The sequence below is a fragment of the Cyprinus carpio genome, chromosome B18 (genome assembly GCF_018340385.1).
Source record: "Cyprinus carpio isolate SPL01 chromosome B18, ASM1834038v1, whole genome shotgun sequence".
In the NCBI taxonomy this organism is placed as follows: domain Eukaryota; kingdom Metazoa; phylum Chordata; class Actinopteri; order Cypriniformes; family Cyprinidae; genus Cyprinus; species Cyprinus carpio.
In genome coordinates this window covers 7,146,027-7,391,063 of record NC_056614.1, presented here as the reverse complement: position 1 = coordinate 7,391,063, position 245,037 = coordinate 7,146,027, and the positions used below count along the sequence as shown (strand labels likewise).

Genomic DNA, 245,037 nt, shown 5'->3' with positions numbered 1-245,037 from the left:
TTCTTAAATAAATACATGCATGTGTTTGTATTTATATATACATAATACATATACACAGTATAGACAAATATATTATGTACATATACATAAACCCTCTGCAGGGTTGCCAAGTCTGTGGGTTTCATGTGGAATTTTGCTGCTTTTGAAGTGTTGCTGTGGGTTGAATTTTTTTGTTGTTGTTGTTTTTCACCTGTGGGTTTAAGGTTTGAATTGCTGCATGAATTATATTTGGCTGAAATGCTTGTATTAAACCAATGACAATACTGTGCTACTGTAATATGTTAAGGTTTTTTTTTTTTTTTTTTTGAAGAAGAGCCACCTGTAGGGAGCCTTTAAGTTGTGTTTATGATCACTAGTGTTTTCAATTTGCGCAATAGTGACTATTTAAATATGCACTTTAGGTATGGGAATTTAATTATTTTACAATTTTTAATGGCTTTGATCTAAGCAGTGTCATTCATCTTACTAAGGCTCCTCTGTTAGTGCACACTGTGAGGGGGTGTTTGAGTGTGTGGGTTGATTTGTAACCTGTTGATGTCTAACAGCCTGTCATGTCTTTCTGTTCTTTATTACCACAATTATTTTATTTCAGGGCGACCCAACCCAGCGCAGTCTGCCGCGACAGCTAAATTTGGGCTCTCAGTCGCAGATTCTTGATCTGTGAAGCCACTGTGTGGGAGATCCTGAGCTGTTAGAAATATTAGTGCCATTCCTCATTAGCAAGCCTAGGCAGAGTCTGCTTATGTATGTCACTTTTTCTGTTCTATTTTTGGTGGGGATAATTTCCCCCCAAAAAGTTTTTTTTGTCCATACAATGTAAGTCAGCTGGATTTAAAACAACTCATTGACTTTCATTGTACATGTGTTCTTTTTAAAAACCATTCTTAAGGAGTTAAAAAACAAACCTCTTTAAGCAGTATATGGTTAAGTTTAGTTGATTCTCCAGAAATTGGTTACTGGCAAAACATCTGCTTTATTACAGAGTGCAGCAGTCGGCTTCCTGAAGTAAAGTCTCATTATCTCTGTAGGGAAATAGATTTTTAACGGTAACTTAAAAACCTTTAAAGACAGACCTCAGTACTGTGACTTCCAAGGTTCTTAATCAATGGTATATTATTTTTATTTAAGCCATCCACTCACATTATTATTATTCAGAAAACTTAATATATTGTTTCTATAGATATAATCAACAACTTTGAATAGTTTTATAATTCTCAATTGTTTTTAATTTGATAATGTTATTTGCAATGCTTCATGGGATTGTAGTTCTTCCCTCACTAGGTGTTAAATACAATGTAAGGTGTAAAAGTGTGTGATGTTGTGATTCACCTTGTAACTGGTTAGCTTGGTTCATTGCTTATAATGCTTTAACAAAGACAATTGGAAAACTTAGTGGAAACCAGTGTCACTGCAAGTATAGGCGGGCACTAATGCATTCTTTAATGGAATAAATGTTCTTTAGATGTTATATTTAATTTTATTTTCTCAGAATATGTGGCTACTTTTGAATGGCTATATGCTGTAATGCCCTATTATGCTGTAATTGTGTAGTTACAACATCTACCAGTAGGGACTAACTGGACCAAGCCAACCAGCCAAACCTTGACCCTTTGGCTCATACAGCTATTACAGGGAATTTGGACCAGTGAGTGCTTAGTCACTTTTAAAAAAGTGAATGAATGGCAAGAAATGTTCACCAGATGTTTGTCATTAAAGCGTCTTTGTCTTGCATTCATTCTTAATGCTTTTTAAATCTGGTCTTTCAAATACATATAAATGTCAGTCTGTTCTCTTTTTGTGTTCAGAAAAGAAGAATTAAAACTTTATATTAATAGAAAAGGAAATTTTTAAACTCTGAAAGACATGGTTAGTAAATGGTGGGTCCTCTTCTCTAATTTAAAAGGACCTGCCTCATACAGAATTTTCAAGAACTTCTTTGTGTTGTATGAAATTTGGCTTTAGTTGTGATTGAATAGAGTGATTTAACTGAACTCCCATTAGTCACATCATCTAACGCTGCTTTCAAGTCATGAATGATCGTATTTACAAGTTGAGCACATGAGTAATAATTACCAGCGGGAAACAGGGCTGTCAATTATTATGTCAGGAATTATGGCAGAAGCAGATTGTTATTAATCATAATACGTTGTACTTCTGAACGTTGATGAGACAATTTAGTTTGTAAAAAGCTTGTCAGAAAACACTCAATTAGTGTAGGTTTACGAAGAAACCAAATGATTGCCCTTTCTTATCTTTCTCTCTGGCAACACGAGAAGATAGAAGATACATTATTAAAGTGTATCATCTAATGTGATTCTTTTGGTTTCCAATATATAACATTAGTGCAAAAAGCTCCCTGTTGTTAACGGGCTATGAAAAAAAGAGAGAAAAAAAAGAGCAAAATTTATTGTACCACGACTCCATTTCAAACCAACCGAAATCACTTGATCAAAAGTGATGTTGTAGTATAAAGACATATAAAGACATGTAATATAAAGACAAAGACAAACCAGACCATTTGTTAAAAAAACTACTGTAATAAGCTGTACTTCAAGTTAACATTCTTACTTATCAAGAGCCACGTTCACACTGCGGCATGAATATAGTCAGACCTTTATTTGAGTATTGTGTTCATGCACGTTTTGGTTATTTACGGAAGTGACAATATGCTATAACTGATCTCACATCGGCAAAGCCCTGATGTGCGGATGGAAGCGTATAGGGCAGCTAGTTATCTGTCATGTTACATAGTGCGAGAGAGCTCTGTGCTGAACATATGCATTTAGTGTGTGGTTTGGGTAACTTGCAGGACATTTAGAGACTCGCACCTGTAAGTAATGGTGGTTGTTAGTCCCAAACACTGACAGTGTGAATGCAGCCAAGGTCATCAATGATGCCCCTGTTATTCTAGTTAACCAAACATGTTGAGTAGAATAAAGCTGCATTCCATTTAACTCATCCATAGAACTTCCTTTTTGCAAGATCACAATAAATTGACGTTCTAAAGTGCAAAAGAATGGTTTATGATCAGGGGAGATAGATATTGAAGTTGAAATATCCCACATCTGACTTTGTATAGAACGCAGAATACTATTCCCAGACAGCAACCAGTGTCAGCCCACATCTGGCCCGCATGGATTTCACACGAGCCAGATATGGAATGGATCTGGGCCAACACTATGTTGCTGTTTGGGTTCTAACTGGTAGTAGATCCTAACTGGCTAAACAGTATGGACCAATCAAACACAGATCAACCAAAGTAGCTGAAATAACAAAAGGACACTACAGGAAGTTCATATGGATCGTTTAATGACAGATAATAGTTCTACACTCTGGGGTTACTGAACAGGCTTATGGAATAATCACATTTCTCTTCTGCATGTACGTATACACACATTTACATGCTCTGAAACATCAGGATCTGGAAAAACCAAGCACAAGATCATGGTAGCTGTGACGCTGAGTCATTACAAAGGCAAAAGACAGAAGACCAAACCCCCAAAGTTTATTTACAATCTTTCTGCTGCACTTCAGTTATGATATTTTGGAGTATGCTCTGTTCAACAAAGGTTTGCGCCATTTTTCTTTTTACCTCTCAACGCTTTAGGGATAGTTCATCCAAAAATATGTGATTTTCATAATCATTTACTTGATTTAGGCTTTATCTCATTTTAAACCTGTATGACTTTATTTCTACTGAAGAATCCAAGAGGTTGTGCAAAGAAAGTGAATGTGGTCAGACTCTGTCAAGCTTGAAACAATATTCAAAGCTGTTGCATTCACATTGATTCACGTTCAAATGTGTTAAGAGAGCCATTCTGACAGGTTTGCCATCAGTAATAACAATTAGCATTTTTTTTTTTTTTGCGTCTTTTTTTTTTTTTTTTTTTTTTAAGCCATACAGGTTTGGGACATCATGAAGTTGACTATAGAATGTTAATTTTGGGATGAACTATATCCCTTTAACTTTTGAGTAGATTAACTGGACATCTTAACTGGTTCTTATGGATGTACAGAAGAAAGCTAAGGTTGCATTCTTAAAGGACAGGTAGGTCAGATTTCATACAGTGCATATAAAGGAACTCGTAATTTAAAACGTTCCAGCAATTGCACACAAAGGACAGGTTTTCGGGACACCGATTCATTCAGGTTCTCCACTTAAATGGATTTTCCCCAAACAATCATCTGGTACGTTGACAATACAGACCAGGATTTGACTTTAATCTGCATTTGGTTGACCATCCCTACAGGTTGGGTTACAGTCACATCATCAAGTTATCATGACAGCCTAAATTTCAAACAAAAACCAAAGAACACAAGTTGCGTAAATTCCCACCATTCAAATCCCAGTAGCCTGATGAAGTCTCATCCGACGAACCGTGAACTGGAGGTTAAAGTGTGCCCTCATCTAGGAGTTTGTTTACTCCATCGCAGATCTTCCTCAGGTTAAGTCTGTACTCTTCAGATGGGCCGTACAGCTCGGTCAGGAAATCCACATCTGCGAAATGGTTGAAAACATGGTCGATCCGTGCATGGGAGCGTGCGGTCAAGTGGTGCTCCACCAGCTCATGGAGAAGGTCCCTACATTCCATCAGCAGCTCGGAAAGAATGCCACGGTCGAATGTGTACTCCACCTCGTAAAAGCTCACCACCGTCATGGCCGCCTGGTTCATCTTCTTTTTGAAGCGTTCGACGGTCTCCATCTCGTCAGGACTGAATTGGTGGTTTCGGTAGAGAATACCAATCTTCAGGGCAATCTTGATGACATCTTTGATGATCTTGTGAGCTTCCTTCTTGCTTCTGGTGTATTCGCGACTGGCCTTGTAGAGTTCGTCCAGAATCTCGCTGCTGGTATCATCTGTGAGGAGATTTGCCACAGCCATGGTGGCCATTTTACTCAAGATCTTCTTTTGGGCCTGAAGGGCCAAACTCTTGGAGTTGAAGCTCTCCTGCCCTATACAAACAAAAAAGAAAGTAAAGTTAGCCACTCCACAAATTTGTTCTCTCTTTCTCTCTCTCTCTCTCTCTCTCTCTCTCTCTCTCTCTCTCTCTCTCTCTCTCTCTCTCTCTCTCTCTCTCTCTCTCTCTCTCTCTCTCTCTCTCTTTCGTGCGCATGCGTGGGCGTCTGTTGAGCGAGACTGGAGAGCGCGTGGTGAATGTAAGCTGGTTTTTTGCCCGCTGTGGCAAAAACGTTTGTTTTTTCTTTCTCTTTTTTTTTCTGTGGGTTTGGGTTTTTTTTTTTTTTTTTTTTTCTCTCTGTCGGAGTAAATGAATTGAGCGTGGTAAGGGTTACTGCATCGTGCTTTTGTATTTGGAGCTGTGTGTTTGTTTGTATGTTTTGTTGTGTTTGGATCGGTTAGAGTTAAAAGCTTTTTTTTCCGTCTGCAACCAGCGTTGCGCTGGGAGGCATGACGAACCAAAACACGATGAGTTTTAAAGATTTAACCCGCCGACATAGAGTGAAGGTGGAGTCTAAGATTAACGTGGAGCAGGTATGTTTAGCCGTGGGAGAGATTGTGGGACATGATTATATTGTCTCTGCATCGCGAATGAATAGTGCAATTGTTATCTTTTTTAAATCAATTGAGAAGGCAAATGAAGTTGTCCAAAGTGGCGTTGTGTTGAACGGTTCACTCGTGAGTGTTTTACCGTTGAGTAGCCCGTCCAAAAAGGTCATTCTGTCCAACGTGCCTCCGTTTATTAATGACGATATACTGGTGCAAGAGTTATCTAGGTATGGAAAACTGGTTTCATCAATAAAGAAAATTCCTCTTGGGTGCAAATCACCTTTGGTGAAACATTTAGTCTCGTTTAGAAGACAAGTTTTCATGGTGTTGAAAAACGGAATTGATGAGATTGATCTGGTGTTCAAGTTCAAAATTGATGGTTTCGATTATACAGTGTTTGCAACATCTGATACTACGATTAAATGTTTTAATTGCAGTAAGATTGGACATCTTGTTCGTGATTGTCCGAATAAAAAAAGGAAAATGCAGCTGTGAACACAAGCACTGAAATGGGGGTGTCTGTTGTTCCGCTGGCTGAGATCGTAAATGACACTGGCATTGCTGGTGTGTCAGTGGTCGAAGCCGGTGAGCTTGGGCCGGTTGCAGTTGTGGCTGCTGAGTTAAGATCTGATAAAACTGAGTCTGAGATTGTTACCATGTCTAGTAAAAATGATGAATTCGCTAGGCCTTATGAGCAGGCTGAACCTTCTGAGAACGTTTGCATAACAGATGTTGTTGAAATGGATATGCAAGAAAATGCTGTAGTTTTTGAGAATGAAGCAAAATCTGTTTTCAAGATCCCAGTTAAAAGAAAGAAAAAAAGTGGTGGAAAAGAAAAATTACTTAAACAAGTAAAGAAAGATGAGGGTGGTGAAGAGAGTGTGGCATCAGATAGTGATGGAGATTCCTCTGATTCCAATATATCTCAATGTTCAAATCTGTCTCTAAGTTCCCAAAATGAAACCTTGATCTGCTTGTATAGTGCTAATGATATTAGCAAATTTCTGCAAGAAACAAAAGGAGTAAAAGGAGTGCAAGTAGAAGATTTCTTCCCTGATAGTAAGCAATTTATTAATGATGTAAGGTATCTAATAAAAGAGGGAGCTTTTCAAGATGTGGAGATTTATCGTCTTAGAAAATTGGTGAACAAACTGAAAAAAAAATGTAATAAAGATGAAGCTGTCAACTTCTAAAATTTTGCCAAAAATAGTTTTTTTGGCAACTTTTTTAGTTTTTTTTCTTGTCTCTAAAATAAATATGACAAATTTTAAAATTGGAACTTTAAATTTAAATGGTGCCAGAGATGGTTATAAAAGAATGATGTTATATGAATTTAGTAGACAAAAGCAAATTGATATTTTGTTTTTACAAGAAACACACAGTGATTTTAAAAATGAGAAAGACTGGAAAAGAGAATGGGATTGACAGATTGTCCTAAGTCATAAATCCTCTGTTAGTGGAGGTGTTGCTGTTTTGTTTTCAAAACACATTTTACCTTTGTCTTGTGAAGTTGAAGAAAGTAATTGGTGGTCGTTTGTTAAAGATCAAAGTAAAATATGAGAAAGTTACCATGGTGCTTTTGAATTTATATGCTCCTACAAAGGGGTTAGAAAGAGTTTTGTTTTTTGATAAGGTGGATGCTGTCTTAAAAGACTTCAATCCAGATGATATGTTATTTATAGGTGGGGATTTTAATTGTACCGCAAATTCTAAGTTAGATAGAAATCATATAGAACCACATGCTGCTTCTCAGAAAATACTTATACAATTAATTGAAACACATGATTTATGTGATATTTGGAGAAATATGAATCAAGATGTTAGACAGTATACTTGGGCTCATAGTACTGAAAATTATATATCCTTAGCAAGGCTTGACAGAATATATAGTGTTCAACATCAACGAAATCTTTTTAAGTTCTGTAAAATTATTCCAGTGGGTTTTTCTGACCACAGCTTAGTTCTGTGTAGTGTTTTGCTTAAATGTGTTAAGTATAAAAGTGCTTATTGGATTTTTAATACTTCATTGCTGAATGATGAAAAATTCTTAGAAAATTTTAGTTTTTTTTGGAAAACTTTTAAGCAGCAAAAACATTTTTATGTATCTTTATCGCAATGGTGGGATTGTGGAAAAGTTCTTATTAGAGATTTTTGTCAAAAGTACACTCTTAATGTTACTCGAGACCTAGCCCAGTCAATGAAGATTTTAGAGACGGAAATTACTGTTTTACAAGATTTATTAGCATCAAAAAAAAAAACAGAAAACATATTGATGATCTGAAAGAAAAGAAATCTATTTTGGTAGACCTGTTGGGAGTTAAAGCAAAGGGAGCTTTAGTCCGGTCACGGTTTCAAACTGTGGCACAAATGGATGCTCCCTCAAAATTCTTTTTTAATTTAGAAATTAAAAAAGGTCAAAGTAAAATGATCCATACTTTACGCTCAGCCTACAGGACAAGAACTAACTGAGCCTGCTGACATACGTTGCTGTGCTGTAGGTTTTTTTTCTGACCTTTATAAATCTGAACTGAGGAAATGGGGTGCAGAGGCTGATCATTTTCTTGAAGGACTGCCAAAGGTGGATGAAGAGTCTAACAATGATCTACAACAGACGTTGTCATTGAAAGAGCTTTATACTGCCATGATGAGCTTGGATAATGGTAAATCTCCAGGAATTGACGGGCTGCCTGTTGAGTTCTATAAGACTCTATGGCCCGTCATAGGAGAAGATCTGCTGACAGTTTTTAATGACAGTCTGAAAAGAGGACTATTGCCTCTAAGCTGCAGAAGAGCGGTCATTACACTGTTACCCAAAAAAAAGGGGATCTTCAGTATATCAGCAATTGGCGCCCTGATTTCACTTTTATGTTCAGAGTACAAAATTTTGTCCAAAACTTTAGCTATGAGACTTAGTAAAAATTATAAGCAAATTGATACACTGTGATCAGACTTACTGTATTCCCAACAGGTCTATTTTTGATAATATTGCTTTTAATAAGAGATGTTTTTAGATGTTTCTAAACTCCTGGGAATTAACTCTGTAATGATTTCTCTTGATCAAGAGAAAGCATTCGACAGAGTTGAACATTTGTTTCTATGGAGTACTTTAAAGGCTTTTGGGTTTAACGATATGTTTATATCAATGATAAAGGCTGTGTACTGTAACATTGAGAGTGTTCTTAAAATTAATGGTGGTTTGTGTGCTCCTTTTAAAGTTGAAAGGGGGGTCAGGCAGGGATGTCCTATGTCTGGTATGTTGTACTCCCTGGCAATTGAACCCTTACTGCAAAAACTACGAATTCATTTAAAAGGTTTGAGTTTTCCTGATTGTAATAATTCTTTACACCTTTCTGCATATGCTGATGATGTTATTGTTTTTGTAAATGAGAAGGAAGATGTTATTAAGCTAGAAAAAATTGTAAATGATTTTAAACTAGTTTTCCTCTGCCAAAGTAAATTGGAGGAAAAGTGAAGCTATAATGGTGGGAAGTTGGAGTGGAGATCTTCCTGCTTTACCTGGGAGGACTGATCTGGAAAAGAGGAGGTTTAAAATACCTTGGTGTCTATCTAGGAAATGAAAACTTTATTAGGAAAATTGGGAAGGTTTAATAGAGAAAATAAAAGGTCGATTGGAAAAGTGGAAATGGTTGCTGCCTCAGATATCTTATAGAGGACGTATTCTTATAATTAATAATCTTGTGGCATCCTCACTATGGCATAAACTTGCTTGTGTTGACCCTCCAAACGGACTCCTTGTTAATATTCAAAGAGAACTGGTGAACTTTTTTTGGGACAAGTACCATTGGACTCCTCAAAGCATTCTCTTTTTGCCCAAAGAGGAAGGAGGTCAAGGTCTTGTAAATCTCGCTTGTAGAAGAGCCACTTACCGTCTCCAATATATACAGAAACTTATGATGGGACCTTATTCATTGGTGTGGAGACCACTGGCCTTAAGTTGGCAAAGAGTTGGCAATATGGAAGAGTTGGCAATATGGAAGTGGATTTAACATTGTTTCTAATGGACCATAAAAGATTGACTTTTAATGAAATTCCTTCTTTCTATCAAAATCTGTTCAAAGTGTGGGGTTTCTTTAAACATCGCTGGATGGAACCAGCAACTTCTCTTCATTGGTTATTGGAAGAACCAGTTGTTTTTGGAGCTAGGTTTGATACTTCGGCAGAAGATTTTCCTGGTTTAACAGATTTTTATTATGTAAATGAAAAAGGTTTTTAAACTAAAACACATTATAAATGAATCAGGTTATAATTTACTGAGAGCTGAAAAAGTAGCTAACCTATTAGGAGTTCGATCAATACGGTTTGTTAAAAAAATTTCTAGAAAAAAATAACTATGATTTTAACTGATGAAGAGAAGATACTTTTACAAGAGTTTGGTGCAGGGACTTTAAGCCCTGATAGTAAAGATCTTTTTCCTGAACTTGAAATTTTCCCTGTTATAGATGAGTTTTGTTTTAATAGCCCCCTGTTCAATTTTGGAAGTAATGATTATATTGATTTTTTGTACAGTAGAAGGGAAAATATTATATAAATGCATTGTTAAAGTTACTCATCAGCAAAATTTAAGTACTAAAACAGATACAGTATGGAGAGAAAAAAATTAGGAATCAATTCTGAAACTAAACCTGTCTGGCGAGCACTTTACAAACCACCATTAAAAAAGAATATTGGTGATTTGCAGTGGCGGATTTTACATGGAGCCATTGCTGTAAATGCATTTGTGTCTATTTTAAACCCCACTGTAAGCGACAAATGTCCTTTTTGTTCAGAACGAGAGACTATTTTTCATTGCTTCATGTATTGTAAGCGACTAAACCCTCTTTTTGACTTATTAAGTGTTTTTTTAGATTATTTTAATACTAGTTTTTCAAAACAAAATTATATTTTGGGTTTTTTTTTTACAATTCAAAACAAAAGTTCAAATGTCAAGTCATCAATTTTATTGTGGGACAAGCAAAATATGCTGTTTATATCACTAGGAGAAATAAGATTGAAGAGAAGTCAGGACAAGATGTTGTTTTAGTTTTTAAAAATATGGTAAAATCAAGAATACTTATTGATTTTAATTTTCATAAATTGATGAGTACGTTAAAGGTTTTTGAAACTCAGTGGTGTTGTAATTATGCTCTGGTTTCAGTTGAAAATGAAGAAATTGTCTTTGCAAGAGATTTAATGTAATATATATATTATTATTATTTTTATTTATTTTTTTTTTTTTTTTTTTTTCCCCAAGTGTGTGTAAAGTGTTATATTAAAATTTTATAATAAATCGATTGTGAAAATCAAAAAAAAAAAAAAATCTCTCTCTCTCTCTCTCTCTCTCTCTCTCTCACACACACACACACACACACACACACACACACATATAAGTCAGTTTGAATGTCAACAATGTCAGTTTTCTACAGAACATTTTCTGTAAATGGGCTGCAGTGTTTTGAGTACCCTGGTCAAGGGCAGTCTAACAGACATCTCTGTCAATATAATACCATGCTGAAAGGCTTTAAATATAAAACATTCAATCTGTCTTTCAACATGTTTTGCTCAAACATAAGTGTGGATGTTTTTTTTCTGAACCTTTATTATTGTGGAAACCTCTATTCAGTTGTTGTCAAATGAAAAGAAAAAGACTGATACATTCCTTTGATGTTGAATTCTGTATCGCCACTATTTTAATTTAGAATCTGAATGAAATGATGGAAGAGATGTTTTTTCAAATATATAAATATTGATATATTTATTTAATATGTGCTGATTTACTACAGAAAAGGATGGAGAAAGGAGATGGAAAAATAAGAGTGCTTAGTGACATCAGCAAAAAAATAATACAACATAATTTCAGGGTGAGCAAGTTTTGATGAAATATCAGAAAGACAATTTATTTATCTGTTTGCACAATTATAAAATTAGTTAGAAAATGTAAAGCATCATTGGCCAATGCAAATGATTTTATGTAACACAATGACGTTTATAGTCTTTTTTTAAGAGGGACTTTATTGAGCCACTGTAGGTGTGTCATAACTGTACTGTGTGCAGATGGATGGCAGTAAAGCTGTTGATTTACTAATGATTTATACAGTGTCTAATGGACTGTGATAATATTAGTACAAGCTCCCTGGCCAGACTAGAGAGACTGTGCTGTTTGACACACTGTGGGCGGTATCCAGAGTTCCTCTGGGTGTGTGAGATTCTCAGCGTGTTCATTCTGCTGTGAGGTGTGCTGTCTGTCTGATCTGGTGTTGTAGAGGTGGAAACTGTACGTTCAATAACTCAATATTAAGATTTGGGACAAAAATAGGAGAAAAAGATGATGGTATAGTTTTGGCAAGTTTCTCTCTCTCTCTCTCTCTCTCTCTCTCTCTTCTTTTTATTTTATTATATTTATTTATATTTTATTCTCTGACTTATTCATATCATGTTATTAAAAGAACCAGCTCATACGAGTCATTTGTTGGTGAATCAGCATGCAGCCCCTAAGGACAGCTCAATAAAAAGATGTTTTCTCAGACTACAAGCTAAAAACTCTGAGGCATTTCTTGCCGTGGCACTGTAGATCAATCAGGGGTGAAGAGCAGTGCAGGAAACACTTGTGTACTGCACATTAATTTCTGGGGAAGTGCACACTCAAATGCTTCACAGAAGTACTTTTCAAGAGCTCTCATGTTAGCATGCTGCAGAAACGCTTTCTGTCTTGCCATGTTCCTCTTTTTGCTCAGGCTTGTGTTGTATTTTTGCATCACCTATAATAGACTGTCGCTCCTAAAATTAAAGGTGCTTCACAATGTCAAAAGAACCTTTTTTGTACGGGTTTAGAATGACATGAGGGTGAGTAATTAATTATAGAATTTTCATTTTTGGGTGAACTATCCCTTTAACATCTGAAGAGCCTTTCTGTTTCACAAAAAGTTCTTTGTGGTGAAAGAAGGTTCTTCAGATTATAAAAAGGTAAGAAAGAGATGGTTCTTTAAAGAACCTTTGACTGAATGGTTCTTTGTGGCAAATGTAGCACTGCTAGTTGTTGTTGGAGAATCTTAGTCCTCCTTTCTGTTCTTTCAATTAATTTACGTATACATCGACATTCCATGTCAATTATTGCGAAACCCGCGAGACACAACAAAAACACAGCTCTGATCACAGCGTCCTCCATCCTCCTGTTGTTAAAGTTGTTCTTCTTTGTTTTCGTTGTTGAACGCTGCGCACAAAAGACGTCACTGTCGACTGGCTTACGTCACTTCCTAGTACACACTGTCGGTGCAAATGCAACGCTTTTAATGGTACTGGGAAATAGTTTGTGCAAAATCGTCCCAGTACTTTAGTACTGTACATTTAGTTCTGGAACTAAAGCTGTGCGAAAGGCCCTTATGGCATCGTTTTAAAGAACCTTTTAAGCACCTTTATTTTTAAGAGTGTTTAAATGAGTTTGAATCAATCAGGATGTATGTTTTTGATGCACGTTATGTAAAAAAGAAACTGTTTGTATGTTATAAGTTTAGTCAGACTTTGTTTTAGACCCTATCTTATGAGTGATCAGTCAATGCAGAAACCCAAATATTCCACAAGTGATCACTGCCTTCGAACGTAGCTTCCGATGTAGGCACTAGACAAAAAGGCAGCTCGTTATGGTGACCGTGTACGTCCATCATAATGTGTAATATCTTAGGGGTTTGTGGGTTGAGTGTGTGGGTTTATCTTGGGCTGAGCTGGTGAGATGGCACAGGGAGGAGGGTTTTGTTTTGTCGTGTTTATCCGTAGGTGGCGTGGGCAATCTGAGAGCAAATTTTATTTAGATACCTCCTATAGTTCAAATGACACACTACAGACGTGATTAACATTACACAAACAAATGCAGAAAATCTGTTCTTTCCTGGACTCCTCTGCAGAGAGCCGCCACTCTCGTTTACTGCCTCACACAAATCACTGTTATATGTCAGCGGGGTGGTCTGGAAAATACTTCATTTGAGAATGCCACTGAATGCCACAGAATGCCACACAAACGCCTGACCCAGACTACAGTCTCTTTTATTTCATGTAAAGAGAGCCAGAGTGAAGTTGACCTCTATGCGCATGCATCCGGCTGCCAGGTGAGATGGTCTGACCTCGATTTGACCGAGGCATGACCTTTAGCTAGTGTCTCTGACAGGAATGAGGATGTTCACTCTGAATGACAAACTGGTCTATGCTTACTGCTCTTGTAGCTCAGCTGGTAGTGCATGACACTAGCAGCACTGAGGTCATGGGTTTGATTCTCTAGCGTACTTTAAAAAGTGTATTTATAACAGAAATAATATACTTTAAAGGAATATAATACATTTATGTAAATAATTTCATAATTGCTTATAATACTTTTGAAATATGGTTTTCATTTACAATTACGGTAAACTATAACATACTTTAATGTAATTTCTGAAGAATCTACTACATTACATCAATTAATAAAATATTTTAATAACAAAACAATAATAATTATTATTTTTTTGTTAGTCAACAGATCAAAATAAATGTACTTCTTTAAAGAACAACAAAACATTATTACAAGTAATAATGTACTGTAAAATAATAATATAATAAAATGTACTTTTAAATAAAACGTTTAGTTTGACATTATTACAGCATTATTTAACTGCACATTTTAAAAGTGAAAATTTTAAACTTTCATTGAAAGTAAATGTACTTTTTATTTTTAAGGGACTGGCAAAAAATGTATATATAATAGTTAGAATGACAGTATAAAAGCAGAATATAACAAGCAGTGCTGTCTTATGAAAAGTGGCAAATTAAATATTCATGTAGCTATTCTGGCATTTGTGTTTCCAGTGTTGGCATCACTTAAAGGGTTTATATTGTATTAAAAAAAGTTCATTTTGAAACAAAAGGGTATGATGCACTAGGTCATCATACTCTAATACATTGTCCTAACCAGGCGTGACACAATAAATGTTAGCGACAAGTAATTTATCTTTCCACACTGAAAGCAGAAATGGTGTGCGACCTGAAGCACAGCTAATCAGAGTATATTTGATGTTTAATATACAACTGAATGGAGCAGGCTTTTGGACAAATGAGATTTCTCTTTTGACAAGGCAAATGCAGCAGAAATAGAAAACAGACCAAATGTTGTGTTGCTTCAATTTACATGGAAGGGACTGCTTGTATTGTTTAGCTTATTGCACCTGGTCAGGATACGGTGTAACATTCCATACAATGTGAAAAATTAGCATACTGCCCACCCTTTTGTTGTTTTTTTTCATGTTGGTCTGAATGAAAATGCAAATTCATTTTTAACCACTAGGTGCTGCTTTTGGACTGATAAAAATAGCGGTTTCCCCGGTAACGCTGTACACAAAGCAGCACTGCACTCACAAAAGCTGCTTTATTAGGCATTACAGGCATGATGGAATTAAAATGAGAACAGTCGGACCAATCACAGTAGATTAGCGTCACGCAAAGGAGGGGTTTGGAAAAATTAATCGTTAAACAAATTTTTTGGGAGTCTTGAGCAAATAAGGTAAAAATAAATGCATATTATAAGACAATGAAAGTATTTTTTGACCTTGCATGCATGTCAACCTGTTGTTGGGGATGCCCCAAACTAAAAAAAATATATACCTTTCATTACCAAATAACAGGGGCACTTAATAATTTATTATGATCTATTATTAAAAGCTGTAGCATGCCGTCTGTCTGTAATCGTTAATGTACTATTATTATTTGTCTTTTGGTCAGGCTAGTTTATGATGTCACATTCAGAAATGGAAATTATAAAGAATTTATCTATTATTGTTCTAATTCTGATTCCACTTCACAATTTCACAATGCCATATATTTTGTTTAGATATAATATAAATAAAATACTATGCTATAAAAATTGTTTTGGTGACAAGTTTTACTACAAAACGCATTTGATAATTATTGTATATATTTAACCACATATTGCCCTATTATTCTGTAATTTAAATATTTAAACTATAACATACCTTAAGTATGTGCAACATAAGTTTATTTTCATACATAATTTTATTGTGAGTCAGATATGACTGTGAGGAAGACTGTCGTTTGAGTCAAATGTTAATGGCGCAGCCATTTTATACTGATTTTGTCTGTGACTCATATGTGAGTTTTTTAAATGATTCATTAAAAGAACCAGCTTATGTAAATCATTGGTTTGTAATTTAAACTACAATGAAGGCATTGTGTTTGATGTTTTATGCAAACAGGCAGCACAAAACACGTTTTGTCTTTCTACATTTTCCACTGTATTATTTTGTGGTTCCAGAATATTCAGATTAACCAATGCTGAGTTTTCCAAAGCCAATTTCTAAGCTCTTAAGAACAGACTCTGACACCCCAGGCAGTTGGTGTTACAGTGCACAGGCGTTTGACTGTTTCTGCATCTGTGTCAGTGCTGTCGTATGTTGTTGTTGTGAATCGAGGCTTTGTTTAGCATCTCTCTCTGTGATGATGTAAAGTCGGTGAGTGACAGACACGACCTGTGGCATCAACACACACCAGACCAACCTGACGCTGACCCGGCCACACAGAGTTTCTGCTCTTTTGGGCCATAGAACTGTCAGGGCTTTAGAGGGTCATGCAAGTAAAAAAAAAAACCCTGCTCTTTGACCGTGTGCAAGAGGAGTTCACTAATAATGAATTTCACTCAGTCACTGACAGTGTTTATGTGCATGAACTGTCTGCGTTGTTTTAGAACAAATTCACTGAAGCCATTATGCAAATCAGGTAAACGCATAAACAAATCCAAATAAATGTGAGCTGGAGATAGTTAGCATAGCGCAGCTCTCCATCTCACAGTCTAAATTGGAGAGGATGCTGCCGACTATCAAGATATGGCATGTGGTACTCTCCTCCATTATGCACTGAATAACAGCCCTTGAATTATTGATCAGGTTATAATGTACACAAACTGTTCACTATTTGCATTCCGTTGACAATGCAAAATTAATTGCGCTATGGAATATTGCTGACTTGTGAAAAGCAAGAAAATTTAACTACTGTTCTTGCTGTAATTACAAAGTACAATTTGTATAAAAAGTAAGCATGCCCCCTTAAAAAAAAACAACAACAGTGAGGCACAACCAGGGGTACATTGTAACTGTAACTCACTGATTAACTACCATAGTACAATGCAATGTTGGAGGAACTGACCAACTACAGTAGAAAACTGTAATAGCATGGTCACACCACAATGGTTCAACAATATAAAATTGTTGTTAATAATGTCACAAGCAGGTTGTCATTGTGTCAGGCGTCTTCTCTGATCAGGGGCCTTGGAATTCTAACCACAGGTTAAGAGATGTACAGTAGTTCCAAACATGTTCACAAAGCTGTTTGTACATGTTTGTTTGAATGATGGTTTCGGGAAACGCTGAATTGTTGGTAATGATGGAACTTGTTATTATATTTGATTAATGATGCTTTGGGAAACACTCCTGATCGTACGAAAAAACACAAGTTATGCATCACTGTAGAAACTAACTAGTTACAACCCTAAACCACAGTAAAACCTAAACCATAGTTTATATCTCATAATTCTGACATAATAACATGCAATTGCGAGTAATAAAATCATAATTTGAAGATATAAACTTGCAACTGAAAGCCTTTTTTTTCTCAGAATTGGACTTTGTACATAACTCGCAATTGCAACTTTAATTCTCACAACTGCTGTTTATATCTTGCAATTCTGAGTTAATAACTTGAAACCGTGAAGTTACATCATGCAATTTTGAGAAAAAAAGTCAAAATTACAAGATGTAAACTCAGATGAAAAATTCTGAATTGTGAGTTTATATCCAGCAATACTGACTTTATAACTCACAATTGCAAGATGTAAACTTGCAATTATGAGAAAAAAAATCAGAATTGTAAGATAAAGATTATCACCAGTACATTTTTTTTTATTATTCATTGGTGGAAACAGGCTTCCATAGTGGACCTCTGCTGTCATGAACCTGGCATCTGATGACTACTTTACTTTGCTGTTGACAAGCTAAAATATATAAATTGAAGTCCACATGTCATAGTAACCAAAAACTATGCTTCTAACCAGAGGTTGAGAGCTGTAGTTACAATCACAAAAGTTTGCAATGCTGTTTGCAAATGTTCGTTTGAACTATAGTTTAAGGAAATGGCAAATCACTGAACTTTGTTGGCGATGAATGAAACTTTCGACCATCGGCAAAAAATGCTTATTACCCCTGGATTTTGAGTGGGTAGTGAAAAAAGAACATGCAGAAATAATCCACGAAAAAGTGGAACAAATGTTTAGTGAATTCTCTCCTTAAAGGGAACACACAAGAGATGTGGATATTTTGAACTTAATTAAATGGCAGTAATTCAAATTCTATGTACTACTGTCCAAAACACAGAAACCAGCCGCATGGGATTTTCCAGTAGACAAAGATCTCTCAACAAGTGGCCTGTGTATTTTTCTGTCATAATAGTGTGCCGGTCTTCTGCAATCCTTATCTGGTGTTTGGAAGAACAAGGAATGCTGTTGCAGCCTACATGACCTCCACACACTCACCAAGCAGAACCCACTTATGACTGATTTGTTTACATCCAAGCAATTAAAACTAATCCTCAGACTCTCTGTCCCTGTCTTATTCTTCTCTGACCACATTGTTTTCTTCTGTCCTCCCCAGACTGTTTACTGTGTTCATGCTGTTGCTTTGGAGTGCAGATGCTGCGTTGTTGGTTAAGTGAAATCACTAATTCTGTCTGACTTCAACTAAAGCATATGTAAAGTACTTGGTTATAATTTTAACATTCAAATTTACCACACATGCTTGCCAGTACATTCAGCAGTACACTGTTACGATATATAAAAGACAACAAGATTATAAATAATTATGAAATTTCATTTTAAATCACTTTAAAGTTCAGCTACTTTAAACTATTATGTTTTCATTTTCTTTAACATACAGTTTCTGTAAGTGTCCAAAACATTACATTCAGCTTGCATTTAAGTATATTCTTTTAAATTATATAAATTCCATAATATGAACTATAAGTATAATATGTGTTATTATGTAAGTGTACTTCATTTTCAACATCATACCTGTTCCATACCTTTGTTTTGAAATATAGCCATTTTTATCAATTTGTTTTATGATTTCAAAAATTAGTTTTTATGAAATGTTTGAAAAGTGGCAGCCAATGGATCTTTTGTGTGTTCATATGTTTGCATATTGACCTTTTAAATGACCATCTGTAGGAAAATGAGATGGACTGGTTTTAAATACAGGACACACCTTTCTTTGTATGATAGACAGGTTTATGTTTCACAAAGAGATTTATATCTTTGTTATACTTTTTGAAATATATAAAGCACTTGAGCCAAATGACTAAAAAAACTCCTAGACAAAAAGAAAAAACGAGAAAGAAAAAGAGAAAAGAAAAAAAAAGAGAAATAATTTTTATTTTCCCCTCAAGATTTTCCGCTCTGTGCCATGTCAAATACTTTCACGAAGGGTATCCCAGTCCTAGTAGGAGATTTTATTTCTCATAGGACACTCTTACAAAGGTCAGGAAACTTACAGAACATTTCAGCTGTTTCCTTGAAGTATTAACTCTTTAATTGCAGAGTTTGATTTGGTAGCTTGCTTAGAGTGTTTTGTGGCCTTAAAGACTATGCTTACCCAAAACACTGTGGTATCAGATAGTAATACAATGTCACTTTAATATATACCATGGTGTATCATATGGTACTGCAAGGAATCCCTTGTGAAAAAGAAGTGTGCTTAACTGTTTCGAATGTGCACGTATAGTGTATTTTAAAACTTAAAAGTATATTCTTTAAATAGTTGCAGTCAGATAATATAATATTAATGAAATAAAAGGCCACTTAAGGGTACTGGATGAAAATCAGGAGGCTTGAGACTGTCCCATAGACTGTCAAATAAATAACAGTGTCAAGGTCCAGGAAAGTATGAAAAGCATCGTCAGAATACTCCATCTGCCATCAGTGATTCAACCATAACATTATGAAGTGACGAGAATACTTTTTGTACACAAAGAAAACAAAAATAACGACTTTATTAGCCGCATGCATACAGCTCAGATTTGTCAAAATGGCGCTACGCTGATTTGGAGAGACACAGAGGAGAGGAATTGTTGAATAAAGTTGTTATTTTTGTTTTCTTCGTGTACAAAAAGTATTCTCACCTCTTCATTAGGATATGGTTGAACCACTGATGGCAGATGGACTATTTTGACGATGCATTTCATACTTTCCTGGACCTTGAAACTGTTATTTATTTGGCAGTTAATGGGACAGCTTTAAGCCTACCGGTTTTCATCCAAAATATCTTAAATTTTGTTCCGAAGACGAACTAAGCTTTTACGGGTTTGGAACGAAATGGGGGTAATTGATTAATGACAAAATTTTCATTTTTGGATGATGTAATTTTTTTTTTTTTATCTTAGTTTTTGTGTTAATTAAAAACTGTGCTATTATTTTCATCTCTAATCTGTTATTTGTGTATCAGTTTAGATTTTAGTTTAGTTTTTTAATGCTTCAGTAATTAGCAGAAGACACTAACAATATTAAAATTCCAGTTGCGCAGATGGAGAACATTGTAACGCTGTGTTACAATGTGCCCCGCTATTATTAAACTGTGCTATTTTATGACATTATAGCAATGTAATTTACACTATTTACTTAAATTAATTTTAATGAGAAACCAGGAGAAACAGGTGAATAAAGAATAAAAAGTCAATGTTTAATGTTCAGAAATCATTATTTCAAGTAATGTAAAGCATTTTGGCTAATTTATATGGGCTGTCTCAAGCATGGTTGCAATGTATTCATGGTCAAACTCCAAAATCAGAATATTTTAATTTAATTATTATTATTATTTTTTTTTATGATTTTAGTTTGTCTTACATTTTTTTTTTCCCCATTATCAGGTAACATTTAAACTGTCATATGGTCATGTTACAACATGTCCCTCAGATGTTTCAATGTACCCCACCTATGGTGCATGTTGTCACATTACAATTCTATTTTTTGAGGGTAAATAAAAAACAAAAAACAAAAAAACGTATACACTGTAATTATGAAACAAAGCAACATATTTGTACTAGACAAGTGTGAAATTAGTGAGGTTAAAAAATAAATGAATAAATATTCTGAACCCCCTGTGGATTTACACAGTTGAGAAAGTCAAAAAGTGTTATGTTGTGCTGCGCGCTCCCCTATTTTTTACATGGAAAATCATACCTGTCCCATACCAGTCCAAAAACATTGCAGTATTGTGGTACCATGTCAAAACCCCTATTACCACAGTACATTTTGATACTTTTATGTGTTATATCTGCAGTGGGTATGAGTTCAGACTGATAATCTGGATAATAATGACTGTAGTGTTTCTCAGTGGGTGAGCAATGAGCCTGGGGCATTCCACTACCCATAATCCTCCTGTCATACCAGTCATTTATGATGGTGACACAGAGAGAGAACTGCTAATGACTACTGTGGTGTCACAACATCACACTTAAATTCACCTGACAAGCTCGCAACTCCAGATTCGAGAAGTGGTACAACTGGCCACAGGGGGAATGAGTGTGTGTGTGTGTGATCGACACAAGTCATTATTAGGGGTTATTTTTGGACCTTCAGAATTGCGTGTGTTTCTGTCTCTGGGGGGCTTGCTCTTCAGTCACTGTAAATTTAATCAGCAGTTTAAATAACTGACTGATGAAACATGCAAAAGAAGATACATGCATAACATATCATATTGTAAATGTAATTGAGTTAACCTTACTGGTATTATTAAAAAACTAATTTATCTTAGAGTAGAAGTTCATGGCAATATGTGTGTGTGTGTACTGTGTACAGGTTTAGTTATATTTGTGAGGACATATTTTTTTGAAAATGACTCTTTGAAAAACACGACTTCTAAAGTGTTGCACATTATATGAAAGACTCATAAATCAGTTATGCTTTTAGTTCACCCGAAAATGAATATTCTGTCATTCCAAACTAGTATGATGTTTTCTTCTGTGAAACATAAAAAGATCATTTAAGAAATAAATCAACCAACAAACTATACAATGGTATTTCAGTAGTATTTATATAGCATATATTATGGTTTAGAAATTTATTTTTATACTCTCAGTTTTTGTTTTCTTTTTAGATTGCATTTTAGTTTGCCATTTTCATTAGCCTTTTTAGCTTCTTTTTTTTCAATTTTAATTTTAGCAAATTTTAGTACACGCACACACAAAAACTTGGCACTTAATTGAAACAAGTTTTATTTTAACTTTATGTTTTATTTTATTTTATTTATTTTAAATAGTTTTAGTCATAGTTAACAATTGCACTGATAGCACAGCACTGATTCTTTGGATGCAAATTTATTGCTAAAATTGGTGTATATACTGTATATATATAATATATATATACAGTATATGGGGTAGAGACATGTAAGTATATACTTTATAACATATACGGCATGTCTGCAGCTAGATAAATTTGTGTGTATGTACATCTTTGAGGTCTGTACAGCTGTAGATATTTTTGAATGGGTGGGAAAGGGCAAAAAAAGACATTTATGTAAAAAAAGAACAAAGTTTGTTTATCTTGGCCTTAAAGCAGAAAAACACAAGGATTTAATCATTAGTGAACTTCCCTGTTCATTGAGCTGGCTTTGTGTTTACCCATGAGACCAGCAAACCAAAAAACTCTAATGTCAGAGTAGGCTGGTTTAAACAAAACCTTTTTGGACAACATGGCAGCATTGGATGAGTGTGTGTTTAATGAATTCATGAGAATTTATTTATTTATTTATTTTTTCTGGTGAGGTTACAGTATTTATAAAAGCAATAGAAGTCTATGCAGTGTCCCCATTTAGATAGTTGAGTAAATGTGTGTGTTTGTACAGAGGGAGGGGATGTTCATCAGATGCAACATCTTGCTGTGTTTAATTTAATCTTGGTGTGGAAAGTATCATCTGCCAGTGATTAGGTTTATTACAGTTTACATTTGTGTGTAGTGTTTATATCCTCACCCACACTACCCACAATTCAGTTATAAATTCACAATTCATTTATAAATAAGCACTTAAATATACTTAACATGAGGTTTAACAGCTTCTGACACATTTCAAATGGGAATAAACAGTGGTTAAACTTAAAAATGACTGTCATCATTTACTCAAATGTGAATGCGATAAATATTTGCTGCGATGAACATAACAGATATATTCACCTAAAAGAAGAAAGTACATGGATTGTATGCTTTATTATTCTTGATTTTTCGCAACTTTGGTACTTTCCCTGGGTGAGCAGGATTGAAATGCAGCACTAATAAAGTCTCATGAAGACCATCACCCAGGATACCCCCAGAAAACTTGGAATATATGAAATATTTTGCATCATGGGACCATTCTGTGATATTTTTGCATCTTTTTTTAATTTATTTTTTTAAAGCTTGATGCTAGTCTCTAATCCACTAACAGTTTTTTTTTTTTTTTTTTTTTTTTTTTATAATTTAAAAAAATGTAAAATTGAAGAATTACATATACAAACATAAACAAAATATTGTTACATGATTTAAAATGTAAAAGTTAAAATGTACATTAAGTAAAACTTTTTATTATTATTATTATTTTTAGGTACAATTAATTTGCTGTCTGTCATTTAAAACTTTAAACTGACTTAAAAAAATAAACATAAGTTGAATCTAGTATAACTTACAGTATTTAAGAAAGTTGAAAATTGTTAAACTTATTTTGATGAGTTAAAGTAATGTATAAACATATATCATTAATACCATTTTTTACAATGTTTTGAAAAATACTACAAGTGCACATTCGGTACAATTAAATGTGCAAGGGACTATTCTGCAAAATGTCTCCTTTTTTTGTGTTCCATAATGGATTGCAATGACATGGGGATATGTGACAGAATTTAAATTTTCAGATGAACTGGGTCCATAATTTTCTTGTTTCTTGAACCATAATACAACAGAGGCCAAAAATGCAATTTTGAAATGTCTGCAAATGACACAGTGACTGCACTGTTGTACTGATTGATTCCAGGTCTGTGATCAGAGAGATCCGGTGGGATCCGACAGAGGTGTGTGTCGCTGAGTTCAGTTCTGTTCCACTCTGATCAGTGGAAGACCGTTTCATTCATGTTCTGATTGGACGCAGCAGTTGGAAAGAACTTGTCACATATTATCACTATATACTGTGCAAACTTTTTTACATTCCACCTTTTCAAATTTCATGTGTTTACAGATAAGAAAAAAAAAAAAAAAAAAAAAAAAAAATGGTTTAGTCAGTTTAAAGCAACAAGCAAAGACAACACACACACTATCAGTCTCCTGCTTGCTTGCTTGCGTGTGTGTGTGTGTGTGTGTGTGTGTGTGTTCATTCTCATCCATCATTTATTGTCATGCATCATGCTTCCTGATAGTTCTCATTTATATAATTATATTAATCTCTAACCATATCAAACTGTCCATATCAAAGTTCATGGTGTAGCAATCAATTACTAAATGTGCCTGATGTTTATTGACCATACTAAACAAGCAAGAGTCAGAGAGAAACAGAACAGACAGTTTTCCAAGGTTGGAATATGAGTCAGGCATTAAAGAGAAGGATATTATTAGCTGTGTTTCCTAATTCAAGCATTACTATTAATATTGTTTAAATGCAGGGACCTTAAGAATGAATGAGATATAAAGGCATAAATGCATGCCTCAAATTTTGCAGACTTATTTTGATTGGTCTTATGAATAGATGGATGATAAAATGGACAAAAAAAAAAAAAAAAACCTTTAGACCAGGATTCCTCAATAGGCTTTCCCATGAGAGAAAAATGTTTGGCCTGCGCTAATTTCAAATAAGGTGGAATGAAAATTCTACACCGGACGCAAGTGGCGCAGCACAACGCGACAAAATACAATAGAACCCATTATAATCAGTGACGCTGTCTAATACTGGATGCAATATCACTTAAAATATCACTGACTCTCTAACTTTTCAAGTCAAGAACCACCTTTTGATTGTTTGATTATATCCAGAGATGTCACAGTTTTAATACAAGAATAAAAGTGTAACTGTAAAATAAGTTCTGAACCGCAGTCATGTAGACTCGGAGGTGAGGCCTATTTTGACTTTTTTTTTTCCTATACATTTCTATACATATATATATATATATATATATATATATATATATATATATATATATATATATATATATATATATATATATATTATATATATATATATATATATATATATATGCTGTCTGTAGCATAAGATGCAGCACAAATATATTAAAGTGTGATTTCTTCAGCTCCATTTTTTCCTTGCTGTGTGTGTGTGTGTGTGTATGTATGAATGTGTGAATGTGTGAAGCTGTCAGCAGAGATTTTTTTCAAACACTAAAGGATTAATTAAAAAGGTGTTGAAAGCACATGACTCTAGACACAACACAGACCCATGCTCTTCTCTCACACCCCCTCCACACTTGTTTCTCTAGAACTCGGCTACCTCGTCTATAACACGAAAACAAATATGCCATTTTACATAAACACATAATGTTGAGTGTGTGTGTGGTGACTGGTTTGCAGGTGAATATATTATAAACATGAATGTAGAACGTAGGGGTCAGAAATGAAGTGGACACACATATGTCCCATAACACCCAAGGGGTCACTACTTGGCATTCTGGGGGATTAAATCTGTTTTTACATTAACAAGATTGAGAGAGACAAATATATAAATATATTTATAAACAAGAGCTCATAATTCAATGGGGAAATCTCTAAATCTCAATAACTATTTGCAAAGCTTATATTTCAATAACATATTTCTAAAATAAGCAATAAAATCGTTTTTCTTTTTACCCTCAAATATCACTTAAACAACACTATATTTCAGGTCAGTACAAGAAATAGGTAGATGTAGAGCAGAATCTGAGCTCAAGTTTCAACCAACCAGTCACTTTATTGCTATTTCTATCGTATACAAACTGCCAGTAAAATCAAGTGATGAATTTGAATTTGAATATTTGTTGTCGTACACTGATTTTTTTTCAATAATTCCAATTACCGGTTAAACCAAGAAACACATTGTTCTTTCTGAAGTGGAATTGTTTTTCTAGGAGGAGGAACGTCTGGTTTATGGTAAGTTACATCAGGTCCTTTCCTGGTATCCTCATACAAATATAAAAAAAGTAATCATATTAAATTTTCTAGCTGGTCATGAGTTACAAGCAGCTAAAGCTGAATATTTAAAATATTTATTCACATTGCTGCCTGCCTGCTGGACTTCAGTTATAAGGGTACAGGAGTAAACATGTTCTCATTCATTTACACACTTGAAGTTATTATTTGGATGATTGACAGCAGAACAACATTTCTTTATAAATCTCATACACTCACAATCTAATAAGCTCTACTAAAGATGTGTTCAGAACACATGAAAGTACATCTGAGAACAGATTTGTACAGGGAATTCCTGTTTCTGAGGAAGAGAAGACTCATCTTTACTTTGCTATCTCAAACCTAATGTTGCCATAGGCTACCTCTCTCCTTCCCACTCGTTTTGCTCTCTTTGTCTCTCTCCATTTCTCTCTCCCTCTTCTGTCTTCCTCTGAGGAGAACACTGATTTCTGAAAGCTTCTCCAGTGAGGTCCCCGAGGGACATGAAAACAGCTTCTTCTGTTCTTACGCTCTCCTACTCTGAACCACCAGCCATCACGACATGAACGATAAACGATAAAACAGACAGCGAGTGATGATCTGACTTCTGGAGCTGGAATCTTGTTTAGAATATGAGAGTTTAAATCTGGAAGTCAGATTGCATTTGCAAGGAAACACGGTAGCAATGCTTACAGGGAGCAAAAGAATACTGTGCAAGTTCAGTTCACTTTACAAATACACTACCTGTTTTGGTTTTATATATATATATATATATAGAGAGAGAAATTAATATGTTTATTCAGCAAGGATGTATTAAATTATTAAACACTGGCAATAAAAATCTTTTATTGTTCTGCAGCTGAACAAAATGTATACACGTTTGGAACGACATGAGATTGAGTACATTTTTGTTGGATTTACTCACCCTCAGGCCATCCAATATAAAAAAATACATTTTGCTGTTAATTTACTCACCCTCAGGCCATCCAATATATATATATATATATATATTTTTTTTTATTTTTTTTATTTTTATTTATTTATTAATTTTTTCTCAGTCCGTGATTCATAAAATTCAAGTCAGCTGCTGGTAGTTTTCGAGATTAAAAAAACAGCATATCAAGAAAAACTAATTTAAGCTAATACCTGTGGCCCTGACAAGATATTGAGGTCTTATGAAGCAAAGCGATTATTCGGTGCAAGAAACAGAATTTTTTTTACAACAATGTTACCTATAATATAACCGCAGGCAAGCGGTCCAGAGTGATATCCGATTTGCAAAAAAATCATTCTTTTGAACTGGTTCTTTTTGGTGAATTAATTGAACCAGTTCACCAAATCGGATTGAACCATTTGAAATCAGTTCATGGCTTGTGCAGCAAAGATCTAGGCCTACAAAACTCACTTTCGGAAGTGTCTGACAGTCACTCTGATTAGAAATGAACCGATATACTTGTGTATATGATCATATGATGCTGGTTTTTGTCAATTCATTAAGTGTTTCAGTTCCTCCAACACATACACTGAACTGAGGAAACAGTTTGAACTCAGCCCGAAGAACTGATGAGCTGGTGAAATCCAAATGCATGAACTGAGCACTTGAATGAATGGGCAAAATTAATGTTTTTATGGTTTATCATTGTTTATGTAAAAAGGTGAGCTGATGAAGACTAGTTTATTCACTTTATATGCTTTAGACATGCAAAACATCCACATCTCACATCATAGTTGGGTGCTTTAATGATATAATTATAAAGAATTGGATTTCCATGTTTACCTGAGGCTCTCTGCATTACAGGTAATGATTTTTGGGTTCTAGGTAAAAAGACACACACACACACACACACACACACACACACACACACACACACACACACACACATATATAGTGGTTGCTACTTAAAATGCAAGAAAAAACCTACATGAGACGCTTCTTAATAATTTAACAGCTTTTAACAAAGGAAAATAAATAAATTCACAAGCTCAACAGAAAAAAATAAAATAAATTCTGCTAAGAGTGCTTTCCAACAATAATGCAGTAAATAATATTCAGTTATTGCACAGGCTTATTGTTTCACTTCATAAGACCTCAATATATCATCAGGAGCCACGGATATTAGTATTAGTATTATTATTATTTAGCTTTTTTCAGCCACTGACTTGCATTTTATCAATCACCAAAGACAAAGATTTCAACTAAAAATCTTGTTTACTGTTCTACTGAAGAAAAAAGTCACCAACATCTTGGATGGCATGTGGGTGAGTAAATTAACAGCAAATCTTCATTTTTGGGTCAACTGTCCCTTTAAGGCTGCATAAACTACAAAAGGTTTAAGTGGATTAACACGTTTAATAATCAAGGATAGGGCTTAAGAACAAACCCAAAGCAAAAAGCTTGATGAATAGCAACACATTGTGGCTATCCAAGCACTGTAATAAAGTCTGTGGTGTGATTAGTTGTGTGTTGTGGTGGCAAAGCCGTGGGCCTCCTCATCTGGGATCAGCACCAACTCTGCAGTGACGTTTATTCCTGTGAGGAGCTGTCAACTTTCAAAAGACGCACAGCAGAGATGGTTCACTGTGAGTGAATGCTTGGCACAACATTGTGAGGCTTCACTATTTCCATATTGAAAAAAGACAGAGAGGAAACGCACATGGAACAAAAAATGGGTAAAATGTAAAAAAAAAGAGAGAGAAGAGACAGAAAAGGAAAGTGTGAGCAATGATGGAGGGTAAAATTCATTGGAAAGACTGATCTAGTCTGCTTGGTTTTCAATTTGATGTAAAGGTCAAAGCTTCTTATACAATACTGAAGAAAAAAAAACAGAGATCACAACAGAAAAGTGCATAGATTAAAAAAGGGAACATCAGACAGGAAAAAAGTCTCTTTTGTTCTCAGCTGTATTCAAGCAAACAACTTAGAATCAAAATGTCTAATGTGAGCAGTAAAATATCTATTTACATTTAAACAGGTTATGTTTAAATAATAATAATAATAGGTGCTCTTTTTAAAAGTTTGCTATAGTGTATTTCTTTTTCTTAGTGGCAGTCACAGAAATAAACCGTTCCTCGGGGTATAAAACATCTGATCTCTGGCAGTGTAACCACTAAAATGAGCTAGAAACAAGAGAAATCACTCCTGTTTTTGTTTTTCTATGTGGGACATTGCTTTCATTGTTTCTCATCATCTGCAGCCCAAATACACACTAACAGGAAACACTGATTCTGAATCAATACCCTCTTCTCTGACGACACAGTTCAAATTTAGCTGCCTGAACTCATTAGCTGTGTTCCATACCCTAGTGTCCAGGCATCACAAACACACTCTTAAAGCAAAGACTGATCCAAACAAGCTGGAAACATGCTATGCTGTTTTAACAGATACCTTATTTTGGCCTTCTTGGAAAAGCAGTTCCCAGAATGCACTTTAGTTAAATATTTTTTTTCTTTTTTTTTCACAATTAAGTATTCAAAAACATTATTTTCTAACACTACATGTTTTTATTTTTTAAAGATCCTTATATTTTATTCCATTCCACTACACTCAAAGAGCTGTTTTTGACCACAAGAACGCGTTCTGTGTGAACTTCCCTTTAGCGGTCTATTGCAGACAGTAGTCAGCGAGGCGGCTCACTAGGATTTGGAACAAAGCCAGTATCAACACACATCTCTGTGTGATCTGATCTGATATCAGTTCAGACCAACACATACTGACCTTTGTCTGAAAGTGCAGAAGGTATATGGGTTATTCTCAGTGTGTGTGTGTGTGTGTGTGTGTGTGTGTGTGTGTGGTTTGCGCTAGCCTGCGTATCTCTAATGTGTGATTAAACATAAAGGTCAGCTGTCAACACTGTGAGATTCTGGATTTTGCCCTGTGGTGATTTTTTTTAATCAGTTTATTGCATGGTAATAGAGTTATCTCTGACGGACTGACTAGTTCATGTGATAACACTGGTACATTAAAAGGATTGACGTCAGACTTGTTAAATGTGTTTTGTTTGAGAGAGACGGATGTCCTTTGCTCTGTGAGGGTGTTAATTTGGTTCACGGTGTTTAATTGTACACAAACTGCTCCTCTGTGTTATGATTTTACAAGATTCTTTATGGACTGAGAGTTGTGTCATGCATTATGAAGTATTTAAACCCCAATAGAGTGCCGCAGGAAGTCATAAAACACAGAAATGGGTAAACATTTTTGGACATCCAGTTCCATTGTCCTAAAATCAGTTTTTTTTTTTTTTTTTCAAGTTCAAGATATGGTTTTATTCTGCCACATAAAAAGCATCAGTAATTCCCTTCTTGTGATTTTTACAATGTCTTGAAAAACTAACAAGTGACTAAATGGGATTAAGGAGGTTGCAGTGGATATTAAACAATGAACAGGTAAACTTATCTACAGTACTAACTAGCTGTCATTGTTTATACTCACATATAACTCAATCTTTTCAATGATTTCCAACTCTTAACAATTTTATGTCCCCATTAGGGATATGCCAGTATCAACTTTTCATGTTGCGATTGATAATCCTTTAATCACGGTATATAGTGTAAGGGAAACAGGTCAATTTAGCTCAAAGGGAATCATTTAAGATTTTAAAGGGAATTTGAACAGAATCACTGTTTCATGGGCTGATCACTGAAACGGCCAGCGATTCACTGAACGAGCCGTATAACATCAAAGTCTGCAATGGATATTAATATCCAAAGTATAGTGAAAACACTATTAATTAGCACAGTAACAAGATCGGCAGTTTAAGACATTAACTTGTTAGCACAAAAAAACAAGATACTTCTCTTTTCAATATGAATAAGGCTTTATTAAATAAATTTAAGACATATAAACTAATCTAACACATAAGCACACGCACTCACATCCACACAAGTTGCAGGAGGATAGAAAGTTAAGGAAGAATGAGTTTGAGAGAATGAAAATGTGGAATCCCAAGTTTACAGCAATACGTGAAATTGAACTCATTGAACAACCATCAGTCACTTAATTAACCCTCGCATTGAGTTCATCAATTAGGTTAAAATTATATTAGATACACCAGTACAGATCAGAGTCTGGAGGTACGTTACTTGTGTTGCCTGTTTAACGGGGTTCCCTTTGTTGTCTTGAAAAGAGGTTGTTTCCCGAGGTTGCTGATTGGCTGGAAGTTCAGTAGTCATTGAAGTGACGTCTTGGGAAACCCATGGTTGGGCGTTGGCTGACGAAGTTGAAGTTTCAGACGGGCACACGAGGTCAGACCCGGAGACACGGCGTTACAAAACTTAACTCAGAACACGAAACTCTCAAACGGAAAAGAAAAGAAACTAAAGTAAAAGAATAGAAGTAAAGTTTGACGAGACTAGGTGGTGTTTCTTTTCATCGTGGCTAAGTAGCAGCAGGCGTGCAGGCCGAAGCACGCTGGAACCGCGCTCAAGGAATGCAAAAAGTGATGACTAAAAGCATGACTGAAAAGCCAATGCTAAAAGCCGGCTTAAAGCCAAAGCTAAAAGCATGACTAAAAGCTTAAACTACAAGCAAAAGCTAAAAGCAAAATTTGATGGTGTCCTGAGCATTTAAACTGGCCTTTCGGCCACACCTCAAATGTTGTCTTGACCAATTAGATATTGTCTTTTCTCAGGGTGTTCCGATGTTTGTCCCGCCCGTTCATAAATCATATGTTATCTTATCAATCACGTGGTCCGAATTTTTCCCGCTCTTGCAGAGTATAATTTTAGACATGATTCCTATGATAAGAATATGATACATTTGACAAATAACTGATGGTCAGAAACTTTTCAAGCAAGAAGATTCAAACACACACATACTAAACATGAATATGATCCCTTAAGCTATTCAATAGTTATTAAAAAGACATATACAATAAGTGATTAGAAACATTACAGTAAAATGTGTGGGTTTCATAAATGATATGGAGTTAAGCAATGGACTGATATTCCTTTAGAAGTCTTTTTGTGTTCATCTGTAAAAGACAGTTTCTCTGCTTTTCTTTGACATGAGGATCTTCTGTGGAGACCAGAGGTTAAAAGGTCCCCTTAGGAATTTCAGGATAGTTCTGCTAGGTGGGGGGAAGTCAATCCAATGATCTTGTTTACTCTCATGGGTTTACATGTGATGGTCAGGCTGTGCATCTCTTTGACCATCAATCTGAATTACTTTCCCCAAATTTGACAATCTCTTCTCTGAATTGAAATTGTCAATAATTGTTCTGGTGTTATGCTGTAATGGTGTTAATGTTGAAAGCTGTTCTGTGAAAGAGTTGGTTGGTTATCTTGCTTCAGACTGTGGTGCTAGGAGTTGATTTACAACATCCTGTTGCCTTTCTGTGGAATTCGGCTCCTCATGTTTCAACCATGCTCCCGATCGAATCTTTAATTTGTCTGGTTCCGGTCTGATATGCTACAATAGTATTACACCGCCCAAATGTTCACACTAAGAAAGAAGGCATAACTTTTATTCTTGCTGTAGTATTGTTGTTGCCGCCATGTCGTATAGATGCTGTGTGTTTTGTTGTGAAAGCGAAACTACTTTGTTTGGCCTTCCAAAAGAGGATGATATCTGCTTCGTCATGCTTGGAGCTGATCCGTGCTGGTCGCTGAGGAATTACATCAACTGTGGGTCATCACATGTGGTTGCCGCAAGCCCGCCGGCCACGCCGTTCTCAAGTCCGCCGGCCGCTTCTCACTCAAGCCTGCAGTGTGACACTATGTGACACATTTTATGGAGGACTGTTTCCTGAACCTGCAGTTCTGCATAGCCTACAATGGGTCTGTGCTCAAAGGCTGTTCTATAAAATGGGGCAGTTCCAACTTTGCAAGGACAGTCTGGCGCTTCTGAGTCACAGCCTGTAAGTACATTTTTTATATTTAAAGAAATTGCCACTGATGATTCAAACACGAGTTTTAAGCAGCATAGAGTAGCTCTTGTTGTTTGTTGTTTCTCCGATCAAAAATGCAGACATGGTTTTATGTTTACACGGCGCGATACGCAACTCAACGCGTAAAAACACAGTATAAGTCATTATAATCAGTAATTATGTCCCCACTGGATGCAACAAATGCCTCTTTTGTAATGGGTTCCCTAAGATGAATGAATGTTTTGAATAATTTTTCACTGGGAGTTTATGTTAACTAATGAAGCCTTAATGTAAAGTGTGACCGAGCAATAAAGAGTCAAAACACTTTCAAACAATATCTAGGGCATGTTGTAGTCCAGATTAAAATGTAAAAAAGTATGAAAATAAAAGGCTAATAATTAAGTCTAAATATTTAAGTATTTGTCACTGTGATGTGCACTATAGCAAATACAAACATTTGTACGGCTATTTAAATCATTTAAACACCTTTCAGAAACAGAAAGCTGCTTTGTTTACCTTACCTTTGTTTATTTACGAATACTGGCACATATTTAGTCCCAATAAAACAATTCTGCATTTTTAACTTAAAATGTTAACCAAGTTAATATAACATTGGTTTCAATGCATATATGTACCCCATTAACTCTTCGCCTGCCAAACACGTAATTTCCCATTATTCACAGGACAACACACACACACAGTGACATCATTTCCTTGCTGGGAAATGTTCCAAAGAGTTCCAAAAACAAAAAAAAAATTATTAGTCATAAGTTCTTCTCTCCTTTCCACATTTTTAGAAGACTTATCTAATAGCGTAAAACAACATGTCCACCCTGTTGTCTCTATTGAGTCTGGACATGAAAATGTTTTATTTTTTTTATTTTTTTTTTTTAAATAGATTTTTTACAAACCTTTTTTTTTTAATAGATTTTATATATCCATTAGATTTTTTGCATCTTTTAGCATGTTGTTTTTTGCTAGTTAGTAATGTGCTTAAAACAATCGTTATATTAAGGGGACACATTGCTTTGTAAAAATGTGAGGGTGGACAAATTTCCCATTCCACATGAGAAATATTTGGTCAGGATTATTACAGTAGGTTATGCCTTAGATTCCCCAGTATGCTTTTCTGATAGACATTTTCTCCCTCAGATAAGAAAAAAATAAGAAAAAAAAGAATTTTACATTTTTTACAAACCTGTTCAGTACAAAATACACTAAACTACAAACCTGTTCAGTACAAAATACACTAAACTGTTTTGTTTTTTATTTTATTTTTTTTCCAGACAAAAACATTTTCTGTGTAAATGCACACTGAAAGTGCTCTTGACCGCATTGATGACTACAGTACATAAAACTCTGACAGAGTATTTTATGGACAGGAATGAGTAACACGTATTCTGAAAGTGTGAAGAGAGCCATGTCAGTTTGACATCAATTATTACAAATGGGTTTACATGTTTTATTCCATCTACTATTCCAAAGCAGAAGCTCATTTAAATTACGACACAGCATTCTATTCTGCAGAAAGCACTTAAACTCTTCAAATCATGTGTATTAATTCTGGTCAGTTTCCCTCCGTCCAGATGTAAAAAAAAAAAAAAACACTGAATATATTAGAGAGATAATTCTGCTAGCAAAACGGAATATTGCCTAACTTTATGACTAGTTCGACATATTTTGCAAAATGCTTTTATTAAGGCAAGACGTCAGGAACTTGTGGTGTGCAGTATCATATTTGATATCACAGTGAGTTTTTTAAAATTGCATTTATAATTATTCTTCCTAGTGGTTTAATATCTTGCATATAATTGTCAGTTTTAAAAGACCATGTTATTTGCACAGTGGTAGGAGCTCAACTTATGACTGGCAAAGAAGCTAATCAGACACTTAGCATGAAATCAGATCTAATAATGGCTCTGAATATACTCAGCGCTCCAGATATAATGACAGATTTAAATCTTCATCTGCTGTTTGTGATATCACTGTGAACAGCTGCTCTGTGATTATTTAGATTTTGGTGAGTCTAAAAAAGGACAACAAAGGAAAAAAAATAATGAGTAGATAGATGACTGGCCAACCAACGTCAAATATAAGTGTCCTCCTCCAGAGGAGAAGCCAGAACAGCCTGGGGTGATTATGCGGATTTAAGGAAGCCTTTGAGGGCAGAGTTACGCTCCCTCTCGTCTGGCTTGCACGTGCGTTTTCCAGACTCAGCAGAAACCGCAAGAGGTTTGCACCCGGCAGCTGATTTTTAAATGGAAGCTAACAGTTTTTAAGCCACTCCCTGTAGATCTTTAAATGCCAAACGAACCCTGATACCTTTATGTTTGTGTCCCCAAACATGCTGTCACAACCTATTCAAGATTTTGCTCCTGCTCCAGTGCTGATAGACCCAGACCGCAAAAACTAGTGAGAATAGCAAACAATAGATAAGTAAAGCAAGTTTGCCAAAAATCACACTTCACTGTTAAGATGTATTGACAATGTAATGTCAGCTACAAAGAATTAAGCTTTCAACTTTCTGCTGTTTTTTTTCCATGCAAGGAAAGTCAGTGGGGACTTTTCAGTGACACATTTTTCAAAATATCTTCTTTTGTGTTACACAGAAGTCATACAGGTTTGGAATGACATGGGGATGAGTAAATCTTGATAGAGTATCAATTTTTGGGTGAACTACCCTTGCGAAAATAAAAGAAGAAGAAGTGCACTTTATTGTATTGAATGTGCACTTGTACTTTAAATCTTAAAAGCATATTTTTAGAAAACTGAACTTGCAGATAATATAATATCAATGAAATAAAAGGCTGATTAAGCTTCTTAACACACTTAAGTACACTTTAAAATCGTAATGTCAAACACTTTTTAAATTATGGTTTTAATCAATTTTGTTGTGCTTTAAAGAATTACACTTATCGTGATGTGTTGACTAACATACTAAAGCAGCTGTAAAGTACTTGATTACAATTTTTAACTGTAATAAGCTACTCAATATTATATTAAAGGGGTCATCGGATACCGATTTTCCACAAGTTGATATGATTCTTTAGGGTCTTAATGAAAATTCTATGACATACTTTGGTTAACATTTCTCAATAGTAGTGTAAAACAACACCCTTTTTACCTTGTCAAAATCACCTCCTTTCACAGCAAACCATTTTGTTGCATGTCTCTTTAAATGCTAATGAGCTCTGCTCACCCCGCCCCTCTCTCCTGTGGGGTGAGGAGCAGTACTGTTTACTAGCCACAAAAGTTGCTAACTAGCATATTATTAAGAAAAAAAAAAAACCTTATACTCACTTCTTTGGTTGGTGAAACTGGATCACGAATGATTCGCGCAAACATAAACGCATTTATGCAGATTGTGAGGTGCATTTCCTTCAGAAAAAAATGCAATCCTCTGCATCTTCAGTGGCTCAGATGTCTGGAATAAATGACGACTGCTATGTTCATTATTACATCCAACAACAAAACACCTCAATCGCTTAGGAGACATTCTTGTCTACATCTACTCCGGTGTCGAAACAATGGTGGACGGATGACAGCTCACACAGGGCGGTAAGACAGCCATGTCAATCTACAATCGTAGGAGGGGCCTTGGTCTGTGTGACGTCACACAGCCAAGAATCAGAGAACGGCCTGATTTGAAAAAGGGGATATTATTTACAGCGATTAAAAAAAAAATACTACTGGGTGGATTTTTATCATTATAGGGTGGTTGTGTACACACACTGCCAACACACATTTATGTTCAAACAACATGTAAAAGTGAAATTTGCATCCGATGACCCCTTTAAAAGTTAGTATATTTCAAATGTTTGAAATTGCAACCTCATCATTACAAATGTGTAATTACAAATTCATTTAAATTATTAAGATACAACTTGCAATAGAAATTATATTAAAGTATATTTCAGTTTACCATAAATGCTTGTCTGTACATTTGGCTGTACACTTATTTAACCTTATTTCAATGACAATAAAAGTAATTTTGACATTAAATATAAAGATTTATTAAATCCTGCTTAAGTGGGTCAAAAAAGCACTCTTAAGATTAGCTTAGTTCATTTAATATAAATGTAAATCATAACACATTTTGATTTACATGCAGTTAAGTATATTCCTTTCAAATACATTATTTCTGTAAAAAAAAAAAAATTTAAGTATGCTAATGTATACTACTTTTTTTTTTTGAATGTCTGTATATCTCATTCTGCACCCTGTATGCTAAAAACATTAATGCTACCTGAAACCATATACTTCTTCAAGTGATCTGATGCAGTATAAAAAAAAATGCTGTAGCTCAACGGAATGTTCCCACCATTATCGAAAAAGCAAACGTGTGTGTTTGTGCACATTCCACAGGCTCAAAGCCATCATATTTGTGGACACACAAGCAATACCAATGTTTACCGTCTGCATCTCTGAACAAACCCCTTACCCTAACCTTGAATGAACTATTAAACTTACAAGTATTAAACTTTGGCTTGTTACTCATTCAGTACTTTTAGTGACAATGATAATTTTGATAATTAATTAATGGTACCTTAAACAGTGCTTTCAACTGGCGAATGATAAAGAGGATGACAAAATCTCATGAACTTCAAATACTTTAAGATATCTTGTTTTGTGTTCCACAGACAAAGAGTAAGTCTTTCAGGTTTGAAATGATACAAACATGAATAAATAATGACAGAATTATAATTTTGGGGTGAAGTATTCAGTAGGAGCTTTTATGACTTAGGCAACTAAGTAGATTCCCATTGTAACAACCACCTAGAACAGTGTGCTAAAAACACACACAAAAAAACACTAAACTACACCCTAGAAACAGCATGGCAACCACACACTACACTCTACCATCAAGGTTTGCATTATGATGTTAGCACCATTCACTTTTCCCCCAGAAATTTTAAATCAAGTTGTAATTGCACATAAGCCCTAAGCCAAACCCAAAAACCTTTAGCACTTTTATTTATTTATTTATTTTTAAAGCATAAAGACATTATTCAGTTTTTCATGATGCATTTTTCTTTTGAGCTTGTTAAAAAAGGAGGTTTTTACCAGAGTTAGCTTCTAGGGGCACTTTTGTATATAAAAAAGTATAGCTGGGTCAGAAGGAAACAAAACACATCTAGATACAGACAACTCATGTCACTATAGCGTAGAAGCTGCCCATCCCCCTCCTGACCACAGTCTCAGTCTCAGTGGGTGACTTCCTGTCCAGAAAAGCTCTCAGCCTGAATCACTCCTGCCAGCTTCCTTATAACCCTGATGTGTTTGTGTGAGAGTTACTGTCTCACTTTTGGCTCACACACTCTCACATCTCTTCCAATTGGATGCTTTTATAATGATAGAAGCTATTTATTCTATGAGTTATGCATATTAATTTTGAAAATGCTGTAGTCGGGTACAATTCTGTCTGTCACATCGAGACAGAGTGTTCGCTTGTAATATTTTAGATGCATAAAACATATCAGGAGCCAAAGGACATAAAGATCTACACCAATACACACCCTAAAACTACTGTATAGACCAACAAGACAGACCGAAAGAGAGAGGATATGATGCCAAAGGAATATAATACTGCCTACTATTTTTTGCATAATGTGAACTGCATACTATTTTTCACATGACATAAATGCTAGCATGTTGTGAAATATCCGTGTCACTTCTCATATAAGCTTTAGGTGCTGATGTTTGCTTCAAGTAAGTACTTGTGAACCCATGTATGAAACAATGGTTTGTAGTAAAAAAAATAAAAATAAAAAAATAAAAAAAGAGTTTAAAATGTTAGTATTTTTTTTCTCAGACAACTATCGTTTTGCTTCTGAAGTCATTGATTCAACTGTAGTTGTGCACGTTCGCTTTGTGTGGTTTTTGAAGTGTCAACTTCGGAGGTCCTGCTCACTCACATTATATTAACTCGCAGAGATGATTAAAAAAGAAAATGTTAATTCTTATGTGAGTATTCCTTTACACCTTCCAAGTGAAAAAGCCAATTGCAGCTGTTGTTAAAAGTTTCAAATAGCATTGAAACAGCCATAAAATGGTTGGTGTTGTGAGACTTTTGCATGTTTGAGCATAAATGTTGGTCATCCTTTATTTTACTATGTTTTTAATACAGAATGCTCTCATTTTGTCTTCGGTATACCTATGGAAACATAAATAGTATGATGAATAGTATGCTTTCAGAGACATATAAGATTACAATTTGAATTCAAATCTCCTGTTGACACTGGTAGCATGTTCAGCATTCAAAACATTACCACTGGCTATGATGACATTTGCATACTGAATTCTTCTTGCACGCATAGATCGCTTCAACTCATCTGAAACTTTAACACTGTTCTTTTGCTGCCTTTCGAGCACAGCTAGTTCCTTCTGGAAATACTAATGTCGTTATTATTGTCATTATCTGAATACAAACGCGGAGGCTAATAAAGCCCTGACAGACCCCAGGCAGTTCTATTAACAGTGCTTTACTATAGCATTCCTCTTTTTAATAAGAGAGAGCAGTGGAAATGGCTGTGGTACGCCTCAGGGAGAGTTTATAGTCACTCATACTTTTGTCTGTTTTCACTGATGTGATTCTTGTTAAATGTGGATGAGAAATATTCCCCTATTTCAGCACAATTTCTCTCTGTCTCTAACTTTCTTTCCCCCTCTCTCTGTCTTTGAGCTAAAATTACGACTATTTCCCTCTTGCGGAATTAAATATAGAGTGCCAAAAAGCTCAGAAGAGTGTTTAGATGGTTATTTTTCTCATTTACGCACACATTTTTCATGCTGAAGGAGGAAAATCTCTCTCACAATCTCTCTCACTCTCTCGTTTTCCTTTAATCTTTTTGGTGGGGCTGATTTTCCTCTGGCAGGACACAGAGGCACAAACAGAGAGTGGTTTGCCTTCATTCTGGTCCACATGTGGCTTCAGTGTCTCTCTCTGCAATGTGTCGGTTGTGTAATGATGAACTGCTGGTTGGTCGTGTGGTACTACAGGTCAGATATCAGTAAAACAGATCAAAAAGAAGCTTGTTACTGTTTCGTGGGTTGAGGTGGTGATTTAAGAACAGCTGGATCTCACGTGGCTCAGAACTGGACTTAATTCAGTTAAAAGTTAACTGTATAATCAGGCCTGTTGATTTAAAGCATTCATTTAGGGTGAGAATACTCCCTCTCATATGTAAATTCCTAAATAAGTAATTTTCCTACTATTGGACCCAGTTCACATTTAGCAGCTTTTAGATGGTAGTCTGCATGTATACGCATACTAACAACTAACAAGTCTTAAAAGACCACAAAACTAAACTGAATGGATTGCTGTGGGCAATAGATCAGTGATAGCTGTATTTTCAATAATATGAAATAAAAACCAACAAAATGCTAAACACTAAAATAAACAGATGCAAGAAATTAGTTAACAGGCTACTGTAAAAGGAAAATTATATTCTTCATGTCTCACTACTTTTATAGCACAGCTGTTTAAACAATTTTACACTGAATTTTAGTGCTAAAGTGTGAATGATTTAAATATTTTGTTGCAATAAGTTGTTGCATGAATTGCAAATGTGGCACATTCACTGGAAAAGGTATTCAGCCAATTATATTGCAATTTAACAGGTTCATGTGTGAAAGTGGATGTTGTCGATGTGTCAGACTGCTTTGGATCAGAAAGCCTGCTGACACAACAAACATGTACCCACGCTAACTCATCGCATTTCTCCCAAAAGAGAATCTAAAGATGGACACATGTCCCAGGAAGTAGATCAAGACCTTTGATTACTAAAACACACACCCTGACCCAATGCAAGAACAGCATTTCAGCAGTATCCACTGAAAACTGCTGGGTTTTGGAAAAACTGACATTCCAAATAGTGTCTGCAGTTTTGAATTCGTACTGACTTATATTGACACACAGACTCAACACAAACACCCTGAGTACAGTACATCTGTTCTTCTGGGTACCTGATGCCCAAATCAGACATAGGTTTTTAGTATAGGTTATGTTTTCAGTGACTTAAATGTGTTAATAAAGCTGTATTGCAACTGTATTGCAGTTCAAATTTATATTAAATGTACCTTTACTTTTTTGGACTGTTGACCCACTTAAGTATGACTTAAGTACATCTTTATATGTAACTGCATGATTTCTTTATTGTCTTTGAAATACATGTATGGATAAAAGTGTACTAAGTAACAGATATACTGACAAGCATTTATAGAAAAATAAAATGTACTTTATTATTGATTCTGATAAGTCACCATATATTTGTAACTACACATTTGTAATGAAGCTGCAATTTCGTACATTTAAAATATATTAACTTTAAATGTAATATTGCATAACACACTACAGCCAAGTACTTTGCATCAGTACATTAAAATAAGTGTACTTCTGTTGAGCATGAAACATTTTATTTAAACAATCATTTTAAATGGACTTTAAAGCAAAATGTTTAATTTGACAATTGCATAGCCAGGAAAGTGTACTCTCTTTAAGTAAACTTAAGTAGTATTTTATTTCCTTTTAATTATATTATCAGCAAGGAGAGTCTTTAAAAATATACTTCAAAGATTTGAAGTAAACTACAAGTCCTTGATTAGTACAATTCAGTGCACTTATTATTCACAATAATGTCAAGACATGTTGGTTCGTAAATTTCATGTGAATTCTTTTGTTGTATATTTAACAGATCCCTGTTGATCTGAGAGAGGACAGACCAGCCATAGGAAAGAAATACATAGTTCGCACCATACACAAAAGCAGTGTGTAAGTAAAGCTGAATGCCAGCATTGTTCTTTCCAACATATTAAATTCTGCAGTACTGAGATCTTTAAGAGTTATGAAATGTCCTCTGAGCAGTAGATGTTTCATCTTGAGTTGCAGAGTCACATGTGGCTTTGCATTCTAGTGTCTCTAAACAGCTCTGCAGTTACTCATCATGAGGAGAGCATGTGTATGTGAGACAAAATGTATGTGTGCAGGGTGGGACAGAAACGTATGTGTACTGAATGCAGCGGAGTACTGCTATCTGGCATACTTTACTGAGTCTATACAGACTATAGCATGTCTCCACCACTGCAGTCCAGGCACCTTAAATTAAGTTTTTAAACAAAGAGTTTTTAAATTTCTAATTAACCACTAGAGCTTAAGAGCAGCCGTTTACATTGCAGTGTGTCAGTTCTTCCTGCATCTTGCCACCTCTTTAACTTTACTTCTACAGTTTAAATGCCTTGCCTTATATAATCAACTCCATGCATTAGTAATCCCATAGGGGGAATATAAGAGCTCATATTGAGTCTACTCCATCGCAGACAGAAATCTAAACTCATTTAATCATCCATCCATTCTCCAAACCTGTTCTAGGGACTCAGAGATGCTGGAGCCCATCTCAACACCTTGGACCACAGGCAAGGAATATTTTGGATGGATCAACACAGGGATAAAAACGTGTTTAACCTTTACAGCTAAATTATTAGTTGGCTGTCAGAACTCATGAAACTGTATTTAAGATGCCTTCAGAACTTGCCTTTTTTTTTTTTTTTTTTTTTTGCCGATGGATTTGGGTGGTCTGTGGCCATGTCTTCTGAGGCTGAAACTGGAAGCAAACTGGTGGCTTATTCAGCTAAGAAGATGGAGAGAAAATAAACACCAGAGTTGATCGGCCAATGGCAGAGCAGGAACATGAAAGAGCATCTCCCTCTCCAGGCCACAACTCCAGAGATCTTTTGAGTGAGACCATCAGCCAAACCTCACAGTAGCTGAAGAACTCAAGCCTTCTCTCAGAGGGCCACAGAGCAGCTCTCAGAGCACAAACATACAGAACTGAGACAGTCTGTCAGACGCCCCACCAATGTAATGACTTACACATACAACTTACATCACCACATTTACGCTTCATCAGCAATGGATGGAGTCCTGGAGTTAAAGGAACAGATCTGTCAAATGTGAAAATTTGGTCATCATTTACTCTCTATCGCCTCTTTTTAAATCTGAATGACTTACAATATTCCTCATATGGAACAAAAAAGAATGTCAAAGAAGAGTGTGAAGAATGTTGACATTGCTCTTTTACAAACCAACAAAATATATTGTGACCATGTGCGGTCAAACTTCAAGAAGTAGTTTAAATCCATGAAAGCAATCCATATAATTGGCTATATACTTATTAGTCTTCCGAAGTCATATTTGTTTTTCAGGTGGCAACAGACCAAAGTTTATTTCATTTACTGATAATCTTCCCCTCAGCTCTCTAATGTCATTGCATATTAAAAGTTTTTATTTATTCCTTTCTAGCAAAATAAATAAGAAACAATAGTAATACCAATGTCAGAACCATTATATTAATCTTTAAAATCTCAAAAAGGGGTCATAGGATTCCCATTTTCCACAAGTTGATATGATTCTTTAGGGTCTTAATGAAAAGTCTGTAACATAGTTTGGTAAAAAAATTTTCAATGGTAGTGTAAAACAACACCCTTTTTACCCTGTCAAAAACAGCTCTTTTCAGAACAAGCCGTTTTGTAGCATTTCCTTTAAATGCAAATAAGCTCTGCTGACCCCGCCCCTCTCTTCTGAGCAACTCTCTGAGAGATGGTAAACTTTAGCTGCATTCATCGTGAAACTTGGTAATTAGCACACTATTAGGAAAGGTAATCCACTGCATCTTCAGCAGCTCAGATATCAGGAGTAAATGATGACTGCTATGTTCATTATTACATCCAACAACAGAACACCTCAATCACTTACCAGACATTAAACAATACATCTGCACTTAAGGTAAAACAATAGTGGACTGATGACAGCTCACTCAGGGTGGATATAAGGTAAGACGCCAGTCCAGTCTGTGCTGAAATGCCACTGTCAATTAATCAATCATGGGAGGGGCCTCTGAGGCATCTGAGATCGGCTTGATTTGAGAAAGGGGAAATGATTTAACGAGATTGAAAATAACAACTAAAATTCCACATACAGTGCTATGATATGACTTCATAAAAATATAGCACACAGATTGTATGGAGTACATTTATAATACATTTACTGGTCATAACCTACTGTATGGGAAAGATCAACATTTTTAATACGTTCATTTCTTTCAGTTTCAGATCAACTGTGAGCCCAAGTTAAAGTGAGACATGGAGAAACAATGAGACTGTAGTTTTACTCTGTCCATGACTAAACACTTAACCACAGAAAGGTTCCTGAAACTAATTTTATGGAGACTCGCTCTAGGTGAAAAATGTCTAGTTTTAATGAAATGAGATTTAAAAAAAAATCAGGTGGTCCTAGGAAAATTCTTTTAATTCAAGAGAATTTAAGGATTTTGTGTGTGAGGAGTCTATATGCTAAATGCAAAGATAGGCTACTGCAAAATTTTGGTAGTTGATTGTAAAAATACCAGCATGTAATTTAGATGTTCTTAGTTATGTATCTTTCAAGGTTGTTATCTTTAGAACTTGATTACATGTCTAATCCATGTTTATGTCTTCTCAATGACGATTCCATCTGCTGTATAAGGTCATTAAAGAAGAGAATGTTGTTTGCTGGTTTTACAGCTGCAAAGAAGACAATAATACAATAACTGTGTGCAAAAACATTTAGGATTCACAGCCTCCTTAAAATAGTGACTTGTGAATATACAACACCACGAATGAACAGGGCTAAACCTAGTACCATTGATGCATGGCAATGTTTTTCTACCAAAATTTTGGATTATATAAAGGAATAACCATAAGAAGCTGTTTTTTTTCTCCTTTCAGTTTGTAAAAAAAATATATATGTCTGTTGCTTCCCCTTCCCTGTTTTGTTTGTTTGAATGGATGTTGTTTTGTTGAATAAAAAAAAAAAAAAAAAAAAAAAAAAAGTTGTTATCCTTGGCATATATGGTGCTGGCATACAGAAAGAGTACCTGAATGCGCATAGCACAGCTCAGATCATTTGGTCTTGGAAGGATTTGATGAGTTCATATGAGATATCTGACTTTTGATTCAAACTGTTGGTATCTTAGCAATAGTGAGCTCTTTTGAAACTCCTTCGGTGAGATTACACTTATTCTTTATCGTGACCACAAGGTTGTTTTAGGTTTGTCTGCCAGCTTATATCGAGTCTCTGAACCTTGCCAGCCATAAACCAAAGTGCTGCTGTTCAATTTTCCACCGCCCTTGTGTTCAGCCAGCTCAAATATCACAGATTAACTTCTCCTCAGAGAGCAGAAACACAGACACAAAGCCCTGAAGAGATGGCACAAGCACTTGGCAGATGGACGCCCTGTCACAGGCTATCACACCGGGCGATGAAGATGAGTACGATGATGAATGTTAAATGTGTTAATGAGAAAAGTAGCAGCACGTGTCTGTGCTCGCCTGCACCATCAGACAGCTGTGAGCAGAGTTTGAGAAACAGAAGACGAGAAGGAGAGGACTGATCCCTTACCTGGAGAGAGCTCTCCTTCACTCTGATCCCCAGAATCTGAGTCCATCTCTCCACGAAGAACCTCTCCTCTCCTATCCTCTTATCTTTTCACTCCACTTCCTCTGTTTCTCTGTCTCTATGCACTGAAAACTGTTTTCTTGAGCTCAAATGGACCAGCTCTCCGTGTTCAGAATATCACTGACTCAATGAGTGCACGCTGTTTGCCGAGTGCCTTTTCTGTGCAGTCAGACTGCCTTCTTTCACTGACACTCTCTTGCTTCCACTTTCTCCTCTCATTTGCTTCCTTCCCCTCCCTCTCTCTCTCTCTCTCTCTCTTTCTGTGTCCCTCCTCCCCCTTCTCCCCTCGGCTCAACATTGTGATGCCTACAAAAACATTAAGAGGAGGAAAACTCTGTCTCTCCCTCTAAGCTGATCTCTTGCCTGTGAGGAATGTTTTGTATGTTGGACAGATTTTTTTCATTCAGACATTGTTGGGTGCTATTTTAGGGGTAAGTTTGGTTTTTAATGTTAGAAAATGCTTTTTGGATGGACAAGTGAATAAGAAGTGACAGTGGTGTTGAATGTGTTTTATTAGATTGACTTTGCCACATCATCCAGCTCAAAAATAATAGAGTAACATATTGCCATCAACAGGTCCAGGCTGGTTTTGCTGGTTAGTGTGGTTTAGTTAGCCCCTGCTGGTACATGATGTAACTACACCATTATGAGGGCAAAAAGCATCACTCTCTTTTGATGGTCATTTGAAGTAGCTGTGTATTGTGATGAAAGAATTCCTTTTTTATTATATAAAGTAGATTTTGTACCATGCTTGGATTGTTTTCCCTTGTCTACTGTTTTCAGATCTGTAGTTGCTATATAAGGGTTTGGAACTGTGTGCGTTCTTGCTGTGCCATCAGTCAGTTAGTGTCATAATGTCATTTTCCTGCAGCTTTTGATTGATTTGTTATAAATTGTAAGCTTGAATTTAGATTGATTTCTGTCCCTAAAAAAGTAATTATACAGATTTCATAAGAATAACCAAAGTCTTAGCTGCTGTATTCATGCAAGTACAGCTAATCTGCATGTAAAGACCAAAATCATTTATGTATCATTATATTTCAAAAAAAAAATATTTCAAATCAGATATAAAAATCTGATACCAACCAGTATTCGATTTGAAGGGAGATGAGAGGGGATGACATCTCTCTTGTTGAAAAAATAAAATGCCCAAAAGCATCCCCCCTGTAAAACCACCATATTATTTAGATTAATGGTTTAGTGTTTTATATAAAACATCTAATGCAAATATTTATCATTTTTACACATGATAATTTACGAGCTTTAAATAATGGCTATTGGCCAATCAGATCTCAATATTCCAATAAACTGTGCACAAGATCAAATAAGTATTTGTCAGATTTGCGCTCTTTAAAAAATGTCAAGAGGACAGTGCAAGGACATTTTTTGACTTTCTTTAAAAAGAAGAGATTTGAAAGTAAAATATATGTTTTTTTAGGACATTCCCTTGATGTAACATTAGAAAGAGTAACAGACACAAGTACATCGATTCAAAAAGGAATTGTTGTCAAGGTTTCATTGAATTATTGACAAATAATGTAATCACCAAGGTGCGCACATATGCTATATAAATGTATCTGCGAAAAAGTCAGATTTTAGTCCCTAAAGTGTTGAGCTATTTTCTTACACCACTGTTACAGTAATCTTCACTGAGAGACAGTAATTTAAACAACAGAGTTGTTACGTCCCCTTAATAGTTATTTTTATTAGCGTCTAGGAGCGTAGGAAAGCAACACATTGATGAATTAATAAAAGGAATGATTAAAAATAAGGGAATTGTTTGTTACCAGAAAATGAATTGTGTAGTAAGGAACAAACAGACAAAATAAATTGATAAACATTTAATGATTTTCACCAAAAGCACCAATTGCTCTACAAATCTTTACAGTGACAATGGAATTTCAAAAGATAGGAAAACCCATATTTACAAATAATATACTCAAATTCAAGAATAAACCCAAGACTAAGACAAGAGCGGAGCTTAAAACAAAGAAATTAACAAAACAAAACACCAACTATCTTAAACCAGCCTCAATTCTAATCTAATCAAAAGAAAAAGAAAGAAATATTCTTCAGCATAACAATGCCATACTCTACACTATCAAAATAAAAATTACAAATGTTAGCTCATACTCCTAAACTAGTGTTTTTATACAATCTGAAATGCTACGTGTTGCTTGTGTACGTCATGTGACATACTAACCTCGTCTCAACTCTGGACCTGAGAAATAAAGACAGGGAAAAATGCAAAAAGGATGGAAAAAAAATTCTGAACACTATGGAACATAACACCCTAACCCTTAAAAAGGCAAACATGTTACATGTTTGAAAAACAAAACAATCCTCCATTTCTAGACTCTAAACAGAGCGTCCGCCACCACATTAACCGTACCTTTTTTGTTCTCGAACACAAGATTGTAGCTCTGCACAATAAGTTACCATCTCATCAGCCTCCGGTTCTTGTTACACATATGTGAAAAAGTCAGCAAAGTGCTGAAGTGCTAGCAATAAAGCCAAAGCCTCCTTCTCTATGGTTGAATATTACTTTGACATCTGTTAAACTTCTTTGGGTTCACTTGAGTCAACCTCTAACTTGAACTCCAAAGAAAAATTAGGAGCAGATAACACGGGCTCACTACACAACAAAGCTTTGATATTAATCAAAAGCTATTTGGCATTCAGGTGACCATCCAAATGGTTCAGAAGGACCAAGTAATGTAGTTAAAGAAACAGCCACAGAAGAAAAATTCAGACAGAAAACATCTACAGTAACCGGCCATGCCCAGGAACCTACGCAACTCGCGTCAGGTCTTTGGCACTGGAAATTTTCTAATTTTGGCTGACTTTTGGTAAGCCAAAAGTAGTGAAAAACTTCACTAAAGTTTTAGCAACCTTTTTGGCTGTAATTCTGCGCAATGGAATAGCTTCCGGACACCAGGTAGCAGTACACATAATTGTGAGCAAAAACTGATTACCCTACTTGGACTTTGGCAAAGGCCCCACACAGTCTACTATCACATGTTCAGAAGGTTCCCCCAACACCGGAATTGGAATCAAAGGAGTTTTTCACGAGTTACAGTAAACGTCACTGGATCACTCACTATAAATTCTCTAATCACCATCACTGGACTTGGTTTCTGCAACTTCCTCAGCTCCACCAACTGTACACAGAAAAGAGTCAGATAAAGACCATCATTCTGTTTCTTTGCTTGGGCACGGGTAACAACATGCAGGAAACGCACTTGGGTATTTCTCAAACAACTCATTTGTCTTAACCTGGCTTAGTGGAGAATCTAACACCTCTAGTGAAGGTACCACCCTCCCTCCAGCTAAATCATTACCCAAAATGAAAGACACAGCCTTTCACTGGTAACGCTGGGCGTACTCCTACCTCCACCAAATCTGTTATCAAATCAGACTGGAGATAAACGCGATGTATGGGATCCTTCAAAACTTGAAAATCAAAACCTTGGACTAACCTACTGGATCCAGTTGATGACTGGTCTGAAAAAGGTAAAACATTAGCACAAACAGTACAAAAGACTGGGCAGCTCCGGTGTCACATAGTATCTGAACCTCCACCCGATCCTCCTTCCTGCCTGTCAAAGAAACCAACCCTTTAAACAAGAAAGGCAAATATGTAGGGTCTAGCGCTTCATAACCCTGTTCAGAATATGAACATGGATTAACCGAGTTAACAAATGCAACTTCTTTTTTCTGAGCACGTTGCTTACGCTTAAAAGTTAAACAGTCAGCTATAACGTGTCCTTTATGGCAATAAAAACATTCACGCGTTTCTTTAGAATTCTCAGCATTCTGCTTATGCAGCTGAACACTTACAGACGCTCTAGGCAAGAAATTCTTTTCAACGCCTGTTGACTGAAACACATGTTTATGCATAAGCACATACTTGTCCGCTAACAATGCAGCTTGTGATAGCGTTGTTACCTTCTCCTCATTCAGGTACAGCAACATCCTTTCTGGAAGACATTGCTTAAACTCTTCAGGCAACACCAGTTCTCCAAGTAAGGCAAAATCATCAGCCTTACTAGAGGTGCACCACCAATCAAAAATAATTGCTTTCTCTCGTGCTAACTCTACAAAAGTTTGCATTGAACTTTTCTTATTGTTACGAAAGTGCTGTCTGTAAGCCCCAGGAACCAACTCATACACCTTAAGTATGGCCTGCTTAACTACCTCATATTTCAGACCATCTTCCAAAGATAAGGTAGAGTACACTTGTAAAACTTTGCCTACTAACTTGCATTGTAACAATAAAAGACCACACATCCTTAGGCCAACCCAAAGAAGTTGCTATTCTCTCGAAAGCATTAAAATAACTAGCCACTTCAGATTCTCTAAAATTTGGTACCAAGGCAATGTTTTCCCACATCAAATGTGGTAGAACCTGAATTAGCACTCACTGATGATTAGTTTTGCTGATCGGTGGGGTCCGTCACAACCTTAGCCGCATCAATCTCCAACTTACGAAGGTTCACTTCTTTCTCGGCTTGAATCTCAAGCCTGCGAACCTGTAGACACCAATCCAACTCTGCTTGCCAGGCTTGTGTTCGTTCTTGGGCCTCCATATGTAGCCATGTGATACACACCTTCATCTGTGTCCCTCCTCTCAAACTAGGAGTACCCGGTGAAAAAGGTGGCAAAATGATCCCGCCTTCAGCCTCAGCCATGGCCATCTCTACCTCCCCTTTACCTACCTCAAACACATCCTGCCCCTCACCAACTGGACCGGTCTCGGTTACTGTCAGACAGTTTTAATATTCCCAATTCACATAGCCGATTAATCACTTCGGCTTTAATTTATTTTATTTTTTTTAAAGATTGCTTAGTAATACGATTACCAACAAGTCATCTTTTCTACATTTCTCGATCACCTTAAATGAAGGATTCTCAAGAAAACTCTGCAAATTAAACGCCATAAGCAAGCTCAGTATTCCCACTCTCCATAATAAAAAGATGCTCTACCCATCAATCAAGCTACCGCTGTCCACAAGCAAAAACATATGCATCAAAACACAGAACTCTTTTTTTTTTCTTCTTTTAATCAAAAATGTGGTAACAAAAACGACTCTCCAATTAAATTGATAAACTTTTAGGATGAGCCCCCAATTATGTTACGTCCCCTTATTAGTTGTTATTTTTATTAGCGTCCAGGAGTGTAGGAAAGCAGCACATTGATGAATTAATAAAAGGAATGATTGAAAATAAGGCAATCATTTGTTACCAGAAAATGTATTTTAGTAAGAATAAAACCGAGACAAAATAGATCGATAAACATTTAGTTAGTGATTTTCACCAAAAGCACCAATTGCTCTACAAATCTTTACAGTGACAATGGAATTTCAAAAGATAGGAAAATCTTGAGTATTTACAAAATACTCAAATTCATAAATAATAAACACAAGAGTGAGAGAAGAGCGGAGCTTAAAACAAAGAAATTAATAAAACAAAACACCAACTATCTTAAACCAGCCTCAATTCTAATCGAATCAAAAGAAAAAGAAAGAAAAATTCTTCAGCATAACAATGCCATACTTTACACTAACTATCAAAACAAAAATTACAAATGTTAGCTCAGACTCCTAAACTAGTGTTTTTATACAATCTGAAATGCTACATGTTGCTTGTGTACGTCACGTGACGTCACGTGACATGACAGAGAGCTCCTCCAATCACAGGACCTGAGAAATAAAGACAGGGAAAAATACAAAAAGGATGGTGGAAAAAAAAAAAAAAAACCTTTCTGAACACTATGGAACGTAACTGAGTTTACCATCAGAAATTACCACACTGTCTTTGTCATCCGCTGTGAAAGCTCTGGAGTGCAGAAAAGTTTGGGGCTCAGAAATAATGTCATTTGGAACTCACTTTTAGAGTTTATTTATTTATTTAAAATTATGTTTAGAATGACTTTAGTGGCAGTATATAACCGCTTCCCAAAGTGCCATCCGATTGCATCATTCAGGTTGTTTGGTACACAGGGAGTGTGTATAAGAGAGAATCTTGTGCTTAATCATACAAGACAGTCACTTAAGTACATCTGTAATTTCATTATTTAATAATAATTAATTACTTCTATCATATTTGAAATATGGTTTAAGTGTACTGCCGAATCTACTGACAAGCATTTATGGTAAACTCAAATGAAATTTCTATTGAAACTTGTATGTTATGTATTTATTGTAATTACACATTTTAATACTGAAGTTGCAATTGAATACATTTCATATATGTTAACTTTAAACTTAATATAAAACAACAAAAAATAAATAGAAAAATAAAAAACAAAGTCATTTGCTTGTGCTTTAGTATGCTGGTCAACACATCAAAACAAGTGCATTTTAAAGCATAACAAAAGATTACTAAAACATAATGATTTAAAAAGTGCATTAAAGTAAAACTTTTAATTTGTTATTATCGCAAAGTGCATGTGAGTGTAGAGAAGAAACAGTCATAAAGTATATAGTTTTAAGTGAACTCAAGTGGCTCTTTATTTCATTAATATTATATTATCTGCAAGTACAGATAAGTAGTTTGGCTCTTTTTAACATATAGAGCATTACGATTTCTCTCATTAAAATATAGTCTTTACAAGTGGACCGTCTTTTGGTCTCTATCATAACAGAAAACCAGTGATTCAAATAAACCTCACACACTTGTCTACTGAAAACTCCACCCACCGTGAAACATCATTGGTCCAGCATTACTGCAAATTAAAGTCAAATATGTTCTGACTGCCGTGAAGCTTGCAGAATTGAGTTTTCTTTAGAAGCTTCTCTCTGTCTGTCTGCGCAGCTGTCGTTGTGTCTGTCCCGTGATCTGTTTGTCCTTCAGGAGTGTCTGATATCTCGTGGCTCTCAGCAGGGTCGGTGTGGTGGCAGATGGCGTGGAGGTGCCTCAGGCTGAGGGTGTGTGTGGTCAGCTGTCACATCTTAATAGACAGATGGTCATGAACTTTCTCTTTTTGAGCCTAATTTATGTCCCAGTTCAGTCCAGTGAAGCAGTCAATCGCCTCGACCCACTCACACTAAAGTTCAGTTTATGACTGATGGTAAAAATGTTGATAAGTGAAAGTGTTGTAGTTTTTGGCCAATCACAGCTGATTCTTCATCATTCATGGCCTTTTCTTTTATTTGGTGGAACATCTTTTAGATCCTTGTGGGTTCTCAAGGCTACAAATGTGTTGGCTATATTCTCAATGGCAGTGACTGACATTTGCCCTTTTGTATTCTTTTGTGTTTGCAAAAGGTTATTCTGGTTGTTTTTCTACCTTCCTCACATAGGTAAAGTACATTTATGACCATGTAAACCTCTATTGTTGATGTCATTTCTTGTGATTAAAACGCTGCCACCTGCAGCCCTGGAGTGATATAGTCTACAACAATTCAAATAAATGTGGTCTTACTGCAATATTTAATCTCTGTGCCTGATATGAAGTGTGCAGAATGCTAATTTTTACCCTTCCAGTCAAATATTGTGCAGCAAAGATCATTAACAACTTTTACATGTCAATGCAAATGTCCATAAAACAAAGGCATGGCAAATGACCACACAACCCTCAGATTGGGTCCCAACCCCCTCGCAATTTCTGCCTATGCTGTCAATAGGCATATGGACACAAATGACATTACATTGAAAATACATTTCCACACCTCTTTGGTTCATTTGGCTACCTCTATATTTGTCTTTTAATTTAAACATAAAGTTCAATACAGTAATCCATGATTGCAGGAAATCCACATTTTCAGCACATTTATTCCAGTGGGAGTACATTGCAACAGCCTTTTCTGACTGGCAAGATGTGCTTATGGTAATTTAGAGCAGGTTGGTCTGATTTTCTGGAAAAGACTATCATTATATTGTCTATCGTGCCAGGCCATCTCACATTAGTCAGAGTCAAGTACATGTCTCAGACTGATCTTGAACTGAGAATGCTCTCAGAACTCAGAAGGTGATTTTGAAATGATCACAAGACACGCAATTACTGTCATTAAACACTCTCCATATAGTGCCACAGAAAAGTTCCACAACCATGTGCATCCATTACAATATTAGGTCTGTACTGTATTACAGCATTATATGTACTGTATGTAAAATTTATTTTTACAAACACTAGAACAAAAGTAATGATTTGCACAAAATAACTGAACAATAATCTGATATGATATGAAGACATCATACAAAGTCTATTTTTAGGGGTAAGAATTTCACTTCACCCTCCCCTTTTAACATTGAATAGCTTTTTGTCCTTTTATGACCATAAAATTGAACTTTGATGTTTGTGATCTTTATTCTGTGCTCTAAAATTTGGCATACTGTATATCATAACACAGTGCCCTTCACTATTATCATGCAATTTAGAGAAATGTATGGGGTGGTCAGTGGGGTACAGCTGAAACACACTATATCAACTGTACCCGCTGTAGAATGCTATTGTGTCAGATGCTGTCAAGGCCTGGACATTTACTGTAGGATGAACTAATGGAGGCCACAGCTGCCTCTGACACCACAATTAGTAACTGAATAAGAGTAAGTTGATTTATGATTATGTAAATGAGTGAGTTACTCACTTGCTGCCTGAGAGAATGTCATTTGTTTTGCTTTTTACAGTTGTACAATGAGCTGTTGAATATTTGATTTAAAACTTTTGTTCAGTGTTTTAGTAATGTACTAATCTGAACTCTTAATCTTAGTTGTTCAGTTATTTACAGACAAACTTTTAGATGTGGATATACTGAATATATAGTAATAAAGAACAGAAATAAAATGAAGAGCTAAAATCAAATGTGTAGAATGGTATATTTTAAGACATTAAAATTTGTGGATAGGCTTTAAAGATTAAAGCATTAAAGATGAGTGTTTCAACTCTAGTATAGTTCTGATTTAACTGTACCCGATGTGATACAGCTGGAACAAAAATACTTCTCGACTTTAAGAACCAACTGTGGAAAATATGAACTAGTTATAGGTTTAATGTAAAAAGCAAAAAGTGTTCCAACTGTGCACAGTCTACCCTACACTATTATTCCATTACGAACACAGCCAGCCAGGGTCACTGCCTTATGTGACACAGCTAACAACATGCACTAATTACCATTAATCCTGTACACATAAATACAGTCTATCCCCCCCCCCCCCCCCCCCCCCCCCCCCCCCCCCGCCAGTGAGACAGAGAGAGATGAAACCCCACTTTAATGGGAGTTAATTGCTGTCTAATTCAGTCTTAGATTAAACCCTGGAGGAAAGGCATGGCTCAAGAAGTTACTGCCAAATACATTCCCTGAAACCCTAACATGAAAAATACAAACCACAATTTGCAATGCCAGAACAATCTTGAGTTCAGGCAAACCACAAACTGCCTCTAAAAGCCTCTGATTTTCTGGTAAATGGCGAATGAATGTGCATGTGGGTGTGCGACTGTTATTATATCTGATAGATTTCCTGGTTATTCATAGAACTGCTTTCACAGGTAGTTTGGTTTAGGAAGCTTATGGCTCACTTTTTAATTGCTGTGTGCGATTTTCACAGCATGGTTGTTTCCTCCATAGAGGCAAAATAAATAAATAAATAAATAAAAATACATGCAAACAGTATGCTGTTAAAAATTTGATTAACGTTTCTAAAGTGGTAAATGGGAGAACACCAAAATAAATGTGATTAGTCACATGAGAGGAGGCAGTGTCTTGTTGTCACTGAATAATATATGCTTATACATATGAATTCCCAAATGTACATAAACAGGCTTAAATGAGTCGAACTGTTTAAAAATTAGTGCTGTTTGCAATGTTACCCAGTGGGCAATTGATGCTGAAAAGATGTCAGCTTGACATCAAAAACCATGTCAAATATGCAAATCAAACTGATGTCAAAATCTTGAGATAACATTGATTTGATGTAAATTGAATGTCAAACATATTGGCATATACTGTATATTAAACCAATTTCAGTGTGGGATTAAGTTCCTAATTTCCCCCAATTACGACTGGAAGAAACTGCCATCCAAACTTGAGTTTATGTAGAGATTATGTTACAGCATCTTGATCAAGATTTGACTAATATTTGATGTCAAATTGATATCAAGGTGCCTGCTGACTAACTACTAACCCACTTTGAAATCACCACATCGTGTCTGGATTAAAGTAAAACTGAAATGAAAATCTGTTGGCAAAAATGTTTTAGCAACCCCTCAGAGTGGTTTATTGAGAATAGATAATTACAAAACTAGTTAATTACTAGTTGGAAAGGTACGCAATCTATAAATAATAGTCAAATAACAAGCTACATGAATTGTTTGTTACAGTTTTTTTAGTCATATAAAATTTATTTAAAAAGCATAAACTTGATTTTGAGATTTGATGTGTCATGGCTTTAATAAATTATATATAATGTAGGCCTCTTAAACATCCTTTAAACTTGAAACATCAAATGGAATTTATTTTTTTTATTTTTTTGGACTATGTAGAGGGTGGCCTTACAATGTTCAGAAAATCACAACACACCACTGGATCCCAGAATACATATGATTTAATTAAAAGGCAAATTGCTTCAAAAGGGTTGTGACTCTAGTCTCATAAATAAAAACATTAATAATAATAACATGTAGGAAGTTGTTCTGGGTTAGTTTCACACAGTAACCGAGGGCTCAGTATAGAGCCTTTCGAAAACCACAGAGTGTCTTGAAGATTTGATCTGTCTGATGCCAAAGCCAGATCTGAAGTGAAATGTAACTTTGATGTGATCGCAGAACTGGAAAAGTGCCCATGCTGAATGAAAGAGCTAATGGTTTTCTATTTCTCTCTGTCTCTCTGTGGCAGTTTGATTTTAATAAGAGGAACGTTATTCCCTTTGCTTTGATTAAATATAAAGCAAAGTGTCCTTGTTTGTCTTTGCCACAGTCAGGCTAACTTTACTTAAAGGAACAGTTCACCCAAAAATGAAGATACTTTTATAGTGCTTTCATATTCTTTTTAGAGTAGAATCCCTCATTCTGGTTCATTCTAGTTCAATGGAAAAGAGCAGCCAGGATATTGGACTAAAACTGGACTAAAACTCTCCTCTTGTGTTTCACAGAAGAAAGAACAAAATGAGGTTTTCAACTATTTCTATGCTAAAACTTCTGTTTTACAAGAAACAATTGTAGTGCTAAGAAGAGTTTCAGGGTTAAAGGAAACATCCTGCTTTCATTTCTCTTTTCAGAATGAAACCAGAGGCAGAGATATTTCAGAAGACTCAAGGATTTGTGATATTCAGTGATTCTGAAGATCTCCATGGTAACCAGTGCTAACAGTGCAGAAATCAGTACAGCATTTTATAAATACAAAAAAGAGTCAAGGGACAGGGCACAGTGTGTGTGTGTGTGTGTGTGTGTGTGTGTGTGTGTGTGTGTGTGTGTGTGTGTGTGTGTGTGTGTGTGTGTATACTTGTATCCTATAGACGAGGGCTTTACAACCATATTTATGGTTGCCCAGCATCTAAGTGCAGTTTGTGCACAAGTGTGTGTGTGTGTGTGTGTGTGTGTGTGTGTGTGTGTGTGTGTTATAAAATGCTGTCTCGCTTTGTATTTCATCTCTTTTTTCCTATACCTGCTCATAGCTTCTCTTCACCTCCCATCCATCCCATTATAAAAACACACACACACATCTTGCATCTTTATTTACTGTTAATACAACGGAAGATGTTTTCTCCTCTGTATCTGCAACATTTTATGAAATACGATTGTATAAAGCAGTTTCTCAACCTGGTTCCTGGAGGGACACATACACGGCACACATTTGTGAACTTTTCCCAATTAAAGGGGTCATGAACTGAGAAACCAAAATTCCCTTGATCTTTTGACATACTGTATAAGAGGTCATTGTATTATAAAAACATTCTGTAAGTTTCAGAACCCAAAACTTTCTCGTTAGTCTAAAAACAATGTGCCAACTTGTGGAATGTACAACTCTATGATGTAATAGTGTGTCTAAACACTGCCTCCGCAAAAGAAGATCGACGCTTGCTTCTACATCACTGCCCACTGATTTGTGCATGTAGTGGAAATGACGAGAAGGGCGAATGCAGGTCTATGCAGAAAACAAACAATAAAGATGGCTCCAAAGACAACAGGACACTGTCCAGTGCACAGTCTTTGCATTGCCTTCCTTCTAACATTAGGAAACAGTGGATGAACTTTATTTTTTATGAAGTTTCAGACACCATAAGTAAGAACTTGGTCCTTTGTTCACTTAGTTTTACTGATTTGTTTACAAACAAGGCACAATTCGACAGAATTTTCAGAAAGACTGAAACTAAAAGATTATGCTGTGTCGACTATATTGGATCCAGTCATGTCGCAACACACAAGTCTGAGTAGCCTAACTGTTTTATTATGTGGTCACTATTGCTTTGTCTGTTAAACAGATCGTTCGATATGAGTATTTATGCATTTTTAACCTAAATCACTGCAGCATCCATCTGTGAAGGACATACACCGTGTCCTAACTACACGCGATGCAACAAGCAATTTGGCTGTCCACACCAGACACGACACAAAACGCTATATAACGTTAACACTGTCATATAACGTTAGTTTTAATGTTTTTGTTCCAGCCGCGATGTCACAGAAATAGAAACAGTTTCTAAAATAGAAATTTTGCATTTTGCCATTGTGGCTAGTTAGGACAAAAACTCTGATTAACATGGAAAAGATACCTTTAATACCGTGTCGCGGCATCACTTCACATGTAGTTAGGACAATGTGATAGGCTGTCAAACATACACAACTGTAAGCCAATCATAGCAGTGGGTGTTTACTTCCGAGTGTACAATCCGCCATGCCTATTCAAACTGAGCGTTCTGATGAGGGGGGTAAAAGCAAGACAGAATATAGCTTATTACATCTAAATTACGATGGGTTTTTTATGTAAAAATGTTGATAATATTACAAGTGAACTTCAGAGAATGGTACAAAAAACAATAAAAAACAAAGGCAGTTCATGACCCTTTTAAACACACCTAATTCAGCTCATCAGCTGATTAGACTCCCAAGACCTAAAATAAATGGGTCAGATAGGTGAGATATCCAAAATATGTAGTTGTTGTGTCTCCAGAATTGGGAAACACTGGTATAAAATGCACTAAACATCTATACTTTGTCCCATGAAATATAGGCCTATACAACGACAAAAATACAGCCATGGGGCTTTCATCAATACTGAGGCAGGGGCCTTGTATTTGAAATTCTTATTTTGATCCTGTTATGGATGTATGGAAATATACATTTTTACCTTCAGTAGGCTACAGAGTCATCCACAAGCTGCATGCGCAAAAAACGTTCGATAAAGATGTTTAAGCGATGGAATTTTCAAGTTTTCGATGTGAAACTGCTGCAAACAATTCAGCACGCGAGTGAATTTTCCAAATGAATCAAACTGAATTGCAAACCATTTCAGACCATTTTGCAAACCCGTTTGACTGATGTTAGATCAAAACAAATGAGCGATTTCACTCGTGAATCTGGCACAGCTGAGAGAAATGTGGTTGGTGAAAATGGTTCTCAGGTCATTATATGGTAATCTCTAATGACAGACATGGAAGTTATACTTTACTGGGGTATTTTACTAGAGTTCGTAATAGCTATTGCTATTAGTAAGCCACCACCCAGAACACCCGTCATATTTTGTTGACCATTGCAGTACTGTTTTCTGGTGTTTGGCGTTTTTTGTTTTGCAAGGCAGATTTCTTCTTCTTCTGAACATTTCTTCCTGTTAAACCAGATAATTTATTTTCTCTCTTGCAAAAATCTATTTGCTGTGTTTGAGCGTGAAACTGATCTGACATGGCAAAGGTCATCTGAGAGAACACCAGTCTAAATGGACATCTGTAGATTTCATCTCAGTGCAGGATTTACCACATACTGTATCTAAACAGAAGCTAAACAGCTTTTTTTTTTTTTTCAGGCTGCTCAAGACATCCTCTCTTATCATAGAGTTTACCTTGAATTAGCAAAGGAAACTTTGGTTATAGATATTTGACATGTGGGTCAATGGCAAGTTAGAGTGTTCAAGATAATGAAAAGTTAGCTTTAAATGCAGGATTTCTTAGAAATGTATAATGCATTCATGCTGGTTTTATTTTGTTTTGAAAAACCTTCACATCATTTTCAAGTTCAAATTGAATGACTCAGAATGCAAAGTAACAACCTTGTGCATGAAATACATGTGAGTGTGCACATCTTAATCATATTTTCAAATATCTAAATCAATAAATTTTTTTAAAATGCTAAAATTAAAATTACATCTGCATTCATTTTCATCAAATGGAAAGGAGCAGTGTGAATATTTTGTACTGGCTTTCCTTTTCTGTTCCTCTGAAGAAAGAATGTAATGGTTTGAAGCATTTTAATTTTTGAGAAGATCATTCATTTAACAGATGCTTTACTTATTTATTCCCGTTAATATTTAGAGAATTGTCATGAAAGTGGCCAAATTACACTCTCTTGATCTTTTATTCATTTCAGCCGTAGCTCTTCTTCTTTTGTGCAGTTTCTCAGTGCTCTGAAGGCACGACTATCTCAGTGTGCTTGATGATAAACGTTTTCCTGTTTCCTGTTTAGAGAGCATTGACATGGAGATCTCTGGATCAGGCAGGTGTGTGTTTTGTTTGAGTGTAACAATGTGTATTTGTCTACAGTGTCGTCTGGTTGCCACTAACACAGCTGTGCAGGTTACCACGGCAATAACGAGACGCGCGTCATATTAATTTCCGTCGTCATCTAAGTGTTGGCCACTGATTCTAACAGAAAACAATAAGGGATCCGGTCTGTCTGAATGCTCAGCCTGATTATGATAATAATACATCAAAACAACCTATGCAAATGTCATTTAGAAATCATTTAATATGCATACCAAGTGCGTTAATCTTGACTGTTTATATATGCTCATGACCTATTAAGTGTTTTTTTGTTTATTATTTTTTTCATCATCTCCATGTATTTGCTGACAGACATATTTACCCCACACATAAGAAAGAAATGGCCCCTGAAAGCTAATGGACCCTGAGACCCTTATGCTGCCTGCCAGCTACTCACAGGAGCTGTACAAATGAGGTCTGCTGAACATCTGTTGAGTCCAACTTGTTTTAAGTTCACTGAACTAATTTATAACTTGACTTAATTCCCAATCATTTAAATTAAAACAGTTGTTGAGTTCAGATCATTTATTCACATGCAGTGCTCGCACTATCTTAACATGGTGTAAGAGTGCCCTCTGCTGATAAAAATCACTTTATGACCGCATACACAAAATACATTCTGGAAGTGTTTTATATTGTATAACTTAACACATACACCACACATTTGATAATTTATCAAGTAATGGAAAACTCCCTTTCCTATTAAGGCAACACAAGGAGTGTTGTGTACTAGCAGTGCAGTGCTTTTTAAAAAACAAACAAACAAAAAAAAAACAATACAATTATCAACACATATAAATGTTACTTATATTTTATTACAATATATACAACATATGTCTTAAAATAATTATTTTGAGTCTTTATCATTTTTAGCCACTTTCATGTGGATTTTTTTTTTTTAACAATTAAGTAAAATAATTATGAACCATGAAACAATGAATGAAACAGCAAAATGGGTAGATGTACAAAAATATTAAAGTATTTTTTAGGCAATCTAGGCCATGTTATTTTTTTTTTTTTTTTTTTTTTTTACAAAACACTGAGTATATTTAATTTTTGTTTAATATGCATTTTCTTTTTCTTTTTCAATTGCTTTAACATATAAATTTGTGTTTGTTTATTTTCCATAATTTTTGTGTCTTTTGCTTTCCACTTTAATTTTTTTTTTTTTTTTTTTTTTTGTAATTTAAAATTGGTAAAAAAAAAAGACATTACTAATTTGAATTTTTAAAGAATCAATTAGTGTTAAACTATTTAAGAACACTTTTATTAACTTTTATAAACAGTTAAAAAACCCATAATCCACAGAAAGCCACAATATTATAACAACAGTTACATTTACACTGAATTACATACAAATTTAAACACAAATATCCAAAGAACTGACCATTTAAAGCAGTAGATAAATACATGGTAATAACGACACAGGAGCAGATATGTTAGTGGTGAATCAGAGAGCGTTTCTGAGGATGAGCTGCACACTGAGGCTCGAGGGCTCCTCCACCGGCTGCTGTGAAAGGTTGTTGGTTTGTGGGATGCTGTCTACAGTACAGCCCTTCACAGGACACACAGAGAAACGAGATAACAGTGTCACAAGAATAGACTTCATCATCACCATAGCAATGTGCTTCCCCACACAGGACCGTGGGCCTGATCCGAACGGCTGAAAGAAACGACTCGGCACTTGAGAGAGAGACAGAGAAACATTACATTGTTGGTGCTGCCATGGACCCAAAACCTACTAATTTGATTTATAAAAAATATTGCCTTTTTGCCATTTTTTAAGAAAATAATGAAAAATGTATCGTTTCTGCATTGAAATAAAATAAAATAACTGTATTATAAAGGATTGTGAAAATTCTTTACAGTTTTAAAGGAAATTCAAATTATACTATTAAATTTTAAATTAACAATAGTCCTAATACTGGGTTAGTTAAATAGTAACAATAACTGTTATAACATTGTTATTTTGGTAAAAATAAATAATTTGGTAAAATAAATAAATAAAAAGTAAAATAAAATTACAAATAAAATTCTATAATAACCACAGTGCATTTTTGTAAGGTTGTAAGGGAGATAAACATGATAAAAAAAATGGTGGATATTATATAACTACTGTATATAATGAGGTTAATGAAATAATGGAATTTTAAGTTTAAAAGTCAACATTCATTCATTGATTGCTGGACTTTACATTTTTACGGTTTTTTATTTTAAAATAGATCAAACATAAGATCAAATGTAAATAGCGTAGGATTTAAATACAAGTGTTAAAAAAATACAAAATAAAATATTGAAATTATTTTTAAAAAAATTATACAATTAACATGAAGATGTAAGATGTATACAAAATAATATAAAATATATATAAAAAATTATCTAACAGAAAAATCTTTCTTATTAATTTATTAATAATTAATTTAAATATTTATTTGAGTGATGGCAAATAGTAAATGTTTATAATGTGACGTGACATAAAGCCAAGTATGGTAAACCACACTCAGAATTCGTGCTCTGCATTTAACCCTTCCAAAGTGCACACACACAGCAGTGAACACACACACCGTGAACACACACCCGGAGCAGTGGGCAGCCATTTATGCAGCGGCGCCCGGGGAGCAGTTGGGGGTTCGGTGCCTTGCTCAAGGGCACCTCAGTCGTGGTATTGCCCGCCCGAGACTCAAAGTCAATTTTAATGAAGACTCACATTTTTCTTGAAGTTGTCCAGACTGAACTGATTCGGTTTGGGGAAGAATTCAGATCTGTGCATCCGACCCACGTTCAGTATGATGTTTGTTCCTTTCTTCACTTTGTAGCCCTCGATGACATCATCATCCAGCGCCCGGCGCATGGTGAAGTCCACAACCGGATGGAACCGGAGCGACTCATTGATAAAACTCTCCAGAATGTGTAACCTGGACAGATGTGAGTGCTGCAGACTCCTACCCACTACAAAACACAATCACAACATCATGTTCAAATAACCAGAGAAACATCTGGATCAAACATACACTGACTACACAATCAAAATGGAATAATTCATCCAAAACTGAAAATTATATTAGTATATAGTCTTTCAGTGAATGGAAAGGAATTATGAAAAGATTCTTCAACACTTTTTTTTATGTGTGTGTGTGTGTGTGTGTGTGTCTGTGTGTGTGTGTGTGTGTGTGTGTACTACAGAAAATAGAGGTTCACAATGACCTAAGGATGAAGAAATAATTCCTTTAAAGTACGAAGACTGAATCTTGTGTGTCTGCTCATACCTAGGACAGTGTCCATTTCCTCCAGGATCTTTAACTCCACGTCTGGATTCTGTTTGAGCAACAGCAACATGAAGAACAGACTGATAGAGAGAGTGTCTGGAGCTGCGATAATCATCTCCAACACACACTGCCTGACATTCTCAGCACTCAACTCCCCGTGGCTCTAAACACACACACACACAGCTCAGTCTTTTTTATACATGTTTCAAAAGTGTGTGTGATGTTCTGGCATGTCACATTCACCTGAGCAAATATCAGCTCTGCTGTGAAGTTGAGCTGGTCGAGTTTTTCTGCATGTGTCAGCTGAACTCTCTTCTCCTCGATCAGAGCTGCAATGGCATCCTGCAACTCCTGACTGAAACACACACACACACACACACACACACACACACACACACACACACACACACACACACACACACACACACACACACAGACCATAAAAACCACTTTTCAAAACCTTTACAAATGTTCACAAAAGAAAAGCAATTCAGTCCTAAAAGAAGGTTTTAAAGCTCTCTGGGTTCTGCATTTGTGATAAAGTGTTCCATACAAATGTTATCACTTTCATATACCATGGTATGTGCATGCATTTACATTACATACATCTCCAAAACAATATCTCATGAACTCACGCGTCTCTCTTATGCTTCCTGTGAAGCCAGTCCAGTCTGAAGTAAACATCAGGTTTGATTAATACTGTCTGCCAGGTGTCAAAATATTTATTAATCTTCTGAAGCAGATCATGCTCTGCAACACAGCAACAAGAAACCAGCAATTACATATAACATGTAATGAGTTTTCAATGTATATCAGATACTAAAATGCAGAATTAAACATGAGATCACAAACAATAGAGAGAACATCTGCCATGCCCTTAAAGAGATAATTCACCCTAAAACAAATGGACTATTTTAATGATGTCCTTACTACGTTTCCGGGCCTTGAACGTGGTATTTGCATTGCTGTCTATGCAGGGTCAGAAAGCTCTCGGATTTCATCAAAAATATCTTAATTTGTGTTCCAAAGATGAACGAAGGTCTTACAGGTTTGGAACGACACAAGGGTGAATAATAAATGACAGAATTTTCATTTTTGGGTGAACTATCCCTTTAAGCACATTATTAAAAATTGCATAATGCCACTATACATAACATACAAAAATATACTACTGTTCAGTTGTTTAGAATTGGTAAGATTTATTAGATAACATTTATTAGATAATTTGCTTTAGATAGCAAATTATTAAACAGATTATTAAATATCTTTGTCTGTTTGCTTTTTTAAGATGATGTACTGTATATTAGTCTAAGTGTTTCTTAGGACTGACCTTTAAGAGGGACTCCTAGAAACAGTCTGTTGGAAATGTCCACTACAATACACCGCAGTAAGTTAAGGATGTCCACCTGTCCCTGAGCATCTGTCAGGTGAGACAGATCATCCAGGTGTGTGTTTGTGGAAGTGATGCAAACCTCCAAAGTTCTCTGAAGGCCAGGACCTGTTAGAGCTGACACACACACACACACACACACACACACACATACACAAATATGCTTAGCACCTCTTACGGCTACATTTTGCTATTTCAAAAAGCAATGATAAAATCCCCTGACATAAAATAATGTAAATATATTAAAATGCTATTTGTGACACTGAGATATCAAAAGTGGTCATGCAATTTATATCAGCCTCTTCACGGTTAATATATCGTAACTTGCGTATTACTGAAAGCATGCCCACCTTTTGCATAAAAGGTGCGGACTTTCTTCCAGAGTTCCACATTTGAGTTGAATATGATGCCTTGTTCATGCATCCCAATACACTGCAGACCCAGTTTGCTCCCAAAGCGTGAGGTGTAGAGAGATCTCCTCAACACATGATACACAGCAGATGACCTGTGACACACACAGTATTAGAATGAGAAATTCATGCCACTTTTGAGTTAATTTAGTGTATCATAAAATAATAATAACATAATAATAATGAAATACAAATCCACATAAGTGTAACTGAAGAGTACACTTTCATGAATGTTTATTAACACACACACACACACACACACACACACACACACACACACACACACACACACACACACACACACACACACACACACACACACACACACACACATATTATAGTACATTTTAAATCATTATATAGTGTTGACTACCATATTAAATAATATGCAAAGAACATGATTGTAATTGTAACTGTAAATATAGTGTTATTTTATATTACAATTAACGTTAATATATTTAACATGTACAGAATTCTCAACATTACAAATATGAAATTATAAATATATTTAATGACATTCAAGTTCAACTAGAACTGACATTGTAATTTACTTTAGTTTACCATATATGCTTGGCAGTGTATTTGGGAGTACATTTTGATCATGTTTCAAATAGAAAATAGAATTCTGAAATTACTGACAAATATGCACTCTTAACAGCATTTAATATAAATTTAAACTAGAATACATTTTCAGTATTCGTAAATAACATTCAGTATACCTGCCCCGTAAACATTACATTCAGTTTGCACTAAGTAAGTTATTTCAAAGTATATTATTTCTGTTATAATACTCTTTTAAAATGATGCTAAAGTTTAAAGTCTTTTTCACATGGAATGGTCTATGTGTGTGTGTGTGTGTGTGTGTGTGTGTGTGTGTGTTAGAGAGACAAAGAGAGAGAGCGAGAGAGAGAGAGAGAGAGAGAGAGAGAGAGAGAGAGAGAGAGAGAGAGAACTTACCTGCTCAAGATGAGAGTTTCCTCACCGTTGATCCAGACCCGCACAATGTCTCCGTATTTGTTGTTGTAGTAGTTGCTGGCAGTGCCAATCCCAGACCAAATGAACCGACAGTAAGAGAGAAGAGGACCCAGACCCAGGAAGAAACAAGGACCTGAATAAAACACATTGCAGCAAACAAGTAATGACACAATGAGAATGTGACATGCAATAATTAATCTGAATCTATTTTAAACAACATTTACTTATTTATTATACATAGAGTTTTAGGACATCAATAATGAATGTATCATGTGTGGGGCTCTTACTTTTACTGTGAATATTTAATTATCCAATTAGAATTTAAACCATTTGTTTTCTAAATATGTTGACTACACAGTACTATCTACCAAAAATGTAGATAGCATAGTCACTAACAAAGGATAAAAAGGCAAAACACCGCACGATAGGAACTGAAAATATTATTTCCCACAACCATCGGTTCAAAAAGAGTATTTCTAATGGATTTGATAAAGAAAATGCTGTGTTAAATAATAAAGACAACATCTCAAATAAACCCTACTGACCTGGCACATGGTCTTTCTTTGTCCGATGGTGTCTGATGGCCAGCAGAAGGCAGAGCAACAGCAGCAGTAGCGTGGCCGTGGCTCCATATACATTGTCTTGGGCACCATCAGTGCTGTTATGGGCCCCTTGCATCAGAAGGTCCAGAGGAGCCTCACTGAGATGCACCGGCTTCATTCCACAAGGCTGAAGAAGTTCACCTGCCATAAGAACGGATTGAGAATTACAGCTTCTTCAAGTCTGAAGCAGCAGTACTTTAGACACACACTTTTATATGTGAGTGACTGCATGGGATTGGATCAGGATAAATCAAAAGTCAAAATAAAAGCTCAGTGTAACCTTGTGTGCTCCTCGTGTCCTTCAGCATCAGTTTCCAAAACATTGTCATGCCACGCGAACCTTCAGCTGTGCCAAACTCATCCCTGCATCATCTTTTCATTAAGACATCAAAGACTTTATGAGATATGAGACATCTGTGGCATGAGCCCCTCCTGCTCAACAGAGTTCATCAGACTTAGGCATGCTAGAGGCTCTTGACTTAAACCCCTAACCAGTTGAGAAGTATTATTACGGTTACTTTTCTTAGCGAACTAACTAACACTTTTCCAAAACAAGTGGATAATAAAACAAACAAATATGTCATCTTTAATGTTAAATTCTTAAATTTTGAGTAATAAGTTAGAATATTAAGACACTATAGGGCAGTCGAACTACAGACATTGGACAGAATCTGTATCTTAAGTGGCATTTGGAAATATTTACACAGGTTGTTTAATGCAGCTCAGAGGTGGCATAAATGCATTTACACTGCAATTAAAATAGCATCAATTATATCAAAATATATTTGAATATAGAAATATGAAATGTTGGGAAATGAATCAATACTTTAAATATGAAATTAAAACTGCCAGTAGGTAATGACAAGTCACTGTGAGTCCACTGAATCATTCATTCAGTTGATTCGTTCAAAATAGCTGACTCTTTCAGAACAAATCAACTTATAAATAAATGTGATTTTAGAAATAAATGTCTCTATAAACAATAAATCACTGACTCACCTAATTCATTTAAAAATGCTGAATCATTCAGGAATTGCACTGTGTCAAACAGAGATGCAAAGGTTCTGCTACATTGTGTTTGTAACTTTTTTTTTTTTCTTTTTGGCAAAATACTGAAGAAAAAAAAAACTATTTTCAGTCAACGTATCTAAAATGTATGCCACTAAATCTTAACTTAAACATAGCCTATTTATTTGGCTATTTATTTGTCTATTCATTTTCTTAATTCTTCATTTGTTTATTATCTATCTCTGGATAAAATGCAGATATGGTATTTCAAAACCAGACAATAAAACCATATGGATGACCACCCTACTTGTGTCAAATCCATTATTAATTATTATTAAATGTATTTATTTTATTATCAGTTTTCTTCATGTATTTCTTACTCAATCTTAAAAAAAAAAACAAGTATTATATGGCTTTCACCATTAATTTAAAACAAAAACAAATTGTTACAATGAACACAAAAGTCATTTTGTGTCTTCAGTTTGCCCTCTTTGTGTGTGTTTATCAGATTCAGAGACATTGTGAATTCACTGAACGCCCACTTTCATCGCTAAAGAATTTATGGAAATAAGCTGACATCTTTGAGTGCAGTCAGAGCATATGCATGCAGCATTCTGGCATTTTCTGTGTAAAGGGAGGGTCCTTCATAGTTCATGTGCCAATAGGTGAAGGTGTGTGAAACCTTAATTTCACACATTCGCCCCTGTCATTGAACATCTCATTACAAATACATACTGATGTAACCTTGACCCATCTGCTGTATTAACTCTATTTTCACCATCTCACTTTGATTCTTAGTTATGATGTAGAAGAATTAAATGCAGGTCAATATTTTACGGCAGCAACTTAATGGTTAAACCCCTGAGGACTTTAGATGTATCTGGATTAAGGCCCAAACCACTGCAACACTTAACTTCAGGTTGCTCCATGGGGAGTGAAGCTGTAATGTTACTGTATGTTACAGTACCACAAATAAGGAATCATTACCAATTAACTTACATACTGTAACTGTATGAAAAAAAAAGTGAGTGGCCTTCACCCATGGTGAAGGTGATTTTAGCATGTATATTATGTTTAAGTGCTTGCTAGAGTGTTCTGAGTAAACAAATTCTGAGTTAAATATACTCATTCTCACGTTTCTGTGATATGTGATTTATGATCTGCTATTTTTTCCACCTATAACAGCATATTTCTGCTCATTAAATTAATCATTTATGACTGATATTTATTCATTTCATTGACTTGTGTGGTATATTGAGTTATGTGACTACATGGAGTTTGTATGGGGGAATTTTCTTGGATGTCAAAATTTCAGGGTGGTCTTAATAAAGTCTTTGGGCTTCTAATAAAGGAGTCAACCTTTTGAACATGCAGCAACATCACACACCAAGTATTTGAGGCTGGAAAGTTTTTCTCGGAAAGAAACAAGTAATCTTTAATTCATTGGAGAACAAAGTGTCCCTCTTGCACATTGAAAGACACGTCACTTAAATATGTCGTCACTTGAATATGGCCTTTGTGGTCTTTGAGTTTTGCAATTCGTCAAATAAGTTGTTTGTCCCCTGTTGCAAAACTGTGGGCAGGAAGCCACAAGGAAGAGAACTGTGAGTACTGTCAACCATAAATTTATAGATCATTTACATTTATGTTTCTTGCTGGTGCTTTCTTACAAAGGCATCTAGGAAAGTGCTTATATTGTTTTACCACACCACCTTTTGTGATAAATATTAATTACAAAACTAAATAAGTACAGTTTAATTTTTCATGATTATGCCATTTTTATTGTCCATCCACTGAATTACTTTGGCAATCCATCACCAACACCTCCATCCTGGGGAAAAAGTGCGCTGATCTCTTTGATGGTTTTGTTCAGCTCAGTGAAAGCAGTGTTAGCCGCGTGGCTGTTGAGAGTGGACGTTTGTTTCGGGTTTCTCATGAGGAATGCCAAATCACAGATAATAAAAGCAATGTTTGAGACAACACACAGGGAGAGAAGCCAAACCACTTCCCTTTACTGAACACAGTCCAATGTCCACTCAAATGACCTCTCTGAGGTCTGAGGCCCTGTTTTATAAAAATCTTGCATATATAGCAAGTATCTTTTTTTTTTTTCACTGCTTAATAATTAATATGTCACCCCTTTGGATTTTTTATGTAGGTTCTTGTTTTTCATATAAAATGTGATTTCTTTTAATGCCTACTTGTGTAGGCCAGTCTACTGCAGCTAAATTTCGGTGTTCCACAAGGTTCCATTTTAGGCCTTTTGTAATTAATTTTGTGCTCTCTTTAGGTGATATTACTGGGAACTTGGCATTAGCTTTTATTACAATACAGATGACATACAGCTTTATATCTTCTTTTCAACATAGTGGATTGCATACTTCCTTGTAATTAATTCCAATTAAATGGGAATAAAATTATTTTTTTTTACACAACACAACTTTATTACTCTGAAGGAACATTCTCTTTATTCATGATGCTGAAAAGTTGGTTCACATTTAATGACCTGATAACTGAGATGCACTATTGGCTGGTTGTCTAGTTGCCTCCATATATATTCTGCAAGTAGATTTAGCAGGAGTATAAGCTAAGTTCTGTCAGTCAAACTGAATCATTTACTGGTTATGCGTTAAGTTCGATATCAGTTATATCAGCACTCGTCATTAACTTTAATGACATCAGAAAAAAAAAAAAAATTAAATACTTGACTGACCTCATAAATTTGAGCTTTAAACCAGTTTAAAAATAAAAAGTAAATTAGTTTTTTCAAGCCAGACTTCTCTACTAGTCTGGTGACTATACAGTAGCTGGTGACTATACTAGTTAGTGTTTGAACATTACTTTTAACAAGCCTGTTACGATATTCTATTTCTCCCAACAGAATTAAATGATTATGTTACATTGTTGCTTTTTATGTAAAGTCAAATGTGTTATTTTGTAATTTTAAGTAGTCTGATGCATCATTTAATTTACTTCGAACATTGGTTTTAGTTGGTTGTAATAATGTAACACATGCGTTACCTCCAATGCTGATACTAATTACCTCAAATTTAGTAAAACCTCTTTAAAGGGTTTGAGCTAATTTAATGAACAGTTGACAATCAAAATATTTATTATCATATCCTAATCATTAAAACTATTAATTGACCATTTTAGATTGTTTTAAGTGGAATATAACACTCTTAAAAAAAAGATTTAAAGTTGATTTTAATTCATCTTAAAAGCCAAATTTCTAGGCAACTAGCACCTTCTTTGCCAGTGAAGTTATACCCAACTATCTACTTAAAGAAATGACAGAAAAAAACCTGACTGAACTGATATGACCTTCACACTCCTCTCAGCATAAGCCCGTACTCAGTGGTACACACGCTGTTCAGCTCTGATACCTTGTTCCTTGTTTGCATGATCACATAAACCCAACCAAGGAGCTTGTAGCTCAGCTTGTATGTTTTATTTGGCAATGACCTACAGCTGCAGGGCAGAGGACCACAAAACACAACAGACTTCACATCTTCATACAGCAGTGCACCAGCATTTATCAGAGGAAATTCATATTTTATTAGTGCACAAACAATCTGGCTGTGCACCCGCAAAAATATATTATTATTATTCTTTTAATTACCAATACTGGCAGTCCATGCCATTTCCAATTATAGCGAGTGTAGATATATTCCACATTCATTATATAAGCATAGAAAGCGAAGACCGTCTGAATGAGAGCGAGGTGCTAACTGATATCAGATCAAAACCCGAATTAAAACTACAGAAGTGGGTCATGTTGCGTGATATGGGCACTATAAGAATCACATATCAGGCCTTAAACTCCATAACCTCCCTTAAGGCTCTTGGCTCCTTTAGCTGCTGAGATTTACTCACTCTGACATGTTCGTGAAATCACCTTGGAGCTGAATACGTTTTAGTTTTTTTTGTCAGTATTGTTTTGTCTGTATTGGCTCAGATATGGCTATATTTTCAGATTTTGTCTATTAAAATGTTAAAAGTTGCACTACCTTTGCCAAGACAGCTTTGAACTGTCTAATAAAAAAATACATAACACTACATATTTGAAGATGTTTGGAGACAGTCTTAGTAGAACTGTTTTAAGACAGTGTTTACTGAAATCTTGCAGTGGCTCTCAACGTGTCTAGTTTTCTTCCACATCATTGGCTGTTGGTGTCGATGTGGATTATGCTGGTCAACCCACGGTCATGCTGAAGAATGGACTCTACTGCATATAAATCAGGTGACTGCACAAGTGGGGGGTTCTTCTTCAGCGCATCAGGACGGCACAAAGCCCAGCAGCCCTCAGTCGCACACAGACTCGACTCGAAACAAGGACTTCAATTGTCTTCTCGCATCCACAGACTGTCCTTTTTTAGGGGAATATTCTAGACTTCTATTACTCAGCTTACTTTTTTAAAGTGTTGAATTGTTACTTGTGCGTTGCAGTTTTTGAACACTTTTTGTATTCCTGAATTGAAGTCAGAATGCTGGACCCATTGGCTGAGTTGAGAAGAACCGGAGGCTTTAGGCAGTGTGGTGGCCGGTTGTCCTGGCAGGTGCGTTGGATCTTGTACAGTGTGTGTGTACTGACCGTAATAAACTGTGCTGGCCTGGTTCTGCTCCTGGTTCAGCAGAGAGAGCTGTGGGCTCATCTGACTGAGGTGGAGAGGCAGATGGTGGAGATTTCTCAGAGCTCCGTGGTGGAGTTCATAACGCAGGTGAACGAAGATGAGGCAGAGTATCAATACTCCAGAAACAAACGCAGCCGGCAGCATCGAGGGACACGACCCTTTGAGGAGCACGAGGGGAGTGTGGGAGAGGAAGTCTTGGGAGATTTCCAGTATCAGTATCAGCAGAAGCATGGGCCAGTTTACCAGCACAAAACAGAAGAGCAGGATGGAATGATGATGATGATGACATACTCCATGGTGCCAGTAAGAAACTCATACTGACATGAATGATTTATTTATGGAGATTACACAAACGCAAACTGTGGATAAAATGTGGAAAGTGTTTTTTAATGAATTTTAATACATTTTAGTGAATTTTAATCTATTTCTCCAAGACTGTTTTCCCTATGTTGAGGGGTAAAATTAAATAAATAAATATAAAATACAAAGTCAAAACCTGATGATAGCTAAGTTAAGCTATTACATACTTAATAGTAATGCATTTTTGTAAGGTTCTTTATTTTATCTAGCAACTGTAATATGTCTGAATCTCCTGATAGATGGATTTTCTTTTTAATGAAATGTTTCTAATATAGTATATACTGTCAAATTCTATTTTACATTTTATCATACAGTGTAAAAAAAGAAAAGAAAAAGTCTGTTATAAATATCTGTAGAAATGCCTGTAAACTCAACATTATGTTATAGACATTTCTTACCCTAAAATATAACAGAATAAAATGCACAAACAAAAAAAATTATAAAACACCCAAAAAAAATAAAAAAAAAAAATATATATATATATATCGATATATGATTTATGTTATCTGTAGATAATTATTCTTTTAAAAAAAAAAAAAAAAAAAAAAAAAAATATATATATATATATATATATATATATATATATAAGTATATATATATATATATATATATATATATATATCGATATATGATTTATGTTATCTGTAGATAATTATTCTTTTCATAAATGAAAAGTAAATGCTTTAAGCTCTTTTTTAGTTTTGCTCCAGTACATACAGTAATTGGATTCTTCTAGAATATTCTTCAACACAGACCTGCAAAAAACTTGAGTACAATATATGTTTCAGGTTAAAATTCTTTTGGACATTTGCAACAGTACTAAAGGTGTCTGTCTGACCGGTGAGTATGGGTCGTTTTTATTTTCACAATTTATTATCTCCTGAATCTGTTGTCTCCAAGTTTACACTTTGGCTTGCTTTTGGCTTTCACAGGGCCACCAGGACCACCAGGAATTCCAGGTAGGAAATTAACTATTTTAATGTTGTTTATGGGTTATATTCTACCCATGATGATCATAATGTAAAAAAGTGCTTATTGTAGGTGTAATTTTTCTGTGTTGTGAAATACAATATGCCAATGCAAGAATTACAAGAAAAAAACTATTTAAAATATAAGCAATTTTTACTTCACATGTTTAAATTCAATCTGTTACTTGCCATTTGTGAAACTGTCCAAGTGAAATTTATTTCTACACCAGTTTTCAGTGTAGCATTCCAAATAATGTGTTACTCACATAATCTTACTTTATGGAATTCCAGGCTTGCCGGGTGTGGACGGAATGCCGGGGTATAACGGAACAGATGGAAATCCAGGGTTGCCAGGAGAGCCTGGAGCACATGGAAAACGAGGAAAAAGAGGTCAGCTACAGTATACGCAAAAGAACATAGAAGATCCATCCATCATGCACATGAATGAATATAGTCAAAAAGGTCTTCTGAAAGAAAATGTCCTCCTTTCAAACCTCTTCCTGAAAATCTAGCTGCTTTCTATAGCTTTTATCATCCACTCAAGAAAATAAGAGGGGAATTTTATCCTGCTTCTCTCACACAGCAGGATTCAGAGAGACTCCGAGATCTCCCACTGAATAAAGCAGAACTCACGATAACAGCTGACTGACTGCTCTGTTCTGAGAGCACAAGAGCCCACAGACATTCTAGAAGTGTAATTCAGCAAATCAATTATGTACCGTGGTGGAGAAATTAATGGAAAACATCTGAATACATTTTATGATGATTACATATGTTAAGTTCCACAGGCAAGCGATTATTTATTGGTAGTTTATGTTTTAAAATGCACGGTTAACCTGGCTGGGTAGATATTACAAGCGGTTTATAACCAACAACCACCCAGAACACCCTAGCAATCAACCACACTTGCTTTAGTTCAGAAAATGTATCGATATATTTACAAACCCGATTCCAAAAAGGTTGGGACACTGTACAAATTGTGAATAAAAACAGAATGCAATGATGTGGAAGTTTCAAATTTCAATATTTTATTCAGAATAAAACATAAATGACATATCAAATGTTTAAACTGAGAAAATGAATAATTTTAAGGGAAAAATAAGTTGATTTTAAATTTTATGGCATCAAAACATCTCAAAAAAGTTGGGACATGGCCATGTTTACCACTGTGTGGCATCCCCTCTTCTTTTTATAACAGTCTGCAAACGTCTGGGGACTGAGGAGACAAGTTGCTCAAGTTTAGGAATAGGAATGTTGTCCCATTCTTGTCTAATACAGGCTTCTAGTTGCTCAACTGTCTTAGGTCTTCTTGTCGCATCTTCCTCTTGATGATGCACCAAGGGTTTATTATGGGTGAAAGATCTGGACTGCAGGCTGGCCATTTCAGTACCCGGATCCTTCTTCTAAGCAGCCATGATGTTGTAATTGATGCAGTATGTGGTCTGGCATAGTCATGTTGGAAAATGCAAGGTCTTCCCTGAAAGAGACGACGTCTGGATGGGAGCATATGTTGTTCTAGAACTTGGATATACCTTTCAGCATTGATGGTGCCTTTCCAGATGTGTAAGCTGCTCATGCCACACGCACTCATGCAACCCCATACCATCAGAGATGCAGGCTTCTGAACTGAGCGCTGATAACAACTTGGGTTGTCTTTGTCCTCTTTAGTCCGGATGACATGGCGTCCCAGTTTTCCAAAAAGAACTACAAATTTTGATTCGTCTGACCACAGAACAGTTTTCCACTTTGCCACAGTCCATTTTAAATGAGCCTTGGCCCAGAGAAAACGCCTGCGCTTCTGGATCAAGTTTAGATAAGGCTTCTTTTTTGACCTATATAGAGTTTTAGCTGGCAACGGTGAATGGCACGGTGGATTGTGTTCACCGACAATGTTTTCTGAAAGTATTCCTGAGCCCATGTTGTGATTTCCATTACAGTAGCATTCCTGTATGTGATGCAGTGCCGTCTAAGGGCCCAAAGATCACGGGCATCCAGTATGGTTTTCCGGCCTTGACCCTTTCGCACAGAGATTGTTCCAGATTCTCTGAATCTTTGGATGATATTATGCACTGTAGATGATGATAATTTTAAACTCTTTGCAATTTTTCTCTGAGAAACTCCTTTCTGATATTGTTCCACTATTTTTCGCCGCAGCATTGGGGGAATTGGTGATCCTCTGCCCATCTTGACTTCTGAGAGACACTGCCACTCTGAGAGGCTCTTTTTATACCCAATCATGTTGCCAATTGACCAAATAAGTTGCAAATTGGTCCTCCAGCTGTTCCTTATATGTACATTTAACTTTTCTCTTATTGCTACCTGTCCCAACTTTTTTGTAATGTTTAGCTCTCATGAAATCCAAAATGAGCCAATATTTGGCATGACATTTCAAAATGTCTCACTTTCAACATTTGATATGTTATCTATATTCTATTGTGAATAAAATATAAGTTTATGAGATTTGTAAATTATTCCATTCCTTTTTTTACTCACAATTTGTACAGTGTCCCAACTTTTTTGGAATTGGGTTTGTACTTAAAATGTTAGTAACACTTTATTTTAAGATGTTAGTTACAAGTTACATGTACTTAATATAGCAATAATAGTGTATTATTAGTATTAAAAGACGATGAAATATTACAAGTAACCAACCCTAAACCAAACCCTAATCTTAACCCTATAGTTTGTACATGGAGTTTATTAATATCTACCAAAATAAAGCATAACCATGACATTTATTACATGACTGTAATAATGTAACAAATGATTCTGAATAATTTGAGAACTGTGCTGCATGAAGTCATGAAAAATTATTTTTTTGTACCTGTGTGCAGGTCCTCCAGGTGAGAAGGGTGAGCCTGGTGAGAGAGGAGAGCAAGGATATCCTGGACCCCAAGGACCCCCTGGAGAACAGGGCGAACCTTCAAATGATGTCATTGTAGAGGGTAAAGACAAATTCTGTTTTTAATAGGATATGAGGATCTAGGAATATTGTCACAGATAAAGGGTCTTGTTAAGCAATACTATATTGACACTGCACTGTTGGATACTGCATAATAAAATAGTTTTTATTACAATGTTATTTTATGTCATTTTTTTCCTGTGAGTTATGCCATTTTGTCCTGCCATTTATATGGATCTTGGACCTCTGTGGATCACAATAATGTTGGCATGATAAATAAGTGATGGCTATATTCCTTCTGCTTTAATCTGCAGGTCCACCTGGTCCAATGGGACCCCCTGGCCTCCCTGGTCCACCTGGCCCTCCAGGGCCCCCCGGGCCTCAAGGGCCACTAAGACACAGGAGCCACAGAGCACATCTCCACATGGGGAAGGAGTCTGTAGGTAAGTTGAATGGCTTAAATGCTAAATTGTGCATGTACATATTTAAAAATTACCTCATAATCTTTCTCAAAATCAAAAACAAACAAAAGAAAATTATTTTCTTTATTCAAATCATTTAAGAAATTCTGAAAATGTAGAACTTTATGTAAACTACATACAACTAAAAAAATTTTTTTAACTGTAATACATTAAAAAGTATTATTTTTATTACAGGAATGAGAATTACTAAACAATTAATGTAATCAAATTTCAAATTTTATTTATATTATTTTGATTTTGTGGCAAAATATGACATGAACATCCAAAATTGGCTATAGTGACTTTACCCTGTAAGACACATCATAAAATTTAATATGAAATATTTAATCTCGTTGTTTTTCTTCAGGTCACCTTAATTCAGTCCCGAACGATGACACTATCAGCCAGAAAATAGTATCATGGAAGATAAACGGTACTGACAAGAGCAAATTATAAGTTGTTATACATTTAACTACAGCCTTTATAAGCTTTACCTCTAACTGTGTGATTGTGTTTGGTAGACTGTGTCATAAAGTCAGTGCAGAACCCCAGACATTTCATGAAAATGAGCAGCACGTTTGGAGCATGGATGATGGACACTGCTGCTCACGACAATGAGAAGATCTGGGTGGCAGAACATTTCTCAGGTACCGAAGAGAGAACCATTGTTCAGCACATAAACCCTGCGTTTAAAATCTACTTCCATCTGCAATTGTTAAATTTGATAAAAGTGTTAAATTTAAAAAATTTCAATCTTTGGTATTGGACTTAATGCTGTTATAGAACATATCTTGTATTGAACCAGGAATATTGCTTTTAAGATTTTCCCTATGTCCACAAATTTATTAGGACGTATCATTAAGGAGTACAACAGTATCGCAGCGTTCCAGAATGGCAGCAGTGAATCCATTGATGTCCGAAAATATTTCCAAGGTTGTGGCCATGTTGTACACAATGGCTCCATATTCTACCACATCGCTGGAACTTTCAATATTGCTAAGTATGACTGAAGACAGATCTCCTTGATAATATCATAATTATAAGTCATGAAATTGAGCCAAAAATTAAAATTCTGTCAAGTGTCTCCAAACATATGGAGGACTGGAGGTGTCACTTAATAAAATGAAGAAACCAATTATCTATCATAAATAAATAACTTGTCAGATAGAAACAGTTTAAAACAATTTACGGTAACTCTAGATTTTAAGGTGTCCTTGTTACACCTTGTGAGCTAAACCATAACCATGTACATGTAGTTAATGAATATTACTCAGTATGTAATTGTATAATTACACTGTTAACAAGGACACCTTAAAGTTTAACCCAATTTTATACATGTTTAAAATTTACTGTAGTTTACTGTAACAGTGAAATAAATAGACCGACTTCTAAAAGTTTTGTTAACAATTTTAGTCTTTTTTACACATTACGTGCACTTATTATTGTAATAACTTTAAATTATGCATAATTGCATCCAACTAAACCAAACCCTAATTGCATCCAACTAATCCAAACTCTAAGTATGTTAATTAATATTACGCAGTACTTAATTGTATAATTACACTGTAATAAGAAAACCCCACAAAACACATTTGAAGCACTGATATGCATCTATCTTGGGGTAAATAAGGTACAAAAATTTACCTTGTATCTTTTGTACCTTAGGATACAAGCCACAGCTTTTATTTTTATTTTTTAAATATTTACTTAATTGCTTATTGTCATGATTCTGCCCTCGTGTCCTTGATTTTCTCTAGTCTTGAGGCAGGATCATGACAGGCTCGTGTTTTGTGTGCTTGTGTTGTCTCGTTCTCTTGCCCCGCCCCCTAGTTATCCTCGTTTTGTCATTATTGCCTTACCTGTGTCACCTGTTATGTTATCATTAGTCTCCCTATTTGAATCCCCTTGTGTTCGCTGTCTGGCACGGTTCATTGTTACACTTTGTCAAACATTGAGAGACCTGTGGATTTTTATTTCTGTTGAGTGTCGTGTGATTACCAGAGTGAAGAGTCTTCTTGTTATACTGTTTGTTTGTTTCTAGTCTAGTCAAAGTCTTGTTAAGTATTTGTCTATTCCCTAGTCATTGTTTTCCCCCTCGTGGGTTTTGTTTTCCCCGTTTTGTCATCAGTAAACCTTGTGTGTAGTGCATTCTGTCTGCGCTTGAGTTCATCCCTGCACCCTCATGACAGAATGAACCACCGAAGAATGAACCAGGCAGACAGGATGTCCTCCCAACTCCAGCGACAATCGGAGTTCCGGGAACAATGCTGGTTGGCGTCCCCCACCGACAAGAGGAGGGTCAACCTTCCATTCTCGTCCCAGAGTGAGTGGATCCTGAGAGATTATTCCCGACTCTGGGAGAGTTTCTCCCGGGAGGAGCCGCAGGTTTCCTCCTCGAGGTCCCCACCTTCTGCCAAGCTGCCAGTGATCTCAAAGGGTCGTGTCCTAGCCGTAGCAACACTGGGGGATCAGGCTCATCCCTCTTCGAATCCCGAAGCATCTTCTGCACCTATCAGTCTCTGCAGGAAACGAGGGAAACGGATCTCGTGGGAGTCTGCCTCGGAGTCCTCAGCGACGGAGTCAACCCTGCCTGAGTCTGTCCTTCCACTTCCAGTCATGGCTCCTGCTGAACTTCCCCAACTGGTCACAAATCCGGCTAGGGCCTCGGTTTCACGGTCAAGGAGAAAGAGGAGGAAGAAGGGTGCTTTCAGTCCTCCGTCCCTGTCTCCCCCTGAGTCCGCGATGGCTCTCCAACCCGCCGCTGTAACTGAGAGCGCTGTTCCTGAGCCTGCTGCTGTAAGCGCGGTTCCGGACTTTGCTGCAGGAGAGGCTGTTCCTGAACCTGCGGCAGAGAGCGCAGCTCCCCAGTCTACATTGGAGAGGTTTGTTCCATAGGCTGCTGCAGAGAAGGCTGTTCTGAAGACTGCGGTGGGGAATGTTGTTCCTGAAATTACCGCAGTGAAGGATGTTTCTGAACCAGCAACAGAGAGAACTGTATCTGAGTCTGCAGTTGTGAGTGCTGAAGAGCGAGCCGCGGCCGACTCTGCTGCTAAAGCAGTAGTACAGTCTGTTTCAGCTCGTCAGGAGATGCCTGTCGTCATTGCTGCCAAGACCCTGTCAGAGTATTTGTCACGTCTTGTCAAGATCCTAGAAGTCCCTGTCAGACCTTACTTATCCCCAGACCCCGTGCCTAGAGCTGCAGAGAGTGCTGATCCCAAGCCAGCAGCTGAGAGTGCTGATCCCAAGCCAGCAGCTGAGAGTGCTGATCCCAAGCCAGCTGCAGAGAGCTCTGTTCCAGAGTCAGCTTCTATCAACGCCGCTACAGAATCAGAGATGAGGAGTGTTGATTTGGCTTGGGGAAGCATTGATTCCGGGTCTGTTTCTGCGAGCCCAGCACCTTTTCCCGCTCCACAGTTGCCTGCTGTACCCCCTGTCACAGTACAACGCCGTACTGTTTCTCCCAAGCTCACTTCTCACTCTACGCCACCCAAACCTGCCCGAAGGTCGACCCCTCATCATCAGCCATCGTCCCGTCAACCTAAAACCTCTGCTCCACCCATCCACCATGGACTTCCCCCCATGAGCTTTGCTGTCCCACCTCCTACCCTTCCTTGTTTGTTTTTTCTGATATGTCACCTGGACCCTGTCGTTGTGTATTCGTGTTTACCTTTATTGTTATTTTTCATGTGTTGGTTTGTGTCTGTATCTCAGTCAGTCATGTCCCGCGTTTGATGTCCCCTTGAGGAGCGTCTGGAAGCCGCTTCTTAAGGGAGGGGTTCTGTCATGATTCTGTCCTCGCGTCCTTGATTTTCTCTAGTCTTGAGGCAGGATCATGACAGGCTCATGTTTTGTGTGCTTGTGTTGTCTCGTTCTCTTGCCCCGCCCCCTAGTTATCCTTGTTTTGTCATTATTGCCTTACCTTTGTCACCTGTTATGTTATCATTAGTCTCCCTATTTGAATCCCCTTGTGTTCGCTGTCTGGCACGGTTCATTGTTACACTTTGTCAAACATTGAGAGACCTGTGGATTGTATTTCTGTTGAGTGTCGTGTGATTACCAGAGTGAAGAGTCTTCTTGTTATACTGTTTGTTTCTAGTCTAGTCAAAGTCTTATTAAGTATTCGTCTAATCCCTAGTCATTGTTTTCCCCTTTGTGGGTTTTGGTTTCCCCGTTTTGTCATCAATAAACCTTGTGTGTAGTGCATTCTGTCTGCGCTTGAGTTCATCCCCACACCCTCATGACAGCTTATAACTATTTAATCACTGCATTAAAAAAAAAAAAAAAAAAAACGTAAATGCAATGTAAATGTAAAATGTTACATGCAAACACAAAAATATTTATAACTTTAATCACTATTCCTATTGTCTTACTCACTACTTACATATTATTTATATAATACTTTATATATACTGTATATGTACTTTAAAAAAAATACACTTTTCTTAGTGATGGTTCAGCCTAAACGTAGTTGTACAATACACGTGTGAGCAACCAATTAACTTTTGGCTGAATCTTTGACACTCAATGGCTGCCACAGTTCTCAAATATCATTCACAATTTAATTTAAACATGGCATCTCAAGATGCCACAGTCCCCATTAAAAATTAACACATTCTTCTAAACCTCACCTTTTGTGTTCTGTAGAAGAATGAATGTCACAGCTTTGGAACAACAGCAGAAAGCCTTTTCTTAAGTTAATTTGTAATAATACTTAATGTTCTTGTAACACATGCTGTCTCCAATTCTCCAATATTCCCAGGTTTGACCTCCAGACGAAGATCTTACACACGCTGACAATTGAAAACGCTTTCTATCACAATAAGTCCTACTTCCTTGAGAACTCAAAGACATATTTCAAACTGGCAACAGATGAGAACGGTATGTGGATCATATTTGCCGCCAACATTGATGACAACATAATGGTGGCGCGACTGGATGAGAAAACGTTCTCCGTCACCACATACATCAACACCACCTATCCCAGGACCAAGGCTGGTAATGTGTTTATCGCCTGCGGTATTCTCTACATCACGGATACTAAAGACACAAAGGTGACACACGCCTTTGACCTGCTGAAAGAGAAGCCGGTTAGTGTCAGTTTAGATCTGAGGGCACCTGGAGGGGTTCTGTCCATGATCTCATACAGTCCCAGAGACAAACATCTCTACGTATGGGACAGCAGCTACGTCAAATCATACCAAGTCCGGTTCCTCTCAGATGAATAATCAAAAATGCATGACATTATCGGCATATTTATAAGCAAATAACCAATGTTGTTACCTCTGTGTACCCATATATTTTTATGTTATTTTCTTGAGTGGTTGATATATCAAGCGCTAAATTGTCTATCTAGTGATGTTCGCACTAAGTATTTGGACACTTTAGCTACCCTTAAATATCAATGTGTTAGGTATCAAAACAAAACCAAGGGTCATCAAAAATCCAAACAGGGCTTTTAATCAACTGGTGATTTTTATTATTTTTTTGTAGTTTTATTAAAACAGTTCTCTTCAAGTTTACACATTTTAATCATTTAAAATGTGTGAACTTGAAGACAAGACACTATATTTTAAATTCTGTCTTCATTTTGAATTGAAAATATAGTGACTTGTACAATATAAACTTAAAAAGGATAAATCCTGCACACTACTCAAACTTGTGCAATTATAAAATTTTACTAGTAACATTTCAAGCCTGAAAAGGGTTGATTGACTGGAACAATGCTAATTAAACTTTGCAGATACAATTTTGAGTAGAGCGCAGGATTTCAGCTTATCATTTAAAGCCTAACAAACATCTTTGCAAAAATTTTCTCTAATGTAATGACATTAAGGCATTTTAAAATCTGACTTAAGTGTCTAAATGCAATCTGGGGCTACAATATTTATTTATTTTTTTTGGCATTTTTACTTTTATATGTTGCATTTTCATTTTTTTGGCTAACATGCATTTTAAGTGAATATTTATTAATTCATGCAGCATGAGCGGAGCTAGTTTTTGTGCAAATTGTTCATAAAACCATTGTTATGGTTTACATAGAAATCATTTTTACTATTCTCCTCTTGTTTCATGAATGATGCCAAATGTGTGTAAATAATAAATGGAATATGTATGTGCATTACATGAATTTAGTAATTTCGTATACATAACCATTGTTGTCACTGCAATTTAACTTCACAGCATCATTTCAGTAAGACTTTTCCAGGTAACGTCACTCAAAAATCCTACATGACAAGATTAAGTATGTGCATTAAGTAAAATTTTGATTTTAATGTTGACCATGTATATAAAAATGTGTTTGACTGCTAGTATGTATAAGACACAAAACATATTTGCCAAATATTGTTTAATTTATATTGCATGCATGTTTATGTAGCCACAAATGCTTGGAAATCCTGAAATAGACTCTGAGACATGTTAATCTAAAGAGACGTGGAGTTGAAACAGTAAAATGAAATGACTTAATTCAAATAAAAAGAATTTATTCAACTTACAAAGGTAAAACTTTGACCATGACAGAACTACCTGTTCCTTCGGAAATACCAACCAGTGTTTTTGGGGTTTGCATTTTCACACACGCAGACAGATCAGGCTGTTCAATAAATACACATCAGACCATCAGTTCAACATTTAAAGTACGTACAGTTGACATGGTGCCCAGCAAATCAGACAGAAACACAAATATGATTTTAATAAATACCACATACATCAAACCAAATATACGACTATTCCAGCAGTTATGATAAAATCAAAAAAAGAAACTAAAAGCATTATTGTGTTTGTACAAGCTATTGTAATAATTCATATATATATATTTATATATATATATATATATATATATATATATATATATATATATATATATATATATATATATATATATATATATATATATATATATTTAAAACTATTTTCACTTTTTACTACTCGGCCACACACAGCCAGACATTCATTAGTAAATAACAGTTTCCTCTAATAGAGTTTTTATCCCTTGTAACATGAGAGTGTTATTGTTTCCCCAGATCTGAGTGCAAATATTTAGAAAAGATAAAACATGAAAAAATAAATAAGTAAATAAATAAAACACAAACCTATTCAGTGTTGCACTTTGTCCCAGACATCTAAAACATACCTTACATTCCTAAAGTTAAATAGAAATACAAGAACTTGTAAAAGAACAAACGAAACAAAAACAAGTGAACAAGTGAACAAGTAAACAAGCAAACGAACGAAGAAATATTTTGTGCAAAAACTAAATGTTTTCTGTTCAAACCGAGAACTTCAGGGCTTGAGAGACGAAAAGGTCAAACACGTCATTTCCAGGAGCAAGCGTCATCGTCTTGCATGGAATGTTTAGCTGTTTGGCTGCTACGGAAACAAGTGTGTCAACAGCAGCGTGTGCGTGTGGAAGGGAGGGGGTGTGTCTCTGGGGCCACGGCGAACCGCCGGGCTGCCAGGGTGCTGTGCCATTTTACACTCCGCAAATACATTAGCAGCCAAGGAGAAAACGTACAGTAAAAACAAAATCCAACAACTGGACTTACACTGATAGCCGAAGCACAGTGCTGGTATTTTAGATGCTAAACTGGGCACAAAATGAAGACACACACACATACACACTTAAAAATGGAGCTTTGAGCACTTTTACAGAGCACGACCAATAACCTGGGAATGGAGTGCAATGACCCAAACAGCTCATGCATACAGCTCTCCTACAAACACGTTATCTGGATTCGTCTCCAGAAATAACAGTAGTCGATCGTTAGAATCGAGGGACCTCGTGCATGTTTTCCAACATCTTTTGTGGGGCGGGGTGGTAAAGACATTCTGCAGTGCGAGATATTTGTTACCGGTTTACAACACAGCGAAACACAGCAGAGGTGCCAATGAAAGCTTTAGTGTTCTACGGCTGCTCCGGTGTTAGAGGATCTGGAATATACTGGCCGGAATGTTGTAGCGGTCTGGAAGGACCCTCATTTTCAGGGTCCCATCGGCTCCGCAGGTGAAGATCCGGTTGCCTGGGCAGGCTTCGATTTGCATCACACCAGCACCGATGTTTCGGAATATGGATTGTTTAGCGTGCTCTGTGCTGAAGGAGTGCATGAGACCGTGACCCGCCAACTTCCAGACCTGAACCAGAACATGCAGGTACACAATTATTAGAAATGATGCACAGAAATATATTTAACAAGCAACGTTCAAATAAGAAACTGAAATGTACTGAAATTTTTTACATTAATTTTCTAATGATATAAGTACATGGAATAAACACTGACACAGTAAGAAAAAAAAGGAGAAGCGATAATTAAATATCACCACTGTTATGGCTTAAGCCAATAATTCATTTTTTGGCCGAATACTTTTGAGTGTCGAAATTTAAGTGCATCATTAAATATTACACATTTAACAAATAATTAGGGACAAATTTAGAGAATCTATTAATTATGTGCCATGGACAAAACATCGAGGTAAAAGGTAGACAATTGCTTTATTCTGTAGTTTTCATGTTTCATACAAAATTCTGTCATTTGGTAATAATTTTAATTCATTCTAATTATTTATTTTTTGGTGTTATTAATACTAAATCAATCTAAAAAATAAATAGAAAGCCTAAATATCCACATAACAGCAACAGGAGATGTTTAAGATGAATTATGTCACTTAAGAGGAGTATACCTTCATGTTCCCTTCGGCTGAGCCGGTGACAAAGAAGTCTTCAGCGGAATCCATGGCCAGCGCTTTGATGGCCGAATCATGAGCCTGGAATGTGTGGAGCAGCTGTCTCTGACGGATGTCAAAAATACAGACGAATCCCTTCCGGCCGCCCGTGATTATTAGCTGCTGTTTAGGAGCATATTGAAGAACCGTTGCACCATTCTCATGGCATTGGAATGCTGGATATAGAGAAATACCATTACGACATTTTTTAAACAATATTGACTTATTCAACATATTTTTAAAACATCTTTCCTCAAGGGCCTGTGGACATACCATGTATCATTGAGTTACTTGGAGAGACCAGAGTGTCCCATAAACAAACATTCCTGTGGAAGAAAGTGAAACATTTCCTTAAAAAGTTTGTTTATAGTCTGTTTCTATATGACAGTAAGATAAATCATTTAACTGACCTGCCATCATTGGACTGTCCTGCTGTGGCGATCAGACTGGAGGATGTAATGAAGGTGAAATCACCGCAGCTTTTACTGTGACACTGCCAGCTCTGAGTCAGACACACACAGATGCTTACTATTTCATATTATATATTGACACATTTAATAATGAAGTTAGTTTCAATAAAAGTTCTAGTAATCTTTGCTTGCAGATGCCACATGCTTTAATTCAATCACACTATGAAGGCAGTTTGTGACTGTCAGTAATGTAAGGCTTGTGCAGTACCAAGATAAAGCTCTTACCAAATACGGTTTGGGGTTTGAGGAGGTCTGATTGACTTGCCAGAGGCTCAAAAAGCCCTCGCCATCTGCAACACCACACTGCAGTCAGACGGAAAGAATGGAGATATTTAACCGCACAGACAATATTTTTAGCTGTATATTGCATAATGATTCATATAAAGAACAGAAGACACAACAGGATGACCTTCCCTGAACAGATGTGCTACTGTTCTGGTCTTATTACATAACACCACAGACAACAATTAACACAGCACTGATGTACTCACTCTATTCTACAGTATGTAGTCAACAGAACATGAACAGACACTAAATGAACCTGGAAATTATTATACACCACATGAGTAACAGCTACTAAAGGTCAAAAATAATTATCAATGTCTATTTTAATATCTCTTGTGTTTTGAAATGACAAAGCTGGATTTTCAGCAGTCATTTCTTCAGTATTTTTTTTATTTTTTTTTGTAATTAACATGAAAAATTATTGTGGGTTTTCAATAGATAATAGAAGGATCTTAGATAACATTTAAGATTTGAATACTTAAATGCTTTTTAAATATGTTTTTTGGTTGTGGGACAGCAGTTTGCACCAATTCTGTAGAATGGCCCATAAATGTTCCATCTGTCAATTTTGATCAAATTAATGCATCCTTGCCAAATTAAAAGTATTTATTTCAAAGCTTACTGATCCACTATTCTGAACAGTAGTGCATATCTGGTAATAAAAGTGAATTAATTAAAAAAAGTAAAAAAAATAAGTCACCTGGTTATGAGGTTTACTAATTTTGGTAACAAATGCTTCAATACCTTGTTGCCCTGTGAGTTGAAATAGAGGCGCGTTACTCGAGCGTTTCCGGCCTGTCTGAAACAGATGAGCTGCTGTGGACGATTCCACTCAAACATCCTCACACTGCCGTCCTGAGCACCCGTCATGTCTAAAAACATGACAAAGAAGTCAAACAGCAGTTTCCTCAAAACCTTACAGTGTTTGTGTGTGAAATAAAGAGACACTCACAGTACTGATAGATGGGATGAGACGTCATTCTCTTCACGTTATTCAGGTTCCTCTTCATGATCTGACACAGATTACACACACAGTTCAACACATGAGAGATGCCCTCTCAAACACATACACAAGATTCTTTATATTTTACAGTACAATTTACAGTATTCTATAGTATGATTTAGTGAAAGATTTGCTTGGATTGTAGTTAGCTAACAGATCTTCTGTTAGCTAACTACACATTCAAAATGATAATTTGTCTGAAGCTGAACTACGTGAATTAATTAGCAGCATGTAGAGCTTAGAAAACTAGTCTGAAAGTAGCCTCCCCAACTCCATCGTGTCATCTTTATCAGCTGTGAATGAGAACAAGAGTGGAGGTTGATTTGATGACGCAGGTCTGTACCTTGGGCCGCTCGGACTGTCTGCGGTTTACTCCGCTACCTCCAAATGCTCTTATCAGCTCAATACAGACTCATCAAGAGCTCTGTTGAGACCACAACTCACTGTTTGTGTTCTGCTGATAGCAGCCAAAAGAAAACACTGAGAAGCCGCTTTTCATCGGCGGGTGCAGCTCTGTGGGAACGTGACCAGCAAGAATCTGCATGTGTGCATATGTACAACCCTGTACATTACAACTATTTGAGTAAAGTTGTAAAGTTTTAGAAAGCTGCATTAAAAAGAAAGATCCAATCTGAATTTATTTCAGTGTTTGTATTTTTTTCTTCTACTACTGACGCTGCATGAAAATCTGCAATCAAATCTGCAAGAAAATCTGATGATCATGTTTTCCAGCATGATTTCATGAATCATCAAATCATCTTGTGCCCCAGTGGAAGCAAAAAAAAAGTCTGACCAACTGTACAAAAGATGCCCACAGATCTGTCACAAATCTGCTTATTTGATTAGTGGTTAGTATGCATTTTTTCCCCAAGTTTATTTGCTAACATCATTCACATCGCAGAAAACAGTCTGACTAACATACCACACTGGCACCCATGCTGGTCTGTCCGCTGCCCAGCCATGGCATGGAGGATGATGCTGCCATTTGTTGGGGGGCAAAGGGACTAGCACTGGCCTGGGCGATGTTGGTGTGTGACGAGCGGTAATCCACATCATCAGAACTACACAGAGAAAACAAGATGTTCAATGCAGTCCCTTCAAATCTGTGAGCTGAATGATTCAAACACACACAGACAGGTGACAAACCTGCGAGATTCCTTGTCAAAGTCCTCTCCGATCCAGGTGTAAGGCTGAGCTGCGAGCAACGTGGACACGTCCACTTCCTGGACATCATGAGTGGACGCCAGCACTATTTCATTAGTGTTAGCCTGAGAGAAAAAAAACAAACACAAATTAAATGGGACATTAAAACACTTATTCCTCTTTTGAAATAAAGAGTTTACTGCTGAATGTAGAAATAATTCAAATAGCATTGTTGACAGAAAAAAAAAAAAGTCACATTTGTGTATTATAAGTTGCATTTTAACAATACATTCAGAAATAACTTTAAAACACAGGAAAATAATATGTACTTCAGTTCCCCTCACTCCACAAAAATCCTTCAAATTTAACTTTGATTAATAACAGATACAGAATATTGATTTGAGTTTAAATTGATCTGAGGTTAAATATAAATAGCTTAGATGAAGTATAAGTAATTGACTTTGAAAACTGACTTAAAGGCCATTAACAGAGCCACTCTCTCTGTAATAGAACTACAGATACAGTACCTTGTTAATGGCAAATGCCATGATGATATCGGATTCTTTATGGATGATTTTCGCTTTGCCTCCTGGGTAACCCATATCAGCCTCCACCTGTAACACAACACACATACACAAATAAACACTCGTATTAGTGTGTTAAGCTGCACTGCTGTTTTTTTTAAATAATCACCCAACCACATACACACACACACAGCAGCAATAGCAGAAGGTTTGCTAACATGCAGTTGAGACCATATACAAACCTCATCAGAGGGCAAAACATGAATTAATCACAGTTGTTACTTGATCTTCTAAACATGGTGTCAGAAGCAGAATCCGGTCTGATTGGTTAACCGCTGGCGGTTAGTGAGGAAGAGCAGTGCCGAGCCAGATGAGTTAGGGGATGTGAGGAAAGAAACAGACTTGTGTGTGTATATGTGTGTGAGGTCATAGCAGGTTAACAGAGGACAGAAGCCCAAAGCTTTGAGAGGGTTTCACAGAGAGACGAGTCCCATTCTGTGTCTCAGTACCTTGTTGGTTTTTCGAGCTCCAGTAACGTAGTTTTGTATGAGGCGGTCCACATGATCATCTAAAGACTACACAATACACACCACAGCACACACACATACATTAACAAACACACATGGGGCACAGCACAAAACACATGCACGAGTGACAAACAGATGGAGAAAAACAAATTAAATAATATAGACCAAAATGAATCTCATTTGGAGCTCTAACAGAGAGAGATGGTCTTGAGATAACATGCACATTCCCTCCAGCGTCTGTGTCAGTACTTACCCTCAACATATAAAGATGGCTACTTACAAAAGTTCTATATTTATTTGATAAAAAAAAAAAAAAAAAAAAAAAAAAAAATCTTGTTTCAAAAAACAAGCTGATTCTCTTGAAGTTCCCTTTACTATCAATTTAAAATTCTAAAAAACAAATGTCTTTTTAATAATTTTATTCAGGCAACTCATTCTGGTTCCACCCCTTTCATTTCCCATCTTCTACATTTCTCCACAGCTTTCATTGCTGCAGTTAGGCTCCGCCTATTCAATGCCTTCACTGAAGGTACATATGTAATTAAAACATTATGAGTGCAGAAACGAAGATGAGCAATCTTACCTGACGCTGATATTACAGAAGCCAAGACTTAACAGTTTACGTGATTTGGCTCTTGATTTTATTATTGTTATTTTTTTATTTCTTTGCCGGGAGGCAAACAAATAAAAATGCGCACAGTAGTAAGAGTGTCTATGGTAGTTTAAGTTAGCCAAAACACACAAAGAAACAAAAATTAAAAAAAAAAAATTCTTTGCAATCACAGACATTCATATTTGGATGGGATTCATTTCTCAAAGGTTCACAGAGTTTGCCAAAAAAACAGTAGATCATTTGCTCTGGAATTATTACTGAGGTTGTGTGAAAAAAAAACAAACAAACAAAAAAAACACACAGATGTGACAGATTTGAACGGGAATTAAAATCGCAATGTACCTCTGTAAAACACAAATTTCTCTAATGACCCCCTGGAAAAACTAGTCCCGTCTGAATAGGGCTTTAGACTGCATCTGAAATCACATACTTTCCTAATATATAGTAGGTGAAAAAAGTAGTTCGTAAAACAATAGTAGGCGAAAAGTACCTGGACGACATAATACTTCCGCCGAGATTCTCAAGTTCACACTTGATGAATCTCATGAGTCCATGAGAGTATTTTTTAATGGCAGTGAATCGACGTAAACGATGCTGGGTGGTCACATGACTATGACTGGTCCTGCCTTTTTAAAATCTCTCGCGCCCCATTTATTCTGTCAGTGTCTGGTCCCACCCCTGTATTTTGTAGTTACCTCACTCTGCTTCCTTTTCTTTGTGAAGATGTATCGAATCAAAGTCTCCTGGAGCACCTCCTGTTTGACCAGAAAATGCCACAGACGGCGAGCAGGGAAGGAGAAACGGTGCTTCGACCTGAAAAAAACAAAACAAAAAAACACATGTATACACATATACATAATTCTTTAAAGATTCAGTAAGTCTTTGGTTTAATTGAGACATCCGAATCAAATACTCACTTGAACGGTGTGTTATCTGGCTCTAGCATGGCTTTGTGTCGGAGTATAGCTGGTCCTCCCCCTGCACTCAGGTCTGTGGGGTAGGTGTTGATGTAGTTTGGTGGAGGGCCATCAAATTTGTTCATTTTTTCCAAGAGAATCTGTTCCCAGTTTTCCAGTGTCTTCAGCACAGCATTGGCCAGGGGAGACGTCACTGGCAACTCTAAGACAACACAAAGATGCACAGGAAATGGAAGTGAATTATTCAGTTTACTTTCTAAGAAGTCTGAGCATGTTAAGAGTACATTTCTTCTACTCATGCACCTGTGAAATCCAGTCCTGTCAGGGGCAGGAATGTCTTGACATTGTGCAGGGCAAGTTTGACCATCACTAGGCGGATCAGAGACCAACTGCGAAGACACAAACACACACAAACATCCTTCAGTCAACACACTTATATGATACACTAAACACATGTATTCTGGTGCATAGAGGACCAATGTCATTCACTAAACACCAAAATAACTTTAGTTCATTTTAATATAATTTAGTAGTAGTTTCAGCAGCAAGATTTCTTTACCTAAAATAACGCCATTCATGAAATACAAGCAGAATGCATTCCTGTACAAATTGTTCATAAAGTCCATAAAGATAAATACAGCCATATACATAATGTCTACACAAACAACTTACATACATTTTCAAGAATGGAAGTTTGCATGAAGGTTTCTTTAACTTTAATTTTTGTATTGTATGGCACTTGATTTTTATTTCAGTTTACAAATGCATCACACTAAATGTTCCTTATATTAGTTTTTACTGATTCTGTAACAATCCTTCTGAACTTTTTTTGATGGCTATAATCTCACCTGTAGGAGTTTGGTTCGGAGTGTTCGGTCATCTGTGTGTCTGAGAGGAAGGCATCATCATCATCCTCATTGTCACTACCACCGCTCTCATCTGAATCACACAGTGCCCCGCTGTCAGAGAGAGGAAGGAAAGGCTGGAGAAAACACAAACACATTCACACAGACAGTGAGCAATGAGACAGACACTCTGATAATGGCTTTTCAGGTTCATAAACTGATGAAAATGTGATGGATGTGTACTTAGAACAAAAAATAGCTTATGTTTTTGTATATACAGTGCATATTTTTTTTCTAAATCAGTTTATCCTGTGTAAATAAGCAGTAGACGCAGTCTTACTTTGGCCACAAAGTAATCCCACATGCTGAGCTCTGGTGGAATGAATTTCTCCTTATAGGTGGGCCGTTCTACAGGGATGGGTGGAGGTGTGGCAGGAGTCTCTTTAACGGGACGTCCAGGAACAAGCATGCGCATGTTAAACCTGCGCCGCTGTCGGTCCACATCCTCAGCGGGAGGGGTTGGGGGAGGTAATGCTGGAGGAGAGAGAGAAACAGAGAGTGAGAGACATGTACAATACTTATATATCAAGAAAAAATAAAAAGAGCTATGTTTGGAATGGCATACTAGCTGCTACTTCAGGGGAAAATATATAGTATGCAGTATGTGCACTGCGCAGAATACTGAATCCAACAATGCTATACGCTCAATTCGTCCGTTTCCAGTTTTCAAACATAAATCTGAAGCAATCTCTGCTGCAACTTTTCACGGCAATATCTTTCTTGACAAAATTTGATTAAAAATGCTTAATTATACATTTTTATTTTCAAAATGATAGGTGGCCGCCATTTGCTGACTTCTAGCAGCAAGTATAAACTGCATAGTATGTAGTAAGCAGTAAGTTACTGCTCTATTTCAAACACAGCCAGAGAGGTAAAGTATTTTAAAAACGTTGAAAAAAGTCATGCCAATAAACCGACAGAGCAGAAGTTAGAGAAATTTGTGAAAAGAATCCTGTTTTAACACACACTAGAATAAGAGCAGGTGACCATGATTAAACACATCTACTATAAACAGGTGGTTGATCATTTGATTGAGCTTCACAGCAGGTCGTGCAGCTGGTTCATGAGTAATAAAGATGAGAGGGTCCCTGTGAACTTACAGAGAGTATGGCATGATATCAAACTGCTCACACACATACACACGCCACAGCACACTGTCAAGAACACAAACCTTCCCCGTTATCCTGTTTCACTTCATCAGGTACAACTAAATAACAAATACAATAACATGCTTAATAACAATTAATAATAATTATATAATATAATAATAATAATAATAATAATTATAATAATAATTAACAAAATAAGTTGTGTTATTTTATAAAAATATTACTTGTTTTTAAATGTCACAAGTGGTATATGGTATATGTGGTTTGGTGTATGAAGAGTCTCTCTCTATCTCTGTGTTTTCTTTTGAGCTGAAGGGCGTCTCATTTGCATTTAAAGCACGTTTTGATTCTGTGGAATGTTTATCTCAAATGTAAAGGAGGACAAATCTAAAGAGAAGAATCTCCTCAAAACATCATCTTTCAGAAGTCATGTTCAAAGAGAAATTCTTGCAGTAAGAGTTTGTGAGTGCGAGAATGTGTGTGTGTGTGTGTGGGTATTTTGAAACAAAGAGCTGCCAGGGAAACAGACGGATGAATTTACTTTGTTGATCAAAGGATCTTCTCTTTGAGTGCTGCCAGACAACACCTTGACAAAATGCCAAGCGCCGACAAGTATGAAAAACAAAATCTTAATCACTGGGTTGTTTTTTACACTGTTTTAATAATGTGGTGCTTTTATGTGACATCAGAAGCACTTACCAGTTTGAAAATACTAGATTTTGGATTTACATAAAATTAATATGGTAATAGTCAAGGTTTAACAACATTTCTCTGTTAAGAAGGAAGGAAGGGTAATTGAAATAAAAAATGAAATAAAATAAATATTAGATAAAAAACTTAAATTAGAAAATAAACTAAATGTTGGCAACTAACTGAAAGAGTTAAAAACATAGAGAGGTAAAATAAGAGGTAAAACATCAGTAAACAGATTATAATCAAACTAGTTTCACTACAAAGGTCTCATAAGTTCAGACAGAAAGACAACAGAACAAACTTTCTGCATGTTGACCTTAGACCAGCTGGTGTGCAACCTGAGCCTGAGGCACTCACCTCATCTCTACACGCAGAGGGGAGGTTGGCTGACTCTCTCTCTCTCTCTCTCTCTCTCTCTCTCTCTCTCACACACACACACACACACAAAGACAAACACACACAGACATGCACCTACATCTAGACTAGTTTTTAATAAAATGCTGAACAGAGAGGCAAGTGAAGGGAGTGTGTGTACCTGGTGTATTCTCAGACTGGAACTTTGTCTGCCTGCTTGACTCCAAATTGGCTGTGATGGTCACACACATACACAGAAACACACATGAGATGATGAGATAAAAACGAGACACAAAAGTAAAATATGCACACAAACACAAAAAGGCTGGATGAAAACGCAGGCAGATGAAGTAACAAATAATGAAATGTAACAAACATCACCGCAAATGCACGCAGCACCTCTCCACACATGAACAGGCAATGACATACAGTACGTCCTGCCATCTAGAATACATGGGTTCATTGTTAGTTCATTTTAGCTAATTAAAATAGAACTGTTTATTGGTAGGTCATCTTAGCTCAGATATTTTAGATGATACAATGATAAAATTTTTGATTTGAATAATATACAGTGTTTCCTTTAGGATGCCACGATACGAAGGAGGAGGCTTGAGCCATTGATAGCATTCTAATGCAGTTATTAATGTAGTTATTAGAAAGAGAGCGAGAGAGACAGAGACACACAGAGAAAGAGAAAGAAAGAGAGAAAGTAGAGCTTGTGTGAATTAGTCTACCTCTGTGCGTCCCTCAACAGTGTTTTGCAGCAGCGTCTCTAACCAGCGCTGTTGTTACCTCGCTAGTGAGAAATGTCATGTCTATTTACTTTCGGAAAATCTTTTCTCATGTTGTTGTTTTTGTTATTTCCATTATTACAGTTTTACTATACAAAGTGATATAGAACTGTAATGCTGTCAAGAGAGCTGCCTGGAACTATGTTCGCCGTGTGTTTCCCAGAAAACAACAGCACAACTCAAAACATTATAAAACCAATCAGATTCGAGCATTCAACGGCCCTGTATTATAAATGGCAATATTTTATAATTTGTTGCAATTTACATTTTTGCAAATTTTCCTACTGTAAAAATGTTACCAATATATCTAATCACTGGACTTATGTGCTAATTGATACAACACTGGAAGTTCATCATTCCAATCTCATTTCCTGTTCCTCTGTGGAGGAAGTGCCTCTGAGCTTTTACTCACAGCTCTGCGGCTGTGCGGTTTCCACGGTCATGTTACTATGGTTAGCAGCCTCATTCTGAGGCGGTTCTTGATTGACCATCAGGGTCGGTGGGTCAGTATCTCTGACCTTTACATCCTCTGACCCCTCAGACCCTGCTGCCTTGAGAGCAGCTAACAGGGGAGGAAATCTGATTATGTACTGCAGGACCCAGACACTGTTTTCAAGACGTTTAAAAAAAATTAACTGGAGCACTTGACTAAACTTAAAAGCTGTAAAACTCTAAACTTACGTATATTTAAAAATGCTACTGAACTTCTGACAAAAGCTGTGTGTTAAGTACATATGACATTCTTTACAGATTTGACAGCACGCCAACAAACAGAAGGCAGCAAAAGACTCACCTGGAGTGATTTCAGGTGGCCGCTTGGGTTTGACAATAAGTTTGGCTCCTCCCCCAAACACAGCGGCCCACATGCGGTTGTTGAGGGGATGAGCGGCCAGTCGGAAGAGCTCGTTTCCAGAGTGTGTTCCAAGACCATGAATCAGCAGACTGAGATAAACAGCCACCACTGCCTCACACAACATGACATTCAGACGAATGTGATCATCACCCTGAGCACACGCCAGCAGACTGATCAGAGACGACACACCTGTGAGAGGAAGAAAACATACACAATGAGCCAGTGATGCGTAAAAGGAAAAAAAAAATGTCTTTCCGCCTATCCAGCCATATATCCTGTATCCAGTTGTTCTTGGATTCTTCTATACATCCATCCTTCCGTCAATCAATCTATCCTCCACCTATCTGTTCATTCATTCATCTGGCCATCCAATGATCTGTCCATCCAGTGCATCCTTCATGTGTTTGCCCCTCCATCAATCCATCCACTCTCTCACCTCCATCTATCTGTTCATCCATCCATACATACATCTATCCATTAATCTGTTCATCAATCATATCTTCTATAAATTAATTTGCTCCACTATCAATCTCTCCATCCATCAATCCAACATATCTTCTGTCAGTTCATTCTCTAATCCATCAGTCTCTCCACCCATTTGTCCATCCATCCATCCATCCATCCATCCATCCATCCATCCATCCATCTACCCATTCATCCATCCGATCTCTCTTCTATTTATCTGTCTGTCCATCCATCTACCTATCCATTCTCTGTCATCTATCTGAGCATCCATTCATCTATTCGTCTGTCAACACACCCAATCATTCTTTTATCCATCCACCCACCCATCCATGATCTATTATTAACTTCCACAATGTAAAAAAGAATATTAGTGGTTTAATCTTTTTTTTTTTTGTTTTGTTTATTCAAAAGATGATCATTGTCTACCCACATGCAATCAGATCTAATTGAGAGTTTGCATTGAGATTATTGGTTAATATTGTTTTTCACCATCAGTCTGACAACCAGGGACTTTATTAATAAATGGACCAAATAGGGAAATAGGGTAATAGTCAGAGGTTACTTTCCTCTCCATACAGAATGAGTCATTGCAGACAAGGATTAGAATGTGCTATTTCTCTGCATGTGTTCTGTGGAGTCAAATCTGATGTGTGTTACCTGGCCACTGTGCAGGGGCAGAGGTGGGTGTTGCATGTTCCTCAATGCTCTCAGTGCGAAGTCTACGCCTGTCGCTCAGTAACAGCCCCTGATACACCATCCCTGTGAACTGATTGGCCTCCGATTGACTGCTGAACACACACAAGAAGGAAGGCATAAGTCAGTGGCTGTGTGTATGAGTTACAAGAATGGTATGCCATTCAGAATAGTCAGAAAATCTAAGCAGCTACAACATCTTTAGAAGCATTTTACAGGGTTTGTCCAGAAACTGCAAAATGAAATTCCAGGACTTTCAAGGACTTTAACCCTCTGGAGTCTAAGGGTATTTTTGGGGCCTGGAGAAGTTTTGTCATGCCCTGACATTTGTGCTTTTTTCAGTTTCTTATAAATATCTAAATGGCTAAAGTCTAATCTCACTGTAATCAGCACAAACTAGGCTATAATAATATGTGAGCAGCATGTATGTACATGATTGCGTTTTTGAGAAAAAAAAATGTTATGCGTGGTTAGTGGAAAAACTAAAAATGTTAAATCACTTGAAAAAGGCAATAAAACACATAAAGAAAATTGGTTCCCAGAAATTTTGAGAACTGGAGCTTGTAGCCTAGAATTTTTTTTTTCTAAATGATGTGAAAATCATCTTGTTTACTCACTTACAGAAAACAATATATTGATTTAAATTTTCTAAGACACTTTTTGTTGGTAAAAGTCATATGCGAGTAGGCGTCAACTATCATGAATTCACACCTGAGAAGACAAAGGCCTGCATAATGAGCTGCATAATGAGCCATTCAGTCAGCTGTGTCACTGAGAGGGATGAGTTACAAGAAAGAATGTGAGGACAAAATAAATGTATATAATTTTATGTTTGTAGTTTATTTAGAATATATTTAATTATCCCACAACATAATTTAATATTCACTTGTGAGTGCAGTTAAACAGTTTATTAGGAAAAATCAAAGCTGACTTTCAAACTGAATTTTTTGCATCATTACTCCAGTCACACAATCCTTCAGAAATCCTTTTAACAATCTTATTTTCTACAAAAAAACATTTATTGTTATTAATACCATCATGTAATAAACATTAAAGGGTTAGTTCACCCAAATATTAAAATGAGCTGAGAATATTTTTTTTTTAGGTTTTTTTTTTTAGGGGGGATAAATTGAAAGAACAGCAATGATTGTTACATTTGTTACAGTTACATTTATTGTTACATTTATATTATTCACATCAAGCTTTTGAATGGTATAGTAGTGTATATTGTTATTGAAACTTCATAATATTTCACTTGATTATACATTTAGTCAGGAATTATAGTTTGGAAAAAGTCTTTGGAAAAAGTCTAACCAGTAAAATGTTTACACGTTATGTGAAAACTAGTACAAGTATATAAATAAATAAAAAGAGACTTACTCATGTTTATGAACTCTGCTGAATAAAGTCCTTCATTCTTTTTTCTGAGGAAATCCAAATCTCAAATCCTCAACCACATCACATCTTTTTGGGGTGAATTATGTCTTATTCCTCTCATCGCGAAGCAAACAGTAAAATAAAATAAAAAACTTGAAGAACAGTCTCGCTGCGTTGTCTTCTGTTGTGTGGGCGTATTCAAAAGCCGCGCGCTTCAGTGAAACATTTGAATCTCAAAAGCGCGCTCTCGGCGCGGGGGGCGTGGTCGCATTAGAAGATAATGAAGGCAGCCGTGAAAAACGGACATCGCGTTGTTTTCATATGGATTACTTTATCAACAAATAATTGTTTTCAGCAGCACTTGTTTAGTTTAAAAGTAGACATGTCAGGCTTTCTATAGATATCTCTCTCATGTCTCTGTGTTGAGTATTCACTGAGTTACAGTTCATTTTAATGACGCATTTGTATCTGAAGATCAGCGCAGACAAAGGCTGCAGACAGCACTCCTTGTTTGTTATCTTTATTTTATAAGTGCACAAAGTTTTGTTGTTATTATGTCTGTATACAAAAAAAAGTAGACCCTTTACAGATTCGATTGATGTATTGCACTTATCTGTACGATCAAAACTGAAAGTGTAATTTAAGTTCTTTTCGGGGTTATCAGGAGAAAATACCCCAAAACGCGTATACGCGTTAATCGACTCCAGAGGGTTAAGCACTACTTTTTTGGTTTTCAAGGACTAAAATCAGAGATCTTACTTATCAAACTATTTTATTATCTTTCAAATTCTAATAAACTAATAAAACTAAATGGCACGAATAAAGTGCAGCACAAAAGCATGCAATGACTGTGGCAACTTTAACATTTGAAAGGATATTATGTCAAAGTTATCGCTCTCCTTATTCAAACTGATTTTTTTTTTTCATTAATATGATTGATCTGAAGAATGAAAGCTGTATCACACACTTGGGAAATTATGAGCTATCACACCACTTATCAACACTAGGATGTGTGACAATACACTAAGCTCAGGAGATATACAGATACTTGATTCACTAGAATGATTTTAATATTTTTAATTATTTTTAATACTATTTTTCAGATTTTTTATTTTTTTAATTACAAAATATTTGTCTTTTAATCACACAAATCAAAACAATGCAGTTGTATTTTGAAATATTTTAACTAATCTAGGGCTGTAACTAATAATTGTTTTGGTAATCAAGTAATTTACTGATTATTTTGACAATTGAGTAATCTGATATTTTTTAGTAATACAAATAGACCTAAGTGAAAAACTATTTAAAATCTATGACTATTTATATATAAACTAACAATGAGGTAATAATAATTGGTTCAAATAAAGTATCAAAACCAAGTAATGGTTTTGTTGAACAAGCCTGATAAAATAGGCCTACATAATGTAATATGCCTACACAAAATATGAACATAACCAGATTAAGTTTATTATGTATTATAACAAATACCTGCAAAGGGCGCCAACGGCCTGGCCATGCTTCACTTTACAGCTTGATTCAAGGACATTTTAAATCCATGTAATTTTAATATTTGGCCACATGCACACTCAGAGCGAGGGTTTGAATCGCTGTGTACAACAAATCGCATACTTATAAATATGCTGATGAATTCTCCTGTGTTGGCATAGGTTTATAAATGATTTACATTACAAATCTAGTGAGATAACAGGTTTTCCTAGATGAATGTTAAGCAACACAAACTCACAGTATATGCAGAGGAAGAGTTTGTGCTGAGCAGCTGAGATGGAGACGCACTCCACGCTTGTAAACGATAACAGTGCAACACAAAACGCATCAGACTTTATATGCGTTCCCAAATTAAACCCAAATAAACAGCACATGCAATAAAAGACCAAACAATATAATGCAAGCACTATCAAAAGTTTTACCACAAACACAGCTTATACTAATATCGCGAGACCGCTTTTCACCTCAAGGAGTAATATCGTGAAATCTCGTGAACTGCTAAAAGCCCGGCGAAAACGGCTCTGTATTTATATCAGATGCCCTGCATTGTTAATTTTGGGCAAAAAGATTGTTAATTTTGCGTAAAAAGATAGAGGGAAAAAAATAACACTTATTTCATATATACTGCCCTTTAAAAATCCAAGTACTTTTCAAGTACCTTCTCAAAAATATGTCTGTTTTCAAAGGTTTCCAGGACTTAAATTTCAACAAGTCAAATTCAAGTACTTCAAGCACTTTAAGCATCTTGTACGTACCCTGATTTTAAGGTGACCAATCAGTGTAATTTATCAGTTGGGGGATGTTTGTACCTGTAGCTGTGGCTGTCACATAGCGACTGGTAGATACAGGCTGATAGAGAAGCAGCGAGTGTGTGTAAAGCATTCACCTGAAATACACATGCACATATTAGCAGAAGCATACACACACAGAGTCTTTATACAATCTTTCTATTAGTGAGGGAGTCACCCGGTCATCCAGTATGTCTGGGTGTGGTGGAGCCTCCATCTGGACAATGGTGTAGAGGATATCATGTATGTGGTTTCTGAGATGCAGGACAGGGTTGGCGATGACAGTCTTGGTGGGGGCGATGCTGGCTGACAGCAGAGGCAGAGTGGTGGGGAGGGGGAGTGGCGACTGAAGCTGCTTCACTGTCATTTCCTGAGGACACCCAACCAACAAATAACATGAGAACACACTCTACAAACCAACCACAATATAAATCAATCAACATGTTGAACCATCATGTGAGGACACACTTGCTGAGATTCCTGCAGCAGGAAGAGTAGCTCCATCCTGACAGACGTCACTCCTCCACCCTTGGCTCCGTGTAGACTGCAGTAACTGAGGAAGACTCTGAGCAGAGCCTGATTCTCTCTCAGCCAGGCTTTCCTCCTCTCTGCATGCAGCTGCTTGGCCTGCAAACGCCGTCGCTCCATCTGATGACGTTCATACGCACCTGCTTCACCCCGGATTTGTGAGTCTTCCAGGTCCAGAGATCCATCTTCACCCCACTTCTCCAGCTGACCTGCAGCTGCTTTTCCTTCAAACTGACATATCAGAATATATTAAATGTTTATTAAGTATTGAAAAATATGTTGTTGGAAATATAAAATTAATCAACAACCTGCATTTTGCAATCATTTTAATGTACTTCTAAGCAATTCAGTATCCTAGACTTTCGTTACACTAACACTAAGATTTTAATTGTGTCTCAGAGTTAAACTTTAGCAGTTCAATTTATTCTAATGATTCAGTTCTTTTGAACTGTCCATTTAAATCGAATCGCTCACAACATAATTCTCTGTATGGTATTTTACATTCTTTAAATGTATGAAACATCATTCACAAAATATCATTTATATATATATATATATATATATATATATATATATATATATATATGTATGAAACATCATTCACAAAAAGATCTAACATTAATTTAGAAAATATACAATGTGACTTTTCATTCCTTGTATATTTTTAATATTAAGATACACTACTCATTGATCACTGACAATATCAAGATAGACCATCTCGTGGGATATAGTGGTTCTTTTCTGAAAATTGTTTTTTTTGGGTATATCAAAATCCAAATCATGGTTCATTCTGAGATTGAAATCTTGCAATGAGATGGTGAGCACCAACCTTATAGTTGCAGATGTGGTGCGTGGCCTCGATTTCTTTCTCCAGCCAGTTGTAGAGCTGAAATCGTAGCTTGCCACCATCCACCTCATATCCTGTTGCCAGCGTCCGCAGCTCCGTCATGAGGATCTTCAAACAGGCTCGGAACTTCAGCTGTTCGGCGATCACGTCCACCCCAGACTCGCCCGTTGAGTCTTCATGCTGCAGGGCTGCTGATTTGGATGGCTTTTTAGCCTCCTCATCCTCCACCTCCGGTTTCTTCATTGTCAGCCCACCCTCTTCATCCTCATCTTCTTCCTTATCATCACCCCAGTCCAACTGTAGACCCTCATCTTCAATTTTAACCATCGGTTGACTCCAGTCCAGTATGGTGGAGGAGTCTGCTCCCAAGGCCTGGCTGGGGACGGCAGGAGCTCCCCAGTCGAGATCTGAAGCCTTTCCTCCATTCTCCTGGGGCTGGGCACCACTGACGTTGGCCACAGAAGAGCCCTTACTCAGAGAAGATGCTTTCTTAGTGACTTTAGGGATTTTGGATAAGACCTCAAGGGCCAGGAGTGGGCAGCCCACCTTAAAGTGAGCGTTAGCGGTGGTGAAGAAGAGTTTCCGCTCTATAAGGTTTATTTCGTCTGCGCTGTTGCGTTCTGATGTTAGACCAGCTGCAACCGAAGATGCTTCGGGCTTGGCAAAATGCCGTCGAATAATCAGAGGGTGTGCACGCAAGTAGTTATAGAAACTAAAGACGACAGGATTACACGATTTCACCAGAACATCTGAAAAAAAAAAAAAAAAAAAAAGTTCTGTATCAAACACTGTTGTTAAAATAATTTGTTACAAATTTACTCAGTAGTTGAAAGGTGTTACATTACTAGTTGTCTTTCCTAAGCGGTGCATGTTGCGATTATTATTATTATTAACATTTTAAGTATTTATCATAATGCCATTTTATTAAAGCAGTCAATCAGCTGCTGTAACGCAGTGACTCGTTACCAGGGTTTTCATCATCCTCTTTGTAAATCTGCTCCAGCAGTGTGTCCAGGGCTCTGGTGTAGTCCTTCATGATCCAGTACGCAATGCTTCTTAGGAACGGGTCAGGGTGCAGTTTGGTACAGGAGAACCCACTTCCATCTCTGTTGCAGCCGAGAACCTTCTCGTACAGGATACCCTGGCAGGTGGAGGAACTCTCGTAATCAGCCTCGTAAAGACGAGCGACAATCATCGCAAGCTGGATGTCCTCCATTTTCTCCAGACAAACCTATCAGAGAGACAGACCTTATTAAGAACATATACCAATCATATCAAGTTTATTTTCACTTTATTGCATTGTAAAAATTACATTAATCACAATTAGGGCTGGGTGATAAAACTTTAACGATAATTAATAACTAGTTTAAAGCCAGATGAAACAGCGCTGACAAACAGTAGAAACACTGTGTGCAACAATACAGTCAAAAATCTGCCTTTAAACTTGAAAGAAAATAATTATTGATATTGACTAATATGGAAATTTTATCTTTTTTTTTTGGCCATATCACCCATCCCTAATCACAATTAATCACCTTTTTTAACCCAAAATTCTCATTACCATAATAGGGAAAAATACTATAAAGTATATTTTTACTTTAAAACCCCACTATATAGGTGGGAATCTAAAGATAAATACCATAAAATAATAATATACATTGATAGTTAAATAATGACAGTTATTAAAAAAAAAAACACAAATATAAAAGGTTTGGATACATTACATACTAGTATATGATTGTAAAACATGAAACTAAAAAAAAAAAAAAAAATAAATAATTATATATATATATATATATATAGGCTATATTATACATTTTACCTAAAAAAAATTGATAATACGCTTAATATTCTTGCAAAATATATTCCCCCTTTTTTTTCTTTTGAATTTAGGGTAAAATATGACCATAAGTTTTTTGAGTCACAATTATGACTTTTCATTTGTCTATTTTAAAAATAAAAATAAATAGACTACAACAGAAGCAAAGCTAATTTGTTTTCCTAATATAGCACCACACATCTCATTTTAACAACATATATTGTCGTAATCTCTCACGAGTGGTGTTATCACTGTGTTTTGACTGTGTGCTGTCAGACATCCAGCCCAAGGTACACTAAAGCAGTCATACGTCCATCAGGGGAGTTTATCTGTGATGTTTTGACTAAACTGAACTGCTCAGGGCTGTTATATCACACTCCACTCTTCACAGACGACCACACGCTCTATGACGTCGCAACCAAACCTAACCAAACTAAGCAGACTCCACATCTAAGACATCAACAACACACACTTTCTATATTCTCCTGGGAATGAATTTCGGCAGAGTTAAAATAGGACAGTGCAGACCACAATGGCATCTTTCAGGGAGCCAGCAAGCAGGAAAAATGCAGCCGACTGCTCAAAGCGCTGTTTGCCCAGGAGAGAGAAGGCGTTCTTTAAAGCCGCCTTCCTCCAGCGATCCTCACTGAAGTTATGGCTGAAAAACTGGGTCATCTTCTCATTATTTTGAGACCTACACAGAAATCAATACATAAATAAACAGACGGAAATTTTAAGAAACCCACAGCATCACGGGAACAGAACACTGCATAGGAGATGCAGCTATGTGAAGGTAACACACTATCCATGAATAAGAGTCAGTAAGTTTAAAGCACCTAAAGAGACCCCAGAGAACAGCCTTCTTCTTCATGGCCAGATAGAAGAGAGCCGCATCCAGTGGATCATTATGCCTCTGAAATGCTGCTTTGGCTACCTAATGCAAAAAAAGAAGCAGAGATTTAGTTTTAATTTGTGAACTATAATATCACCACTGGCATAGTACTCAAAAGACCTGTTTACACCAAGAACGTTAACTATAAAGATAACTGTAATTATATTAGCGTCTACACTAATGGAAGGTTTGGGTATTCTAAATGCCACTTTAAATGCTCAAGCTTTTTAAAAGCAGGATGGACTGTGTTTGGTTGTCAGTGTTTTTAGCATTCATCAGCTAGATAAAATTGATCTGAAAGTGATTCCAGCAATCATTCTGGGTTGTTATTGTTATAGCTTAGAATGATTTTTAAAATTATATTATTGTTATCGTCCTTGATGTGACCAAACAGATCTAAAATGAACTAAATAAAAAAATATTACTACTACATAATAATAATAAACAACTAAAATGAAGCAAAATTGGATGACATTTCAACTAAAATGAAAATGTAAAGAAATGCAATGAACAACTGAATTCAAGTCAACTGAAATGTAAAGTGAACTGAAATTAAATAAATCAAAGTGAACTGAAGCTAAACTTGAGGTGGAGCAGACACTGAACTGATTAGAAACTGATTAGAAACTGATTAGAAACTGAATAAAATGTAAACTAAACTTAACTGAAATTAACTGAACTGCACATAAGTAAAATTGTAATGAATTAGAAATAAATCTAATTTAATGGAGAGTGAAAGTGAAACAGAAAATTAAAAAGATCTCTAGACTTTGAATATTTTGAAGGCCGGAATCAAAATATTTAAACAGTGGTTAATGAAATTCTCCTTTGTTGTTTCTGGAAGATTTCTATTAGCCAATAATATTCCTACAATTTTATGAGCACTACTAGTTAATAGCAGTGGTTACGAACCTATTTGCTTTTATAAAAATTACATTAGAAAAAAAACATAAATTATATAAAAAAGACAGACAGAGAGAGATACACAAAATGTGTATGGTTGGGGGGCCTCCAGAAACAGGATTGGGAAGCAATGGTTTCTATAAGAATATTGATCCACAAACATCTTTTGTGTAAATAATACTATGTGTGTAAGTATGTTTGAGTGGCCTCACCTTCTCCACAATCCGCCTCAGTGTGTTAATGTTTCTGATCCACCAGCCGACACCCACCGCCCTGAGCTCAGACCACTGCGGATCTCCTCTCTGCATGGCAGGAATCAGGTTCAGCATCTCCTCCTCAGCTTCTGAATGGAACGCCCATGCAAAGTGACAAGTGGACACACCTAGACACACAAACACAGTATAAAGGCCAATTCACACCAAGACCAGAGAAATACATGAGGCTTTCACTCCTTTGTAACAACAAATGAATGCAGCACTCAGGGCAAGCAAGCAAGAAAATTAACACACACACACGTTAGGTTTCTGTGAATTGTGGGGATTATCCATAGACTTCTATTACTTTTATACGGACATTGTGCATTGACACACTTTCAGATGATTTTTTTTTTACTATTTTATTTTATTTATTTATTTTTTTGTGCAAAGGGGGAAACATTTGGTCCCCACAAAGTAGCACAAGCCCACGCACACAAACACACACACACACACACACACACACACACACACACACACACACACACACACACACACACACACACACACACACACACACACACTTCAGAATTGAAACCTGTTTGACAACAATAAACCCCAAGTTGTGTTTTTAGGGCTGTCAACATAAATGCTTTAACATGTGAGATGAAATAAATGTTTAACATATTATACAATCTCGCACTGTAACCATTTCATTCTTCACAGAGTGATTTCTAAACATTAAATCAAAATATCCCAAACTACAGTTTGTAATGCCCAAACAATATAGCAAAGTTAGCCTAATAGAGAGTAAGAATTTTTTTTTTTATTAATTTTTAACACTTTTAAATTGTATCATAAAGTTCATAAAGGTTATTTGCTCCACATCCATCTTCAATGCTGGGTCCAGGTTCCTTTACTGGTGTTGGAAATGCTTTAGCCACTGAGAGTATGAATATAGTGATGTGTGTGTATGTACAAGCAAGTGAGTGTGTGTTACCCTGATGAAGTAGCTGCATCCTGTAGAGTGGGGGCAGGGATGTCAGCAGACACGTATGTAACCTCATGGCCAGCAGGTAACGTAGGCCACACTCATCTAGAGCCTCTCCACCTGCAGAAACACATATATACTACACCATAAACCCTAGAAACTCGGTTTCATTTTAACTTCTGATTCTTTTTCCACTGCATCAGTTTCGAAAAGCATGCTCATCACTCTCAGACATATGGCTCGGTCATCAAAGAGTGTTAATGATGTTCAGAGCACACAGAATCCTGAAACATATTCAGACCACAATCTGCATCACCTTCTAATGACTCTGATCACACCTGATCCAATTAAACATTTAACAGCACATCGAGACTAATTAAAAACTTCCCTCTACTGGAAAATTGAATATTGAACTTTGAAAGTTCATCAGCAATATAATGTTAGGTGAATTAGAACTACGGTATAAACACTTGCATACTGTATGATTTATCCTACTGTCCCTGAACCTTTCTCCTTGCATTTTGGCTAGCAAGCACTGGAACATTGTGTTAAAATTTAGTACTAAAGAGACTAAATAAAAAAGATGTGATCTATAGGTAACATGGATAAAGCCTGATATGTTTAATGTTGACAATAAATAATAATACCAAGGTTATAAAAAAAAAAAAAAAAAATCATGTACTCTGCTAACCCCAGTGACATAGTGTACTAGACAGTTAGCCAATACAAGAAATTACACTCACAAGATACTCATGTTTATTCAGGGGTGCAACTGCACATTTGCTGAGATCAGTGTTGCCCCCTGTATATTCTTTTTAAAAAATATGTTTTATTTATTTGTCTCAATTTTCAATATAGGCCTATGTAAAATTCATTTATTATTCATTATTTATTATTCATTTATTTTTTTATTCATAGAGATAAAGCATGGGACGTGCAACGCTTAAGTGGAAGATTTCTGCCACCTGTTGGAACCACTTTTAAAAAATAAAACGACATAACATTCCTACTATAACCAGTAAATGGCAGAGGTGTTATTTAAAAAAAATAAAAAAAAATAATAATAATAATTAAAACATTAAAAATCAAAGTTCAGCACTTTTTTTGTACTGACGTATGAAGTAGCAACTATTTAGAATTCAAAACGATGACTTTCGGCGAAAGGTATAGTTTGCATCTCTGCACACAATCTCATCAGTTTCTCTCGAAAGTAAACAGAACGCCACTTTTACAAACATCCCACAACAATTTTATTTTCTGAGTGACAATTATCTGAGACATAATCAAAAAAAAAGAACTGATATTATGGTTAATCACTTTGTCCTCTCATGGAACAACGTTAAATTTTAAATGACTTCATGACTTAACAGTGAAAATCAAAAGATAGGTTAAGCTTACCAATCTCTTTTTGTTCACTTTAATGCATCATTCTTTTTCTCTTAGTCTTTTTCTGTTCTGTGCCCTTTCCATCTATTCATTTTGATCATGTGACTATGTCTGTGACAGTATGTCGAAGGGTGAGCTGTTGATATGTACTAATGTACTAAAGATAATAAAAGGCAATAAAAGGCAACTCATTTAAAATGCTAAACAAAGTTAAATAAAATGTTTTCTTTCCTCATTTTAACAAACAAGCTTTAGATTATTCATTACATTTTATTAAAGAATATTTTTACAGAATGATTTTGGCAAAATTAAGCATCCAGAAAAAAACAAATTGGCTCAACCATGACTTTGAGACAAGATCTATTTTGTCTGAGCAATGAGAAATGGGGGGGAAGTGTTTTTGGGAAACCTGTAAAATAGTAAATATTTTTGCAGTTCCGTTTGGTGACGCTAGTGGTGCAGAAATGACACATTTCAGTTTTAAAGTCTGCATGAGAAGTAAACTCACCAGTGTACTGTTTATCTGTGGGTCCTGCTACTTCTGCACTAGTGGTCGCCACAGTATCGGCAAGAGCCACAAGGAACATCTGCTCAAGGGGTGTGAGACCTGGCAGGCTGGAGTGCATAAGATGTGAAGACAGCACCTGTGCGTGTTCAGGGCCAAAGTACGTGGGGCCGTACTGTGATAGGTTAATCACGCGAGACTTCTTCTCTGGTTTCTCTGCAGCAAAGTTCATGAAATCGTCGGTTGTGACAGCCTGCACCTGAAACAGATCAGCATACTGATCCTCTGGTTGTTTCTGTGTCTCACGTTCTGCCCCTTTTCCAGCTTTTCCCACTTCATCTCCCATCTTGTAAGAGGTGTCCTGGTCCGCAGACAGCAGGGCATATAGCGGAAGAGGAGGTATGGAATTGATTTCTGTGTAATCTCGCCCACCATCTCGACCAGCAACAATAGTGTCTTTTGCCGTGCTACCCGTCACGCTGATGGTTCGAGATAGGTGTCTCCTGGCACCACCCTCACCTGCTTCTACGTCCCTTACCACTGCAACTTCACCAGCAATGCACTTGACCAGGTGTGCCAAAATGGCCTTGGCACGACGTACCCTTCCAAGGTCCATAAGCTCTAGAAGCTGTGTTGGATGGTACTGCGGAAGAGTGGGCGACAATGAATGGGCCGCCTCAAACAAACCACCATCTTGAATCACTGCTGGGGGGCGTAACGCATCATCAATTCCCGCACTTCCCTCGAAGACACTCTTAGATCGCGCTCTGCCCTCATTTGAAACGTACATAGTGCGACCTCCAACGCCATCTGGGGATGAGATGTTGTTGTCGTCAGAGTCGCCCGGTTTCTCATCCTGCCTCCACTGTGCATAAACATGCATCTCACAATCCATGCCCACCACCAGGATGCCGTCACGCACCCAGGATAGGGACACCGGCAGGGATGGGGTACCGTCCACGGAAGAGACAAGGTTTACGGACCTCAGCAGCACCCAACGAGAGCGAATTCCCTGCTTTATACTGCCCCCTAGAGGCAGGGTGACTGCCATGCCATCCTTCACTGATGTCTGCTCTGTGACAACCCCTGAGATGCGTCCATACATAAGGATGTTGGATCCAACCCCGACCGTCAGGATGTGCGACCCATCTTCTTTAGACAGCCAGTCTAGGTGCACAAAGTGTTTGACATTGGGGCTGTCTTTGGTTATAAACAAATCTGACTTGCTATAGACAAACAAATTGCTATCAACACTAACACGTGGATCTAGCGTTTTCACAGGTTTGCTAAAATCATCAAGGTGAATCGTCTGCTCCAGGACCCACTCTGAGCCACCTGTCGACTCACACTCGTAGATCGATACAAGCATGGAGAAGTCCTGAAGCATGCCACCTTCGTTCTCAGGCAGAATCTGTTTGAACGACACAGCAAGTCTTCCAGTGTAGGAGCAGCTTACGGCAACGGGTCGACCTGCAACACTCACAGAACTGTCGTTGTCCTCTTCCTCTTTCAAGAGTCTCCAGTGCTCCCACCGATATAAACGTGTCTCTTTGAGGTGTGGCACTGATAAATCCATATCCACCCTACAGTGCCAGAACCTGACGCGTCCATCAGAACAGTTGGTCACAATCAAGTATGGAGCCAAACACACAGGGTAGATAGATGAGGAGCTCAAGTGACCTTTGAAAAGAACACCCAATATTTATATATACATACATATACATATAACATTTTTTTGTAAAATAGCACAGCTTTGCATATACTATATATATATATATATATATATATATATATATATAGTTTAGTCTAGTATTTCAGTCTGGAGATTAAACAAAAAAAATGTACTAACAAATGGTGACTCAATTGACAAGGTGTCTATAGAGGGTTGCTACAATGACACATGCTTTTATTCTAGATAAGGGTTTCACTTTACTTTAATAACCCCCATATTATCATACACTTGTGAGTTTGGTATTTCTACAATGACATTGGTAAACTAAAATCTTGGTGCACAGTAGTTTGTAGTAGTGCATCGCGAATATCAGGAAGATTTTATTAACAGCCCAATGACCCAAGTATAACCACACAGAACTGATCTTATGTTATTTATCTTAAACTAGAAATCGTCAGCTGCATAGCTGCATAGCTGGAGGGACAGAAAGTTCTCAGATTTCATCCAAAATAACACCATAGTTCATCTTTGGAACACAAATTAAGATATTTTTGATGAAATCTGAGAGCTTTCTGGCCCTGCATAGATAGCAACGCAACTGGCACATTTTTGGGCCCAGAAAGGTAGTAGGGACATTGTTAAAATATGTTCACTAGAGTATCACAGTGCATGTGTGTACATTCCTCTGCTTGCAAAGAAGGTCCAGCTCATCTGGGCTCTACGTCAGCACGCTGGCTCTTGCGCCAGCAGCACCACACATGCATCATGGTACTCTTGTGAACGTGAGTCGAAGATTGACACAGAAGAAAAGAAATAGTTGAATAAAGTTTTTTTTGCACAAAAAAAAGTATTCTCATAGCTTCATAAAATTCAAGTTGAACCACTGAGGTCACATGGACCATTTTAACAATTTCTGGACCTTGAATTAGTTACTTCCCTTTCTATCCATGAACAAAAAGATCTTCTATTACAACAATAAAAATATCTTAATTTGTTTTCCGAATGGGTTTAGAATGACATGAGGGTGAATAATTTATGACAGAATTTTCATTTTTGGGTGAACTATCCCTTTAAAAGCTAGCATGTATAGCTTATATTAATGCTATAATGCAATTAATGGGGCAATTCTAGTCTGTAACAATGCATGCATAAATGATCATACCGGCAGAGGGTGTGGCTCTGATTAGCTCCACCCCTGGTGGAAGGTCTAACCGCTGACTGTAGACCAGTTTAGAGCTCAGGATGAGTTTGCTGGCTGACTGCAGGTTGGCGGAAGAGGAGGAGCGAGGCAGTGGACTATGACCTGGAGTGGTGTCAGGAGATGAGTCACCATAGTTCTGATTCAAAGGAACTGTCAGCTGGTTCTGGAACACGTGCTCATTTATTGGCTCTTCTGCAAGGATTAGAAAGCCAGTAAAATGTAACAGTAATCAATCATGACACTAATTATATTAAATTCATCTCAGACAGAGACAGAGAGAGACAGAAACAGATATCAACAGAAAGATATAGACAGTACAATACACAGTGCAGCCCAATGGGTAAATTAGGGCATCATTTCCTTCTAAATTATTTCCATCTCTGAAAAAAAAAAAATTAGTCATTAGAGGAAGTATCAGCTTTCCATTCATGAGACTCCCCTCACAATTTCCTCTCATAAGCTGTCTGCTGACAGCTGTTATCATTTCACAAATAACGCACATCATACACACCCACACACGCCTGCACAGAGCGCAGATGAAGATGCCACATCTGTAACACTGAGTTCCGATTTGCATCCTTCTCGATCACCACCAGGAAGAACTTTTCTGAGAAAGGAGGGGGCTGGTACTCTAGAAACAAAGACAAAAAAATTTTTTAATGTTCTGTAAAATTGTCTTAAACCATACTTCTAAGGAAAGAAGGTTTTTTTTACCTTGCCCAGAGGGAACACTGGTAATGTTGAAATCTGGAATGTCTTCATGTGGTTTGTAACCTAAAATAAAATCCTCCTGGAATACGTGAAGCAGCTGTGTGTTTGAGCCACACTGAAAGACACAAACATACAGTACATGCAGAATTATACACAGCATATAATTTATAATTTTTTTGAATTGCAACAATGTTAATCAAACACAAACTTGCATGTGTACACAAACAGAACCCACCTGGTTAGTAATGACATCCAGCTCTATGATGCAGCCGGGCCGGGCAGTGGACTGCTGACTCACAATGTTGAATACTTCACCCACCAGTTTCTGAACATAAAAGCAACAATCAGAGATCAACAATCAGGTCAACTCTACTGACATTTACCATTTGTTAATTGGCAGATAAAGACATTATTTTTATCAAATCTACTCTGAAAAGCTCTTACAGAGGTCTCTGGGTCGGAGAGTTCATCCAGCAATTTGCGGGCATCCACCACAGCCTGATACAGACGCAGGTTTTTACCATCAGATGCCACAAAGCACGCACTTGCTGAGTTACAGTACGTTCCTGACACAAACACAAAACATTTTTAAGAAGCCAGACATAGTAATTACTTAAAGACGACCTCTTTTTATATCATGTAATATAAGTCTCAGGTGTCCCCAGATTGTGTCTGTGAAGTTTCAGCTCAAAATACCCCACAGATAATTTATATCATTTTGAAAATGTCTATTTTGAGTGGAAGCAGAAACACGCTTTCATACATGTATCTTTAAATGCAAATGAGCTACTGTTCCCTTCCCCCTTTTTCAGAATAGGGCTGTGCTTTTGATATTCAGTTTTCTGAGCGCACAAATCCGAAGCACGTGGCTATCACAGGGCATATGAGTACTATGGATGGGTCACGATTAGTTGATTTAATTACTGAATATCGAAGTTGTGTGATTGTCTAAAAAAATATCCCCATGATTTCAGTGCTGATGAGGTGGCGACACGTTCATGTAGGCAGAGGGTGGTACTGCCAATAACTCACCTAAATGCTATAAAAGACAACAGTAGAAAATGCTGTCTACACGCACACTGTAGACTTTGCATGGCATATAACTATTACGGTAACTTGGTTCTGTGCAGACCACAAACACCACCGACTGGGTTAGAGGTGTGTTGAATCTGTATTGGGGAAGGGACGAAAAATGAAAAACGCATTCTACGGAGCCACTAAAGGGACATGGCTGCTAGAGGTAGCTTGTTACATTATAGTACGTAAAATTTTGCTTACCGATTGTTTTAACCCATAAACAGAGTAAGGAGAGATGACTGATAGGATGATGGCGAATGATTAGCAAATTCTGAGCAACACTGACAAACATGTTAATCTTGTAAAATGTGTGGTAACAAAGTACTGCCGCTCCGTAGTATACACAGAGCATGTGTGATTGTGAATCTAGAAAGTGAAAGTAAAAAGCAAGCACGTATTAAAAAGAAATCTAAATAAATATATTCCTCCCACATATAACTTATTAACTAAATTTATTCCATCCATTTCTTCAAATGGAAATGTCCTAGCCTTATGAGCAGTTGATTTATGCTAATTGTCAGACTGTTATGCTAACAAGTGCCGTCATTCGGTTATGTTTATCATAATAATATGTTTCAGCATGTTACAATCGGTATATGGCTTGAGTTAAAGGGTTAGTTCACCCCAAAATTAAAATTCTGTCATTAATTACTCACCCTCATGTCATTCAAAACCTGTAAGACCTTCGTTCATCTTTGGAACACAGATTAAGATACTTTTGATGGAATCCTAGAGCTTTCTGACCATGCATAGACAGCAATGCAACTGAAATGTTCCCAGACACAGAAACGTTGCAAGGAAATTGGTAAAACAGTCCATGTGACATAAGTGGCATGACTTAAATTTTGTGAAGCTCTGAGAATACTTTTGTTCGCAAAGAAAACAAAACGACAATTTTATTCAACAATTCTTCTCCCCCTACTGTCTTCTGCCATTTTGGAGAGTATCACAATGCATAAGCATGCTTTACCCTAAGTGTAAACAACGCTGATTATGCAGACTACGTTCATGGACGCGCTTTCCCCCCTAACGTAAACAACGCTGATTACATTCTTGGGTACTCTCCAAAATGGCGGAAGACAGTAACTCAGGAAAGAAGAATTGTTAAATATGTTATTTTTGTTTTCTTTGCACACAAAAAGTATTTTCATAGCTTCGCAAAATTTAAGTTGAACCACTGATGCCACATGAACCGTTTTACCGATGTCCTTACTAAGATTCTGTGTCTGGGAACATTTCAGTTGTGTTACTGTCTATGGATCTTAATTTATCTTAAAAAATATCTTAATTTTTGTTCCAAAGATGAACAAAGGTCTTATGGGTTTTGAATGACATGAGGGCGAGTAATCAATGACAGAATTTTTATTTTGGGGTGAACTAACCCTTTAAGATAGTCTATCCCCTAATTAATTAAACAGTTTGTTATCATACAGACTGAAAGCGTGAATGGTCTCACTCCCTCTCTCTGTTTATGGGTGTGAAGCCTATACCTGTGTGCATGCATGTGGGGAAGGGTTGCGATTTTCGAATGATAATCTAATAATTCCCAGCAATCTTTGAATATTATTTTTGCTTGAAATGCTCATTCCTATTGAGTACTGAACTAAGTTCTCTTTCATGTCTTATCATTATCTTATATTAAACTGAAATAAGTACATTGCATAAGTATTCATACCCTTAGCAATATATTTTTTTTTTTTTTGCTGAAGCACCTTTATAGCCTCAAGTCTTTTTTGTTTGATGCTACAAGCTTTGCTCATCAGGATTTGGCAATTACTGTATCTGCCATCCTTCTCATCATCTCTTCACCTCTAACGTTCTGTCATGTTGGAAGGGTGGGGGGTGGTTGGGGGGTTGGTGGTGTTCATGGGACACACACACACATTTTCAGGTTTCTCCAGAAATATTTGATTGGGTTCAATCCCAGGCTCTGGCTGGGCCACTCAATGACATTCACATAATTGTCTATAAGCCACTCTTGCTGTGGCTGATTGTCCTGCTGGTAGGTGAACCTTCTGCCCAGTCTGAGGTTCTGAATGCTCTAGACTAGGTTTTCATTAAGGCCATCTCAATATTTTGGTGCACTGAGTGTTTCTTCTACTCTGATGAGTCCCTCAGTCCCTGCCGCTGAAAAACAGCCCCACAGCATGAGGCTGATACCAGCACACTTTACTTTTGGGATGGGACTCTGCAGGTGATGAGCAGTGCCTAGTTTCCTTCAAACATGATGCTTAGAATTGAGGTTCATCAGACCAGAAAATCTTGTTTCTCACAGTCTGGGGGTACTGAAGTTGCTTTTTTTTTTTGCAAATTCTAAGTGTGTTTTAATGTGTCTTCACTAAAGAGAGGATTGAGTTTGGCCACATCGCCTTAAAGCCCAGATCGGTGGAGTGTTGCAGTGATTTTTGTCCTTCTGTAGATTTCTCCTATCTCCACATATGAACATGGAGGCCAACTAGAGTAACCATCAGGTTCTTAGTCACCACTCAAACCAAAGCCCTTCTCCATCAGTGGCTCAGTTTGGCCAGAAGGCCAGCTCTATGAAGAGTTTTGGTTGTTTCAAACTTTTTCCTTTAAGAGTAACAGAGACTACATGCTTCTGTGAATCTTCAATGAAGCAGAATGCTTTTTTGAAATCTTTTCCAGATGTGTGGCTTGACGCAAACCTGTTTCTGAGCTCTACAGGCAGTTATTTTGACCTCAGGGCTTGGTTTTTGCTCTGATATGCATTATTAGTTGTTAGAACTATTATTAAGGCATGTTTGCCTTTCCAGATCATACCCAGTCAGTTGATTTGCCACAGGTTAACTTGAAGTCTAGTAACATCTATAAGCAATATGAATGCCCCTGAGCTAAATGTCAACTGTCCCAGATAAGGGTATGAATACTTGCAATGGAATCATTTAAGTGTTTTATTTTTTAAAAAATTGCAAAGATGTTAAAAACCTGTTTTTGCTTTACCATTATGGTGTATGGGGTGTAGATGATGTGGAAAAAAAGTAATTTAAAGCAGTTTAACATAAGGCAGCAACATAACATAAAACATGTTTTGTTATGTTGCTGCCTTATATATATATCAGGGCTCAACATTAAGCTTTGACACACTCTTTTCATACAAAAAAAAAAAAAAAAAAAAAAAAAGTCCGAGTAAATATAAGTTACTTGTCTGGGCGGAAATACTACTACTACTAATAATAATAAATTGTGTTAATGCACAATAAAATAATTGCTGCCGTTAATTAATTAACATGTTAACTTGCTCAGCCCTGCTTGATAGGGCATTGTTAGGCATTTTACTGGCTGGTGGATTATTCATTGATAGGTAATTTCTATGCTGCTCTGGGTGGTTCCTAGGGTGTTTCTAGGATGTTCATAAGGTCCTGGGTTGTTGTAAGGGAATTGCTTGGGTGATTCTGTGTGGATGCATGGGTGCTACTTAGCAGTTACAAGATTGTTCTGGTGGCTGCATGGACATTGTTAGGGTGTTCTGCTTTATAACTCATCAGTCAAAAAGTGACAGCTCTCATCATCTCATAGGAAAGTTATAGTGCAGGTATGTATTCAAAGTATAGGGTTTTGTTTAAATTGTGCTCCCTATTTTATCGAATAACAATGAATTATATACCAGGTATGGATACAGATGTGGTGTTAAACTCACCAAGCACTGAGCTAGGGATGAGTGTTGGCAGCCAGGCCACATTGGAGAATGCAGATGTGTGCAGCGAGTTGATTCGTGCTAGCTCCGACACGCCCCCTGTGCAGGAGAGTGGGCCAATGTGATCGACTCTCCAGAGGATCAGCTCACTGTAGATCGCATTGGGGTCGTGGAATGTAAGCGTGGCTGCATTTCGCAGTTGTTTACGGGGAATGCCTCTCATTGGCCTGGTGGGTTGTAAAGCCACGCCCCCATTCTGATCTCCATCAACGTTTCCAGATCCAGAGGGCGTCAACAGTGCATTGTGATGAGATGACGTCAGCAGCAAGGGAAGTACCGTGTGACAAGCCAAATCATTTAGATGGAAACGGTGTCCGCAGTAACGGAATTTGTGCGAAACTGTGAGGACGTTCGAAAAGGCGGACTTCTCAGCAAAGGTCACAGCCCATTGGTTGAGCGAGCCGTCCACGTGTTTGGAAACCATCATGACAGCAGGGCCGATGACAGCAGCAAGAGAGTGTCCAAGAGCACTGAGCCCGGCGGACGCAGATGCACTCTGAGGAACCCGCCGCTCGCTTCTCTTATCCTCCAGAGCACTGCAGTTGTCTTGGTCCATAAACGTACACGCGTACATCATGATGTTCTTACTAAGGGAGTTAGCATCACCTGTGGGGAACGCTACCGGAATACGAGAGGAGAACGACACCTGAAGGAGACAACAAATTGATTTTCCTTTGTTTATCTGTGTAATTAGTAGCGTAAGTGTATTAGTGTATTAGCATACATTTTCAATGGCTGCTGCCAGCAATTAAGGAGCATAGGCTTGTTTATATTTCTGAACATAATACCATACCTCAGAACTATCATGATGCATTACTTGTCATTATCATGATTTCTGAATGATTATCTTACCTGAACCTGTCTAAAGATGCCAGGTATAAACTCATCCAGGTATTTGATGTGCCAGACGAGGAAGGATCCATCGTGTGGGTGAATAGTGAAGAGCATGTCTGGACTTTTGTTCCACTCCAGGATGAGAGTCTCCAGTTTCCGATCCAGCAAAACAGAGGGTAGAGGAGCACTGCTGCTCGAACCAGGAGAAGAGGCCTTGGTGCTGCCCTCCTGATCTCCCTCCTCATGCTCTGAAGAGCCCTTATCAGACATATCATCCAGATCTAAAAAAACCCACAAAAGAGCACACTATACAATATACTGTAAATATGCAGAAGAAAATCTTAAAGAAACAATAATGATTAACAATATTTAACAATAATTAACAACAAAATTTAAATTTTTGAAGAACTATCCCTTTAAGTCTAATCTATATGCTAACAGGTTTATTCATAAGGTAATACCGAAGTCAAACTTGGCTGCCCCCTCCTGCTCAAAGTCTTCAGTGGCTTGCTCCAGGTGTTGCTCAGAAAGTTTGCGCAGCTGCTGCATGAACAGGTCCATGGAGGTGGTGAAGCTCAGATCTTTATTATTCAGCCAGTGAACCACAAACCCTCCGCTGACGTCCTCAGAGAACAGGCCTGATCCAGCCAGCATTGCGGGGATATCTGATGACAGAAAGAAAGATCACGCTACTGTCAGTGTGAGTTTGTATGAATGCATACATGTACAGTATATGTCCATATGTGGCTTACAAGCACTCTTTTTATTCTGAGAAGATCATACTTTTATCTTCTAAACCCCACCCATAAACTGGAACAGAAAACGTCCTGCATTTATTTGTATATATATATAAATAAAGATTATTTAGTATTATTGTTTAATAATATTTTTAATATGTTTAAGATCTGCATATTTAAGATATGCAACTCGTCTATCTATGCATTTTTATTTTTAAAGTAAAATCAAGTTAAAATCAGGGGCTTCTAATAGCTTTTAAGGAATGCATTTCTCAATCATCACTGTATTCAGTTGCATTATATGTCTTGTCCCCACACAATAAAAATTACAAAGCTATGATCAGAAAAAGCATTTAAATTTGGGCCTCTGAATAAAACTGGTGTATTTTTTTTTTCTCCTTGAGTATGAGCTTCCATTTGTCCTATACTGCATCACACAAGTTTAAGAATTTACTGTATCATACTAGTTTAAAAGTTTACTAGAGCCATAAAAGCCTGATGCATCAAATATGATACTTTAAATAAAAAAATAAAAAAACACATGCAAACTTTTTTTTTTAGTATATTGTCTGAAGGTTCAATAAACTGTTCTATTAAAAAAAAAAAAAACTATGTATTTCTTTATGTAAAATAATAAATATCAGGCATAACAAGGTTAAGCTGCTTATAAAGAATCTCTATGCAATTATATAAAATTTTGTTCTCATAAACCATATAAACACAAGAAATTGTGTGTATGCATGTGCACCTGTGTTGGGATTGATGCTGGCAGAGATGTGGAAGTGGCAGAGGGCGTTGGCGTGGTGTGAGATGTGGCGGTGAGTTTCGTGGGACCCCAGCTGGCTGGGCAGCAGCTCAGTGTGGGCCACCAGGGCGGACGATCTCCTGCGCCCCCTACGCAGGTGCTTGAGGTGGTGGATAGACTGAATGGAGACAGACAATTTTTACCATCGCAAATGGAATTCATGTTCAGCAGGCCAACAATCAAACAGAGTGTGGTACTCTTAGCCTCAAAAACACACTTTGTCATGTGTGATTAAAGTTTTTCCCCTAAAATCAGTGCTGAAGATGCAGATTCTATATGGGTCTACAGACGGCACACGGAGACAGCTGAAAGTTGCAATATTAATAAAAATACACTTAAGATGTGACACAGCCATGCGTGTTTGCTAAACTGAAAAACTAACAGCCTGTGATTTTATTAAACACAAATGTATACAAACTCACAAAAAATTCTGTCAAAAACAATATTAATTTTACAACAGTTTTACAATATCCTAACATCTAACATTAAAGAAATACAACTGAAAGTGAAAATTTTATCATCAATTTATGCCAATTTATGTTTCTGGCAGTAGGTGCCTACCCTCCATACCCATTACTGACGTTAACACAGGAAAAATGTGTAACTGGCGCCTTGCAGATGCAAACGGGGTAAATAATGTGTTTTTGCTTTCTTATAATAAAGTTAACTGCACATCATGTTATTTATTACTTATCAGAGCTGTTCAAACCAGAGGCCATTCATCATGCTTCTGTTTTTCCAATAAAACCACATAATCCACAAAAAGATGAAATCATCATATGCACAATTATATTAAATGAAGGCCATGCACAATTTTTTTTTTTCCCTGACTTTGAAGCACACTGCCATGTAAAACTCTATGTAATGTAAAACTGCCCAAACACATAAGTGCTTGCATCTTTCGAAAATTATTGGTTGATTTTGGAAATGGGATGAATAAAACTCAATTAACTAGCCACTATAATAAGGCATTTGTATTACACAGGGCAGTATTTATGATACATGTATTTCAAAAACGTATCTCAAATATAAAATTTTTCAAATATTTGTTTTTGACAGGGTTGATGAAAATGGCTTCATAATTTGTATCAAAATACTTTAGTGTTTTGTATTTTCATACACCATAAAATACCACAAAATATTTGTCAAAAAAAAAACATGACTAAATAATAAAAACACATACACATATATATATATACTCTGTATATATATATATATATATATATATATATATATATATATATATATATATATATATATATATATATATATATGTCCACTATACTTCTACGGCTCTCAACAGATTCAGTGGTAGAATTTGGGTTATTACTCCTTGACAAGTTATGTTGCTACTTCATTTAAAATGTTCGTAAATCGTTTAAAACGCTAAAATGTTTGTTTTCAACTTCCAAATAGGTGTCCAATGATTGATAAATAAATATTTGATTGCTGAATATTGTATCCTAATTGAAGAAGCTCTTTAGTAGGATCATGATTTTGCATACCTGACACATAATATATTATTATATTTATGAACAACAATCAAATGATTAATTAGTAAGGAACTAGTAGCTATAAATAAAGGTGTCATCAGTTATCTTCTTATGAATTACTTGTTTGTCACTGAGTCAGTGTTGCTGATGCAAAGTAGGCCCTTCGTTACCAAACACCAAATAACTAAATTAGGATACAATTATATTTAATTTGCAAACTGTTAAATATTAAACTGTTGGTTAGTTTAAAACTAACCTTCATCTGGGAAATCACAGGGATATGTGAATATTTGATCTGTTAACTGGTTGCATATGTCAGATTTATTGCCAGTCAGTGCAATGGTGAAGGCCATTTTAAAAAAGCATATTATTCATTATGCAAAATATTCTGAGTGTTCTGAAATCAGATCTGTCTAGATTTGTATGAAGAACAAACCGAAAATAATTCACAGGATATTTTTGTACATATTTATCTTATGTAGTACATTTGTGGTGCTTCTATTTGGTTGTTTTGCCCTGTTTGATGCTTGACTATTTTAAATTGCCAACCAATTTGTCTACTGGCAGCAAGATCTGATTTTCATTAAACATGTATTGCTTGTTAGTTTTTGGTTTACATGGAGACAAAAGGTAGGCTGCTGCTTGTTAGCATACAGATTTCACACATCCTACTGAAGATGACAACTGCTGAGGAGGAGATCTGTTGCAAAAAATCATTCAATACTTCTGCCATTCGACTATTTCAATATAACTTAGAAACAGACATTTATTTCCATTTCAGAGTGATTTCAGCCTTGATATCTAAGCAATTATGATTTAATACGTAAGGAACACACAAACAACAATGTGATTATTTGACTATATTGCAGGAACAGTGTGTACACATACACCAGAGACTACAGACATAGCAATAATGCACCAATACACCAATAATGCAATTTTGTCTGTATGATTTCAGACTGGTGTTTATGTGCATGTGTGCTTTTGCACGCTGACCTCCAGAGCGTGCTGTATCTTGTCTTTCTGAGCTATGTTTGGCAGAGAGGAGCTGAAGCTGCTGCTGTTCTCTGAGATCTGCCCCCCCAGCAGACTGTCCTCAGGCAAGAGGGTCTCACTCCACAGACGACAGATGCCATCCGCGCAGGACGTCAGCAACACGTTACACACAGAGCCCCTATGACATACACACACAATGAAAAATATGCACAAACACGGGTGGAATTCACAGTGTGAGTTAAGGGTGGGCGGTAAGACTAAAATCTCAGCAGCGTTTCCTGCACTGCTAAATCTACAGCGCCTCGGCAAAGAAACTGTAGATATGAGGTTGGAGTCAAAATTGAACGGAATGAGAAATATTTAACTAATATCTAACTCATTTACTAAAGTTTTGTCTCAAAATCTTTTAAGATTTGTGTTATTTTTTTAATAAAAAAAAAAAATCATAATTACATTATTAATTAAATATTTCAAACATTATATATTTTACCAAAACAGTAAAGAATTTGAGTCCTTTTTATTTTACACTAACAATATAAAAGACAATGTAATAATTTTGCCTGGAAGTTTAATGACAAAAAAAGTAATAAAAAATATTAGTAAATATAAATATATAAATAAATAAATAAAAAAGTCAATTATGGCACTAGATCATCTAGTTTTGAATAATTTGTTCTTTTAATTTTTTTACGTATGTATGTATGTATGTATGTATGTATAAATTAATGATCTGTCTAGCATCAGAATTAATAAGCAAAATGAATATCTAAAAGGTTACTGAATGAACCACCTTTGAAGTCACTGCAAAATAGTCAATACATGCACAGCTGTGACTGCACATCTGCTGAATTCAACCCCCATGCATATATCTACCAAATGGTAGAAATGGTTTAGCAGTGTATCTACTAGTTGACATATTGCTACTATTGCATGGAACATTCTGTCATACCACCCACCCTAGTGTGAGTGAAAGAACCTGCGGATGTGTTTGACATACTTGGGCATATATTTACTGGTTTTCCTCCAGGAGAAGCCTGTGACTGTACGTGGATGCGCCAGATACACAAATGAGAAATGAATCGCTTGGATCTTTTTATCAGTCACGTCCGGCATCACCACTGCAGACTTCCATCCTGTGGTGGGATACCACACCTTCAGCAGACAGTCATCCTGAGAGAGAGAGAGAGAGAGAGAGAGAGAGAGAGAGAGAGAGAGAGAGAGAGAGAGAGAGAAGTAGAGAAATAGATGTGCTCCTGTAATTTCACATTTTCACACCAGGGTTCTTACACCTTTTCCAAAGTAAAATTCAAGCACTTTCAAGGTACATTTTCATGATTTTCCAGCACTTTTCAACTGTGGTAAATTACATGTTTACATACATACTTGAGTTCTTATATACGTTATTATGCTGATATCAAACCACCTATGTGGATTGCATATAACATTGCCTAAAATAACCAATATACAGTATATAAATGATCAAATTAAAAAAATAAATAAAGGCTTAAATTAAAACACATCCCCCCCCCCCCACACACACACTTCACTTTGTAAATCGTTTGGATTTTTGAAGGCACATTAGCAATTTTGCATTGTTCTAAACAAAATCAGCAAATTGCCAGCATGTGGCACATTTAGAACAGTACAAAACAGTGACAATGAAGTGACAATGACAATTAATGTTGATTATGTTTTTTTGTGGGGGAAACGACACGTCATATTCATTACATTCTTCAAATTGGTAATTTTAGTAGCATGAAAAACAAGATGGTTATTCAATTTCGGGATTAGAAGAGAAGCAGAGAAGCAACAATAATGTACACTATGTGGAAAATAATGTGTTTTTTGAACCTTAAAGTAAGCTATTTAAGCTTAGCAGTATTCTCTAGCGTGAAGACAATTGTGGATTAAAAAGGCGTCTTTGAACACATAATTTGAGAAGCAACTAATAAAACTATGAAACAACATAAAAAAATACTTAAACTAAAAGACTTAACTAAATATTTCACTGAAGTATACAAAAGAACTGTTGTGAATCTTTAAATCAGTTCATTGAAACCATCCAAATTAACTTATCTACTAAAATAAATGGGAATGAAATTTACTGCAGTTTACTGCGGAAAAGAGTGTGACGTGCTATACTTATCGGAAAAATTTGTAGTACAGCCAGTTTACTACAGTAGTCAACATTTGAAGTGGATTAAAACCTAAAACCAATGTGCGTTCTTGTCTTAGGACAACTTTGATGAACTTTTTTGATCTACTTCAAATGTTGACTATTATAGTTAAGCTACACTATTTTAAAACGCTGAACTTCTTTGATGCTACTGGATGCTAATGTTAGTGTAAGCATGGATACTTAAAAGGGTCATATGACATTGCTTAAAAATAACATTATTTTGTGTATTTGGTGTAATGCAATGTGTCCATGCGGTTTAACCTTACATAATATAACCTAGCCTTAAATAACAGATAGCTTAGCTAATAGATTGTACAGTAGCTAACTACTAGTTTAAAAGGCTAGCTTTACTGTAATTTAACTACTATGAAGCCATAGCTTCCCGTGCTACTCATATTCATTAGATTCCCAAATACAAAACAGCATCTTCGTTCATACGGGAACCAGACAATTTCTTATTTTATACATCACAATGATAAAGTTTTTATACGGGATAGGACTAGTGTGTAGTACTTAAAACTAGCATTACTTATAGACTTATATTATATATACTTATATATCGCTTATATAATATGCTGTGTGTGTGTCTGTGTGTGGAGGGGGGTGTTACCTTTCCAGCTGTGGCGAAATATTCTCCATCTGGAGACCACTGAGTAATATGAACAGCAGCAGCAGTCCTGACATAAAACACACATAAAGCAGAGCAATTTACACCCACACAAACACAGGTAAACATTTTGTGCATTTCATAAAGAGCCCTCATAAAGAGTGTTCTGAAGTCCCACATAACACCTGCATAAAATAATTTCACATTTTCACAAAAAAAAAAAAAAAAAAAAAAAAAAACTTCTATTTTTACTATTTTTAAAATTATTTTCATTATTAATCATTATCATGTCAGTCAAAATTTTAGAATTTGATGTTTTCTGTTTCTATTTGTTTTCATTCTACCCTCGCTAACTATAACCATGCATTTATAAAAATCGTTAAATTCTAAGATAACAGCAGCCAGATAATGAACACTAAAATCCATCCAGCTTTAAAAGGTAAGCTGACAGTCCCATAGGATGCTATTAAAGTTATAATTAGTGAAGTAAAGTGTTGTTCGGCCAAGTATGGTGACCCATGCTGGTAATTTGTGCTCTGTATTTAACCCATCCAAGTACACACACCGTGAACACACACCCAGAGCAGTGGGCAGCCAGTGTTGATTTAATTAATTTAATAGATTTTCAGCATTTTTTACAGCCTTTTAATTAGCAATTTCAAACACCCCGCAGTCCCCTCGCAAACTCCAGCTTGAGAAAACCCTGGGCAATATTACGTCTACATATTACATAAAATTCTTATTTCAGAAGAGTAAAAGCATTCTTTTTCCATTATACGATCCATTTAAATAATTTAATTCATCAAATGTGCTTTAACGTTCAGTAAATCAGACAGGCGATATTAAAGATTTAGTATGCAGACAGAAGTGTGGTTAAGATCTTAAGCTGCACTCACTTGCACTGCCAGATACATTTCCAGTCGTTGAGCATCAGCTCATGAGCTCTGTCATCATTCAGCTGACTGTCCTCTTCCTCTATCAGCGCGTCACTGGTGGGAGGAGCCCACAGCTGCAAATGCTCAGTCGCTGCCAAGATACGATTGCCTACATGAAAAACAGATGCAATTAATATTGACCGTTACCATATACATAACAAAAGTTTGGGTCCACTTGTCTTGTTTTATATTATTATTATCATTATTACTATTAATATTTCCCTCATTTTATAACAATAGGGAAGTTATCAAGATTATAAAATAACACAAATGGAAATTTGGGGATTATTATCATTATGGTTATTATGCAGTAACCAAGCTAACAAACCTGCACCATTTACCACTTCAAATCTCAAGTCTCATGTTTTGTTCTGTTTATTCAAACATAAATAATCCAGAGTTTGCGCTTAAGTCAGAGAAATATCTCCTAAACGTATTATTTAATCAGAAAACCCTAATAGAATTAAAAAAAAAAAAAAAAAAAAAAAAAAAAAAAAAAAAAAACATTTATTTCATTCACAGACAAAGTGTATGTTTCAAACAAACCTTGCGGGTCCCAGGCCAGATTGTAGGTTATAGCATTGAGAAAGAACTGACCAGTCTTCTGCCACTGGTAATTCAGTTGCTTTAAAAAATAATAATAATAATCAAATGTATGTATATATACTTTTACACTAAAAAATTAAAATGACATTAATGATAAATAATTTGTAACACTAATTAATAAAGAGTTTTTGGTAAAAAATGACTGTTCAAAATCAGTAAAGTACTCTCAGGAAGATATAGAAAACATATATATTTGGGTAAATTACTAAAGATGTCAAAATGTCCATAGTAATCATTATCACTCTCTGAAAGAAGATCCAGTGTCTTCCAGTGCAAAACTCACCTTGTGACGTTTGTTTGGGTTGGAAGCTATTGGTTCAAAAATACAAACGGTATTTCCATAGGATGCAGCAATCTAAAAAAAAAAGAAGGTACAATTATTTACAAATTATTTATAATTACCATAATAATAAAAGAGCAGTTCCACCATTAGCAAAGAGGAACTGTGAACACAAAACCATGTCAAAAACCCAGTCAATGCAGGTAACTGGATATATGTTCATCTATTCATGTTTGTACTGTCAGGAGTGAGTTTTCCCAAAGCATGACGCAATTCCTCCAGCGGAATGCCGCTGAATCCCGTGAGCAGTCATTTAGAATTTAAATAAATGTGTTGTGCTTCACAGAATATCCACCAGATGGTGCATGGAACAACATACTGGATCTACAGGCCAGACCAAATTGCTCAAACACTTTGAAATGATTTGTCTTGACCGATTGTTAAATATGCTTATAGTTTATTACATTACGTTTCATTTTAAAACTATAATTAACATAATTATCAGTGTCTGAGAAATTATTAACTTCCTGAAAATGTGATTGTGAGAAAACATTCACAATAAAATATTAATAAAATAGTATTAGACACAAATGTTTGATATGATAATACGGACACTGAAAATATGTATTTACACATGACTGCATGAGTGTAAAGCAGATCATTATTTAATGTCCTTTGTAAACAATTTATTGGACTAGCATATACAGTGCCACCTGAAAGTTTGTGAACCCCTTGCAGAATCTGTGAAAATGTGAGTAATTTTAACAAAATAAGAGAGATCAAACAAAATGCATGTCATTTTTTTTTTTTTTATTTAGTACTGTACTGAGTAAGATCTCACTAAGACCTCAAAGCATGTTTACATTTAGTCCACAAGACAAAAAATAGCTGAAATTATTTAAAAAAACCCATTCAAAAGTTCAGTTCTTAATACTGTGTGTGGTTACCTGGATGATCCACAACTTTTTTTATTTTGTGATGGTTGTTCATGAGTCCCTTGTTTGTCCTGAAAGGGTAAACTGAGCACTGTTCTTCAGAAAAATCCTCCATGTCCTGCGGAATCTTCAGTTTTCCAGCATATTTTGCATATTTGAACCCTTTCCAGCAGTGACTATGATTTTGAGAACCATCTTTTCACATTGAGGACAATTGAGGGACTAAAACACAACTATTAAAAGAGGTTCAAACGATGAATTAAGACCCAGGGGGTGAAAACTTTTGAACAGGATGAAGATGTCCAAATTTTTCTTATTTTGTAGAAACATTTTTTTTTTTCCATTTAGTACTGCCCTTCGGAAGCAACAGAAGATACTTGCATGTTTCCCGGAAAACAAATTAAGTACAATATACCTTGATCTTCAAATTCAAAAAGTTTTCACCCCCCGGCTCTTAATGCACCGTATTTTTTTAGGAGCATCAGTGAATGTTTGAAACTTTTTTAATAGCTGTGTTTGAGTGCATCAATTGTCCTCAGTGTGAAAAGATGGATCTCAAAAATCATACAGTCACTGATGGAAAGGGTTCAAATATGCAAAAGATGCTGGAAAACCAAAGATTCCGCAGGATATGGAGGATTTTTCTGAAGAACAGCAGTCAGTTTAATAGTTCAGAACAAACAAGGGAAGGAAACAAGGAAAATACCCAAGACTGGTATTTTCGCACTTCTGTGAACAGAGAAAACATAAAAAAAAAACTGGCCATTTTAACCAACCACACACAATTCAGTTGAGCTTAGGAATGCAGTGGCCAGTCAGAGGCGTTCAGATGAGTCATCGCTGAAACTCATCAGTTTTGTTGAGAGCGAGTGTGTTCTCTTTCTGAATTCCGGACTCTTTGTAAGCAAGATTAATTTCAGAGTGTATATAGCTTTTTTTTTTTTTTTTTTTTTCTTAACTTAAACTCGCAATAGATCAACATTAGTCATAATGTCACTTTATATAATTTATTCACTGTTTGAATAACCGTGGAAAGGAACCGTTATATAGGCTAATTATCTTTCTAATGGTTTTATTAAATTGTAATCACGTTAAATACAAATTCAGTCCCATTAAACATTTTTTTAGCCTACATGACACCCATGTCTGGTTCTTGCCTAAAAAGACGGGTTTATGATGTTTAATACATTTGGCTGCTTTTAGCCAATGTCTGGTCATCAGTGACTGATGCCTGTGTCTAGAATGTGGCTGAAACACATATATTTTATATATTTTGCTACATTTCTCTCTCCTGTCCCAGTCTTCAATTCTATTTTCAAAATCAATGCTCTCCAGACATTGCTCTTTTAGATAAAGCACTCCAACCAGCTTGAGCAGGACTTTCTTTCTGTCCATCCAAGAACAGATGGCCAAAGTGCAACTTCACTGGGTAAAGCTAATGATGCAGCAACTAAATGAGAGCAATTGGTATATCTGTACAACACTGTGAAATGTACATTAATATTTACACACACACACACAAAAAGGAAAACATAAAATGTTCATTACCGATTTACATGTTTGTTAATTGGCCAGCTATTAAGTTCAATTTGGCCAAATCAAAAGCTGATATTTTGGTTTAGGAATGTCTGTTCTAGTCAATAACTGCCCACTGTTCATGTCACTGTTTCACTAGGGTGGATTACTTTTGTAATAGTATTCCACATTTGTTCAGTGTTTTGTATTGAAGGTCTGCTATAAGCATTAATGTAAATGGAAGAAGTGTAGTATAGTCTTACCCGGCCAAGCTGCTGTGAGCACTCCACACAGCCCACCTGGATGTTTCCATTCTGAGCTCCAGGAATAATTTGAACACACTCAAAATCACTTGCAAGGATCACGATATCACAGCCTGAGCCATAGGCCTAAAGAAACAGAAATCACTCAGTTAAACTCTGACATTTCTAACAAATAATGTAACACATTGCAATACAGATGTCAAAAAGCCAAGCAAAGACAATGGTCCACTTCTTCAACAAGAATTTCAACATTCAGATTATGCTTCTACATGCATGCAATTAAATTTATGCATCTCCACATTATTTATTCTGTGAATTATTGTAAGACTGTACCAACAATTTAAGATAGACATATGACTATAAATGATTATAGAATTATAAATGAACAGTACTGATTCTATGTCATAAACAAAGGAAGACAGTCATACTTTTTCCATCGAGATCTATAAGGTTCATATTCAAATTCATAATTGTTGTTGTTGTTTTTTTCTATTCATCAAAGAATCCTAGAAAAAAGTGTGACAGATTCAACAAAAATATGAAACAGTTTTGAACACTGATAATATAAACATATGTTTCTTTCTTTCTTCAGCAAATAAACATGAATCATAGAATGATTTCTGAAGTATCATGTGACACTGAAGTTTTTCTATCACAGGAACAAAAATACATTTAAAAAAATACATATTCAAATAGAAAACAGTTTCTTTGAATTGTAATAATACATTACAATATTACTGTTACTCATCTTACTATTACTAATTTTTAGAGATGCATCGATGAATTGGCCGGTGATATTTATTGGCCAGTTTTTGATTATTTTAAAGCCATCTGCATATCAGAAATAGCATGAAAAGGGCCGATACCAGTGGTTTAATAATGAACAGCATGGAGTTAATTAACTGGAATTATTATTATTATTATTATTTTTTGTGCAATTCAAATCTATTTTGTGCAGTTCTCCTCTATGCACACTAGACACTTTTCACACACACTGCTGCATGTACATAATCCCACAAAAGACTCAGTAATGAAACACAACTGGAAAAAAAATTCTCTTTGCACATGTAAAGTATTATGTGAAGCATTCGTATATTTTTCTTTTTCAGTCTATGTATAGGTAAACATTTATATACAGTATATTCATATTCAAAATCTGTCAGTAGGTCAGTTGTGTATAGGTACGGTGTTTATGTGAAGCATTTGTATAGTTTGTATTTTTTTTAGTTTATGTATAGGTAAACATTTATATATAGCATATTTAAAAGTCAAAATCTGACAGTAGGTTAGTTGTGTATAAGTTTATACTGTTTTAATTCATTGCTGTATGTCTGTATTTATGAAGCACCGTGGTCCTGTGAGGCACAACATTTCGTTCCACTGTATGTCCACACATGTAGCGGAATGACAATAAAGCTTGACTTGACTTGAGACAACGAGTTGCATATCTGTTGCATAATCCAATGTTTTTCTCTGGGCAAAATAATTAATTATCAAAACAAAATAAAAACTGTACAAATTGTAGTTTGTCAGACGGCATAGTACTGCCTTATGCAAACGTGACGTTGACGCATCCAACGAGTGAAATGCCCGCTCTCAGCTGTAAATTCATCATAGTTAAGTCACAATTATGCCTGCACAATATTGAAAAAAACACACATTGCAATATTTTGTTTTTCTGTGATGTATATTGCGATAAGAAAAAAAAAAATCACCAGATGACTTGAAAAGCTCTATTTGGAAAAAAATAATCAATGATTGGGGTGATTTTGTAGGTGAGTAAATAAGCATAGAAATTAAGCAACTGTGTTTACAGGGATACTTGCTGAGACATGCATTTTGACAATTCCACGCATGTGTGTCATTTCAGGCACAAACAGACGCAGAAGTGAATGGAATTTGGTGTTTACGTGCATCTGATTGGCTACTCCGGACATAAGCGGCAAAATACTATAGAACCCATATAATCAGTGATGCTGTCTACACTGGACACGACGCGACACAACAAATCCGACAGGAAACTTATGCCACATTCTATCAATGATGTATTTACCCAAAGTTCAAATTATCTGCAAAGTTCACTTTGTCGCTTCCAGTGTAGACAGACTTTAGCTGTTCCGGCACGAGGCATTGCGACACGCAGCTGTCGCGTCCTTATTAACCACGTCTACTATTTCAAAAAAAAAAAAATATTTTTTCATAATAAATCATAAAAAATTCTCCTCCTCCCCCCCAAAAAATTTAAAAAAATTCAAATAAATGAAAAAACCGACAGGACCCAAAACACATGCAACCTTCGTTGTGGTTAAACTTTGCAATTATTCCAAGTATCACCTGCGTTTCAAACCCCAGTACCTGGTTCACTGTTGAGTTTTGATGTTCCTAAATTGGCTGCAGTTCAAGTGTAACTGCTTTGGCAATGTAGCATAGTCAAGTAATGTGTGCAGTGTTTCCCACAGGATTTTGTGAGACTATGGTGGGAGGTCCTCGATTCCTCTAGTGGGGTTCTAGGTCCTCAGTTCCCTTCAGAAATACATTCATATAAACCCCCACCTCGATATTTATATTTTTCTTCCGAACAGTGAGCTTGCTGTGCCTGGACAGTATTTTCTGTGGGTCTGTTAATTTTAGGCCATGCTTACAAAAGATAAACCCTTGAACTTTTATTTTGGTGGAAACTTCAGCTTCTGTGAAAACAGGTTAACAAATATTACAATATTTCATTAAATTAGTAAACATTTGCCCATTGAAATGTTGAAAATTGTTGTGAAAACTGGAACACAATTTGAAAAAGTTGTGTCCCCAAACATGCTAAACTCAGCGCATTCAATAAGAGAGTTCACTGCATTTACTGTGAACGGAGCTGCTCTGTGACGCGGAAAACACTGGATCACAAGCTGATCGCGTGCGCTGCGCAAAGTGTGCACTTCACTTTGAAACAAGCAGCAACAGACTTGACAAGTCATATTACGCTTTCGGTTTTTAATTCGTTTGACAGATACTTGCCAAAGCAACGGCGTGAAACACAAGGTTAAAGAACTTTTATAAGTATAAATTAGGGATGTCAACGATTGATCGATTAATTGTCGATAAGAGATGCAATCAATTAAAGCTATCGATGGTCGATTAACCCATTTAATTTTGGGCTGCGTGCAACTCATGCGCACTCAACACGTGCGAACGGCTGTGAGTGATGATGACGGTATATAAACACATCATCATTCATTCACAATGTACAAATTAAGCTTTTAATGTGATTTAAACCTTTAAAAGTACATTAAAATAGAAACAACACAAAAGTTCTTCAACATGGAAAGCAATAGAAATGTAGTAACCAAGTAATTTCCCCAGATAACGGTTTCATATCGTGTGCTTTGCAGGGCTGCAGGACACAGGACAGAAAGGCTATCCTACAACTTGTTAATTCGTTCCTACGACTTATTTATTTGTGGCAACTGTCCATGTTTCATTAATTTTGCTCCATAAATAACCCATGAAATAAAGGAACAAATTCATAAATCGAACGAATTCTTTAATTTCCCTTGCCGCATGTTTACCACAGTAAGAGATGCGAAAACAGTGATTAAAAGTGAAAGACAATAAAATAACCTGCAAAATTAGAGGGTTAGACTGTGAAGATTTAGGAAAAGAAACAATGCCTAAATGTTACTGAATTTGTGGAAATCGTGACCAACCGGCAAACCAGAACAAAGCCACATAAATGAAGACTATGGGCTGGAACGCATCCAAAAGCATGGTGATGTAACATTTTCCAGTTAACCTATTATTCCTTTAATAAACAAAGCTTTTATACCACACTTGTCATAATCAGAGCTTATAATTTGTAAATAAATAATTGCTGGATTCAAAACAGCAATTAATAGGTGCTATGTGACCGACACAGACAGTACGTTTTCCCGGAGCATTGAATGATGTCACTAAATGGTGATGCCACAACAAGCATCGTTCACAAGTTTCTGCATGGACCTCACTAGTGCACAGGTTCTCAGGCACTGGGGCAAAATGGGATACTTTAAGGAAAATGTATAGCATATATAAGTAATAGGCCTAACATAAAAATAACAATTTGTTTTCATCATTTTTTTTTTTTTAAATATGCTAAATATATTGGACTTAAATAATTAAGATAACGGATTTAAAACAGAAGTGTCTCCATGCGGAATAGGAAACAGTAAACAAAGTAAAATGATCTCAAACGTACGGCACGCTCTCTTCATTTTATCAAATAAACATAATCACATCTATTTGTTTTATAATCCTGCTACTAGCATTTTATTCAGACTAAAACCCCTTTAATTCAAGTGAGAAAGCGTTTGTTGTGTGTGTGTGTGTGTGTGTGTGTGTGTGTGTGGCTTTTGCACATCCTGTCATGCCGTTGACTGCGTAGCTACAATAGACGCATTTTGCAGCATTAAGGTTAACAATTAATCGATTAATTGTTCGTTAATTTAAATGACAATCGATCATGGAAATGACTGAAAATTGACATCCCTAGTATAAATATAACTACGGTTTATTATGAAACTGTGGCGGGACAGATTAGACTGTGGCTAGTTAATGAATGGGAAACACTGGTGTGTCATAACAGAACTGAGAAAGAGTAACGATTCAGAAGGGTCATATTTACACACCAACATAACATTTACATTGATACTGTAATTATACCATCAAAACACAATGTGTTGTGACAATTCACAATGTTGTGGTAAAACTACAAAATTACAGAGTTAAACAATAGCAAAAAGAGTGTAATGCTCTACATAGAGTGGGGAAGTAAACATCTACACACACACACACACACACACACACACACACACACACACACACACACACACACACACACACACAGTGTTGGACTCTAAACAGATGTGCCCATTTGATGAGCTAAATATGCTTACTGATGCATCCTGTTTTTTCTGGGTAACAATTCCAGTTGCACATACTCAGTTCAGCATTTTAGTCATGTTTTGCATAGCACAATACTACTCATTATGGTATTTCAGAAATGTAGAAACTGGATGATCGGCTAAATGTACAGGGCACAAAAAAAGCCAGTGTCCGCTACATTCATTCTGCCGTGGCGGGCCGCCACACCAAAAAACATCCCTTATAAATATATTTTTTTGAATTTGACATAGAAGATGAAATACTTTTCATAAAATTAGAAAATGTCATTACAAAGGTAAAAAGAAAATGCCCCTGTAAATCACTGAGTCAAATTTCACCTTATATTAGGAAGGGAAATTTTATCAGAATTTTTTATTATTGATCAGAAAGTGCTCCTATTTGTATTTTTTTTTTTAATTAGGAGGACAAACTCCCCTAAAAAAGAAAAGTAAGTGTAGAGTGCTGTGTAACAGTATAATAGATCCATGCATGAGATCTTAAAGAGACAGCAGCCTAAATAAACCTGCTGCTGTCTGTCATTACTGTCTATTTATACAGTTTCTGTTGTAAATTAGTACCTATATATTATAGTCAGACCTAACTGGGGTGCACAATTAATCGAATGCGATTGTCACTTGCATTTTGTTTGTAAAGCTGGCTCTGTAATCAGCAGTAAATCATCACCACCTGCTTTGAGATGGAGCAGCATTTACTACACAGAGCCATAGTTCACTGACAAGTTACACAAAAAAAAAATAAAAAAAATTTCCTCACGATTTTATTGCACCATTATGACAGCTGTTTGCATAGCTTCACAGTGAACTACGGCTCTGTGTAGTAAATGCTGCTCCATCTGAAAGCATGTGAAAATACCACATTTAATAACATGTATTTACTCCAAACTCACTTCATAACGTCAGTCAAGTGTTTGAAATAAATTCTTCTGTGAGATGATGTGGCTTCTTACACACAATAATGCACGCAACATATTTCACAGTATTCTAAGCAGTGATTAACGCACTGCATTATAAATATACTTTATTTTAATGAAAATTATAATAATAATAACTCAAAATAATAATAAAATATCATAATAATCTTTTTATAATTCACGTTGAAACAATAGAAACAGTTTAACCCTTTGTTTATCCAGCTACGCTATAGGCATTTGCTGAGTTTCAGCACGAGAGCGCCCTCTGGCCTTTGGATGGAGATTTACTGCTGATCACAGAACCGTGCTTCACTGAAACATACGCATGACAATCACAGCTTCTGTCGAATCATGATTTCGATTCCATTTTGATTTATCATGCAGCCCTAGACCTAACTGAAAAAATGTAAGTACTGTTAATTTAATTTGTCTTATTGTGTTTGTTTGTGCTACATTAATTCATTTGTTCTTATTTTATTATTTACTATGTACTAGGCGTGGCCGTTATGAGATTTTGACGGTATGATAACTTTAAGCAAAAATACCACGGTTTCACGGTATCATTGTTACAGCTCTGCAATGTGTTATTTTTAAATGACTGGGAAATCTATATATATATATATATATATATATATATATATATATATATATTTTTTTTTTTTTTTTTTTTTTTTTTTTTTACCGGACACACAATATATTTTGTTTTTTGAGCAATATACAGAATATTTGAAACAGTAGAATTAGTTTATTTTTTCTTTAATTTGTTTACTAAAAAGAAAAAAAACAGAGACTGCCATCTTTATTTAACCTAAATCTGTAATTACAGTTATTTAATTTTAGTTATATAATTCATATACATATAATTTATATCATTTCATATCATTTTGTTATATAGTAATAATCATACACATAATTTGATTTAATAATAACCCAATTTGAAGCAAAAACAGAATGTTCTGACAAGTTTTGTGAAATTATACTAGATACCTGAACGAAACAAACAGCAGAAGCTCTGAATGAGATGCATATTCACTTTCTGACAGCAGGAGGCGACTCTTGAACACCAGATATAGCGTTTCCTTGGTTACCACTGTAAACAAAGCTGCGCTGAAACACTGCTTTAATATGAACTATACAGAGATGATATGAAAAGAAAATACCACGTAAACTTTTCAGAAGACAGTCAGCTCCTCTCAGAAACACATTCATATAAACCCCCTAAATTAATATTGAAGATTTTCTTCCAATAGTTTGTGCATCATGAATAGTGAGGGATCTGCCTGCTACAGTATTTTTCTCTGTGTGTCTGTCTTCAGCGTCTCTGGCCTGTGTTAGCGGGCGTTAACAGACTTCATATTTTCACATAAATTACACTTTGGAAGATTATTGCATTGCAATGCAGTTTGTGCAAGTCCAGAACAGAGAGTTGCAATAAGGCAAAAAACGATTGCTGATTGCGTAAGAAAATTAGGCAACCTTTGGGACATACTACTTCTTCACAACTGCGTCTTTAAATGTGCTCTGTTGCTTAGTTACACGCATCCCATCACACTTTAAACTGCCCTGTTGATCATCTTGTCACATCCTTCGCATTTTGTTTCATTTATCATCCTACCATATTGGAGAGGAATGAAGAGGCATGTTGATCTGCCACTAGTGAGTTTTTCAAGCCAAGAACTCTCTTGATGTGATTGCATAACGAAAGTTGATGACCAAACTTATTATAAAAGTTCACAATATTGCTGCAGATAAAATATGATGTGGATAACATTAAATAAATATTTTTTCATCATGTTGAAAAAATACTGATTATTAATCACGCAAACCCCTTTGTCTAAATGTCTCTACTGAATGGACGGTCTCGTATATCCTCCATGTTTGTAGTTTTTCAACACTTATTTGTGTTTGTAGTTCGAATCGAACTCACATCCAACATGCAATAGGCTGTGGACAATATTAGCCATTAGTGTGTAGAAATATGTACTTTTTTTTCACTAGAAATAGTAAACCCTCGAGGGACTTTTGGGATACCCATTTCAACAATTTAGGACACACTAATTATATTTTTAAATGTTATTTAAGATGGGCAGTATGCAAATTGGGACACAGCAAATATGTTTACATTTTAATTTGTTGAAAGGCTTAAACCACAAAATTTTGACTATATAACTGGATGTACTAACGTAACAAGGCTAGGTGACAATGTACCATGCCAATAATTGAAACATTTATTACTACTGTGTACCATTCCATTTTTTTAAATAAAACAATGTTCACTATACAGTATATACTGTGGAATACGTAGAAAACAATACATAAATTCAATATTGAACAACGCCTTATTCTGAATTCTATATATTTCAGCATTGATGCCGTGGTGCATTGTGAACATCCTTACACACAGGTTGCCACAAGCCATTCAGAGGCAAATGCTGCACCTGTTGTCCTGAGCTGTTGTTCTGAGCAGTGTCTGTGTGTGTGTGTATGTGTGTGTGTGATGTACGTGTTCTCACCCTCTCTATGACTTATTAATGGGAAGAGAGCACAGAGGCACTGAAAGCAAACGAGCTCAAAATGACACTCAATCCCATTATAGACTCCACTGGGCCACATTACTATGAGGTGTGCATACACAGAAGATGGACACATTATAACACTATATGAAAGCATAAATCTAATTAGATTTCGCTATTAACCAGTCTCCTAAATTGGCAGTCTTAACCAATATTGTTACAGCTGTTTGTATTTTATAATTATTTATTTTGTACGGTTCTTGTTAAAATGGTCTAATCAGTTAATTCATTCATCATACGTTATCAAAATTTATCACGATATTCATTTCATACCATTGATGGGGAATGAAATGCATTCCACACATTTGTTAGAATTCAAGAATGACTGTAAACATTTGTTTGCTTACAAGTAAACTCAACAGAGTAAGATAGAGGTTTTATTTTTCCCCTAATTCTTTTTTCCAATTTTATCTATTTATTTTGGATTATGTGACACAAATTCATCATCAAAATTGTGTTCCATTAAAATTAAATCATATAAATGTAATTTTTTTTTTGGTCAAGTAAAGTGCATAACAGAACTTCCATTTAAAACATAGATAAAATTAAATAAAAAAAATTATATTTAAATAGCATTAATAATAATAAGTCATTGAAGGCCTAACGTTTTAATCAGCGCTGGGCAACGATTAATCGCATCCAAAATAAATGTTTTTGTTTATATAATATATGTGTGAGTACTGTATATATTTATTATGTATATATAAAGACACACACACATACAGTATATATTTTGAAAATATTTAGAAGTATATATTTATATTCATATAATATGTATTATATTATAAATAAATATATTTAATATATATATAAAAAAAAAATTCTTAAATATAAACATGCATGTGTGTAATACTGTATTTTTCGGACTATAAGTCGCACCTAAGTATAAGTCGCATCAGTCCAAAAATACGTCATGACGAGGAAAAAAACATATATAAGTCGCATTTATTTAGAACCAAGAATCAAGAGAAAACATTACCGTCTACAGCTGCGAGAGGGCGCTCTATGCTGCTCAGTGCTCCTGTCACCTATCAGATCGGCTGCATATTTTACCATATTTTTACAGTCTGTAATCTGCAGAATAGGATTTTCTTTTAGGGGGCATTTTGTTTGCATTCAGTCTTTCTCAGTTGTCTTTAAGTTAATATTTCAGTTAACATTCTCCAGTAGCCAACACTTAATACATACAGCGCCCTCTCGCGGCTGTAGACGGTACTGCATAGACCGCCCTCTCGCGGCTGTAGATGGTAATGTTTTCTCTTGGTTCATTTCTCTTGGTTCATGTCAAATTAATTTTGATAAGTCGCACCTGACTATAAGTCGCAGGACCAGCCAAACTATGAAAAAAAGTGTGACTTATAGTCCGGAAAATACGGTACATAATAAATATACACAGCATACACACATATTATATTATTATGTACACAAAAACTTTTATTTTGGATGCCATTAATCGTGATTAATCGTTGCACAGCACTAGTTTTAATATACTGTATAAACAGTAGTAGTATCGGTTTGAAACATTCATTTTACTAGACAACTATATTGTTTGTCTGTCATAATTTGTTTAATTTCTTTAAGTTAAAACAAATTCTGGCAGTTTACTCAAGTGCACCATGCATGCTTGAGTATGTTTAGCTAGTAGACGTAACTGCGCAGCTCAGCCATATTTTTGCATATAAAACAGTCCTAGCATCTCTGAATGTTGCAGCTATTGATGAAATCATAACCCGGTGAGGTTACAGCACCCAAATAAAACCCAAAGGCATTGAAATTCTCTGGTGCTATGATCAACCCTCCACTCCTGCTGGCTAATAATCCCAGCAGGCCCGGAATGAGGCGCCTGCAGGAGTGAAAGTGTGTGTCAGCATGAGTATGGCGTGACCGTAACATATTCAGACACGCTGTGCTGGGGTGTATTTTTATGCCATGTCCAATGACAGCAAGCATTCACTCACAAACACACACTACAACCCAACACTCTACGAGCCCAAAAAACACCATTCCTTCCTGCACAACAGCAAGAGATGAATGAGATGATAAACTAAATATGTTCCTTGTTTGGCAGTCTGTGGGTTTGCTGTATTGTGTGCAACTGTCATGTTGATGCGGTAAGCAGGAAGTAAAAAAGTAAAATGCTTGACACCCAGAAAGTGAGACTGACAGCTCTCACAAACCCAATGCTGAGTCTTCTCAAGCTATTTAGCTGTTGAATGCTTTACTAAACTGAAATTATAATATGTAATTATAAATGATAAACATGTCTATAAAATCTTTTAGTTTGGGAAATTTTCTTAGCAAAAACTGGCAAACTGATGAATTAATAGGGCTGAACGATTAATTGCATTTGCGATAATATCGCGATATGAAAAAAAAAACTGTGATTTTTAAATCACAGAGGCTGTGATTACACTCGGTCACGTGACACGCGAGAGTAAAGAGGTGTGTTCGACTGGACTTGACGATCGATCGGTGTATGACATCAAAGTACGGCGAGAGAAAGCATTTACAGTATTTTGCCGCTCGCATCCGGTGTAGACACGGTGTTCTATGCCTTAGCGGACAGCATGAAACCCACAATAAATAAATAACAGAGAGAATAATAATAATAACAACAGTAATTCTCTCTATGCTATTTTTCAATGTTTCAAGTGATGCAGGTGTTTTTTGCCTGTAGGTTTTTTAAATTAAAAAAGCATTAATTTGTCATAATGTTTAGTGAAATTATTTGGCGAGACCAAAAAAGTTTGAGAACCACTGGTCTAAAGTTAACAGACAGTGTTTAAAAAGTGCAGTCCACATGTTTACATATGTTTATTACTGTGACTTTGAATTACCTAAAGTAGTGTGGTGAAGCAACAGATTTGTTTTTATATTTCTGCAATCTACTTTAGTTTGTGATTTGTTACTGTCTTTCATATTAATGTTTACACCAGGCTTATTTGTCAGTGCTTTATGTTGTCATAATTATTATGTGCTTACAAGGTTGGAAGTTCAACAAATCAGTCAATATACTACTGTGATTGTAGTTTAATAAAAAAAATGTCATTCATATCAATTCATGCATCACCTAATTTCATCATAACATAAGCCTGGTCTACAGAAAAGAAGATTTCTGTTAAATCTATCTAATATTGTGTTGGTCATACTATACAATGATTTTTAGCTAGTCTTTGTTGAATATATAGCTTGTCTTTGTTGAACATAAAGAGCTTTAAAAAATAAATCGCATATTAATATCGCAATGGCAATATTGGTAAAAAAAAAAAAATCACAAATCGATTATTTTCCAAAATCGTTCAGCCCTACTGCATATACATCATAAATCAAATGTGTGGAATAATTCAGATTATTTAATGTTTTTGAAAGAGGTCTCTTATGCTCACTATGATTGCATTTATTTGATAAACAACACAGTAAAACTAGTATTTAGAAGTGTTATTACAATTAAAAAGAACAGTTTTTCTATACGCACACACACATATGGTATTCCACATTATACAATAAATTCTGTTTATATGACTGGAAGCATGCAATTCCGTCTGTGTGCTCCACTTCTCTCTGTCAGCAGACACCATGTGAATCACACAGGCAAACCAGTCTTTAGAACTAATTGCTCACTTTTATTGAACCTATCACATAAAATGTGTCACCAAACTTCACATACAACACACACTTTCATTTTTAGTGGCAAGTACCCGATCTTTAGGACATAGGCTCAATATTATAAATTACTCAAAAGTGAATCATTCATTCATTCGTTCATTCATTTATTCATTTATGTATGTATTTATTTATTTAATAAATATCAATATCTATTTACTGTCCAGCACTAACTGAACAATTAAACTGGAAAAACAAAATTAAAATAACTCAAACTTAACCAAAACCAACTTAACTAGGTTTACCTAAAATCAATTAAACTTAAATTGGATTAAAAAAAAAATACTAAAAATTCAAACTCAACTCAATTAACATTCAGCTCAGCACAACCATTAATTTAACTTAAATACAACTCTATTCTAATAAACAGCTAAATTTGAATTAGGGCTGTCAAATGATTAATCATGATTAATCACATCCAAAATAAAAGTTTTGCTTACATAATATATGTGTGTATACTGTGTATATTTATTATGTATATATAAATACACACACATGCATGTATATATTTAAGAAGAATATGTTATGTTTATATATTAAATATATTTATATATAATATAAAATATAAGAATATAAATATATAAATGTATATACATGTAAATATTTTCTAAATATATAATTTATGTGTGTGTATTTATATATACATAATAAATATACCCTGTACACATACATATATTATGTAAACAAAACTGTTATTTTGGATGTGATTAATCATGATTAATCATTTGACAGCCCTAATTTGAATCAGTTAGGTTGAGCCCAAATAACTTGCAGGAACTCCATTAGGCTAAACTAAACTGAATCGAACTTGAGAAAACACTTATAACAAATACATTTACCTGTATTATTTCAATGTGTGTGTGTGTGTGTGTGTGTGTATGTGTGTGTGTGTGTGTGTGTGTGTGTGTGTGTGTGTGTTCAGTGCTGTAGACTATCATTCATGTCCCTCTGCACTGTGAGACTGAACACGACTAGAGCAAGACATCATTCATCAATCTCAGAGAACATGATCCTCTGGGAGAAGACAACTCGAATCATCCTGCCCGATTCGGCTTTGCGTGCCTGTCAGCATTTGTGATCCGACACGTGTGCAGTGATTGTAATAGCTTTCAGAGATCAAGACTAGTCCCACCAAACGGTTTAAGCTCATAAAGGGCTATTCCACAGAATGTTAGCAGCTACTGACAATCATTACCTGCACTGTTTAAATACTAAAAGACATTCATTTGTAAAAGTATCGGATTTAGTACACCCTATAGCTCATGTGTCTTCCTGGTATCAACCAGCCAAACTAAATCAGCTTACTTTTTTGCTTTACCACGAGTAAAACTGAAAAGATATAATTTTATACAGACAGGTTTTGTTATTTTTTTTATTTTTTTATTAAAATTAAAATTGTTTGTAGGCAGCATTAAATACACAGAGCTGTTGTTCACTGAAAAGCTGCGCAAAATATGATCATGGTTTTGCACAGCTTGTCAGTAAACAACGGCTCTGTTTAGCTAATGCTGCTCCATTTAGGCTGCATTAATTAGGTCAACCGGAACCGGGAACACTTCCCATAACACCCGAAGTACTTGCTACCTCGTTAGAAGAATGGCATCTACACTAATATTAGTCTGTTTCTCTCTTATTCCGAGGTCATCGTAGCCACCAGATCCAGTCTGTATTCAGATCAGAGGGTCACTGCAGTCACCTGGATCCAGTATGTATCCAGCCCAGATGGAGGATTACCACCTAGAGAGGACCTCTACACCCCCGAAGGTCAGCGGAGACCAGGACAACTAGATGAGCCCCAGATGACCTGTAAAGTCCTTGTTTCAGACAGCCACTGGGACAAGACCACAGGAACCAGTTGAGTCCTCTACACAATGTGACTTGCTGCAGCCTGGAATTGAACTTTTCGTTCAAAGGAGAACTGGCCCCCCGACTGAGCCTGGTTTCTCCAGGGTTTCCCACACATTGATTTATTTGTGGCGGGCCGCCACAATATCAAAACTGACCGCCACAAAAAGATTTTCCAAAAGGCTTTGAATTCATTGAATAAACATGAGCACTGCACGTTTCAAAATCAAAAACCAATGCGGGTGTTTTTATATCACTGTATTTCAGAAGGAAACCGACTGTATTTAGAAAATTTTCGATTTAATTTTCATTTCATTTTGCATGTAATGCTTGATAAAGGCAGCGTTTGTGAGCTCAGCGCTGCTTTACAGCCGTTACCGTAGAATCCTGTATCTCTCCCGCTCTTAAAGCGCCTCCTGCTGGCAGAAAATGAATTTGCATATATATGTATATATGGGGGCGGGGGAGTGCCGCCACAAATAGAGTGTAAGGCTGTGGGAAACACTGTTTCTCCCAAGGTTTTTTCTCCATTCTGCCTCTGGCTTGCTTAGTTGGGGACACTTCATTTCCAGCGATATCGTTGACTTGATTGCACGGATACTATTTAAACTGAACTGAGCTGCATGATGACATCACTGAATTCAATGATGAACTGGCTTTAACTGATTATTCCTTATTAATGCTGTACAGTTGCTTTAACACAATCTGTATTGTTAAAAGCAATATATAAATAAAGGTGACTTGACTCCATGTGAAAGCACGCACGTGATGGAGATTTAATGCTGATTACAGAACCGGCTTTACTGACAAGATGCGATTTAAATATCGCATGCGATTTATCGTGCAGCCCTAATTATTTGCAACTTTATCTGAAGTAAATCGAAATTAGCAGACAGATGCCTTGCATTAACATTTCACTGAAAATAATCTGGAATGTTCGTTTAACCAATAGTTGTGGAAAAAAGTTTTCTTATAGCATATTTGATGTGCGATGATCGATGTGTGCATAAAAGAGTAAATTAACAGCGCTGCATTTTTTTTTCTTTTTTCAGCGCTGCACATATGAACTTTAATATATGCATTATATAGAGGCTAGATGAAAAGAAAAAATACCATCTAAACTTTTCTAAAGACAGTAAGTTCCCTTCAGACATGCATTCATATAAACTCCTACCCCTAAATGAATCACGATTTGTTTAGCATCTAGGGCTGTGTATTGCCAAGAATCTGGCGATACAATATATATAACGATACAGGGGTTGCGATAAGATATGTTGCAATACATTGCAATACTGTAAGCAAGGCGATATACTGGGATATTTCTTATTTTAGGAATATGATATATTTTTAGGAAAGCTGTCATTAAGAACACACCACCATATGCAAACCTTATCAATAAATAAATAAATATTTAACCAGAACACAGTGGGATCTGCATTTGCAATAATCAGTCCCTGTAACATTCAACGTTATCGAACCACTTTTTGTGCAGTATAAGTAAGGGGGGGGGGGTGATGCTTGCAGGATCCTGAGTTAAATGTATAATACGTAATACGTAATATATGTATTTTATTAAAAAAACCATATATATTTTAGACCCTGCTTTAAAGGTTCACAGTTTAAGTTTACAATGTAACATACAATGTCATAACATTTTGATCTGAACAAAATAATTACATCTGCTTAATATCAATGAAAAAATAAAGTTCTTACAGTAGGCTATTCCTAAAGAAAACAAAACAAGTGTAAAACAATAAAATAAATACAGATGTTGAACCTTTCCACTTGGATTTCACAGGTTCCGCGTGGAATCACCGAGACCGATACCTGAGCACCTCCCCAACTACACAAAACGCCCCAAAAATGAGAGAAAGCTGCAGCCGCGCAGCGACCCTACCGCCCACTCTGCCCGCTCCGCCCCACGCGAAAAATCACTTTAAAATATGAATATCAAATATGATAAACCAGGATTATTTTGTAAACATTCCTCACTGCATTATGTTTTGCCCCACACAGCCCCCACAATAAAGAAATTATTTAAAAATCATCTAACAAAAAAATAAGTATTTAAATATCATCTTACTAAGACATATTATTGGGATATGAGTGACATTTATAACTGACATTTATATGTATTTTATATAAGCTGCATTACTGCTACAAAGATGTCATTGATTTACAATTTATAAGAATCTTACATTTTTTGGTCATTTAAATATCAGCAACTGCACCAAACTGCACAACCCTGAATAAAACTGAGGTGTTTTTTGAGGCTGAGAAATTGATGAGGGAATTTTCGTTTTTTGGGAAACTATTGCTTGAACAGACCACTGACAAGCTTAATGCTGCTCATATCCAAGCTGTCTAAAGAACCCGGAAGCATGGCTGCTTGTTTTGTGACACATCATAAGTTCAGTGATAAACATCAGCCAACAATAACTACAATGCACAAACAATATTTTTGCATATAACATATTCCAAGCATCTCTGAACATTGGAGCTACTGATGAAATCATATTCCGGTGAGGTGACAGCATCCAAATAAAACCCAAAGGCATTGAAATTCTCTGGTGCTATGATCAACCCTCCACTAATAATCCCAGCAGGCCCGGAATGAGGCGCCTGCAGGAGTGAAAGTGTGTGTCAGCATGAGTATGGCGTGTGCGTAACATATTAAGACACGCTGTGCTGGGGTGTATTTTTATGCTATCCAATGACAGCAAGCATTCACTCACAAACACACGCTACAACCCAACACTCCACAAACCCAAAAACACTATTCCTTCCTGCACAACAGCAAGAGATGAATGAGATGATAAACTAAATATGTTCCTTTTTTGGCAGCCTGTGGGTTTGCTGTATTGTGTGCAACTGTCACGTTGATGCGGTAAGCAGGAAGCTAAAAGTAAAAGGCTTGACACTCAGAAAGTGAGACTGACAGCTCTCACAAACCCAATGCTGAGTCTTCTCAAGCTATTTAGCTGTTGAATGCTTTACTAAACTGAAATGATAATATGTAATAATAAATGATAAACATGTCTTTAAAATCTTTTAGTTTGTAAAGAAAAATAAACAGCACCGTGCATGTATGTATAGTTAATACAAAGGACCGAAAACCAATCACAAAGAGTAGGCTACTTTCTTCATTGAAAAACATGAGATACTGTGGGTAGACGCAAGTGCAACGCCGATAGATGTCTCTCTAGAAAATGTGATAAATATGCATTCTGTGTGAACAGCTTGGTTTCAGTTTTGATGTAAACAACATCTTCTCCACACTGATGTGCTCATTTTCCGCAATATATTGAATGAACAACGTAGCAGTGGGTTCAACTGGATAGCTCAACAAAAGCATTGAAATGCAATGACACTTACATCGTCATCGCATTTCATGTGCCACTGATAAAGCTGCCCGATGGCTGACGCAGACCTAAAATTCAAATGCAAAATTTTTGCATTTGAATGTGGATTTTTTTTTTTTTAATTCGACGAATATTCGAAATTCACTTTTTTTGACAGCCCTAACACACACACACACACACACACACTGTATGTATATATATTTATATATATAATAAAAAGCATTTGATTCTATTTGGCACAACGGATTATATTATAAACTTTCACAAAGTGGTGTAGTGGGTGTCAGAGACACCAGGGCTCACAAAATTTCAAAATCCCTGGTACTCTTGAAATTTTGGTGGCCTGAAAACTAATTTAACTAGCCCAAATAAATAATAATAAATAATAATAATATTTTTTTATATAATAATAATAATAATAATATTATATATATATATATATATATATATAAATATATATATATATATATATATATATATATATATATATATATATATATATATATATATATATATAAACATACACATACATATATATATATACATATACACATACATATATATATAAACATATATAAATACACATATATATATAAAAAATCATATAGGAGTTTAAATGTCAATCAAAAATATTTTTAATACACAAATATCAACAAATATGAAGGAATTTTATTTAACTATTTACAGGGTATCTGCAGAATTAAAATAATAATAATAATAATAATTTAAGGCAATTTATGTCCCATTTTAAGAACTGCAGAAGTAAAATGAACACTGCACGAGTGGTGTTGGACAATGTCTATGGTAACATACAGTACTGGGCCATAAACTTACATGATTTACAATTCAGATACAGGTTTTCGCAAAAACAAAATTCTTACAGCATTTCAGCCTTTAGACCATTTTTATGAAAAGGAATAAATCAAGCATATAAATTATGTCAATTTAAAACATATAAATATTACTGTCTCAATTGTTTAGATTTTTAGAAGACACATTAACTTCTTTCTTATCTACAACTCTATGTGTTTGCTGCGTAAAAACATGAGTTGATATTGCATTGATCTGACCATAAACAGCAAAAAAGGCTTGTTGGAAATGCAAATTCATTCTCTGCAGCTCCGCACTCAAAAACACTGCTTTATCAGGAATTATAGGTAAAATGAAATACAAATCGAGAAAAAACGAGGACAGTCGGTTCTCTTCAGATACATTCAAATAAAGACATCCACGCTGCGTTTTGACCTGAAACGTGCAGCGCTCATATTTATTCAATGACATCATGGCCTTTTGTGTGTGCTCACTGTCAAGCAGGAGAGATCGAGACAGAGACGCACTTCCTCCTTCACTGTCATAAATACATAACAATAAGAAACCTCTACTTCAACAAATTCACCAACTTAATAAAGAACTTTACAGCCATTAGTGAAAGAGAACAAATAAAGATAATATTAAAAGAGGGACAGACAGCAGAGGATGTGCCACAGCCTGAGAGACAGCAGGGGAATGTGTGTAGTGTGTCTGAGATCAGTGTGTTACCCTACGGTCCACCACAGTGATCCTTACTATGTATGTTTGTTTCTATGTATGTAAAGACTGTGGTATCAAATGTCCACACATTATAATTTGTTACAGTTTAATACTTCTAAGATGTTATAATATTCCATTCTATTACTGTTATTTTCACACAATTAATAACATCCCTAATATATTATTATTTTTATATTTTTGTACATGTATACTAACCTTTGGCAATATTGTATCATTTACAGTCATGCCAATAAAGCAATTTTGAACTGAATTGAACATACATACATACATACATACATACACATATACATATATATATAGTTGAAAACAGTTTTTATTTAAAAAAAAAAAACTGCTTTATATTTTTATGGAAATTGTGACACACTACCATTCAAAAATTTGAGGTAGGTTTATTCAACAAGGACACATTAAATTAAGTGACAATAAAAACATTTAATATTAGAAAATATTTATATTTCATATGAATGCTGTATTTACACTTTATATTCATGAAAGAATCCTAAAACAACATCACAATTTCCACAAAAAAAGCAAGCAGCAAAAGCTGTTTCCAAGATCCATAATAATAAGCATTATTAATAATTGAGCAACAATAACAATTGATTAAACCTGAGTGCCAAATTAGCATATTAAAATGATTGTTGAAGGATCATGTGACACTGGAATAATGCTGAATTACAGCTTTCCCATCAATAAAAAAAAAAAAAAAAAAAAAAAAAAAATTCAAAATACTGTATGCTAAAATAGAAAACAGAAAAAAAATTGTAGTTTTAATTTTAATACTATTTAAGACTATTTTACAATATTACAAAAAATGCAATCTTGGTGAGTACAAAATTAATTTTTGGTGAGACGGTGTAGTAAATTTTCAAAAGTACAAAATTCATAATATGTAATAATTCAATTTTCTATTCAGAATTTTTTTTAAAAACAACTAGTTTATCAACACTACAGCAGAAATACTGAAAATATCTACACCCGGTTTATAATAAGTGTCTTTAACTACTATGTACTTAGTTTTAAATTAATAATTTGATTCAATCCACTTATTGGGTACATGTTTTAAAATTGTACTGTTTTTACATCTGTATTAATTTCTGTAATTAAATCTCTAATCACACTGTTGACCCTACCTTTAGCCCTTAAACATAACCTGACCACCAAACCATCCCTAATATTACTCATATCCCACCTCAAGAGCAGCAAAAGTGTTTTGCAATACAATATGAACACAACAGGTACATTGTAAATAACAGTTCATTATGTTATTAAGTACATTGAATTTAAAGACACCTAATACAAAGTGGGACCAAATATCTTATATATATAATAATATTGTGTTGGACAACAAGCAGCTTTCAAAATCAAAAAGGTTGACAACAAATTCACACAACAACAAGAATTCACCAGCACCTGCTCACACATGCCCAAACACAGCTCTTGCGCAAGCCAACAACAATCATTTCCAAAGAGAAACTGATACTGTCAGCACTGACCTAATCATGTGAAAGCACGTGTCTTTCTGATAGAGAACCTGTGTTATACCAGAGAAACATACAGACTGCATCACAGGTTTCAGTTCTTGTTTCTGCTCTGAGGAAGCTGCTGCTATGACTGTCATATAAATCAAAGCACACAACAGAGCACCTTCCCTAAAAAAGGCACAGCTTGATTCTTTCAAAAACACGATTGTCTAACACATCATTTGACAGCAGATATTTATGAACAGCTAGTAATATTCCAGCACTGATCACCGCAGTCTTCAAGACGGGCTCAATCAGATTGATGTGGCGAGGGAGTGTGCTGCCAAACAGCTTGCTGAATCACATTCCTGCTAGACATTCTGCATGTTTTATACTGTAGTTATATAAATGCCAAAAAAAAAAAAAAAAAAAAAAAAACTGTAATGCATTTGGTACTGATTGCCTTATAGGTTTTTTAACATCATACTGTAGATATAAACCTGCAATGCATGCAATGCAATCACTTCCTGGTGCATGCATATTAGTTGTTATTTTTAGTTCACTATGTAAGCAACACTTTTTGATGTAGACCTACTTGTGCAAATAGAGGCTCTGAATTAAACATTGTCAATGCAGGTCTAACTCGCAGTGCACTATGCACAACATGCAGTGATTAGATCTTTACATTAGAGACTCTGGCCTGTCAACTGTACTCTGTGACGTCACTGTGAGCACAGCTGATGGGGTCAACATCCTACCACAATGGCAGTGTCTCATAATAACCTGCTAAAACAACCACTGTAAGCTGATGCGTTTTAGGTATGGAAGTCATCTGCTGTCTAGGTACTAGTTACAAGCAATATCAACCTTCGAGCTGCATGTATCATCATTATTATTGTGAGTGAGCGTTGCAACCGGCTATAAACATGCAAGTTAGAGTTTGCCCACCGCAGGGGTGAGTGTGTGTGTGTGCGCCCGCGAGCGTGCCTCTGATCTGCAGGGACACACACACCGCAGATAACCTTGAGGATGACAGATGGCACACTGAACTCATACACGCATCATGAGGATGATGATGGTGGTGATGATGATGATGCCCACAGGCTGCATGCGATCACGCACAGGCGTAAAATAACGGGCCGCCGCGTAACGTTAGGTTTATTTTTTACTCACCGTGAACGGGACGTCGTGGACGCTTCCCACGGAGTAACAGCAGTCCCCCGGGTTAACAGCCCCCGTCAGCACCTGGTGCAGATGCATTTTTTGTTGATCACGCCGGTGTTAAATTATTTACAGCAGCGACGCTCGGTTTCTCTCAGGGAATCCCATCCGACAGCGTCCGGCCTGGCAGGCGCTCATCCGTCTCTAAACACCCGTGCGCTTAAACACACAAGTGCTCTGCTGAAATATGTGTCTCAGTGTCCGACTTCCTGCATAGGATAGTTAAAATTGCTCGTGTCGCGTCGCTGTCAACACTAACGAGCGGATTATACGTTTCTCCTCCCGCCGCTGCTGCTGCTGAGACTGGAGCGCGCGGCACGATCACCGCAGCGGCGCTCGTGTGCTCAGTGCGCGCGACCTAATGACAGCGACGGTGTAGATAAACAGCAACTAGATTCACTTCTAAGCCAAGCCAAAGACCCCCAATATATTTTAGTTAAATAAATAAATAAATAGAGGCTCTATCTAAAGATGATATCACAATTGTATAGTTTTTTTTTTAGTTTTAGATTATTAAAGAGTAACTGTTAACTAGAGGATAATAGAATTGTATTTATTTAATATTTTCTAAATTATATACAAACATGAAAGTAGTAAGCCCAACATGCAGTATTTATTTTTTTATTAATTTATTTATTTTGCAGTGTAGTAGCAAGAAAATACGGAAGGCCGAATTACTCAAAATTAAATCATATATATATATATATGAATTGTTAAATACATAATAAAATGCATACATAAATGCATAAATATTCATTCATTCATTCATTCAGAGCTACACAACACTGGAGAAAACGCACGTCGTGATTATGAGCGTTTATTATTTTATAAACATGATCCCGTTGAGGAAGACAAACCAAATAAGCTCTGGTGACGCTTTCTTTTTAGTGTCTATAAATAATTTACACATAAACGTTTACGTTTAAACCCATTATATTGATACAACTGCGGGCGAAACATAAACGCTTTGCTTTTATGACATTCTAATTGTTGTAAGGTTGGGTGTATTAGCTCGTTCTAGTGCGTCTACATCTAGGGCATTTAAAGCGCTTCCATGTTTCCGTAGCGCGCGCACGAGCGTGACGCGTCTTCTGCACGCGGTCATTGATTGGTGAGCGAGGGTGAGGGAAAAGAAATGCGGGGGTGTTCGGCGTGTCCCGTTCAATGTAGATCACACAGAGCTCAGGTGAATAATAAAGACATTGTATACTGGGTGTGATTTCACACTGCCATGAAGGAATAAACGTTATATTCACACTCAGCGTTACAGCTGATCCCGATCAGGGAATCCCAACACCCCTGCACGCGTCGGTTTGGTGTGTTCTGAAAACACATTTCATGACTTAATAACATAACATGTCATTCATAATGTTACATGACATTTGCATCGTTGACAGTCATGACACGATTTTCATAACATGATAAAACAATGTGATAAATGGCATTTACAAATTATTAAATGGCGGATATAATATTACATAACACTGAGTTCCATATTATTCATAAGAATATTCATAAAAGTGTTTGGCATTTATAACATGACATGAAATTTATAGCCTAACACTGACAGTGATGACATGACATTCTTAACACTAAATTACATAATACGTGCCATTCAAAACATTGCATAGCCTACTGTTTGTGATATTGCATAACATTCAAAACATGATAAAGTATGACATTAATAATACTGCATAACAATCATAACATTACATTATAACAGTGCATGACATTCATATAAAATGTATAGCATTAACTGTTATATTGTTCATAATAGCCTATTGAATAATATAATATTCATAATATTAAATGACATTCATTATACATGACTTTCACAACATTACATGACATGATAAACCAATACAAAACATGATAAAACAATAATATTAAATGACATTCATAATAATATGTAAAATGTATAACACTGCCTACCAGTCATAATGCGACTAAAATTTTCATGTAGCAAAAATAACATTAGGTACATGGCATTTAGATAGTATATTACATTCACCATATTGACCTTCATGGCATAACATTCAATTGCATTCATAATAATACATGCCTTTCGCAACATAACATTTGTAATATGATATGACATGCATCATAATATGTTACATAATAACACTCATAACATCACATGACATATATAACATTAAATTACATTTTCAATAATTAATGACAACATTTACATGCCATTCACAATAATACATGACATTTATAACATATGATCCATAAACCATTTCAATACACAACATTCATAACATCTTATGACACATAATATTCACATGGCATTCAAAATAATACTCTGCATAATACTGCATCCTTTATCCTAATAATTTATGAAATAAAGTCAGAATATTTTCTCTTTTTAGATTTTAGGACACATGCTTGAGAATTAAGTTTTTGAAAATCAAAAAAATGCAGAAAGTTTAGTGTGAGGGGTAGGGGATAGAAAATATGGTTTGTACAGTATAAAAATCATTACGTCTATGGAATGTCCCAATAAAACATGGAGACCAGTGTGTGTGTGTGTGTGTGTGTGTGTGTGTGTGTGTGTGTGTGTGTGTGTGTGTGTGTGTGTGTGTGTGTGTGTGTGCGTGTGACACACTGTACCCTTTACTGTCGGTGCATGTGGACATTTGCACAAGGCCCAGCTCACAGTGGGTTGCTGTTAAAACTTGCTTAGTCACTGTGTTGCATTGTACAGTGTAACAATAATTATAACGTAACAATAATAATAATAATAAGATAACAATAATGTAACAGTAATTAATAATTAATTAATAATTAATAATATAAAATAATACGAGTTGTGCTCATAAGTTTACACACCCCTTGCAGAATATGCAAATATGTTAATAATTTTAACAAAATAAGAGAGCTCATGAAAATTGCATGCTATTCTTTATTTTGTACTGTCCTGAATAAGGTATTTCACATAACAGATGTTTATATATACTCCACAAGAAAAAAATAACAACTGAATTTATAAAAATTACCCCGTTCAAAAGTTTACATACCCTTGAATCGAAATACTGTGTGTCATTTCCTGGATGATCCACGACTGTTTTTCTGTTATTGATAGTTGTTTATGAGTCCTGTGTTGGTCCTGAGCAGTTCAACTGCCTGCTGTTCTTTAGAAAAATCCCCCAGCTCCTGCACATTCTTTGGTTTTCCAGCATCTTCTGCATGATTGAACCTTTTCCAAAAGTGACTTTATGATTTTAAGATTCATCTTTTTACACTGAGGACAACTGAGGGACTCATATGCAACTTTTTACAGAAGGTTCAAATGCTGGCCGATGCTCCAGAAGGAAAAACCATGCATTAAGAGCTGGGGATGAAAATTTCTGAACAGAATGGCGATGTGTACATTTTTCTTATTTTGCCTAAATATCATATTTTTACATTTAAATTTAATTTCAATTCAAAAAGTTTTTTCTTAATGCATGTTTTTTTATTACTGGAGCATCGGTACATACTGTACTTACATACATACATGCATACAAACATTAATACATAAATAAAATAATGGTCAAAATTTACTATCTTGTGTATAACTAACTTGTGGGGACATTTGGTTCCCATAATGTAGGGAATACCAGGTATACACACACATTTGCTCAGTCTGTATTGATTCAGTGACCGGAGGCTCATGATCATGTGATCTGTGTGTCCCAGATTGTGTCTGCAGAGGTCACTCACAGACAAAACATCCTCTCTCGTGAATTCCACTTTACAAACAGCTACTAAACCTTTATCTGGGTTGAACATTGACTTGTGGGATGTGGAAGTTTTGAATGGTTCTTTGTCATTTCAAGAATGTGACTTAGTTAGCTTGTATGATAAAAGATATACAATATGCAGCTATGTTTTCTGACTTTTGCATCACACAGACATAATCATAAACACCACTGCAGAGTATTTATAAATGTATCAAAATGGCTCTGCTGCGGTCTTGCTGCACTGTATGTTTGTGAGAGAGCTCAAGCGCATGTTATCCCCTTAACTGTCACTCACATTTTTGAACATAGACTTGAAAGTGCACTTTCCAAGCTAAAATTTTTATAATTCATGAACAAAAACATTTTATAACATGATATTGATGTACCATTTTCGTGGTAATGCAATGTCTGATTTTAAAATGGGTTTTAAAGGATGAATTTTGATATTTTAAGTTTTCAGTTGATATATCATTTCTGATTATTTCTAAAGTGTGATAGAGAAAAAGGCAACGAAGAACACTTTTTTTACAAAATCACAAAACCCCTTATAATATATATATTTTAGGATGCACCACTCTCATAAAAAAATCAACTACTACTTTTCCTACATAATTATTAACAAAAAACACTGGTTAAATATCTATTTAGGAGTCTTAGACCTTTCCAACGATATGTAGTTTGTCATGATTAGATAAACACATACTTAAAAAAAATAAGGCAAAACGTAAAACGCACTACACCACACATAAAAGATTAAATAAAATGATCCCCAGAATGAGAGGAAATGACAGTCATGTGCTACAGCCTACAGCGCAGATCACCCCTGGTCTTTTGACACAGGGGATTCCTCTACACACACTCACAAACATACACATTAGGCCTCTGGTACATCAGTATTTGAGTAGCCTCTCCTGCTCTCCTCTCATTTTGAATCACAATCTTTATCCAATATCGATTGCTGGTAAATGCTACAGTACAGTATGTTGCACTCCAGGCTGTGTTTGTGTGAAAAGCACAGTTTACTTCTTTTGAAGAGTCTTCAGAGAACTGCTGAAATGCAGAAAATCAGTTTACTATATAACTTTCACATGTATGTGTAAATAAATTACTGATATCTGTGTGGATGATTTTAGATTTTTTTTTTTTTTTTTTTAGGTCTGTGCATGAAGGAAATGGGTTATGTTTGAAAACAGTGTTTGCTGGAAGATGCAGAGTAGACCTTCCTATTTAAACAAAACAAATTATATGTTTACGTTATGCCGGACTTAGGTGTTTCAAAGGTGTCAAGGTGGTGTAACCATCCTGTTATTATACATAATAAAAATCTGAAATTCTGAAAAATACAATAACAACAACAACAACAACAACAACAACAATAATAATAATAAACAGACACAAACAAACCAAAGTTTTGCATAATCTCTAATTATTATTATTTTTTTAAATAAGATCAATAATACTAATAATATAGATTATAGTATAGTCCTATATAGCAAAAGCTCAGACAAGAGGTCAGGTGGCTTTCTCCAGATATTATAAATCTTATTTCGTATATCTATTGTAAAATGCAGGAAATAATATTGTCATTTGACAGGAAATTATATCACAAGAGGATCCCTGCAGCCCCTGATATAAGTCTCAGGCATATCAGATAATTTTACCTTTGTAGCACATTGCATAGTTGCATGTAAAATTATATAACCCCAGATAACAATATTGGGGTTGTGGGGAGAGTAAAAACATGATTGGTTCAACAGCATGAACACCTAGGAAAATATTTATTTGTTTATTTATTGATTTGTTAATTTACTATGTGATGGTTGCACCATTTGTCTTTTTATTTATTGGCACATAATGACACAAGTATGAACACAAACAGTAGATTTCTGATATTTTGCCTAGTTCATTTTAAACTACGTTTTACAATTTTAAAGATCAGTGCAAACCCATGTATCACCGACCAGCAAAAATGCAATCAGTTTGCAAATAATATTTTATACTCAGAGATGTCATCATTCCCTTCTGGACTCTCATGAGATGAACTCCTTGTTTAACCTGAGTTCATCTCACTGAAGACATTAGTGAATGAACTCTGTGATTGAGAGTAACTGTGATTAACTCCAGTCTGATTTAATCTCTCACAGTTGGTGTAGAGAAACCCATTTACACTAAACTCATGTGATCTACTGACCTACAGTACAGCACACACAGCCACATAGATCAGAGTGACTGAGCTTTGGTGTGGTTTCTCTGTTCCTCTGAGATAGTGGATTAGTTTTGGGGTTGATTAAATCCTATTGTAAAGCACATTTTAACCCAATGCTATTTGATGGCCTATCAAACATCTGTTCTTAGACTGTTTCCGCACTTGGTTTGATTTCCTTCTATTGTTTTGACTCTAACTCTAATTTCAGACAGCTTTCAAAACCAACCAAATGAACCAAACCCTTTATTGTTGGTCATTATTATTTTTCTATGCCTGTGTGGCATCTAACAGAAAAGTAATTTCAGAGGACGAGATAGTTATTATATTTCAATGACAAATTATAAATACAAACATTTTTATTTTCTCTTTAGAATATGATGCATTCAGACGATGCACACAGTAAGACCAATAACATTTATTTATAGGTTAAATTTTTATTTAATTTTTTTTTTAGACTAAGCAGATTTAAGTATATAGTGTATGAGGAAACAAAGCATGCAGGTTCAGTTATTTAATAATAGTCATGTCAGAGCCAATTGATTCTCCCCAGCCGGCAAATGACTGACCTTCAATGTTAAAATATGGTTGAAATAAGGTCAGTTCTTGTTTCAGCGTTGAAACGAGGATCACCCTGCTCTCATAACTCTCATGAAAATCACAGGTCACATCAGCCTTATGAAGAAGAGCAATAATATGAGTGTACTCTCTCTCTCTCTTTCTCGTTTTAGAAGTGCTTGGGGGAAAACAGATGGGCTTCCAGAGAAGTTTGCACTCTTATGCCCAATAAATACTTTCATGATTGAATACATACTCAAAGAAGGGCTAATTCTTACCCCTCAGTGCACATCACACAAGAGTGATAAACTAGAATGTGAGGGGGTAGGGGGAGCGAGGGCGGTGGAGTAAATGCTAATGTGTGACACCTGCGCCACTCACTGGTCTCGAGTCCCACGGAGGAGCTCCGGACAGATAAAAAGAGGAGTGACTAAAGTGCAAGACGAGAGAGGACCAAGCCTGGAATTTATTTTGTGATTTGGTTCTGTATGTGCACGACAGTCATCCGTGAGGAGCTGGTGCGCTATTTTGCGTTTATTTTATTATTAAAGTTTTGTTTGAATGTTCTCCGGTTCCCACCTCCTTCTTCCTGTGACTACGAACATTTGCTACACAGATATAACACTAACTGCTTCAGGTTTTGTAGCTGTTGTCTCCCATCACACACTGAATTATTCACAAGTTATAATCAAACCTGCTGGTGCCACTGGATTAGAACCATGTCTCTACACAGAAATGCAATCAAATAATACAATTCATTAGCCCTGCTCCAGGCATCATAGATGTGCTCCCAATGTGAAAACTGCTGCAAACAGACAGTTGCCTTGTAGCTAATTTTGACCAAATTCTAAAGAATGGAAATGTTGCATGTGTAATTCACAAATAAGACATTAATTGCACAAATAAGAATGTATTACATTAATGTATTCAATATGGTGGATAGAGTCAAGAAAAATTATGATTATAAATAGGCTAGACTTGTTGAAGCCCTAAGACTGGCAAGAGCGGCTTCCTAATCTTAATACTTATCTTGCTGGATCTGTCCGCTGCTTTTGACATGGTTAACCACCAGATCCTCCTGTCAACCCTATTTGCAAAGGGAGTCTCAGGAACCGCACTCCAGTGGTTTGAGTCTTACCTCTCAGATAGGTCCTTCAAGGTATCCTGGAGGGGTGAGGTGTCCCAACATATATCTACTGGTGTGCCTCAGGGCTCAGTTTTTAGACAACTCTCCGTTGACATGGCATCACTAGGTTCTGTCATTCAGAAACATGGCTTTTTTTATATCACTGCTATGCTGATGACACTCAACTATACCGCTCATTCCATTCTGATGATCCAACGATAGCATTTATTTTTTGAATTTCCAAAAAGAAATGGGCATAATTTTGAAAGATTATACTTTTTCTTGTCAAAAGTAACTATATATAAAATTGGAAGTTTTCAAATGATTTAACCAACGGTACACATTCTTACCAAACTGAAAGATCTGTACCAAAAAATTTTGGTACAAATACTTGTTGGGGGGATCCTATATATACAATAGATACCATTCATTAACATGACTTCATGCTATTATCTAACATCAACTTACAGTGAGTGAACAATATATTTTTACAACATTAATTAATGTTTGTGAAAGTTATTTAAATTTATTCTAAATTTATTATAAAAGATGAGGTTTTTTATTTATTGAAAAGTTATATTTTAGCTGATGTCAATGATCTAATATTGCATTTGGTCAGACTCAGCCCATTGCTTTACTTAAGTACTGTATATTATATTTTCCTTTTACAGCTGCAGACTGAGGAAGATCCTGAAACACACCAGCAAACCCTAAAACAGACAACAGTTTACAGTTGTTTTTCAGCGGCGGCAGAAATATAATAAAAGTATTTGGGTTAAATTTGTTTACCTTTATTTACCGAAATTGGTACAGAGAACCGTGGATTTTCACTGGTATTGGTACCAAATACAGAAATTTCGGAACTGTGATAACACTAGTGGTTAAACATGAGATATAATTAGTTTTGGATAAATCTGAATGTCTGTCTTTGGTCTCATTAATCTATTATTTGTTACAGAGCAAATAGTTTGGGCTGAGGGCGAAGTCTCATAACGTTATAGCTACTTTTGCATGCCCTACTCTTGTGGATCACTTGGTATTTGTTACCCATTTGTATGCATTATCCATTTGGATGTTAACCTTGTTTCTGTTTCTTCATTAAGAGACTGCTGTGGTATCCAAATCTCTGCTTCATTGCAGCTTCCTCCACCCATCCCGTCCATAAACATGCAATTTCTGCCACTGCTTGACATTAAAATTTCTCCTAAAACTGAAAAGAAAGCTTAAATTATGTAAACTAAATCATTATTATACACTTAATTTTTTTTGCTAATGATATTGTGAGTTGCTGCCCAAAAACAGCATTTCAGAGCAGTCACATGAAAGGCTCCATGTCGACATGCACAGCAATCTACACCCAGTCTTGCATGTCTGTGTATGGATTTGGCCTCATGCCTTCAGCTACTGAGATCTCCTATAACTGCTCCTCACTGACAGGTTTCTGGATAAGAGTTTCAACAGAGACCAGTGTTCTGTCATAATTACCCTTTGCTTTTGCTATTAATATGAGCTGTATTTTACAGCCAGCATGAAAGTGGACTCCCTTGTGAAAAGTGCTTAATTGTATTGAATTATAGTTCAAGATAATATAATATTAATGAAATGAAATTACAAGAAATGCAATAATAAATGCACTTTTTAAATAAAACAAAGATTATTTTGAATGTTTTACAAGAGAATAGTATTTCAGTCTTTCACATTTAACGACATTTTTTCTTGCTGTTTCTTTGTAAAAATTTGTGAAATTTGTTGTAAATAATTGTTCCTGTAAATAACATCTAAAAAAAAATTATTTTAGTGTACATTGTTAAAAAGTGTAACTTAGTAAAAGTGATGTAAAAACGTAGTAATAAAAAAAATATTTTAAAGTATACTTTAAATCAGTTTTGTTAATCTTTCAATATGCTTCAAAAAGTACAGTACATACTATACTAAAGACATACTGTTATTAAATTTCACTTACTAAATTGCAACTTCATCATTACAAATGTGTAATACAAATATTTTTCAATACAATATGACATACAAGTTTTAAAAGAAAATTAAAGTATTTAGTTTACCTTAAATGCCAATAGACAACAGAAGTTATTATGAAATTGCATATAATGATGTACTCACATCCAAATTAAATGGGTCCACTGATTGCATTTAATATACTTTTTTTTAAATAAATTAATACATTTAATAATTTTCATTTAATTTTGAATAGCATGCCATTAAGTGTCCAGAAACATTATATTCCATTCACAGTCAGCTATATTGTTCTAAAGGATATTTCTGTAATTGGTACTCTTTTTGAAAGTATGGTAAAGTGTACTTCTTTTTCACAAGTAATTAATATATTTTATTAAATACTTTTATTAACTATATTCTTTTAAAATATAAAACTATTATAGTATACTAGTACTGTTGGTTCTACTATGGTAAAGTGTATTTATTTTTCACAAAGCATTTAAAAAAAATGCTGTAATTGTTTTAGTATGATGATCTGAGAGCAAAGACTATCTGTGTGCACCCTAACTGTGCTGCAGTTTAAACATTGCTCATCTAAGGTAAAAGACCTCTGCTAAATGTCAAGGAACTAAGAAACAAATCGTTCCTTTGACCTTTGGACCACACTGATCTTCAATGCCACAGAGCACCTCAAAATGCAAGACACTTAATTGTTACACAACAAAGACTACACGAAACATTTCTGAACGTATCAAAATCAAAAAATTATGTTTGGAATGGAAAATAAAAACATACATTTTGTTCTGTTCCTCACACAAAGGTGTCATACAGAATGGCTTCAGAAGACTAATATAGCAGAATTCAACTGGGCGAACATAAAAGCTTCTCTAAAAGTATTTTAAAATAGAGTGCCTACAATTGTTTCAGCTTTTATGACACATAATAAACATTAAGTTAGAAGTCGTCCATTTGCAGTGTGTATGACCCAGTTTTGTGTTCAAAAGCAGAGGTTCTGAGAGAGCTGTCTGTGTTGAGAGCCACTGAAAATGGAGACATCTCTTATATTTTATTTAGGTTTCTCTGTAGGGCAAACCACAAACCTCAAACGGTCAGCTCTCTGATGTATTACATTTAACAAATATAATCTGCATGACAGTTTTAGCACTTTTCGTTGACAATACATTTGTGTATGGAACCAGCCTCTACAAGGTTCATCTTAAATACCTTCAAAACCTACATTACATAAATTCTCCCTGCTACTACGGACAAATGTCTTCATATATGCTGTTATAATGCAGATAATCATATCTCAAAGCAAAGAAGTGCATCTTGACCATCTCACAGTTTGCTTTATTCCCTATTTGCCACCAGAGAGCGCCATTACACTGTTTATCACAAAAACCCTTAGAGAGAGAGAGAGAGAGAGAGAGAGACAGAGAGAGAGAGAGAGAGAGAGAGAGAGAGAGAGAGAGTCAATGATAAACAATATGATTTGTAGAATAATGAGCTAACACATTTAAAAAAACAAAGTTGTGTCTGTTAACATTAGTTAATGCACTGTGAACTAAGATGAACAAACCACGAACAACTGTTGTTGTTTTATTAAATAACACTAACAAAGGTTAATACTGTACGTGCTGCAAAAAAATGTATATTGGTCATAGTTCATTTTAACATTAAGTATAACTAATGAGTTAACAAATGAGACCTAAATGTAAACTGTTACCATTAATAACTAGGCTAATGTTATTAATAATGTGCACTGATTTGACGAATGATCAGTGTGTTGATAAATGTTCAGTTGTTTATGAATGCTTAGCTGATTATCAGTCATCAGTGTGTTTAATGATTGTTCAGGGTTGTGGATTTATGATGTGTCACCTGAACTCTGACAGAGGAGATTTGGCCACTATAGAGACCTTAGTGACTGTATGTTGACACAATCTGTCCATTTCAACACGTAGCCTTGACATTTAATTATAAGAAAGCCTATAGCTGGGACAATGTGTGTGTGTTCATAACAGAGCATGATGGCTAGAGTAATCCACACAAACACAAACACACGCACACACACACACACACACACACACACACACACACACACACACACACACACACACACACACACACACACACACAAACACACACACACACACAAACAAGAAGAAATGAACCTGCCATATGCTACTGTGCATTTCTTCATTTTACCTATGCTGTTCTCTCTCTCTCTCTCTCTCTCTCTCTCTCTCTCTCTCTCTCACACACACACACACACACACACACACACACACACACACACACACACACACACACACATACTGGGTTTACATGTTTTATTGGGACATTCCATAGACGTAATGGTTTTTATACTGTGCAAACTCTATTTTCTTTCCTTCTACCCTAACCCTACGCTGAAACCCTCTTTATGGAACCATTTAGAAAAAAAGATTCTTCTATATGGCATTGTGAAGCACCTTTATTTTTAAGATTGCATATTGTTTTAAAGGATATTATTTCTGTAATAAACACTATTTTTAAAAGTATTTTAAAGCATGACAAAACATTAAACAGTGGTTTAAAATGTACTCTAAAACATTTAATCTGACATTATTAAAAGTGTCCTTTAAAAAGTATTTAAGTGTGTTAGAATTTTATTTTTTTCAATAATATTATATAGCAACAAGTACATATATTTTTTATTTTAATTTTTTGACACTGTTATGATATTTATTAAGATCATGTTTGTTTCAAGTGGTTATTTTTAAGGTAATTGTTTTATTTATTAAAATTATTGTTTTGTTCACTGAAATTTTTAAGATAGTTTTGTTGGTTTGATTAGGTTGTTAGTCTGTTTATAGAGACATGTGAAGGCATTTTAGTGAGCAACGTCATTTCAGTCTTTAAATACGTGCTAGATCTCTCATTCCAGTAGAATTGTGCACCCCTAAATCTTACCAACAGTCCCACAAGATGGCTTATCTCTGCCCCACAGAATTCACACAATAGCAATAGAGAGACAGCAGAGATAAACGGGGCCCCAGGGCCCTGTAAGAGCCGCAGGGTGGAACGCATACATTAACATTAAACAGCAATATATTACATTGATAACAGCCACCGCGGTGACACTGGAATTTGTTTTGACTTGAAAAGAAATAAAGGCCTTGTCACAGCAATTCAGGTGGAGATGGAGGGATTTTCAGAAAAAAAGAGAGAATTGGCTCCTTCAGTAATTGGTATGTGCAGTGGTTCCCTTCCAAAGTTACATTTCAGTAGCTGGTGGCACCTTATTGATCTCCAGTTTAAAAATGCCATGCCAACCCTGAAGCATTGTGCAACTTTTGTCTTTCAGCTGGTGTTTTATATAGAGATGAACATGCATAGGTGACAGATAGGGGGCAGCAAAACCCAACACAAAAGCCACAATATAAAATAATTATTCCCCCAAAATAAAATTCTGTAATTGTTTCTTCACCTTCATGTCTTTCCAAATCCGTATGATTTGTTTTTTCTTTTCTGAGAAACATAAAAGAATATGTATGCAACAAGTTCTCTAAGCTGTTATTTTTATTATGCTAAAAATTTAATTTTGTGTTTAATTTAATTGTTTAATGCAAGAAGTCAACAGGTTTTGAACAATTGTTAATATGTTAACAGTTGTTGTTTATTTAAATAAAACTGTATATATATATATATATATATATATATATATATATATATATATATATATATATATATATATATATATATATATATATATATATATATATAATATAAACTCTTAACCACACCCTCCAGAAAACTGTCCTTATGTTTACAGTTGTTGTTGTTTATTTAAATGAACAATATATATATATATATATATATATATATATATATATATATATATATATATATATATACCTGCATAGTGACTTTTAACCACACCCTGTAGAAAACTGTCTCTATTTATGAAAAAATGTATTTACACACATACATACACACACACATTGAATAACAAACTTGAACCTTATTATAACCTCTTACTGCTGTTCATTAGATGCTTGGTTAGTTTATTTGTTTATTCATTCAGTGTGGTTATTTGATAATTAATTAATCAATCAGAAGTTTATAGATCAATTTAACACTTATTTGTCAGAGGGTAATAAAACAAACACACACACACACACACACACACACACACACACACACACACACACACACACACACACACACACACACACACACACACACACACACACACACACACACACACACACACACACTAATCTGCCCAAATACATTTTCACCTTGATTAAAGAAAGAGGGGGTCCTTTATGAGTCCTCCAGCTCTGTTATATCCAGCACAACGCACAACACACTTCTGGTTAAAAATAACCTCTCAGATCCTGAAGGTGGAACACATAATCAATCGCTCTGCTCCTATTCTCATATCTGTTGATTGTGAATATTGTGTGTTTGTAAACACTGAATCCAGTCGCTGAATTGGCAACTCTGAATGTGGATTTTCATTTTGACAGTATCATTATTCATTTCTGCCTGTCTTCCTCTTTCCCTCAATCTATTGGAGGGAAGAATAAGGGGGAAAAACATTGAGGAGCGCGTTCAGAAGTAACATGCACACAGATCCATCACAATAACAGTTCTGTCAAAGAGATAAAGAGCTCAGTGTGCATCTCTCTTCATCTCACATTGCTTGTCAATCTCTTGTCTCTAATAAACTCATGATTATAGGACGGTTTTGTGAAAACATGTACATTTATTTTTATTTTCCCTTGTTTGAAATAAGCTGCCAAGTGGACTAGACTCCATTTATTTACACATCATGAAGTTTGACTGTATTTGGCTGTAAGTGCTCACTTCAAAAATGAAGTATACTCTGGGCTTAACTCAAAAATTGACGTTTTGGAGCAGAACTATATGCTTGTTGTGGAACAATGAAAGAACAATTTCATAAGTTGCATCCCAAATGATGTATTATACACTATGCACATTTATTATGCACTGTGTAGTCTACAATGGGGTTATTTTGTCATTTAGCATCGCAGTCTGATAGCAGCCCCTTCTCTTCCACTAAGGAAAGCTATAACATTTTAATGCGTGAAGTGTCCAACATTTCTCACTTTTTGTAGGTTTACTAAGTGAATCATTAGGTTATTTAAAGTTAATTTATAATATTAACTTATAATATGAAATGGCTTAGAATAGTGCAAATTGGGATGCACGTAGTGACAGACAGTGTTGGGGAAAGTTATTTTTAAAAGTAATGCCTTACAATATTGCGTTACTCCCTAAAAAAGTAACTAAATACGTTACTTAGTTACTTTTTATGGAAAGTAATGTGTTACATTACTTTTACGTTACTTTCACGTTACTTTTTAAATATGAGCAGGGCTTGATTGTTTTTAATATAAGAAGTTCTATTTATAGCAAATGTAAAAGCCCTTTCACATCAAGAAGTGTAATGAATAAACCTCAGGCTGAAGGAAAAGTAAATTCACGTCTGTACAGTAGCACACAGGAGAAGAAGGTTCAACACTCTTCAGCAATAAAAAAAAAAAACAAGAAGCACAATTGTTAGTTTATCTAAAGTCATTTTTGATTATTAGTATGGTTGAACTGGATCATTAAAGGTCAGCAGCAAAGACACTGTTAATAAAATGGGAATAGATACATTTGGTGTTATTTAACATATTCAATCATTGCAGGTTTGCGTCATATTCTGAGTTTGCATTTCACAGTTTTACATTAATTTTGATGAATACTAATTTTATTTTATTTTTTATTTTTTTGCGAGTGGGATGAATTAATGCACATACACATTTAATCTAGAACTACAGTAACATCATGTTCACACAGCGCACAAAACGACTCCATACTTCCGATTTCTCCCAATATGGGAACAGGAGGCGTGTCAGTCAAAAAAAAATTGGGAATACAAAGTAACTTGCGTTACTTTTTTGAAAAAGTAACTCAGATATTTTCTTGTAAATTAAAAAGTAATGCATTACTTTACTAGTTACTTGAAAAAAGTAATCTGATTACGTAACTCGCGTTACTTGTAATGCATTACCCCCAACACTGGTGACAGACTGTAGGAAAGACTTCTCTTGTGAAAAAAAAAAGTGTGCTGAATTGTATTGAATGTGCATTTTATTTCAAATCTTAAAAGTATAGTATTAAAAAGTGTACTTGCAGAACATATAATATTAATAAAAACAAAAGGTTGATTAACATACTAAAGCACAAGTACTTGATTTTATTTATTTTATTACTGTAGTGTATTATAACTGTAGTAGAAAGTTACATTTAAAGTTGATTGAAACGTTCCGTGTGTGATTTCCCTTGACCTAGTTTTCCTGTGTTGCCTGATTATGTAATTTTGTTCACCTGTGTCTGGTTAATTTATTATTATCTCGTTGGTCTCCTATCATTTAATCCCTATGTTCTCCTAAGTTCCTTTGTACTGTATTGATTTGAGCTGATGTGATTGTGGTTGTATGTTCTCCTGGTTATTCTCCTTGGAATTCAAGACTATTTCTGTTTACTCCATCGTCATGCGCTACATTTAAGTACATGGCACACAATTTTCAAAAGAAATTACATTAAAGTAAATTTAATGCTTAGGGGTGTGCAGGGAACCCAGTATTTGTATCTGTAACAATCACAGAATTATTCGTATTCGGATAAAACCAGAAGTAGGCGGGGCTTGAACCAGAACTTCGTACAGTTACTTGATAATACCCTATGGTTTTACAGCCTATCTTTTTTTCGTAGTTATCACTGAACAAATAGACCGTTTTTAACTAATATATATATATATATATATATATATATATATATATATATATATATATATATATATATATATATATGCATGTATACATAATGTTGTTTTATGATTATAACATTTATTTAAATAGTCGGACCAGATACCCTTGTATAGGCAGTGTGAGATGCAGTGCAGTTGTGCTTTGGAGAACGCGAGTTCGAGTCCCAACTTGGGGACGTTTTCGTGATCTGATTAATAAATATTTAAATATCTTCTTATTAAAACAGTGAGGGTTCCTACGCAGTTTAGAAAGATAGAAATTGATTTAAGTAATGTCGAGGAGAGTTGAAGTCAGGTCAACTTTATGGTAATGAGCTATGACGCGATCCATCAATAATTTTTTACTTACATTTAAATTATTTTCATGAGGTTAACTTATACATTACTTGTGGTAAGTCTGCACTAGATCAACATGCTTGTTTCCTTTGCAGCTCCTTTAAATACAAGACCAAGCGTTCGATCGTCAGAGCATCCACAAATCTTTTTACAGCGTTGTTGGCAGGGCGGCCACAGCAAATTTTGACGCTTTAGCTGGCGGAGAGCTCTGGAGTGGCACGTCTAGGTGTGCGTTTACACCGCCTCTTGTATTTAGCAGTTAGCAGTATAGTTACATGTTTGCTAACAAAATAAACCAATAAAAGCCATTTGTGTGGTGTGTTTATTAGATTTATTATTTGTTTTTGGAGCCATTATCCATGCCTTTCCGAATAAGGTATTCGGCTTCGGGCACACCCCTATTTGTCAGTACATTTAACAGTAGCTTTAACTATATTTCAAAGACAAACGAAGTAAATTAACATATGAAATTACATACAAATATACAGTATAATTAAGTTTTACTTAAGTGGGTCAAAAGCACTCTTAAGATCAATGAACTGCATTTAATACAAATTTAAACTTTATTACATTTTCATTTAATTGCAGTTAACATTACACCCAGTTCACAGATAAGTATATTCTTTTAATGTATATTATTTCCAGAACTCTTTTTAAAAGAATGCTAAAGTGGACATTATTTTTTTACAAGAGTCTGAGCCATATCGATAGACCAGAATATCAAAAACTTCGATTTGGCCTCTTTTGACTTGGCCTATTAAGAAAAAGAGCAATGTGCTAACAACCGCATAGAACACTGCATAACCCCGGCTATGAGTTCACCACTTCACCTACATTTAAACCTTCAATTTCTCTCATTATGTTGATGACATTTACCTTGTTGGTCCGAACGTCTCATCAATTTACAATCTTACCAATACTGCACAACATAAAGAAAAAGTGACCAATCCTGGAGGTGGTGGGTGGCGCCAATCTCAGTTGTGTGTCAAAGACGACATGATTTAGAACAAATTTAGGACTTTCATTCCTGAAGTGGTCTGGTGCTATTGCAGTTTTAAAAAAAATCTGTTCAGCTACACAACAAAAATATCAAGTATGCGAATCTGTGCCATTGTGCAGTATATTCTGAATCTGTAGACAACAAATATGAGATTAATTTGTTATTTTTCTCAGGAGTAACATCTGAGAAGCAGGAGACTCCAAACCTAGGTTATGTATCAGTACAATTCCCATGCTCACAGCACAATAACACCAGCTTAAATATCCCTCCCACATCCATACAGCTCTTTTACACCTCGGCTTTCATGAACACGTGGCTGCAAGAAAGGGGTTTGTATCATACGGAGCAGTTTGTCTCTGTCAGACCGCTGCATTGATTTGCTTTGTTGAGGATGTGATTAGATAGATGTCCATAAACGCTGCCGTACACTGAGAAGGACATCAGATAGCTGCCTCTGAGCTCATTTCCATATTAATACACAAAAGCCGGGGTCGCTTCCTCTGTACCTGCTTTAATAAGAGTCAGCTCTGAGGTCAGAGAGGACATATTAGCTGTGACAAAACCATGCTGACATTTCCCCTGTCTGCAAAAGTGCTCTTTAAGAACAGAGCTAAAGAGCTCTCAGAAAAACTGTTGGATTTTATTTCATTTGAATTCAAAAGGTGGGCTCTGTAATTAATCATGAATTATAAAACTAATGTTACAATCATGTGATATACATAATAAATATGTTTAATGTCTGAATAGATTATGCAATATGTCTGTATTAATATAGTATATGTTGTCATGGTGTTTCTCTGCTGAGGTTTGTAATAGGTGTAATCTGTATGATGAAACGTAAGTCATAGAACATCATGAAAATGTCATGATGACCAGAGAGCTGAAACTAACTATGTGGAAGGATTGCATCAGGACTGTATAAAAAGAATAGTACACACACCCACACACACACACACACACACACACATACTATATGTAATAGAAAGAGTCTGTGTATTTTGCAGCAGTGAAGTCACAATATACTTCAGTTCAAGTTAAATTTGAATATGCATAATCCAAGGTTATTTTTGCATTTGTGGGGTATTTTCATTTTACAGACTTTTTACATGCATCTGTTTTCCATTTCACAATCTGTTTTTCCCCCCAATAATATTTAAGCATTTTTTATAAATATTTTTTATAGCTAAAGTTTTGACTGATACTATATATATATATATAACTTTCAGTTTTCATAAGGACCTCCAAAACATAACACTCCCTGTTCCTAACCCTAGGTAGCTTGACCCTGTTGAATGTAATAGCTTATTAAACAGTCATAACATAACATTTTTCAATAAAAACCATATTGTTTCTGATAAATAGCTAATAGCAAATTAATGGCTGAATTTGCAAACACTACTATGTTATTAACATGTTATTACTATACCTACCACTTTCATTAATAAATTGTGAAATTCTTTAAAATTCCAAATTACAGACATAGCTATAGCCTAATAAGTAAAAGAAAAATATAATAGGGGGAAACAAAATCTATATTTATTAGATTTTTTTGTAGTATAACATCATAATACATAATATTACTATAAAACAAAATAAACTTCAGAAGAAAATTCAGTCCTAAAAGTGTGTGAGGGATAATTTGCAATGCTCAGTTGGTACTAAGAGGCCCAAAATGTGCCAAGAAAATACCATTACACCACCAGCAGCAGCCTGAACCACTGATGCAAGGCAGAATGGATCCGTGCTTTCATGTTGTTTATGCCAAATTCTGACCCTACTATCTGAAAGTTGCAGCAGAAATTGAGACTAAACAGACCAGGCAACCTTTTCCAGTCTTCTATTGTCCAATATAGGTGAGCCCGTGCAAATTGTAACCTCAGTTGGCTGTTCTTAGCTGACAGGGAGGTACATATTGTGTGGTCTTCTGCTGTCCGTCTGCTTCAAGGTTCAAGGTGTTTGGGAATTAAGAGATGCTCTTCTGCATACCTTGTGAACGAGTGGTTATTTGTGTGATTTGAGTTACTCGGACCGGTCTAGTCATTCTCCCCTCAAGTACCAATAAAGCATTTTTGCCCGCAGAACTGCAGCTTACTGGATTTTGCTGATTAGATATTTGCATTAACAAACAGGTGTACATGAAAGTGTGGCCTAGAATCCAAAAATGAGTTAATAAACCATGAGAACATTGTCAGTGTTCTATGACAGAAATCTATAATAAGTGAAGATCTCTGAGGAAAGAAGCCACATCTGCAACATATCTGTACTGTATATAGGCCATATGTTTATTCCTTTTATTTATTTATTCTGATTTATTATTTATTTGTTTTTCATTTTTTATGTCTGTCATGCCAAAGTTTAATGCCACTCTGAAAGGAACAGAAGCTGCATCACAAGACTTATTTTCCTGTTCAGAAATGAATTCTGACTTAAAATCAGTTGAAGCCCTAATTAAAATTTGGAAAAAACAGCCTAACATTATTTTGAGGTTTGAGTCAAACCTATTTTCCACTCGTCCGAAACAAACACAAAATATGATGCAAGGACCCATGCACATCTGGCAATACTTTCAGCCTCGCCCCTCACTCTATCTCACTGTCTACCTGCTCTTTCCTCAGTTGCTTCTGAATTATTCTCTCTCATTAAGAGGCGGTTAGGGCCATGGGATCTCAGGCTTTGACTCAAATCAAATATTTAACACAGGCTAAACAGCTCAAGAATCAATGATGTGGTCCAGAGCTCACACCTGTCGGCCTCATCCAGCACCTCCGTGAGTTAGACTATCACAGTAATGTGTAACAGAATAGATATGATGAGGAATAGTTAATAGTGATATTCCTGTCAACCTGACAAATATCCCATCATGCCCGGGTGGGGCGACTGTCGGTCAGTATCCCACTGATGTAGTGTATCTCAGTTCTTTCCAGAGCTGTATAATTAAACAGCGACACACTGAACCGCACCTGTCAGACGGCTCATATCAAAGATTCACATTCACAAAGATAAGCTTCAGAATCAATACTGAGGCAGATCAACTGAACACAGGCACAATAAAATGACATCAAATGGATTTAAATGAAAGAAAGAAAAGGAGTTCAGACAGTTAAAGATGCAGAGTGTAATTTCGATGCCACTGGGACGTTTTGACGTTCAGGGCGTATAGTGTTCTGACTGGGTTTTAGCGTGATTAGGATTGTATCAGTGGTTGCTTATCAGGTGTTGCTTAACTGTCCATATAAAAAGAGCCCCACTCTCAATGGTTGAGCCAGTTGAGTTGACATGTCTTCGTGTAAGCTTCTGCTGGTAGAAAAAAAAAGAAAAGAAAAAAAAAAAGCACAAAAACATTTTTTTTCTCTACTCATCATTAAAGGCATCAATAAGAAAGTTCTAATTTAACTAAACAGCAATCTCAGTTTGATTACTGAATACATTAATTTAGCAAAATGAATGTGCTTTGTATTTAATGCTCAGAGCAATTTGTTATTAGCTTAGCAACATATTAACATCAAATTCTATTGGGATCCGTTGAGTTGTGTCTCCTGTGCAGTTTTCTTAGACTACACTTCTGTTTGTGTGCTGTGTAAAGCATTTCTATTTCAAGTGGGATGTTGCATTATCTACATTTAAACAGATTGCAGTTTTGCTGTCTGTTTGTGGGACACTTAGAAAAATGTCTTTTGCGATGTTCAGATTTTTTCTTTAATTTGCATGCTAACAATGTCCAACAATGTATATGCATCAAATATAAATTTTTTTATTATCATATTTGAAGTTATAAATGTGTAATTACAGATGTGTTTGTGTGCATTAGAAATTTTTACATTAACATTTTTGGAATAAAATAAAAAGACTCCCTTGTTTTGGTAAGGCTATTTTCATGTCATATTAGATTTTTTAAAATCATTATTATTAGTTTGTTTAACTGTTTGTTTTGAAATGACACAGAGATATTCTGTGATATTTAGCTTTCTGTGTTTTCTTCACGCATCCTAAGTCTCACAGTGGAGATGTTTATTTCTCAAACATCTCTTTAATAACACTGCTGTCTCCTTGGCAAACAAGTACACTATAAAAATATCACAATTTTATTAAGAGCAGAATTTCAAAGATCCACTGAAATGGTTAGCTCATGTCACTCTTTTAGATCATAATATGAAACATTTCATAATATATATAAAAATCACAGGACACGTTTGTCCAAAGTTGAAGAAGCACATATACATTACACAGAAAACAAGCCAGCTCAGTTAGTTATAAGTAGTTCAAAATTTCTAGTAATGAAAATCTCATATTGCATTATCTTTCTTTCCTTATTGCGAAATGATATATCAAGCGGATAAAAGAAAAAAAAAAGTATCTTAAACGGATAGCCAAACCACTTCCACACAATAAGACACAGAAAGTGAGGAAATCGTGAAGAAATAGTTGGAGTGAATAAAAGAGTGCCTTGTGTTTCTTGTCGTTTGAGGGGATTGATCCCTGAGAGGCATCATCTGGATCAGAGACTCTTCAGATAATTATAGAGCTTCTGATAGCGTGTGACACAGTCTTAAACCTCACAGCGGTGATATGGATGAGAGAACAGCCTCATCCCTGGTGTCACTGTAGAATGAACATCAAACAGTTTTCTCAAACACAGATCCGATCCAACGCCTCTGTTTTGGTTTGAGATAAATCCCTTTTTTAAAGCCATTAACACACCGGAATCAAGCGCTCCAAAATATCACTCATATTCTTCAGGACAGCTCAAGCATTAAACGTGACAAGTGTTAATCGTGTTCAGGAGAAACAGCTCTAACGTTTGTTCAGGTGTGAGAATGGCGCCCCCTTCAAGGCCACACTGCAACAATGTCACGCAGACACAAGTGATAAAAATCTCACCTGCCTGTAGCGTTCTAATAACCCTTCAGACCTTGATCAGCTTGTTCAGGTGTGTTTGATTAGGGTTGAAGCAAAACTCTGCATGTCTGTGGCTCTCCAGGATGTTCGCCACCCCTCATATATACACAAAAACCTGTAAATTTTAGTTGGAATTTGGAATGAATGAATGAATGAATGCATACATACATACATACATAATTAAGTAAATCCAACTGTCCTTTTCTGCTAAATTACTGTAAGCAGATTTTCTACAAGCTTCTACAAGTAAATATAGAAGATTTCATACAAATACAAAACACCATCATGGTAAAACACACACAGCACTGAAATAATGCAATACATATTATGTATACATATATATATATATATATATACATATATATAAACGTATTGTGAGATTAATCTTTTTTTTGCCTAGTAAGGGAACCAATTAGCAAGTTTTTACTTTAGGTTGGGTCAAGTAAAAATCTGTAAACATGCATGTGCCAAATTATCTTTAAATATAAATATAGGTCCAGATGGATGGATGGATGAATACATAAATAAATACATACATATATACATGTTGTAACCATAAAGTAATGTATATCAAAATGATTGTAAATTCAGAAATTAAATTTAAATTCATTAAAGTCATAGCATTAATTGAGTTTTTATATATTTTACCAGTAAAAGATATGAACATGAACTTCATGTCATTGATGCACAAAGGACAAGTAACAATGCCAGTTATGTGCTACTATATTTCAGGAGTGTTCTGGACACCAGCCAGACAAAAATCAGAGTCAGATCATCACTTAGAAAAGTAATTGCACACCTCACCTCAATAAGCTGCTTAATTTGAGGCAACGAAACAGTCAATATGAGCAATAGTGAAAGTGATGCTTATTTTAGTGCACACCACAAATCTCAGTAAATGGCGCAATGCCTGGGTCACCAGGCCGGCCCACTCTCAGGACCTTTGTTACACACTAATTGCAATTCTACTTGCTTATTCTATTGCAGGATCCCATTATTTTAACACCACTGACATTGTAGTAAACACACACACACACACACACACACACACACACACACCAAAGTTTGTTCTGATTACAACCTGTACTCAAACTGGGTTGTGAAAAAAAAAAAAAAAAAGGAAATTTACTGCAGTTGGACCTGCACACACACACACACCACACACACACACACACACACACACACACACACACACACACACACACACACACACACACACACACACACACACACACACACACACACACACAGTGACTATTTTTAGAGGGGTTTAGAGGTGCAGCTGGGGGCAGGATGGGTGGTTGGGTGGGGTGGGGGGGTTAATACTTATTGCTGGGTAAGCCAGGGTCATTCTCTGCTTTACATTAACCTTCTGCCTCTGAGCAAACACACTCTATAATTACATTTTTTATAACTATTTCCAAACAAAACCCTATTTCTAAGGCCTGCAAAAAAAAAAAAAAAAAAAAAAAAATGAACGAAGTCAGGATTTGCTGCAGTTCTATTAAATCACCCCCTGTAGACTATTACCAACTGTTATTGTTAAAACAATCATCTGTTATGAGGCTTTTAAACTGGGCCATAAATCACCGTTTCCATCCAGATAATAATAATAAAAAAGCAAAATGACTATGAAAGCAAATGTAGCAAAAAACACGGTTGCCTTTTCTGAAATATAGCTGTTTTTAGACAAAAAAGAAAGAAAAAAGGGGCAAAAGATTCTGACTAAACCTCCCAAAACTTCCTTTTGAGGACATCCTCATTTGTATTAAAAATAAATAAAAAATAAATAAATAAATAAATAAAAACCTATGTATTGTAAAAAAAATAAAAAAATAAATAAAATAAAAAAATTCTTTTCTCGTAGGGTTATGGTTAGATTACAGTGTGTATAACTACAGTAGCTGCATTTGAACAATATAAAAATGTCCCCATTTAGTTAGCTTTTTGTGTGTGTGTGTGTGTGTGTGTGTGTGTGTGTGTGTGTGTGTGTACTTTGTTTATGATACAATGTGGGGGACAAAATGTCCCCACAAGGATAGTAAAACCTGAAATTTTTGACATTGTGTGCACCGACCTGCATTCCCCAAGAGGGTTTTTTATTTTTATTTTATTTATTTATTTATTTATTTATTTATTTTTATAGGAAATCTGTTTATCTGAAAGTGTAACAATGCAAACATGTTTCCTGTAAGGGGACAATTTAGGGTTAGGGTTGGGTTAGAGGATAGAAAATATTGTTTGGTCAGTATAAAAATAACTGAAGTCTATGTGTGTGTGTGTTAGGACATGGATTATTAAAAATAAATAAATAAATAACACTGTTTTATATAAATATATAAATATAAATAACTTTTAAGTTATATTTCAACTGTGAAGCACAGACCAACATTCAAGTTATTAATTTCTGAATTTTGCCCAGGCCTGTCACATAGACACAAACACACACTCACAGGTTGTGCAAAGTCATTCAGTCACATAAACTTAAAGACAGCCATATGCTCAACCACAGCATTACTTCATTAATCCTCTGTGAATCTGCCAATAAAACCGTATGAACCAGGGGAATTCTAAAACACATTTAAATTAGTGGCAGTAAATAAATACTGTGAAAATTAAGGATACAACAAACAGCTGGAAACAGTTATGGAGGACACATTCCTGCGAGAGAGAGAGACTAGCTCAGAGCTGTCTAATCATTTATCACCGATCAGCATGAACATCAGGTGCTGCACACACAGCATGCCTGTGAATATTAATTATTGTTAAAAAGATTTACTACATATACATAATTACATGTGATCTGGGTATACAAGCCTGCTATGTTTAGATTTATATATATACATATACATATATATACACATATATACACACATATACATATATATATATATATATATATATATATATATATATATATATATATATAGATATATATATATACACTCAGGGTTGCCAACTTTGGGACTTTGGCTGGAGTGAGACTAAAATTTCAGTTTGCGCGCGGAGAAAATGTTTGGTAACCCTAATTTTTAAAAATCAATGTCAGTCCTTGCTTACTTTGTATAAAGCTAGTCAAATTATGTGACTAGCTTACCTGCTGACGCTCTTCTTGATTCTTCTCCTCTCCATCATCTCCATCTTTCTTTTGAAATATTTCAGCAAGCTCATCTAACAAAAACGTAATTAGGTCAGAAATTAACTTTTTGGCTCACCTGCCACGGGGACTGGTAGATGAAAAAATCCACCAGCCAAGCATATTTTTACCGGTCAAAATAATAAACAGCCTTTTTTTGTCACATATATTCATTTCAGTGCATTTAATTGAGATAATAAGGTAGGCCTATTATGTTGAATACAAACATGAAAAATTGTCCAGAGCAAAATTTGAAATGTATAAAAAAAAAAAAAAATCTATATATTGATCAAAATCAGAGAAATGTATGAAATATTACTATCATTGGAGTGAAATATTTGTATTTTTGTCAGTTTTTGTTACCTGACTCGTGTGTAAGGGAAGGCAAGAACGTACTCGGTTACTTACGTAACCCTCGGTTCCCTGAGAGATAAGGGAACGAGTATTGCGTTGCAAACGCTATGAGAAAACTCATTTTCTCGAGAAATAACGGCCATGGCGTGTAAAGCAGAAGCAGCCTGGCCAGCGGCGGATGTGCAGGATCCGCGAGTGCTGAAGACGTTCTGCACGGCTTTGATGGGTGCGCGGCCACAAATGGGCGGCGACCGCTTCTTCCAGTGGCAGGAGCTTCACATATCCTTTTTCCTCAGCGCCGTCAACAAATAGAGCGTTAACTGTACGTACACACCGCCGCCGACTTGAGCTGCAAAGAAGCTCTAGCCGCTTTGTCAAAAACGCTTGTCAAAAAGTACGGGGAAGCTTGACACTTTGGCCGCTCTGAATATTGAGTGCGCGCACGCGGCCGGGGCTCTCTCTCACTCTCTCTGCTCGTGCACGCTGAAAATTTCATATTTTGGTATGAACATTAACTCGCCAGTGTGGCAGATAGCCTTTTGAGATTTATTCGCCAAACAGAAAATCTACCCGCATTTGGTGCTTGGCGGGTGTTAATTTCGGACCCTAAATGAGACTATTTTTAATGAGCAATTTAGCTAGCCCACATCATAACGCACGTCAGACAACATTTGCAACTATAGTTGAAGTCTGTAACTTAGTCTCGGCACACAGACTGATTAGGCAAGGCTACGTCTGTAGTGACAAGGCTCACCATTTTATTATTTGCTTAACTTGATTGTCTTCCTAAACTTTCAAACGTGCCGACTCCGAACCTATGCTCCGAACTCTCTCTGAACTTCTCACACGCAACTGACGTATCAGGTGCAAGGTTTTTAGTCAATCAACCATCAGAGATTACTTCAGTGAGAACGTTGTGTAGGGAGATGTAACAGCTGTGGTCCTTAAACCTCCTCTCCTTTCATTAATACGCTGTGGTCTAGTCATCAACAGAAAATTAACGGATTGAGAGGGGAGAAAAATGGATTTGGGCGTGACATTTCTTGAGTGTACGTGAGAGCGTGAGATTGATGCTGAAAGCGTGAGTGTCACGCCAGATGCGTGAGAGTTGGCAACCCTATATACTGCAACATGAGGTGAACTACTCCTGCTTTTTCACAGACACGTCCTTGCCAGGATCTCTTAATTACCCAAAAAGTCTGGGTTTTGACTTTGTTTTTTTACTGCCATGCTCTACAGTCATACATTATATGTGTGTATTTGTATTACTGTGTTCTAGAACTCACCTTCTTGCTTGATTGTTGCCTTCTTGCCTGTGTTCTATTGGTCAAACTACTTTTCAAGATTCCACAAATATGAAAGCTAAAATATTGGAACATGTTTTGATAGAAATTACTATTTCAGTGTTACTTCTTTGCTTGAAATTTTCACGTGGGTCTTATAATTTGATGTTATGTGATAATTCTATCTAAATATCTGCTAAAAAATAAAAAATGTGACAAAAAAAAAAAAACATGAAAAAAATTAAAAACTTGAAAAAATTACATGACAATGCAAGAGGAGGTACAATAAAAAATGACTGTTATTAATGGTTTTCAATAGTGATATGTTCTTTACAGCCATAATGTGAAGTTATAGCATCTACCAGTGTTAAAGGCCCTGATATTCTTCAAGCCAAATCAAAGAACTGGTGTGACGTAATTAAAACAAAATCAGGTCAAAACAAAGTCCACTTTGGAAACAGCTTGCCAATGCAAACTGCTTCAGTTGGTAAACACCTTCAAACTATCATTGGTCCACTGCAAAGGTATACCCTTACTTTTCTAAAAAAAATTGTCATTTATTAAAAATATTGACTCCTTTTTTTGTTGTTTAAACTTTGCCGGCTGATATCACAAGTTTAAGAAAATTGTGAAAAGCACAACATTATTGTTGTTCTCCGTATCATCTTCTGTTGTCTCTTTTCATGTTCATAAGTAATTTGTGCTAGCTTATTTCATAATATTAGATCGAAAGATCCTCCCCTAAAAGAAAAAAGAAAAGTGGTCAAAAAAAGAGCAAAAAATAAAAAATAATAAAACAGCAGGTGTAAACAGGAATGTCACTCATCTACTTGTGATCCAATCAAACAAAACACATCTCAGTATCAGGTGTAAACAGGGTCTATGAGAAGGACGTACTTTGGGGAGCTACACTTCAAAGAATAACTTGGTATGTATCCAACAGACATATTGGAACCAAGGTGCTTTTTAATACTTAAAGTGGAAAGCAAAAATTTTTCTTCCTTGATTTTATACTTTATGATTTCATGAGAATTGAAAGCAATTCTGGGAGGCCACTGATGGAAAAAGGACACAGCAACAACCACTCAGAATTATTCAGCATAACTGCACAGCAAGGTCTGAGCAATAAAGGTTTTAGATGGGAAGACAAAAAAAAAAAAAAAAAAAAAAAACATCTCAACCAAGCACTTTTTGGTACTTATTCCTCAGGGTCAGGCAGCCAGGTGGAAAATGGAAAAATAGCCCATCTGCAATATTCATCGAAATAGTTTTGAGTCTCATGCGAGGTCAGGGGTAAACAGTCACCCTATGCATAGGTGCATATGTCATTTCATCTCCATGTGTCCACTCGCAGCCTCCGTGTCAGGACCCAATAAGCAGTGACCCGGGACCCGTCCTGGGCGACGCTATGCATGTATGCACATGAAACAGCAGAGCCGCGCACATCATTTAATTTCATGAATAAGAGATGTGCTGGGGAACCACGCGTTCAATCATTTACGATACTACTGAATATCCGGGAAAGTGCGTCTGACGTAGCAAGATGTAATTTCACTCTTCCTTGTAATAACTTAGTAGCAGCATGTGGAAAGGCGTTCAAACACTACCATTTTATTACTAGAATGAATCTCATGCTAGCCGCCTGACTCTGCAAGTTCCACACTCATGCAGGAAGATTAAAATTTCATCAACAGCTTTTCTTAACAAAATGCTCCTTAGAAGAAACCATCAAAGTTTGATGTCCTCAGCGAGGGGTAGAGAAATGCTTGAGCCCATAGATTGTACCTACCAAAAAAAAACAACAATATAAAAACAAAAACATAAAAACCCAAATAAAAAAAGCTGTAAGTGACATACTGGATTATATAGCTATTGGTTATTTGTTGATTTGTAATGTTTTGATTTCCTTTGTCTGCAAAATGATTTAAATGCGGTTAACTATTGAATGAGCTCCTGTTTGAGATTGTTATTTTTATTTATTTTTTTCGCGAGAGAGGTACACTTGTAAAATAATGCTTAATTGAATTGAATGTGCCCTTGTAATGTAGGCCTACTTCAGATATTAAGAGTGTATTTTAAAACACTGTATTTACAGATAAAATGACTTCAAAGAAATTAAAGGCCTATGTAATTGTACTTAAAGAGAGTATACTTTCTTATGTAAGTACATTTTTAAAAAGAACACTTTGTAATGATGCCAAATTTTAACTTTTATTTATTTTTTAAATGGGGGAAGATACCCTTAAGAACAATAAGTATTAGTACTAATATTTTAAGTTTTTTTGTCATATATTCTAATATTTATATATTTAAGTGTCTTTACCAAAGAAACTATCCTATTCAAAACTGTGTTTTGACAGTTATTCGAATAATTGAATAACCAATGACAGATAAAGCAGAAACCCAGTAAAAATGTATTCTTTGACTTACATAATGCATATGAATATTTATTGCAAATTATATGCATTACTTAAAAAGGGAATAATCTCAGTTAATGCCAATAAAGCATGGGGTACCACAGGAATCTGTCTTAGGCCCTCTGCTATTTTCAATACACATGTTTTCTGTATACAGATACAGATACAGCTACTCCTAAATATAATATATAAACTTACATTTTCTGTTAAGTTACTTTGCAATGATTTGTGTGTCTGTGTGTGGGTGTCTTTGTGACATATCAGGACACAACTTTGTATAATGACATGGGTATGACACAGGTATTACAAGGAGAGGGTGACTTATGAGGACATAACCCATGTCCTCATTTTTCAAAACGCTTATAAACTATACAGAATGAGTATTTTTGAGAAAGTAAAAATGCGCAAAGTTTCCTGTAAGGTGTAGGGTTAGGTGTAGGGTTGGTGTAGGGCAATAGAATATACAGTTTGTGTGAGTGTGTGTGTGTGTGTGTGTGTGTGTGTGTGTGTGTGTGTGTGTGTGTGTGTGTGTGTGTGTGTGTGTGTGCGTAAGTACAGTTTAGGCAAGTAACTGTGTTTTTTTGTCTAGTCCAAATATAAAAGAAAGAAAGAAAGAAAGAAAGAAAGAAAGAAATTAAAATTTATATGAAATATATATTGGCTGACTTCAAGCAAACTTTCAAAAACATTTACACTTTAAAGTGTGTTCACTTTAAGTGTCACTATGATCATGACACTATAGCTTGAGTTTATTGAACTGCTTAGTGTGTATGCAGGACCACAGCTGCTGTCTGTGAGATGAATGAATGTATTCTGGATTTCCTCTCTAGTGATCCTGAGCATCGGTGCAGAATCCACAGATAATCACGTCCGATCATTTTTCAACAGGAGCATACACGTGTGAAATTAAACACTCATACGTGTAGGCCTATTGGGATGGCATCTTATTAGTGTTTGATCAGCGTGAGATGGGTCCTGTGTCCTCAAGGGTGTGTGTGTGTGTGTGTCCTGCTGCTAAATAATGCTATTGGGTTATTTACATGCACACAGCGTTCAAACACACGTACACACACACAGGTTTGTATCTACATATTTATGAGGAAGGTGTATACAATAAGCAGCATGTCATATTAGATTAAGGAGAATGACCTCTACTCACCCTTAAAGGGAAACATTCAGGAAACTTGTGAGCGCATTTGAATGTACGCAACCAAGAATGTAAGATTTGTTTCGCTGTGTTTGCAAGAATTTAAGGCATTGTCTTTCTGTCACTGTCACTGTCACCATGAAATAAACATTACATGATTAGAATTCATGAAATGCCTAACACAGTTCAGTTTAGTGTGTGATAGAGTCGTGAAAAATCATGTCATGCATGTGTTGCAAAAGCATTTTTAGCTTCTAATAATGAGAACAGGGTCAGATAGTTTCAAGTTAAATAATGAAAGTGTTATATACGGTAATACTTTATTTTGATGGTCCACTTTAGACATTCTACTTACTATAAGTAACTTTGCAACTACTGTACAATACAATTACCAGCATTATTAGGCTTAAAATTGTGAATTTATCCTAATGATATCATATGAGATTTAGAAAAGAACAGTAGAATTAAAGTTATTTGTTAGTAAAATTATTACAAAGAATAAAGAGAATTAATAGTAATGTAGTGCAAGCACAAAACACTGGAACGCCATGATCAATTTTGAACATATGACTCTGTACTGCTTACTACTGGCATATTTAATTTTATGATTCAGTTTAGATGCAAATCTCTGATTTTCATTTCTGTTGCTGAAGAATGTGCAAACACAGCAGAGTTTGGAAGATTAGAGGTGATAAACCAACACTACAATCCCAATCTGCTAATTCTCTGTAAACAAAAGAAAATATGGAAATGATTTTATGCAAATATTTTTTTCTCTCGATGGACAAATATTCTCTGTTACATAAGATTAGCATCTCTCCTCTGCTTCTTTAAAGGGGTAAACAGGATTTGTCTCATTATTTATATATATAAAAAGATCTCTTTCATTTACAAATCAAAGCTTCCTCTTGGGTGACTGCAAAAATGGTTTGTTGTGATAATAACATCAATGAAGAGTCCCATGAATGGTTTGAATGTCCTACTGAAACAAAATGGGAAGAAACGGAAATAGGAAGAATTTTGGATAAAGGAAACAGTATTTTGAGTATATTGTCATTTGTCACTGGGGATGAGGAAGAGGTTTAGCTCTTCATCTCTACTGTGGTTCCTCATGATTCCCAGATCAATATTAATTCCTGTTTAGAATGAGGAGACAAAAGAGAGGATGCAAAATGGAGTGTCTTTGCATTTCGAAGCTCCCAAGGGATGCTTTGCTATGTGTCTTGACATTTGTCTCCTTTACATCTGGAGATCTGGAGACGCCAGGCAGCTGAATTCACTAGGACGGAGAGGAGACGATAGATCGATCACTCTTTTTGTCTCCCTGATGTGCGTCTTTCATCAGCTCTCTGTCCCCAGCAATCAGTCCCTCCCTAAAGTTTGTGTGTGTCTCTGTCTGAGGGTCTGTCGAGAGGCAGGTAAAAAGCAGATCCCAGAGCTAAGCAGACAGACAGACTGGCGGGTGATATGCAGACACTGCAGAGAAGAACAAAAAACAGTCATTAATCTAATTACCCTCTAATGAAGGTGGAAGAACCGAGAGGAGGGGTGAAGATACCTCATGCTCCTTCTAATATTGACATCTTGCTCTTTTAGGAACACACACTCAGCTCATATAAGGGAATTAAGGCTGTAATATATTCATAATTTTCATGTAACGTCTGACGGGCAAAACAATGCTGTCAACCAAAGCCTGCCAGTTATTTTTACCCGAAAGTGTTTGGCAGTTTGGCATGTTGTGTTTCTATTCAGGGCTCATCTGCTTCCCAGTATATAGAATGGATAATTAATACACACACACACACACACACACACACACACACACACACACACACACACACACACACACACACACACACACACACACACACACACACACACACACACACACACACACACACAAAATGATTAATTGTATTACTTTTTTTAAGGTAAGTGGTTGCAATCAATGTATTTTAAATAAATTTAGTTGACTTTCAATTTTTTTATTTTGTATTTTTTTTATATAAATGTAGCTAAAATTAATTGTTCACTACTTACCTTAGGAAAAAAAAAAAAAAAAAAATATATATATATATATATATATATATTTTTTTTTTTTTCATTGTAAGGTGTATGTTTTTTGATCAGAATAAGATGCAAGGTAGATGAGACTTTCACAATAGGTACAGTCATGGCCAAATTGTAAAGGAGGGAGGAAGTGCTTCCGATCATTGTTTTCTTGTTAGGGTTAGGGTTCATTGTAATTGTTTTCTTGTTTTCAATGAATATTGCACCTGAAAGAACCATTTTACCAGATCATCAAGAACTTCAAGGAGAGAGGTTCGACTGCAGTGAAGAAGTCTTCAGGCCAGGCAACTCCCCAGATCTCAATCCCATAGAGAACCTGTGGTCAGTCCTGAAAAGGCGAGTTTTGGCCATGACTGTAGATCAAAAGATGTTTTAAGTCATAAGCTGCATTTCCATCACCCTGTTTTTATGCACATTTTGAAGTATTGGATGAGAAACGAGTGATGGAATTTCCAAATTTTGATTTAAAAAAAAAAGTTTCACAAAAAAGGTTTTACGCTCGTTTGAGGTGGTTTTTGACTTGGAAAACTTGGTGTGAAAAAGGGTTAAAAAGAGTAATCGGAGATGGAAATGCATTTGCCAAGTAAATGCATGGGCATCCATGGGCATCAAAAATGTCATGTGACTTCACACTATGGTCATTTTGAAATGCCCAAGTAAAGTTTATCATCAAAGTATTTTTTATATTTCCTCCCAGAACTGTTACACAACCGTGTTCCCAAACATCAGGCATCCACCTCCGAAAGCAAGGACCACATTTCCTTAGTTTTGTCTGCTCGCTCTGAGGCGCAAGTAATTTATTATATATATATATAAACATTTTTATATTCAGTGGCTTCTCCTACTTTTCTTTGTGTTATATAGTGCCAGTTCTACCAGGAAGTGATGATTTTGTTCTCTTTGACTTGTTGGATGGAAACAGTGCTTATACGCAAATGTTTTATGTGATATTTCAATTGTGCGCATAAGTTAAATTCACAACTTTGGATGGAAACCCGACTATAGTTGTATTGACCAGAACTAGCTCTTAGGCTATTTAACAGCCTGTTGAAACCAAATACTAAACTAATGTGTTTTCTTGATATAAATGATCTCTCATACACACACATAATATCATGTATGTGTGCATGGCCAGACTAATGGAAAAAAAAAAAAAATAAATAAATAATTAAATAAATTATACAAAAAAAAAAAACAAAATAAAACCTGCCACAGCAGTTTGAGTCTGTAATTTTGATAAACTGAGTTTATTTCTTTCACTGCCGCGGCTGACAGCTGTGAGTGAATGTTAATGACTGCACTCAACTGACGTCAGTGCTAATGTCTCTGCCGGCCAGATAAGACTCAGATTGCCATACCTGCTAATTAAAATCAACACGCACACATAGAGATGAGCGCCACAAAAACTAACTTCATAATTGTATCCCCTCTCATTCATATCAGAGTGTAAACAGAAGGCTTGTCAATCATTCAGGACTAGCGCTAATGCTAACTCATCATGCTAATGACTTGTACTCGCTGTAAATTGAAAAATAAGGCACATTAACAAACAAGGGGATAAACAGACCTCTGTGTTTTGTAGGACTGAAAGCCAGATGTTTTCTAAGTGGATAAACTGAACAAACAAGTTATTTAAAGATACTGGAATAATAATAAAAAAGTGTTTCTTTACTAAAACTCAAAATTCTTTAAAACATCCTGTTTTTGTTAGATAATGAAAGAAAGGCATATCGGTTTGAAATGACATGAGACTGACTAAATGCAATAGGCTTGTAATGCTTTGTATGGACAAATTAAGTTTTACAGCATTAACACAAACAGTTTACTAAAAGCTTTGAGTAAGAGTTGGATTGGAGCAGTCTGGCCATTAACCCTGACTGGCTACTAACCCTGACCAGGGTGGCATTACAAAGCTGGGATAGTTAAAAAAAAAAAAAAGAATCTTTGCCAGATTTAGTCAGTGAACCCTGAGTAATTACAGGGTAATTATAGGCTTCTGTTCCCTTATGAAACAGAAGTACACTTTAGCATACTTTTAATATGCAGGGAAGGTTGAACTACAGTATATGTGCTGATCAGGAGATTGTGCTCACCCCAGGGTGTCAGTAAAAACACGGCACAGGATTCAGAACATTCTGACTTTACTTTTGTAAGTTTGTGGTCTGAAATAAACAAATAAATAACATATTACAATAATATAATTACAACATACATACATGGCATTTTACATCTAATACAATACTTAACTGCAATACTTAAATTGCCCTTTAGATGGCATGTATAACAGTGATTTGCAAATTCTCAGTTTCTATTATAAAGTGCTGGGTCATCATCTTTCCATCTCCAGCCAAGGGTGGATTCTTGTGGTTCGACTTTTTCATGTGATAGCCAAAACTCAATGGTTTTGTCGGAACAAGCCTCTTTAGGAAAGTGATCAATTGCATTTGGCATGTTGCAGCACCATTGATGAATCTCAAACCCACAACTGCTAAGAAGGCCATGCAAACCATCCCAACTGTTTGGCATCATTTGGGAACCTTATGATCTATAAGCAGTTGTCTACTTAAAAGTTTTGTTCAACTGTTGATCTGAGGGTGTCATCTGGTTGTGTGTTGTCCAAAGCATGGTGCTGTACAGCATACATGGCACAGCAGAGGCTGCAGGTTGTGCCAAAGGGCAGTACTTGCCACTCATAAATGCTGGGAGGGTTACTGGGTTCAAGATCATGCCAGACAAAGCAGAGGAGATGTTTGTCGTCAGGCAGTATGTGATCCTTTGCCAGTCGTAGCTCTGTGCTTCTAAAGTTGGGCATAAATGAAACCCTTTGCCAGTCGTAGCTCTGTGCTTCTAAAGTTGGGCATGACGGAGTCCTTAGTGGCATGGAGGTGAGGCATATCAGTTTTCCTTAGCAGTGGTTTTGCATAGCGGTTTACTCCATCTACCATGACTCTGTTGGTTCTGGCTTGAAACAAGTCCATTGCCGTTTGATCTTGTTTTGATCATACAGCCAATCTCTCATTTTTGTGTGGGATGGCATCACCTTGCCAAAGTCTCTCCACATTCTGGAAAAGTTCTTCCATTTGAGGGTTGACAAATATATGCAAACATTGCTGATGTTGGAGCTGTGGATGTAGAAAGTGTGTTGGGCCTTGTAATGTCCAACCTAGTCTGGTTCTGATTGCTCCTGGACCTCCAGGGGCCCGAGACGTACAGGCTCAATGGGTGTAATCAGGTGGGGATGATCTGCTCCTATTAGAAGAAGGGAACATGCTTTGTGAATGGGCTGCAAAGGAATCTCTTCCAGGTGTTGATATTTCTGCTGGAGCATTGCGATGTGGTAGGAGTGCTTAGCCAGACTTAAGTGCTGAGAGGTAAAGGTGTTCTGGATTTGGTAGCTCAATTGAGGCTGTGCTGTTGAGCGTACCGTAAAGGAAATGGAGGCCCCAATGGGTTTCTTGACATCTTGTTGATTTTTTCCTAATGCTAGGTCCTCTGTCTGTTCCTTAAGCTCTAGTTTCTGAACTGCTGCTGGGAGTAGCATGGTTCTTTCAGATCCATCCATGAGCACTGCGTAGGTGTTTAGGGTTTGGTTCTCGTGTTGTAGGACAACAGGAATCACTTTCAGCATAACATGCTTGGAACCTTCAGGCCTGTCCAGGTACAGGGTTTCATTTGTGGAGCTCACCAAGCAGGTGCCCTCTGTCTGTCATCGGTCCGTCACCTCATGAAGGATTTGAAGGTGTTTCCCATTACATACGACAGGGCTTTTTCAGGGTGCAATTTTTTTTGCTAAGTGTGACCACCCACATTTCCAGCAACGGTTGTTGTCTTTGATCCATTTGATCATCTCCACTTTACTGAATTTCTGGAAAGTGGTTCACTGGCTTAGGAAGTGTTCTGTACTGTCACGGTATGGGCACAACACTCTACTCTGTTCAAGTCTCTGGACTGGGTTGGACTGCTTTGAGGGTGACAGTACATGTGTAGCAGTGTTAGGGGTTTGATCCGTTCCATGAAGAACAGTGGTAAGTCTAGGCTTTACTACTGACCTTGATCTTGGTTGCACCATTCTACATCTCTGCTCCTTTCTTTGATTCAGGTCATTGCAGTCTTGGCACCAGGGTTCAAACTTGAGCCACTCTGCTAAATCCAGTAGAGTGTAGACTGCACTAGACTGATAGGGCATGTGTCATCTAAATGAGGCACGTAAATCTGGGCTAAGTTTAGTGAGTTGGCGGTCTACATGTGAACCACATTGTAATTCCATATTACCTTAGAACCTAATGTCTTCAGGAAACCCACAAGAGCTTGGATTTAAAGGGCAAACCTATCAAAACTGCCAGAGGCATCCATGACCGCTGCTATTTTAGTTAAGGCTAACTGGTGAGGTCTTCCAAATCGGTTAGCACAGTAAGTGCAGTCATAGTGTCTGTGTATGGCCAACGGGAACTGAGGAATGAGTCTGCAATTAAGCAGGCCTCTTCAAACTTCAGATAATCTAAAAGGACTTGATACTTGAATAGCTCAGTTGCATCATCAGGAAGCAGATTGTCAAGGGCCAACTTTAGACGAGCGAACTCGCTGGGGTCACAACAGGTGAAACATGGAATCGTTGTTTGTGGGCCCCTGTAGGAAGTCTCTGGACATACTTTGAGGCCGCCCTGTGGGAGAAGAATATGGCAGATTACGGGCAGTAGCAGGCTGTGGTCTGGACCTGTAGGCATATATGTCTGCACCTGGTTTAATGGAACTCTCACTGGGTGGTGCCTGGGGTCTGCGTGGAGTAGGTTGTGAGATGTAGGGCACTGGACTTGATGCTACTGCCTAAGGTGGTCTATAAATGGTTCTAGGAAATGGTACTGGAGTCGCACGTGAGTAAATGATGACAAAATTCCCATTTTTGAGGTAATCGATTCCTTTAAGTGCATAATGGTAAAAATCCACTCACTCATTGTATAAGCCTCATATTTTGATTTCCAAAAGAGCTTCCCTGTAAGGCTAATGTTGCTAAAGCTACCATTGTCTCTGCCTGTTTTCATGAATGCTGCCTTCACGTGCTACCAGAATGATCGTGAATAGGAATGTGGTAGTTAAAAATTGCGTTTGGAAGCAATCTGAGGATCAGTAACACGGTCACCATCAGTTAAACCTTAACACCGGTATGCCAACGAGCATAAGCTCTTGAAGCTCCGCACTCTACTGAGAAGGGAGGCGGGAGCATCAGCTCATTTTCAATTAAAAGGGGCATACACATAAACAGCACATTTTGGCTCATATCGTAAAAGTGGCAATTTCAACAAGCTATAAAAAAATTATCTGTGGGATATTTTGAGATAAAACTTTACATTCCCAATGACAGGGAAGACGGTCAGCGCTCCCGGCGCGTAATGGTGTGTTTTTGGGCATAATGTGCAATAAACCAATCAAAGTCTCATCTCACATCCCATTCAATATTTAAAACGGTGGGCCCCTTGGCGTATTCGCTATTTAAATGGCAGAATTTTACAGCTCACAGATTGAACACATCTCCAGAGAACAAACAGGTCTGCTCATGCGCAAGCAAATAGGTAGGCTAATTCTGATACACGCAATGACTATCCATTATGACATGTATGTCATTTTTATATTTATGTAGCCTATTCTTTTAGACTATAATCCTTTAATTTTAAAACCTGCCATGTTTGTGTGCTGCTGTGCATCCCTGTGTGTAATAAGCAAAGTAAACGCTCGTCGTGGACCTGTCCAGGGGTGCATTTTCTACTAACTCACTCTTTAAAAAACTAGACCAGGATTGAGCTGGACTATGGCGCAGTCTATTTTCAGTTCCTCAAAATAGCAATGTGCCAACAATGAACACACCTCTTTTTTAGACCAGTGCGCACATGGGCGCACAAATGGGAGCAAATGTATTTGCTATTTAAACAATGCTAAATGTAGGATGGGAAAATGAGAAATGCATCAGGCTTAAACTAACAAAAACACTTGCGACGCGCCATGCGCCTCATTGCGCTGGGTGTATGATAGGGCCCAATGATTTAAAATTTACTTTAAAGTAATTATTTATTTATTTATTTATTTAGTTATTTTTTGCTTTATTGCAAAGTCATTTAAACTGTAATAATAACATTCATCATCATCATCATCATCACCACCATCACCATCAACAAACTAAAAATCTCTTAAATTAAAAGTTTGGCTAAAATTTCTACTAAAATCATCTAAATCTATCTATCATTTCCATCAGTTTGCTGTTTTTTTTTTATTTATTTTTTTATACATTTTGCCACAAATTAACCATGGGTACCAGAAATAATTAGGTGTTGTGAGGGACAGGGCACATTGAAACATCTAAATTTAAATTCACAAAATCCTGAAAGTGGAGCCTGACTCAGCTAGTTATGAAACTCCCTAAATCGGTTTAAAATGCACACCATCCCCTGATGAATCTAGCATAAACATCACTCAGACCATCAAATGAACACATTGGAAAAATGAAGGCAAAAGAAAAACCTAATTAAACTGCTCCAGGACCATGAAAAAGGGAATATGAATCAGCAGACCATTTCATTAGCGTCAGACAAAGACAAATTGCCACAAAATACAGTCAGAGTAACCATCTACTGAAAAAAAACACCTATGGAAAAGCAACAGGGTGATAAGACAGGATCTATGTGTGCTGTACTGCACGCTGTATGTTACTAAAACTTTCATTATTTTAAGATTATCAGTATTTACATTACTGTGGTACACAGAATCTATCTATCTATATATTTGTTCATATATTTTATGTAATGTCTTTCAGTTTGGTTTCAGTCATGCTTTCAGTCATGGTTTCAGTTTTCCAGCATGAAATACCAGGGACAGTGTAAACGTAAATACATTTCTTGTAGTGAATGCAAAGTTGTTCGTTTGTTTGTTTTTCCAACTTAGTTCCATTTTAGTCAAATGTAGATTTAATTAGTTACACATGTCCACACACATATAGTGACATTTTTTAAATAAATAAATAAATAAATAAATAAATAAATAAATAAATAAATAAATAAAAAACTTCCTTCATCTAAATAAAGAATTTCCTTCATGTACTTGGCAGTATGGAGGCAGTGTATTTTGATAGATAAAGACAGACCGTCTGGTCGCTGTACTCTTCCTTCCGTGGAAGATTAAAGCTGTAGACAGTGACATTCAGAAGGAGATCCGGCCCTCACGCAAGCCGTGGCCTACTTCAGTGATGGAGCAAAACATAGCCTTTTCTCCTTTAGAAAAAAGATCTGACATTTAACTACCATTTTCCATCTTTTCTGCTGACAGAGAGGGCTCAGGAAATGCCAGGCACAACAGTGCCCCCCGTCTGAAGGTGGGATTTAGTTTTCCGTGAGGTCAGCTCATGGAGAGGAGGTCAGGGCAGATTGTACTACTCTCTTTGATGGGGATGATGTCTTCTTTGAAGTTTTATTTAAAGATGGCATGACTGTAACTGCTTTTGCAGTAACAATAGAACAATAGCAGGGCTGGGTTCTTATCTGTATGCATGCTGTGAAGCACAAAGAGAACACGGCGCTGTCAACAGAGCATGTTACACAAAGGCCACTAAATAAATACAACATAATACACCACCACAAACACAGTCTCTTTACTCTGGTCATTTCTGGTCAACATTGAGGGAAGTTTCTCTCCCATTACTGATAATTTGAAACGGAATTCCACAGAGTAACTTTTAGTTAATAAGTGACAATGCAAACTATAAGAATTAATTTTATTTGATCAAAAATAAATATAGAACAAGTTATATCAGTTTGCTAACCCAATGATCATCAAGAAAGAAACTTGGACTGAATTTAATCCTGTAATCAAGTTTCTTTAATTGTATTTATAGTAAGAATGGATTAGGATTTATGCTAACATTATCAAAAACCCTACTTTGGTTTTGCTGTGCCCAGACTTTTGGAGAAAACTGTGCATGGATGTTACACTGAATACTAAGTCTTTGTGATTAAAGAATTGTGCTTAATTGTACTGAATGTGCACTTGTAGTACAACTAATAGTACTTAAAACTAACAAAACAAATTATACTAGCAGATAATATATTAATGAAATAAAATCTTACTTAACTGCATTACGAAACAGTCAAGTGTACTCTAAGTAAAATCCAGATGTTATTCAGTACTAAAGGGTATAATTACACTGTAACAAGGATACCTTAAAATAAAGCGTAACCTTAATATATTTTAAATGTATCAGTTTGCTGTGTCATCATTACAAATGTTTAATTAGAACAGACTTTAAAGTATCTTTTAATTTACCATAAATGCTGACAAGTACATTCAGGATATATCAAAGACAATAGAAGTAATATGCATATGCAAATAAATGCAAAGACAAATTCTTAAAATACAAGCCATTTTATATGATTTTTCTATCTTTCAGTATTGCTTCTTCATATCCTAGTATTTCTTGAGAAAATGTAAAAATATAGCTTAGCAATTTAGCATTAGCTAAATAAATCAAAATCTGTTTCCTTATAGCAACAAAGTTGCAGTGTAAGAAAATGACTTCTTTCTAAGCTGTATGCTTGTTATTTATGATATAAAGATGTCTAATATCTGTGTAGTATCTTGCCATAAAATCCATTCATTCATTGTGTTACATTCACAAATTTGCATAAGTAATCTGATACAGGCTTTATTTAATTTCTTATCTTACACCTGGAGCATTGTGAACAGGAAAAGATGTTCACTTAGAAGCATTCATAGGAAGCAAAAATGTTTACATTGCAAATGAAATGGAACATAACAGCTCTCAAAACAAATAATCGTAAGTGGATAAAATAATTACAGTCAGTGCTAGACAATGACAGGCCTAATGTGGCTCATTATATAAGTAATGCAGATAATTGCGAGACTAAAAGCAACTAGGCCTACTTAAGGTATTCTGTTAATTAGTGACCAGAACAGACACACTCAATATTGTGAAGATACCCATCAAGGTTATTAATAACGTTAATTTAACACCAGAGAGCACTTGATTGTGCTTGGAGTGTTGACCAAATGTAACATAAAGTGTGATATAACAAACCAATCAATTAAACAAGAATTATTTAGAATTATAGAATTATATAGAATTATAAGAATATTTAGAATTATATTTATTTATTAAAATTTAGATTTAACATTTCATTTTAACATAGTAAATTCATATTTCGCATACAGTATATTATACTGTCATATTAAAATGCATAAAAATTATAAATTTGAAAACTGCATTATTTACTAACATGCTATCAAATATTAAAATTGTGTGAGATTTGTTTCTAAACTGTTTTTAAAGAGATTGTTTTGTAGAAAAAACATGAAGCTACTTACTTTTGCTAGATGTTATCTAAATGTAACATTTAGATTTAAATTTAGCTATTACATTTACATATCAACATTTAGATTACCATTTCAATCTATTTCAAAGATCTTATTTATAAATAGTAAACTCATATTTAATAATTGTATATTCTATTTCCTTGGCTGCAGACTGCCAGAGGGCATGACAGAGTGGAAAATCTGCTTGTCCTTCCCTTTGTCGAGAACCTAATATAAAAGATGTCACCTTGTGACCTTAATGATCTGTCTGTCTATAAATACCTGCTTACACGTCATCACTTCCTCTTTCGTCTTCTCGTCTGAGAACCTGCAGTGTTGTGAAGTGCAGCTAGTTAGGACAAAGTTCCGACAGCTGTATTTCTGCAATACCTAGTAAAACACATTGTTTATCGGGTGAGGGTGGTATTTCCGAACCGCCCATGGGAATGTGAAGTATTTGCATTAAAAAAAAGAAAAAAGACATTGTGGGGGTACTGGTGTTACCATTTACCTTTCTGATTCTGTAGTCTAAAAATATGTTTGTTCAGTATTCATCTTGCCAGGAGCAGATGGGACTTGATAATGAACATGACCAGTGTCCGAGCTGCCTAGGTGTCGAGCATCTTAGGGAAGCTCTGGATGATCCATGCATCCATTGCAACACGATGCCCCAAGCAGTGCGACGCACTCGCCTTGCAGGGTCAAGCAGTAACACAATGGGAGGTATGTAAAGAAAGGCTTCAGCTTTAGCCTCATCTCCTCTCCTGAAGCAAAAGAAAGGTATAAAAGAACTTGCTCGTAGAGTTGACGAATTCAGGAGTTTATAGCCAAACTGCAACCCCAGTCAACTTCTGAGGTTTCAAAATCAGGCAGCAAGGAGACCAGTATTCCATCCTTCTTGCAGCCTGATCTTTCATTATTTCCAGATGACATTGATTGTGTTTTCGTGGCAGCCACAGACTCACTGTTCCCGGAAGAACAATCCGTTTCAGATAAGGAACCGGGAGTGCTTGACAGTGATGATATGGTGGATGGTCAGAGTGAAGGATCGCTTGTTTCTGACGATCTAGTAAACACAATATAAAATGCTTTAGCAAAATTAGGAAACGATCCCAAATCAACAACAGGAACTGTGCATACACATTGCCTTTGCCATTTCCTGCCACACACTAATGTATTTCCTATTCCATAATCTCCATATTTTATGGAGGTATTCTCGCAAGCATTTAAATCCGCTCACTCAACCAGACTGGATCGGGTTTTGCGTCTGTTAACAGCAATGGAGAATCCAGGTCCAATGGATTTGGGTCCGATGTCTCCAATAGAACCTGCTGTGGCTTCTTTAATTGTGGCACCTGACGAAGCATTGAGACAGGATCCAAGGTGTCCAAATATGGAATGTACATGGATGGACAACTTAATTTGCAAAATATACAATTCAATGGCATGTTTAGGTAGAACTGTTAATATGCTTGCTCATTTGTTTCTGACAATCAATGCCTCGCTCAGCTCACCAGACACTACAGCCACCAAATTGGTTAATGTGGCTCTGCGATTGGGGTTCAATAGCAGGTCATTATGGTAAGGTTATGGGGTCGTTGGTCCAGGAACGCCGTCAAGTTTGGATAGCACAGTTGCCTCTACCTGAATCCTACGGAACCACTTTGCATCACCTTCCTCTGGTTCCTTGTCAGATATTTGGTCCAGCAGCTCAGGAGGCATTGGACCGAAGACTTGTGGCTTCAGAAGCACGGTGTCAGTTTCAGGAGCAGCACGCTTCATTTAAAGTGGCTGTTTATTCGCCCTATTTGTTCTGCAGGGCTACTTGCGCTGGCAAATTTCAGTGCGAGGCCTGCCACCAAATCGATCATATAAGGTTCAGCAATCCCGGCCATATGGGACTCCACCGGGACCATATCATTTGAGACATGCGACAGTGGCCTCTCATAATCATCCCCCCAAAGACAACAAATCCACGATAAGCCTAGAGAAACACAGAATCGTTTGCATTAAAATTCAGACACTACTGGAAAAAGATGCTTTAGAGGAAATAAAACACCTGCCGCTACGCAGTTTTTTTTTCCTGTTCACTTCATCATTCCAAAAAAGACAGGGATTTCTGTGATATATTGGATTTGAGATATCTAAACAAAACACTAAAATACCTGCCTTTTCATACTCTTTGAACGTCAGATGTCCTGCGAGCAATCGAGCCTCAAGATTGGATGGTAAAAGTTAATTTAAAGGACGCACATTTCCATATTCCAATTGTACCTCATCATCACCACTTCCTATGTTTCCATTTCGAAGGGGAAACTTTTCAATTCAATATACTTCCATTTGGTCTGTCTTTAGCTCCATGGGTTTTTAAGAAGGTCATTCAGGCAACCCTCGCTCCCTTACAACAAAAGGCATATGTGTGCTTCCATACCTAGATGACTGGCTTTTGTGTGTGGAGAACCCGACAAAAAAAATAAATAAAAAATAGCTAAACTAGGGTTTTCAATAAACCAGACGTTCTCAGTTTCATTTGAGTAACGAGTCAGCCGTTGTTATTAATAACCCCATGCTGGCCAAACAAACCATGGTTTCGGCTCCTTCACCATCTTTTAATGGGTCTGCCAGCCCAGATGTCGATCAGCCCAGAGCTCCTGACACAGTTGAATGGCAGGTTATGGCACAATCAACCTCAGACTCTGAAATTGTCCATCTGGCCATTGGGGCCAACACCAGCCTTTTGGTCTGTTTGCAGGGGGTCCAGGACACTGTTCTAAATGCTTGTGCTCCGTCAACTAGGGCGCTGTATCAAAATAGGTGGAGGTGGTGTTTTTACGATGGTGTAACGGTCATCAGTTAAATCCCCAAATGAGTTCCATACCTGACATTCTGGAAATTTGTAAAAGTTTACTGACGATGGGCCGGTCATACTATACAATAAGGGTTTATGTGGTGGTGATTTCAGTGCACAAGGGTCTCATAGATTGTTGCTCTATTGGAAAGCATAAATTGGTGGTTGCTTTTTTAAAAGGTGTTAACCCGTTAAATCCTCCCTGTAGAGTCATGATTCGAGAGTGGGATTTTAATGTTGTTCTTGATAACCTTTGTGTGCATCCGTTTGAACCACTGCCATTAGCGGATATTAAATGTCTTTCTTTGAAAACCTCTTTTTTGATGACCATTTCTTCAGCAAAACACATCAGTGAATAAAATGTGCTCTCGGTGGCTCTCTGTAATGTTTACAGTGGGGTCCCGAAGACTCCAAAGTGACACTGTGGCCAAACCAAGCTTTTTTACCCAAGATTTTGTCCAGTAACTATGTTAACACACCAGTGATATTGCCAGCGTTTCACTCTGTAGACCTCCAGATGCGTCATGAACTTTGTCCTGTGAGATTCCTGTGTCTTTATGTGGATGGGACAGCTCCCTGGAGGACTAATGATCAGTTATTTGTTTGTTTTTCAGATCGTGATAAGGGTTCTCCTGTATTTAAGAGCAGACTTGCACAAGCTCTTATGCCTCTGCCAATAAAGTCATCCCCAATCCGATGAAATCTCACTCCACACGTTCAGTGGCAACATCATGGGTGGCTTTTTGGGGAGTTCAGCTCATAGACATTTGCAGCGGCAACTTGAAACTCATCTTCCATGTTTTCAGGTTTCTACAGACTTAATGTTGTTTCTGCCCCAAACAGTTGCTCAACAGCAGTACTGGGTGAAAGAGCGCGCATATGAAAGAATGTAATTTGATTTCATTTGAAATTAAGAATTTTAATAAAATAAATTAAGCGTTTGATTGTATGTTGTTCTTCTTTTGCAAATCTTGAAGTATAGTGGTTTTCACTTCTGCACAGAGTCACATTGTCTTTATTGGTAACTGTGGAGTTATGTTGTAAAGGGACATGCATGCTGATAAGACCCTCGTAACAGATTTGATATTTGTCTTCCACTCTGTTACGACTTCTGGCGGTCTGCAGCCAAGGAAATAGAACGTTGGTTATGTATGTAACTGTGGTTCTATGACTGGCGGAAGACCCCCAAAGCCTCTGGTCACTCGGGTCAACGAGAAGACTTTGAGGAATTGATGACATGTAAGCAGGTATTTTTGGACAGACACGTCATTAAAGTTACGAGGTGACAGCTTTAGTATTAGGTTTTTGACAAAGGGAAGGACAGGAAGATTTTCCACCCTGTTACACTCTCTGGTCTTCCGCCAGTCATAGAACCACGGTTACATATGTAACCAACGTTTTAACAATTAAATGTAAAAAATAAACTACACTGAACAAAATTATAAACGCAACACTTTTGTTTTTGCCCCCATTTTTCATGAGCTGAAGACTTTTTCTATGTACACAAAAGTCCTATTTCTCTCAAATGTTGTTTCTCAAATCTAAATCAGTGTTAGTGAGCATTTCTCCTTTACTGAGATAATCCATCCACCTCACAGGAGTGGCATATCAAGATGCTGATTAGACAGCATGATTATTGCACAAGTGTGCCTTACGCTGGCCACAATAAAAGGCCACTCTAACATGTGCAGTTTTACTGTATTGGGGGGTCCGGTGGGTTCCGAAAACCAGTCAGTATCTGGTGTGACCACCATTTGCCTCACGCAGTTCAACACATCTCCTTCGCACAGAGTTGATCAGGTTGTTGATTGTGGCCTGTGGAATGTTGGTCCACTCCTCTTCAATGGCTGTGCGAAGTTGCTGGATATTGGCAGGAACTGGAACACGCTGTCGTCTACGCCGATCCAGAGCATCCCAAACATGCTCAATGGGTGACGTGTCCGGTGAGTATGCTGGTCATGCAAGAACTGGGATGTTTCCAGCTTCCAGGAATTGTGTACAGATCCTTACAACATGGGGCCGTCCATTATCATGCTGCAACATGAGGTCGTGGATGAATTGCACAACAATGGGCCTCAGGATCTCGTCACAGTATCTCTGTGCATTCAAAATGGCATCAATAAAATGCACCTGTGTTCGTTCTCCATAACATATGCCTGCCCATACCATAACCCCACCGCCACCATGGGCCACTCGATCCACAATGTTGACATCAGCAAACCGCTCATCCACACGACGCCATACACGCTGTCTTCCATCTGCCCTGTACAGTGAAAACCGGGATTCATCCATGAAGACATGGCTGGTCTCCGACGATCTTGGAGGTGAAGATGCTGGATGTGGAGGTCCGGGGCTGGTGTGGTTACACATGGTCTGTGGTTGTGAGGACGGTTGGATGAACTGCAAAATTCTCTGAAACGCCTTTGGAGACGGCTTATGGTAGAGAAATGAACATTCAGTTCACGGGCAACAGCTCTGGTGAACATTACCTGCAGTCAGCATGCCAATTGAACACTCCCTCAAAACTTGCGACATCTGTGGCATTGTGCTGTGTGATAAAACTGCACATTGTAGAGGGGCCTTTTATTGTGGCCAGCCTAAGGCACACCTGTTAAATAATCATGCTGTTTAATCAACATATTGATATACCACACCTGTGAGGTGGATGGATTATCTCGGCAAAGGAGAAGTGGTCACTAACATAGATTTAGACAGATTTGTGAACAATATTTGAGAGATTCAAATCAGAGAGAAATACATAGAAAAAAATCTTAGATCTTGGAGTTCAGCTCATGAAAAATGGGGGCAAAAACAAAAGTGTTGTGTTTATAATTTTGGTCAGTGTATTAGCTAACATGCTATTTTAGAAAGCTACTAAATTTATTAAGGGTTTTGTTGCTAAAATTGAAGATTTTTTTTAAACTATTTGCTTTTATATTTAAAATTTAGACATATTTCAAAGATTTTATTTATAAATAGTAATTTATTTAACAATTCTGTATATTTTAAATGCATGTGTATATTTAAACTAAACTATTTGCTAAGATGATAATAAATACAAATCTACTTAAACTGTGTTGTTTTATTGTTAAATACTGGGGTGGAAAAAAAAGCCAGTAATTGCTGAATAAAACAACCTTTTTTTGAAAATCATAGTGAAGTGTGCAGGGCAACAGTGGGGTTCGAGTGGAGCTTTATAGGAGTAAACCACATAACGATGTTTTCATTTCTCATTCTGGATTAGAGCGAGAGAGAGAGTCCGAGATGTCTGTTTGATGGAGTGGGCTCAGCCCTGTGCTTCGATGCTAACAGCATTAGCTTTATCTTACCCTGGTAAAGAATCTGCGGTGGGGACTGTTTCACTCAGTCAGTCAGCTCCTCATTAGCTGCCATGGCAACCTGCCAGTTTAAACCAGCACAGAGAATGTTAAAAGTGAAGGCCGGTGGGACGGCACGCCGCCGCTTAGATAAATGGCCATGATCAATCTCTTCTCCGGCCTGGTGATGTTAGAAGGGTTGTATCTCTCTAAAGTGCTGCTGAGCAGCATTGATCTGGTCTCAGCTGAAATAAAACAGGATGAATTACTGTTTTGACCACCATACACATCAGAAAAGCAGCATAAAGCTCACACAGAAGTAATTTTCAAACCAAGCAGCTTGTCAATGGTGAACACAGCAAATTTGTGTGACCAACTGAAACCCGAGCAAAATCTGCACAGGGAAATTTTCATACGCGTTACTATTTAAATAACAGTTTTTTGACCATAAACTTCTGACAATTAATTATAATTATTTATTTATTTATTGAATAAAACACAACACTTCCTTTACACCCAGTACAATGAAGGTTAGCTCTCATCACATCTCTCAGTGCTAATTATCTTATTCTCCTGTCAAGACTTGTCGACCTCTCCACTTTCACAGGGGTCAAGGTTAAAGCCTCTAATGCATTCCAGCAGCTGTGTATGACGATTATGTGTGTGTGTGTGTGTGTGAGAGAGAGAGAGAGAGAGAGAGAGAGAGAGAGAGAGAGAGAGAGACAGTCTGTCTGTCATTACAGAGCACTCAGACAGCAAGTGCGCATTGATTACAAGAAAGACTGCTGAAAGATCATCCATCATCTGACCCACCTCAGCGCAAACAAGAGCCAGAAACAGAGAGAGACTCTAATGTTCATATTTATTCATGTCATATATTTTTATCATTTTTATTGAGTTGAATTATTGTGTGCAACTTTTTAATTTATTACTGTGCTTTATTATTTATTTGGCTTTTATTTTACTTTATTTTCATTGTCTGCAGCTAAGCAACAAACAATTCTGTGATAAAATGAGATTTATTTGCCAATAAACCATAGTAAACTGAAGTAAAAAAAAAAGAGAGAGAGAGAGAGAGAGAGAGAGCAGGAGGGTCAACATCTGGGTCCACTTGCAAACAGAAGCTTCATTCAAATTTAATTATTGCCTGCATTTACCTTCAGCTAAAAGACTAGATACCAAAGACACACACACACACACACACACACACACACACACACACACACTGCCATGCAACATTACAGGCAAACTTGATTTTTCTATCTTTTCTATAAAAAAAGAAGAAGAAGAAAAAAAAAACATTAAAGTGGGATTGCCCACCCAAAACCCTTCACCATTCCAAGGAGTTAATTGTGGTTGCCAGGGCATTGCTCTGGTTTATTGCTTACTGGCTCACATCTACAATGTCCATGCTGTAAAGTTTATTATTTGGGATTAGATTCAAACTAGTGTGCAATAGTAGTAGTGCTTCTTTTGTTACTAAGAAAAACACATGCAATATATTTTGATACTGTGAATGGAAAGTGCTAAATGTCTGCAGCAGTCTCTGTGCCATTTTTGTCCTGTCAGCGAGCAGCTTTTAGTCACATTAAGTCGTCCTGAGAGATTTCATTGAGACGGGCCTCCAGAGGTCAGGATGAGGTCGCCACCTTATGACCACAACATTAGTCCTTCACATCCACATAGCAAATATGACATGACACACTAGAGCCTTTCAGAGTTAAACCAGACATGAGAGAGAAAGAGAGAAAGGTGATATCATCATATGAGAAAATAATCGTTTGGATCAACTTGATACAGAATACTCTATTTAGTTACAGTGAAATTTTTTTTTTCTTTTTTTTTCTTGCACACAGCACTAGTTGATATGTCACTTCAGATGAATCCATCTCTCTTAGTAAATTTGTCACAAAAACAGGTGGTGACACATTGCGATTTAGATTTCCATTTTTTGCCACATGTAAAATTCTTCTTCTTCTTCTTTTTTATTTTAACGTATTGCTTGACAAGTGTTCATTTTAGACTCTAGTTTGTAGTTCTAATTCTGCATTACATTCAAGGACAGATGTCAGATATTCTTTCTTGACATCTCTAAATTTTAAACATAATCACATTTCATTGCATGATGCATGGTAGATGATGTGGATAAAGAAACAGAAATGCTGATTCTACCATTAGCTTTGCTGTTGTTGCATTGTCAACAAAGATGTTTCTCTAGCAGTAAAAAATGAAAATGATGATATGCTATGCCACAATTTGTTCTGCAGGTGTCCTATTATCAACAGAGAATATTTACTTTGTTTTACACACCTGCATCTGCAAACGTTAGCTAAAATTAATGTTTATCATAAACTAAATTACTTCTCCCTGGGTGCCGCAATGTTTTGGCAAAATCCAAGTTGTGGGTTTCCACAGAAGCTTCCAATCTGAAACTCAAAATTCTGGTGGCACAGTATTGCAATTATATAGAAAGTTGGAATTTCTGACTTACCTGTACATGGAATTCTAATATAGTGACCAGATTTTTAGTAAGATACATTACATATATGACGCACACTATTGAACGGCTAATAACAATTGACTGGACCATTTAGAACAGACTGGAAAGGCGGGCTATAAAGACATGAAAAACAAAAAAGATTGGTTCTGGCTGAGGGTTAAAAAGGGTGCTGCATTAATGTTATGATAATGTTAAATAAAACTATGAACTTGTAGATGAGTGTAAAATTTATATTTGAAAATCTACCATTTAAAGAGTGTTTGAAATCTAGTTTTCTATGACCACTGCAAATATAGTTTATTGTATTATGATTAACTAAAGAAAAAAAAGTGAAATTACACTGTATGTGATGATATTATTTTAAACAAGCATGTACAAACAAATATCGCGAACGTCCTTGGAAAAGCAGGAACATCTGGACACCTTATGTTGTGATCTTTGAATGTAAATGTGTGCACCATTTGTGAATGTACATCAGTGGACAAACGATACTAATGTGAATGTAAATGCATTCATCTAATTACATTTTTGTCCGGTACACATCCCTGGTATATTTAAATGAAATAGAGAGCAAGTGAGTGGAAAACAGAGTGAGAGAGAGGCATATGGCATCATTTTCGCTTCTCAGCCTGCATATCTTTGCATCATTCATTCTGTTGCTTTCCAAAACCTCATAAACTTCAAAGATCATTTTAGGAGCTCCAGAGAACAAAACAAAAGAGACTAATGTGATTTCAGAGAGAGCAATAGAGCGTTTTCACCCCTTCAAATCCATCAGCAGAATCTTGGAGGTGAAATTCATTAGCTTGCAGTCTTCATTTATCTCTAAGTTAGTCTAGATGACTGTGTATCTGTGATGGATTTTTTTTTTTTCTTTTTTTTTTTGCTATCTCATTCTCTTCCTCTCTCTCAGGGGTCTGAGCAAAACAAAAAGCCTCATTAACAGTCTGTAGGCCACCTGTGCAGCAGGTGAGCATTGATGACCTGTTAAAGTGTCTCCCACCATCTCTTTTGAGGCTGGATCGGTCGCGTACGTCCCCCAGCAGAAGCAAACGATTCCCCCCTACGGTGCAGTCAAATGGTCTTTTCCTCCCTACAGCCTTACAGTCTAATAACGTGCAGCTTCCCCTCCGTGGTGGAGAGATTTTAACGATTGCTGACGCCCCCGCTCTCTCCACTGCCCCACATGCTCCCTGTGTTTACAGTAATTCAAGAGCTAAAGGAGCCGTTACAGCGGAAACGTGTACGACCAATTAAAACTGGATCGTGGGGTGCCCTCCTACTGCCTGGCTATTACCGCCTCTCATAGTTCAAGAAGTTCCCAGCTTATTTTCTGACAAAACAGAAACACAAACTTCAGATTTGAGTTAATAATAACATTGAAGGGATTATTTCACTTTCTTCTGTCTATAAAGTGATTGTGGGTACATTCGGAATGATTGTGGGTGTGCAGTAAGTATACCTTGCAAATGTTCTGTTCATTTGATAAAATGTTAGTATGCAATCTGAGCACACTGCGTGTGATATCATATCCCACAATGCAATGCAATTTGATCTCTCAGATCCAGTGTAACATGTGTACATTTAACAAGAAATTGGATTAACAAAGCAGAATTACCTTTTATATTTCAAATACACTTTTAAAAAAATGTATGAAGATTATGGCATTACTAATTTGTTACTTCGTTTTAAGTAAATCATTGTGAGCACAATTTAGTAAATAAAGTGGCGTGACATACAGCCAAGTATGGTGACCCATACTCAGAACTCGCAGTCGTGGTATTGCCAGCCCGAGACTCAAACCCACAACCTTAGGGTTAGGAGTCAAACTCTCTAACCATTAGGTCACGACTTCCCCTCATTTTAAATCACTACCTCATTTTAAGTAAATCACTGTAAGCTCGATTTACTAATTCGTACCTCATTTTAAGTACATTGTTAGCACAATTTATTAATTTGCTACCTCATTTTAAATCGTGAACACAATTTACTAATTCGTTATCTTATTTTAAGTACATCGTAAACACGATTTACTAATTCATTCATGTACATCGCGAGCAGGATTTATTTATTCACTACTTTGAACATCGTGAGTATGATTTACCAATTCGCTACCTTGATTTAAGTACATCATCAGCACAATTCACTACCTCACTTTAAGTAAATCCTAAACACAATTTACAAATTCATTACCTTGTTTTAAGTCCATTGTGTGCTACTAATACTTTCTGCTCGTCAAATGATTTGTGAACAGCCTATTGCAAACTCTTTGAACAGTCTTCTTCACTGTTACAGTCCTGTCATACTTTATTCATAACAGCAGGAATAGAGGTATTTTCTTACTATGCAAAAAGGACGATAGGGTTATGAAATTGAGGAGGGGGATAAGTAAGCTTACCCAAAATTTCACTAAAATTAGGTAATGGATTAGTAATTAATGCTCATAATTTACTTTAAATGAGGGAACAAAATAGTAAATCATGCTGACGTATTAGTAAGTTGTGGAAACAAATTGTTATTTGGGAACTTATTATCATTATCTCCCCCAACCCCCCACATGCCATGTCTGGGGATTTATATTTTACAGTTTACAAGAAAATACCATTTTAGTCTTTCTACTTCAGAATTTAATATTAAATTATATTTAACTTTATTCCCAAGTTACAACGTGTTTCTTTGTAATTATTTGTAAAATTTACTAGCACTTTCTGAATGAACATTGTTCCAAAGCAAATCCTGCACATTTATTTATTCATTATACAGTAAGTATTTAGTTTACACAGGATATCACCAAAACTGGTAAAATAAAAACCCACAATGTGGTAAGGTCATGTGACAGAAGCATAGCATGATTTGAAATGATGCACTCATATGAAGATGATGATTTATGCAATTCCATAAAGTTACATTTCATTTGTCTCTTGTGCTCACAAAGGCCACTTAAAAAATACAATAAAAACAGTAATATTGTAAAATATTATTTTAATTCAAAACAAACAAACAAATGAATGAATGAATTAATTAATTAATAAATAAGCGAAAGTGAAGTTTATTCCTGTGATGCAAAAATAGGGCCTTTATTATTATTATTATTATTATAATTAAAAAAAAAAAAAGTAGTTTATTTCTGTAATGCAAAGATGAATTACTCCAGTCTTCAGTGTCATATGATCTTTTAGAAATCATTCTTGTATTTGGTAAAAGTAGCACTATGCTGTGCTCTTATCATATGAACTCATCACACTCATCAAACGGTATGTTTAAATTCCAGTAAGTACCAATCAAGTGAGTCAAGACTGCATCTGATATTACTTCCGGTTCATCCATCACATTGGAAATGGAAGGTGAAGTTGATCACATTGCATTGTGGGAAACAGTATTTAATGCAGCATGCTTCTTTTAGCAAGTGTATAAGATAATTTGGCCATTTTGTGCATTCAGAAACTTGCATAATGTGTACAGTATACTACACATTTATTGGTATGGTATTGTGCTATGCCGAACCTAACTTGTGTCTTAAGATCGCCAAGATAAATTTTACCATTGAGTTTCAGTACTCACAGCTGGTGGTGTGTCCATTTTGGAGAGGTGAGCGAAAAAATTCTGGACCTCTTAAAAACCTGTGAGCCAAACACAGTCAAGGCTTTGTGCTTTTAGAGTATGAAGTCACCAGTGTGTGTGAGGAAGGGCATGGTGTGCTACTTTAAGTGCATATTCAGTTTGGTCAGAAGGTTTAAGCTGGTGAAAAGCAGTAAATGGGGTCTGTAATTTAGCTGAGTGCCTTTCTCTGCGGCCCACCACCATCACAGCTGATTTATGACACCACACTGCCTGATGTATGTGGTTTAATGTGTCCATTCAGCACACAGACGGGCCAATGCAGATCAGTTCAATTAGTTAACTACATTATTTCTTGAACGCAAAGTGTACTGTGTACTTCACTGAGACAGAGAGACGTATTGTATAAGATTACACCATGATAACTTCAGCCAATTATTTTATAGACCTTTATGATGACCTGTAAGCGCCAGCTTCTATACTGGAATGTGTCCGGCTTGTCATGACATAATAAAAATATATGTCTCCGGTTATAATCAATGAAATTGTCTAATTAGTGTGAGGAACCTACATTATACAGATGGTCTTTGTTAAGTTAAATTTAATAATATGAATTTTATTTGTTAATTACTTCAGTTAACTATCTATCTATCTATCTATCTATCTATCTATCTATCTATCTATCTATCTATCTATCTATCTATCTATCTATCTATCTATCTATCTATCTATCTATCTATCTATCTATCTATCTATCTATCATATTAAGCAATAAAACTGTTTCCAACATTGATAATAACAAAGAATGATTCTTAAATGATTTTTGAAGGACTGGGGTAATGGATGTTGAAAATTTAGCTTTGCATCACAAGAATAAAATGTAATTTTTATTATTACTATTTTTGGTGGGTTTTTTTTTTTTTTTTTTTTTTTTTTGGATCACATAAATGCAGCCTTGGTGAGCATAAAATAATTATTTCAGAAAAATCTGACCAAACCCCTTTGAACAGTAGTGTAATTTGTTTTTCTAACCATGTGTATTTCTTTTGAAAATTAGTAGGAAACAGATATAAAACACTTATCAATAATTTTATTTTACATATATAAAAATGTTATTGTTGCCTTGAGCTGACTGGCCTGTGTTAGTGAACATTCTGAGGCAAAGGACTCCTCCAATATTTCCAGTGAAGACTTGGTCTTACAGATGGATGATGATTTGGTTTACAAGTTAAAGATGATTCCCAAAATTTACATGTAATTGCAAATACTGTTCAAAATCATCTCTAACTACATACAATCATCTCTAACTACCTGAAATCATCTTTAACTACAGAAAATCATCTTCCAATTGGATAATTCCCTTTAATAAGTTCATGCTGCTGTTCACTGGTGATATCATGTGAAAGTCATTGAAATAAATTCACCAACCCTAGTCATGTGATAATACATACTCTTTATAATTTATTCTATTCTGTTCTGTTCTGTTCTTGCTTCATATCGGTTACACACACTAACACAAGCCTCTTACTGTTTCTCATTTTAGCTAATTGCTGTTCGTGTCACCTGTCTGCCCTACAGATTCAGGTTTCTGGAGTAAAGCTGCTTCAATTCTGACTGACAGAGAGAGTGAAAAAGAGAAATAGGATGGTTTAGTAATCTGACACTTGGTTTTCACTAAATCCAGCCTCACTTAATGAGAGCTCCCCAAACTACTGACTTACTTACAGAAAGAGAGTCTTTGAGTTGCATCAAGTGCACTTATGCTTTCTACACCATCTGGTGATTAGTAAAAGAAACACATTATTATTTGAAAGAAACATTGTTTGGGATTTAGGACTTTGGCTTGTAAAGTTTTGAAATGATTCATTTCGATTCAGGCTGACAATAATGGACGTTTCACCATATAATTCTGGGTCTTGTCCCATGATTTACACTTTTCGTGCTTCACCCTGGGTTAGTAATCAATTCTGGCTAGTTGCTTTTTGCGTTGATTTTGCATATTTGTAAGATGTAGATTTGGGTTAACATTATAATTTGCATATTTATGAGTGTGCATTGCATAATGAGTTGAGCACTAGCATATTTTAGAACATAATGTTGTGTGAAATCGAGTTGTCATAGATAGAATCATCTGCGTCCATGTACTTTACTAGTTTCCGGCTTAGAATTAAAAATTCTACAAAAACAAGAAAAAGATGGTCTTTGTTAGACATCATTCTTCTTAAGTTTCCCTCAGACATCAGAAATGAATTCAAGACACAAAGTTTCTGTAACAATATAATGCAGATTTTGGGTTTATGATTGGTTGTTTTGAGAAATGACACCTATCTAAGACAATCTGAAACAAAAATACACTGCCAACCAACATTTATTTTGCCTTTGGAGGGAGGGGTTTTGCAGCCTGAGAGTGTTTAAGTTAGCAAAATGATAGAAGCTAGCAAAACAGCTGCAATCACTTACAGCACCTTTAACCTGTGGTTAAAAAGATTTTAACCCAGGGTTAAGTGTAGTGTGAAAATCCCTTAAAACAACAAGCCTGCCACGGTGCTGGTGGGTTTTCAGATTGTAGTCAATATTAGAGCAATACCACAAATCAGCCAATCAGAACAACCTCAGAACTAGGAAACAGATGGCAATTCTACAAAAATACAAAATGTAAACCCTCCAGTTACAGCCAGCTATAACCAATACAATTACACTAACACATACTGTGCACAAAAAGCTTTCACACATAAACAAACACACACACAACATTTCTTGCAGCATTCCTTGCTGTGTTTGAATATGTGAATTCTGACAGCTCATAGCTGCATGGCACTTGCTGTCAGTCAGAGACACACACAACACACGACTGTCTCTGCATCAGACAGAGAAGAAGTTCTTCTCTGCCTATAACAAACCTACCCCTTCCTCTTATGTTACAGTGTACAATACAGAATATATGCATTAAAATGCACCTGTTTTTCACCTGTTTTCTCTATCTATCTATCTATCTATCTATCTATCTATCTATCTATCTATCTATCTATCTAGATTATTATTATTATTATTATTATTATTTTTTTACAATTTAAAATAACTTTTCTTTTAAAATGTATTTCAAAATGTAATTTATTGTTTATAATCCTGAGGCTTTGAAGCTGAATTACTCCAGGGTCACATAATATTTCAGAAATCATTCTAATACAGTATGCTGATATGGTACTCAAAAATATTAAATATTGCTCAAATAAATTTTATGCATCCTTGCTGGAAACTGTCATACATAAATAGAACGTTCAAAAGAACATAAACTATTTGAAATACTGTATATATCTTTTGTAACATAATACATTTCTATACTTTTACTTTTGATCAATTTAATGTATCCTTGCTGAATAAAAGTATTATTATTATCATTATTATTATTGCTAATTAACATCGATAATAATAAGAAATGTTTCTTGAGCATGAAACCAGAGTGAGGCTGAAAATTCAGCTTTGCCAATTAAATTACATTTTCAGGACTATTAAATGTACTTCAGATGCGAAGACTTCAGATCATACCAACTTGGATTGACATACAAAGCTGTCATATACTATCCCTATATTACATTCATTAAAATCACAAGCTGTTATCATTGTTCATTATGTCCGTTTAACCAAATACATGTTTACTAGCCACAAACCACTGCTTTGAAACAATATGTATTGTGAAAAATTATGGTACAGTACCATATTAAAATGTCTCTTTTCACAATACAGTCAAGTTCCAATGGTTAAAATCTTGTCCTGCCCTACATTTATGTCTTATTGAATGTTTCACTCTGAAATACATCATATCACAGAAGTAAAATGGAATCAGAATGCTTCAAGTTCACTCTAAAAGCACTCTCTTTCTGAGTATGTGATATTGTCAGAGGACAGAGCTCAGTTTGAATGGGTTCTAACCCCAATTAGTCCTATAAGTGCTAACCGGTCTCTAACGGATTCTGGCTGCTGTCAACAAAGCACTATGGGAAATGAAAAATGTATCCCCTTCCCAGCTTTCGCTTTTTCCTGCACCCTTCATCCTTATGTACCACACTGTCCTGCTTTTACTTCCATTACTACCCCATTCTATCCTTTCTTCTAGAAATGTCAGGCTTTCTCCTGCATGTGTGCACTCAGACCTCGGTATGACCTCATCCTGGTGTGTGTTTCTGCCGGCAGGTCTGCACACAGATTCGGGAAGCACAAAGTCTCAGAGGGGGTCCACCATACCAGCACACAGGTGGAGAACCCCAGTGACGTGTGACAGTGAAAAGCGCTCCCAGGAGGAACGCTCTCTGACAGACCAGCAGGCTCAGCCTGTCTGCATGTCTCACATATGCATATGAGAGGAAATGGAGCAGGAAGGGGAAATGTGTCACTCACATATGGCTTTGAATGTTGTTTTTACTGTTACTGTTAAACACACAGAGTTGCAGTAGTCCCTGTGTGTGGTAGGGGGCAGAAGAGAAAGTCTTGTGTTCAGGTTGGCACGTTCACACTTTTATAAAAAGGAATGGATGTGCTTCAATAATCAGAACTCACACACACACACACACACACACACACACACACACACACACACACACACACACACAAACAAAAACACAGTATAAAAAATTTATATCACAGTATAAAAAGTAATTTATTCACCCACATTAGTTCATATGATTATTTTTTTTTCACTTATGTGGAATACAGTTGGTGAATTTTAGCACAATGTGCAAGCTGCTATTTTCCATATAATTATGTAGAGAATGGACACATGTGCACCAATGGTCCATATGACGTTTGCACTATATTTCTAGGCTTCTTAAGTCATATGGTAGAACAAAATGAACAAAAGCAACTACTTAATACTAAGAACTGGTCACTATAAAGTGTTACTGTTGTTGTCTATGCAGGAAAGAAGATCCAAATAGCATTAGTTTATTTGAATATCACAGACAAAGATAATCCACACAAGGAATGGGAATGCAACAGCTTACCAACAAGACAATGACTGACAAAGGGCGACTGAAATGTAGGGCTATATACATACACACAGACATACACATTTACACACAAACACACAGGGAAGATAACAAGAAAACCAGAAACACCTGGGGAACTAATTAAGGGACCCAATGAAACAAAAGGACTAAAAAGGGACTTACAAACTATGACAGGACACAGAACCCTGAAAATACAACATAAAATCCAAACAAATAGAGAACATGAAACAGTAGTACACTGTAAGAAATAATAATAATAATAATAATAATAATAATAATAATAATAACAATAACAATAATTGCCAACAATGGGCATACATTCATAGCACATGCACACATCCTGTAGAACATATATATTAACAGTTCTTCATTAAATATAGCACCTACTCAGATACTACTTATGCGATTTTGGACCCAGCAGTAGTTCATTACTGTGATGTAACTATTACAGCTATTAAAAAAGGAATGAGTTAATGAAAATCTTCCCTTTTGCATTAGTTTTTATTTATCATTTGCATTCATGTGCATTCAAATGTGGCACATCAAGATGTGCTGTGTTTTTTAGGTCGGATTTTAATTAAAATAAATAAATAAATAAATGGTACTCCTGTGAGCTTTCACAACAAGCTTGAATATTTACACAGTATTTGACAGACACTTGTATCCAAAATGCCTTGAATTTCATCCAAGGTATATTTTAAAAATTGTTCATGCATCCCTAGAAATCAAACCGAAACCTTAATGTTTTTAAGTGTCCTGCTCTATTGCTTGGGCTACAGGAAAGTATGGAAGGGCATTTTCAAAGATAGGGGTAAACTTTAAATTTAAGTCTTTTGTGGCCTTGATGTTGCTTTTTTGGACATTTTTGTCTCACAGCTTTTTTTTTTACAATTATACAATTTCATTTTTGTGTCATTTTAAATTGCATCTGCTAAAAATAAAGCTGAAATCCATCTTTCTCAGGTCTGTTCGATAATCCTGTTAAAATGATTTGGTTCTCTCTGTTCGATAATCCTGATAAAATGATTTGGTTCTCTCTGTACCGGTCTAATGCAGCCATGTGCTTCACTCAGGCTTATGGTTCTGATCTGAATGTCTCATTGTTCTGAATGAATCATCAGATGACAGATTTATCCACCTGCTAAGACACTGACCCTGCAGGATTCTCTCTTCAAAAACACACAAACACACACATGCTTTTGCACATATACACATTAATGCATATATCTATGCTGATTCACACATTTCTGCATATAAACCTACACACGTGTGGAAAAACAAATGTGTGGAATCAAAGTTAAATGAAATGCTCATAAACTGATAAAAGAAACACAAATATACTCAGAGCTGAAAACAAACAGAGAGCTGAAGATTGCACTGTCCTGGCAGGCATGACTATCTTTGCGCTTAACTCACACTAACACTCACACACACATACACACCAACAGGAAATGAGCAGCTGCTGTTATCACTATATACACCAGAAGAAAGAAAGAAAGAAATATTTTTTCTCATCAAATTGCAGTTATTAAAAATGAAATGACTTGAAAGAAAACTGCATTTATTCATATGAATTCATGGAATCTTTGTGTTTGTCTTGCTGTACTGTGAAGATGAGTAGTAGTTCTGTGTAAAACAGCAGTGAGTGAGAGCTCAGTCTCTTGCCTGTCTGTGATCTGATTGTTTTGACGTTTCTGAAATGGACTGAGAAATGTGCTGCAATGTGTTGATGGGAGGAGAAGAGAGTAGATTGATTGAGAGCAGAGGAAATGAGAGGAAACAGAGAGGGAGGAGAATAAGAGCGAGAGTGAAGGTACACTCTCAGAAATAAAGGTACAACAGCTGTCACTGGGGCGGTACCTTTTCAAAAGATACATATTTGTACCTAAAGGGTCCATTTTGGTACCTTAAAGGGTACGTATTAGTACTTAAAGTGTGCATATTAGAACCTAATAGGTACAAAAGTGTACCTTTTGAAAAGGTACTGCCCCAGTGACAGCTTTTGTAGCTTTATTTCTGAGAGTGTAGATGTTTGTTCAGTAGTAATGCTGCTCGGAATGTCTGAATTTCCCATTCCTACTTATGCAGACAATCATCAACAGATTTGATGTTTCTTTACTGTTTAGTACATTGGAATTATTAAATGGAGCATAGCATAACTTTTCTTGGTTCATCATGACAGCGTCGTCAGCATTTGCTCAGTCAGACCTATTTACATCATCAAGATGTTTAATGTCAAGCTAATGCTGTGTTCAGAATGGAATATTAGCATCCTAAATATTAGATATATATTTAGTATTTTTTTTAAAAAAGCTCTACTGTAAGAGTAAGCAAGCAGTGTAGACAGATGATAGAATTATAAAAAGGCAACACTCTGCATTATCTGAACTGCAGTTCCAAAGTAAAGAATAATGAACTTGGCAAAGCTAACGTCTCCGATCATTAACTGGGCTCAACTCAGCAAAAATCCACAACATAAGAGATGGAAAAAAGAATTTATTAAAAATCATTGAGAGTAAAAATTCCTATTAACTTGACTAAAGAGACAAAATGACATTGGAAATAATATAGTATATCAAAAATGACAGAAAATACTATACATTTAGCGGCTACAGCTGAATGCTTTACAGTACTGAATTAAATATATTTCAAAAAGATTAAAGCTAATAATTTTAGCTGATAGTGGATACTAAAATTGAAAGATAACAGCATATTTTAAGGTAGAAATCAGCAACTCCACTATTCAGATCAAAACAATATCATAAATATTGTTTTAATATTTTCTGTGAATAAAAAAGTTTTGAAAAGTTTTGCACATTAGGACATAATTTGTTTTGGTGAATGCTGTATAGGGGATGGAGATTACTCATAATAGTTTTCTACACAAATTGTTTCAGTAATGTATGGTGCGGGTCACCATGCTCAGTATATTTGATCATATTGAAATGCAAGTGTTTCACTAAATGTCAAAGAAAAACCTCATGCTCATTAACTGTTACCTCTTATGATATATGGCCAGATAATATTATATGACCAGATAAGCTGAAAATGTCATGAGATGATTTTTCATCCCTGATTCATGGTTAAGAAGCTGAGAAATGAATCAATATCTCTAGATATTTTTAACTGAATGATATGTGTAATTGAAATAACCCTGATCTGTCTTTCATAATTAACATGTATTATGTACCATGTGTGGAAGACATGTGCGAATGATTAATTACAGTCAAAAGAAGAGGAAAAAGCCTCATTTGATCACAGCTTTTAGGAGATATTAATAGGCAACAGAACTGTTCCTAACATCTCTGCAACACTCACTGTAGTTATGTGAACTTGTCTAGTTTTATTTTGTTATTAACACCTCTGCTAATACCTTAATCAATATGTCAATGAATGAATGTTAAATTATTAACGTTAATTTGCTGGTGGGGAATTTAATTTGTGAATTAAGGATGACACATGGTTTAATTAAACATACACCCCTGAAGATTTATTTTATAGTTTGGAAAAAAGAAAAAGAAAAACACTGCATGTATCCTCTTTGTGGCACTGTAATAGGTGTCGAAATTCAGCAGTTTTTTTTTTTTTTTTTTTTTTGTGTAATCAGATATTTTGAATAATCAATGTCATATAATAGATTAGAAAAGAGCAAAAGCTTGTCTAACAATATGGCAGACAGCAACAGTTGCTAGATAGGATTGATCAGTAATATTATTAAAATGGGGCTTAGTCAATTATAAATATACATTTTCAAGGAAATGAACCATCATTTGATCTCATTTACCACTTTAATGTCTTTCACATATTTTCAGTTGAAGATAATCAAATAGTAGTCTATGAAACATATTATAATATTAGATTAAATCTCGAGCTGTGAACGTTTGGCCTGTATAAGCAGGCTTTCATGTAGTTTTGATGTGAAGGAGGTCAGTTTGCCCTGCAGCGTCCATTATAAAAGAGAAGAGCAGGAATGAGGCCAGTCAGCATGCATTGGGTCTACACTGCATGCATAATTCACATCTTCAGCTTTAAAAGCTTCAGGATCAGGGATGCCTGGCTTGGTAGCTGGGTTACCTCAGCAGCACCCTTTCTCTCCCACTCTCTCTCATTCACTCCATTCTGAGAGGCTGAGTAGTCCTATAATACGTGACTGTGGCTCATGCTAAGACCACAAGAATAGGCAGTGATGAAACTGTTTTATGCCTGCCGAAAGTGTGTATGTATTTGTGTGCAACTGTGTGTGTGAGTGTGCAAGTTTACTGAGTAGTACTAAGGCAAATTATGTTGGTAAGGTCTTTTTGTTAGTTGTTTTCCTACCAAAAATTAGCTTTGAAACTGCAAGAACATGAACTAAAGTGATGTCAGGATGTTGCTTTGTGATTGCTACGGTTTTCTGACTCTGAGCAGTTATTGGCATGCTGCTATACAGTTGCTAGGGTGTTATGGGTGGTTGCTACCCTAACCTCAGGTCTCTGTGACGTTATCAGGATGGTAGCACAAGCAGAATGAGTTACAGTTCAGTTAAATTCAGTGCTTAAGGTCCAAAGTATAGTCCATTTGAGGTGTACATGAATGCAGGCGCTTGACACGTGTGCTCTAGAAAATGTCATTTTTGTCTAGTGTCTGCGCTATTTTCACTACCGATAAAAATGTCTTCATAGTCTTTTAATCTAAAGTTGCAGCTATCTCATAACCCTTTCATAGAAGCACTTGTCAGTGTGAGCGTCTGTTGTTGTTGCAGTCTCCGCTGCAGTATTATGTTGTTGTTCCGTCTCTTTAGTTTCATTTTCTACTGTAAAACAACGGCCGGGTCAGTGTTGCAACCTTGCGGAACAGCTGATTAAAGATATTACAATATTGATATATTGATAGCATCTAAAGGTACATATTGACTTTGTGACTGACAATAGAACCATCAAATAACCAAAAAATTAACATACAATCACGAAAGCAATCAATCAATATCTAAATCTTTAGATTCCATACGATTGCAAGTAACAGACCCTGAACTGCTACTTTAACCCTTTTTCACTGTTTGGGGACTTTTTTGACCTCAAATGACATTTGCTGAAATAAAAAAAAAATGTTCCCTTTATCTAAATGGCATGAAACGTTGTACGATTGTCAACACTTGGTATCTCTACAAATTAAAAATTTAAACTGGATTGATATCTGGTTGTATGTTAGTGTGAAAAAAAAATGTCACTTGTGCCTTTCAATTCATTGACATGAATTACTCTTGCACACACCCACCCACCCCCAAAAATCACCCAAAGACATCAATGGGAGACTATAAAAATATAGTTTTTTTTGTTACAGAATTAGTCAGAAATGTCAGTTACAATGCAAACTACTCACAAAATCTGAAGGGGTGACATCACAGCACATCCACGATGGAGGAAAAACATGTAGGGTTAGGGTTACCCACATGTATTATTTTTTTACTATATTACATTTTGTTGCCTGGGGACCCCAAACAGTATGAGTGTAACAGTGCACAAGTGTTAAGGAGCTTTATGAAAATAAAGTAGGGCTGTCAGTTTAACACATTAAATTAATTAATAAAATTATGAAAAAAAAATAACGCAATTAAAATATTTTAACAGAAAAAAAAAATTCCCCTGTATGAGTTTTTGTCTCATATTTATATCATACGATAAGCAATATCACACTAGCAGTGAGAGCAATATCAGGCAAGTGCTGTTAAAGGGATACCCTTAAAATTTACTCCACCCCAGAATGAAAATTTTCATTAATCACTTACCCCCATGTCGTTCCAAACCCTTAAAAGCTTCGATTATCTTCAGAAACACAATTTAAGATATTTTGGATGAAAAGGCTTGTCATGGAGCCATGGAGGCTTGTGGCTTGTCCCATTGACTGCCAAGTAAATTGTACTGTCAAGTTCCAGAAAAGTATGAAAGAAATCGTCAGAATAGTCCATCTGCCATTAGTGGTTCGATCTGAATTTTATGAAGCAACTAGAATACTTTTTGTACGCGAAGAAAACAAAAATAATGACTTTATTAAACTATTTGTCTCCTCTGTGTCTCTCTGCATCACTGTAGCACCATTTTGGAGAATATCTGCTGGACGCAGGCAGCGTACGTGATTCTGTGTCAGCCTCACTGCACGGATGTGCTGTTTTCATTCAAATCAAAGCGTAAATACACAAAGAAAATGTATCCTTGTGTCGCGGCTAACACAGTTTGCTTTAAGTGTTTGTTCGCCAAAATGGTGCCACGGTGATGCGGAGAGACACAGAGGAGACATATTATTAAAAAATAGTTTCTTTTTTTATATATAAGAAACATATTAATAAAAATAAAAAACAATAATGGATATATATATATATATATATATATATATATATATATATATATATATATATATATATATATATATATATATATATATATATATATATAATATATTATTAATAAAGACATTAAAAATATAGTTAACCCAAAAAAAATAAAATAAAATTCTGTCATCACTCACTCACTCTCATGTTGTTTCAAACCTTTCTTTTGAGGAACATAAAAGAAGGTATTTTGAAGACTGTTGAACAAAGCTCTTTTGATTAATGACTTTCATTGTATGAAAAAAAAATGAGATAAATGAGACTTAATTTTTAATTTTATGTTGAATCAAATAATTAAATATTTATTTCTAAAGCTACAATATGTAATGTCTACTTCATACTTTCCCCCATTTAACACAAAAATAGCTTTAAATAATCTTTTGTGGGTATTTTCACAGTCAAATTTATTTTGCAACTAATTAAGAACGCTGCTGCCAGAATTCTGACTAAAACCAGAAAATCTGAGCATATCACACCAGTCCACAGGTACTTACACTGGCTTCCAGTTACATTTATGATTGATTTTAAAGTACTTTTACTCGTTTATAAATCACTCAATGACCTAGGACTGAAATACATTGCAGATATGACAGAGCACTCAGATCATTAGGATCATTAGGATCGAGTTAGAAATACCAAGGGTTCACACAAAACAAGGGGAATCTGCTTTTAGTTATTATGCCACCCACAGTTGGAATCAGCTTCCAGAAGAGATCAGATGTGCTAAAACATTAGCCACTTTTAAATCTAGACTCAAAACTCATCTGTTTAGCTGTGCATTTATTGAATAAGAACTGTGACATCCAAACTGCACTGTATTTTATGAATTGCACTGTATTTTATGCAACCCGAAATGATTGTTCTGTCTTAAATTCATTTTAAATCAATTTTTAAATCATTTTCAAAGTTTTCAAATTCCTTGTTTTATTTTTGTGATTATTTTATTCCTTTTTTTATGATCATTTTACTTTCTTTTATGTAACGCACTTTGAATTACCATTGTGTATGAAATGTGCTATATAAATAAACTTGCCTTGCCTTGCCATGTACTGTAATTAATTAGATAAAAAAATTTTAATCGACTGACAGCCCTAAAATAAAGCAAAATAAGTTGCAATCAACCTTAACAGGATACATTGAAATTCACAGTTTTTCAACAATTTCTGCTCTCGAATTTGAAGGGTGCTATTGGATCATTGAGAGTAAATATCATTTTATGGAAAACTTATGACATGCTACGTTCTGCCTTGGTAGTTACTAAACTTCTAGTTTGGACTTTATATTTCAATTTAGATATGAACTTACAAACGGCTGGTGCAGCCCTACCCTATTCCAGAACCTTGTCTCATAGACTTCCATTGTTTTTACATTTACATTATATTACATTTAGTCATTTTGCAAAGACGCAAAGCAACTTACAATTGGGGATTGCATAAAGTCATTCTTCGTAAAGAGGCAAACAGACACAGGAAGAGCTCGTAATACCAAGTTTCAGGCATTGTTCAAATAAGTACAAACTAGAAAGGGAAGGAATAAATAAAGAGAAAGACAAAGTTCTTTTTATTTTTTAATTTAGGATGAAGTCAAGTTTAACCATAAACTTTCCTTTAAAACGGTCATATGATGCTGCTAAAAAGATCATTATTTTGTGTATTTGGTGTAATACATTTTTTTTTATGCGGTTTAAGGTTAAAAAACACATAATTTTCCACATACTGTACATTATTGTTTCTCCTCTATGCTCCACATTCTGAAACGCATCAATTTTCACAAGGCTCATCGCTCTGAAAAGTGAGGTGTGCTGTGATTGGCCAGCTATCCAGCGTGTTGTGATTGGCCGAATGCCTCAAGTGTGTGAAGGAAATGTTAAGCCTCTTAACATATTGTGATGCCTTGTCCGGCCGGAGCGACTAGACAGAAACATAAGACCCATTATAAACGTGATATAAACATGATTTCTAGTCGTGTCTTCATTTGGGAGGCAAAAACAAAGTAGTTTCGCTTTCTCAATGAAACAGCGTCTCAAAGTTGATGTATTTCCTCAGCGACCAGCACGGATCAGCTCCAAGCATGACGAAGCGGATATCGTCCTCTTTTGGAAGGCCAAACAAAGTAGTTTCACTTTCACAGTGAAACACACAGCATCTATACGACATGGCGGCGGCAACAACAAAAATACTACAACGAGAATAAAAAGTACGCCTTCTTTCTTTGCATGAACATCTGGGCGGCGTTATGCAAATCTTCCCACATACTGACGTAGATATGTGGAGGCGTGTTAGAACAAGCCATTTTAGGAGGGTGTGGAGGAGTCTCAACTTTTATAAAGAATATCTCTTTGGATTTGAGACTTTAGTCTTTGCAACTTTACAGATCTTTGTTATTCACCAAGAGCTTGTAACACTCCAAAGAAAAAGGAAAATGTGAAATCGCATCATATGACCGCTTTTACAAACTACATCAGATCTGTTTTGATTCTATGTTGTCTTTAAACACTTGCTAAATGAATGTTGACATGGCACTGTGCGTCTGTCTGCTCCAGCTCTCCTGCAGAGATCAAGTCCTGGCTGAAGACTCAGGCGAGATGAACAGCATATGCAAATGATCTGACCTCCATCCGAACAACTCAATGTGCTGGGCATCAGACTTTGACTTTGCTTCAGTCCCCCTGAACCGGCCATGATTACCATGGTAACGTGAAGAAAAAAAAAGAGGAAAACAGACAGAAAGGGAGAGCATGGCATACCTGGCACAGGGCATCTACAGGATGCCAGCCCCTGTTCCTGCATGTCAGGAAACAGGGGTATCTGGCATGTGTGTGTTGCCATCTGGAGGCTGGACTGATGCCAGCCATGCTCTACCTTTGCCAGCAGTGGGAATGAACTCAACTCACCAGAGTGAAAATAAAATAAATAAATACAATCCTATAATGGGATATCATTTTATAGTGAGAGAGGAAAGCTGTCAGACTTTACTAAGATAAAGAATACTTTCCCCATCTCTTTATTCTTCCATCTCCGAGGCAGAGATGAATGTGAGCGAGGGATACAATATGACTTAATGGGAGGAATAGATGTCGGTTAAAGCACTATGACCTGCAGCTCTGCACACAATAATAAATAAATAGGAAAAGTGCTGCTGTCATTGTGTATGTGAGATGATAGCTCTTTATCACATTTTTAAATCACCACCTGAGCTCAGTGCACTCCAATAATGCTGGACAGGTTCTGTTTGTCCTGCAGTATCTTGCCCCAGTGGCTCATTGGGTAGCACTATTGCTTCACAGCAAGCAGGTCCCTGAATGGAGTCCCAGCTGAGCCAAATAGCAGTGTATGGAGTTGGTTTCTCTCTCTCTCTTTTATTAAGGGGATATATTTGCCCTCTGGAATCAATTTCTATAGACATTCTTTACCTTTGTCAGGGCAATTGTTATTATTAAATATATCTGCTTTGTCTGTTATGCCATATCTTACATTTGACTAATCATTTAACTCAATCAAAATACTATAGGCTGTTACCAATATAATGCTATCAACATCAACATATTTACACTGCAAAGGTAGAACAAAATGCATCTTAAATGGCATTAATATTTATTTACACAATACTGTTTAATGCTGCGCAAAAGGTGGCATGCATGTATTTACAGAACAATTACATAATGTAAACAGCCTACCTAAATTATATAAAAAACAGGAACTCATTACATGTAAGATTTGAATTTTGAAATATTATCACTAAATCATTATTGTAGATTTTTTTTTTTTTTTTTTTTTTTTTGATGTGGATATTGTATTAATGATTGTTACTAATGTTCATTAATAGAACACATATAGAACATTTAAACTGCATGTCATATTCTTACTACACAGACAACACAATGTTTTACGTATAAAAAAAAATAAATAAAAAATAAAAAAATCAAGACTTTACAAGACTGAACAAAATTTTGATGTTTTTAGTGGTGACTAATCTAAATGCCTCTGATTGGCCATTGGGTCATTCCATGAAAACAGTACATTTTCCACTTGAAAAATAAATAAATATATAAATAAAAACTAAATAAGTTTAATCAACATTTTTTAAATATCCATGAAATGAAGACACCATAAATGGCAAGAAATTATATTGTCCCATCTCAGGCTATGTCATTTATTATTTTATGACTATTTAAGTGTTACTAGATAACTATGTGATAGTTTTCACTGGGATTGTTTCAGTTTTTTATTTGTATTTTTTTTATTTGTCATTCAGATGACTAAGAACATCCTAATTTGTGTGTGACCACATACCAATTGAGAAAAAATATATATATATTTTTTTACAAGAGCGATATTAAAAAAGGGCTTTGTCCAAAATAAAATATAGTTAAAATATGGAAGGTATCAAATATAATTTTTACAATTTTATGAAATTAATAACAGTAACGGGATTGATGTCACAGGACTGATTAGAGTTACAGGGATGACAGGACACACATCCTTCAGCACACTGCACATATTTGTTTACATAATACTGTACAGGTTTACAATTTTAATTGCATTATATTGTTTTGCACTTACTTAACATAGTTGTATGAGAATAGTAAATTTTTCAGTTTAAGTCAGTTCATTGTTGATTTAGCACATTACATTTATATAAGATCTAATGTCTTAAGGGTATTGTAATTAGATATTGTGTCCATCTGTATGTGTTTTGTTCATTTACGTAGTTGCATTTTGTGGCTTGTATCTACATTTAGCAAATAATTTCAACATGTCTTTTGTCCTTCAGTATTTTTATTATTTGATATGGACCTTTGGAACAGTAGTTGCTTGCTTCTTATAGCAAAAGGTCACTGTTAGATTCTATGACCTCTTCTAGTTTTTGGTTTGAAGAGTCGGTTCCTTTATGTTATTCCACAGAGACATAAAACACTGTTTCTTTACACTCTCTCTGCTGTCTCTGCCTGTATGTTACACTAATCTCCAGAGCAAAACCTTCACTGCTCTTTAAGTGCATTTCTTATTTTCCTAAAATTGTATTACATCTGTTTTTCCAGGCAAAATGGCATCTATGGTAAAAAAAAATAAAATAAAAAAAATAAATAATAATAAATAATAATAAAAAAAAAATGTGTTGATAGCATCAGTTTCTCTCTCATACTGTACATATACTGTAGCTAAACTGGTGAAGAGCAAATGTCACATAGACACATTCTAACACCAGTCTAACTTGTTAGCCGCTATCAGTGTTTAATCACCCATCTGTGCATTATTAGTTCTATGACGATGACTAACTAAATACATAAGTATAAATAATGTTCACAGTACAATAAATGTGTAGACAAATACCATGTAAAGTTTGCCAGATTAAATTGTACTTTTAGATTTCAGTCAGGAAAAAAAGAAAGACAATGTTAAAAACTGTTCAAGGACAAAGAAAAACCCTCAAGAGAAACATGCTGCAAGGCCATAACTGTCATTATCAGTCATCAAAACATAACACAAAGTATCTAATTCTTGTTGATGTGTGTGTGTCAGATGGGGGATCCGCCTGAGTGAACTCCGTACCTGATCACACAGTGGGACACAGTCCTTTCATAAACAGCCAGCAGAATAGCTCTACTGCCAAATGAGGACTGGGGATTGGCTAATTATAACCATATTATCATAACAGTTTAATATTCATGTAATTATCCATGTGAATAATTATGTGACCATGTTTATACTTTGATAATGGCTTTTAACCGGTGCCACATGGAGATGCTTTATTTAGTTTAATAATAATTGACTGACAGTCAGACAGAGACACATGTCCTTAGGAAACATCTCCCCCAAATTCAGATTCTCCAAAAAAATGATTGCTGTAATGGTATTAAAAAAGGACTTGGACTTTTTTCCCATTAAAATTAGAATGCAATAAATTCAGTGCAACAAATAAACAGCGGTGCATTACAAACACACTTTACAAAATATTCCATCAAAACTTTTTAAACAACTTTTTTTATTTATTTATTTAACTAGTGCTTTTGTTAACAGGTTAATGTAGCATTTTGTATAGGTGGTATGCTATATCATATGTGATTAAACTTAGCACCACTCACATTTTTGAACTGCTGCAATATGCACAATAATCAATTTAATAAAGTGTTGCCAGATTTACATTAATCTGTTTCAATTCAAACTAAATACACTAAATACACAAATAGCAAGTACTGTAGCAACGATGTAACATTTGGAAGAATTTACATCACAGGTACATTTCCAGTGAGCCCGGGTTGGTTTAAATTGTACTAAAGGCAAACATTAAATTAATTAAAAAATGGATGTACACTTACAGATTAATCTTAATTTTCATTAAAATTATTTCACAGTGCAAAGAAATCTTTATTGTCTTAAAGAAACAGGCTTAAATTTTATGCAAAATTTTCTGATCACAATTTCAGTTGAATTGATAGTGAATAGTAATTTCAATTCCTGTTCTGGAGGATACAGCAGACTACTAATGTCTGACGTACTTTACAGCATCACTCTACCTGCCGTCCATACAATTGAATCAGTTCTTTAAAACAGCAAAAGCGCACTACACTGCATACCTAGTTCTAACACTATTCTCCATAACTGGATCATTTGATGAATTACTTTGAATTGCAAGTTTTGTAAACAGGGCATACTATATCTGTCTAATTTACATAGAAAGGCGGCTTGTTTGCACTGAAGAGAATGACAATGTCTTGAAATGCTCACGGTGTAGTGCTATTTTGCGCCTGGTTAAACAATCTTGTGGCTGGTTATTAAATAAGATGCAGGTTTTTGCACTGGAATACTGAGCCAAAACATAGCAGCAATGTTTGCCATATTTATACAACAATATAAATCAATCATATTAATTTAGATAGTTGTATGATGTCACAACAAACCTCCTTCTGCCCATCTCTCTTCCCAGATTTAACAGAAAATAAAGTGTTACTATTAATATATTCTTTTAAGGAAACTTTGTTCAGCAGAGCATGAATCCTCTCCTTTCAGGCTATGCTATCGTCCTATTCCAGTTAAATGAGCTGAAAATAATGTGCAGGAGCAAAAACACTTGGAAACGTTGGGAAATGCTCCTCCTGGGTCTTAGTGAGGTTTGCTGAGGTGACCCTAACAAATCTGCTTTTGAAAGTAGTCAAGAGCCAGTTCAATGCAGATGCAAACACAAAAACATTAGAACTGCCCGTCAACGTGGCTCTTCCTTTTACACAATTATCCTCCTGCATTTCTTTGCCAGGGAAGGGTGGTGTCAAATCCAGCTGGAGGGCACAGAATCTTGCAGACATTGACGTTCCCTGATCAGCACAGGGGAAATGTTCCATCTGAAGGCGCCTGGTTGGCATTTATTTATCATCCTGACAGGAAACCAACATCAGCCTGACATAAAATTCACTTTCTTTTTTATATTATATCATTGCAAAAATCATATGTAAATTAAATATTAAAATTAGATAACTAAAACCAAAACTGAAGAAAGGGATTGAAAACTAACTAGAATAAAGTAAGAAACAACCTAAATAATACCTGTTTGTCTGTTAAGGACATCCCACCTGCACAGATGGACTGGTGGATTGGGACACAAGCAAGGCTGCTGATAATGATGCTGATTTACAGTTCATCTAGCAGGTTTATTTTAAAGCCTCTTAATACTGCTAAGTTAAGGTGGCTCTGTCAAATGCAATGATGCTTAAACGTATTAAAATATGCACGCCTCATCTGCCAAAGTTGATGGCTTTGGTTCTGTGTCATTTTCATGACAATCAGTGCAAGTCTTGTTTCCCATTAGCTGTGTTCAAGAATCAGCAAACAGCAGATGCATTGAGTTTAAAAATAGTCTGATGTGGTTGATATTTTTGTGGATAAAGGCAGCAATATTATGCATTCTGTACTATCCAACCTCTAACTGTGGACATGATACTTCAGCATGATCTATGCAAAACACCCCTTTTTTATGTCTTTTTATTGAATGGTATTGCTAACAATGGATCTTGGTTTTCCAACTTCAAGGAACAAACACATTATGACATCATAAAGCAAGAATGACCAAATAGTGCAATCAAATTAATAATTTATGTCCCTATTGAATTCAGGGAACAGGGTCTAAACCACAAAACCATTTTCAGCGTAGTGTTTTTGAACCCAAATGCAATTTCAATACACCTACAAAGCTTGGTGGTTTGGGACAAAAAAAAAAAGGATCTAATATATCATAATGGAGCAATGCATTTGAGATGCATTACTGTATTACAGCAAACCTTTAGAATAGTAAGTAAATAGAAGCGCACACATTTATGGTATGCATTATTTGAGGTTGAGATTATGGTACTGTTAACTTTGATATTTGATTTAAGGGTTATAAAATGTCATCTACATTTATTTTTCAAGATTTTCAGAGTAATTACTAAATATAAGCATTGTGGAGGACGGTATAGTAAATGTGAATGTACTGTATATGTATGTTACTAAATATTTGACTGATAATATATGTGATCCTGGACCACAAAACCAGCCATAAGAAGCACGGGTATATTTGTAGCAATAGCCAAAAATACATTGTATGGGCCAAAATTATTGATTTTTCTTTTAGGCCAAAAATCATTAGTATATAAAGTAACGATCGTGTTCTATGAAGATATTTTGTAAATTTCCTACTGTAAATATATCAAAACTTAATTTTTGATTAGTAATATGAATTGCTAAGGACTAAGGCGATTTTCTCAATATTTTGATTTTTTTTTTTTTTTTCTCACACTCAGATTCCAAATATTCATATAGTTGTATCTCGGCCAAATATTGTCCTATCCTAACAAACCATACATCAAAAGAAAGCTTATTTATTCATTAATGTATAAATCTTAAAACACTTAAGACTGGTCCAGGGTCACATATTGTATGGATGATAATGGGGTTGAAATACATTAAATTTTGATATATTGCTTCATTTATAGAGATTATTCAGATGGACTGAAGCGGTACATTAACTTTATTATAATACAGATTTCCCTTTTTTCCCTGTTTTGTTTTGAGCTGTTGTTTTTGTGCTGAATGAAACCTCCCCTGGCAAACATGCTGTCATGCATGACTGAACTGCCTTTAATTATTCTCACCTGAGGGCTTGGTGTTAGATTTAATCACTGTGTGGGTTGCATTTCTTTATGTTTATACTTATGTTTAGGTTAAAGGGTAAAAAGCATCACAAACATAAACATTTAGATCTGTCTGGCGGCAAAATGTCATAACTGACACCTTTAGCTACAGCCCACAACTAAAATCAATTTCAGAACAAAAAATACAGAAACTAGTCACTTTTTCCCCCTATAAAACATGAATTTTAGCCACTTCATATCTTCCTTCCATCCCTGTGGCTTTTTAATGGTTTAGATAGAATAAAAATATTTAATGCAACCTAAAGTTTGCTGGATTGCTTATTGGTTTTTACAGATATTCAGAATTTTACTAGTATGAATGGCCTTTTCTCTCTCTCTCTCTCTGAATGACCTGACATGACTAAAAGATAAAGGTTTGAACCAAGGCAGTTTAATATGGCTGGTGATAGCTATCCATTAGCATTCCAAACAATTTCAATGGCAGTTGCTTTGCTGACACATTAAGGCCTGAAATATATCTGACCTGGATGGTGCTGTCAGCTCTAAACTGACTGATTTTTGTGGTGCCATCAGCCAATCAGTGTTGGCATGACTTAATTTTCCAGTGACTAATTAGTCACATGGCATTTATGGCTCAGAACAACCTGGCAGCAGAACCAAGCACTCATGAGAAAAGATGGCCAGAAGCAGGTTGTGTACTTCCTGAGAGTTCTGAACCAGCTGAGCAATTGCTATTGAAATGAATGGGAACACTAATGGATAGCTTTCTATGGGCATTATAGACCCCATTGGTTTGAACCCATGAACCGGAACTGAGATACCAAGAAACCATCTCATCACTGTGTCCTTGAGTAGGACACTTAACCCCAGGCTGCTCTAGAGGGACCATCCATGTAATTAGTGCAAACAGTGTCTGCTAACTGACAAATTACCAAAATACTATTGGATCGTTTTCCCAAATCCAATCCATTATGCCAAAAGAGGAGCAGCTGGTGGCACATTAGCATCTAGAGCTGATTGGGTTTCTTGCATTAATGTGTAGCTCTCACATGGAAGACTGCAGTCATACTTCTATTTGTGGCAATAGGCAAGATCCGTGCTGCTAGTTTGGTGGAACTAGTTGGGATGTCAGCAGCTTATGGCTTATAATGGTCACATACTTTACTTTGTTTTTCATAAGACTGTCATTGCTTCATTTCAATTATTGCCATTTCCCTTGTGAATGTGTCTGACTGTGGTGCAATGAATTATTAGTATTTTTAACATAATCAACATGTCCTACTTTGCGATGTCATGTTCACCTTTTACCAAATTATGTTAGAGTAAAGACCACCCTTACGATAAAAAAAGGTAATGCAAATACACTAATTAAACAATTTTAGAAACACACTGTATTATGTATTCCTATATATGTGTTCCTGTACATGAGTAAATATGTTCAATATATTTATACACATGCAGTACCATCTCATATCACTTGTACTTCTGTATGCTATGAAGTGTATAACTGTATATAAAATTACACACATTATGATGTAAATATACTGTCACATATTTTTTAATACATGAAAAGCAGCAATTCCATATATTTATTCAATATATTGTAACATACTTATAAAATATATTATACTGTGCATTTTCAATATACCATTTAATCATTTAATGTATTGATCATTCAATTCATATATAGGGAAATATATTTTCTTTCTGTAAGGGCAGCTTATCCATTTGAACTGAAATGGAATTTCAAACACTCATCCACTTTGTACAGTGACTAAGCTGGTCAGATCATTGTAATTATTGTGAATTCTGTGCAATGGCAAACCTGACCTGCGACTGAGGTATCATTTTTAGTTTTTACTTTTTTCTCATGTTAAAAGCAAATCAAAATCTGCATTTATTTGACTGAAATTCCATAATTTGACTGAAATTTCCATAATCTAAGTTGACTATATAGACAGCATGTATACAATAACACCATAATGATTATATTGTTGTAAAAGAATGTGATGCTACATTTTATACAATATTACAAATTTAGATATTGACTAAAACGCTTCAATGCATTTTGGCTTTAATAAGATTTCCCCAAGAAATAGGCAATGATGAACCAGGCATAGCCTCCATGATTTCTATTGTTTCTATAGGGAAGAAGGAATTTTTCAATACCATGTGGAGGCAGCATCAGATCCAAACAAAATGAAAAACAAAAAAACAATCCTCTTGTATGCCAAACTCATTTTGCCAGTCAGTTTCTGTAAATTCAAGCAAAGGATCTAGTTCATAGTAATAGTTAATTACTATAGTAAATTAGTTGGTAAAATAGTTCTGACTGAATAATCATTAGACAAGGTGTATTAAAAAAAAAAAAAAAAAAAAAAAAAAAAAAAACCTATAACACCCTCTCTCTCTCTCTCTCTCTCTAAAATTGCTCTCTCTCTCTCTCTCTCTCTCTCTCTCTCTCTCTCTCTCTCTCTCTCTCTGTGTGTGTGTGGGGGCTTGTCAGACAGTGTCCTCATGTAGTGAGAAATAACACCTCTAAAAGTGAAGAAACTCTCACCAGTGGAAGAGAGAAACACAGACAGACAGAAGTACAGGATCGATTAACCCTCTACTAAAAGCTGTTAATATTAATATTTAAACATTCTGTTTATGCAGCAGTAATGGTTTAATTTTTACAGTCTATTTAAAATGCTGTCATAAAATTTAAAGAAGGACCAGACTTCATTTATTTGCTTTTGTGTGTTAATAAGCCTATCCACTTGTTAAGTCACGTGTCACCATTTCTGGGTCCAAATGCTCTATCAGATGCCAAAAGCAAACAACAAACTCATGGTGTGCTGTTATACTACTACAAAAAAAAAAAAAAAAAAAAAAAAAAAAAAATTATCCTACACTTAATCTCCATTCTGAAATCTCAGATGACACTGATTCATATTTCATGAATCATTAACAAAAAAACTTAAATATGTGATTTCAGTATTTGATATGTGAATTTATGCGATCTCATAAAGGTCTCGTGTACTTGCTACTAAGCCGCTTTGATCAAAGGTAAGTCAATAAAACAACATATGCAAAATAAATAAATAACAAAGCACTCACTATTGTTTGTATAAGAGCATCTGCTAAAAGCCCTTAATGTAATGTAAATGTAAATGCATCTATTCTTTTATCCATTTGTCCTCTCTGCTTTTTCCAGAGTTAATGTCATGGAAAATGATTTTTTGGGGTTTTGTTTTTGCATTTAACTACCTACAGATTGCTTTAGATGAATAGACCACAGGTTCAGTGACTTTTGTAAACACGGTATAATGAGACTGCCACTGTTTAAAATCACTTATTACGGAAAAGTACATGCAAGCACACGGATGCAAATGCATGGCCAGCACTTTGCAAGTCTGGAATTGTGCATGTTTAACATGCATTTTGGCACTATTAGGCAGCAACAAACCTCAGTACTCAAGAGTGATAGAGTTACAACTACTCTGTAAATGTCTGTTTTTTCTAACTACCTAAGAAAGCTCTCTTAAAACTGCTATCAGTATCAGCATTTCCCAAAAGCAACTATTGTCGTATGTACCATCAGTAGAGTTCAATGGAACTAACGGCCATAGTTAGCTAACAATGCTTTTGGGAAATGCACCCTGTAGAGCAGGGGTGCCCAACCCTGCTCCTGGCGATCGACTGTCCTGCATTGTTTAGCTTCAACCCTAATCAAACACACCTGCCGTTAATTTAAGTGAGCCTGAAGACCTTAATTAGTTGCTTCAGGTGTGTTTGATTAGGGTTGGAGCTGAACTTTGCAGGACACAATAACCCCAATAGAAACCTTGTCCAACCCAAATCAAGAGTGTTTCTCATACAATGATGAACTCACTGCTTAACTGCCTTAGGCCCCATCCACACGGAGATGCGTTTCTGTGAATACGCACAAATTTTTTATCGGATAGGCGTTTCGTCCACACGGATCCGGCATTTTCGTAAGGTGAAACCGCTATTTTTTGAAACCGGGTCCCAAAGTGGATAAATCTGAAAACGCCGCCTTAGCGTTTTGGTCTGGACGGCTAATCCGTATATTTTCTGAAACGATGACGTCATCAGCCCACGTCTCCCCCCAGTCAGACACCTCTACGTCAAGTAACAGCAACAAAAACATGAAAAAACACTGAACGATTGTCTTTTTATTAACTAACATTAACACAGATTAATAAATGTATTGTTCCATGTTCGTTTGTGTACCACACGCAAGGTTTATGAGCATAGTCCAAAAGTCTTCTTCTCCGTTTTTAGTGTATCTCTGTGGCAGAATTACAGCGCCACATGCTGGTCTGGCATGTATACTACATCATTTAGCGGTTTCGTGTGGACACGGATATTTCTTGAGACGAGGAAAAAAAAGATCGGATTGGGGTAAGCTCCGTCTCCGTGTGGACGGGGCCTTAGTATGATGCATCATATTAGAAACTAACTAGCTAGTCACGACTGTTTCCTGAACATGGTTGCATCTCCGTCGTTAGAACCACGTTGGTTCAATAATACAGGATGTTCCTATCCTTGATGCCACCACATGAAGGTTGTAGAGTAATAACTTCTACCAATTCACTGATTTGATATCTCCGATGCTGTAATGCTATAATGCTGACTATTTTTTGTTCCTTGTAATTTAGCTCTTTTGATGTTTGATTCATCATGGGTTCCCCCTAATATCATACTGTATTTCGGGGTTGGCATTTATGCACAAGCTCACTCTTCAAAAATGGTGCTTATTGAGGACACGCTTAAATATATATATGTTGAAATTAAAATATATTGAATTTGAATCGAAGATATAGATTGTACTGCATGTTAGCTTGCTTATTGTGCCCAACAGCAAGATTAAAGTCCATGTCTTACTAACAAGAAAATATGCTTCTAACCACAAGTTGACAGCTCTAGTTCCAACCATGTAAGCTATAGCACCCCTTGTGGCAGCCTTGAAAATACTGTGTTGCACTGAGAATTGCACTTTGATACGTTCACTTAACAAAGCAACAAATGTCTATTTGTTAATTTAAATATGCATGCAAAGTGTATTTTGAAGCCTCATCCTAACAGCTCACACAATGAGTGAAATCTTTGCACATCTGTGCAAAATGTTTTTTTTTTTTTTTGTCCAATAATTGTTTGCTCTAGTTCTCCTGCAACAGGTCAAGATGATGCCAAAAAATTAACATTTCAATCACTCATAAATGAAGATGTGCATTGCCTTTAAACTTGCTTAATCTCTTATGTGTGACAAGTTATCCTTCATTAGGTGAAGACAGACGCCTCTAATTAGTGAGATTCAACACATAATTACCCTTCATAACACACTAAGCTTAAGCTGACTGCTTAAATATTCATATGCTGATACCAAGAAGAAGAGTAAAAACATGCGTAAACAACATCAAGATGCATGAACATAATCAACACACATCTAAATAAACAAAAACAGAAAGATACAAAAACACAAGTGTGATATATACTGTAAGTTAATATTGTGTTATATTTTGGACTCAATATTAGACTATTTTGCTCAGTTTCACAAACGAAAATAGTTCCGAACAAAACCACAGCAGAAATGTTGTGCATCTCAGAGCAACAGACAGTGGCGTTTCCTTATTATTTGAATCCAAGTTTTTGAATGAATCGAGAGAGCGAACGATTCAGTGACTCAAACACAAAGACAATTACTATATAGGTGGGTTCGACTTAGGCTGCAGCTGCACTGAAAATCAGTGTAAAGTAAAAAACATCTACGCTAATAAACACAAATGTATGCTTGAAACTATGAGTGTCATTATTTGTGTCTGTTGCCAGGGGAAAGCAGAAGGTGAGAGACAGAGATAGAGAGACAGTGTGAAAGAGATCCGTGTGTAATTCCTTTCGATCTGCCCTTCTGTCCTTGCCTGAAGCCAAGACACCGCCAGTATCCAGTAGCAACCATCCAGTCGTCCTACGGGACCTCCATTTAGCCATCAATCACTGACCTCACTTGTGAACCCCATTCCCCATAATCCCTTGCCATGCAGAGCTGTCACTGCCCCCAGCTGCTACTGCTGTCACTTCGATGACCCATGCCCTCTTCAAACCACACAACATGTGGAGTTAATTACTGATTGACGTGTCAGCAGGCAAACATTTAATGCATGCACACAATAGCTGACTGAAAAATATACTGAATTTAATTGTCTTTCTCTGTCTGTCTATTTCTGTAAAAGTCAATAATTGTTTTGGTTTTTTAAGAGCAGTTCAGTTGTTTTCACAAAAAAAAAAAAAAAAAAAAGAAAGAAACAATTTGATTTGAAAAGTATTTTTATATAAATAAATAAATAAATAAATAAATAAATAAATCATCTGTTACACATCACTACATAAGGAGCCCACTGACTTTGATTGGCATTGTAAAACTATATAAAACATAAACGAATAAATGGACATGTAGTATTGATTTGTGTTTTAAAAAAAGGGCTAAGTGACACGAGAGACATTAAACTTGCAAAACCAATGTGACAACAGTCAATTTTACAGTTTAGCTGCCGTTATACAATTATATTTGAACATAGAATGTAATGATTCACTAATCACAGTCATATATTCCAGAGTGCTGTGTAATAAGAAAATATTTTAGACATTAAAATGTGTATTAAAATGCACGGTGATTAGCTTTTAGAACGTATTATACATACACGCTTCAATAAGTGTTAATCGAAATGGAGTTTGCAATGCTAATATACTGAGGACATATAAAAACAGGCTTCAGTTCACGCTGGCACACACACACACACACTATAGCAGCAGAAGGACATGATGATCTTGATCACATCTAGCTGCCAAATAATAAAGTGCTGACCATGCACTCAAGAGCAGAGAGCAAAGGTGTGTATGTGTGTGTGTGGCTCGAGGCAGAGCAGGATGGACAGAAAGTGGGAGGAAAGGGAGAGAGTCCTGTGGAGAGGTGTCAGGCCCGGACACAGGTGAGATCTGGCCCAGGTAGTGTTCTCATTTCCTCAGCCCTGTCTGCGGCCCACACCCCCATAGAGAGACATCCTGATACACAGCTGTTCACAGAGTGGTCTTCAGAAATCAGGCAAATCCCTCTTTCTGTGTTTGGATTTTTAGTGTAATGGAAATTTATGTGTCATTTGATATTTAAACAGGCAAATTTGATTCGCACTTGCGAGCAATAATTAAAAAACAGTGCCTTTAAACACAGATTTCACATCAAGTGCCAAGTGGTTTTTGACAGATAAAGGTTGGTTGTCATTGTTTTTTTTTTTTTTTGTCAGCTAAAAAAAAAAAAAAACCCTCAATATCTTTCCTCTGTGTTGTTATCTTCTTTATTATTTTAGAATTACTATTAAAGCTTGATAGTTATAGGCATTAATAGTGTTTTAGATAACTAGGCTTTCAGGCTTTAATTAACAAACAGAGCATTTTAAATGAGGATTAAATCTAAAAGAGATTCTCAGATCTTGTTTTCCACCATTTTGGTGGAAAAGTGGTCAATGCAAATGCAATGAGATCAAGAAAAGCAAAAACGACACTAAACCTTTTTTGCTGGTGTCACTGTTTTTTTTTTTTTTTTTTTTTTTTGGAGGGGGTGGATTTTCATATTTTTATATCATATTTTTATTATCATATTTTGTAATATTTCTTTAGCTTTATTGTCTGATTTTTTTCTTCAGACACTGTCTCCTCAAAGAAAGCTCCCAGACACACTCATATTTTACTCCTGTCATACATATCTACAGAAGAAAATATGAAAAACCTCAAAGAGATCCAAAAAGTGGGGCTTATTTCATATGGAGTTCATAAATGTGGATGAATTTAATCCAGTGAGCCGGTGTCATTCATAGGCCTGCACGGCTGAGATAAATTTATCATCATACACCTCAAAAATCCATCCAATCACACACACAGATGCTCATGCCAGTCCAGCCCAGGGTCACCCTCCGGAGAGAAAAAAGCACTGAGTTAGAAAAAAAGAGAGAGAATGAGAGAAGAAGAGATCTGTGTGGGTCACAAAGGCATTAAAGGACAACTAAATAATTCAGGGCACATTTTCCAGACTGGTGGCAGATTCCTGTGAGCACCAAATGAAGCTTTATATCAGTCAGCCCTGTGGCTTTATGTATCAGAAACATCTGAAGGTGAAGAGCTCAAACCTGACTCCAAGCTCATCTGGAGACGAGAGCGAGAGTGCAGACAGGAGAGCAGACGCTTACCGCGGTGTTTAATGTGCTGAGTGGCACTCAGAGATCATCTAGAGCTCTCTGTGTCCCAGATAACTGCTCCACACACCATTTACATCTTCACGCTGAATTCTCTCTCTCTCTCTCTCTCTCTCTCTCACACACACACACACACACATACAGGTACGTCTCACCTCACCTAATCTCACATTCCTATTCACGCTCACACATACAACAGACCTGCATACCTATGATGAATGATCAGTCACCTGATATATATATATATATATATATATATATATATATATATATATATATATATATATATATATATATATATATAAAGACTATAGTAATGTTTAGAATGGCATACTAAATAGGCTATTTTGGTGGTATGCAATATCTATTTACTGTAGGTAATATGTGAAATATTTTTATTTATTTTTTATTTATTTTTTAGTAAGCATAAAATTCCCTAAGGACCGATTCTGTTTTCTCAAATGTGCAGTATATTACAAAGCACACTGCATAGAGTGCTGTAGTGCACAATGCACTTGACTTGACCTTCAGTTTCCAGTGTGATGGATTAACTGGAAGAACTGTCAGCTACAAATTTAAACCTCTCCTTCTTGACTGTCAAGACATTTTTTTTTTTTCAACACAAAACTGCTTGAATGCAAAAATGCCATTTTTATTGCCAAGATAATATCTAGACACCACATGCACAGTGATGAGGTTATATACAATAATGGCATTAATGATGTATTATTATTACTGATCTAATCCACTACAATCTCAGTAGAACGTAATCATAGCATTGTCCCATAGCGAACTGTGGTAGTAGCAAACTTTTTCGATATTTCTAATACCAGACAATATTGTATTATATTATATTATATTATATTATATTATATTATATTATATTATATTATATTACATTATATTATATTATATTATATTATTTAGTGCTGTCAACATTAGTGCATGAACGCATGGGATTGATTTTACAATCTTTAACGCCTTAAAATAATTTAACGCAATTAACGCAAAATTGCTGAAGCACAATTTCTATTCTAACCCTTTAACCCAGTTTTGCTTCTCTGCTTGCGATCAGATCACTTTAAGCTACTAAACTCAGGGAAAGTTTTCAGTCCAATAATCCAGTAAAAGACTGCATTTAAACAATCCGTCCAAAACAGCGCTAATATTAAGGAAACCAGGCTAATTACATCAGAGATTGCATAGAGAACAGAGACTCACGTTGCGTTTTCAGTGAATTATGAAGTCCAGTGTGTTTTGCTTTAAAAAATGAGCTCTGTCATATTCTGTAATTGTCTCTGAAGAGCGCGAGCCTTCATGTCACACGCGCTGTGCGAAGTGCAGACTGAATGGATTGTCAACACATCCCGCTAGTAAAGTTTTGATGGATGAAAACTGCAATCAAGGTAAAGACGATTGCAGTGGCATACAGGAGTCGTACAGTACAGTAAGCACGCTTGAGTCCATTATAATAATGCGTGCAGTTCCTCCGCTCTGCAGTTTCAAAATAAAATAAAAGTTTATTACATCTCTACATCTCTACATCCAAAATAAAAGTTTTGTTTACATAATATATGTGTGTATACTCTGTATATTTATTATGGATATATATATACAACACATGCATGTATATTTTTAATATATTTTATGTTTATATATTAAATATATTTATATATGATATAATTTATATGAATATAAATATATACATGTAAATATATGTAAATATTTTCTAAATATATGATTTATGTGTGTGTATTTATATATACATAATAAAATATACCCTGTACACATACATATATTATGTAAACAAAACTTTTATTTTGGATGTGATTAATCGTGATTAATCATTTGACAGCCCTAATATATATATATATATATATATATATATATATATATATATATATATATATATATATATATATATATATACATACAGTAGGTAGACAACCAAAATGGGTATTACCGTCGCAGGGTCGCGGCGTTAACTGCAAGTCAGTCGCGTGTTAAAATCATTCGCGAAACTACTGCCAATACTACAAAATTCTGATTTTTTTTCTTTCATATGTGCTTATATGGGCTCCTTATATCATCGGGTTCTTTGGTGTCCTTTTGGAGTTTCTAGGTGTCCTTTTTAGTAAAGACATCTAAATTTATCTTGAAAAAAGATTCCAAAAAATACAGATTTTTGAAAATCTCCCTCAATCTTTTAGTTTACTTTGACGGATATAACAAATGATGACAAAATAAACATTTGAAACAAGATAAATGGTCTATGCTTAATTTTCACGAAGTGTGCGGTTAATCACAGAAAAAGGGTGTGATTAATTAGAATAAAAATTGTAATCAATTGACAGCTCTAATTATATATTTATTATATTACATTTATTATATTATATTATATCATATTATTAATCATTAAGATAACATTTCAGTATATTAATAAACCATAACATACGCTATTCACTATGGAACCTTGTTTATGCCATTGGAAAATAAATAAATACATTGACTTTTTATCTTACAAATCTGACAAATTGCAATTGTGAGAAATAAAGTCATAATGTGAGATAAAAAGTCACACTAACTTTTTTGTTTTATGATCCAATCAGGCTAATTCACAGTCTTTTCAACTTACAGTAGCCTATTTGTAAAAGTTTTTATTTTTATTTATAATTTTTTATTTTTATTTTAAAGAAATAAAGAGTGAGTGCACATGCTACTTCTGAATTGAAAAGAGAAACACCTTATCTTCTGTGGTGCAAGGGGTTGTGGGTCATATTAGTATTACAGTTTTTCTCAATCGATTTGACACATTTCTCCAAACTCAGGTCACTGTTCTCAAAATAGTTAACACAGTAACCTGAACACTTTATAATTGTCCTAAACAGATTTTACACTTTCATTCACTTCATATAAACTAAACAATAATGCATGCAAATAATTTTCTTAAAACAATATGCACATAACTCTCAAATGTTTTCACAATAGTTGATACAACCAACCAATACTATAAAATATCTGGAAAAGTTTTTACACAAATTACAATCATTTATGTACCATTTATCCAAACATAACAAACAAAACTCTGTAATTTGTCATTCTATCAAGTCATTCATTCATGTCATTCATGGTATATTTTTGATTGGCCCTAAAGTCTCAACACAAGATATATAGTTTTCCTAATCGTTTACACATTTATCACAACTGCTTTAGCGTAATAATAAAAGAGAAAGTAAACAAAGAGCAAGAATGGATATGCAAATAATAATAATAATAATAATAATAATAAAATATAAATCAAAATAAAATAATAAAAAAAAAATGGGGAGGGAGTGGTAAAGAAAGTGGTGTGAGTCTATAAGGTGGTGGAATGGCTAAAGAAAGGGGAGTAATCAGTACCATCGCCACGGCTGTGCCAAGGGTGCGACCACACAGTGCCTCGCACCTCTAGTTTCTTTTCTTTCCAATTAAAGTAAAATAACTGAACATAAACATAGGAGCCTGAGAAAATAACAATTTTAGAAGAAAATTTTATATGGCACTTTAGAAAATTTTAGATGGCTTTTGCATCTGAACTCTTCATATATAACTACAAACCTAGAGCTTATTTAAGCATTCTTATTTACTTATTTAGTTGCTTAAATATTATTATTATTATTTTTTTTATTATTATTATGCGGTAGATCTTACAAATCTTATGAGCGTGTGCATGACCGTGATTCGTGCGCAAGCATGTCAGTGAGCAGGGCATCACAATCGATCAGAAGTTGTGTTTGTTACTATAGGAACCCCCCCCCCCCACACACACACACACCCTAAATTGCTGAGGGCCTCACATGTCAACTTCGCACAGGGCCTCACACCCCCCTTGCGACACTCCTGGGTGTAATGAGAGAAAAGATGAAAAGTGTAACAGGTAGAAAGAGATGAGCAGAGAGGAGGATGTGAGAAAAGAGGAGAGGAGAAGCAAAGGGAGAAGAGATGACTAGAGGAGGTTTACTATGATTGTTGATAGTACAGATTTTTAGTCCTTCTGGGACAACTTCTGTTATTTACTGTAATATCCAAACATTTTTCAGAATTTAAATTTGAGATCATTCAGGTGGAAAATCAAGATTATTTTGAATAGAAAAGGAGCATTGTTGACATTGTGGTCCAGAACAACACCACCAGCCGCAAAGGAAGAGGCCTGTGTAAATGTTGAGACAGGAGCTTGTCAAGCATGGATTCAAACTTCTTAATTTTTTTTTTCTCCTGTGATGCAAGTGCAGCAAATATGTAGTGTAGATAAAAAGCAATGAAATTCTCTTCTAGATGTAAATGAAAGGCAAGATCAATAATTCAGGATAACTCATGTGTACAGTAAACACACACACAGGTATATATATAGTGCTGGCCAAAATTATTAGAACAGTAATATTTTCACCAGCTAAAAAAGTTATATGTATATGAACAGATTTTAAGTTTAGTTATTTTTTATTTTTTTTAAATTGCTTTGGGGAAATGGCAGCGCCCGTATTTGGTGTAGGCCGAGGCTCGGCACAAGTAGTTCCACTTACCATTGTCAAATCACTACCTCACTAGCAGAGGTGGAAAGAGTACAAAAATATTCTACTCAAGTAAAAGTACCATTACATTATTGAAATTTTACTTAAGTACAAGTAAAAGTACCAGTCTAAAAATCTACTCAAGTAAAAAGTAAAAAGTAGCTCATTTAAAATTTACTCAGAGTAAAAATTACTTAGTTACATTTTAACAGTGGGAGGGAAGCAAAAATGGGACACGCCAAGGGTGTCGAACTCAGTTCCTGGAGGCCCACAGTCCTGCACAGTTTTAGATATAACCTTAATTAAACACACCTGATCCAGCTAATATAATCATTTAGGTTTATTTGAAAACTACATGATATGTGTGCTGGAGCAGGGTTGGAACTAAACTCTGCAGGGCTACGGCTCTGACACCCCTGGGATAGGCCTATTAATCTCAAACTAGTTGTTTTTAATTAAAGGAATCAGTTATTTAGAATAATAAGACATTTGGGCTGTTACCCAGGCAAATCAGTATCAACAGACTCATCTTTTCAATGCACATGAAATGCAGAAGCTTCATCGGAAGTGGCATTTAGATGTATTTACACACTGTTTAGTGCAGGACAAGAATGCATTTAACCTGCAGTTACACATGCATGAATAATGTTTTGATATACAAGACATAAAATGTTGAATACTCATTTGAAATTATAAGAAATTGATTATTTAAAAAAAATCAAAAGATACTTTAAATGTGAAATTAAAATGGCCAGTATGTGTCAGCAAGTCACTGTTAATAAGTGAGTCATTGAGATTGAACCGAATCATTTAAACGGTTGATTCATTCAGGAACGAAACACTGTCATGTTGCTCGAGACGCAAAACTGTGCTTTGGTGGCTGTGTTTGGAATTATTTTTTGTTGTAGAAATAGAGCAAAAACAGGCAATATGGTGACTAAAACGCAAGTCTCTTAATTAACTTGTTTACTGACCTGTTGTAATATATATATATATATATGTAATCATGATAATTTTTTGGAGGAAAAGACGGCATTCTTTGTGTGATTTTGATTTAATATATGAAATGATATAAATATGTAAATTTTCTGCCCCTATATCTTAAATTTTGTCATTATTCTAAATGCATTTTAGCAGACTGAATCACACAGTGAAAGAACGCACTATAAATGCGCGCGCACATCATTAAAACAACAATTATTGATATTAACCAAGACAATATATATCACACACTCCGCACCAGTCTTTTTGGCTAATTTGTGCAAAACCTCTTGCTAAAATGTCAAAGCTTCATTTTAACCACCATTGCAACGATGCAGTTATTTAGCTTACCTCTACATGCTTGCGAAGGGTTGATGTCTTGTCGAGATTTTTATAAGCTGCTAGTTTGGTCTCCCTAGGCAAGCACAGCTTACACTGCATAATAAAGCATAAATATGGCAAGGGGTTCACTTCATTTCCTTCGAGTTCAACTTCAGAATATGACGGGGTTTCGTTTTCAGCGGTGTCTGCACCACTAACGCCTGTTTTGTCCGTCTGCATCTTTCTTCTGATTTTAGCGCCAGTTTGCCCTCCTGCCCATTATTTACTGACGTAGTTTCCAGGGAGCGATTTATTTTTTTTTTTTTACTCAGTAATTAATCTGTTTTAAAATGTAGCGAAGTACAATACTTCAAACAAAATATACTTAAGTAAAAGTAAAATTACAGATTTTAAAAATTACTTTAAAAAGTAGAAGTACACAGAAAAGCTACTCAATTACAGTAACGCGAGTAAATGTAATTCGTTACTTTCCACCTCTGCTCACTAGGTGAGATTGGATAACACTGGGAAAACGTATCCTTTCCACTTGGAACAGGGATGCTGCTGAAGCCCCATCCTTCCCGAAGGAGTTTTCGGAAGCAAATATACATATTGCAGCCATTTAAGTGTACATGGAGAAACTGGAGGTGATTGTAACCCTCTTCGGAAGGCAGAAGTCTGCTGGGGAAACACGGGCTCTAAGGCTATACCGTGGACTATACACATACGAATACTGCTTAGGTCTCAATATGGAATCCAGCCTTCCACGGTTCCCATGGATTCATTGTGAAGGCCCGGCACCGAGCGTTCTGCCGTGTCCGGCTGCCTAGGGTGATGAAGGCTCTCAATAGGGTCTATAGTACAGACACTCTGGAGCACTTTTAGTAAGCCGACACTAAGGTGAGGTGAGAACACAGGAGGATACCGGCTCTACACGAAGGCTATAGAATCTAGCAAACGTGTTTGGTTGGGGTCACCCAGCCCACAGCTCTACAAATATCTGTCAGTGAGGCACCATGAGCCAGTGCCTGGGAGGATGTAACACTTCTAGTTGAGTGAGCTCACAACCTGAACGGGCAGGGCACACCCTGTGCCTGAAAAGCCAGGGCGATGGCATCCACTATCCAGTGGGCCATCCTCTGCTTAGAGCATTCCCCTTCTGCCATCCACCATAACAGACAAAGAGCTGGTCTGAGGTCCTGAAGCTTTGTGTCCAGTATATGTAGCATCTTAATGCTCAGACAGGACAGAGCAAAGCCAGGGCTGTGTCTGCCTCCTCCGGGGGCAGTGCTTGCAGGTTCACCACTTGGTCTTTGGAGGGTTTAGTGGGATCCTTGGGCATGTAGCCGGGCCGGGCCACAGGATTACCTGGGAGTCAGCCGGCCCAAACTCTAGGCATGAATTGCCTCTTGATGGAGGCCAGTTGAAGCAGGAGCATAGTTTTCAATGAAAGAAAATTTAGCTCAACTGAATGCAAATGCTCGAATGGGCCCTGCCGTAGTGATTCCAGCACTAGAGACAGGCCCCAAGAGGGTATGGAGGAACCTGACGACGAGGTCATGCTTACCTAAAGACTTCCCTTCTACAGGGTCATGATACGCAGCAATAGCAGCAGGACTTTGAGGGTGGAGGGAAACAGCCTTCGCTCCAGCCCTTGCTGCAGAAAGGAAAGCTCAACGGCAATCGGGAATTTCTGGGCATCTTCTTGGCGAGAACACCACCACTCGACGAACAGGTTCCACTTCAGGGCGTAAGTGTGTCTCGTGGGGTAGGTCACCTAGAACCTCCGCCAAACAGTGCCCCGTCTCTGAGTCAGTAGATCCTTCCTCAGAGGAATCTGCCAAAGGAGGCGCTGTCGCGAGGAGCACTAGTTTAGGGAACCAGGTCCGAGTGGGCCAATACGGCGCCACTAGCAAGACTTGCTCCTCGTCCTCCCGGACTTTGCACAGTGTCTGTGTGAAAAGGCTCACTGGGGGAAATGCATATTTGCATAGGCCCTGCAGCCAGCTGTGTGCCAGTGTGTCCGTGCCGAGTGTTCCCTTGGTTAGGGAGTACAACTGGCAGTGAGAGGTCTCTGGAGAAGCAAACAGGTCTACCTGAGCAGCTCCGAAACATCTCCAAATCAGCTGCACTGTTTGGGGATGGAGTCGCCATTCTCTTGGGAGCATTGCTCGAGACAGATTGGCTGTACAGTTGAGCAGGCCCGGAATGCGAACAGCACGAAGTGACCTCAGAACCTTCCGACTCCAAAGGAGAAGGGGATGGCAAGTTGTGACATGCGACGGGAGTGCAGACCACCTTGTCGGTTGATGTACGCAACGGTCGCTGTGTTGTCCATGAAAACCAGCACGTGCTTGCCTCCTAAGCGCCCTTTGAGATGGTTCAAGGCAAGGTGCACTGCTATCAACTCTAGGCACTTGATGTGCCAATGCAGCCGAGGGCCCGTCCAAACCCCTGAGACTGCATCCCCGTTGTACGTGGCCCCCTAGCCAGTGGTGGAGGCATCCATGTAAACCACACCATGCCTGGAGATCTGTTCTAGGGGCACCCCTGCATGGAGGAATGCAAGATCTGACCATGGGGTGAAGATTTGGCGACAAGCTAGTGTAACTTGGACCCGGTGAGTGCCGCGCTTCCATGGCCACCTCAGGACTTGGCCATAAAGCCAGTGCTGGAGCGGTCTCATATGTAACAGGCCAAGTGGTGTAAGTGCCGCTGTGGCCGCCATATGCCCCAAGAGCCTCGGAAAAAGTTTCAGTGCGACCGCTGTCCTGCCCTTGAATGTATTCAAGGAGGCAGGCTAGCACTGACCATGCACATTCCTCTTTGAAGCGCACTGTCTGTTTGACCGAATCCAACTCCATACTGAGAAAAAGAGATCCTCTGCGTCGGGGAGAGTTTGCTCTTTTTCCAGTTTACCCGAAGGCCCAACAGACTGAGGTGCCGAAGCACCAGGTCCCCGTGCTCGCACAACTGATCCCAAGACTGTGCTAGTATAAGCCAATCATCTAGATAGTTGAGGATCGAACACCTTGCTTTCTGAGGGGAACAAGAGCATTCTTCAGGTCAATCGCTGCAAACCAATCTCGGGGACGGACACACCCAAAGATGCGTTTCTGCATCAACATCTGAACGGTAGCCACTGAAGGCCCCGGTTCAAAATTCCCCTTCACCACACCGCAGTCGAGGATGGTGAGGGAGGAGGAGCCCACCAGCCAGATTCTGGGAGTACAAGTTGCTGTCCACGACCTGGTGAGCACATCATGCACTTACAGGAAGAAAGGCACCGGGGTGGGGCGCTGAGAACCAGCTGTGAGCCACCCGAAGAAACCAATCATCCAGCCTCGAGGGCTCGGGACATGGTGGAGACTTCCACTTGAGCCCTACCCTCTCGGCAGCCCAGGAAAGCATAGCTGTCATCTCTGGATCTGATTCAAGCTTTGCCACTGTCCTGGAGGGTGGCAGCATGGCCGAATCTTCATCACACAGCTCTCCCTCCGATGCTGAGATCGACATCTGGTCAGGGGAAGGTCCACTGGATACCGCTGGTGCGCTCTTTGAAGAGGGCCCAGTGCATTCCATGGTTCACTCCACTGGATCGGAGGTGCAAGAGGAGTGATGATCCCCAGAGGGTCGGTTCCCTGCAGGGTTTGCCACCACTGTAACCCTCAAACTGCCTGCGCTACTGCTGGAATTGGTTCTCATCTGTCGGCCTCCAGAACGAGCCCCAGATCGCGGCAGCGGCAACGGGTCTCTGCCCCCCTGAAGGTAGCAGAGCCTGGTTCGCAGCTCTGAGATGGTCATCTTCCCGCAGTGGGAACATGACTCATCCACGAAGGCCACCTCAGCATGCTTGATGGCCAGACATGTGAGGCAGCGATTGTGACCATCACCTTATGCCAAGTAATGACCGCACACAGAAACACACGGATGAAACGGTATCCTTACAAGGAAGATCCGTCGTCTTTACAAAGACACACCCGTGGAGCTCTTTTAGAGAAATTTGCTCTTTAGGAAATGCTCTTTTAGTGCTGAGGCGCATGGGGGAATTGCCCGCTTGCAACAAGACAGGGGGTAGTGCAGCCTGAAGTGAGCAACCCTCTCAACTCGGGAACGACCACTGCTGAAGCATCGTCTCGCCAATATACGATGCTTCTGAAAGTGTGCTGAACTCATAGTTCTCGACTAGACATAGTTGAGCAGAACGATACTGTCGCTCAGCTCCGAAGTGAAAAGCTGGTATGCATTGCACCTGCTGCCGTATTATACTCATGGTTTGATCAGCGGCAGCTGGATGCAATAATTGCATGCCAATGTGCATTGGCTCATTTAGTTTACACTCACAGTAGATTGGTCTATCGAAGCGATTTCCCAATTCGTTGGTCACTGACGTGTTGTTCATTATTTAATCTTTATACAATCTAATACATTTGTTCATTATTTAATCTAACTAATTTCAATGGTTAATCATTGAATCATTTAGTTTCTATAGAATGTGATTGCAGTTTAGGGAACCAAATGCACTGAATTGTTTTTACACTAAAAGTAATTTATCTAAGATGATAACCATTATTTTGTAAGTGTGTGTGTGTGGTTCAGGTAAACCCAATTTTATGGGGACAAATTGTCCCCATAGAGATGGCAATATCTGAAATTGTTGTCTTTTTTTTGGGTCCAATGAGAAGAAAAAAAAAATTGTAAGGTACATTAGATTTAGGAGTAAGGTTAGTGCTGGTGAGACATAAAACCCATTACTCCTATACAATGTCACCATAATGATAGGAAAACCTGTGTGTGTGTGTACCTACTTATTGTAACCATATTTTGGGGACAAATTGGTACCCAGAAGTAAGCAAAACTTGACAAAATCACTTAAAACCTAAATGCCTCCTTTGTAAAACCGTGTGTTTTGCTATTTGGGAACATACAGCAGGACACAAGGAAGAGGAACTGATCAGAGACTGATCAGAGATGTATCAGAAGAAGGGAGACATGTGGCATCAAATACAACATTTTACATTACTTTATGACACATGATGCTGTATATACAAGCATTACTGTGGTAAAGACTGCACATTACTATAACTCACCCTTCATCTGAAAAAATTAGCTAGAATATAGATTTAGTCATATGGCACAGTGAGGACATTTGCTGCATTGACAGTAAACTCTGTTCTAGCACAAAAACTTATGGCCATGGCATACCTTCATCACACCTTTTGATAACACACTGGATAAATACTTTT

At 36.2% G+C, this 245,037-nt stretch overlaps 4 protein-coding genes and 1 long non-coding RNA gene across 11 annotated transcripts; 2 read left to right on the top strand and 3 right to left on the bottom strand.

Moving 5' to 3' along the window:
• Positions 1-3,292: 3,292 nt before the first annotated feature.
• On the bottom strand, positions 3,293-45,234 carry LOC109051434 (tumor necrosis factor alpha-induced protein 8-like protein 3). The gene is made up of 2 exons (XM_042743674.1): positions 44,992-45,234; positions 3,293-4,954 (listed from the first exon to the last, which is right to left on the bottom strand). Exons 1-2 carry the CDS (start codon positions 45,035-45,037, stop codon positions 4,392-4,394), a joined length of 609 nt encoding a protein of 202 aa, XP_042599608.1. The 5' UTR covers positions 45,038-45,234; the 3' UTR covers positions 3,293-4,391.
• Positions 45,235-45,247: 13 nt separating this feature from the next.
• LOC109051433 lies at positions 45,248-63,151 on the top strand. Its single transcript, XR_006157015.1, has 3 exons — positions 45,248-45,479; positions 62,556-62,664; positions 63,010-63,151. It is a non-coding gene; the product is annotated as an uncharacterized LOC109051433 (long non-coding RNA).
• LOC109051432 (ovarian aromatase-like) lies at positions 60,997-67,081 on the bottom strand. Its single transcript, XM_042743673.1, has 9 exons — positions 66,326-67,081; positions 65,763-65,913; positions 64,746-64,900; positions 64,336-64,512; positions 63,641-63,755; positions 63,249-63,360; positions 63,006-63,168; positions 62,447-62,688; positions 60,997-61,423 (listed from the first exon to the last, which is right to left on the bottom strand). The coding sequence occupies exons 1-9, from the start codon at positions 66,528-66,530 to the stop codon at positions 61,190-61,192; spliced, it is 1,554 nt and encodes a 517-aa protein (XP_042599607.1). The 5' UTR covers positions 66,531-67,081; the 3' UTR covers positions 60,997-61,189.
• A 4,158-nt stretch (positions 67,082-71,239) lies between these two features.
• On the top strand, positions 71,240-82,583 carry LOC109110539 (gliomedin-like). Its single transcript, XM_042743670.1, has 10 exons — positions 71,240-72,327; positions 73,173-73,224; positions 73,317-73,343; positions 73,644-73,742; positions 76,187-76,297; positions 76,569-76,697; positions 77,083-77,148; positions 77,237-77,362; positions 77,565-77,715; positions 81,475-82,583. The coding sequence occupies exons 1-10, from the start codon at positions 71,878-71,880 to the stop codon at positions 81,938-81,940; spliced, it is 1,677 nt and encodes a 558-aa protein (XP_042599604.1). The 5' UTR covers positions 71,240-71,877; the 3' UTR covers positions 81,941-82,583.
• A 1,013-nt stretch (positions 82,584-83,596) lies between these two features.
• Positions 83,597-150,948, bottom strand: LOC109110540 (dmX-like protein 2). 7 transcript variants are annotated; one of them, XM_042743664.1, is made up of 46 exons: positions 150,545-150,948; positions 129,076-129,201; positions 126,366-126,437; positions 126,023-126,101; positions 125,438-125,585; positions 124,545-124,611; positions 122,753-122,925; positions 121,756-121,933; positions 119,210-119,384; positions 118,186-118,389; positions 117,743-118,005; positions 116,834-117,536; positions 112,543-112,664; positions 112,334-112,423; positions 112,102-112,213; positions 111,899-112,018; positions 111,349-111,579; positions 108,518-110,194; positions 106,633-106,743; positions 105,651-105,820; positions 104,480-104,577; positions 104,172-104,337; positions 102,791-103,055; positions 101,807-102,573; positions 100,918-101,208; positions 100,628-100,819; positions 100,471-100,547; positions 96,743-96,870; positions 95,561-95,809; positions 94,158-94,208; positions 92,101-92,294; positions 91,764-91,897; positions 91,219-91,304; positions 90,916-91,117; positions 90,694-90,811; positions 89,368-89,433; positions 88,862-88,948; positions 88,338-88,459; positions 88,114-88,252; positions 87,141-87,201; positions 86,933-87,060; positions 86,129-86,206; positions 85,844-85,935; positions 85,707-85,759; positions 85,392-85,609; positions 83,597-84,845 (listed from the first exon to the last, which is right to left on the bottom strand). In XM_042743664.1, the coding sequence occupies exons 1-46, from the start codon at positions 150,629-150,631 to the stop codon at positions 84,636-84,638; spliced, it is 9,180 nt and encodes a 3,059-aa protein (XP_042599598.1). In that variant the 5' UTR covers positions 150,632-150,948; the 3' UTR covers positions 83,597-84,635. The 7 variants fall into 7 exon arrangements, with proteins under 7 accessions (XP_042599598.1, XP_042599597.1, XP_042599601.1 ...); XM_042743663.1 differs by having other exon boundaries at positions 83,598-84,845; positions 96,743-96,873; XM_042743667.1 differs by lacking the exon at positions 89,368-89,433 and having other exon boundaries at positions 83,598-84,845; positions 96,743-96,873.
• Between the last annotated feature and the right edge of the window lie 94,089 nt (positions 150,949-245,037).

Coding starts and splice junctions, on each gene's coding strand:
- LOC109051434 (XM_042743674.1), bottom strand. CDS start 45,037: ATGGACTCAGATTCTGGGGATCAGAGTGAAGGAGAGCTCTCTCCAG. Junction 4,955..44,991: donor TGAAGGAGAGCTCTCTCCAG/GTAAGGGATCAG, acceptor TTGTTTGTATAG/GGCAGGAGAGCTTCAACTCC.
- LOC109051432 (XM_042743673.1), bottom strand. CDS start 66,530: ATGGCAGGTGAACTTCTTCAGCCTTGTGGAATGAAGCCGGTGCATCTC. Junction 64,513..64,745: donor CCGCACCTTTTATGCAAAAG/GTGGGCATGCTT, acceptor TGTGTGTGTCAG/CTCTAACAGGTCCTGGCCTT. Junction 63,169..63,248: donor CAGAGCTGATATTTGCTCAG/GTGAATGTGACA, acceptor GTGTGTGTTTAG/AGCCACGGGGAGTTGAGTGC.
- LOC109110539 (XM_042743670.1), top strand. CDS start 71,878: ATGCTGGACCCATTGGCTGAGTTGAGAAGAACCGGAGGCTTTAGGCAG. Junction 73,743..76,186: donor TGGAAAACGAGGAAAAAGAG/GTCAGCTACAGT, acceptor ACCTGTGTGCAG/GTCCTCCAGGTGAGAAGGGT. Junction 76,298..76,568: donor AAATGATGTCATTGTAGAGG/GTAAAGACAAAT, acceptor TTTAATCTGCAG/GTCCACCTGGTCCAATGGGA.
- LOC109110540 (XM_042743663.1), bottom strand. CDS start 150,631: ATGCATCTGCACCAGGTGCTGACGGGGGCTGTTAACCCGGGGGACTGC. Junction 91,898..92,100: donor GGGATTACTTTGTGGCCAAA/GTAAGACTGCGT, acceptor TGTTTTCTCCAG/CCTTTCCTTCCTCTCTCTGA. Junction 89,434..90,693: donor AGAAAAGGAAGCAGAGTGAG/GTAACTACAAAA, acceptor TGTATTGTGTAG/TCTTTAGATGATCATGTGGA.